Consider the following 288,358-nt stretch of genomic DNA (forward strand, 5'->3'; position numbering starts at 1 on the left):
TTCAACGACGACCATATGTGTGAGAGCTGCAGCATCTAGCACATCGTTTCCCGGTGAGAATTCAATGAGTTTCTGAAAGTAATCCTTCCTCCAACTTATGCTTTTCATGGTTGACCTAGGCTGTCTTTGTGCCAAATAGGCCTATTCAGCTGAGTTGAAGAAACAGCTGTACTACTCTAAAGAAAACCATCTATGTTTCAAACGGTACCATCTATCACCTTGTTTCCAAGTGAAAATTGAGTTCGTTTTTGGAAGGTATTCCTCCTACAACTTAGATTTTGAACGTTGGAGATTAGCTCTTGTTGTTCCAAAGGGGCATAGTCAGCTCAGGTGAAGAAACCCATGTATCACTGCAAAGAAGAACATCTGTGTTAAAAGCTTCATCATCTAGCACATTCTTTCCCTATGAGAATTGAGTAATTTTTGACAGGAACTCCACCTTCAACTTAGATTATTCAATGTGGAGATAGGCTGTCTTTGTTTCAAATAGGCCTACTCACCTGAACTGAATGAACACATGTTTCTCTAGAAAGAAAACCATCTGTCATGGAAGCCACATCAAAAGTCACATTGTTTCCCTGTGAGAATTGAGTGAATTTTTGAACAGAAAACTTCCTGCTTCTTAGGTTTTTCAAGGTGTATACAGGCTGTGTTTGTTCCATTTTGGGCTGTTGTGCTCAGTTGAAGAAACACATGTGTCTCTCCAAAGAAATCATCTATGTTAGAAGCTGCATCATCTAGCACATTGTTTCCCGGTGAGAACTGAGTTTCTTTCTGAAAGCCATACTTCCTGCAAGTTAGGTTTCTGAAGGTGGGGATAGGCTTTCTTGTTCCAAATAGAAACACATATATCACTGCAGATAAATCCATGTATGTTAGAAGCTGCAAAAACTAGTAAATTGTTTCCCAGTGAGAATTGATTTCTTTTTAGAAGGGAATACTTCTGGAACCTAGGTATCTCAAGGTGTAGAAAGGCTGATTTTGTTAGAAGTATGTGTATGCAGCAGAGTTGATGTAACACATGTATCTCTCGAAAGAAAACCATCTGCGTTAACTCTTTGAGCATCAGACACACTGCTCCCTTTGAGCATTGAGTTAGTTTTTGAATGGAAATCTCCTGAAACTTGAATGTTTCAAGGTGGATGTTGCCTCTGTTTGTTCGAAACAGAGCTATTCATCTCAGTTGAAGAAATACATATATCACTAAAAAGAAGACCATCTGTGTTATAAGCTGCAGTATCTAACACATGGTTTCCCTGTGACAAATGAGTTAGTTTAGGAACATAAACTTCCTGCAACTTTGCTTTCTCTCAGTGGAGATAGGCAATGTTTGTTTCAAGGTGGCCTATACTGTTGAGTTGAATAAACACATGTATCTCTTGAAAGAAAACAATCTGTGTTAGAAGCAGAATCATGGAGCACACTGTTTCCCAGTGAGAAATGATGGACTTATTGAAAGGAAAACTCCTGCTCCCTGGAATATTCATGGTGGACATACGCTCTGTTTGTACCAAAAACTCTATTCAGCTCAGATGAAAATACACATATATCAGTCCAAAGAAACCATCTCTGTTAGAAGCTGTACCATATACCACATTGTTTCCTTAGGAGAATTCAGTTTCTGATAGAAATACTTCCTGCTAATTAGGTTTGACAAGGACGCGATTCACTTTCTTCCAAATAGGCCTTTTAAGCACAGTTGAAGAAACACATGTATCATGCCACGAAAACCATCTATATTAGAAGTTGCAGCATCTAGTCCATTGTTTTCATTGGAGAATTGAGTGAGTTTCTTAAAGTGGTACTTCTTGCAACTTAGGTATTTCAAGGTGGAGATAAGTTCTTGTTCCAAATATTCCTATTTAGATGAGATGAAGAAACACATGTACCTCTCCAACGAAAACCATCTGTGTTAGCAGCAGGATCTTCAAGCCCCTAATTTCCCTGTCAGAATTGAATTAGTTTTTGAAAGGAAAACCACCTGCTTCTTAGGATTTTCAAGGAGTGATATGATCTGTTTGTTCCATGTAGGCCTGTTAGCTGAGTTGAAAAACGGATGTTGTAGAACAAAGAAAGACATCTGTGTTAGAAGCTGCAGCATCAAGCACATTGTTTCCTTATGAGACCTGAGTTAGTTTCTGAAAGTAATACTTTCTGCGACTTATGTTTTTCAAGGTATAGATAGGATCTTTTTGTTCCATATAGGCCCATGAGGCTGAGTGGAAGAAACACATGTATCAACCCAAAGAAAACCATTTTGGTTAGAAGCTGCAGCATCTAGCTCCATGTTTCCCTGTGAATATTGAGTTAATTTTCGAAAGGAGTACTTCCTGCAACTTAGGTTTCTCAAGGTGGAGAGAAGCTTACTTTTTTACCAGTATGCCTATTGAGAAGATTTGATGACACACATGAATCTCTCGAAAGAAAATAATCCACATTAGAGGCAGGAGTATCTAGCACATTGTGTCCCTCTGAGAACTTAGTTAATTTCTGAAATTGATAGATCCTGAAACGTCGGTTTTGAAAGGTGGAGATAGACTCTCTTTGTTCCAAATATCTCTATTCAGATGAGTTGAAAGAACACATATGTCACTTTAAAACAAACCGCCGTTGTTAGATGCAGGATCATGGAGCTTACTGTTTCCCTGTTAGATTTCAGTTATTTCCTCCAAGAAAAACCTTGTGCTACTTAGCATGTTCAAATAGACATATTCAGCTCAGTTGATGAAACACATATGTCACTGCAAAAAAGGCCATCTGTGTTAGAAGTTACAGCTTTTTGCACGTTGTTTCCCTGTGAGAATTCAATTATATTCTGGTAGCAATACTTCCTGCAACTTAGGTTTTTCAAGCTGGAGATAGTCTCTCTTCGTTCCAAATATGCCTATTCAGCTGAGTTGAAAAAACACATGTATCTCTCCAAAGAAAACCATCTGTGTTAGAAGCAGGGGCATCTATCACACTGATTCCCTGTGAGAATTGAGTTATTTTTTTAAAGTAAAAGCTACTTCTACTTAGGAGTTTCAAGATAGTGATAGGCTCTTTTTATTCCCCAGTAGGCCTGTTGAGCAGACCTGAAGAAACACATATATCACTTCAAAGACAAACATCTATGTTGAAAGCTGCAGCATCTGGCACCTTGGTTCCCTGTGAGAAATGAGTTAGTTTTAGAAAGGAATACTTCCTGCAACTTATGTTTCTCTAAGTAGATGTAGGCTTAGTTTGTCGCCTGTAGGCCTATTGATAAGAGTTGATGGAACACATGCATCTCTCAAATGAGTACCATCTGTTTTCAAATCTGGAGCATCGAGCACTTGATTCCCTGTGAGAATTGAGTGAATTTGTGAAAATAATACTCCCTGCCTCTTCGGATTTTCTTTCTGGACATAGATTCTGGTTGTTCTAAATAGGCCTATTTAGCATAGTTGAAGAAATGTCTGTATCAATAGAAAGGAAATCATCTGTGCTAGAAGCAGGATCATCAAGCACATTGTTTCGGAGTGAGAATTGAATTAGTTTTTGAGAGGAAAACTTTCTGCTACTTAGGTTATTAAAGGTGAAGTTAGACTGGGTTTGTTCCACATTGCCTTGTTCAGGTCACTTGAAGAAACACTTGTATCACTCTAAGGAAAACCATGTATGTTAGAAGCTGCAGAATCTGGCACACTGTTTCACTCTGAGAAGTGAGTAAGTTTTTGAAAGGAATTCCTCCCATAACTTAGATTTTTCCAGAAGACGATTGGCTTTCTTAGTTCCAAGTCGTCCTAGTCACATCAGTTGAAGAAACACATGTATCAACAGGCCGAAAAACATCTGTGTGAGAAGAAGGATCATCTAGCACATTGTTTTCCTGTGAGAATTGAGTTCGATTTTGAAAGGAAAATGTCCTGCTATGGAGGTTATTTAAGGTGGAGGATGGCTCTGATTGTTCCAAATAAGCCTATTCAGCTGAGGTGAAGAAACACATGTATCAATTGAAAGAAACCCATCTGAGTTAGAGGCACGATCATCTTTCACATTGTTTTTTATTTTTGTGATAATTGAGTTACTTTTTGAAAGGGAAACTTCATGCTACTTTAGGATATCAAGGTGGTGGTAGGCTCTCTTTATTCCAAATAGGCCTATTCAGCAGATTGAAGAAACACATATACCACTGCAAAGATAACCATCTATGTTAGAAGCTGCAGAATTGAGCACATGGTTTGCTTGTGAGAATTGAGTCGTTTGAAAGGAATTACTCTTGCAATTTAGAATTTTCGAGATGGAGGTAGGCTCTGGTTGTCCCAAATAGCCCTATTCAGATCAGTTGAAGAAACACCATGTATCACTTCAACGACGACCATATGTGTGAGAGCTGCAGCATCTAGCACATCGTTTCCCGGTGAGAATTCAATGAGTTTCTGAAAGTAATCCTTCCTCCAACTTATGCTTTTCATGGTTGACCTAGGCTGTCTTTGTGCCAAATAGGCCTATTCAGCTGAGTTGAAGAAACAGCTGTACTACTCTAAAGAAAACCATCTATGTTTCAAACGGTACCATCTATCACCTTGTTTCCAAGTGAAAATTGAGTTCGTTTTTGGAAGGTATTCCTCCTACAACTTAGATTTTGAACGTTGGAGATTAGCTCTTGTTGTTCCAAAGGGGCATAGTCAGCTCAGGTGAAGAAACCCATGTATCACTGCAAAGAAGAACATCTGTGTTAAAAGCTTCATCATCTAGCACATTCTTTCCCTATGAGAATTGAGTAATTTTTGACAGGAACTCCACCTTCAACTTAGATTATTCAATGTGGAGATAGGCTGTCTTTGTTTCAAATAGGCCTACTCACCTGAACTGAATGAACACATGTTTCTCTAGAAAGAAAACCATCTGTCATGGAAGCCACATCAAAAGTCACATTGTTTCCCTGTGAGAATTGAGTGAATTTTTGAACAGAAAACTTCCTGCTTCTTAGGTTTTTCAAGGTGTATACAGGCTGTGTTTGTTCCATTTTGGGCTGTTGTGCTCAGTTGAAGAAACACATGTGTCTCTCCAAAGAAATCATCTATGTTAGAAGCTGCATCATCTAGCACATTGTTTCCCGGTGAGAACTGAGTTTCTTTCTGAAAGCCATACTTCCTGCAAGTTAGGTTTCTGAAGGTGGGGATAGGCTTTCTTGTTCCAAATAGAAACACATATATCACTGCAGATAAATCCATGTATGTTAGAAGCTGCAAAAACTAGTAAATTGTTTCCCAGTGAGAATTGATTTCTTTTTAGAAGGGAATACTTCTGGAACCTAGGTATCTCAAGGTGTAGAAAGGCTGATTTTGTTAGAAGTATGTGTATGCAGCAGAGTTGATGTAACACATGTATCTCTCGAAAGAAAACCATCTGCGTTAACTCTTTGAGCATCAGACACACTGCTCCCTTTGAGCATTGAGTTAGTTTTTGAATGGAAATCTCCTGAAACTTGAATGTTTCAAGGTGGATGTTGCCTCTGTTTGTTCGAAACAGAGCTATTCATCTCAGTTGAAGAAATACATATATCACTAAAAAGAAGACCATCTGTGTTATAAGCTGCAGTATCTAACACATGGTTTCCCTGTGACAAATGAGTTAGTTTAGGAACATAAACTTCCTGCAACTTTGCTTTCTCTCAGTGGAGATAGGCAATGTTTGTTTCAAGGTGGCCTATACTGTTGAGTTGAATAAACACATGTATCTCTTGAAAGAAAACAATCTGTGTTAGAAGCAGAATCATGGAGCACACTGTTTCCCAGTGAGAAATGATGGACTTATTGAAAGGAAAACTCCTGCTCCCTGGAATATTCATGGTGGACATACGCTCTGTTTGTACCAAAAACTCTATTCAGCTCAGATGAAAATACACATATATCAGTCCAAAGAAACCATCTCTGTTAGAAGCTGTACCATATACCACATTGTTTCCTTAGGAGAATTCAGTTTCTGATAGAAATACTTCCTGCTAATTAGGTTTGACAAGGACGCGATTCACTTTCTTCCAAATAGGCCTTTTAAGCACAGTTGAAGAAACACATGTATCATGCCACGAAAACCATCTATATTAGAAGTTGCAGCATCTAGTCCATTGTTTTCATTGGAGAATTGAGTGAGTTTCTTAAAGTGGTACTTCTTGCAACTTAGGTATTTCAAGGTGGAGATAAGTTCTTGTTCCAAATATTCCTATTTAGATGAGATGAAGAAACACATGTACCTCTCCAACGAAAACCATCTGTGTTAGCAGCAGGATCTTCAAGCCCCTAATTTCCCTGTCAGAATTGAATTAGTTTTTGAAAGGAAAACCACCTGCTTCTTAGGATTTTCAAGGAGTGATATGATCTGTTTGTTCCATGTAGGCCTGTTAGCTGAGTTGAAAAACGGATGTTGTAGAACAAAGAAAGACATCTGTGTTAGAAGCTGCAGCATCAAGCACATTGTTTCCTTATGAGACCTGAGTTAGTTTCTGAAAGTAATACTTTCTGCGACTTATGTTTTTCAAGGTATAGATAGGATCTTTTTGTTCCATATAGGCCCATGAGGCTGAGTGGAAGAAACACATGTATCAACCCAAAGAAAACCATTTTGGTTAGAAGCTGCAGCATCTAGCTCCATGTTTCCCTGTGAATATTGAGTTAATTTTCGAAAGGAGTACTTCCTGCAACTTAGGTTTCTCAAGGTGGAGAGAAGCTTACTTTTTTACCAGTATGCCTATTGAGAAGATTTGATGACACACATGAATCTCTCGAAAGAAAATAATCCACATTAGAGGCAGGAGTATCTAGCACATTGTGTCCCTCTGAGAACTTAGTTAATTTCTGAAATTGATAGATCCTGAAACGTCGGTTTTGAAAGGTGGAGATAGACTCTCTTTGTTCCAAATATCTCTATTCAGATGAGTTGAAAGAACACATATGTCACTTTAAAACAAACCGCCGTTGTTAGATGCAGGATCATGGAGCTTACTGTTTCCCTGTTAGATTTCAGTTATTTCCTCCAAGAAAAACCTTGTGCTACTTAGCATGTTCAAATAGACATATTCAGCTCAGTTGATGAAACACATATGTCACTGCAAAAAAGGCCATCTGTGTTAGAAGTTACAGCTTTTTGCACGTTGTTTCCCTGTGAGAATTCAATTATATTCTGGTAGCAATACTTCCTGCAACTTAGGTTTTTCAAGCTGGAGATAGTCTCTCTTCGTTCCAAATATGCCTATTCAGCTGAGTTGAAAAAACACATGTATCTCTCCAAAGAAAACCATCTGTGTTAGAAGCAGGGGCATCTATCACACTGATTCCCTGTGAGAATTGAGTTATTTTTTTAAAGTAAAAGCTACTTCTACTTAGGAGTTTCAAGATAGTGATAGGCTCTTTTTATTCCCCAGTAGGCCTGTTGAGCAGACCTGAAGAAACACATATATCACTTCAAAGACAAACATCTATGTTGAAAGCTGCAGCATCTGGCACCTTGGTTCCCTGTGAGAAATGAGTTAGTTTTAGAAAGGAATACTTCCTGCAACTTATGTTTCTCTAAGTAGATGTAGGCTTAGTTTGTCGCCTGTAGGCCTATTGATAAGAGTTGATGGAACACATGCATCTCTCAAATGAGTACCATCTGTTTTCAAATCTGGAGCATCGAGCACTTGATTCCCTGTGAGAATTGAGTGAATTTGTGAAAATAATACTCCCTGCCTCTTCGGATTTTCTTTCTGGACATAGATTCTGGTTGTTCTAAATAGGCCTATTTAGCATAGTTGAAGAAATGTCTGTATCAATAGAAAGGAAATCATCTGTGCTAGAAGCAGGATCATCAAGCACATTGTTTCGGAGTGAGAATTGAATTAGTTTTTGAGAGGAAAACTTTCTGCTACTTAGGTTATTAAAGGTGAAGTTAGACTGGGTTTGTTCCACATTGCCTTGTTCAGGTCACTTGAAGAAACACTTGTATCACTCTAAGGAAAACCATGTATGTTAGAAGCTGCAGAATCTGGCACACTGTTTCACTCTGAGAAGTGAGTAAGTTTTTGAAAGGAATTCCTCCCATAACTTAGATTTTTCCAGAAGACGATTGGCTTTCTTAGTTCCAAGTCGTCCTAGTCACATCAGTTGAAGAAACACATGTATCAACAGGCCGAAAAACATCTGTGTGAGAAGAAGGATCATCTAGCACATTGTTTTCCTGTGAGAATTGAGTTCGATTTTGAAAGGAAAATGTCCTGCTATGGAGGTTATTTAAGGTGGAGGATGGCTCTGATTGTTCCAAATAAGCCTATTCAGCTGAGGTGAAGAAACACATGTATCAATTGAAAGAAACCCATCTGAGTTAGAGGCACGATCATCTTTCACATTGTTTTTTATTTTTGTGATAATTGAGTTACTTTTTGAAAGGGAAACTTCATGCTACTTTAGGATATCAAGGTGGTGGTAGGCTCTCTTTATTCCAAATAGGCCTATTCAGCAGATTGAAGAAACACATATACCACTGCAAAGATAACCATCTATGTTAGAAGCTGCAGAATTGAGCACATGGTTTGCTTGTGAGAATTGAGTCGTTTGAAAGGAATTACTCTTGCAATTTAGAATTTTCGAGATGGAGGTAGGCTCTGGTTGTCCCAAATAGCCCTATTCAGATCAGTTGAAGAAACACCATGTATCACTTCAACGACGACCATATGTGTGAGAGCTGCAGCATCTAGCACATCGTTTCCCGGTGAGAATTCAATGAGTTTCTGAAAGTAATCCTTCCTCCAACTTATGCTTTTCATGGTTGACCTAGGCTGTCTTTGTGCCAAATAGGCCTATTCAGCTGAGTTGAAGAAACAGCTGTACTACTCTAAAGAAAACCATCTATGTTTCAAACGGTACCATCTATCACCTTGTTTCCAAGTGAAAATTGAGTTCGTTTTTGGAAGGTATTCCTCCTACAACTTAGATTTTGAACGTTGGAGATTAGCTCTTGTTGTTCCAAAGGGGCATAGTCAGCTCAGGTGAAGAAACCCATGTATCACTGCAAAGAAGAACATCTGTGTTAAAAGCTTCATCATCTAGCACATTCTTTCCCTATGAGAATTGAGTAATTTTTGACAGGAACTCCACCTTCAACTTAGATTATTCAATGTGGAGATAGGCTGTCTTTGTTTCAAATAGGCCTACTCACCTGAACTGAATGAACACATGTTTCTCTAGAAAGAAAACCATCTGTCATGGAAGCCACATCAAAAGTCACATTGTTTCCCTGTGAGAATTGAGTGAATTTTTGAACAGAAAACTTCCTGCTTCTTAGGTTTTTCAAGGTGTATACAGGCTGTGTTTGTTCCATTTTGGGCTGTTGTGCTCAGTTGAAGAAACACATGTGTCTCTCCAAAGAAATCATCTATGTTAGAAGCTGCATCATCTAGCACATTGTTTCCCGGTGAGAACTGAGTTTCTTTCTGAAAGCCATACTTCCTGCAAGTTAGGTTTCTGAAGGTGGGGATAGGCTTTCTTGTTCCAAATAGAAACACATATATCACTGCAGATAAATCCATGTATGTTAGAAGCTGCAAAAACTAGTAAATTGTTTCCCAGTGAGAATTGATTTCTTTTTAGAAGGGAATACTTCTGGAACCTAGGTATCTCAAGGTGTAGAAAGGCTGATTTTGTTAGAAGTATGTGTATGCAGCAGAGTTGATGTAACACATGTATCTCTCGAAAGAAAACCATCTGCGTTAACTCTTTGAGCATCAGACACACTGCTCCCTTTGAGCATTGAGTTAGTTTTTGAATGGAAATCTCCTGAAACTTGAATGTTTCAAGGTGGATGTTGCCTCTGTTTGTTCGAAACAGAGCTATTCATCTCAGTTGAAGAAATACATATATCACTAAAAAGAAGACCATCTGTGTTATAAGCTGCAGTATCTAACACATGGTTTCCCTGTGACAAATGAGTTAGTTTAGGAACATAAACTTCCTGCAACTTTGCTTTCTCTCAGTGGAGATAGGCAATGTTTGTTTCAAGGTGGCCTATACTGTTGAGTTGAATAAACACATGTATCTCTTGAAAGAAAACAATCTGTGTTAGAAGCAGAATCATGGAGCACACTGTTTCCCAGTGAGAAATGATGGACTTATTGAAAGGAAAACTCCTGCTCCCTGGAATATTCATGGTGGACATATGCTCTGTTTGTACCAAAAACTCTATTCAGCTCAGATGAAAATACACATATATCAGTCCAAAGAAACCATCTCTGTTAGAAGCTGTACCATATACCACATTGTTTCCTTAGGAGAATTCAGTTTCTGATAGAAATACTTCCTGCTAATTAGGTTTGACAAGGACGCGATTCACTTTCTTCCAAATAGGCCTTTTAAGCACAGTTGAAGAAACACATGTATCATGCCACGAAAACCATCTATATTAGAAGTTGCAGCATCTAGTCCATTGTTTTCATTGGAGAATTGAGTGAGTTTCTTAAAGTGGTACTTCTTGCAACTTAGGTATTTCAAGGTGGAGATAAGTTCTTGTTCCAAATATTCCTATTTAGATGAGATGAAGAAACACATGTACCTCTCCAACGAAAACCATCTGTGTTAGCAGCAGGATCTTCAAGCCCCTAATTTCCCTGTCAGAATTGAATTAGTTTTTGAAAGGAAAACCACCTGCTTCTTAGGATTTTCAAGGAGTGATATGATCTGTTTGTTCCATGTAGGCCTGTTAGCTGAGTTGAAAAACGGATGTTGTAGAACAAAGAAAGACATCTGTGTTAGAAGCTGCAGCATCAAGCACATTGTTTCCTTATGAGACCTGAGTTAGTTTCTGAAAGTAATACTTTCTGCGACTTATGTTTTTCAAGGTATAGATAGGATCTTTTTGTTCCATATAGGCCCATGAGGCTGAGTGGAAGAAACACATGTATCAACCCAAAGAAAACCATTTTGGTTAGAAGCTGCAGCATCTAGCTCCATGTTTCCCTGTGAATATTGAGTTAATTTTCGAAAGGAGTACTTCCTGCAACTTAGGTTTCTCAAGGTGGAGAGAAGCTTACTTTTTTACCAGTATGCCTATTGAGAAGATTTGATGACACACATGAATCTCTCGAAAGAAAATAATCCACATTAGAGGCAGGAGTATCTAGCACATTGTGTCCCTCTGAGAACTTAGTTAATTTCTGAAATTGATAGATCCTGAAACGTCGGTTTTGAAAGGTGGAGATAGACTCTCTTTGTTCCAAATATCTCTATTCAGATGAGTTGAAAGAACACATATGTCACTTTAAAACAAACCGCCGTTGTTAGATGCAGGATCATGGAGCTTACTGTTTCCCTGTTAGATTTCAGTTATTTCCTCCAAGAAAAACCTTGTGCTACTTAGCATGTTCAAATAGACATATTCAGCTCAGTTGATGAAACACATATGTCACTGCAAAAAAGGCCATCTGTGTTAGAAGTTACAGCTTTTTGCACGTTGTTTCCCTGTGAGAATTCAATTATATTCTGGTAGCAATACTTCCTGCAACTTAGGTTTTTCAAGCTGGAGATAGTCTCTCTTCGTTCCAAATATGCCTATTCAGCTGAGTTGAAAAAACACATGTATCTCTCCAAAGAAAACCATCTGTGTTAGAAGCAGGGGCATCTATCACACTGATTCCCTGTGAGAATTGAGTTATTTTTTTAAAGTAAAAGCTACTTCTACTTAGGAGTTTCAAGATAGTGATAGGCTCTTTTTATTCCCCAGTAGGCCTGTTGAGCAGACCTGAAGAAACACATATATCACTTCAAAGACAAACATCTATGTTGAAAGCTGCAGCATCTGGCACCTTGGTTCCCTGTGAGAAATGAGTTAGTTTTAGAAAGGAATACTTCCTGCAACTTATGTTTCTCTAAGTAGATGTAGGCTTAGTTTGTCGCCTGTAGGCCTATTGATAAGAGTTGATGGAACACATGCATCTCTCAAATGAGTACCATCTGTTTTCAAATCTGGAGCATCGAGCACTTGATTCCCTGTGAGAATTGAGTGAATTTGTGAAAATAATACTCCCTGCCTCTTCGGATTTTCTTTCTGGACATAGATTCTGGTTGTTCTAAATAGGCCTATTTAGCATAGTTGAAGAAATGTCTGTATCAATAGAAAGGAAATCATCTGTGCTAGAAGCAGGATCATCAAGCACATTGTTTCGGAGTGAGAATTGAATTAGTTTTTGAGAGGAAAACTTTCTGCTACTTAGGTTATTAAAGGTGAAGTTAGACTGGGTTTGTTCCACATTGCCTTGTTCAGGTCACTTGAAGAAACACTTGTATCACTCTAAGGAAAACCATGTATGTTAGAAGCTGCAGAATCTGGCACACTGTTTCACTCTGAGAAGTGAGTAAGTTTTTGAAAGGAATTCCTCCCATAACTTAGATTTTTCCAGAAGACGATTGGCTTTCTTAGTTCCAAGTCGTCCTAGTCACATCAGTTGAAGAAACACATGTATCAACAGGCCGAAAAACATCTGTGTGAGAAGAAGGATCATCTAGCACATTGTTTTCCTGTGAGAATTGAGTTCGATTTTGAAAGGAAAATGTCCTGCTATGGAGGTTATTTAAGGTGGAGGATGGCTCTGATTGTTCCAAATAAGCCTATTCAGCTGAGGTGAAGAAACACATGTATCAATTGAAAGAAACCCATCTGAGTTAGAGGCACGATCATCTTTCACATTGTTTTTTATTTTTGTGATAATTGAGTTACTTTTTGAAAGGGAAACTTCATGCTACTTTAGGATATCAAGGTGGTGGTAGGCTCTCTTTATTCCAAATAGGCCTATTCAGCAGATTGAAGAAACACATATACCACTGCAAAGATAACCATCTATGTTAGAAGCTGCAGAATTGAGCACATGGTTTGCTTGTGAGAATTGAGTCGTTTGAAAGGAATTACTCTTGCAATTTAGAATTTTCGAGATGGAGGTAGGCTCTGGTTGTCCCAAATAGCCCTATTCAGATCAGTTGAAGAAACACCATGTATCACTTCAACGACGACCATATGTGTGAGAGCTGCAGCATCTAGCACATCGTTTCCCGGTGAGAATTCAATGAGTTTCTGAAAGTAATCCTTCCTCCAACTTATGCTTTTCATGGTTGACCTAGGCTGTCTTTGTGCCAAATAGGCCTATTCAGCTGAGTTGAAGAAACAGCTGTACTACTCTAAAGAAAACCATCTATGTTTCAAACGGTACCATCTATCACCTTGTTTCCAAGTGAAAATTGAGTTCGTTTTTGGAAGGTATTCCTCCTACAACTTAGATTTTGAACGTTGGAGATTAGCTCTTGTTGTTCCAAAGGGGCATAGTCAGCTCAGGTGAAGAAACCCATGTATCACTGCAAAGAAGAACATCTGTGTTAAAAGCTTCATCATCTAGCACATTGTTTCCCTATGAGAATTGAGTAATTTTTGACAGGAACTCCACCTTCAACTTAGATTATTCAATGTGGAGATAGGCTGTCTTTGTTTCAAATAGGCCTACTCACCTGAACTGAATGAACACATGTTTCTCTAGAAAGAAAACCATCTGTCATGGAAGCCAGATCAAAAGTCACATTGTTTCCCTGTGAGAATTGAGTGAATTTTTGAACAGAAAACTTCCTGCTTCTTAGGTTTTTCAAGGTGTATACAGGCTGTGTTTGTTCCATTTTGGGCTGTTGTGCTCAGTTGAAGAAACACATGTGTCTCTCCAAAGAAACCATCTATGTTAGAAGCTGCATCATCTAGCACATTGTTTCCCGGTGAGAACTGAGATTCTTTCTGAAAGCAATACTTCCTGCAAGTTAGGTTTCTGAAGGTGGGGATAGGTTTTCTTGTTCCAAATAGAAACACGTATATCACTGCAGATAAATCCATGTATGTTAGAAGCTGCAAAAATTAGCAAATTGTTTCCCAGTGAGAATTGATTTCTTTTTGGAAGGGAATACTTCTGGAACCTAGGTATCTCAAGGTGTAGAAAGGCTGATTTTTTTAGAAGTATGTGTAAGCAGCAGAGTTGATGTAACACATGTATCTCTCGAATGAAAACCATCTGCGTTAACTCTTTGAGCATCAGACACACTGCTCCCTGTGAGCATTGAGTTAGTTTTTGAAAGGAAAACCTCCTGAAGCTTGAATGTTTCAAGGTGGATGTTGCCTCTGTTTGTTCGAAATAGGGCTATTCATCTCAGTTGAAGAAATACATGTATCACTAAAAAGAAGACCATCTGTGTTACAAGCTGCAGTATCTAACACATGGTTTCCCTGTGACAAATGAGTTAGTTTAGGAACGTAAACTTCCTGCAACTTTGCTTTCTCTCGGTGGAGATAGGCTCTGTTTGTTTCAAGTCGGCCTATACTGTTGAGTTGAAGAAACACATGTATCTCTCGAAAGAAAACAATCTGTGTTAGAAGCAGACTCATAGAGCACATTGTTTCCCAGTGAGAAATGATGGACTTATTGAAAGGAAAACTCCTGCTCCCTGGAATTTTCATGGTGGACATAGGCTCTGTTTGTACCAAGAAACTCTATTCAGCTCAGTTGAAAATACACATGTATCAGTCCAAAGAAACCATCTCTGTTAGAAGCTGTACCATATACCACATTGTTTCCTTAGGGGAATTCAGTTTCTGATAGAAATACTTCCTGCTAATTAGGTTTGACAAGGACGCACTTCACTTTCTTCCAAATAGGCCTTTTAAGCACAGTTGAAGAAACACATGTATCATGCAAAGAAAATCATCTATATTAGAAGTTGAAGCATCTAGTCCACTGTTTTCCTTGGAGAATTGAGTGAGTTTCTTAAAGTGCTACTTCTTACAACTTAGGTATTTCAAGGAGGAGATAAACTCTTGTTCCAAATATTCCTATTTAGATGAGATGAAGAAACACATGTATCTCTCCAAAGAAAACCATCTGTGTTAGAAGCAGGATCTTCAAGCCCCTAATTTCCCTGTCAGAATTGAATTAGTTTTTGTAAGGAAAACCACCTGCTTCTTAGGATTTTCAAGGAGTAGATATGATCTATTTGTTCCATGTAGGCCTGTTCAGCTGAGTTGAAAAACAGATGTTGTAGAACAAAGAAAGCCATCAGTGTTAGATGCTGCAGCATCAAGCACATTGTTTCCCTATGAGACCTGAGTTAGTTTCTGAAAGTAATACTTCCTGCAACTTATGTTTTTCAAGGTGGATATAGGCTCTTTTTGTTCCATATAGGCCTATGAGGCTGAGTGGAAGAAACACATGTATCAACCCAAAGAAAACCATTTTGGTTAGAAGCTGCAGCATCTAGCTCCATGTTTCCCTGTGAATATTGAGTTAATTTTACAAAGGAGTACTTCCTGCAACTTAGGTTTCTCAAGGTGGAGAGAAGCTTACTTTTTTACCAGTATGCCTATTGAGAAGATTTGATGACACACATGAATCTCTCGAAAGAAAATAATCCACATTCGAGGCAGGAGTATCTAGCACATTGTCTCCCTCTGAGAACTTAGTTAATTTCTGAAATTAATAGATCCTGAAACGTCGGTTTTGAAAGGTGGAAATAGACTCTCTTTGTTAGAAATATCTCTATTCAGCTGAGTTGAAAGAACACATATATCAATTGAAAACAAACCGCCGTTGTTAGATGCAGGATCATGGAGCTTACTGTTTCCCTGTTAGATTTCAGTTATTTTTTCCAAGAAAAACCTTGTGCTACTTAGCATGTTCAAATAGGCATATTCAGCTCAGTTGATGAAACACATATGTCACTGAAAAAAGGCCATCTGTGTTAGAAGTTACAGCATTTAGCACATTGTTTCCCTGTGAGAATTCATTTATATTCTGATAGCAATACTTCCTGCAACTTAGGTTTTTCCAGCTGGAGATAGTCTCTCTTCGTTCCAAATATCCCTATTCGGCTGAGTTGAAAAAACACATGTATCTCTCCAAAGAAAACCATCTGTGTTAGAAGCAGGGGCATCTATCACACTGATTCCCTGTGAGAATTGAGATATTTTTTGAAAGGAAACGTTCCTTCTACTTAGGAATTTCGAGATAGTGATAGGAACTTTTTATTCCCCAGTAGGCCTATTGAGCAGACCTGAAGAAACACATATATCACTTCAAAGACAAACATCTATGTTGAAAGCTGCAGCATCTGGCACCTTGGTTAACTGTGAGAACTGAGTTAGTTTTAGAAAGGAATACTTCCTGCAACTTATGTTTCTCTAAGTAGATGTAGGCTTAGTTTGTCGCCTGTAGGCCTATTGATAAGAGTTGATGGAACACATGTATCTCTCAAAAGAGTACCATCTGCGTTCAAACCTGGAGCATCTAGCACTTGATTCCCTGTGAGAATTGAGTGAATTTGTGCAAATAATACTCCCTGCATCTTCGGATTTTCTTTCTGGAGCTAGATTCTGGTTGTTCCAAATAGGCCTATTTAGCATAGTTGAAGAAATGTCTGTATCAATAGAAAGGAAATCATCTGTGCTAGAAGCAGGATCATCAAGCATATTGTTTCGAGTGAGAATTGAATTAGTTTTTGAGAAGAAAACTTTCTGCTACTTAGGTTATTCAAGGTGAAGTTAGACTGGGTTTGTTCCACATTGCCTTGTTCAGGTCACTTGAAGAAACACTTGTATCGCTCTAAGGAAAACCATGTATGTTAGAAGCTGCAGAATCTGGCACACTGTTTCACTCTGAGAAGTGAGTAAGTTTTTGAAAGGAATTCCTCCCATAACTTAGATTTTTCCAGAAGACGATTGGCTTTCTTAGTTCCAAGTCGTCCTAGTCACCTCAGTTGAAGAAACACATGTATCAACAGGCCGAAAAACATCTGTGTGAGAAGAAGGATCATCTAGCACATTGTTTTCCTGTGAGAATTGAGTTCGATTTTGAAAGGAAAATGTCCTGCTATGGAGGTTATTTAAGGTGGAGGATGGCTCTGATTGTTCCAAATAAGCCTATTCAGCTGAGGTGAAGAAACACATGTATCAATTGAAAGAAACCCATCTGAGTTAGAGGCACGATCATCTTTCACATTGTTTTTTATTTTTGTGATAATTGAGTTACTTTTTGAAAGGGAAACTTCATGCTACTTTAGGATATCAAGGTGGTGGTAGGCTCTCTTTATTCCTAATAGGCCTATTCAGCAGATTGAAGAAACACATATACCACTGCAAAGATAACCATCTATGTTAGAAGCTGCAGAATTGAGCACATGGTTTGCTTGTGAGAATTGAGTCGTTTGAAAGGAATTACTCTTGCAATTTAGAATTTTCGAGATGGAGGTAGGCTCTGGTTGTCCCAAATAGCCCTATTCAGATCAGTTGAAGAAACACCATGTATCACTTCAACGACGACCATATGTGTGAGAGCTGCAGCATCTAGCACATTGTTTCCCGGTGAGAATTCAATGAGTTTCTGAAAGTAATCCTTCCTCCAACTTATGCTTTTCATGGTTGACCTAGGCTGTCTTTGTGCCAAATAGGCCTATTCAGCTGAGTTGAAGAAACAGCTGTACTACTCTAAAGAAAACCATCTATGTTTCAAACGGTACCATCTATCACCTTGTTTCCAAGTGAAAATTGAGTTCGTTTTTGGAAGGTATTCCTCCTACAACTTAGATTTTGAACGTTGGAGATTAGCTCTTGTTGTTCCAAAGGGGCATAGTCAGCTCAGGTGAAGAAACCCATGTATCACTGCAAAGAAGAACATCTGTGTTAAAAGCTTCATCATCTAGCACATTCTTTCCCTATGAGAATTGAGTAATTTTTGACAGGAACTCCACCTTCAACTTAGATTATTCAATGTGGAGATAGGCTGTCTTTGTTTCAAATAGGCCTACTCACCTGAACTGAATGAACACATGTTTCTCTAGAAAGAAAACCATCTGTCATGGAAGCCACATCAAAAGTCACATTGTTTCCCTGTGAGAATTGAGTGAATTTTTGAACAGAAAACTTCCTGCTTCTTAGGTTTTTCAAGGTGTATACAGGCTGTGTTTGTTCCATTTTGGGCTGTTGTGCTCAGTTGAAGAAACACATGTGTCTCTCCAAAGAAATCATCTATGTTAGAAGCTGCATCATCTAGCACATTGTTTCCCGGTGAGAACTGAGTTTCTTTCTGAAAGCCATACTTCCTGCAAGTTAGGTTTCTGAAGGTGGGGATAGGCTTTCTTGTTCCAAATAGAAACACATATATCACTGCAGATAAATCCATGTATGTTAGAAGCTGCAAAAACTAGTAAATTGTTTCCCAGTGAGAATTGATTTCTTTTTAGAAGGGAATACTTCTGGAACCTAGGTATCTCAAGGTGTAGAAAGGCTGATTTTGTTAGAAGTATGTGTATGCAGCAGAGTTGATGTAACACATGTATCTCTCGAAAGAAAACCATCTGCGTTAACTCTTTGAGCATCAGACACACTGCTCCCTTTGAGCATTGAGTTAGTTTTTGAATGGAAATCTCCTGAAACTTGAATGTTTCAAGGTGGATGTTGCCTCTGTTTGTTCGAAACAGAGCTATTCATCTCAGTTGAAGAAATACATATATCACTAAAAAGAAGACCATCTGTGTTATAAGCTGCAGTATCTAACACATGGTTTCCCTGTGACAAATGAGTTAGTTTAGGAACATAAACTTCCTGCAACTTTGCTTTCTCTCAGTGGAGATAGGCAATGTTTGTTTCAAGGTGGCTTATACTGTTGAGTTGAATAAACACATGTATCTCTTGAAAGAAAACAATCTGTGTTAGAAGCAGAATCATGGAGCACACTGTTTCCCAGTGAGAAATGATGGACTTATTGAAAGGAAAACTCCTGCTCCCTGGAATATTCATGGTGGACATACGCTCTGTTTGTACCAAAAACTCTATTCAGCTCAGATGAAAATACACATATATCAGTCCAAAGAAACCATCTCTGTTAGAAGCTGTACCATATACCACATTGTTTCCTTAGGAGAATTCAGTTTCTGATAGAAATACTTCCTGCTAATTAGGTTTGACAAGGACGCGATTCACTTTCTTCCAAATAGGCCTTTTAAGCACAGTTGAAGAAACACATGTATCATGCCACGAAAACCATCTATATTAGAAGTTGCAGCATCTAGTCCATTGTTTTCATTGGAGAATTGAGTGAGTTTCTTAAAGTGGTACTTCTTGCAACTTAGGTATTTCAAGGTGGAGATAAGTTCTTGTTCCAAATATTCCTATTTAGATGAGATGAAGAAACACATGTACCTCTCCAACGAAAACCATCTGTGTTAGCAGCAGGATCTTCAAGCCCCTAATTTCCCTGTCAGAATTGAATTAGTTTTTGAAAGGAAAACCACCTGCTTCTTAGGATTTTCAAGGAGTGATATGATCTGTTTGTTCCATGTAGGCCTGTTAGCTGAGTTGAAAAACGGATGTTGTAGAACAAAGAAAGACATCTGTGTTAGAAGCTGCAGCATCAAGCACATTGTTTCCTTATGAGACCTGAGTTAGTTTCTGAAAGTAATACTTTCTGCGACTTATGTTTTTCAAGGTATAGATAGGATCTTTTTGTTCCATATAGGCCCATGAGGCTGAGTGGAAGAAACACATGTATCAACCCAAAGAAAACCATTTTGGTTAGAAGCTGCAGCATCTAGCTCCATGTTTCCCTGTGAATATTGAGTTAATTTTCGAAAGGAGTACTTCCTGCAACTTAGGTTTCTCAAGGTGGAGAGAAGCTTACTTTTTTACCAGTATGCCTATTGAGAAGATTTGATGACACACATGAATCTCTCGAAAGAAAATAATCCACATTAGAGGCAGGAGTATCTAGCACATTGTGTCCCTCTGAGAACTTAGTTAATTTCTGAAATTGATAGATCCTGAAACGTCGGTTTTGAAAGGTGGAGATAGACTCTCTTTGTTCCAAATATCTCTATTCAGATGAGTTGAAAGAACACATATGTCACTTTAAAACAAACCGCCGTTGTTAGATGCAGGATCATGGAGCTTACTGTTTCCCTGTTAGATTTCAGTTATTTCCTCCAAGAAAAACCTTGTGCTACTTAGCATGTTCAAATAGACATATTCAGCTCAGTTGATGAAACACATATGTCACTGCAAAAAAGGCCATCTGTGTTAGAAGTTACAGCTTTTTGCACGTTGTTTCCCTGTGAGAATTCAATTATATTCTGGTAGCAATACTTCCTGCAACTTAGGTTTTTCAAGCTGGAGATAGTCTCTCTTCGTTCCAAATATGCCTATTCAGCTGAGTTGAAAAAACACATGTATCTCTCCAAAGAAAACCATCTGTGTTAGAAGCAGGGGCATCTATCACACTGATTCCCTGTGAGAATTGAGTTATTTTTTTAAAGTAAAAGCTACTTCTACTTAGGAGTTTCAAGATAGTGATAGGCTCTTTTTATTCCCCAGTAGGCCTGTTGAGCAGACCTGAAGAAACACATATATCACTTCAAAGACAAACATCTATGTTGAAAGCTGCAGCATCTGGCACCTTGGTTCCCTGTGAGAAATGAGTTAGTTTTAGAAAGGAATACTTCCTGCAACTTATGTTTCTCTAAGTAGATGTAGGCTTAGTTTGTCGCCTGTAGGCCTATTGATAAGAGTTGATGGAACACATGCATCTCTCAAATGAGTACCATCTGTTTTCAAATCTGGAGCATCGAGCACTTGATTCCCTGTGAGAATTGAGTGAATTTGTGAAAATAATACTCCCTGCCTCTTCGGATTTTCTTTCTGGACATAGATTCTGGTTGTTCTAAATAGGCCTATTTAGCATAGTTGAAGAAATGTCTGTATCAATAGAAAGGAAATCATCTGTGCTAGAAGCAGGATCATCAAGCACATTGTTTCGGAGTGAGAATTGAATTAGTTTTTGAGAGGAAAACTTTCTGCTACTTAGGTTATTAAAGGTGAAGTTAGACTGGGTTTGTTCCACATTGCCTTGTTCAGGTCACTTGAAGAAACACTTGTATCACTCTAAGGAAAACCATGTATGTTAGAAGCTGCAGAATCTGGCACACTGTTTCACTCTGAGAAGTGAGTAAGTTTTTGAAAGGAATTCCTCCCATAACTTAGATTTTTCCAGAAGACGATTGGCTTTCTTAGTTCCAAGTCGTCCTAGTCACATCAGTTGAAGAAACACATGTATCAACAGGCCGAAAAACATCTGTGTGAGAAGAAGGATCATCTAGCACATTGTTTTCCTGTGAGAATTGAGTTCGATTTTGAAAGGAAAATGTCCTGCTATGGAGGTTATTTAAGGTGGAGGATGGCTCTGATTGTTCCAAATAAGCCTATTCAGCTGAGGTGAAGAAACACATGTATCAATTGAAAGAAACCCATCTGAGTTAGAGGCACGATCATCTTTCACATTGTTTTTTATTTTTGTGATAATTGAGTTACTTTTTGAAAGGGAAACTTCATGCTACTTTAGGATATCAAGGTGGTGGTAGGCTCTCTTTATTCCAAATAGGCCTATTCAGCAGATTGAAGAAACACATATACCACTGCAAAGATAACCATCTATGTTAGAAGCTGCAGAATTGAGCACATGGTTTGCTTGTGAGAATTGAGTCGTTTGAAAGGAATTACTCTTGCAATTTAGAATTTTCGAGATGGAGGTAGGCTCTGGTTGTCCCAAATAGCCCTATTCAGATCAGTTGAAGAAACACCATGTATCACTTCAACGACGACCATATGTGTGAGAGCTGCAGCATCTAGCACATCGTTTCCCGGTGAGAATTCAATGAGTTTCTGAAAGTAATCCTTCCTCCAACTTATGCTTTTCATGGTTGACCTAGGCTGTCTTTGTGCCAAATAGGCCTATTCAGCTGAGTTGAAGAAACAGCTGTACTACTCTAAAGAAAACCATCTATGTTTCAAACGGTACCATCTATCACCTTGTTTCCAAGTGAAAATTGAGTTCGTTTTTGGAAGGTATTCCTCCTACAACTTAGATTTTGAACGTTGGAGATTAGCTCTTGTTGTTCCAAAGGGGCATAGTCAGCTCAGGTGAAGAAACCCATGTATCACTGCAAAGAAGAACATCTGTGTTAAAAGCTTCATCATCTAGCACATTGTTTCCCTATGAGAATTGAGTAATTTTTGACAGGAACTCCACCTTCAACTTAGATTATTCAATGTGGAGATAGGCTGTCTTTGTTTCAAATAGGCCTACTCACCTGAACTGAATGAACACATGTTTCTCTAGAAAGAAAACCATCTGTCATGGAAGCCAGATCAAAAGTCACATTGTTTCCCTGTGAGAATTGAGTGAATTTTTGAACAGAAAACTTCCTGCTTCTTAGGTTTTTCAAGGTGTATACAGGCTGTGTTTGTTCCATTTTGGGCTGTTGTGCTCAGTTGAAGAAACACATGTGTCTCTCCAAAGAAACCATCTATGTTAGAAGCTGCAGCATCTAGCACATTGTTTCCCGGTGAGAACTGAGATTCTTTCTGAAAGCAATACTTCCTGCAAGTTAGGTTTCTGAAGGTGGGGATAGGTTTTCTTGTTCCAAATAGAAACACGTATATCACTGCAGATAAATCCATGTATGTTAGAAGCTGCAAAAACTAGCAAATTGTTTCCCAGTGAGAATTGATTTCTTTTTGGAAGGGAATACTTCTGGAACCTAGGTATCTCAAGGTGTAGAAAGGCTGATTTTTTTAGAAGTATGTGTAAGCACCAGAGTTGATGTAACACATGTATCTCTCGAATGAAAACCATCTGCGTTAACTCTTTGAGCATCAGACACACTGCTCCCTGTGAGCATTGAGTTAGTTTTTGAAAGGAAAACCTCCTGAAGCTTGAATGTTTCAAGGTGGATGTTGCCTCTGTTTGTTCGAAATAGGGCTATTCATCTCAGTTGAAGAAATACATGTATCACTAAAAAGAAGACCATCTGTGTTACAAGCTGCAGTATCTAACACATGGTTTCCCTGTGACAAATGAGTTCGTTTAGGAACGTAAACTTCCTGCAACTTTGCTTTCTCTCGGTGGAGATAGGCTCTGTTTGTTTCAAGTCGGCCTATACTGTTGAGTTGAAGAAACACATGTATCTCTCGAAAGAAAACAATCTGTGTTAGAAGCAGACTCATAGAGCACATTGTTTCCCAGTGAGAAATGATGGACTTATTGAAAGGAAAACTCCTGCTCCCTGGAATTTTCATGGTGGACATAGGCTCTGTTTGTACCAAGAAACTCTATTCAGCTCAGTTGAAAATACACATGTATCAGTCCAAAGAAACCATCTCTGTTAGAAGCTGTACCATATACCACATTGTTTCCTTAGGGGAATTCAGTTTCTGATAGAAATACTTCCTGCTAATTAGGTTTGACAAGGACGCACTTCACTTTCTTCCAAATAGGCCTTTTAAGCACAGTTGAAGAAACACATGTATCATGCAAAGAAAATCATCTATATTAGAAGTTGAAGCATCTAGTCCACTGTTTTCCTTGGAGAATTCAGTGAGTTTCTTAAAGTGCTACTTCTTACAACTTAGGTATTTCAAGGAGGAGATAAACTCTTGTTCCAAATATTCCTATTTAGATGAGATGAAGAAACACATGTATCTCTCCAAAGAAAACCATCTGTGTTAGAAGCAGGATCTTCAAGCCCCTAATTTCCCTGTCAGAATTGAATTAGTTTTTGTAAGGAAAACCACCTGCTTCTTAGGATTTTCAAGGAGTAGATATGATCTATTTGTTCCATGTAGGCCTGTTCAGCTGAGTTGAAAAACAGATGTTGTAGAACAAAGAAAGCCATCAGTGTTAGATGCTGCAGCATCAAGCACATTGTTTCCCTATGAGACCTGAGTTAGTTTCTGAAAGTAATACTTCCTGCAACTTATGTTTTTCAAGGTGGATATAGGCTCTTTTTGTTCCATATAGGCCTATGAGGCTGAGTGGAAGAAACACATGTATCAACCCAAAGAAAACCATTTTGGTTAGAAGCTGCAGCATCTAGCTCCATGTTTCCCTGTGAATATTGAGTTAATTTTACAAAGGAGTACTTCCTGCAACTTAGGTTTCTCAAGGTGGAGAGAAGCTTACTTTTTTACCAGTATGCCTATTGAGAAGATTTGATGACACACATGAATCTCTCGAAAGAAAATAATCCACATTCGAGGCAGGAGTATCTAGCACATTGTCTCCCTCTGAGAACTTAGTTAATTTCTGAAATTAATAGATCCTGAAACGTCGGTTTTGAAAGGTGGAAATAGACTCTCTTTGTTAGAAATATCTCTATTCAGCTGAGTTGAAAGAACACATATATCAATTGAAAACAAACCGCCGTTGTTAGATGCAGGATCATGGAGCTTACTGTTTCCCTGTTAGATTTCAGTTATTTTTTCCAAGAAAAACCTTGTGCTACTTAGCATGTTCAAATAGGCATATTCAGCTCAGTTGATGAAACACATATGTCACTGAAAAAAGGCCATCTGTGTTAGAAGTTACAGCATTTAGCACATTGTTTCCCTGTGAGAATTCAGTTATATTCTGATAGCAATACTTCCTGCAACTTAGGTTTTTCCAGCTGGAGATAGTCTCTCTTCGTTCCAAATATCCCTATTCGGCTGAGTTGAAAAAACACATGTATCTCTCCAAAGAAAACCATCTGTGTTAGAAGCAGGGGCATCTATCACACTGATTCCCTGTGAGAATTGAGATATTTTTTGAAAGGAAACGTTCCTTCTACTTAGGAATTTCGAGATAGTGATAGGAACTTTTTATTCCCCAGTAGGCCTATTGAGCAGACCTGAAGAAACACATATATCACTTCAAAGACAAACATCTATGTTGAAAGCTGCAGCATCTGGCACCTTGGTTAACTGTGAGAACTGAGTTAGTTTTAGAAAGGAATACTTCCTGCAACTTATGTTTCTCTAAGTAGATGTAGGCTTAGTTTGTCGCCTGTAGGCCTATTGATAAGAGTTGATGGAACACATGTATCTCTCAAAAGAGTACCATCTGCGTTCAAACCTGGAGCATCTAGCACTTGATTCCCTGTGAGAATTGAGTGAATTTGTGCAAATAATACTCCCTGCATCTTCGGATTTTCTTTCTGGAGCTAGATTCTGGTTGTTCCAAATAGGCCTATTTAGCATAGTTGAAGAAATGTCTGTATCAATAGAAAGGAAATCATCTGTGCTAGAAGCAGGATCATCAAGCATATTGTTTCGAGTGAGAATTGAATTAGTTTTTGAGAAGAAAACTTTCTGCTACTTAGGTTATTCAAGGTGAAATTAGACTGGGTTTGTTCCACATTACCTTGTTCAGGTCACTTGAAGAAACACTTTTATTGCTCTAAGGAAAACCATGTATGTGAGAAGCTGCAGAATCTGGCACACTGTTTCACTCTGAGAAGTGAGTAAGTTTTTGAAAGGAATTCCTCCCATAACTTAGATTTTTCCAGAAGACGATTGGCTTTCTTTGTTCCAAGTAGTCATACTCACCTCAGTTGAAGAAACACATGTATCAACAGGCCGAAAAACATCTGTGTGAGAAGAAGGTTCATCTAGCACATTGTTTTCCTGTGAGAATTGAGTTCGATTTTGAAAGGAAAATGTCCTGCTATGGAGGTTATTTAAGGTGGAGGATGGCTCTGATTGTTCCAAATAAGCCTATTCAGCTGAGGTGAAGAAACACATGTATCAATTGAAAGAAACCCATCTGAGTTAGAGGCACGATCATCTATCACATTGTTTTTTATTTTTTTGATAATTGAGTTACTTTTTGAGAGGGAAACTTCATGCTACTTTAGGATATCAAGGTGGAGGTAGGCTCTCTTTGTTCCAAATAGGCCTATTCAGCAGATTGAAGAAACATATATACCACTGCAAAGATAATCATCTATGTTAGAAGCTGCAGATTTGAGCACATGGTTTGCTTGTGAGAATTGAGTCAGTTTTGAAAGGAATTACTCTTGCAACTTAGACTTTTCGAGATGGAGGTAGGCTCTGATTGTTCCAAATAGCCCCATTCTGATCAGTTGAAGAAACACCATGTATCACTTCAAAGAAGACCATATGTGTGAGAGCTGCAACATCTAGCACATTGTTTCCCGATGAGAATTCAATGAGTTTCTGAAAGTAATCCTTCCTCCAACTTCTGCTTTTCATGGTTGAGCTAGGCTGTCTTTGTGCCAAATAGGCCTATTCAGCTGAGTTGAAGAAACAGCTGTACTACTCTAAAGAAAACCATCTATGTTTCAAACGGTACCATCTATCACCTTGTTTCCAAGTGAAAATTGAGTTCGTTTTTGGAAGGTATTCCTCCTACAACTTAGATTTTGAACGTTGGAGATTAGCTCTTGTTGTTCCAAAGGGGCATAGTCAGCTCAGGTGAAGAAACCCATGTATCACTGCAAAGAAGAACATCTGTGTTAAAAGCTTCATCATCTAGCACATTCTTTCCCTATGAGAATTGAGTAATTTTTGACAGGAACTCCACCTTCAACTTAGATTATTCAATGTGGAGATAGGCTGTCTTTGTTTCAAATAGGCCTACTCACCTGAACTGAATGAACACATGTTTCTCTAGAAAGAAAACCATCTGTCATGGAAGCCACATCAAAAGTCACATTGTTTCCCTGTGAGAATTGAGTGAATTTTTGAACAGAAAACTTCCTGCTTCTTAGGTTTTTCAAGGTGTATACAGGCTGTGTTTGTTCCATTTTGGGCTGTTGTGCTCAGTTGAAGAAACACATGTGTCTCTCCAAAGAAATCATCTATGTTAGAAGCTGCAGCATCTAGCACATTGTTTCCCGGTGAGAACTGAGTTTCTTTCTGAAAGCCATACTTCCTGCAAGTTAGGTTTCTGAAGGTGGGAATAGGCTTTCTTGTTCCAAATAGAAACACATATATCACTGCAGATAAATCCATGTATGTTAGAAGCTGCAAAAACTAGCAAATTGTTTCCCAGTGAGAATTGATTTCTTTTTGGAAGGGAATACTTCTGGAACCTAGGTATCTCAAGGTGTAGAAAGGCTGATTTTTTTAGAAGTATGTGTAAGCAGCAGAGTTGATGTAACACATGTATCTCTCGAAAGAAAACCATCTGCGTTAACTCTTTGAGCATCAGACACACTGCTCCCTGTGAGCATTGAGTTAGTTTTTGAAAGGAAAACCTCCTGAAGCTTGAATGTTTCAAGGTGGATGTTGCCTCTGTTTGTTCGAAATAGGGCTATTCATCTCAGTTGAAGAAATACATGTATCACTAAAAAGAAGACCATCTGTGTTACAAGCTGCAGTATCTAACACATGGTTTCCCTGTGACAAATGAGTTCGTTTAGGAACGTAAACTTCCTGCAACTTTGCTTTCTCTCGGTGGAGATAGGCTCTGTTTGTTTCAAGTCGGCCTATACTGTTGAGTTGAAGAAACACATGTATCTCTCGAAAGAAAACAATCTGTGTTAGAAGCAGACTCATAGAGCACATTGTTTCCCAGTGAGAAATGATGGACTTATTGAAAGGAAAACTCCTGCTCCCTGGAATTTTCATGGTGGACATAGGCTCTGTTTGTACCAAGAAACTCTATTCAGCTCAGTTGAAAATACACATGTATCAGTCCAAAGAAACCATCTCTGTTAGAAGCTGTACCATATACCACATTGTTTCCTTAGGGGAATTCAGTTTCTGATAGAAATACTTCCTGCTAATTAGGTTTGACAAGGAGGCACTTCACTTTCTTCCAAATAGGCCTTTTAAGCACAGTTGAAGAAACACATGTATCATGCAAAGAAAATCATCTATATTAGAAGTTGAAGCATCTAGTCCACTGTTTTCCTTGGAGAATTGAGTGAGTTTCTTAAAGTGCTACTTCTTACAACTTAGGTATTTCAAGGTGGAGATAAACTCTTGTTCCAAATATTCCTATTTAGATGAGATGAAGAAACACATGTATCTCTCCAAAGAAAACCATCTGTGTTAGAAGCAGGATCTTCAAGCCCCTAATTTCCCTGTCAGAATTGAATTAGTTTTTGTAAGGAAAACCACCTGCTTCTTAGGATTTTCAAGGAGTAGATATGATCTATTTGTTCCATGTAGGCCTGTTCAGCTGAGTTGAAAAACAGATGTTGTAGAACAAAGAAAGCCATCAGTGTTAGATGCTGCAGCATCAAGCACATTGTTTCCCTATGAGACCTGAGTTAGTTTCTGAAAGTAATACTTCCTGCAACTTATGTTTTTCAAGGTGGATATAGGCTCTTTTTGTTCCATATAGGCCTATGAGGCTGAGTGGAAGAAACACATGTATCAACCCAAAGAAAACCATTTTGGTTAGAAGCTGCAGCATCTAGCTCCATGTTTCCCTGTGAATATTGAGTTAATTTTACAAAGGAGTACTTCCTGCAACTTAGGTTTCTCAAGGTGGAGAGAAGCTTACTTTTTTACCAGTATGCCTATTGAGAAGATTTGATGACACACATGAATCTCTCGAAAGAAAATAATCCACATTCGAGGCAGGAGTATCTAGCACATTGTCTCCCTCTGAGAACTTAGTTAATTTCTGAAATTAATAGATCCTGAAACGTCGGTTTTGAAAGGTGGAAATAGACTCTCTTTGTTAGAAATATCTCTATTCAGCTGAGTTGAAAGAACACATATATCAATTGAAAACAAACCGCCGTTGTTAGATGCAGGATCATGGAGCTTACTGTTTCCCTGTTAGATTTCACTTATCTTTTCCCAAGAAAAACCTTGTGCTACTTAGCATGTTCAAATAGGCATATTCAGCTCAGTTGATGAAACACATATGTCCCTGCAAAAAAGGCCATCTGTGTTAGAAGTTACAGCATTTAGCACATTGTTTCCCTGTGAGAATTCAGTTATATTCTGACAGCAATACTTCCTGCAACTTAGGTTTTTCCAGCTGGAGATAGTCTCTCTTCGTTCCAAATATCCCTATTCGGCTGAGTTGAAAAAACACATGTATCTCTCCAAAGAAAACCATCTGTGTTAGAAGCAGGGGCATCTATCACACTGATTCCCTGTGAGAATTGAGATATTTTTTGAAAGGAAACGTTCCTTCTACTTAGGAATTTCGAGATAGTGATAGGAACTTTTTATTCCCCAGTAGGCCTATTGAGCAGACCTGAAGAAACACATATATCACTTCAAAGACAAACATCTATGTTGAAAGCTGCAGCATCTGGCACCTTGGTTAACTGTGAGAACTGAGTTAGTTTTAGAAAGGAATACTTCCTGCAACTTATGTTTCTCTAAGTAGATGTAGGCTTAGTTTGTCGCCTGTAGGCCTATTGATAAGAGTTGATGGAACACATGTATCTCTCAAAAGAGTACCATCTGCGTTCAAACCTGGAGCATCTAGCACTTGATTCCCTGTGAGAATTGAGTGAATTTGTGCAAATAATACTCCCTGCATCTTCGGATTTTCTTTCTGGAGCTAGATTCTGGTTGTTCCAAATAGGCCTATTTAGCATAGTTGAAGAAATGTCTGTATCAATAGAAAGGAAATCATCTGTGCTAGAAGCAGGATCATCAAGCATATTGTTTCGAGTGAGAATTGAATTAGTTTTTGAGAAGAAAACTTTCTGCTACTTAGGTTATTCAAGGTGAAGTTAGACTGGGTTTGTTCCACATTGCCTTGTTCAGGTCACTTGAAGAAACACTTGTATCACTCTAAGGAAAACCATGTATGTTAGAAGCTGCAGAATCTGGCACACTGTTTCACTCTGAGAAGTGAGTAAGTTTTTGAAAGGAATTCCTCCCATAACTTAGATTTTTCCAGAAGACCATTGGCTTTCTTAGTTCCAAGTCGTCCTAATCACCTCAGTTGAAGAAACACATGTATCAACAGGCCGAAAAACATCTGTGTGAGAAGAAGGATCATCTAGCACATTGTTTTCCTGTGAGAATTGAGTTCGATTTTGAAAGGAAAATGTCCTGCTATGGAGGTTATTTAAGGTGGAGGATGGCTCTGATTGTTCCAAATAAGCCTATTCAGCTGAGGTGAAGAAACACATGTATCAATTGAAAGAAACCCATCTGAGTTAGAGGCACGATCATCTTTCACATTGTTTTTTATTTTTGTGATAATTGAGTTACTTTTTGAAAGGGAAACTTCATGCTACTTTAGGATATCAAGGTGGTGGTAGGCTCTCTTTATTCCTAATAGGCCTATTCAGCAGATTGAAGAAACACATATACCACTGCAAAGATAACCATCTATGTTAGAAGCTGCAGAATTGAGCACATGGTTTGCTTGTGAGAATTGAGTCGTTTGAAAGGAATTACTCTTGCAATTTAGAATTTTCGAGATGGAGGTAGGCTCTGGTTGTCCCAAATAGCCCTATTCAGATCAGTTGAAGAAACACCATGTATCACTTCAACGACGACCATATGTGTGAGAGCTGCAGCATCTAGCACATTGTTTCCCGGTGAGAATTCAATGAGTTTCTGAAAGTAATCCTTCCTCCAACTTATGCTTTTCATGGTTGACCTAGGCTGTCTTTGTGCCAAATAGGCCTATTCAGCTGAGTTGAAGAAACAGCTGTACTACTCTAAAGAAAACCATCTATGTTTCAAACGGTACCATCTATCACCTTGTTTCCAAGTGAAAATTGAGTTCGTTTTTGGAAGGTATTCCTCCTACAACTTAGATTTTGAACGTTGGAGATTAGCTCTTGTTGTTCCAAAGGGGCATAGTCAGCTCAGGTGAAGAAACCCATGTATCACTGCAAAGAAGAACATCTGTGTTAAAAGCTTCATCATCTAGCACATTCTTTCCCTATGAGAATTGAGTAATTTTTGACAGGAACTCCACCTTCAACTTAGATTATTCAATGTGGAGATAGGCTGTCTTTGTTTCAAATAGGCCTACTCACCTGAACTGAATGAACACATGTTTCTCTAGAAAGAAAACCATCTGTCATGGAAGCCACATCAAAAGTCACATTGTTTCCCTGTGAGAATTGAGTGAATTTTTGAACAGAAAACTTCCTGCTTCTTAGGTTTTTCAAGGTGTATACCGGCTGTGTTTGTTCCATTTTGGGCTGTTGTGCTCAGTTGAAGAAACACATGTGTCTCTCCAAAGAAATCATCTATGTTAGAAGCTGCAGCATCTAGCACATTGTTTCCCGGTGAGAACTGAGTTTCTTTCTGAAAGCCATACTTCCTGCAAGTTAGGTTTCTGAAGGTGGGAATAGGCTTTCTTGTTCCAAATAGAAACACATATATCACTGCAGATAAATCCATGTATGTTAGAAGCTGCAAAAACTAGCAAATTGTTTCCCAGTGAGAATTGATTTCTTTTTGGAAGGGAATACTTCTGGAACCTAGGTATCTCAAGGTGTAGAAAGGCTGATTTTTTTAGAAGTATGTGTAAGCAGCAGAGTTGATGTAACACATGTATCTCTCGAAAGAAAACCATCTGCGTTAACTCTTTGAGCATCAGACACACTGCTCCCTGTGAGCATTGAGTTAGTTTTTGAAAGGAAAACCTCCTGAAGCTTGAATGTTTCAAGGTGGATGTTGCCTCTGTTTGTTCGAAATAGGGCTATTCATCTCAGTTGAAGAAATACATGTATCACTAAAAAGAAGACCATCTGTGTTACAAGCTGCAGTATCTAACACATGGTTTCCCTGTGACAAATGAGTTCGTTTAGGAACGTAAACTTCCTGCAACTTTGCTTTCTCTCGGTGGAGATAGGCTCTGTTTGTTTCAAGTCGGCCTATACTGTTGAGTTGAAGAAACACATGTATCTCTCGAAAGAAAACAATCTGTGTTAGAAGCAGACTCATAGAGCACATTGTTTCCCAGTGAGAAATGATGGACTTATTGAAAGGAAAACTCCTGCTCCCTGGAATTTTCATGGTGGACATAGGCTCTGTTTGTACCAAGAAACTCTATTCAGCTCAGTTGAAAATACACATGTATCAGTCCAAAGAAACCATCTCTGTTAGAAGCTGTACCATATACCACATTGTTTCCTTAGGGGAATTCAGTTTCTGATAGAAATACTTCCTGCTAATTAGGTTTGACAAGGAGGCACTTCACTTTCTTCCAAATAGGCCTTTTAAGCACAGTTGAAGAAACACATGTATCATGCAAAGAAAATCATCTATATTAGAAATTGAAGCATCTAGTCCACTGTTTTCCTTGGAGAATTGAGTGAGTTTCTTAAAGTGCTACTTCTTACAACTTAGGTATTTCAAGGTGGAGATAAACTCTTGTTCCAAATATTCCTATTTAGATGAGATGAAGAAACACATGTATCTCTCCAAAGAAAACCATCTGTGTTAGAAGCAGGATCTTCAAGCCCCTAATTTCCCTGTCAGAATTGAATTAGTTTTTGTAAGGAAAACCACCTGCTTCTTAGGATTTTCAAGGAGTAGATATGATCTATTTGTTCCATGTAGGCCTGTTCAGCTGAGTTGAAAAACAGATGTTGTAGAACAAAGAAAGCCATCAGTGTTAGATGCTGCAGCATCAAGCACATTGTTTCCCTATGAGACCTGAGTTAGTTTCTGAAAGTAATACTTCCTGCAACTTATGTTTTTCAAGGTGGATATAGGCTCTTTTTGTTCCATATAGGCCTATGAGGCTGAGTGGAAGAAACACATGTATCAACCCAAAGAAAACCATTTTGGTTAGAAGCTGCAGCATCTAGCTCCATGTTTCCCTGTGAATATTGAGTTAATTTTACAAAGGAGTACTTCCTGCAACTTAGGTTTCTCAAGGTGGAGAGAAGCTTACTTTTTTACCAGTATGCCTATTGAGAAGATTTGATGACACACATGAATCTCTCGAAAGAAAATAATCCACATTCGAGGCAGGAGTATCTAGCACATTGTCTCCCTCTGAGAACTTAGTTAATTTCTGAAATTAATAGATCCTGAAACGTCGGTTTTGAAAGGTGGAAATAGACTCTCTTTGTTAGAAATATCTCTATTCAGCTGAGTTGAAAGAACACATATATCAATTGAAAACAAACCGCCGTTGTTAGATGCAGGATCATGGAGCTTACTGTTTCCCTGTTAGATTTCACTTATCTTTTCCCAAGAAAAACCTTGTGCTACTTAGCATGTTCAAATAGGCATATTCAGCTCAGTTGATGAAACACATATGTCCCTGCAAAAAAGGCCATCTGTGTTAGAAGTTACAGCATTTAGCACATTGTTTCCCTGTGAGAATTCAGTTATATTCTGACAGCAATACTTCCTGCAACTTAGGTTTTTCCAGCTGGAGATAGTCTCTCTTCGTTCCAAATATCCCTATTCGGCTGAGTTGAAAAAACACATGTATCTCTCCAAAGAAAACCATCTGTGTTAGAAGCAGGGGCATCTATCACACTGATTCCCTGTGAGAATTGAGATATTTTTTGAAAGGAAACGTTCCTTCTACTTAGGAATTTTGAGATAGTGATAGGAACTTTTTATTCCCCAGTAGGCCTATTGAGCAGACCTGAAGAAACACATATATCACTTCAAAGACAAACATCTATGTTGAAAGCTGCAGCATCTGGCACCTTGGTTAACTGTGAGAACTGAGTTAGTTTTAGAAAGGAATACTTCCTGCAACTTATGTTTCTCTAAGTAGATGTAGGCTTAGTTTGTCGCCTGTAGGCCTATTGATAAGAGTTGATGGAACACATGTATCTCTCAAAAGAGTACCATCTGCGTTCAAACCTGGAGCATCTAGCACTTGATTCCCTGTGAGAATTGAGTGAATTTGTGCAAATAATACTCCCTGCATCTTCGGATTTTCTTTCTGGAGCTAGATTCTGGTTGTTCCAAATAGGCCTATTTAGCATAGTTGAAGAAATGTCTGTATCAATAGAAAGGAAATCATCTGTGCTAGAAGCAGGATCATCAAGCATATTGTTTCGAGTGAGAATTGAATTAGTTTTTGAGAAGAAAACTTTCTGCTACTTAGGTTATTCAAGGTGAAGTTAGACTGGGTTTGTTCCACATTGCCTTGTTCAGGTCACTTGAAGAAACACTTGTATCACTCTAAGGAAAACCATGTATGTTAGAAGCTGCAGAATCTGGCACACTGTTTCACTCTGAGAAGTGAGTAAGTTTTTGAAAGGAATTCCTCCCATAACTTAGATTTTTCCAGAAGACGATTGGCTTTCTTAGTTCCAAGTCGTCCTAGTCACCTCAGTTGAAGAAACACATGTATCAACAGGCCGAAAAACATCTGTGTGAGAAGAAGGATCATCTAGCACATTGTTTTCCTGTGAGAATTGAGTTCGATTTTGAAAGGAAAATGTCCTGCTATGGAGGTTATTTAAGGTGGAGGATGGCTCTGATTGTTCCAAATAAGCCTATTCAGCTGAGGTGAAGAAACACATGTATCAATTGAAAGAAACCCATCTGAGTTAGAGGCACGATCATCTTTCACATTGTTTTTTATTTTTGTGATAATTGAGTTACTTTTTGAAAGGGAAACTTCATGCTACTTTAGGATATCAAGGTGGTGGTAGGCTCTCTTTATTCCTAATAGGCCTATTCAGCAGATTGAAGAAACACATATACCACTGCAAAGATAACCATCTATGTTAGAAGCTGCAGAATTGAGCACATGGTTTGCTTGTGAGAATTGAGTCGTTTGAAAGGAATTACTCTTGCAATTTAGAATTTTCGAGATGGAGGTAGGCTCTGGTTGTCCCAAATAGCCCTATTCAGATCAGTTGAAGAAACACCATGTATCACTTCAACGACGACCATATGTGTGAGAGCTGCAGCATCTAGCACATTGTTTCCCGGTGAGAATTCAATGAGTTTCTGAAAGTAATCCTTCCTCCAACTTATGCTTTTCATGGTTGACCTAGGCTGTCTTTGTGCCAAATAGGCCTATTCAGCTGAGTTGAAGAAACAGCTGTACTACTCTAAAGAAAACCATCTATGTTTCAAACGGTACCATCTATCACCTTGTTTCCAAGTGAAAATTGAGTTCGTTTTTGGAAGGTATTCCTCCTACAACTTAGATTTTGAACGTTGGAGATTAGCTCTTGTTGTTCCAAAGGGGCATAGTCAGCTCAGGTGAAGAAACCCATGTATCACTGCAAAGAAGAACATCTGTGTTAAAAGCTTCATCATCTAGCACATTCTTTCCCTATGAGAATTGAGTAATTTTTGACAGGAACTCCACCTTCAACTTAGATTATTCAATGTGGAGATAGGCTGTCTTTGTTTCAAATAGGCCTACTCACCTGAACTGAATGAACACATGTTTCTCTAGAAAGAAAACCATCTGTCATGGAAGCCACATCAAAAGTCACATTGTTTCCCTGTGAGAATTGAGTGAATTTTTGAACAGAAAACTTCCTGCTTCTTAGGTTTTTCAAGGTGTATACCGGCTGTGTTTGTTCCATTTTGGGCTGTTGTGCTCAGTTGAAGAAACACATGTGTCTCTCCAAAGAAATCATCTATGTTAGAAGCTGCAGCATCTAGCACATTGTTTCCCGGTGAGAACTGAGTTTCTTTCTGAAAGCCATACTTCCTGCAAGTTAGGTTTCTGAAGGTGGGGATAGGCTTTCTTGTTCCAAATAGAAACACATATATCACTGCAGATAAATCCATGTATGTTAGAAGCTGCAAAAACTAGTAAATTGTTTCCCAGTGAGAATTGATTTCTTTTTAGAAGGGAATACTTCTGGAACCTAGGTATCTCAAGGTGTAGAAAGGCTGATTTTGTTAGAAGTATGTGTATGCAGCAGAGTTGATGTAACACATGTATCTCTCGAAAGAAAACCATCTGCGTTAACTCTTTGAGCATCAGACACACTGCTCCCTGTGAGCATTGAGTTAGTTTTTGAATGGAAATCTCCTGAAGCTTGAATGTTTCAAGGTGGATGTTGCCTCTGTTTGTTCGAAACAGAGCTATTCATCTCAGTTGAAGAAATACATATATCACTAAAAAGAAGACCATCTGTGTTATAAGCTGCAGTATCTAACACATGGTTTCCCTGTGACAAATGAGTTAGTTTAGGAACATAAACTTCCTGCAACTTTGCTTTCTCTCAGTGGAGATAGGCAATGTTTGTTTCAAGGTGGCCTATACTGTTGAGTTGAATAAACACATGTATCTCTTGAAAGAAAACAATCTGTGTTAGAAGCAGAATCATGGAGCACACTGTTTCCCAGTGAGAAATGATGGACTTATTGAAAGGAAAACTCCTGCTCCCTGGAATATTCATGGTGGACATACGCTCTGTTTGTACCAAAAACTATATTCAGCTCAGATGAAAATACACATATATCAGTCCAAAGAAACCATCTCTGTAAGAAGCTGTACCATATACCACATTGTTTCCTTAGGAGAATTCAGTTTCTGATAGAAATACTTCCTGCTAATTAGGTTTGACAAGGACGCGATTCACTTTCTTCCAAATAGGCCTTTTAAGCACAGTTGAGGAAACACATGTATCATGCCATGAAAACCATCTATATTAGAAGTTGCAGCATCTAGTCCATTGTTTTCATTGGAGAATTGAGTGAGTTTCTTAAAGTGGTACTTCTTGCAACTTAGGTATTTCAAGGTGGAGATAAGTTCTTGTTCCAAATATTCCTATTTAGATGAGATGAAGAAACACATGTACCTCTCCAACGAAAACCATCTGTGTTAGCAGCAGGATCTTCAAGCCCCTAATTTCCCTGTCAGAATTGAATTAGTTTTTGAAAGGAAAACCACCTGCTTCTTAGGATTTTCAAGGAGTGATATGATCTGTTTGTTCCATGTAGGCCTGTTAGCTGAGTTGAAAAACGGATGTTGTAGAACAAAGAAAGACATCTGTGTTAGAAGCTGCAGCATCAAGCACATTGTTTCCTTATGAGACCTGAGTTAGTTTCTGAAAGTAATACTTTCTGCGACTTATGTTTTTCAAGGTATAGATAGGATCTTTTTGTTCCATATAGGCCCATGAGGCTGAGTGGAAGAAACACATGTATCAACCCAAAGAAAACCATTTTGGTTAGAAGCTGCAGCATCTAGCTCCATGTTTCCCTGTGAATATTGAGTTAATTTTCGAAAGGAGTACTTCCTGCAACTTAGGTTTCTCAAGGTGGAGAGAAGCTTACTTTTTTACCAGTATGCCTATTGAGAAGATTTGATGACACACATGAATCTCTCGAAAGAAAATAATCCACATTAGAGGCAGGAGTATCTAGCACATTGTGTCCCTCTAAGAACTTAGTTAATTTCTGAAATTGATAGATCCTGAAACGTCGGTTTTGAAAGGTGGAGATAGACTCTCTTTGTTCCAAATATCTCTATTCAGATGAGTTGAAAGAACACATATGTCACTTTAAAACAAACCGCCGTTGTTAGATGCAGGATCATGGAGCTTACTGTTTCCCTGTTAGATTTCAGTTATTTCCTCCAAGAAAAACCTTGTGCTACTTAGCATGTTCAAATAGACATATTCAGCTCAGTTGATGAAACACATATGTCACTGCAAAAAAGGCCATCTGTGTTAGAAGTTACAGCTTTTTGCACGTTGTTTCCCTGTGAGAATTCAATTATATTCTGGTAGCAATACTTCCTGCAACTTAGGTTTTTCCAGCTGGAGATAGTCTCTCTTCGTTCCAAATATGCCTATTCAGCTGAGTTGAAAAAACACATGTATCTCTCCAAAGAAAACCATCTGTGTTAGAAGCAGGGGCATCTATCACACTGATTCCCTGTGAGAATTGAGTTATTTTTTTAAAGTAAAAGCTACTTCTACTTAGGAGTTTCAAGATAGTGATAGGCTCTTTTTATTCCCCAGTAGGCCTGTTGAGCAGACCTGAAGAAACACATATATCACTTCAAAGACAAACATCTATGTTGAAAGCTGCAGCATCTGGCACCTTGCTTCCCTGTGAGAAATGAGTTAGTTTTAGAAAGGAATACTTCCTGCAACTTATGTTTCTCTAAGTAGATGTAGGCTTAGTTTGTCGCCTGTAGGCCTATTGATAAGAGTTGATGGAACACATGCATCTCTCAAATGAGTACCATCTGTTTTCAAATCTGGAGCATCGAGCACTTGATTCCCTGTGAGAATTGAGTGAATTTGTGAAAATAATACTCCCTGCCTCTTCGGATTTTCTTTCTGGACATAGATTCTGGTTGTTCTAAATAGGCCTATTTAGCATAGTTGAAGAAATGTCTGTATCAATAGAAAGGAAATCATCTGTGCTAGAAGCAGGATCATCAAGCACATTGTTTCGGAGTGAGAATTGAATTAGTTTTTGAGAGGAAAACTTTCTGCTACTTAGGTTATTAAAGGTGAAGTTAGACTGGGTTTGTTCCACATTGCCTTGTTCAGGTCACTTGAAGAAACACTTGTATCACTCTAAGGAAAACCATGTATGTTAGAAGCTGCAGAATCTGGCACACTGTTTCACTCTGAGAAGTGAGTAAGTTTTTGAAAGGAATTCCTCCCATAACTTAGATTTTTCCAGAAGACGATTGGCTTTCTTAGTTCCAAGTCGTCCTAGTCACATCAGTTGAAGAAACACATGTATCAACAGGCCGAAAAACATCTGTGTGAGAAGAAGGATCATCTAGCACATTGTTTTCCTGTGAGAATTGAGTTCGATTTTGAAAGGAAAATGTCCTGCTATGGAGGTTATTTAAGGTGGAGGATGGCTCTGATTGTTCCAAATAAGCCTATTCAGCTGAGGTGAAGAAACACATGTATCAATTGAAAGAAACCCATCTGAGTTAGAGGCACGATCATCTTTCACATTGTTTTTTATTTTTGTGATAATTGAGTTACTTTTTGAAAGGGAAACTTCATGCTACTTTAGGATATCAAGGTGGTGGTAGGCTCTCTTTATTCCAAATAGGCCTATTCAGCAGATTGAAGAAACACATATACCACTGCAAAGATAACCATCTATGTTAGAAGCTGCAGAATTGAGCACATGGTTTGCTTGTGAGAATTGAGTCGTTTGAAAGGAATTACTCTTGCAATTTAGAATTTTCGAGATGGAGGTAGGCTCTGGTTGTCCCAAATAGCCCTATTCAGATCAGTTGAAGAAACACCATGTATCACTTCAACGAAGACCATATGTGTGAGAGCTGCAGCATCTAGCACATCGTTTCCCGGTGAGAATTCAATGAGTTTCTGAAAGTAATCCTTCCTCCAACTTATGCTTTTCATGGTTGACTTAGGCTGTCTTTGTGCCAAATAGGCCTATTCAGCTGAGTTGAAGAAACAGCTGTACTACTCTAAAGAAAACCATCTATGTTTCAAACGGTACCATCTATCACCTTGTTTCCAAGTGAAAATTGAGTTCGTTTTTGGAAGGTATTCCTCCTTCAACTTAGATTTTGAACGTTGGAGATTAGCTCTTGTTGTTCCAAAGGGGCATAGTCAGCTCAGGTGAAGAAACCCATGTATCACTGCAAAGAAGAACATCTGTGTTAAAAGCTTCATCATCTAGCACATTGTTTCCCTATGAGAATTGAGTAATTTTTGACAGGAACTCCACCTTCAACTTAGATTATTCAATGTGGAGATAGGCTGTCTTTGTTTCAAATAGGCCTACTCACCTGAACTGAATGAACACATGTTTCTCTAGAAAGAAAACCATCTGTCATGGAAGCCAGATCAAAAGTCACATTGTTTCCCTGTGAGAATTGAGTGAATTTTTGAACAGAAAACTTCCTGCTTCTTAGGTTTTTCAAGGTGTATACAGGCTGTGTTTGTTCCATTTTGGGCTGTTGTGCTCAGTTGAAGAAACACATGTGTCTCTCCAAAGAAACCATCTATGTTAGAAGCTGCAGCATCTAGCACATTGTTTCCCGGTGAGAACTGAGATTCTTTCTGAAAGCAATACTTCCTGCAAGTTAGGTTTCTGAAGGTGGGGATAGGTTTTCTTGTTCCAAATAGAAACACGTATATCACTGCAGATAAATCCATGTATGTTAGAAGCTGCAAAAACTAGCAAATTGTTTCCCAGTGAGAATGGATTTCTTTTTGGAAGGGAATACTTCTGGAACCTAGGTATCTCAAGGTGTAGAAAGGCTGATTTTTTTAGAAGTATGTGTAAGCAGCAGAGTTGATGTAACACATGTATCTCTCGAAAGAAAACCATCTGCGTTAACTCTTTGAGCATCAGACACACTGCTCCCTGTGAGCATTGAGTTAGTTTTTGAAAGGAAAACCTCCTGAAGCTTGAATGTTTCAAGGTGGATGTTGCCTCTGTTTGTTCGAAATAGGGCTATTCATCTCAGTTGAAGAAATACATGTATCACTAAAAAGAAGACCATCTGTGTTACAAGCTGCAGTATCTAACACATGGTTTCCCTGTGACAAATGAGTTCGTTTAGGAACGTAAACTTCCTGCAACTTTGCTTTCTCTCGGTGGAGATAGGCTCTGTTTGTTTCAAGTCGGCCTATACTGTTGAGTTGAAGAAACACATGTATCTCTCGAAAGAAAACAATCTGTGTTAGAAGCAGACTCATAGAGCACATTGTTTCCCAGTGAGAAATGATGGACTTATTGAAAGGAAAACTCCTGCTCCCTGGAATTTTCATGGTGGACATAGGCTCTGTTTGTACCAAGAAACTCTATTCAGCTCAGTTGAAAATACACATGTATCAGTCCAAAGAAACCATCTCTGTTAGAAGCTGTACCATATACCACATTGTTTCCTTAGGGGAATTCAGTTTCTGATAGAAATACTTCCTGCTAATTAGGTTTGACAAGGACGCACTTCACTTACTTCCAAATAGGCCTTTTAAGCACAGTTGAAGAAACACATGTATCATGCAAAGAAAATCATCTATACTAGAAGTTGAAGTATCTAGTCCACTGTTTTCCTTGGAGAATTGAGTGAGTTTCTTAAAGTGCTACTTCTTACAACTTAGGTATTTCAAGGAGGAGATAAACTCTTGTTCCAAATATTCCTATTTAGATGAGATGAAGAAACACATGTATCTCTCCAAAGAAAACCATCTGTGTTAGAAGCAGGATCTTCAAGCCCCTAATTTCCCTGTCAGAATTGAATTAGTTTTTGTAAGGAAAACCACCTGCTTCTTAGGATTTTCAAGGAGTAGATATGATCTATTTGTTCCATGTAGGCCTGTTCAGCTGAGTTGAAAAACAGATGTTGTAGAACAAAGAAAGCCATCAGTGTTAGATGCTGCAGCATCAAGCACATTGTTTCCCTATGAGACCTGAGTTAGTTTCTGAAAGTAATACTTCCTGCAACTTATGTTTTTCAAGGTGGGTATAGGCTCTTTTTGTTCCATATAGGCCTATGAGGCTGAGTGGAAGAAACACATGTATCAACCCAAAGAAAACCATTTTGGTTAGAAGCTGCAGCATCTAGCTCCATGTTTCCCTGTGAATATTGAGTTAATTTTACAAAGGAGTACTTCCTGCAACTTAGGTTTCTCAAGGTGGAGAGAAGCTTACTTTTTTACCAGTATGCCTATTGAGAAGATTTGATGACACACATGAATCTCTCGAAAGAAAATAATCCACATTCGAGGCAGGAGTATCTAGCACATTGTCTCCCTCTGAGAACTTAGTTAATTTCTGAAATTAATAGATCCTGAAACGTCGGTTTTGAAAGGTGGAAATAGACTCTCTTTGTTAGAAATATCTCTATTCAGCTGAGTTGAAAGAACACATATATCAATTGAAAACAAACCGCCGTTGTTAGATGCAGGATCATGGAGCTTACTGTTTCCCTGTTAGATTTCAGTTATTTTTTCCAAGAAAAACCTTGTGCTACTTAGCATGTTCAAATAGGCATATTCAGCTCAGTTGATGAAACACATATGTCACTGAAAAAAGGCCATCTGTGTTAGAAGTTACAGCATTTAGCACATTGTTTCCCTGTGAGAATTCAGTTATATTCTGATAGCAATACTTCCTGCAACTTAGGTTTTTCCAGCTGGAGATAGTCTCTCTTCGTTCCAAATATCCCTATTCGGCTGAGTTGAAAAAACACATGTATCTCTCCAAAGAAAACCATCTGTGTTAGAAGCAGGGGCATCTATCACACTGATTCCCTGTGAGAATTGAGATATTTTTTGAAAGGAAACGTTCCTTCTACTTAGGAATTTCGAGATAGTGATAGGAACTTTTTATTCCCCAGTAGGCCTATTGAGCAGACCTGAAGAAACACATATATCACTTCAAAGACAAACATCTATGTTGAAAGCTGCAGCATCTGGCACCTTGGTTAACTGTGAGAACTGAGTTAGTTTTAGAAAGGAATACTTCCTGCAACTTATGTTTCTCTAAGTAGATGTAGGCTTAGTTTGTCGCCTGTAGGCCTATTGATAAGAGTTGATGGAACACATGTATCTCTCAAAAGAGTACCATCTGCGTTCAAACCTGGAGCATCTAGCACTTGATTCCCTGTGAGAATTGAGTGAATTTGTGCAAATAATACTCCCTGCATCTTCGGATTTTCTTTCTGGAGCTAGATTCTGGTTGTTCCAAATAGGCCTATTTAGCATAGTTGAAGAAATGTCTGTATCAATAGAAAGGAAATCATCTGTGCTAGAAGCAGGATCATCAAGCATATTGTTTCGAGTGAGAATTGAATTAGTTTTTGAGAAGAAAACTTTCTGCTACTTAGGTTATTCAAGGTGAAGTTAGACTGGGTTTGTTCCACATTGCCTTGTTCAGGTCACTTGAAGAAACACTTGTATCACTCTAAGGAAAACCATGTATGTTAGAAGCTGCAGAATCTGGCACACTGTTTCACTCTGAGAAGTGAGTAAGTTTTTGAAAGGAATTCCTCCCATAACTTAGATTTTTCCAGAAGACGATTGGCTTTCTTAGTTCCAAGTCGTCCTAGTCACCTCAGTTGAAGAAACACATGTATCAACAGGCCGAAAAACATCTGTGTGAGAAGAAGGATCATCTAGCACATTGTTTTCCTGTGAGAATTGAGTTCGATTTTGAAAGGAAAATGTCCTGCTATGGAGGTTATTTAAGGTGGAGGATGGCTCTGATTGTTCCAAATAAGCCTATTCAGCTGAGGTGAAGAAACACATGTATCAATTGAAAGAAACCCATCTGAGTTAGAGGCACGATCATCTTTCACATTGTTTTTTATTTTTGTGATAATTGAGTTACTTTTTGAAAGGGAAACTTCATGCTACTTTAGGATATCAAGGTGGTGGTAGGCTCTCTTTATTCCAAATAGGCCTATTCAGCAGATTGAAGAAACACATATACCACTGCAAAGATAACCATCTATGTTAGAAGCTGCAGAATTGAGCACATGGTTTGCTTGTGAGAATTGAGTCGTTTGAAAGGAATTACTCTTGCAATTTAGAATTTTCGAGATGGAGGTAGGCTCTGGTTGTCCCAAATAGCCCTATTCAGATCAGTTGAAGAAACACCATGTATCACTTCAACGACGACCATATGTGTGAGAGCTGCAGCATCTAGCACATTGTTTCCCGGTGAGAATTCAATGAGTTTCTGAAAGTAATCCTTCCTCCAACTTATGCTTTTCATGGTTGACCTAGGCTGTCTTTGTGCCAAATAGGCCTATTCAGCTGAGTTGAAGAAACAGCTGTACTACTCTAAAGAAAACCATCTATGTTTCAAACGGTACCATCTATCACCTTGTTTCCAAGTGAAAATTGAGTTCGTTTTTGGAAGGTATTCCTCCTACAACTTAGATTTTGAACGTTGGAGATTAGCTCTTGTTGTTCCAAAGGGGCATAGTCAGCTCAGGTGAAGAAACCCATGTATCACTGCAAAGAAGAACATCTGTGTTAAAAGCTTCATCATCTAGCACATTCTTTCCCTATGAGAATTGAGTAATTTTTGACAGGAACTCCACCTTCAACTTAGATTATTCAATGTGGAGATAGGCTGTCTTTGTTTCAAATAGGCCTACTCACCTGAACTGAATGAACACATGTTTCTCTAGAAAGAAAACCATCTGTCATGGAAGCCACATCAAAAGTCACATTGTTTCCCTGTGAGAATTGAGTGAATTTTTGAACAGAAAACTTCCTGCTTCTTAGGTTTTTCAAGGTGTATACAGGCTGTGTTTGTTCCATTTTGGGCTGTTGTGCTCAGTTGAAGAAACACATGTGTCTCTCCAAAGAAATCATCTATGTTAGAAGCTGCAGCATCTAGCACATTGTTTCCCGGTGAGAACTGAGTTTCTTTCTGAAAGCCATACTTCCTGCAAGTTAGGTTTCTGAAGGTGGGGATAGGCTTTCTTGTTCCAAATAGAAACACATATATCACTGCAGATAAATCCATGTATGTTAGAAGCTGCAAAAACTAGTAAATTGTTTCCCAGTGAGAATTGATTTCTTTTTAGAAGGGAATACTTCTGGAACCTAGGTATCTCAAGGTGTAGAAAGGCTGATTTTGTTAGAAGTATGTGTATGCAGCAGAGTTGATGTAACACATGTATCTCTCGAAAGAAAACCATCTGCGTTAACTCTTTGAGCATCAGACACACTGCTCCCTGTGAGCATTGAGTTAGTTTTTGAATGGAAATCTCCTGAAACTTGAATGTTTCAAGGTGGATGTTGCCTCTGTTTGTTCGAAACAGAGCTATTCATCTCAGTTGAAGAAATACATATATCACTAAAAAGAAGACCATCTGTGTTATAAGCTGCAGTATCTAACACATGGTTTCCCTGTGACAAATGAGTTAGTTTAGGAACATAAACTTCCTGCAACTTTGCTTTCTCTCAGTGGAGATAGGCAATGTTTGTTTCAAGGTGGCCTATACTGTTGAGTTGAATAAACACATGTATCTCTTGAAAGAAAACAATCTGTGTTAGAAGCAGAATCATGGAGCACACTGTTTCCCAGTGAGAAATGATGGACTTATTGAAAGGAAAACTCCTGCTCCCTGGAATATTCATGGTGGACATACGCTCTGTTTGTACCAAAAACTCTATTCAGCTCAGATGAAAATACACATATATCAGTCCAAAGAAACCATCTCTGTTAGAAGCTGTACCATATACCACATTGTTTCCTTAGGAGAATTCAGTTTCTGATAGAAATACTTCCTGCTAATTAGGTTTGACAAGGACGCGATTCACTTTCTTCCAAATAGGCCTTTTAAGCACAGTTGAAGAAACACATGTATCATGCCACGAAAACCATCTATATTAGAAGTTGCAGCATCTAGTCCATTGTTTTCATTGGAGAATTGAGTGAGTTTCTTAAAGTGGTACTTCTTGCAACTTAGGTATTTCAAGGTGGAGATAAGTTCTTGTTCCAAATATTCCTATTTAGATGAGATGAAGAAACACATGTACCTCTCCAACGAAAACCATCTGTGTTAGCAGCAGGATCTTCAAGCCCCTAATTTCCCTGTCAGAATTGAATTAGTTTTTGAAAGGAAAACCACCTGCTTCTTAGGATTTTCAAGGAGTGATATGATCTGTTTGTTCCATGTAGGCCTGTTAGCTGAGTTGAAAAACGGATGTTGTAGAACAAAGAAAGACATCTGTGTTAGAAGCTGCAGCATCAAGCACATTGTTTCCTTATGAGACCTGAGTTAGTTTCTGAAAGTAATACTTTCTGCGACTTATGTTTTTCAAGGTATAGATAGGATCTTTTTGTTCCATATAGGCCCATGAGGCTGAGTGGAAGAAACACATGTATCAACCCAAAGAAAACCATTTTGGTTAGAAGCTGCAGCATCTAGCTCCATGTTTCCCTGTGAATATTGAGTTAATTTTCGAAAGGAGTACTTCCTGCAACTTAGGTTTCTCAAGGTGGAGAGAAGCTTACTTTTTTACCAGTATGCCTATTGAGAAGATTTGATGACACACATGAATCTCTCGAAAGAAAATAATCCACATTAGAGGCAGGAGTATCTAGCACATTGTGTCCCTCTAAGAACTTAGTTAATTTCTGAAATTGATAGATCCTGAAACGTCGGTTTTGAAAGGTGGAGATAGACTCTCTTTGTTCCAAATATCTCTATTCAGATGAGTTGAAAGAACACATATGTCACTTTAAAACAAACCGCCGTTGTTAGATGCAGGATCATGGAGCTTACTGTTTCCCTGTTAGATTTCAGTTATTTCCTCCAAGAAAAACCTTGTGCTACTTAGCATGTTCAAATAGACATATTCAGCTCAGTTGATGAAACACATATGTCACTGCAAAAAAGGCCATCTGTGTTAGAAGTTACAGCTTTTTGCACGTTGTTTCCCTGTGAGAATTCAATTATATTCTGGTAGCAATACTTCCTGCAACTTAGGTTTTTCCAGCTGGAGATAGTCTCTCTTCGTTCCAAATATGCCTATTCAGCTGAGTTGAAAAAACACATGTATCTCTCCAAAGAAAACCATCTGTGTTAGAAGCAGGGGCATCTATCACACTGATTCCCTGTGAGAATTGAGTTATTTTTTTAAAGTAAAAGCTACTTCTACTTAGGAGTTTCAAGATAGTGATAGGCTCTTTTTATTCCCCAGTAGGCCTGTTGAGCAGACCTGAAGAAACACATATATCACTTCAAAGACAAACATCTATGTTGAAAGCTGCAGCATCTGGCACCTTGGTTCCCTGTGAGAAATGAGTTAGTTTTAGAAAGGAATACTTCCTGCAACTTATGTTTCTCTAAGTAGATGTAGGCTTAGTTTGTCGCCTGTAGGCCTATTGATAAGAGTTGATGGAACACATGCATCTCTCAAATGAGTACCATCTGTTTTCAAATCTGGAGCATCGAGCACTTGATTCCCTGTGAGAATTGAGTGAATTTGTGAAAATAATACTCCCTGCCTCTTCGGATTTTCTTTCTGGACATAGATTCTGGTTGTTCTAAATAGGCCTATTTAGCATAGTTGAAGAAATGTCTGTATCAATAGAAAGGAAATCATCTGTGCTAGAAGCAGGATCATCAAGCACATTGTTTCGGAGTGAGAATTGAATTAGTTTTTGAGAGGAAAACTTTCTGCTACTTAGGTTATTAAAGGTGAAGTTAGACTGGGTTTGTTCCACATTGCCTTGTTCAGGTCACTTGAAGAAACACTTGTATCACTCTAAGGAAAACCATGTATGTTAGAAGCTGCAGAATCTGGCACACTGTTTCACTCTGAGAAGTGAGTAAGTTTTTGAAAGGAATTCCTCCCATAACTTAGATTTTTCCAGAAGACGATTGGCTTTCTTAGTTCCAAGTCGTCCTAGTCACATCAGTTGAAGAAACACATGTATCAACAGGCCGAAAAACATCTGTGTGAGAAGAAGGATCATCTAGCACATTGTTTTCCTGTGAGAATTGAGTTCGATTTTGAAAGGAAAATGTCCTGCTATGGAGGTTATTTAAGGTGGAGGATGGCTCTGATTGTTCCAAATAAGCCTATTCAGCTGAGGTGAAGAAACACATGTATCAATTGAAAGAAACCCATCTGAGTTAGAGGCACGATCATCTTTCACATTGTTTTTTATTTTTGTGATAATTGAGTTACTTTTTGAAAGGGAAACTTCATGCTACTTTAGGATATCAAGGTGGTGGTAGGCTCTCTTTATTCCAAATAGGCCTATTCAGCAGATTGAAGAAACACATATACCACTGCAAAGATAACCATCTATGTTAGAAGCTGCAGAATTGAGCACATGGTTTGCTTGTGAGAATTGAGTCGTTTGAAAGGAATTACTCTTGCAATTTAGAATTTTCGAGATGGAGGTAGGCTCTGGTTGTCCCAAATAGCCCTATTCAGATCAGTTGAAGAAACACCATGTATCACTTCAACGACGACCATATGTGTGAGAGCTGCAGCATCTAGCACATCGTTTCCCGGTGAGAATTCAATGAGTTTCTGAAAGTAATCCTTCCTCCAACTTATGCTTTTCATGGTTGACCTAGGCTGTCTTTGTGCCAAATAGGCCTATTCAGCTGAGTTGAAGAAACAGCTGTACTACTCTAAAGAAAACCATCTATGTTTCAAACGGTACCATCTATCACCTTGTTTCCAAGTGAAAATTGAGTTCGTTTTTGGAAGGTATTCCTCCTTCAACTTAGATTTTGAACGTTGGAGATTAGCTCTTGTTGTTCCAAAGGGGCATAGTCAGCTCAGGTGAAGAAACCCATGTATCACTGCAAAGAAGAACATCTGTGTTAAAAGCTTCATCATCTAGCACATTCTTTCCCTATGAGAATTGAGTAATTTTTGACAGGAACTCCACCTTCAACTTAGATTATTCAATGTGGAGATAGGCTGTCTTTGTTTCAAATAGGCCTACTCACCAGAATTGAATGAACACATGTTTCTCTAGAAAGAAAACCATCTGTCATGGAAGCCAGATCAAAAGTCACATTGTTTCCCTGTGAGAATTGAGTGAATTTTTGAACAGAAAACTTCCTGCTTCTTAGGTTTTTCAAGGTGTATACAGGCTGTGTTTGTTCCATTTTGGGCTGTTGTGCTCAGTTGAAGAAACACATGTGTCTCTCCAAAGAAACCATCTATGTTAGAAGCTGCAGCATCTAGCACATTGTTTCCCGGTGAGAACTGAGATTCTTTCTGAAAGCAATACTTCCTGCAAGTTAGGTTTCTGAAGGTGGGGATAGGTTTTCTTGTTCCAAATAGAAACACGTATATCACTGCAGATAAATCCATGTATGTTAGAAGCTGCAAAAAACTAGCAAATTGTTTCCCAGTGAGAATTGATTTCTTTTTGGAAGGGAATACTTCTGGAACCTAGGTATCTCAAGGTGTAGAAAGGCTGATTTTTTTAGAAGTATGTGTAAGCACCAGAGTTGATGTAACACATGTATCTCTCGAATGAAAACCATCTGCGTTAACTCTTTGAGCATCAGACACACTGCTCCCTGTGAGCATTGAGTTAGTTTTTGAAAGGAAAACCTCCTGAAGCTTGAATGTTTCAAGGTGGATGTTGCCTCTGTTTGTTCGAAATAGGGCTATTCATCTCAGTTGAAGAAATACATGTATCACTAAAAAGAAGACCATCTGTGTTACAAGCTGCAGTATCTAACACATGGTTTCCCTGTGACAAATGAGTTCGTTTAGGAACGTAAACTTCCTGCAACTTTGCTTTCTCTCGGTGGAGATAGGCTCTGTTTGTTTCAAGTCGGCCTATACTGTTGAGTTGAAGAAACACATGTATCTCTCGAAAGAAAACAATCTGTGTTAGAAGCAGACTCATAGAGCACATTGTTTCCCAGTGAGAAATGATGGACTTATTGAAAGGAAAACTCCTGCTCCCTGGAATTTTCATGGTGGACATAGGCTCTGTTTGTACCAAGAAACTCTATTCAGCTCAGTTGAAAATACACATGTATCAGTCCAAAGAAACCATCTCTGTTAGAAGCTGTACCATATACCACATTGTTTCCTTAGGGGAATTCAGTTTCTGATAGAAATACTTCCTGCTAATTAGGTTTGACAAGGACGCACTTCACTTTCTTCCAAATAGGCCTTTTAAGCACAGTTGAAGAAACACATGTATCATGCAAAGAAAATCATCTATATTAGAAGTTGAAGCATCTAGTCCACTGTTTTCCTTGGAGAATTCAGTGAGTTTCTTAAAGTGCTACTTCTTACAACTTAGGTATTTCAAGGAGGAGATAAACTCTTGTTCCAAATATTCCTATTTAGATGAGATGAAGAAACACATGTATCTCTCCAAAGAAAACCATCTGTGTTAGAAGCAGGATCTTCAAGCCCCTAATTTCCCTGTCAGAATTGAATTAGTTTTTGTAAGGAAAACCACCTGCTTCTTAGGATTTTCAAGGAGTAGATATGATCTATTTGTTCCATGTAGGCCTGTTCAGCTGAGTTGAAAAACAGATGTTGTAGAACAAAGAAAGCCATCAGTGTTAGATGCTGCAGCATCAAGCACATTGTTTCCCTATGAGACCTGAGTTAGTTTCTGAAAGTAATACTTCCTGCAACTTATGTTTTTCAAGGTGGATATAGGCTCTTTTTGTTCCATATAGGCCTATGAGGCTGAGTGGAAGAAACACATGTATCAACCCAAAGAAAACCATTTTGGTTAGAAGCTGCAGCATCTAGCTCCATGTTTCCCTGTGAATATTGAGTTAATTTTACAAAGGAGTACTTCCTGCAACTTAGGTTTCTCAAGGTGGAGAGAAGCTTACTTTTTTACCAGTATGCCTATTGAGAAGATTTGATGACACACATGAATCTCTCGAAAGAAAATAATCCACATTCGAGGCAGGAGTATCTAGCACATTGTCTCCCTCTGAGAACTTAGTTAATTTCTGAAATTAATAGATCCTGAAACGTCGGTTTTGAAAGGTGGAAATAGACTCTCTTTGTTAGAAATATCTCTATTCAGCTGAGTTGAAAGAACACATATATCAATTGAAAACAAACCGCCGTTGTTAGATGCAGGATCATGGAGCTTACTGTTTCCCTGTTAGATTTCAGTTATTTTTTCCAAGAAAAACCTTGTGCTACTTAGCATGTTCAAATAGGCATATTCAGCTCAGTTGATGAAACACATATGTCACTGAAAAAAGGCCATCTGTGTTAGAAGTTACAGCATTTAGCACATTGTTTCCCTGTGAGAATTCAGTTATATTCTGATAGCAATACTTCCTGCAACTTAGGTTTTTCCAGCTGGAGATAGTCTCTCTTCGTTCCAAATATCCCTATTCGGCTGAGTTGAAAAAACACATGTATCTCTCCAAAGAAAACCATCTGTGTTAGAAGCAGGGGCATCTATCACACTGATTCCCTGTGAGAATTGAGATATTTTTTGAAAGGAAACGTTCCTTCTACTTAGGAATTTCGAGATAGTGATAGGAACTTTTTATTCCCCAGTAGGCCTATTGAGCAGACCTGAAGAAACACATATATCACTTCAAAGACAAACATCTATGTTGAAAGCTGCAGCATCTGGCACCTTGGTTAACTGTGAGAACTGAGTTAGTTTTAGAAAGGAATACTTCCTGCAACTTATGTTTCTCTAAGTAGATGTAGGCTTAGTTTGTCGCCTGTAGGCCTATTGATAAGAGTTGATGGAACACATGTATCTCTCAAAAGAGTACCATCTGCGTTCAAACCTGGAGCATCTAGCACTTGATTCCCTGTGAGAATTGAGTGAATTTGTGCAAATAATACTCCCTGCATCTTCGGATTTTCTTTCTGGAGCTAGATTCTGGTTGTTCCAAATAGGCCTATTTAGCATAGTTGAAGAAATGTCTGTATCAATAGAAAGGAAATCATCTGTGCTAGAAGCAGGATCATCAAGCATATTGTTTCGAGTGAGAATTGAATTAGTTTTTGAGAAGAAAACTTTCTGCTACTTAGGTTATTCAAGGTGAAATTAGACTGGGTTTGTTCCACATTGCCTTGTTCAGGTCACTTGAAGAAACACTTTTATTGCTCTAAGGAAAACCATGTATGTGAGAAGCTGCAGAATCTGGCACACTGTTTCACTCTGAGAAGTGAGTAAGTTTTTGAAAGGAATTCCTCCCATAACTTAGATTTTTCCAGAAGACGATTGGCTTTCTTTGTTCCAAGTAGTCATACTCACCTCAGTTGAAGAAACACATGTATCAACAGGCCGAAAAACATCTGTGTGAGAAGAAGGTTCATCTAGCACATTGTTTTCCTGTGAGAATTGAGTTCGATTTTGAAAGGAAAATGTCCTGCTATGGAGGTTATTTAAGGTGGAGGATGGCTCTGATTGTTCCAAATAAGCCTATTCAGCTGAGGTGAAGAAACACATGTATCAATTGAAAGAAACCCATCTGAGTTAGAGGCACGATCATCTATCACATTGTTTTTTATTTTTTTGATAATTGAGTTACTTTTTGAGAGGGAAACTTCATGCTACTTTAGGATATCAAGGTGGAGGTAGGCTCTCTTTGTTCCAAATAGGCCTATTCAGCAGATTGAAGAAACATATATACCACTGCAAAGATAATCATCTATGTTAGAAGCTGCAGATTTGAGCACATGGTTTGCTTGTGAGAATTGAGTCAGTTTTGAAAGGAATTACTCTTGCAACTTAGACTTTTCGAGATGGAGGTAGGCTCTGATTGTTCCAAATAGCCCCATTCTGATCAGTTGAAGAAACACCATGTATCACTTCAAAGAAGACCATATGTGTGAGAGCTGCAACATCTAGCACATTGTTTCCCGATGAGAATTCAATGAGTTTCTGAAAGTAATCCTTCCTCCAACTTCTGCTTTTCATGGTTGAGCTAGGCTGTCTTTGTGCCAAATAGGCCTATTCAGCTGAGTTGAAGAAACAGCTGTACTACTCTAAAGAAAACCATCTATGTTTCAAACGGTACCATCTATCACCTTGTTTCCAAGTGAAAATTGAGTTCGTTTTTGGAAGGTATTCCTCCTACAACTTAGATTTTGAACGTTGGAGATTAGCTCTTGTTGTTCCAAAGGGGCATAGTCAGCTCAGGTGAAGAAACCCATGTATCACTGCAAAGAAGAACATCTGTGTTAAAAGCTTCATCATCTAGCACATTCTTTCCCTATGAGAATTGAGTAATTTTTGACAGGAACTCCACCTTCAACTTAGATTATTCAATGTGGAGATAGGCTGTCTTTGTTTCAAATAGGCCTACTCACCTGAACTGAATGAACACATGTTTCTCTAGAAAGAAAACCATCTGTCATGGAAGCCACATCAAAAGTCACATTGTTTCCCTGTGAGAATTGAGTGAATTTTTGAACAGAAAACTTCCTGCTTCTTAGGTTTTTCAAGGTGTATACAGGCTGTGTTTGTTCCATTTTGGGCTGTTGTGCTCAGTTGAAGAAACACATGTGTCTCTCCAAAGAAATCATCTATGTTAGAAGCTGCAGCATCTAGCACATTGTTTCCCGGTGAGAACTGAGTTTCTTTCTGAAAGCCATACTTCCTGCAAGTTAGGTTTCTGAAGGTGGGAATAGGCTTTCTTGTTCCAAATAGAAACACATATATCACTGCAGATAAATCCATGTATGTTAGAAGCTGCAAAAACTAGCAAATTGTTTCCCAGTGAGAATTGATTTCTTTTTAGAAGGGAATACTTCTGGAACCTAGGTATCTCAAGGTGTACAAAGGCTGATTTTGTTAGAAGTATGTGTATGCAGCAGAGTTGATGTAACACATGTATCTCTCGAAAGAAAACCATCTGCGTTAACTCTTTGAGCATCAGACACACTGCTCCCTGTGAGCATTGAGTTAGTTTTTGAAAGGAAATCTCCTGAAACTTGAATGTTTCACGGTGGATGTTGCCTCTGTTTGTTCGAAACAGAGCTATTCATCTCAGTTGAAGAAATACATATATCACTAAAAAGAAGACCATCTGTGTTATAAGCTGCATTATCTAACACATGGTTTCCCTGTGACAAATGAGTTAGTTTAGGAACATAAACTTCCTGCAACTTTGCTTTCTCTCAGTGGAGATAGGCAATGTTTGTTTCAAGGTGGCCTATACTGTTGAGTTGAATAAACACATGTATCTCTTGAAAGAAAACAATCTGTGTTAGAAGCAGAATCATGGAGCACATTGTTTCCCAGTGAGAAATGATGGACTTATTGAAAGGAAAACTCCTGCTCCCTGGAATATTCATGGTGGACATACGCTCTGTTTGTACCAAAAACTCTATTCAGCTCAGATGAAAATACACATATATCAGTCCAAAGAAACCATCTCTGTTAGAAGCTGTACCATATACCACATTGTTTCCTTAGGAGAATTCAGTTTCTGATAGAAATACTTCCTGCTAATTAGGTTTGACAAGGACGCGATTCACTTTCTTCCAAATAGGCCTTTTAAGCACAGTTGAAGAAACACATGTATCATGCCACGAAAACCATCTATATTAGAAGTTGCAGCATCTAGTCCATTGTTTTCATTGGAGAATTGAGTGAGTTTCTTAAAGTGGTACTTCTTGCAACTTAGGTATTTCAAGGAGGAGATAAACTCTTGTTCCAAATATTCCTATTTAGATGAGATGAAGAAACACATGTATCTCTCCAAAGAAAACCATCTGTGTTAGAAGCAGGATCTTCAAGCCCCTAATTTCCCTGTCAGAATTGAATTAGTTTTTGAAAGGAAAACCACCTGCTTCTTAGGATTTTCAAGGAGTGATATGATCTGTTTGTTCCATGTAGGCCTGTTAGCTGAGTTGAAAAACGGATGTTGTAGAACAAAGAAAGACATCTGTGTTAGAAGCTGCAGCATCAAGCACATTGTTTCCTTATGAGACCTGAGTTAGTTTCTGAAAGTAATACTTTCTGCGACTTATGTTTTTCAAGGTATAGATAGGATCTTTTTGTTCCATATAGGCCCATGAGGCTGAGTGGAAGAAACACATGTATCAACCCAAAGAAAACCATTTTGGTTAGAAGCTGCAGCATCTAGCTCCATGTTTCCCTGTGAATATTGAGTTAATTTTCGAAAGGAGTACTTCCTGCAACTTAGGTTTCTCAAGGTGGAGAGAAGCTTACTTTTTTACCAGTATGCCTATTGAGAAGATTTGATGACACACATGAATCTCTCGAAAGAAAATAATCCACATTAGAGGCAGGAGTATCTAGCACATTGTGTCCCTCTGAGAACTTAGTTAATTTCTGAAATTGATAGATCCTGAAACGTCGGTTTTGAAAGGTGGAGATAGACTCTCTTTGTTCCAAATATCTCTATTCAGATGAGTTGAAAGAACACATATGTCACTTTAAAACAAACCGCCGTTGTTAGATGCAGGATCATGGAGCTTACTGTTTCCCTGTTAGATTTCACTTATCTTTTCCCAAGAAAAACCTTGTGCTACTTAGCATGTTCAAATAGGCATATTCAGCTCAGTTGATGAAACACATATGTCCCTGCAAAAAAGGCCATCTGTGTTAGAAGTTACAGCATTTAGCACATTGTTTCCCTGTGAGAATTCAGTTATATTCTGACAGCAATACTTCCTGCAACTTAGGTTTTTCCAGCTGGAGATAGTCTCTCTTCGTTCCAAATATCCCTATTCGGCTGAGTTGAAAAAACACATGTATCTCTCCAAAGAAAACCATCTGTGTTAGAAGCAGGGGCATCTATCACACTGATTCCCTGTGAGAATTGAGATATTTTTTGAAAGGAAACGTTCCTTCTACTTAGGAATTTCGAGATAGTGATAGGAACTTTTTATTCCCCAGTAGGCCTATTGAGCAGACCTGAAGAAACACATATATCACTTCAAAGACAAACATCTATGTTGAAAGCTGCAGCATCTGGCACCTTGGTTAACTGTGAGAACTGAGTTAGTTTTAGAAAGGAATACTTCCTGCAACTTATGTTTCTCTAAGTAGATGTAGGCTTAGTTTGTCGCCTGTAGGCCTATTGATAAGAGTTGATGGAACACATGTATCTCTCAAAAGAGTACCATCTGCGTTCAAACCTGGAGCATCTAGCACTTGATTCCCTGTGAGAATTGAGTGAATTTGTGCAAATAATACTCCCTGCATCTTCGGATTTTCTTTCTGGAGCTAGATTCTGGTTGTTCCAAATAGGCCTATTTAGCATAGTTGAAGAAATGTCTGTATCAATAGAAAGGAAATCATCTGTGCTAGAAGCAGGATCATCAAGCATATTGTTTCGAGTGAGAATTGAATTAGTTTTTGAGAAGAAAACTTTCTGCTACTTAGGTTATTCAAGGTGAAATTAGACTGGGTTTGTTCCACATTACCTTGTTCAGGTCACTTGAAGAAACACTTGTATCACTCTAAGGAAAACCATGTATGTTAGAAGCTGCAGAATCTGGCACACTGTTTCACTCTGAGAAGTGAGTAAGTTTTTGAAAGGAATTCCTCCCATAACTTAGATTTTTCCAGAAGACCATTGGCTTTCTTAGTTCCAAGTCGTCCTAATCACCTCAGTTGAAGAAACACATGTATCAACAGGCCGAAAAACATCTGTGTGAGAAGAAGGATGATCTAGCACATTGTTTTCCTGTGAGAATTGAGTTCGATTTTGAAAGGAAAATGTCCTGCTATGGAGGTTATTTAAGGTGGAGGATGGCTCTGATTGTTCCAAATAAGCCTATTCAGCTGAGGTGAAGAAACACATGTATCAATTGAAAGAAACCCATCTGAGTTAGAGGCACGATCATCTATCACATTGTTTTTTATTTTTGTGATAATTGAGTTACTTTTTGAAAGGGAAACTTCATGCTACTTTAGGATATCAAGGTGGTGGTAGGCTCTCTTTATTCCAAATAGGCCTATTCAGCAGATTGAAGAAACACATATTCCACTGCAAAGATAACCATCTATGTTAGAAGCTGCAGAATTGAGCACATGGTTTGCTTGTGAGAATTGAGTCGTTTGAAAGGAATTACTCTTGCAATTTAGAATTTTCGAGATGGAGGTAGGCTCTGGTTGTCCCAAATAGCCCTATTCAGATCAGTTGAAGAAACACCATGTATCACTTCAACGACGACCATATGTGTGAGAGCTGCAGCATCTAGCACATTGTTTCCCGGTGAGAATTCAATGAGTTTCTGAAAGTAATCCTTCCTCCAACTTATGCTTTTCATGGTTGACCTAGGCTGTCTTTGTGCCAAATAGGCCTATTCAGCTGAGTTGAAGAAACAGCTGTACTACTCTAAAGAAAACCATCTATGTTTCAAACGGTACCAACTATCACCTTGTTTCCAAGTGAAAATTGAGTTAGTTTTTGGAAGGTGTACCTCCTTCAACTTAGATTTTGAACATTGGAGATTAGCTCTTGTTTTTCCAAAGGGGCATAGTCAGCTCAGTTGAAGAAACCCATGTATCACTGCAAAGAAGAACATCTGTGTTAAAAGCTTCATCATCTAGCACATTCTTTCCCTATGAGAATTGAGTAATTTTTGACAGTTACTCCACCTTCAACTTAAATTGTTCAAAGTGGAGATAGGCTGTCTTTGTTTCAAATAGGCCTACTCACCGGAATTGAATGAACACATGTTTCTCTAGAAAGAAAACCAACTGTCATGGAAGCCAGATCAAAAGTCACATTGTTTCCCTGTGAGAATTGAGTGAATTTTTGAAAAGAAAACTTCCTGCTTCTTAGGTTTTTCAAGGTGTATATAGGCTGTGTTTATTCCATATTGGGCTGTTCAGGTCAGTTGAAGAAACACATGTGTCATTCCAAAGAAACCATCTATGTTGGAAGCTTCAGCATCTAGCACATTGTTTCCCGGTGAGAACTGAGATTCTTTCTGAAAGCAATACTTCTTGCAAGTTAGGTTTGTTAAGGTAGGGATAGGATTTCTTTTTCTGAATAGGCCTATTCATCACAGTTGAAGAAACACTTATATCACTGCAGAGAAATCCATGTATGTTAGAAGCTGCAAAAACTAGCAAATTGTTTCCCAGTGAGAATGGATTTCTTTTTTGAAGGGAATACTTCTGCAACATAGGTATCTCAAGGTGTACAAAGGCTGATTTTGTTAGAAGTATGTGTATGCAGCAGAGTTGATGTAACACATGTATCTCTCGAAAGAAAACCATCTGCGTTAAGTCTTTGAGCATCAGACACTGCTCCCTGTGAGCATTGAGTTAGTTTTTGAAAGGAAAAGCTCCTGAAACTTGAATGTTTCAAGGTGGATGTTGCCTCTCTTTGTTCGAAACAGGGCTATTCATCTCAGTTGAAGAAATACATGTATCACTAAATAGAAGACCATCTGTGTTACAAGCTGCAGTATCTAACACATGGTTTCCCTGTGACAAATGAGTTAGTTTAGGAACGTAAACTTCCTGCAACTTTGCTTTCTCTCGGTGGAGATAGGCAATGTTTGTTTCAAGGCGGCCTATATTGTTGAGTTGAAAAAACACATGTATCTCTTGAAAGAAAACAATCTGTGTTAGAAGCAGACTCATAGAGCACATTGTTTCCCAGTGAGAAATGATGGACTTATTGAAAGGAAAACTCCTGCTCCCTGGAATTTTCATGGTGGACATAGGCTCTGTTTGTACCAAGAAACTCTATTTAGGTCAGATGAAAATACACATATATCAGTCCGAAGAAACCATCTCTGTTAGAAGCTGTACCATATACCACATTGTTTCCTTAGGAGAATTCAGTTTCTGATAGAAATACTTCCTGCTAATTAGGTTTGACAAGGACGTGATTCACTTTCTTCCAAACAGGACTTTTAAGCACAGTTGAAGAAACACATGTATCATGCCAAGAAAACCATCTATATTAGAAGTTGCAGCATCTAGTCCATTGTTTTCCTTGGAGAATTGAGTGAGTTTCTTAAAGTGGTACTTCTTGCAACTTAGGTATTTCAAGGTGGAGATAAGCTCTTGTTCCAAATATTCCTGTTTAGATGAGATGAAGAAACCCATGTACCTCTCCAAAGAAAACCATCTGTGTTAGCAGCAGGATCTTCAAGCCCCTAATTTCCCTGTCAGAATTGAATTAGTTTTTGAAAGGAAAACCTCCTGCTTCTTAGGATTTTCAAGGAGTAGATATGATCTGTTTGTTCCATGTAGGCCTGTTCAGCTGAGTTGAAAAACGTCAGTTTCTTCCAAATAGGCCTTTTAAGCACAGTTGAAGAAACACATGTATCTTGCAAAGAAAATCATCTATATTAGAAGTTGCAGCATCTAGCATATTATTTGCCTGTGAGAATTTAGTTAGTTTTTGAAATGACGACTTCCTGCCACTTAGGTGATTCAAGGTGAACATAGGCTCTCTTTCCTCCAAATAGGTATACGCAGCTGAGTTCAAGCAACCCATGTATCTCTCCAAAGAAAACCATCTGTGTTAGCAGATGCAGGTTCAAGCACATTGTTTCCCTGTGAGATTTGAGCTAGTTTTTGAAAGGAATACTTCCTGCTATGTGGGTTGTCCAGGGTATTGACAGGCTCTCTTTGTTAGAAATAGGCCTGTACAGGTGAGTTGGTCAAACACATATATATCTTGAAAGAAAACCATGTGTGTTAGCACTACCCTGTGAGAACTGAGATAGTTTCCAAAGCAGTACATAGTGCAAATCATAGTTTTGAAGATGCCGAAAGGCTCATTTCTTCCAAGTTGGCCTATTCAGCTAAGTTTGAGAAACACATTTATTTTTTAAAAGAAGTCCATTTGTGTTAGAAGCAGCAGCATGTAGCACATTTCTTCCCTGTGAGAATTGAGTTAGATTTTGAAAGGAAACCTCGCTGTTTCAAGGGGAGATAGGCTCGGTTTGCTCCCCAAATGCTTCTTCACCTGATTTGAAGAAATACATGTATCCATCCAAAGAAATCCATCTGTGTTAGGAGCTGAAGCATCTTGCACATAGCTTCCATGTAAATTTGCGTTACTTTTTGAAAGGAATACTTACTGCAAATCATAATTTTCAAGGTGGATAAAGGCTCATTTTGTTCCAAACAGGCAATTCAGCTGAGTTGAAGAAACACATGTACCTCTCCTTAGAAAAACATCTATGTGAGATGCTGCCCATTCTAGCACATTGTTTCCATGTGAGAATTTTCTTAGTTTTTGAAAGGAATCCTTTTCTGCAACTGAGGTATTTGAAGGTGCAGTTCGGCTCTGTTTTTTGCAAATAGGTATATTCAGCTGAGTATACCTCTCCTAAGAAAAACGTCGTTGTTAGAAGCTGCACATCAAGCCTATTGTTTCCTTTTGAGAATTGAGTTCGTTTTGAAAGGAATACTTCATGCTAGGTGGGTTTTCCATGGTACAGATAGCCTCTCTTTGTTCCAAGTAGGCCTATACACCTGAGTTAATGAATCATGCATGTCTCTCAAGAGAAACCCATGTGTGTAAAAAGCAGCAGAATCTATCACACTGTTTACCTCTGAGAATTTAGTTAATTTTTGAAAGGAATACTTCCTGCAAATCAGAATTTTCAAGGTTGAGAAAGGTTCATTTATTTCCAAATAGACCTATTCAGCCGAGTTGAAGAAACACGTATATATGTCCAAGAAAACAAAAAAATCTATGTTAGAAGCTGCAGCATCTAGCACACTGTTTCCCTGGGAAAACTGAGTTAGGTTTTGAAAGGAATACTTCCTGCCCCCTTGGTTCTTTAAGGTGTAGATAGGCTCATTTTGTTGCAAATAGGCCTATTCAGCTGAGTTGATGAAACACATGCATCTCTCGAAAGAAAGCCATTTGAGTTAGAAGCACTAGCATCTACCACATTGTTTACCTGAGTAAATATAGTTAGGTTTTGAAAGAAATACTTCCTGAAAAACAGAATTTTCAAAATGGAGAAAGGTTGATTTTGTTCCATATAGGCCATTTCAGTAAGTTGAAGGAACACAAGTATCTCTCGAAAGAAAACCAACTGTCTTAGAAGCAGGAGCATCTAGAACATTGTTTCCCTGTGAGAATAAAGTTAGCTTTCAAAGGAGTACTTTCTGTAAATCAACGTTTTAATGGTGGAGAAAGGCTCGTTTTGTTCCAAATTGGCCTAGTCAGCTAGGCCACATGTATATCACGAATGAAAACCACTATTTAGAAGTGAGAACATCTGGCACTTTGTTGCACTGTGAGAACTGAGTATGTTTTAGTAGGAATACTTCGTGTAAATTACACTTTTCAAGGTGAAGAAAGGCTCATTTTGTTCCAAATAGGTCTATTCATCTAAGTAGAAGAAACACATGCATTTTTCGAAAGAAAACAATCCGGGTGAGAAGCAGAAGCATCTAGCACATAGTTTCCCTGTGAGAATTGACTTCATTCTTGCAGAAATACTTCCTTCTAATCATACTGTTCAATGAAGATAATGGCTCATTTTGTTGTAAGTAGGCCTATTCAGCTAAGTTGTAGAAACATACCTTTGTCAAAAGAACACCATCTGTGCTTGAAGCAAAGCATCTTGCTCATTATTTACATGTGATCAGTGGGTCTCTTTTGGAAGGAATACCTCTGGCAAGTCATAATATTCAGAGTGGAGAAAGGTTCATTTGGTTCCAAAGAGGACTATTCCTCAAAGCTGAAGAAACGTGTATCTTTCAAACAAAACCACACATGTTAACAGCAGGAGTACCAAGCACATTGTTTTCCTCCAATGATTGTGTCAGTTTTGGAAGGAATACATCCTGCAACAGCAGGGTTTCAAGGTGTGAGTAGGCTCTGTTTACTCCATTAACCCTATTCACTGAGTTGAAGAAACACATGTACCACTCCAAAGAAAACCATCCAGGCTAGCAGCTGCAGCATCTAGCACATTGTTTATATGTGACCATTGAGTTACTTTTGAAATGAATACTTCCTGCAAATCATAGTTTTTAAGATGTAGAAAGGCTCATTTTCTTGCAAACAGGTTGTTCAAATTTGATGAAGAATCACCTGTATCCTTTGAGGGAAAAATATCTGTGTTAGAAGCAGGAAGATCTAGCATATTTTTTCCCTGGAGAATTGAGTGAGCTTTTGAAACTAGTACTCCAAGCTAATCATAGTTTTCACAGTGGAGAAAGGCTCATTTTGTTCCAAATAGGCCTATTCAGTTGAGTGGATGAAACATACGTACCTCTCCAAAGAAAACCATCTATGCGAGTAGTTGCAACATCTAACACAGTGTTTCCTTCTGAGTATTGAGTTAGTTTTTGAAGAGAATATATCCTGCCAATGAGCATTTTCAAGGTGGAGAAATGCTCATTTTTTCCAAGTAGGCCTATTCAGCTGAGTTGTAGAAAGACATTTATCTCACCATAGAAAATCATCTGTGTTAGAAGCAGGAGCCTCTTGCACATTGTTTCCTATCAAAACTGAGTTAGTTTTTAAAAGGAATACTTCCTGCAACTTAGATGTTTCAAGGTGGAGATAAGACCTCTCGGTTCCAAATAGGCCAATTTAGCTGAGTTGAAGAAACACATGTATCTTTCCAAAGAAAACTATCTATGTTAGAAGCTGCAGCATATAGCACATTGTTTCCTTATGAGAATTGAGCTTGTTTTAGAAAGGAATCCGTCCTGCAACTTAGGTTTTTCAAGGTGGAGTTAGGCTCTGTTCGCTCCCAATAGGTATATTCATCTAGGTTGAAGAAACCCATGTATGTCTCGAAAGAAATCTATCAATATTAGAAGCTGCAGCATTTAGCACATTGTTTTCCAGTGAGAATTGTTGTAGCTTTTGAAAGGAATACTTCCTGCTATATGCATTTTCCAAAGCGGAGATAGGCTCTCTTAGTTCCAAAGAGGCCTATGTAGCTGAGTTCATGAAACACATATATCTCTGGGTAGAAACCCATGTGGGTTAGATTAGCAGCATCTTGCACATTGTCTCCCTGTGAGAACTGAGTTAGTTTTTTAAAGGAATACGTTCAGGAAATCAGAGTTTTCTACGTGGAGGAAGGCTCATTTTTTTTTAAACAAGCCTATTCACCTGCGGTGAAGAAACACAAGTAGCTATTGAAAGAAAACCATCTGTGTTAGAAGCAGGAACACCTAGCACGTTTTTTCTCTGTGAGAATTCAGTTAGTTTTTGAATGGAATACCTCAAGCTTTAGGTTTTTCAAGGTGGATATAGGCTACAAATACTGTTTGTTTGCTACAAATTCTCTTATTAAGCTGAGTTGAAGAAACCCTGTATCTCTTCAAAGAAAAGCATATGTGTTAGAAGCAGAAGCACATTCTTTCCCTGGGACAATTGAATAAATTTCTGTAAGGAATGCTTCAGGCCACTTGTGTTTTTAAAGGTGGAGATAGGCTCTCTTTGTTCCAAATGGGTGTATTCTGCTAAGTTGATGAAACACATGTTTCTCTCGAAAGAAACCCATTTGTGTTAGAAGCAGTAGCGTCTAGAACATTGTTTCCCTGTGAGAATTGAGTTAGTTTTTCAAAGAAATCCTTCCATCAACTTCGGTGCATAAACATGAAGGTCAGCTCTGTTAGCTCCAAATACGCCTATTCTTCTGAGTTAAAGGGCACATGCACGTCTCCAAAGAAAACCATCTATGTTAGATGTGGCAACATCTAAAATATTGCTCCTTTGTAACAATGTTTGATCCCTTTGAAAGGGGCTGTTTTGCAAAAATTTGATGTTCCTCACCTTTGAAAACGCTGACAGTTAGGAAGCATTCCTTTCAAAAGCTAACTCAGTTCACCATGCTTAACAAGGTGCAAGGCCGTCTTCCTTGTAACTTTAATGCTTCTCTTACAAGAGCTACAGTGCTTCTCCCATTCACTTGAATGGGGTGCTTCAGCAGAAAGGTGATGTTGCTCATCCAGGAAAACACTGAGAGTTATTCAGTAATCCTTTAAAGAGCAAACTGAATTCACAATATTAACCAAGTTGCTAGACCATCTTGTTCCTAACATTAAGGATTCTCTTACAAAAATGGCAGTTTTTCTCCCATTTACTTGTAAGCGGTGATATTGCACAAAGTTGATGTCGCTCACCCATGAAAACACTGACAGGCAGCGTTCCTTTCAAAAGCTAACTCAGTTCACCATGCTTAACAAGATGCAAGGCCCTCTTGCTTGAAACATTAATGCTTCTCTTACAAGACCTGCAGTGTTTCTCCCATTCACTTGAACGGGGTGATGCAGCAGAATGTTAATGTTGCTCATCTAGGAAAACACTGAGAGGAACGCAGTACTCCTTTAAAGAGCAAGATGAATTCACAATAATAAACGAGTTGCTAGACCCTCTTGTTTCTAACATTAAGGATTCTCTGAAAAAACTGCCGTTTTTCTCCCAGTCACTTGTATGCTGTGATTTTGCACAAAGATGATGTTCCTCACCGATGGAAACCCTGGGAGGGAGAGCGTATTCCCTTAAACAGCACACTCAATCCTCAATCCTAAACATGCTGCTAAACCATCTTGCTTCTAACATTAGTGGTTTTCTTAGAAAAGCTACAGTGTTTCTCCATTCACTTGAAAGGGGCTGTTTTGTACAAAGTTGATGTTCCTCACCTTTGAAAACGCTGACAGGAAGGAAGTGTTCTTTTCAAAAGCTAACTCAGTTCACCATGCATAACAATGTGAAAGGCCCTCTTGCTAGTAACATTAATACTTCTCTTACACAGGTGCAGTGCTTCTCCCATTCACTTGAATGGGGTCCTTCAGCACAAAGTGATGTTGCTCATCCAGGTAAATAGTGAGAGGTAGGCAGTACTCCTTTAAAGAGCAAACTGAATTCACAATACTAACCAAGTTGCTAGACCATGTTGTTTCTAACATTACAGATTCTCTTAAAAAACTGCAATTTTTCTCCCAGTGACTTGCAGGCTGTGATTTTGCACAAAGATTATGATCCTCATCCATGGAAACACTGAGTGGGAGAGCATTTTCCCTTAAACAGCACACTCAATACTCGATGCTAAACATGCTGTTAAACCATCTTGCTTCTAACATTAACGGTTTCGTTAGAAAGCTACAGTGCTTCTCAATTCAGTAGAATGGGACTGTGTTGCACAACTTTGATGTTCCTTACACATGAAAATGCTGACAGTTAAGAAGAATTCCTTTCAAAAGCTAACTCAGACCACCATGCTTAACAAGGTGAAAGTCCCTCTTCCTTGTAACATTAATGCTTCTCTTACAAGAGCTGCAGTGATTCTCCCTTTCACTTGAATGGGGAGATTCAGCAGAAAGGTGATGTTGCTGATCCAGGAAAACACTGAGATGTAGGCAGTACTCCTTCATAGAGCAAACCGAATTCATGATACTAACAATGTTGCTAGACCCTCTTGTTTCTATCATAAAAGGATTCTCTTAGAAAACGGCAGGTTTTCTCCCATGCACTTGTATGCTCTCCTTATGCAAAAGGGTGATGTTCCTCACCCATGGAAACACTGAGAGGGACAGCGTATTGCCTTAAACAGCACACTCAATTCTCAAACCTAAACATGCTGCTAAATCATCTTGTTTCTAACATTAATTGTTTTCTTAGAAAAGCTACAGTTTTTCTCCATTCACTTGACCGAGGCTGTTTTGCACAAAGTTGATATTCTTCACCATTGAAAACGCTGACAGTCAGGAAGCGATCTTTTCAAATGCTAACTCGGTTCGCCATGCATATGAAGGTGAAATACCCTCTTGCTTGTAACACTAATGATTCTCTTACAAGAGCTACAGTGCTTCTCCCTTTCACTTGAATGGGGTGATTCAGCACAAAGGTGATATTGCTCATCCAGGAAAACAGTGAGAAGTAGGCAGAATCCCTTTAAAGAGCAAAATGAATTCACAATACTAACCATGTTGCTAGACCCTCTTTTTTCTAACATTAAAGATTCTCTTACAAACCTGCAGTTTTTCTCCCATTTACTTGCATGCGGTGATTTTGCACAAAGTTGATGATCCTCACCCATGAAAACGCTGACAGTTGGGCAGCATTCCTTTCAAAAGCTAACTCAGTTCACCAAACCTAACAAGGTACAAGACCCTCTTGCTTATAAAATTAATCCTTCTCTTACAAGAGCTGCAGTGCTTCTCCCTTTCACTTGAATGGGGAGATTCAGCAGAAAGGTGATGTTGCTGATCCAGGAAATCACTGAGAGGTATTCAGTACTCCTTTATAGAGCAAACTGAATTACCATACTAAAAATGTTCCTACACCCTCTTGTTCCTAACATTAAGGATTCTCTTAACAAAAATGCAGTATTTCTCCCTTTTATTTAAGGCAGTGATTTTGCACAAAGTTTATGTTCCTCACCCAAGAAAACGCTGAAAGTAAGGCAGCGTTCCTCTTAAAAATTAACGCACTTCTCCATGCTTAACAAGGTGCAAGACCCTCATGCTTGTAACATTAATGCTTCTCTTACAAGAGCTGCAGTGCTTCTCCCTTTCACTTGAAAGGGGTGATTCTGCACGAAGGTGATGTTGCTTCTCCAGGATAGCACTGAGAGGTATTCCGTACTCCTTTAAAGAGCAAACTGAATTCAATATATTAACTAAGTTGCTAGACCCTCTTGTTTCTATCATAAAAGGATTCTGTTAGATAATGGCAGGTTTTCTCCCATTCACTTGTATGCTCCCATTATGCACAAGGGTGATGTTCCTCACCCATGGAAACACTGAGAGGGACAACGTATTCCCTTAAACAGCACACTCAATTGTTGATCCTAAACATGCTGCTAAACGATTTTGCTTCTAACGTTAATGGTTTTCTTAGAATAGTGCAGTGTTTCCCCATTCATTTGAAAGGGGCTGTTTTGAACAAATTTGATGTTCCTCACCTTTGAAAACGCTGACAGTTAGGAAGCATTCCTTTCAAAAGCTAACTCAGTTCACCATGCTTAACAAGGTGCAAGGCCCTCTTGCTTGTAAAATTAAGGCTTCTCTTACAAGAGCTACAGTGCTTCTCCCTTTCACTTGAATGGGGTGATTCAGCACAAAGGTGATGTTGCTCATCCAGGCAAACAGTGAGAAGTAGGCAGAGTTCCTTTAAAGAGGAAAATGAATTCACAATACTAACCATGTTGCTAGACCCTCTTATTTCTAACATTAAAGATTCTCTTACAAACCTGCAGTTTTTCTCTCATTTTCTGGTATGCAGTGATTTTCCACAAAGTTGAAAACCCTCACCCATGAAAATGCTGACAGTTGGGCAGCGTTCCTTTCAAAAGCTAACTCAGTTCACCATGCTTAACAAGGTACAAGATCCTCCTGCTTGTAAAATTAATCCTTCTCTTACAGGAGCTGCAGTGCTTCTCCCATTCACTTGAATAGCGTGATTGACACAAAGGTGATGTTGCTCATGCAGGAAAACACTGAGAGCTATTCAGTACTCCTTTAAAGGGCAAACTGAATTGACCATACTAAACATGTTGCTAGACCCTCTTGTTTCTAACACAAAAGGATTCTCTTACAAATCTGCCGTATTTCTGCCGTTTACTTGTATGCGGTGATTTTGCACAAAGTTTATGTTCCTCACCCATGAAAATGCTGACAGTTGGGCAGCGTTCCTTTCAAAAACTATAACATGTCACCATGCTTAACAAGGTGCAAGACCCTCCTCCTTGTAAAATTAATCGTTCTCTTACAAGAGCTACAGTGCTTCTCCCATTCAATTGAAAGGGGTGATTCAGCACAAAGGTGATGTTCCTCATCCAGGAAAACAATGAGAAGTAGGCAGGATTCCTTTAAAGATCAAAATGAGTTCTCAATACTAACCATGTTGCTAGACCCTCTTTTTCTAACATTAAAGATTCTCTTACAAACCTGCAGCTTTTCTCCCATTTACTGGTATGCAGTGATTTTGCACAAAGTTGACAATCCTCACCCATGAAAACGCTGAGAGTTGGGCAGTGTTCCTTTCAAAAGCTAACTCAGTTCACCATGCTTAACAAGGTGCAAGGCCCTCTTGCTTCTAACATTAATGTTTCTCTTACAAGAGCTGCAGTGCTTCTCCCATTCACTTGAACAGGGAGATTCAGCAGAAAGGTGATGTTGCTGATCCAGGAAAACACTGAGATGTAGGCACTACTCCTTCATAGAGCAAACTGTATTCACGATACTAACAATGTTGCTAGACCCTCTTGTTTCTAACATTAAGGATTCTCTTACAAAAGCTGTAGTTGTTCTCCTATTTACTTTTATGCTGCGATTTTGCCCAAAGTTTATGTTCCTCACCCATGAAAACGCTGAGAGTTGGGCTGCGTTCCTTTCAAAAGCTAACTCAGTTCACCATGCTTAACAAGGTACAAGACCCTCTTGCTTGGAAAATTAATCCTTCTCTTACAAGAGATGCAGTGCTTTTCCCATTCAGTTGAATAGGGTGATTGACACAAAGGTGTTGTTGCTCATCCAGGAAAACACTGAGAGGTATTCAGTACTCCTTTAAAGACCAAACGAAATTCACAATATTAACCATGTTGCTAGACCCTCTTGTTCCTACATTAAGGATTCTCTTAGAAATCTGCAGTTTTCCTCCCTTTTACTTGTATGCGGTGATTTTGCACAAAGTTTATGTTCCTCACCCATGAAAACGCTGAAAGCTAGGCAGCATTGCTTTCAAAAACTAACACAGTTCACCATGCTTACCAAGGTGCAAGACCCTCTTGTTTGTAAAATTAATCCTTCTCGTACAAGAGCTACAGTGCTTCTCCCATTCACTTGAATGGGGTGATTCAGCACAAAGGTGATATTGCTCATCCAGGAAAACTGTGAGAAGTAGGCAGAATTCCTTGAAAGAACAAAATGAATTCACAATACTAACCATGTTGCTAGACCCTCTTTTTTCTAACATTAAAGATTCTCTTACAAACCTGCAGTTTTTCTCCCATTTTCTGGTATGCAGTGATTTTGCACAAAGTTGACAATCTTCACCCATGAAAACGCTGAGAGTTGGGCAGCGTTCCTTTCAAAAGCTAACTCAGTTCACCATGCTTAACAAGGTGCAAGGCCCTCTTGCTTGTAACATTAATGCTTCTCTTACAAGAGCTGCAGTGCTTCTCCCTTTCACTTGAAGGGGGAGATTCAGCAGAAAGTTTGTGTTGCTGATACAGGAAAACACTGAGAAGTATTCAGTACTCCTTTAAACAGCAAACTGAATTCACAATATTATCCAAGTTGCTAGACCATCTTGTTTATAACTTAAAAGAATTCTCTTAAAAAACTGCAGTTTTTCTCTCATTCACTTGTATGCTCTCATTATGCACAAAGATGATGTTCCTCACCCATGGAAATACTGAGAGGGAGAGCTTATTGCCTTAAACAGCACACTCAATTCTCAAACCTAAACATGCTACTAAATCATCTTGTTTCTAATATTAATTGTTTTCTTAGAAAAGCTACAGTTTTTCTCCATTCATTTGAAAGAGGCTGTTTTGCACAAAGTTGATATTCTTCACCTTTGAAAACGGTGACAGTCAGGAAGCGTTCTTTTCAAATGCTAACTCGATTCACCATGCATAACAAGGTGAAAGGCCCTCTTGCTTGCAACACTAATGCTTCTCTTACAGAGCTGCAGTGCTTCTCCCATTCATTTGAATGGGTTGATTCAGCAGAAAGTTGATAGTGCTCATGCAGGAAAGCACTGAGCGGTACGCAGTACTCCTTTAAAGAGCAAGCTGAATTCACAATATTAACCAAGTTTCGAGACCCTCTTGTTTCTAACATTAAGGATTCTCTTACAAAAGCTGCAGTTTTTCTCCCATTTACTTTTAGGAGGTGATTTGCACAAAGTTTATGTTCCTCCTGTTAGGACCCGGAATCCTATTCCCCCGAGAGACAGAGAGCCAGGCGTGAATGCAATCTGCAAAGCAGAGTTTATTGGGCTGGCTAGCCATGGTCGAGCTCCCACATGGACACGCAGGACCGGTTAGGAAAAACACGACCCTGAGCCTCTTTAGCGGAAATCTTATATAGACCGCGGTGGCGTGCATATTTTCGTTATCAACATTGGGCAAGCAGGCAGAGCACATCTTGCGCGTACCTCACATCTTGCACGTACCTCACATCTTGCACGTACCTCCCGCTCACATTCCTCACATTCTATATGCCCTAACCGAGCCCTGCCACATTGCTTATCTTATCTACACGGGGTGTTTGGTACTGGTTTCTCCAACAAGGGGGTTGGGGCCCGCTGAGACCTCCCATTCCTTTCATTCCCTCCCCCCTTTTCTTACGGCCTAAATTGAGGAATCATTCTCAAGTGGATGAAGAGCCTGATATTGTTGGTGGAGGACTAGAAGTTGGATAGTATTAATTCGACTTTTGACAAAAGTCATAAGTCGGTTTAGAATCCAGGGTCCTATGGTAACAAGTAATAGGATGATTATTATTGGCCCTGCCAGTGCAGATAAAAGGGTAGCCTACCATGGGGACTGGTTAAACCAAGACTCGAACCAGCTTTCCCCGCCCTCTTTTTCTGGTTTTCTTTGTTCCAGGCTCTTTCGAAGTTTAGACATGGAGTCACGAACAACTCCGGTATGGTCAGCGTAAAAACAACATTCTTCCCCTAGAGCAACACATAGTCCCCCCTTTTGGAGGAACAACAAGTCCAGACCTCGTCGGTTTTGAAGTACTACCTCAGACAGAGAAGTGAGGGATTTTTCTAGGTGGCTAATGGAGGTTTCTATTCTCTCTATATCTTCGTCTATGGCTGCGCGCAGCGAAGACATCCCTTTCTGCTGGGTGGCCAAAGAAGCTATGCCGGTTCCTGCTCCCACTAACCCTAGGCTGAGTAGGGTAGCAATAGTTACTGCGGATATAGGTTCTCTCTTTTTCCTTTTTTCAACCATTTTTGTATTCCAGTATGAATATAGACTCTCTTCTGAATGATAGAGGATGTGGGGCAGCACAGTCACTATAACACAGAATTCTTTAGAGCTGTTAAACACCTTAGTTGATAGGCATGGGGTGAGTCCAGACCGCGAGCATAGCCACCACCCATTGTCCTTTGGAATTACCCATTTAATAGCATTTTCCCAGGTAGAACTGGCGTTAATAACAGTACATAAGTCCCGTCTGTTCTTTGGCACTTTTCCTAAGCAGGTTCCTTGGCCGCTTACCTGCTGTATGGTCAGACCTCTCTTATGGTCTCCCCAGGAACACTGAGTAGGGTTTTCCTCAGATGAGGTATCGTGAGTGGTGTTTAGCCCTATTGCCTCATAGAATGGGGGCCTCACATCATAACATAACCAACAGGAGTTAGTCATGTTAGGGTTGGTGTGGTTTAACATCAGGAAGGCAGCACCCACTAGTTCCCAGAGGGGTCTTTAGATCCGGTCATGAGACTGGGCCTCACCAGGGGAGGGCTGGTTTCTGATGGTCTTGGAGTTGTAACATTAGCCTGGGCTATGGTTGAGGGAAGGTAATGAGCTGTGGAAGGTCGGGGAGGTGGCTTTACATAGGGTGGCCTAAGTACCTTATTAGGGCCTATTGTTAGAGTAGAGACTGGTTGTCGCACACGCCGCAAGGTAAAAAGGGCTCCTGGATGATTTGTTTTGTAGAGTCTGACTCCCCAGGATTTACCCAATTCCCAATTTGTTGCCTTTTTTCCTAAATCAGTGAAATTTATCATAATGGGATTACAATTGGGGGGAGTTGGACATCCCTTATTTATAGGTCTAGGTTGGTGGTATGTAATGCCAGATTGAGAGACTCTACTTAATTGAATAAGGTCCCCCTGTTTGGGGGGTGTCCACCATATATCCCCTGAGCTCTCACAACCCCATGACTTACAATAATAGTCTGCAATTTTTCCACATTTTTTTCTGTGGTTGGGTTGGGGAGCGGGACAGACATAGAAGTAACTTTGGCGCAAATCCCATTGTCCCCTGCCAGTGAATAAGGCCCTTAAGTCAAAGTATAATTCTGGGAACCAGGTGCTGGGAGGGGTCACCTTGGAGATCTGGTTAAGAATGTCTCCTGTGGATACATCTACAATCATCCAGGTCAGGTTAAAAGGTTGATGTGGATTTGTATGCCCCCAGCAAGTGGTGGACAGGGTTAGAAAAAGGAATAAAGTTACCGAGGTCCAGTATGAAGTTTGAGTTTGAAAGAATTGTCCTTGTGGTGGGACACCCTTCTTGTTGGCAGGAAGCCTTTCTTCATAGCTACCGGATCTGCCGGTCTGATGTGGGTGTAGTGGACCCAGGTGATAATCCCATTCTAGGAGGGCTGCGGAGCATCTGGAGTGTTCTCGTTTTTCAGAGCATCCCGTATCAGCTGGAGCTTGAGTGGGTTTGTTGGATGCTTTCGTGCAGACCAATTTTCCTGTTTTTTCTCCGGAGGGTGAGCCCGTCTTACATGGGAATGGTGTACCCATGCTGCAATCCCGTCGACCTTGAGGGCGGTAGGGGTAGTAAACAGTACAACATAAGGTCCTTTCCATCTAGGCTCTAGGGCTTTGGATTGATGTCTTTTAACCCATACCATATCCCCCGGGACTATGCCATGCTCCATGTTTGGGGTCCTCTCTGCAGTATGGTACGCTTGAATTAGGGGCCATATTTGTTGTTGTACTTTAGCTAAAGCCTGTAGAGTAACACGATAATTTGGGGCCAGATCACCTAGTCCCGGGCTTAAGGTCCTCTGAATGATGGGGGGTGGAGCCCCATACAGGATCTCAAAGGGAGTTAGCCCGTGGACATATGGAGAGTTCCGGACCCGGAAGATGGCCAAGGGAAGGAGCGTAACCCAATCACCGCCAGTCTCCAGGGCCAATTTGACTAAGGTCTCCTTTAGTGTCCTATTTATCCTTTCTACTTGCCCTGAGCTCTGGGGGTTATATTCACAATGTAGCTTCCAATTGGCCCCCATAGTCTGGGCTAGTCCCTGCAGGACTTTACTAACAAAAGCTGGACCGTTATCTGACCCAATTGCCTAGGGCACCCCATATCTGGGTATGATTTCCTCTAGCAAAGCCTTTGCCACTACCTGACTCGTCTCCTTCTTTGTAGGAAAAGCCTCCACCCAGCCCGAAAAGGTATCTATGAATACCAGCAAATATTTGTACCCAAACTTTTTCGGTTTTACCTCAGTAAAATCCACTTCCCAACTTCTTCCCAGAGCCCTTCCCTGTTCCCGAGTACCTGTATGGTGCCCCTCCCTTCGTCCTGGTTTCATGACTGTGCAGCTGGCACAATCTTTCACAATTTGGCGGACTGTTATGGTCTGGTTCGGAAATCGGAGCTGCGCAGACGTCAACAAGTCTAGTAATTTTCTCCGCCCCAAATGGGTGGACTTATGTAAGTTAGCCAACAGGAATCGTCCGAGCTTTTTAGGCAGAATTAACTTGCCTTCCAAGTCGCTTTTCCATCCGTCTTCCCCTTCTCTAAAGGGGGAGTGGGCTCTCATCCACGTGAAATCCTCTGTGGAGTATTCTGGTCGGGGGAGTAGCGGAGGGAGCTCTGGGACCGGCACGTCTATCGCCGCAACCGTGGAAGGTTGCCCTGTCTCCATGGGAGGACTCACCATTGCTACTCTCTTTGCTTCTTGATCTGCTCTGTTGTTACCGACAGCTTCCGGCGTCTTGGCAGACTGGTGGCCTGGGACATACATCACTGTCACTGCCTTCGGTTTTTCCACTGCCATTAATAGACGCTGGACTTCGGCTAGGTTCTTTAGATGTTTTCCTTCTGCTGTGCGGAATCCTTTTTCACGATAGATGGCCCCGTGGACATGGATGGTACCGAAAGCATAGCGGCTATCAGTGTAGATATTGACTCGCTTTCCTTTTGCCCTCTCCAGGGCCTCTGCCAAGGCAATTAATTCCGCTTTTTGGGCTGATGTTCTGGGTGGGAGGGCGCTGCTCCATACCGTATTTCCTTCTTGGTCGACTACAGCTGCCCCTGCCCTTCGGGCTCCATCTTGGAAAAAACTGCTTCGATCCGTGTACCAGTTTAATTTGCAGCCGGACAGGGGGGTATAATTTAGGTCAGCCCGTACCTGTGTAACTTCGGAGAGGAATTCTTTGCAGTTATGGACAGGTGTCTGCAGTTCCGGGTTAGGCAACAAGGTGGCAGGGTTCAGGATTACGGGATCTGTGAATGTGATCCTAGGGGAATCCAACAAGAGCCCCTGGTAGTGGGTGAGCCTGGCATTCGTCATCCATTTCCCAGGGGGTTGTTTAAGGATTCCCTCCACCGGGTGAGGGGCCGTTACCCAGAGGGCCTGTCCAAAGGTTAGTTTATCGGCTTCTCTCACCAGCACGTCAATGGCCGCTATGATGCGGAGGCAGGGGGGCCATCCTGCTGCTACTGCGTCTAATTTCTTGGAAAAGTATGCCACTGGTCTCTTCCAGGGACCTAGCTGTTGGGTCAAGACTCCTTTGGCTACCCCCTTTTTCTCATCTACAAACAGAGTGAATGGTCTTGTAGGATCTGGCAAGGCTATGGCAGGGACCTGCAAAAGAGCGTCTTTTAGCTGATCAAAGGCCTGTTGTTCTCTCTCTCCCCAACTCCAATCTGGAGCTTCTTTGGTGGCCTCATATAGGGGTCTGGCTATTTCCGCAAATCCTGGAATCCAGAGTCTACAGAACCCCGTGGAGCCCAGGAATTCTCTCACTCCCCTAGTGAATGTCGGGGATGGGATAGCCAGAATAGTCTGTTTCATGGCATCAGTCAGCCATCTTGCCCCATCTGCAATCCGATAACCCAAATATGTCACTGACCTTTTACAGATGTGCGTTTTCTTGGCACTTGCCCGATACCCCAGCTCACCTAATTCCGTTAGCAGGTGTTCAGTAGCCTTGATGCACTCCTCTCGGGTTTTTGCCGCTAACAGTAAGTCATCAACATACTGTAATAGAGTGACTCGTGGGTGGCTCCAGCGAAAAGGTTCCAGGTCCTGGCTCAGGGCCTCATTAAACAGGGTGGGAGAGTTTTTAAATCCTTGCGGCAGTCTGGTCCAAGTGAGCTATCTGGATTGGCCCCCATCTTCTTGCCATTCGAAAGCAAATAGCGGCTGACTAATTTCTGACAATGGAATGCTGAAGAAAGCATCTTTCAAATCAAGGGTTGTATACCATACTTGCGAGGGGGGTAGGTGGCTGAGCAAGGTATAGGGATTCGGAATGGTGGGATGAATGTCCTTTGTCCACTCGTTTACCTTTCGTAGGTCTTGCACAGGCCTATAGTCCCTGCTTCCCGGCTTTCGGATGGGGAGCAGAGGAGTATTCCAGGCAGACTGACAAGGCCGCAGTACTCCTTCCTTTATTAGCTTGTGGATATGAGGGGCTATGCCTCTTCGGGCCTCCTCAGGCATAGGATACTGTTTCACCCAAATGGGGAGAGCAGAAGCCTTCAATTGTATAACTATGGGCGGGAGGTGTTTGGTGAGGCCGATTCCCGCAGTCTCTGCCCAGGCCGTGGGAAATCTTTTTACCCAATGAGTCATGTCCCCTCCTGGTTCCTGTTGACTCTCAAACAGACGATGCTCGTCAGCCAGTGATAGGGACAAGACATGAATCGGGCTCCCTTCTCGATCAGTCACAATTATTCCATCTGGTTTAAAATGGATATGGGCCCCTATTTTGGTGAGTAGGTCCTGTCCGAGCAGGGGAGCGGGGCTCTCAGGGACAACCAGGAAGGAGTGTGTGACCTGGTGTTTTCCTAAGTTTACCTTTCTTTTGGTAGTACATGTACATAACTGCGTACCGGTGGCCCCCTGAACAACACTTGTTCGTGCCTTGTTCAAAGGTCCATGTGCCTTGTTTAAAACCGAATACTGGGTGCTGGTATCCACCATGAACCCCATCGGCTTCCCCTCCACATGTATTGTTACCCAGGACTCGGGGAGGGGGTCCGAGCCCCGTCTCCTTCAGTCCTCTTCTCTGGCTAGGAGGACTCTGGCCTGCTCGACTGCTCGTTCCCTTTCCCTGTTTTCCCCCAGTCTCCTTCCAAATCCTCTTCTTCCCTTTAACTTAGGACATTCTCTCTTCCAATGTCCAGTTTCCTTACAGTAAAAACAGTGTTCCTTATCCGGGGTCCTGGCGTGGCCCCCTCCTCTGGGTTGGTCCCGGACACCCGCTAGGAAAATACGGGCCATTTCTCTCTGTTGCTTTCGGTTTTCCTTAGCTTGGAACTCCCCGTCCTCCTTTCTCAATTTCTCCTGGGCCTCCCTGTCTTCCTTTCTCCATCTTTCCTCCCTTTCTTTTGGAGTTTCCCTAGCGGTAAAGACCTTTTTCGCTACCTGTAGCATTTCCCTTATAGTCATCTCCCCTAAGTTTTCCTGTTTATTGACTTTTCTCCTAATATCTGGAGCTGCCTGATTAATGAATGAGAGTACCACAGCAGACCGGTGGAGGTCCGCCTCAGGGTCAATAGGGGTATATTGATGGAATGCCTCATAGAGGCGCTCTAAGAAACTGGCCGGGCTTTCGTTTTCCCTTTGAACAACTGCTTTTACTTTTGCAAAATTGGTGGGCCTTCTAGCGGCTGCTTGGAGACCAGCCATAAGAGTCTGGTGGTAGATCCGAAGATGCTCCCTACCTTCTGCTGTCCCGAAATCCCAATCAGGGCGGCGTAGGGGAAAAGCCTCGTCTATGGCCGGTTGGAGAGTTGTGGGTCTCCGATTATCCCCCAAGACATTCTTCCTCGCTTCGTTGAGGATGTGCTCTTGTTCCTCCGTCATAAAAAGAGTATTGAGCAGCTGATGACAGTCATCCCAAGTGGGACGGTGTGTATGCATGATGGATTCCAAGAGATCTATGAGACACTTGGGGTCTTCCGAAAAGGGCGGGTTCTGCATCCTCCAGTTATATAGATCACTGGAGGAGAAGGGCCAGTACTGAAACTGTTGCCCCCCTCCCAGTCCCCCTTGGCCTACCATCCGGATTGGAAGTGTAGGGACAGTTTCCTCCCCCTATGTTGATGAGGAGGGCCTCCGTTTCCCGGATCCCTCGGGGGCAAAGTCTTCGACTCATTCCTCCTCCAGCTGCCAGTCCTATTGAGGTGGATGAGGAAATTTCCTCCTCCGGGGCACTGGCTTGGCCAGGGGGAGTCATATATGGAGGCGGCCGAACTTCCTCTGCCCCTGCGAGGGATGGGTAAAGGGGGGAACTCTCTGGTAAGACTGGAGATGGTGAAGGAGATGCCCTAATTTGAGGACCGGTCAGGGTGGGAAGAGGAAGTTTTTCCTCCTCCTTTATGACCAAGGCGGGCGTGACTGGGGTTTTAGCCCCGGGGGCCAAGCTGGAGGGGTGGGTCAGAAAAACTGTTAACCAAGGGGGAGGGTTCCTCACCAGATCCTCCCAAACCAAAATGTAAGGAACTTGGTCTGGATGGCCTCGATTGTCTGGCTGAAAAATGACTGCTTTAACCTTAGTGATCAGGTCTAGGGAGAGAGAGCCTTGAATGGGCCACCCGACTCCAAAGGTGGGCCACTCTGTAGAACAAAAGGTGTCGAACTTACCTTTCTTGATGACCAGACCCGCATTTAAGGCCCTTTCTTTAACTTCTGAAAAGTGAGAAAGGATCAAAGACTTTGGGGTTGTCTGCCCCTGTCCCATTGTGGAAGGAGAATCAAACACCAGGAGAGAGAGAACAAAAAGGGTGAAGACAACAATAGTTCCACACACACACAAAACACTCTCCAGCACTCGCTCGGACCGGTCCTTCTCTCACACTGGTGCGCACCCCATTCAACCTCCTCACCATCCAACTGGGATATCAGGCCGAAAGGCGTCCACTTGACGGGTGGTCGGTTGACTAGTTCAATTAGTTCTTCACCTGGCGCCAGGGTTCCTAAAAATGCTCGAGCCCAAATGAGAGGAAAGCCTCTCCCAATAGGACCCTGTGGTCCTCCTTGCGAGATTCCCAGAATGAATCTCCCTGGGGATTGGCTGAATCCCCGCCACGGCCCAAATGGAACACTCAAGTTCCTCCAAATGAGGGTCTGGGATCCCCTCCCAACGCCTAGGACTTGGGATTGCTCCTGCTTTCTCGCAGGCAGGTTCTGTCTCTCGAGAAAATGGAATCTCGGTGGAACCTCCAAATGTTAGGACCCAGAATCCTATTCCCCCGAGAGACAGAGAGCCAGGCATGAATGCAATCTACAAAGCAGAGTTTATTGGGCTGGCTAGCCAGGGTCGAGCTCCCATACGGACACATAGGACCAGTTAGGAAAAACACGACCCTGAGCCTCTTTAGGGTAAATCTTATATAGACCAGGGTGGAGTGCATATTTTCGTTATCAACATTGGGCAAGCAGGCAGAGCACATCTTGCGCGTACCTCACATCTTGCACGTACCTCACATCTTGCACATACCTCCCGCTCACATTCCCCACATTCTATATGCCCTAACCGAGCCCTGCCGCATTGCTTATCTTATCTACACGGGGTGTTTGGTACTGGTTTCTCCAACAAGGAGGTTGGGGCGGCAGAGACCTCCTATTCCTTTCACCTCCCACATGAAAAGGCTGAAGGTTAGGCAGCGTTCCTCTCAAAAACTAATACAGTTCACCATGCTTAAAAGGTGCAAGACCCTCCTGCCTGTAAAATTAATCCTTCTCTTACAAGAGCTACAAGTGCTTCTCCCATTCACTTGAAAGGGGTGATTCAGCACAAAAGTGGTGTTGCTCATCCAGGAAAACAGTGAAAATTAGGCAGGATTCCTTTAAAGAGCAAAATGAATTCACAATACTAACCATGTTGCTAGACCCTCTTTTTTCTAACATTAAAGATTCACTTACAAACCGGCAGTTTTTCTCCCATTTACTTGGATACGGTGATTTTGCACAAAGTTTATGTTCCTCACCCATGAAAATGCTGAAAACTAGGCAGCATTTCTTTCAAAACCTAACTCAGTTCACCATGCTTAACAAAGTACAAGACCCTCTTGTTTGTAAAATTAATCCTTCTCTTACAGGATCTGCAGTGCTTCTCCCATTGACTTGAATAGGGTGATTGACACAAAGGTGATGTTGCTCATGCAGGAAAACACTGAGAGGTATTCAGTACTCCTTTAAAGAACAAACTGAATTCACCATACTAAACATGTTGCTAGATCCTCTTGTTTCTAACATGAAGGATTCTCTTAGAAATCTGCAGTTTTTCTGCCGTTTACTAGTATGGGGTCATTTTGCACAAATTTCACAGTCCTCACCCATGAAAACGCTGTGAGTTGGGCAGCGTTCCTTTAAAAAATTAACACAGCTCACCATGCTTAACAAGGTGCAAGACCCTCTTACTTGTAAAATTAATCCTTCTCTTACAAGAGCTACAGTGCTTCTCCCTTTCCCTTGAATGGGGTGATTCAGCACAAAGGTAATGTTGCTCATCCAGGCAAACAGTGAGAAGTAGGCAGAATTCCTTTAAGGACCAAACTGAATTCAAAATATTAACCACGTTGCTAGACCTTCTTGTTCCTAACATTAAGGATTCTCTTAAAAATATGAAATTTTTCTCCCTTTTACTTGTATGCGTTGATTTTGCACAAAGTTTATGTTCCTCACCCATGAAAACGCTGAAAGCTAGGCAGCATTGCTTTCAAAAACTAACTCAGTTCACCATGCTTAACAAGGTACAAGACCCTCCTGTTTGTAAAATTAATCCTTCTCTTACAGGATCTGCAGTGCTTCTCCCATTCACTTGAATAGGGTTATTGACACAAGGTGATGTTGCTCATGCAGGAAAACACTGAGAGGTATTCAGTACTCCTTTAAAGAACAAACTGAATTCACCATACTAAACATGTTGCTAGGCCCTCTTGTTTCTAACATGAAGGATTCCTTACAATCTGCAGTTTTTCTGAAGTTTGCTTGTATGGGGTGATTTTGCACAAAGTTTATGTTCCTCACCCATGAAAACGCTGACAGTTGGGCAGCGTTCCTATCAAAAACTAACACAGCTCACCATGCTTACCAAGGTGCAAGACCCTCTTGTTTTAAAATTAATCCTTCTCTTACAAGAGCTACAGTGCTTCTCCCTTTCACTTGAATGGGGTGATTCAGCACAAAGGTGATGCTGCTCATCCAGGCAAACAGTGAGTAGTAGGCAGAATTCTTTTAAAGAGCCAAATGAATTCACAATACTAACCATGTTGCTAGACCCTCTTTTTTCTAACATTAAAGATTCTCTTACAAACCTGCAGTTTTTCTCCCATTGACTTGGATGCGGGGATTTTCCACAAAGTTGACGAACCTCACCCATGAAAATGGTGAAGGTTGGGCAGCGTTCCTTTCAAAAGCTAACTCAGTTCACCATGCTTAACAAGGTGCAAAGCCCTCTTGCTTGTAACATTAATGCTTCTCTTACAATAGCTGCAGTGCTTCTCCCATTTACTTGAATAGGGTGATTGACATAAAGGTTTTGTTGCTCATGCAGGAAAACACTGAGAGGTATTCAGTACTCCTTTAAAGACCAAACTGAATTCACAATATTAACCACGTTGCTAGACCCTCTTGTTCCTAACATGAAGGATTATCTTAGAAATCTGAAGTTTTTCTCCCTTTTGCTTGTATGGGTTGATTTTGCACAAAGTTTATGTTCCTCACCCGTGAAAACGCTGAAAGCTAGGCAGCATTGCTTTCAAAAAGTAACTCAGTTCACCATGCTTAACAAGGTGCAAGACCCTCCTGTTTGTAAAATTAATCCTTCTCTTACAGGATCTGCAGTGCTTCTCCCATTCAGTTGAATAGGGTGATTGACAAAAGTGATGTTGCTCATGCAGGAAAACACTGAGAGGTATTCAGTACTCCTTTGAAGAACAAACTGAATTCACCATACTAAACATGTTGCTAGACCCTCTTTTTTCTAACATGAAGGATTCTCTTACAAATCTCTGCAGTATTTCTCCCTTTTACTTGTATGTGGTGATTTTGCACAAAATTTATGTTCCTCACCCATGAAAATGCTTAAAGCTAGGCAGCATTGCTTTCAAAAACTAACACAGTTCACCATGCTTAACAAGGTGCAAAACCCTCTTGCTTGTAACATTAATGCTTCTCTTACAACAGTTGCAGTTCTTCCCCCTTTACTTGAAAGGGGTGATTCTGCACAAAGGTGATGTTGCTCATCCAGGAAAACACTGAGAGGTAGGCAGTGCTCCTGTAAAGAGGAAACTGAATTCACAATATTAACCAAGTTGCTAGACCCTCTTGTTTCTGATATGAAGGATTCTCTTAAAAACTGAAGTTTTTCTCCCATTCACTTGTACACGTGATTTTGCATAAAGATGATGTTCCTCATGCATGGAAACACTGAGATCGAGGGAGTATTCCATTAAACAGCACACTCAATTCTCGGTTCTAAACATGGTGCTTAACCATCTTGTTTCTAACATTAATGATTTTCTTAGAAGAACTTCAGTGTTTCTCCATTCACTTGAAAGGCATTGTTTTGCACAAAGTTGATGTTCTTCATCCATGAATATGCTAAGGGGTAGGCAGCGTTCCTTTCAAATGTTAACTCAGTTCACCATGCTTAACAAGTGCAAGACCCTCTTGCTTGTAACATTAATGCTCCTATTACAAGAGCCTCAGTGCTTTTAACATTCACTTGAAAGGGGTGATTCTGCACAAAGGTGATGTTGCTCATCCAAGAAAACACTGAGAGGTAGGCAGTTCTCCTTTAAAGAGCAAACTGAATTCACAATACTAACCATGTTGCTAGACCCTCTTGTTTCTAACATTAAGGATTCTCTTACAAATCTGCAGTTTTTCTCCCATTTACTTGTATGTGGTGATTCTGCACAAAGTTGATGTTGCTCATCCAAGAAAACACAGAGATGGGCAGTACTTCTTTAAAGAGCAAACTGAATTCACAACACAACCCAACTTGCTAGACCCTCATGTTTCTAACATTAAGGATTCTCTCACAAAAACTTCAGTTTTTCTCCCATTCTCTTGTATGCATTGATTTTGCACAAAGATGATGTTCCTCATCCTTGGAAACACTGAGAGAGAGAGAGTATTCCCTCAAACAGCACACTCAATTCTCCATGCTAAAGATGTTGCTAAACCATCTGCTTCTAACATTAATGATTTTCTTAGAAGAGCTACGGTGTTTCTTCTTTCACATTAAAGGGGCTGTTTTGCACAAGGTTGATATACCTCACCCATGAAAACGCTGACAGGCAGGCAGCGTTCCTTCAAATGCTAACTCAATTCACCATGCTTACCAAAGTACAAGACTCTCTTGCTTGTAACATTAATGCTTCTCTTACAAGAGATGCAGTGCTTCTCCCATTCAATTGAAAGGTGTGATTCTGCCCAAAGGTCATGTTGCTCATCCAGGAAAACCCTGAGATGTGGGCAGTACTCCTTTAAAGAGCAAAGTGGATTCATAATATTAACCAAGTTGCTAGACCCTCTTGTTTCTAACATTAAGGATTCTCTTACAACATCTGCACTTTTTCTCCCTTTCACTTATATGCGGTGATTTCGCACTACGTTGATATTCCTCCCCCTTGGAAACACTGAGAGGGAGAGAGTATTCACTTAAACATCACACTCAATTCATGATTCTAAACATGTTTCTAAACCATCTTGCTTCGAACATTTATGATTTTCTTAGAAGAACTCCGGTGTATCTCCATTCACTTGAAAGGTGCTATTTGAACAAAGTTGATGTTCCTCACCCATGAAAACGCTGACAGGTGAAAAGATGAATAGCTTGCCCCAGCAGATCCCCCTCATAACTTGGTCCAGCAGATCCCCCTAGCAGCGATCAGTAAAGCCAATACAAGATGCCCCTCCACCCCGGATGCAGGTGCAGGACCAGATAAACAGGATGAGGGTACATGAAATGTGGGCGGGTTGTGAAAGACGACCAGATGTACGTGCAGGACGTGTCCTGCCTGCTTGCTAAATGTAACCGCGCGCGCCAGTGCTGACCTTTGAATCTATAGGCTAAAAAGTAATGTGCTTTTAAAAGGATAGGCTAAAGGTGTATGTGGTGTTACAAACTCATTGGTTATATACTGCGTGGGCTTTGCTGTAACGGCCAGTGAGGGCCTACATAAGATCTTCCCCAAAGAGGCTTGCGGTCTTGTCTGCCCAATCGGACCTGTGTGTCTGTGTGGGAGCTTGACCCTGGATTTCCAGCCCAATAAACTCTGCTTTCTTGATTGCATTCCCGTGTGACTCTCTGTCTCTCGAAGGAATAGGATCCTCGGACCCTAACAACAGGTAGGCAGCATTCCTTTCAAATGCTAACTCTGTTCATCATGCTTAACACAGTGCAAGACCCTCTTGCTTGTAACATAAATGCTTCTCTTACAAGAGCTGCAGTGCTTCCTCCATTCACTTGAAAGGGGTGATAATGCACAAAGTTGATGTTGCTCATCCAGGAAAACACTGAGAGATGGGCCAGACTCCTTTAAAGAGTAAACAGAATTCACAATATTAAACAAGTTTCTAGACCCTCTTGTTTCTAACATTAAGGACTCCTTTACAAAAACTGCAGTTTTTCTCCCATTCTCTTGTATGTGGTGATTTTGCACAAAGATGATATTCCTCATGCTGGGAAACAGTGAGAGGAAGAGAGTATTCCCTTAAACAGCACACTCAATTCTCCATGCTAAAGATGGTGCTTAACCATCTTGCTTCTAACATTAATGATTTTCTTACAAGAGCTACGGTGTTTCTTCCTTCACATTAAAGGGGCTGTTTTGCACAAGGTTGATATACCTCACCCATGAAAACGCTGACAGGTAGGCAGCGTTCATTTCAAATGCTAACTCAGTTGACCATGCTTAACAAAGTACAAGACCCTCTTGCTTGTAACATTAATGCTTCTCTTAGAAGAGCTGCAGTGCTTCTCCCATTCACTTGAAAGGTGTGATTCTGCACAAAGGTAATGTTGCTCATCCAGGAAAACACTGAGAGTAGGGCAGTACTCCTTTAAAGAGCAAACTGGATTCACAATATTAACCAAGTTTCTAGACCCTATGTTTCTAACATTATGGATTCTCTTACAAAAACTGCAGTTTTATTCCCATTCACTTGTATGCAGTGATTTGCACAATGATGATGCTCCTCCCCCTTGGAAACATTGAGAGGGAGAGAGTATTCACTTAAACAGCACACTCAATTCACCATGCTAAACAGGGTGCTAAACCATCTTGCTTCTAACATTAATGATTTTTGTAGAAGAGCTACAGAGTTTCTTCTTTCACATTAAAGGGCTGTTTTGCACAAGGTTGATATTCCTCACACATGAAAACGCTGACAGGTAGGCAGCGTTCTTTCAATCGCTAACTCAGTTCACCATTTTTAACAAAGTGCAAGACCCTCTTGCTTGTAACATTACTGCTTCTCTTACAAGAGCTGCAGTGCTTCTCCCATTCAATTGAAAGGGGTGATTCTGCACAAAGGTTATGTTGGTCATCCAAGAAAACACTGAGAGGTGGGAAGTACTCCTTTAAAGAGCAAACTGGATTCACAATATTAACCAAGTTGCTAGACCCTCTTGTTTCTAAATTTAAGGAATCTCTTACAAAAACTGAAGTTTTTCTCCCATTCTCTTGTATGAGGTGATTTTGCACTACGATGATTTTCCTCCCCCTTGGAAACACTGAGAGGAAGAGAGTATTCACTTAAACATAACACTCAATTCACTATTCTAAACATGTTGCTAAACAATCTTGCTTCTAACATTTATGATTTTCTTAGAAGAACTCCAGCGTTTCTCCATTCACTTGAAAGGTGCTATTTGAACAAAGTTGATGTTTCTCACCCATGAAAACCCTGACAGGTAGGCAGCATTCCTTTCAATCACTAACTCAGTTCACTATGCCTAACAAGGTGCAAGACCCTCTTGCTTGTAACATTAATGTCTTTTTACAAGAGCTACAGTGCTTCTCCCACTCACTTGAATGGGGTAATTCTGCACAGAGGTGATGTTGGGCATCCAGTAAAATACTGAGAGGTAGGCAGGACTCCTTTAAGGAGCAAACTGAATTCACAATATTAATCAAGTTGGCAGACTCTCTTGTTTCTAACATTAAGGATTCTCTTAAAAAACTGCAGTTTTTCTCCCATTCACGTGTATGAGGTGATTGTGCACAAAGATTATGTTCCTTACCCATGGAAACAGGGAGTGGGAGAGTGTATACTATTAAACAGCACACTCAATGCACGATGTTAAACATGTTGCTAAGCCTTCTTGCTTCTAACATTTATGATTTTCTTAGAAGAGCTACAGTGTTTCTCCATTCAATTGAAAGGGGTTGTTTTGCACAAAGATGATGTTCCTCACCCATGAAAACGCTGACAGGTAGGCAGCGTTCCTTTCAAATGTTAACTCAGTTCACCATGCTTAACACGGTGTAAGACCCTCTTGCTTGTAACATAAATGCTTCTCTTACAAGAGCTGCAGTGCTGCCCCCTTTCACTTGAAAGGGGTGATTCAGCAGAAAGGTGATGTTGCTCATCCAGGAAAACACTGAGAGATGGGCAGTACTCCTTTAAAGAGTAAACAGAATTCACAATATTAACCAAGTTTCTAGACCCTCTTGTTTCTAACATTAAGGATTCCCTTACAAAAACTGTAGTTTTTCTCCCATTCACTTGTATGAGGTGATTTTGCACAAAGATGATGTTCCTCGCCCCTGGAAACACTGAGAGGGAGAGAATATAAGATTAAACAGCACAGTCAATTGAGGATGTTAAACATGTTGCTAAACCATCATGCTTCTAACATTAATGATTTTCTTAGAAGAGCTATGGTGTTTCTTCTTTCATGTTAAAGGGGCTGTTTTGCACAAGGTTGATATTCCTCACACATGAAAACGCTGACAGGTAGGCAGCATTCCCTTCAATCGCTAACTCAGTTCACCATTCTTAACAAAGTGCAAGACCCTCTTGCTTGTAACATTAATGCTTCTCTTACAAGAGCTGCAGTTCTTCCCCATTCACTTGAAAGGGGTGATTCTGCACAAAGGTGATGTTGCTCATCCAGGAAAACACTGAGAGGTAGGCAGTACTCCTTTAAAGAGCAAACTGGATTCACAATATTAACCAAGTTGCTAAACCCTCTTGTTTGTAATATGAAAGATTCTCTTACAAAAACTTAAGTTTTTCTCCCATTCACTTGTGTGAGTTGTTTGGGTACAAACGTTAGGGTACCTTTGAGGCTTGCAGCCCACTCAGCCTGAAACCCGCCATGGCTAACATGACCCAAGCCACCACTTACTGGAACAAAGGGAGGTGGGACAGTTTCTGGGAACAGGGACTGTTTCTGGTTAATCTTGCTAAAACGTTATGTGAGTCAATAAGTTGAGATACCTGCTGTTTAACAAATTTCTGATAAATAATCTTCCAGTAATCTGGCCCCACCACCAGGATGTGGGAGATATCAGAAATGTGTGACCCCAGGGACCATAAAAATTGCTGTGTAACCGTGACTAATGTCTAAAAAAATATAAAAGCAGCCTGAGTTTTGTATTCGGGGTCCGTGTTGAAACCCACTGTGTCGGGCGGATACCCGGACCCCAGCTGGCTGGAAATAAACCTCGCTTTGTGGCTTACATTATCGTGAGTGTCTTTTTGTTCCTCTGAGGGGTGGTCAACTCTGGACCCAAACAGCGTGATTTTGCACAAAGTTGATGTTCCTCACCCATGAATATGCTAAGTGGTAGGCAGCGTTCCTTTCAAATGTTAACTCAGTTCACGATGCTAAACAAGTTGCAAGATCCTCTTGCTTGTAACATTAATGCTCCTATTACAAGAGCCTCAGTGCTTCTCACATTCACTTGAAAGGGGTGATTCTGCACAAAGGTGATGTGGCTCATCCAGGAAAACACTGAGAGATGGGCAGTACTCCTTTAAAGAGTAAACTGGATTCACAATATTAACCAAGATTCTAGACCCTCTTGTTTCTAACATTAAACATTCTCTTACCAAAACTGCAGTTTTTCTCCCATTCACTTGTATGCGGTGATTTTGCACAAAGATGATGTTCCTCATCCTTGGAAACACTGAGAGGGAGAGAGTATTCCCTTAAACAGCACACTCAATTCTCCATGCTAAAGAAGGTGCTAAACCATCTTCTTTCTAACATTAATTATTTTCTTAGAAGAGCTACGGTGTTTCTTCTTTCACTTTAAAGGGGCTGTTTTGCACAAGGTTGATATACCTCACCCATGAAAATGCTAACAGGTAGGCAACGTTCCTTTCAAATGCTAAAGCAGCTCACCATACTTAACAAGGTGCAAGACCCTCTTGTTTGTAACATTAATGCTTCTCTTACAACAGCTGCAGTTCTTCCCCATTCACTTGAAACGGGTGATAATGCACAAAGGTGATGTTGCTCATCCAGGAAAACACTGAGAGGTGGGCAGTACTCCTTTAAAGAGTAAACTGGATTCACAATATTAACCAAGTTGCTAGACCCTCTTGTTTCTAACATTAAGGATTCTCTTACAACAACTGCAGTTTTTCTCCCATTCACTTGTGAGAGGCGATTTTGCACAATGATGATGCTCCTTCCCCTTGGAAACAATGAGAGGGAGAGAGTATTCACTTAAACAGCACACTCAGTTCACGATTCTAAACATGTTGCTAAACAATCTTGCTTCTAACACTTATGATTTTCTTAGAAGAACTCCGGTGTTTCTCCATTCACTTGAAAGGTGCTATTTGAACAAAGTTGATGATCCTCACCCATGAAAACACTGAGACGTAGGCAGTATTCCTTTAAACAGCAAGCTCAATTCACAATGCTAACCATGGTGCTAAACCCTCTTGCTTCAAACATTAATGATTCTCTTACATAAACTACACTGCATCTTCCATTCACTTCTATGTGGCGCTTTGGACCAAAGGTGATATTCCTCCCGTATGAAAACTCTGAGAGGTAGGCCTTTTTCCATTGAACAGCACACTCAATTCACAATGCTAAACAAGGTGTGAAACCTTCTTCTTTCTAACATTAACGGTTCTCTCACAAGAGAAACAGTGCTTCTTTCACTCACTTGAAAAGGGCTATTTTGCACAAAAAGATAATGTTCTTTACATTTGAAAAGACTGAGAGAAAGGCAATATTCCTTTTAACAGTTAGCTCAGTTCTCTCTGGTAAACGACATGGTAGACCCTCGTGCATCTAACATGAATGGTTGTCTTAAAAGAGAAACAGGACTTCTTCCCTTCAGTTGAATTTGGCAGTGTTGCCCTAAGTTGATTTTCTATCCACATGAAAACACTGAGTGGTATGCAGTATATCGTTCAATGGGTAACTCAATTCTCATTGAGACACAAGATGCTAGGCCCTCCTGCTTCTACCATTGATAGTTTTCCTCCAAGACATACCGTGCTTGTTCCGCTGAGTTGAATACAGCTGTTTGGCAGAAAGGTGATGTTCCTCACACTTTAAAGCCCTAAGACATAGGCCATATTCCTTTGAAATATTAACTCAATTGTCATGGCTTAACAAGGTGCTAAATTCTCATGCTTCTAACATTAATGGTTCTCTTACAGGAGATACACTGCTTGTTTCATTCACTTGAAAAGGGCTATTTGGCACAAAGTTAATGTTCTTCACAATTTAAAAGCTTGTGAGATAGGGTGTATTCCTTTTAAAAGTTAACTCAATTTTCACTGCTAAACAAAGTGCTAGAGCCTCTTGCTGCTAACATTCATGGTTTTCTTACATGATAAACTGGCCTTGTTCCATTCACTTGAATGCAGCTATTTGGCACAATGTTGGTGCTCCTCACACATGAAAACACTGAGAGGAAGGCCATATTCCTTTCAACACCTCACTCAATTCACAATGCTAAACAAGGTGCAAAACACTCTTGCTTTAACATTAATGATTCTATTACAAGAGCTACAGTGCTTCTTCCACTCACTTGAAAAGGGTCCTTTTGCACAATGATAATGTACTTCACATTTTAAAAGCTTGTGAGATAGGCAGTATTCCTTTTGAAAGTTAACTCAATTCTCACTGCTAAACAAAGTGCTAGAGCCTCTTGCTGCTATCATTCATGGTTTTCTTACATGATACATTGGGCTTTTTCCATTCACTTGAATGCAGTTATTTGGCACAATGTTGGTGTTCCTCATGCATGAAAACACTGAGAGGTAGGTTGTATTCCTTTAAACAGCTCACTCAGTTCACAATGCTAAACAAGGTGCTAGACTCCCTTGCTTCCAACATTAATGATTCTCTTACAAGAGGGATAGTGCTTCTTCCTATCCCTTCAAAGGGGCTTTTTGGCACAAAGTTAATGTTCCTCACACTTTCAAATGCTGACAGACACGCAGTGTTCCTATTACATTCTAACTCAGTTCTCACTTGTCATGAAGGTGCTAATTTCTCTTGCTTTTAACATGAATGGTTCTCTTACAAGAGAAACTGCTTCATCCATTCACTTGAAAAAGGGTGTTTTGCACAAAGATAATGTTCTTCATACTTTAAAAGCCTGAGAGAAAGGCAGTATTCCCTTTAAAAGTTTACTCAGTTCTCACTGGTAAATGGCATTCTAGACCCTCTTGCTGCTAACATTGTTTTCTTAAAAAGGTGATGTTCCTCCCACATAAAACACTGACTACTACGCAGTATATCTTTGAATGGGAAAGTCAGTTCTCTTTGAGAAACAACCTGGTAGTCCCTCTTGATTCTACCATTGAGAGTTTCCTTCCAAGACATACAGTGCTTGCTCCAATCAGTTGAATTGAGCTGTTCGGCACAAAGGTAATGTTCCTCACACATTAAAACCTGGAGAGATAGCCAGTATTCTTGTAAAATACTAACTCAATTCTCCCTGCCTAACCAGGTGGTAAATTCTGATGCTTGTAGCATTAATGGTTCTCTTACAGGAGATACACTGCTTCTTCCATTCACGTGAAAGGAGCTATTTTGCACACAGGTAATGTTCTGCACACATTAAAATCCTAAGAGACATGAAGCATTCCTTTTAAAAGATAACTCAACTCTCACTGCTAAACAAATTGCTAGAGACTCTTTTTTGTAACCTTTGTGGTCCATTTTGCAAGCATTCCTTTCACATGCTAACTCAATTCTCACAGGGAAACAATGGGCTGGAACCTCCTGCTGCCAACCTTGACATCTGCTTACAAGAGATAGAGTGTGTCTTCCATTCACTTTCATGGGCCTATTTCACACAAAGATGGTATTCCTCACACTTTAAAACACTGAGAGATAGGCAGTATTCCTTTTAAAAGCTAACTCAGTTTAAACCACTAAACAAAGTGCTAGACCCTGTTTCTTATAACCTTTGTGTTTCTCCCACAGGACATGCCGTAATTCTTCCATTCATTGAAAGGGGTAAACTTTCACCAAAATGATATTCCTCACACTTATAAACCCTGAGTGCAAGTGTTATTCCTTTTAAAATCTCACTCTACTCTGACTGCTAAGGAAGGCAGTAGACCCTCTTGCTTCTAACATTAATGATTCTATTACAGGAGACACAGTGCTTCTTCCATTCACTTTAAGGAGTTTATTTTGCAAAAAGTTGATATTCCTCCTCCATGAAAACACTGAGTGGTAGGCAGCATTGATTTCAACAAATAACTGAAGTCTCGTCACAAACCAAAGTGCTTGGCACTCCTGTTCGAACATCCATCTTTCTCTTACAGGAGATGCAAAGCTTGTTCCATTCACTTGAAAGAGATGATTTTGCACAAAGTTGATGTTCCTCACCAATGAAACACTGAGATGTAGGCAGTATTCCTTTCAACAGCCAACTCAATTCACAATGCTATTAAGGTACTAGACAATCTTGCTTCAAACATTAATGATTCTCTTCCAGAAGCTACACTGTTCACTCAATTCTCACTGGTAAACAACATATAGACCCTCTTGCTTGTAACATTAATGATTCTCTTACAAGAGCTACACTGCTTCTTCCATTCATTTCAATGGGGTGATTTTGCAAAAAGTTGATGTTCCTCACCCATTGAAACACTGAGAGGTAGGCCATAATCCTTTAATCAGCTAACTGAATTCACAATGCCAAACAAGGTTCTTGGCCCTCTTGCTTGTAACATTAATCGTTCTTTTAAAAGACAAACAGTGCTTCTTCCATTAACTTGAATATGGCTATTTTGAACAAAGTAATGTTCTTCACATTGCAAATAAAGCCCTGAGAGATAGGTAGTATTCCTTTGAAATATTAACTCAATTCTCACTGCTTAACAAGGTTGTAAATTCTGATGGTTGTAACATTAATGGTTCTCTTACAGGAGATACATGACTTCTTCCATTCACTTGAAAGGGGCTATTTTGCACACAGATAATGTTCTTCACACTTTAAGAGCCTGAGAGATAGGCAGCATTCCTTGTAAAAGTTTACTCAATTCTCACTGCTAAAAAAACTAGCAAAGCCTCTTGCTGCTAACACTAATGGTTTTCTTACATGATAAACAGATCTTGTTCCATTCACTTGAATGCAGCTATTTGGCACAATGGTGATGTTCCTCACACATGAAAAAACTGAGTGGTTTGCAGTATACTTTCATCAGGTAACTCATTTGTCAGAGGGAGACAAGGTGCAAGACATTCCTGCCTCTCACACATTGCATCGTGCCATGAGATACAAGTGTTTGACCATTTCGTCTGAAGTGGGTATTTTTCAACGTGTGAAGGATTCTCCACTTTAAAAGTCTTTCATTTCCCAAGCATTCCTTTCAAATGCTAACTCAGTTCTCACAGGGAAACAATATGCTAGAACATCCTCCTGCAAACCTTGACATCTGCTTACAAGAGATAGAGTGTGTCTTCCATTCACTTGAGAGGGTCTATTTCCCACAAAGATGGTAATCCTCATACTTTAAAACCCTGAGAGATAGGCAGTATTCCTTTTGAGAGCTAACACAATTTCAGCTACTAAACAAAGTGCTAGACACTCTTGCTTGTAGCATTTGTGGTCTCCTACAGGACATACAGCAATGCTTCCCTTCATTGAAAGTTGTAATTATGCACCAAAATGATGTTCCTCACACTTCCAAACCCTGAGAGACAGGTGGTATTCCTTTTAAATCTTCACTCTACTCCCACTGCTGAACAAGGTGCTAGACCCTCTTGCTTCAAGCATTAATTATTCTCTTATACTTGCTACACTGCATCTTCCTTTCACTTGTATGGGGTGATTTTGAACAAAGGTAATGTTCCTCATTCATGACAACAATGAGAGGTAGCCATTATTCCCTTAAACAGCAAACTCAATTCACAATGACAAACAAAATGATAGACCCTCTTGCTTATAACATTAATGACTTTCTTAGAAGAGCTACAGTGTTTCTCCATTTACTTGAAAGGGGCTTTTTTGCACAAAATTGATGTTCCTACCCCCATGAAAATGGTAAGAGGTAGGCAGTATACCTTTCAAAAGCTCAGTGAGTTCACAATGCTTGAGAAGGTGTTAGACCCTCTTTCTTCTATCATTGATGATTCTCTTACAAGATCTACAGTGCTCCTTCCATTCACTAGAATGGGATGATTTTGTACAAAGCTGAGGATCCTCACCGTGAAAACACTGCCAGCTAGGCAGTATTCTTTTAAACAGTTAAGAGAATTCACAATGTTAAAGAGGTTGCTAGACCCTCTTGCTTCTAACATTAGTGATTCTCTAACAAGAGCTACAGTGCTTCTTCCATTCAATTGAACGTGGTGACTTTCTAAAAAGGTAATCTTCCTCACACAGGAAAACACTGAGAGGTAAGCAGTATTCCTGTAAAGACCAAATTGAATTCACAATGTTAACCTAGTTGCTAGAATCTCTTCCTTCTAATATTAATGGTTTTCTTAGAAGAGCAACAGAGTTTCTGCTTTCACTTGAGAGGTTCTATTTTGCACAAAGTTGATGTTCCTCACTCACGAAAATGCTGAGAGGTAGGCCGTATTCCTTTCAAAATGAACTCAGTTCTCAATGCTTAACCTGGTGCTAGACCCCCTTGCTTCTAACATTAATGATTCTCTTACAAGAGCTACAGTACTCCTTCCCTCTCTTGAATGGGGTGATTTTGCAAAGAGGTAATGATCCTCACCCATGAAAACACTGAAAGGCAGACAGTATTCCTTTCAACAGCTAACTCAATTCACAATGTTAAACAAGTTGTGAGGCCCTCTTGCTTCTAACATTAATGATTCTCTTACAAGGGTACAGTGCTTTTTCATTCCCTTGTATGGGTCGATTTGAACAAAGGCGGCGTTCCTCACCCAGAAAAACACTGAGAGGTAGGCAATATTCCTTTAAGAAACTAACTCCAGTCACAGTACTAATCAAGGTGCTAGACCTTTTGCTTCTTATATTAATGATTCTCTTGCAAGAGCTACAGTGCAGCCTTCATTCACATGAGAAGGGCTCTTTTGGGGAAAGATAATGTTCTTCACACTTCATACTCGTGAGAGATATGCAGTATTCCTTTTAAAACTTAACTCAATTTTCACTGCTAACCAAAGTGCTAGAGCCTCCTTCTGGTAACATTAATATTTTCCTACAAGAGATACAGTGCTTCTTCCATTCAGTTGAATGGGGTTAGTTTGCATAAACTTGTGGTCCTCACCATTGAAAACACTGAGGGGTAGGCAGTATTCCTTTTATCATGTAAGTGAATTCTCATCGGAAAACAAAGTGCTAGATCGTTCTGCTTCTAACATTAATCATTTTCTTTCAGGAGGCACAGTGCTGCTTCCATTCACATGAAAGAAATTGTTAAGCAGAAGACTGATCTTCCTCAATAGGACTAGTCAGGTGAAGTGAAGTAGGCACTCAGCCTCTCTGGGAAACACCCCTTTGCATCATAAAGCGTCTGTATCCTCAGGCAATACAAAAAAGGCTTAAAAATTACTCCCCACCCTGAACCACTCAATCAGCCATTTTCCCCTCCCCCCGCATTCCCTGCTAGGCAGACTTTCTATCCACTTCTCTACAATTAACTTCTTAGCAAATAAAATCATTCTGCCATCTTCTGTTAGAGAATATTTCTGCTTTCATTTTCAGGGCAGGCTCAAAACCCACAGCACATGAAATTCTTCTGCAGGTTTCCCTTGCATCACTCACAATTAAAAACCTGAGGGAGGCCGAATTCCTTTCAAGAGGAAACTCAATTCTCCTAGGGACACAATGTGAAAGACACTCCTGCCTTTAACACAGACTTTATTGTTCATAAGAAACATGTGTTGGTGTATATTTGAAATCCCTGAAAAGTGGACCATATTCCTTTCAAAAACTAACTCAATACTCTCAGGGACATGTTATGCTAGGACCCCATGCTTCGAACATCAATAGCTTTCTTACAAGAGATCCACTGTTTCTTCCATTCCTTAGAATGGGGCCATTGTGCACAAAGATGATGTATCTCGCAATTGAAAACCCTGAGAGATAGGAAGTATTTCGTTTAAAAGTTATCTCAGTTCTCACCCCTGGGACACATGCTCGAAGCTCTTCCTTCTAGCATTAATGGTTTTCTTAGAAGAGAAACAGTGCCTCTTCCATGTCCTTGACTGGAGTAATGTTGCAGAAAGTTGATGATCCTCACACATGAAAAACTTGAGAGGGAGACCATATTCCTTTAAGAAGTTAATTTAATTTTCCCAGGTGAACATGGTACTAGACCTTCCTGCTTGAAACATTGATGCTTTTCTTACAAGAGACACACTGCTTGTTCCATTCACTCAAAAAAGGGCTATTGGGCACAAAGGTAGTGTTACAAACCCTTTAAGAGCTTGAGAGACAGGCAGTATTCCTTTTCCAAGATAAATCAATTCACACTGCATAACAAGAAGCTAAACCATGTTGGTTCTAACATTAACGGTTTTCTTAAAAGAGAAACAGTGCTTCTTCCTTTCACTTGAATTTGGCAATTTTACAAAAAGGTGATGCTCCACCCACATGAAAACACAAAGTGCTACGCAGTATATCATTCAATGTGTAACTCAATTCTCCTTGAGAAACAAGATACTAGGCCCTCCTGATTAAACCATTGAGAGTTTCCTCATAAGACATGCAGTGCTTGTTCCATTCAGTTGAATTGAGCTGTTTGGCACAAAGGTGATGTTCCTCACAGTTTAAAGCCCTAAGAGATAGGCAGTATTCCTGTTAAATACTAACTCAATTCTCACTGCTTAACCAAGTGGTAAATTCTGATGTTGCAACATTAATGGTTCTCTTACAGGAGATACACTGCTTCTTCCATTCACGTGAAAGGAGCTATTTTGCACACAGGTAATGTTCTGCACGCGTTAAAATCCTAAGAGACATGCAGCATTCCTTTTAAAAGACAACTCAACTCTCACTGCTAAACAAAGTGCTAGAGCCTCTTTCTTGTAACCTTTGTGGTCCATTTCACAAGCATTCATTTCACATGCTAACTCGATTCTCACAGGGAAACAATGTGCTAGGACCTCCTGCTGCCAACCTTGACATCTGCTTACAAGAGACAGAGTGCATCTTCCATTCATTTGAATGGGCCTATTTTGCACAAAGATGGTATTCCTCACACTTTAAAACACTGAGAGATAGGCAGTATTCCTTTTAGAAGCTAACTCAATTTAAACTCCTGAACAAACTGCTGGACCCTCTTTCTTGTAACCTTTGTGTTTCCCCCACAGGACATACAGTAATTCTTCCGTTCCTTGAAAGTGGCAATTTTTCACCAACATGATGTTCCTCACACTTCAAAACCTTGAGAGACAAGTGGTATTCCTTTAAAAACTTCACTTGACTCCCACTGCTAAACAAGGTGTTAGACCCTCTTGCTTCTCCCGTTAAAGTTTTATTACAAGAGACACAGTGGTTCCTCCATTCACTTCAAGGTGGTTATTTTGCACAAAGGTAATAACACTGAGTGGTAGGCAGCATTCCTTTAAACAAGGAACTCAATTCTCGTTGCAAAACATGGTGCTGGACCCTCCTGCTTCTAGCATCCATCTTTCTCTTACAAGAGATACAGTGCTGGTTCCATTCACTTGAAACAGGCGATTTTGCACAGTTGATGTTCCTCAGCCATGAAAACACTGAGAGGTAGGCAGTATTCCTTTAAACATCAATCTCATTTCAAAGCGCTAACCAAGGTGCTAGACCCTCTTGCTTCAAACCTTAATGATCCTCTTACACAAGATACACTGCATCTTCCATTCACTTGTATGGGGCGGTTTTGAACAAAGGTGATGTTCCTCACTCATGAAAACACTGAGAGGTAGGCATTATTCCCTTAAACAGCAATAATTCATGATTCTAAACAAGGTGCTAGACCCTCTTGCGTCTGACATTAATGATTTTCTTAGAAGAGCTACAGTGTTTCTCCATTCACTTGAAAGGGGCTATTTTGCACAAAGTTGATGTTCCCCACAAATGAAAACAGTGACAGGGAGGCAGTGTTCCTTTAAACAGCAAACTCAATTCACAATGCTAAACAAGGTGCTAGACCCTTTTGCTTCAAACATTAATGATTCTCTTACACTAGCTACGCTACATCTTCCATTCACTCGTACAGGGTGAGTTTGAACAAAGGTGATGTTCATCATCCATGAAAACACTGAGTGGTAGGAAGTATTCCCTTGCATAAGTAACTCAATTCCCTTCCGAAAACATGTGCTTGACCTCCTGCTTCTTACATCCATATTTGTCTTACAAGAGATGCAGTGCTGGTTCCTTTCATTGAAAGAGGCGGTTTTGCACAAAGTGATGTTCCTCTCATATGACAACACTGAGAGGTATGCAGTATTCCTTTAAACATCAAACTCAATTCACTATGCTAAATAAGCTGCTAGGCCCTCTTGCTTCTAACATGAATGATTCTTTTGCAAGGTTACAGTGCTTTTCCATTCCTTTGAATGGGGCAATTTTGCACAAATTTGATGATCCTCACCTATGAAAACACTGAGAGGTAGGGAATATTCCTTTAAAGAGCAAACTGAATTCACAATGGTAAACAAGATGCTAGATGTTTTTCCTTCTAACATTAATGATTCTCTAACAAGAGCTACAGTGCATCTTCCTTTCACTTGAATAGGGTGATTTTGCAAAAAGGTGACGTTCCTCACCCATTGAAACACTGAGAGGAAGGCCGTAATCCTTTAACTAGCTAACTGAATTCACAATGGCAAACAAGGTTCTTGACTCTCTTGCTTGTAACATTAATTGTTCTTTTACAAGAGAAACAGTGCTTCTTCCATTAACTTGAATATGGCTAGTTTGAACAAAGTAATGTTCTTCACACTGTAAATAAAGCCCTGAGAGATAGGTAGTATTTATTTGAAATATTAACTCAATTCTCACTGCTTAACAAGGTTGTAAATTCTGATGGTTGTAACATTAATGGTTCTCTTACAGGAGATACATGACTTCTTCCATTCACTTGCAAGGGGCTATTTTGCACAAAAAGATAATGTTCTTCACATTTTAAAAGACTGAGAGACAGGCAATATTCCTTTTAAAAGTTAGCTCAGTTCTCACTGGTAAATGACATGGTAGACCCTCTTACATCTAACATGAATGGTTTTCTTAAAAGAGGAACAGTGCTTCTTCCTTTCAGTTGAATTTGGCAGTTTTGCCCTAAGTTGATTTTCCACCCACATGAAGAACTGCACAAAGGTGATGGTCCTCACCCATGAAAACACTGAGTGGTAGGCAGTATACCTTTGAAGAAGTTACTCAATTCCCATCACAAAACAAGGTGATTGACACTCCTGTTTCTAACATCCATCTTTCTCTTACAAGAGATGCAGTGGTTGTTCCATTCATTGAAAGAGGTGACCTTGCACAAAGTGATATTCCTCACACATGAAAACACTGAGAAGTAGGCAATATTCCTTTAAAGAGCAAACTGAATTCACAATGGTAAAGAAGTTGCTAGATGCTCCTGGTTCATACATTAATGATTCTCTTAAACAAGCTACACTGCATCTTTCATTCACTTGAAAGGGGCTATTTTCAATAAAGGTGATGTTCCTCACTCATGAAAACACTGAGAGGTAGGCATTATTCCCTTATACTGCAAACTCAATTCTTAATGCTAAACAAGGTGCTATATCCACTTGCTTCTAACATTGATGATTCCGTAACAAGAGCTACACTGCTTTTTTCATTCACTTGAAAATGGCTATTTTCAACAAAGTAATGTTCTTCACAATGTAAAAGCCTGAGAGACAGGTAGTATTCCATTTAAAAGTTAATTCAATTCTCACTGGTAAACAACATGCAAGACCCTCTTGGTCCTAACATCAATTGTTTTCTTAAAAGAGAAACAGTGCTTCTTCCATTCACTTATATTCAGCAATTTTGCAAAATGTGATGTCCCACCCACATGAAAACAGTGAGTACTATGCCGTATATCGTTCAATGCGTAACTCAATTCTTTTTGAGAAACAAGGTGCTAGGCCCTCCTGATACTACCAATGATAGTTTTCTTCTAAGACATACTGTGATTGTTCCATTGTGTTGAATTGAGCTGTTTGGCACAAAGGCGATGTTCCTCACACTTTAAAGCCCTGCTAAATAGACTGTATTTAATGATTCTCTTACAAGAGCTACACTGCTTCTTCCATTCATTTAAATGGGGTGATTTTGCAAAAAGATGACATTCCTCACCCATTGAAACACTGAGAACTAGGCCGTAATCCTTTAACCAGCTAACTGAATTCACAATGCCAAACAAGGTTCTTGGTCCTCTTGCTTGTAACATTAATTGTTCTTTTACAAGACAAACAGTGCTTCTTCCATTAACTTGAAAATGGCTATTTTGAACAAAGTAATGTTCTTCACACTGCAAATAAAGCTCTGAGAGATAGGCAGTATTCCTTTGAAATATTAACTCAATTCTCACTCTTAACAAGGTGCTAAATTCTGATGATTGAAACATTAATGGTTCTCTTACAGGAGATACATGACTTCTTTCATTCACTTGAAAGGGGCTATTTTGCACACAGATAATGTTCTTCACACTTTAAGAGCCTGAGAGATAGGCAGCATTCCTTGTAAAATTAACTCAATTCTCACTGCTAAAAAAAACTAGCAAAGCCTCTTGCTGCTAACACTAATGGTTTTCTTACATGATAAACAGATCTTGTTCCATTCACTTGAATGCAGCTATTTGGCACAATGGTGATGTTCCTCACACACGAAAAAACTGAGTGGTTTGCAGTATACTTTCATCAGGTAACTCATTTGTCAGAGGGAGACAAGGTGCAAGACATTCCTGCCTCTCACACATTGCATCGTGCCATGAGATACAAGTGTTTGACCATTTCATCAGAAGAGGGCGTTTTTCAAAGTGTGAAGGATTCTCCGCTTTAAAAGGCTTTCATTTCCCAAGCATTCCTTTCAAATGCTAACTCAGTTCTCACAGGGAAACGATGTGCTAGAACATCCTCCTGCAAACCTTGACATCTGCTTACAAGAGATAGAATGTGTCTTCCATTCACTTGAAAGGGTCTATTCGCACAAAGATGGTAATCTTCATACTTTAAAACCCTGAGAGATAGGCAGTATTCCTTTTGAGAGCTAACACAATTTCAGCTACTAAACAAAGTGCTAGACACTCTTGCTTGTAGCATTTGTGGTCTCCTACAGGACATACAGCAATGCTTCCCTTCATTGAAAGTTGTAATTACGCACCAAAATGATGTTCCTCACACTTCAAAACCCTGAGAGACAGGTGGTATTCCTTTAAATCTTCACTCTACTCCCACTGCTGAACAAGGTGCTAGACCCTCTTGCTTCAAACATTAATGATATTTACAGATGAGCTACAGTGTTTCTCGATTCACTTGAAAGGGGGTATTTGGCCAAAGTTGATGTTCCTCACCCATGAAAACACTGAGAGGAAGGCAATATTCCTTTAAAGAGCAAGCTGACTTCACAATGGTAAACAAGTAGCTAAATGCTTTTGCTTCTAACATTAATGATTCTCTTACAAGACTACAGTGCTTCTTACTTTCACTTCTGTGGTGCTATTTTGTACAAAGGTGATGTTCCTCACCCATGGAAACACTGAGAGGTAGGCATTATTCCCTTAAACAGCAATAATTCATGATTCTAAACAAGGTGCTAGACCCTCTTGCTTCAAGCATTAATTATTCTCTTAAACAAGCTACACTGCATCTTCCATTCACTTGTATGGGATGATTTTGAACAAAGGTGATGTTCCTCATTCATGACAACAATGAGAGGTAGGCATTATTCCCTTAAACAGCAAACTCAATTCACAATGACAAACAAAATGATAGACCCTCTTGCTTATAACATTAATGACTTTCTTAGAAGAGCTACAGTGTTTCTCCATTTACTTGAAAGGGGCTTTTTTGCACAAAATTGATGTTCTTCCCTAATGAAAATGGTGAGAGGTAGGCAGTATACCTTTCAAAAGCTCACTCAGTTCACAATGCTTAACAAGATGCAAGACCCTCTTTATTCTAACATTGATGATTCTCTTACAAGAGGTACAGTGCTCCTTCCATTCACTAGAATGGGGTGATTTTGCAAAAAGCTAATGATCCTCCTCGTGAAAATACTGGCAGGCAGGCAGTATTCTTTTAAACAGTTAACAGAATTCACAATGTTAAAGAGGTTGCTAGACCCTCTTGCTTCTAACATTAGTGATTCTCTAACAAGAGCTACAGAGCTTCTTCCATTCAATTGAATGTGGTGACTTTCTAAAAAGGTAATATTCCTAACACAGGTAAACATTGAGAGGTAGGCAGTATTCCTGTAAAGACCAAATTGAATTCACAATGTTAACCTATTTGCTAGAATCTCTTCCTTCTAACATTAATGATTTTCTTAGAAGAGCTACAGTGTTTCTACTTTCACTTGAGAGGGGCTATTTTGCATAAAACTGATGTTCGTCACTCATGAAAATGCTGAGAGGTAGGCCATATTCCTTTCAAAATGAACTCAGTTGTCAATGCTTAACATGGTGCTAGACTCTCTTGCTTCTAACATTAATGACTCTCTAACAAGAGCTACAGTACTCCTTCTATTCACTTGAATGGGGTGATATTGCAAAAAGGTGATGTTCTCACCCACTAAAACACTGAGAGGTAGACAGTATTCCTTTCAACAGCTAACTCAATTCACAATGTTGAACAAGTTGCTAGGCCCTCTTGCTTCTAACATTAATGATTCCCTTAAAAGGGTTCAGTGCTTTTCCATTCCTCTGTATGGGTCGATTTTGAACAAAGGTGATGTTCCTCACCCATGAGAACACTGAGTAGTAGGCAGTATTCCTTTCAATAAGTAACTTAATTCCCTTCAGAAAACAAGGTGCTTGACCCTCCTGCTTCTAACATCCATCTTTGTCTTACAAGAGATGGAGTGTTGTTTCCTTTCACTTGAAAGAGGCGATTATGCACAAAGTTGATGATCCTCACCCATGAAAACACTGAAAGGTAGGCAGTATTCCTGTAAAGACCAAATTGAATTCACAATGTTAACCTAGTTGCTAGAATCTCTTCCTTCTAACATTAATGATTTTCTTAGAAGAGCTACAGGGTTTCTGCTTTCACTTGAGAGGGGCTATTTTGCACAAAGTTGATGTTCCTCACTCACGAAAATGCTGAGAGGTAGGCCGTATTCCTTTCAAAATGAACTTGGTTCTCAATGCTTAACATGGTGCTAGACCCTCTTGCTTCTAACATTAATGATTCTCTTACAAGGGTACAGTGCTTCTTCTATTCACTTGAATGGGGTGATATTGCAAAAAGTTGATGTTCTCACCCATGAAAACACTGAGAGGTAGACAGTATTCCTTTCAACAGCTAACTCAATTCAAAAAGCTAAACAAGTTGCTAGGCCCTCTTGCTTCTACAATGAATGATTCTCTTACAAGTGTACAGTGCTTTTCCACTCCCTTGTATGGGTTGATTTTGAACAAAGGTGATGTTCCTCACCCATGAGAACACTGAGTGGTAGGCAGTATTCCTTTCAATAAGTAACTCAGTTCCCTTCGCAAAACAAGGTGCTTGACCCTCCTGCTTCTAACATCCATCTTTCTCTTACAACAGATGCAGTGCTGGTTCCTTTCACTTGAAAGAGGAGATTATGCACAAAGTTGATGATGCTCACCCATGAAAACACTGAGAGGTTGGCAGTATTTCTTTAAACAGCAAACTCAATTCACAATGCTGAACAAGGTGGTAGACCCTCTGGCTTCAAACATTAATAATTCTTTTACACAAGATACACTGCATCTTTCATTCACTTGTATGGGACTATTTTGAACAAAGGTGATATTCCTCACTCATGAAAACACTGAGAGGTAGGCATTATTCCCTTAAACAGCAACAATTTACAAGGTGCTATTCCCTCTTCCTTCTAACATTAATGATTCTCTAACAAGAGCTACATTGCTCCTACCATTTGCTTGAATGGTGTGAGTTTGAAAAAGGTGATGACCCTCACCCATGAAAACATTGAGAGGTAGGCAGTATTCTTTTTTTTAATGGCTTTTTATTATTTTATTTTTCATATGTGCATACAAGGCTTGGGTCATTTCTCCTCCGTGCACCCATCCCCCTCCCTTGCTACCCACTCTGCCCCCTCCATCTCCCCTCCTTCCCCTCAATATTCGGCAGAAACTATTTTGCCCATATCTCTAATTTTGTTGGAGAGAGTATAAGCAATAATAGGAAGGAACAAGTGTTTTTGCTGGTTGAGATAAGGATAGCTATACAGGGAGTTGACTCACATTAATTTCCTGTGCATGCGTGTTACCTTCCTAGTTAATTTTTTTTGATCTATCCTTTTCTCTAGTTCCTGGTCTCCTGTTCCTACTGGACTCAGTTGCTTTTAAGGTATCTGCTTTAGTTTCTCTGCATTAAGGACAACAAATGCAAGCTAATTTTTTGAGGTGTCTTACCTATCCTCACCCCTCCCATGTGTGCTAAAGCTTTTATCATGTGCTCAAAGTCCAATCCCCTTGTTGTGTTTGCCCTTGATCTGATGTCCACATATGAGAGAGAACATATGATTATTGGTCTTTTGAGCCTGGCTAACCTTACTCAGAATGATGTTCTCCAATTCCATCCATTTACCAGCAAATGATAACATTTCATTCTTCTTCATGGCTGCATAAAATTCCATTGTGTATAGATACCACATTTTCTTGATCCATTCATCAGCAGTGGGGCATCTTGGCTGTTTCCATAACTTGGCTATTGTGAATAGTGCCACAATAAACATGGATGTGCACGTGCCTCTGGAGTAACCTGTGTCACAGTCTTTTGGGAATATCCCCAAGAGTGGTATTGCTGGATCAAATGGTAGATCAATGTTTAGCTTTTTAAGTAGCCTCCAAATTTTTTTCCAGAGTGGTTGTACTAGTTTACATTCCCACCAACAGTGTAAGAGGGTTTCTTTTTCCCCACATCCTCACCAACACCTGTTGTTGGTGGTATTGTTAATGATGGCTATTCTAACAGGGGTGACGTGGAATCTTAGTGTGGTTTTAGTTTGCATTTCCTCTGTTGCTAGTGATGGTGAGCATTTTTTCATATGTTTTTTGGCCATTTGGCACTTTGAAATCTTTGGTTACCAGGAACTATTCCTTTCTAAACATGACCCAAGTCTCACATGGAAGAAAGGTGCTAGGTGCACCTGCTTCTAACACAGATGGTTTTCTTTTGAGGGATACCTGTGTTCCTTCCACTTAGCTGAATAGGCCTATTTGCAACAAAATGAGCCTTTCTCTGCCTTGAAAACTATGGTTTGCAGGAAGTATTCCTTTCAAAACTAACTCAATTCTCAGAGGGAGACAATGAGCTAAATGCTGCAGCTTCTATCATAGATGGTTTTCTTTGGAGTGATACGTGTGTTTCTTCTCCTCAGTTGAATAGGCCTATTTGGAGCAAAAAGTACCTATCTCACCTTTAATCACCTAATTTTCAGGAAGGATTTCTTTCAAAAACTAACTCAATTCTCACAAAGAAACAATGTGCTACTTGCCTCTGCTTCTAACCCAGATGAATTTCCTTCGAAAGATACATGTGTTTCTTCAACTAAGCTAAATTGTTGGATTTGCCACAAATTGAGCCTTTTCTACCTTGAAAACTTTGATTTCCAGGAAATACTCCTTTCAAAACCAAACTGAGTTCTCACAGGAAAACAATGTGCTAGATGCAGCAGCTTCTGTCATAGATGTTTTTCTTTGGAGATACATGTGTTTCTTCAACTCAGGTGAATAGGCCAATTTGGAGCAAACACAGCCTATTTCTACCTTGAAACACCAAAGTTGCAGGAAGCAGTCCTTCCCACAACTGATACAATTCTCATTAGAAAACAATGTGCTAGATGCTCCTGCTTCTAACAAGGATGGTTTTCTTTCAAGAGATACATGTGTTTCTTCAACTTAGCTAAGTAGGCCTATTTGGAACGCAATGAGCCTATCTCTAGCTTGAAAACTATGATTGGCAGGATGTATTCCTTTCAAAAACTAACTCAATTCTCAAAGGGAAACAATGCACTAGAAGCTGCAGCTTCCAACACAGATGGTTTTCTTTGCAGGGATACATGTGTTTCTTCAACTCACCTGAATAAGCCTACTTAGTGCAAACAGAGACTATCTGAACCTTGAAAGACCTACGTTGCAGGAATAAATCTTTTCAAAACTATCTCAATTGTCAGAAGAAACAAGATGCTAAATGGTGCAGCTTCTACCATATATGGTTTTCTTTGGGGAGGAACATGTGTTACTTCAACTCAGCTGAATAGGCCTATTTGGAGCAAACACAGCCTATCTCCACCTTGAAACACCAAAGTTGCAGGGAGCATTCCTTTCCAAAACTGACACAATTCTCACTGGAAAACAATGAGCTAGATGCTCCTGGTTCTAACATGGATGGTTTTCTTTCAAGAGGTACATGTGTTTCTACAACTTAGCTGAGTAGGCCAATTTGAAAGAAAATGAGCCTTTCTATATCTTGAAAATTGTGTTTGGCAGGAAGTCTTCCATTCAAAAACTAACTCAATGCTCACAGGGCAACAAGGTTCTAGATGCTGCAGCTTCTCACCAATATTATTTTGTTTGGAGAGATAAATGTATTTCTTCAACTCAGCTGAATAGGTCTTTTTAGAGAAAAGAGAGCCTATCTCCACCTTGAAACACCTCAGTAGCAGGAAGTATTTCTTTCAAAAAGTAACACAATTCTCACAGGGAAACAATATGCTAGATGCTGCAGCTTCTAACATAAATTGTTTTCTTTGGAGAGACACGTGTTTCTTCAACTAAGCTGAAAAGGCATATTTGCAGCAAAGAGAGACAATCTCCATCTTGAAATACCTAAGTTGCAGGAAGCATTGCATTCAAAAACTAATTCAATACTCAGAGGGATTCAAGGTTCCGGATGCTGCTGCATCTAATACCGGTGGTTTTCTTTGAGAGATATACATGTTTCTTCCACTTGGTTGAATAGGCCTATTTGGAACAAAATGAGCTTTTCTCCACTCTGAAAACTATGATTAGCAGGAAGTAGTCCATTCAAAAACTTAGCCCATTTTCACAGGGAAAGAGGATGCTAGATGCTGCAGCTTCTAACATAGATAGTTTTCTTTGGAGAGATTCATCGCTTTCTTCAACTCAGCTGAATATACCTTAAGGGAGCAAACAGAGTCTATCTCTACCTGGAACCACCTATGTTCCAGGAAGTATTCCTTTAAAAAACTAACCTAATTGTACAGGGAAACAATGTGGTAGAAGCTCCTGTTTGTAAGACAAATGGCTTTCTTTAGAGAGATACATGTGTTTCTTCAAGTTACCTGAATAGGCCTATTTGTAACAAAAGGAGCCTTTCTCCATCTAGAAAATTCTGATTCTCAGGAAGTATTCCTTTCAAAAACAAATTCAATTCTTAGAGGGAAACAATGTGCTAGATGCTGCATCTTGTAACATAGATGGTTTTCTTTGGAGACACAGATGTGCTTCAAAACAGCAGAAAATGCCTATTTGGAACCAACAAGGTCTCTCCACCTTGAAACACCTAAGTTGCAGGAAGTGTTCCTTTCAAAACTAACTCTCACGGGAAAAGAATGTGCTAGATGCTTCTGCATCTAACAATGAAGGATTTCCTCAAGAGATACATGTGTTTTTTCACCTCACCTGAATAGGCCTATTTGGAGCACAATGACCCTTTCTCCACTTTGAAAACTTTGGTTTGCAGAAACTATTCCTTTCAAACATAACGCAAGTCTCACATGAAAAAAAGTATTCTTTTAAGATATAACTCAATTCCTACAGGGAAACAATGCACAAGATGCTGCAGCTTCTTAAATGGATGGTTTTCTGTGATAGATGCACGTGTTATTCACTCACCCAAATAGGCCAATTTGGAGCAAACAGAGCCTATATCCACCTTGAAACACCTAAGTTGAAGGAAGTATTCCATAAACACTAATTCAATTCTCACAGAGAAACAATGTGCTAGATGCTACTGCTTCTAATACTAATGGGTTTCATTGAAGAACTACATGTGTTTTTTCTTTTATTGTTTTATTATTCATATGTACATACAATGCTTGGGTCATTTCTCCCCCTTACCCCCACCCCCTCCCTTACCATCCACTACACCCCCCCTCTCTCCCCCACCACCTCAATATCTGGCAGAAACCATTTTCCCTTATCTCTAATTTTGTTGAAGAGAGAATATAAGCAATAATAGGAAGGAGCAAGTGTTTTTGCTAGTTGAGATAAGGATAGCTATACAGGGAGTTGACACACATTTATTTCCTGTGTGTGTTTGTTACCTTCTATGTTAATTCTTTTTGATCTAACCTTTTCTCTAGTTCCTGGTCCCCTTTTCCTATTGGCCTCAGTTGCTTTTAAGGTATCTGCTTTAGTTTCTCTGCTCTATAGTCCTATTTGGAACAAGGAGAGCCTATCTCCACCCTGAAAAACCCAAATTGCAGGAAGTATTCCTTTCAGAAACTAACTCCCTTCTCACAAGGAAACAATGTGCTAGAGGCTGCAACTTATATCAAGATGGTTTTGTTTGGAGAGATACATATGTTTCTTCAGTCTGCTGAATAGGCCATTTGGAGCAAAGAGAGCCTATCTCCATCTTGACACATCTAAGTTGGAGGAACTCTTTCTTTGAAAACAAAAGTCATCTCACAGGTAAACAATGTACCAGATGCTACTGCTTCTAAGACAAATGTCTTTCTTTTGAGAGAACAATGTGTTTCTTCACCATAGATGAATAGGCCTTTTTGGAAAAAGATGAGCCTTTGTCCACTTAGAAAAATTCTGATTTGCTGGAAGAATTCCTTTCAAAAGCTAACTCAGTTCTCACAGGGAAACAATGGCTAGATGCTGCAGCTTCAAACAGAGATCGTTTTCTGTGGAGAGACACAGCTGTTTCTGAAAGTCAGTCGAATAGGCCTATTTGGAGCAAAGAGAGCCTATCTCCACCTTGAAGCATCTACATGTATGAAGTATTCCTTTTAAAAACTAACTCTATTTTTACAGGGAGACAATGTGCTAGATATTCTTGCTTCTAACACAGTTGGTTTTCTTTTGAGAGATACCTGTGTTTCTTCACCTTAGATGAATAGGCCTATTTGGAACAAAATGAGCCTTTATCCACCTTGGAAAACATGATTTACAGGAAGTATTCCTTTCAAAATCTAACAAATTGTCATAGGAAACAATGTTGTAGATGCTAGGGGTCCTAACACACATAGGTTTCTTTCGAGAGATAGATGTGTTTCATCAACTGAGCTGTATAGGACTATCTGGAAGAAGGAGAGCCTGTAGCCACCATGGAAAACCGACATAGCAAGATGTGTTCCTTTGAAAAACTAACTCAGTTCTCAAAGGGAAACAATGTGCTAAATGCTTCAGCTTCTAACCTAGATGGTTTTCTTTGGAGAGATACATGTGTTTCTTCAACGCAGCTGAATAGTAGTATTTCAAACAATATGAGCCTTTTTCCACCTTGAATACAATGATTAGCATGAAGTATTCATTTGAACAATTTACTCAGTTTTTCTTTGAAACAATGTGCAAGGTGCTACTGCTTCTCACACACTGGATTCCTTTTGAGAGATATGTGTGTTTCATGAACTCCTCGGTAGAGGCCTATTGGGCAAAAGAGAGCCTACCATCACTTTGGAAAACCCAGATACCAGGAAGTCTTCCTTTCAAAAACAAACTCAATTCTCACTGCAAAGCAATATGCTAGATTCTACAGCTCTTAACTTTAATGGTTTCTGTCGAGAGATACATGGCTTTTTTCAAGTCAGATGAATATACCTATTGGGAACAAACAGACCCTAACTCCACCTTTGAAAACCTAAGTTGCAGGAAGGATTCCTTCCAAAAACTAACTATATTCTCACAAGGAAACAATGTGCTATATGCTACAACTTCCAACAGAGACAGTTTTCTTGGAGAGATACATGTGTTTCTTCAATGCAGCTGAATAGTACTACTTGGAACAATATGAGCCTTTTTCCACCTTGAAAACTATGATTAGCATGAAGTATTCCATTTAACAATTAACTCAGTTCTCACTTTGAAACTATGTATGCAGTGCTACTGCTTCTAACACACTGGATTTCTTTTGAGAGATATATGTGTTTCATGAACTCAATGGTACAGGCGTATTTGGACAAAAGAGAGCCTATCACCACTTTGGAAAACCAACATAGCAGGAGTCTTCCTTTCAAAACAAACTCTATTCTCACTGCAGAACAATGTGCTATATGCTGCAGCTCTTAACATTGATGGTTTCTTTTGGGAGATACATGGGTTTCTTCAAGTCAGATAAATATACATATTGGGAACAAACAGACCCTAACTCCACCTTTAAACCCTAAGTTTCATGAAGGATTCCTTCCAAAAACTAACTAAATTCTCACAAGGAAACAATGTGCTATATGCTGCAGCTTCTAACAGAGATGGTTTTCTTTGGAGAGATGTGTTTCTTCAACTCAGCTGAAGAGGCCTATTTGGAATAAAGAGGACCTATCTCCACCTTGAAACACCTAAATTGTAGGAAGTATTCCTTTTCAAAACTAACTCAATTTTAATAGGAAACAATGTGCAAGAGGCTCCTGCTTCTAACACAGATTATTTTCTTTCGTGAGAAAAATGTGTTTCTTCACCTTAGCTGAATAGACCTATTTGGAAAAAAATGAGCATTTCTAAATATTGAAAACTGTAACTTGCATGATGTATTCCTTTCAAAACTTACTCATTACTCACAGGGAAACAATGTTCTAGGTGGTACTTTTTTTAAAATTTTTATTGTTTTATTATTCATATGTGCATACAATGCTTGGGTCATTTCTCCCCCCTGCTCCCACTCCCTCCCTTACCACCCACTCCACCCGTCCCTCTGGCCCCCACCACCTCGATGCCCAGCAGAAACTATTTTGTCCTTATCTCTAATTTTGTTGGAGAGAGTATAAGCAATAATAGGAAGGAACAAGCATTTTTGCTGGTTGAGATAAGGATACCTATACAGGGAGTTGACTCACATTAATTTACTGTGCATGTGTGTTACCTTCTAGGTTAATTCTTTTTGATCTAACCTTTTCTCTAGTTCCTGGTCCTATTCTCCTATTCTCAGTTGTTTTAAGGTACCTGCTTTAGTTTCTCTGCATTGAGGGCAATAAATGCTAGCTAATTTTTTAGGTGTCTTACCTATCCTCACCTCTCCCTTGTGTGCTCTCGCTTTTATCATGTGCTCAAAGTCCAATCCCCTTGTTGTGTTTGCCCTTGATTTAATGTCTGCATATGAGGGAGAACATACGATTTTTGGCCTTTTGGGCCAAGCTAACCTCACTCAGAATGATGTTCTCCAATTCCATACATTTACCAGCAAATGATAACATTTCATTCTTCTTCATGGCTGCATAAAATTCCATTGTGTATACATACCACATTTTCTTGATCCGTTCGTCAGTAGTGGGGTATCTTGGCAGTTTCTATAACTTGGCTATTGTGAATAGTGCCACAATAAACATGGGTGTGCAGGTGCCTCTGGAGTAACCTGTGTCACAGTCTTTTGGGTATATCCCCAAGAGTTGTACTTCTGGATCGAATGGTAGATCAATGTTTAGTTTTTAAGTAGCCTCCAAATTTTTTTCCAGAGTGGTTGTACTAGTTTACATTCCCACCAACAGTGTAAGAGGGTTTCTTGTTCCCCGCATCCTCTCCAATGTTGGTGTTGCTAATGACTGGTATTCTAACAGGGGTGAGGTGGAATCTTAATGTGGTTTTAATTTGCATTTTCTTTATTGCTATAGATTGTGAGCATTTTTTGATGTTCTTTTTGGCCATTTGAATTTCTTCTTTTGAGAAAGTTCTGTTTAGTTCACTTGCCCATTTCTTTATTGGTTCATTAGTTTTAGGAGAATTTAGTTTTTAACTTCCTTACATATTGTGGTTATCAGTCCTTTCTCTGATGTGTAGCTGGCAAATATTTTCCCCCACTCTGTGGGTGTTCTCTTCAGTTTAGAAACCATTTGTCTTGATGAACAGAAGCTTTTTAGTTTTATGAAGGCCCATTTATCTATGCTATGTCTTACTTGCTTTGCTGCTGTGGTTCCATTGAGAAAGTCCTTACCTATACCTAATAACTCCAGAGTATTTCCTAGTCTTTCCTGTATCAACTTTAGAGTTTGTTGTCTGATATTAAGATCCTTGACCCATTTTGAGTTAATGTTGGTATAGGGTGATATACATGGATCTAATTTCAGTTTTTAGCAGACTGCTAACCAGTTTTCCCAGTAGTTTTTGTTCAAGAGGCTGCTCTTTCTCCATTGTATATTTTTAAGTCTTTTGTCAAAGACAAGTTGGTTATAGTTGTGTGGCTTCATATCTGGGTCCTCTATTCTGTTCCACTGCTCTTCATGTCTGTTTTTGTGCCGGTACCATGCTGTTTTTATTGTTATTGCTTTGTAATATAGTTTGAAATCAGGTATTGTGATACCTCTAGCATTGTTCTTTTGACTGAGTACTGCTTGGTTATTCATGGCCTCTTGTGTTTCCATATAAATTTACTGGTAGATTTTTCAATTCCTTTAATGAATGCCATTGGAATTTTGATGGGAATTGCATTACACTTGTAGATTACTTTTGGCAGTATAGACATTTTTACTATGTTGATTCTACCAATCAATGAGCATGGGAGATCTCTCCACTTTCTATAGTCTTCCTTAATCTCTTTTTCAGAAGTCTAAAATTTTCTTTGTACAAGCTGTTCACATCTTTTGTTAGGCTTAAACCTAGGTATTTGATTTTTTTGAGGCTATTGTAAATGGAATTGTTTTCATACATTCTTTTTCAGTTTGTTCATTATTAGTGTATAGAAATGCTAATGATTTTTCTATGTTGATTTTATATCCTGCTACCTTGCTGTAGCTATTGATGATGTCTAGAAGCTTCTGATTTGAGTGTTTTGGGTATTTAAGGTATAGGATCATGTCATCTGCAAGTAGGGGTATTTTGACAGTTTCTTTACCTATTTCTGTTCTTTTTATTCCTTCTATTGTCTAATTGCTCTTTCTAGGAATTCCAGTACTGTGTTGAATAGGAGTGGAGATAGTAGGCATCCTTGTCTGGTTCCTGATTTTAGAGGGAATGCTTTCAGTTTTTCTTCATTAAGTATAATGCTGGCTGTAGGTTTGTCATATATAGCTTTTATAATGTTGAGGTCCTTTCCTTATATTCCTAGTTTTCTTAGAGCTTTTATCATGAAAGGATGTTGGACCTTATCAAAGGCTTTTTCTGCATCTATTGAGATGATCAAGTGGTTTTTGTCTTTGCTTCTGTTAATGTGGTTTATTATGTTTATTGATTTTCATATGTTGAACCACCCCTGCATCCCTGTGATGAAGCCTACTTGGTTGTGGTGAATAATGTTTTTGAAGTGTTGTTGAATTCGGTTTGCCATTATTTTGTTGAGGATTTTTGCATCAATGTTCATTAAGGAGATTGGCCTATAGTTTTCCTTTTTGCAGGTGTCTTTGCATGGTTTTGGGATAAGTATAATACTGGCTTCATAAAATGGCAATATCTTTCTCTAGATTTGGGAAATTTTCTGTTATTATTTTGTTGAATATATTGTACATTCTCTTTGCTTACACCTCTTCTCCTTCTTTGATGTCCATGATTCTTATGTTTGGTCTTTTGATGGAGTCAGTGAATTCTTGCATTTTCTTTTCACAGGTCTTAATTAATAGTTCTTTGGTTTTTCCTTTGATTACCATTTTATCTTTGAGTTCTGAGATTCTGTCTTCTGTTTGTTCTATTCTGCTGGATTGGCCTTCCATTTTGTTTTCCCATTCTGTTTCATTTTTTTTTTCTGAGGTTTTCCATATCCTGGGTCGTTTCCCTTTAACATTGTCTATTTTTGTCTTGTTTTCATTTATCTGTTTATTAATTGTGCTCTCTGTTTCACTTTGGTGTTTATACAATGCTTCTATGGTTACCTTTATTTCTTCTTTTGCTTTTTCAAATTCTCTATTTTTGTTGTCTTGGAATTTCTTGAGTGTCTCCTGTACATTTTGGTTGACCATATCCAGTATCATCTCTATAAAATTCTCATTGAGTACCTGTAGTATGTCTTCTTTTAAATTATTCTGTGGGCTTCATTGAGTTCTTTGGCATAGTTTATCTTCACTTTTTTGAAGTCTGGAACTGAGTTTCTGTTTTCTTCATTTCCCTCTGGTTCCTGTACTCATTTTTTGCTGTGGGGAAACTGATTTCCCTGTTTTTCCTGTCTTCCCACCATTGCCCTTGATAGTGTTATTGTCCCTGTACTGTGTGCAATTAAGCATTTTCTGGCATGTAATAACAGCACTAGTGATATTTAGAATGGAAAGGTGAGAGAGGATGGAAAGCAAAGAAGTTAAAGGAAAAGGGAAAAACAAATAATCAAGTAGAATAAAAAACAAAATAAAGAAACAAACAAAAGAAGTTTCAAAGATATAAACAGGGAGAGACAGTGTACTAATCAACTGTGAGCTGAAAAGGAATTAGAGAGACAGAGAGAGGATTGAAAACAAAAAATGAGAGTAAAGAGAAGCATAAAAAAAGTAAATGAAAGAAAAAAAAATAAAACAAAGCAAAAAATAAAACATAAAGACCTCCAAATTCAAATGCAATGAAATTTCAATCTTAATAATTTTGGTGTTTTTCCCTCAGCCAGCAATCCTGGAGATGTGCCTCAGATGTTGTTCTGTTTTTGTCTCCTCAAAGTGAAGATATAAAGTGGAACAAAACTGCACAAAAAAAAAAGCCCATGAAGTGTCCCGAGTTCAAATACAATACAGTTTCAGTAAGTTTTTCAGCATGGAGGTGTAGTTCAGTTGTTTTCTCATCAAAGGTAGGGAGAGGGAAAAAAAGAGTCTTGAGACAGGTCTGTGAATGGCTATCTGATCTGTGGCTGTGGCTTGCCTTCCAGCTGCTGTCAGCCTGCTGTTGCTGGAGGCATTACTTATGCAGATCTCAGGAGTGAGCTTAACACTCACCTGGCCCTGCAGGCTTTGTTTATTCAGAGTCCTGTGCACGAGCTGCTGCTACAAGCTTTCCCCTTTCCAAGCACACTGGGGGAGGTGACACTGCACCTGCTTTCTCTGGCCTGCGTGTTTGTTTACAACTAATGTAGGAGGTGGGTCTTTCCCCCTCTCCTGTGGAGTTGTCCTCCCTTAGCCACTCTCACAACTTTCCCACTCCTGGTTGCTGGGCGCATGCCCCTGCTCCCGCCGGAGCCTCTCCAGCCAGGCCTGGCTTGTTTATTTACAGTTCTGGGAATTATTCCCTTCCCCCCCACTTTGGAGTTCAGTGCGCCCCATCCTCTTTGAAATGTGTCTTTATTGTTCTTATTGCTTATTATTCAGTTTGTCTTTTTTCCCAGGGTGGGGCTTGGTCTGTCCAGGGGGCAATGCTGATCTGGCCCAGGGTTGTCTGTGGAAGTACCATGTACCGCTTAGCTCACCTTGTCTGCATCTTCCCAAGGCATCTGGGCCCAGGGGCCCTCCTGGCTTCTCCATGTAATGTGAAGTGGAGATTCTCTGTGCAGGCTGGAGGTGTGTAGGGGTCAAAGTTTTGCCTCTTCTCTGTGGCCTTGCCTGCAAGGTGTGTCTCCAGTGTTTCTCCAAGATTTCACTGTAGGAAGAATGTTTTCTGCTTCCTCCCTCTAGGTGCCATATTGGAATCCTCTGATGGTACTTCTTCTAACACACATGAGTTTCTTTTGAGAGATAAATGAGTTTCTTCAACTCAGAAGAATAGGACTTTTTGCAAAAAAGAGAGCCTATCTCCACCTTGAAAAACCCACCTTTAAGGAAGTATCTCATTCTAAAACTAACTCCATTCTCACAATGAAATAATGTGCTAGATGCTGCAGCTTCTAACATACATGGTTATCTTTGAGTCTCATTTTTTTCCAAATAGGGCTATTACATAAATTGAAGAAACAAAGGTATCTCTCAAAAGAACACCCTTTGTCATAGAAGTAGGAGCATCAAGCACATTATTTTGCTGTGAGAATTGAGTTAGTCTGTGAAAGACATCCTTCCTGCAACTTAAGTATTTCAAGGAGAGATAGCCTGTGTTTTCTCCAAACAGTTATAATCAGCAGAATTGAAGGAACCCATGCTCCTGCTTTGAGATGCTCCTGCTTCTATCACAGTTGTTTTCTTTCGAGATGTACATGTGTTTCTTCACCTTAGCTGAATAGGCCTATTTGGAACAAAAAGAGCCTTTCTCGACCTTTAAAGCTATGATAAGCAGGAAGTATTCCTTCAAAAGCTAACTCAATTCTTACAGAGAAATAATGTGCTAGATGCTGCAGCTTCTAACATAGATGGTTTTCTTTGGAGAGATGCATGTGTTCTTCAACTCAGCTGAATATGCCTAGACAATAGCAGTCTATCTCCACCTTGCTTCAAACAGAGATGGTTTTCTTTTATAGAGACACATCTGTTTTTCAACTGAGTTGAAGGCCTTTTTGGAGCAAAGAGAGCTTATCTCCACCTTGAAACATCTACTTTGTATGATGTATTCCTTTCAAAATCTAACACAATTTTCAAAGGGAAACAATGTGCTAGATGCTCTTGCTTCTAACACAGATGGTTCTCTTTCGAGAGAAACCTGTGTGTCTTCACCTTAGATGAATAGGCATATTTGGAACAAAATGAGCCTTTCTCCACATTGGAAAACAGGATTTATAGGAAGTATTCCTTTCAAAACTTAACAAATTGACACAGGAAACAATGTGCTTAATGCTAGGGGTCCTAACACACATAGGATTCTTTTGCAAAATATATGCATTTCATCAACTCAGCTGTATAGGACTACCTGGAAGAAGAAGAGCCTGTCTCCACCATGGAAAACTGACGTAGCTTGATGTGTTCCTTTGAAAAACTAACTCAGTTCTCATAGGGAAACAATGTGCTAAATGCTGTAGCTTCTAACCTAGATGGTTTTCTTTGGAGAGATACATGTATTTCTTCAATGCAGCTGAATAGTACTATTTGAACAATATGAGCCTTTTTCCACCTTGAAAACAATGATTAGCATGAAGTATTCCTTTCAACAGTTAACTCAGTTTTTACTATGAACCAATGTGCAAGGTGCTACTGCTTCTAACACACTGGATTTCTTTTGAGACATATATGTGTTTCATGAATTCCATGGTATAGGCTTATTGGGACAAAAGAGACCCTATCACCACTTTCAAAAACCCAGGTACCAGGACATCGTGCTTTCAAAAACAAACTCAATTTTCACTGCAAAACAATGTGCTATATGCTGCAGCTCTTAACACTGATATCTTAACACTGGTTTCTTTTGAGAGATACATGGGTTTATTTAAGTCAGATGAATATACCTATTGGGAACAAACAGACCCTAAACCCACCTTTAAAAAGCTATGTTGCAGGAAGGATTCCTTCCAAAAACTAACTAAATTCTCACAAGGCAACAATGTGTTCTATGCTGTGGCTTTTAACAAAGATGGTTTTCTTTGGAGAGATGCATGAGTTTCTCAACTAACCTGAATAGGCCTATTTGGAATAAAGAGGGCCTATCTCCACCTTGAACCACCTAAGTTGGAGGAAGTATTCCTTTTAAAAACTAATAGAATTTTCAAAGGTAAACAATGTGCTAGGGGCTCCTTCTTCTAACACAGATGATTTTTTTCCTGAGGTAAATGTGTTTCTTCACCATAGCTGAATAGGCCTATTTGGAACCAAATGAGCCTTTCTAAATCTTGAAAATTATAATTTGCATAAAGTATTCCTCTCAAAACGTACTCAATTCTCACAGGGAAACAATGTTCTAGATGGTACTTCTTCTAACACACATGAGTTTCTTTCGAGAGATACACATGGTTCGTCATGTCAGTAGAATAGGCCTATTTGGAACAAAGAGAGCCTATCTCTGCCTTGAAAAACGCACCTTGAAGGAAGCATATCATTCTAAAACTAACTCCATTCTCACAAGGAAATAATGTGCTAGGTTCTGCATCTTCTAACATACACGGTTTTCTTTGAAGAGATACATGAGTTTCTTCAACCCTGCTGATTTTAACGGTTTGGAGAAAACTGAGTCTATCTCCACCTTGAAACATCTAAGTTGCAGTAAGGATTCATTTCACAATCTAACTCAATTCTTCCAGGGAAACAATGTGGTTGATGTTCCTGCTTCTACAACAAAAAGCCTTCTTAGGAGAGATACATTTGTTTGTTCGACTTTGCTGCATAGGCCTATTTTGAAAAAAATGAGCATTTCTCCATCTTGAAAGCTGTGATTTGCAGAAAGTATTCCTGTCAAAGCTAACTCAACTCTCACAGGGAAATTATGTGCTAGTTGATACTGCTCCTTCCATTGATGGTTTTCTTTTGAGAGATACATGTGTTTCTTGAACTCTGCTGTATAGGCCTACTTGGAACAAAGAGAGCTTATTTTCACCTTGGAAAGGCCACGTAGCAGGTAGTATTAATTTGAAAAAGGAACACAATTCACACAGGAAACAATGTGCAAGATTCTGTAGCTTCTAACATAGATCATTTTCTTTGAGAGATACATGTGTTTCTTCTGCAACTCAGCTGAATATATCTATTTGCAGTACACAGAGCTTAACTGCAAGTTGAAACACCTAAGTTGCAGGTAGGATTCCTTTAAAAATCTAAGTCAACTCACACAGGGAAACAATGTGCTAGGTGCTCCTGCTTCTAACGGAGATGGTGTTCTTCTGAGAGATACATTTATTTCTCAACTTAGCTGAGTAGGCCTATTTGGAACAAAATGAACCTTTCTCCACCTTGAAGTTTCAGATTCGAAGGAAGTATGCTTTCAAAAACTAACTCAATTGTTACAGAGAAACAGTGTGCTTGATGCTCCTGCTTCTAACACAGATGGTGTTCTTTTGAGAGATGCATGTGTTTTTTCAAGTTAGCAGAATCAGCCAATTTGGAACAAAATGAGAGTATCTCCATCTTGAAAATTCTGATGTTCAGATAGTTTTCATTTCAAAAATTAACTCAATTCTCAGAGAGAAACAATGTCCTAAATGCTTTTGCTTCTAACTCAGAGGGTTTCCATTTAAGATATACATGTGTTTCTTCAGCTTAGCTGAATATGCCTATTTACAACAAAGTGAGACTTCTCAACCTTGAAAATAATGACAGGCACGAAGTATTCTTTTCAAAAAATAAATCAATTCTTACAGGGAAACTGTGCACTAGATGCTGCAGCTTCTTAAATGGATGGTTTTCTTTGGATGGATGCATGTGTTATTCAACTCAGTGAATAGGCCAATTTGGAGAAAACAGAGCCTATATCCACCTTGAAACACCTATGTTTGAGGAAGTATTCCATAAACATTAACTCAAATCTCACAGAGAACCAATGTCCTAGATGCTACTGCTTCTGCCATTAATGGGTTTCATTGAAGAACTACATGTGTTTTTTCAACTCAGTTCTATAGGCCTATTTGGAACAAAGAGAGCCTATCTCCATCTTGAAAAACCCAAATTGCAGGAAATATTCCTTTCAGAAACTAACTCCCTTCTCACAGGAAACAATGTGCTAGAGGCTGCAGCTTATAACAAGACAGTTTTGTTTTGAGAGATACATGTGTTTCTTCACTCTGCTGAATAGGCCTTTTTGGAGCAAAGAGAGCCAATCTTCACCTTAAAACATCTACTTTGTATGAAGTATTCCTTTTAAAATCTAACTCAATTTTTATAGGGAAACAATGTGCTAGATGCTCTTGCTTCTAGTACAGTTGTTTTTCTTTCTAGAGATACATGTGTTTCTTCACCTTACATGAAAAAGCCTATTTAAACAAAATGAGCCTTTCTCCACATTGAAAAACATGATTTACAGGAAGTATTCTTTTCAAAACCTAACTCAATTGTCACAGAAATCAATGTGCTAGATGCTAGGGTTCCTAACATGCATAGGTTACTTTGAGAGATATATGTGTTTCATCAACTCAGCTGTATAGGACTATGTGGAAGGAGAGCCTGTCTCCACCATGGAAAACTGACATAGCATGATGTATTCCTTTGAAAAACTAACTCAGTGTTCATAGGGAAACAATGTGCTAAATGCTGCAGCTTCTAATCTAAATGGTTTTCTTTGGTGAGATACATGTGTTTCTTCAACGTAGCTGAATAGTACTATTTGGAACAATATGAGCCTTTTTCCACCTTGAAAACTATGGCTAGCATGAAGTATTCCTTTCAACAATTAACTCAATTCTGACTTTGAAACAATGTGCAAGGTTTTACTGCTTCTAACACACTCGATTTCTTTTGAGAGATATATGTGTTTCATGAACTCTGCAGTATAGGCCTATTTGGACAAAAGAGACCCTATCACCACTTTGAAAAACCCACGTTGCAGGAAGTCTTCCTTTCAAAAACAAACTCAATTCTCACTGCAAAACAATGTGCTATATGCTGCAGCTCTAAACACTGGTGGTTTCTTTTGAGAGATACATGGCTTTTTTCAAGTCAGATGAATATACCTATTGGGAACAAACAGACCCTAACCCCACCTTTAAAAAGCTAAGTTGCAGGAAGGATTCCTTCCAAAAACTAACTAAATTCTCACAAGGCAACAATGTGTTCTATGCTGTGGCTTTTAACAAAGATGGTTTTCTTTGGAGAGATACAGATCTTTCTTCAACTCAGCTGAATAGGCCTATTTGGAATAAAGAGGGCCTATCTCCACCTTGAAACACCTAAGTTGTAGGAAGCATTCCTTTTAAAAACTAACTTAATTTTAAAAGGGAAACAATGTGCAAGGAGCTCCTGCTTCTAACACTGATGATTTTCTTTCGTGAGATAAATGTGTTTCTTCATCTTAGCTGATTAGACCTATTTAGAACAAAATGAGCCTTTCTAAATCTTGAAAACTATAATTTGCATGAAGTATTCCTTTCAAAACTTACTCAGTTCTCACAGGGAAACAATGTGCTTGATGCTCCTGCTTCTATAACAAAGGGTGTTCTTTCAAGAGATACCTTTGTTTCTTCAACTTAGCTGAATAGGCCTATTTCTAAAAAAGTGAGACTTTCCACACCTTGAAATTTCTGATTTGCAGGAAGTAGTCCTTTCCAAAACTAACTCAGTTCTCATGGGGAAGCAATGTGCTAGATGCTCTTGCTTCTAACACAGTGGTTTTCTTTCAAGATGTACAAGTGTTTCCTCACCTTAATAGTTGAATAAGCCTATTGGGAACAAAAGGAGCCTTTCTTGACCTTAAAAACTATGATAAGCAGGAAGTATTCTGTCCAAAAACTAACTCAATTCTTACAGAAAAACAATGTGCTAGATGCTCATGCTTATCACATGGATGGTTTTCTTTCAAGTGATCATTTGTTTCTTTTTTTTTTTTTTTTTCATTTTTCTTTTATTATTCATATGTGCATACAAGGCTTGGTTTATTTCTCCCCCCTGCCCCCACCCTCATTTGTTTCTTGAACTTAGCTGAATAGGCCTTTTTGGAAGAAAATGAGCCTTTATTCATCTTGAGAACTATGATTTGCAGGAAGTATTCCTTTCAAATACAAACTCTGTCCCCACAGATAACGTTTATCTTCAACTCAGTGAAAATACCTATTTGTAGGAAACAGGGCCTTTCCCCACCTTGAAACACCCCAGTTGCAGTAAGTATTTCCTTCAAAATCTTACTCAATTCTCACTGGGAAACAATGTGCTAGGTGCTCCTGCTTCTAACAGAGATGGTTTTCTTTGAGAGATACATGTATTTAATCCAGTCATCTAAGTAGGCTTATGTGGAACAAAATGAGCCTTTCTTCCCCTGAAAATGCTGATTTGCAGGACGTATTCCTTTCAAAAACTAACTCAATTCACACATGGAAACAAATGTTAGAGGCTGAAACTGCAAACATAGATTGTTTTCTTTCAAGAGATACATGTGTTTCATCAACTCAGCTTAATAGGAGTATTTGGAATAAAGAGAGACTATCTCTACCTTGAAAAACAGGAATTGCAGGATGTATTCCTTTTAAAAACTAACTCTATTCACACAGGGAAACAATGTGCTAGATGCTGCAGCTTCTAACATAGATGGGTATCTTTGGAGAGATCCATGTGGTTCTTCAACTCAGCCGAACAGCCCTATTTGTAGCAAACAGAGGCTACCTCCACTTTAAAACACCTAAGTTGCAGGAAGTATTCCTTTCTCAAAGTACCTCAATTCCACAGGGAAATAATTTGCTAGGTGCTTCTGCTTCTAATACAAATTGGTTTCTTTTTTATATTTTTATTATTCATATGTGCTTGGGTTATTTCTACTCCTGTCCCCACCCCTTCCTTAGCACACCCCCCCCTCAATACTCGGCAGAAACTATTTTGCCCTTATCTTTAATTTTGTTGAAGAGAGAGTATAAGCAATAATAGGAAGGAACAAGCATTTTTGCTAGTTGAGATAAGGATAGCTACACAGGGAGTTGACTCCCATTAATTTCCTGTGTGTGTGTGTTACCTTCTATTTTAATTCTTTTTGATCTACCCTTTTCTCTAGTTCCTGGTCCCCTGTTCCTATTGGCCTCAGTTGCTTTTAAGGTATCTGCTTTAGTTTCTCTGCATTAAGGGAAACAAATGCTAGCTAATTTTTTCGTGTCTTACCTATCTGCACCCCTCCCTTGTGTGCTCTCGCTTTTGTCATGTGCTCAATGTCCAATCCCCTTGCTATGGTTGCCCTTGATCTAATGTCTGCATATGAAGGAGAATATTTGATTTTTGGTCTTTTGGGCCAGGCTAACCTCACTCAGAATGATGTTCTCCAATTCCATCCATTTATCAGCGAATGATAACATTTCATTCGTCTTTATGGCTGCATAAAATTCCATTTGTATATATACCACATTTTCTTAATCCATTCGTCAGTGGTGGGGCACCTTGGCTGTTTCCATAACTTGGCTATTGTGAATAGTGCTGCAATAAACATGGGTGTTCAGATGCCTCTGGAGTAACCTGTGTCACAGTCTTTGGAAATATCCCCGAGTGATATTGCTGGATCAAATGGTAGATCGATGTCCAGCTTTTTAAGTAGCCTCCAAATTTTTTTCCAGAGTGGTTGTGTTAGTTTTCATTCCTACCAAGAGTGTAAGAGGGTTCCTTTTTCCACACATCGTTGACAACACCTGTTGAATAGGGTGTTTCTATTGATGGCTCTTCTAACAGGAGTGAGGTGGAATCCTAGTGTGGTTTTAATTTGCATTTCCTTTATTGCTAGAGATGGTGAGAATTTTTGGATGTGTTTTTTGGCCATTAGAATTTCTTCTTTTGAGAAAGTTCTGTTTAGTTCACTTGCCCATTTCTTTATTGGTTCATTAGTTTTGGGAGAATTTAGTTTTTTAAGTTCCCTATACACTCTGGTTATCAGTCCTTTGTGTAATGTGTAGCTGGCAAATATTTTCTCCCACTCTGTGGGTGTTCTCTTCAGTTTAGAGACCATTTCTTTTGATGAACAGAAGCTTTTTATTTTTATGAGGTCCCATTTATCTGTGCTATCTCTTAGTTGCTGTGCTCCTGGGGTTCCATTGAGAAAGTTTTTACCTATAACCACTAATTCCAGAGTATTTCCTAGTCTTTCCTGTATTGACTTTAGAGTTTGTGGTCTGATATTAAGATCCTTGATCCATTTTCAGTTAATATTGGTATAGGGTGATATACATGGATCTAGTTTCAGTTTTTTGCAGACTGCTAACCAGTTTTCCCAGCAGTTTTTGTTGAAGAGGCTGCTATTTCTCCATCATATATTTTTAGCACCTTTATCAAAGACAAGTTGGTAATAGTTGTGTGGTTTCATGTCTGGGTCCTCTATTCTGTTCCACTGGTCTTCCAAATCGGTTTCTTTGGAGACATACATGTTTTTCTTCCACTTAGGTGAATAGGCCTATTTGGACCAAATGACCCTTTCTTCTCCTTGAAAACTATGACTTGCAGGAAGTATTCCTTTCATAAAATAATTCAGTTCTCACAGGGAAACAATGTGCCAGATGCTATTGCTTCTAACACATGGATTTCTTTCAAGAGACATATGTGTTTCTTCAACTTACCTGAATAGATCTATTTGGAGGAAAAAGAGGCTATCAACACATTGAAACATCGAAATTGCAGGAATTATTCCATTCAAAAACTGATGCAATTTTCACAGGGAAACAATGTGCTAGATGCTCCTGCTTCTAAGACAGATGTTTTTCTTGGAGAGATTCATATTTTTCTTCATTTTAGCAGAAGAGGCTTATTTGGAGCAAAATGAGCCTTCCACTACCCTGAAAACTATGATTTGCAAGAAATATTCCTTTCAACAAGTAACTCAATTCTCCCAGGGAAACAATGTTCTACAAACTGCATTTTCTAACAGAGATTGTTTTCTTTGGAGAGGTGCATGTGTTTCTTCAACTCAGCTGAATAGGCTTATGTTGAGCAATAAGACCCTATCACCACCTGGAAACACCTAAGTTGCAAGAAGTATTCCTTTCAAACACTTACTCAATTCTCACAGGGGAACAATGTGCTGGAGGCTACTGCTTTTAACACAGATGTTTTTCTTTTTTAGATGCATGTGTTTCTTCAACTTAGCAGAATATGCCTATTTGGAAGAAATTGAGCCTTTCAATACCTACTAAATTCAGATTTGCAGAAAGTATTCCTTTCAAAAGCTAACCCAATTCTCACAGAAAACAATGTGCTGCATGCTGGAGCTCCTAACCTAGATGGGATTTTGGAGAGATACCTATGTTTCTCAAATCAGCTGAGTAGACCTATTTGTAGCCAACAGACCTACCTCCACCTTGAAGCACCTAAGTTGCAGTAAGTATTCCTTTCAAAAATTAAATTCTCAAAGGGAATCAGTGTGGTAGCTGCTACTGCTTGTAACACAAATGGGTTTTTTCACGAGATATATGCATTTCATCAACTTAGCTGAATAGACCAATTTGGAGCCAAAAGAGCCATGCTCTTCCTTGAAAAATCTGATTTGGAGGTGCTATTCCTTATAAAAATTAACTCAATTTTCACAAGGATTCAATGTCATAGATGCTACTGCTGGTAACACACATGGGGTTTTTTTGAGATATATATATGTTTCTTCAACTTAGCTGAGTAGACCTAGTAGGAGCAAACAGACCACCTCCACCTTGAAACACCTATGTTGCAGGAAGTATTCCTTTCCAAAACTAACTCAAGTCTCAGAGGGAAAGAATGTGCTAGATGCTCCTGCTTTTAACACAGATGGCTTTCTTCAAGAGATTCCTTTGTTTCTTCAAATTAGCTGAATAGACCTGTTTCAATTATAATGAGCCTTTCTCCACCTTGAAAACTATGATTTTCAGGATGTATTCCTTTCAAGAAAACTCAGTTCTCACAGGGAAGCAATGTGCTAGATGCTGACACACATGGTTTTCTTTCAAGAGATACATGTGTTTCATCATTTCAGCTGAATAGGGCTATTTAGAGAAAAGAGAGCCTATCTCCACTTTGAAAAACCCAATTTGCAGGCAGTATTCCTTTCAAAAACTAACTCAGTTCTCACAGGGAAAGAATGTGCTAGATTATTCTACTTCTAACACAGATGGTTGTCTTTCTTGAGATTCATGTGTTTCTTCATCTTAGCTGAATAGGCCTATTTGGAGCAAATAGAGCCTATCTCCACAATGAAACACGTAAGTTGTAGGAAGTATTCCTTTCTAAAACTACTCAATTCTCTCAGGGAAACAATGTGCTAGGTGCACCTGCTTTTAACACAGTTGATTGTCTTTTGAGAGATACATGTGTTTCTTCATATCATCAAATATGCCTATTTGGAGCAAAATGATCCTTTCTGCACCTCAAAATTTGATTTGCAGATAGTATTCCTTTCAAATACTAACTCAATTCTCACAAGGAAACAATGTCCTAGATGCTTGTGCTATCAACACCCCTGTGCTCCTTTCGAGGACATATGTGTTTCAGCAAATCAGCTGAACATATTTGGAACAAAGAGAGCATTCTCCACCTCAGGCAACCCACATATCAGGAATTATTCGTTTCAAAAACTAACTCAGGACTTACAGTCAAACAATGTTGTAGATGCTGCAGCTTCTAACATACATGGTTTTCTTTGCAGGGATACATGTGTTTCTTGAACTCACCTGAATAGGCCTACTTAGGGCAAACAGAGACTATCTGCACCTTGAAACACCTGAATTGCAGGAAATAATCCTCTCAAAAACTAACTCAATTGTCAGAAGAAACAAGGTGCTAAATGCTGCAGCTTCTAGCATACACAGTTTTTTTTTGGGAGGAACATGTGTTACTTCAACTCAGCAGAATAGGCTTATTTGGAGCAAACCCAGCCTATCTCCACCTTGAAACACCAAAGTTGCAGGAAGCATTCCTTTCCAAAACCGACACAAATTTCACTGGAAAACAATGCACTAGATGCTCCTGCTTCTAACACGGATGGTTTTCTTTCAAGAGGTCGTGTGTTTCTTCAACTTAGCTGAGTAGGCCTATTTGGAACAAAATGAGCCTTTCTACATCTTGAAAATTGTGTTTTGCAGGAAGTATTCTGTTCAAAAAATAACTGAATTCTCACAGGGAAACAAGGTTCTAGATGGTGCAACTTCTCACCAATATTATTTTGTTTGGAGAGATACATGTGTTTCTTCAACACAGCTGAATAGGCCTTTTTAGAGAAAAGAGCGCCCATCTGCACCTTGAAATACCTCAGTTACAGGAAGTATTTCTTTCAAAAACTAATGCAATTCTCACAGGGAAAAATGTGCATGATGTTGTTGCTTCTAACACAGATTGTTTTCTTTAGAGAGACACATGTGATTCTTCAACTCAGATGAAAAAGCATATTTGGAGCAAAGAGAGACAATCTCCATCTTAAATACCTTAGTTGCAGGAAGCATTGCATTCAAAAACTAACACAGTACTCAAAGGGAATCGATATTCTAGATGATCCTGCAAGTAATACCAATGGTTTTCTTTGAGAGATACACGTGTTTCTTCCACTTGTCTGAATAGGCCTATTTGGAACAAAAGGAGCTTTTCTTCACTATGAAAAGTATGATTTGCAGGAAGTATTCTTTTCAAAAAATAACTCAATTCTCACAGGGAAAGAGGGTGCTAGATTCTGGAGCTTCTAACATGGATGGTTTTCTTTGGTGAGAGATAGTTTTCTTCAACTCAGCTGAATATACCTTACGGGAGCAAACAGAGTCTATCTCCACCAGTAAGTATTCCTTTAAAAAACTTACCAAATTCTACAGGGAAAGAATGTGGTAGAAGCTCCTGGCCTTAAGGAAGTATTCCTTTAAAAAACTAATCGAATTCTACAGGGAAAGAATGTGGTAGAAGCTCCTGGTCTTAAGACAGATGGTTTTCTTTAGAGAGATACATGTGTTTCTTCAAGTTAGCTGAATAGGCCCATTTGGAACAAAATGACCCTTTCTCCACCTAGAAAATTCTGATTCACAGGAAGTATTCCTTTCAAAAACAAATTCAATTCTTAGAGGGAAACAATGTGCTAGATGCTGCATCTTGTAACATAGATAGTTTTCTTTGGAGAGACAGATGTGCTTCTTCAAAACAGCGGAAAATGCCTATTTGGATCCAATGAGGTCTCTCTCCACCTTGAAACACCTAAGTTGCAGGAAGTGTTCCTCTCAAAACTAACTCAGTTCTCACAGGAAAAGAATGAACTAGATGATCCTGCATCTAACAACGAAGGATTTCTTGGAGAGATAAGTGTGTTTCATCACCTCACCTGAATAGGCCTATTTAGAGCATAATGAGCCTTTCTCCACATTGAAAATGTTGGTTTGCAGGAGCTATTCCTTTCAAAACATAACACAGATATCACATGAAAAAAAGGTGCTAGATGATCCTGCTTCTAACACAGATGGTTTCCTTTTGAGGGATACATGTGTTCCTTAAACTTCCCTGAATAGGCTTATTTGCAACAAAATGAACATTTTTCCACCATGAAAATTATGGTTTGCAGGAAGTATTCTTTTCAAAACTAACTCATTTCTCAGAGGGAGACAATGCGCTAGATGCTGCAGCTTTTATCATAGATGGTTTTCTTTGGAGTGATCCATGTGTTTCTTACCCTTAGTTGAATAGGCCTATTTGGAAGAAAAAGGGCCTATCTCCACTTCGAGTCACCTAATTTTCAGGAAGTGTTTCTTTCAAAAACTAACTCAATTCTCACAGAGAAACAATGTGCTACTTGCTTCTGCTTCTAACACACATGGATTTCCTTCGAGAGATACATCTATTCCTTTAACAAAGCTGAATTGGTGGATTTGCAACAAAATGACCTTTTTCCACCATGAAAACTTTGATTAGCAGGAAGTACTCCTTTCAATAACTAACTGAGTTCTCATGGGAAAACAATGTGCTATATAAGGCAGCTTCTTTCATAGATGTTTTTCTTTGGAGAGATACATACGTTTCTTTAACTCAGTTGAATAGGCCTATTTGGAATAAAGAGGGCCTATCTCCACCTTGACACACCTAAGTTGGAGGGAGTATTCCTTTTCAAAACTAACTCAATTTTAATAGGGAAACAATGTGCAAGAGGCTCCGGCTTCTAACACACAGTATTTTCTTTCGTGAGATAAGTGTGTTTCTTCATCTTACGTGAATAGGCCTATTTGGAACAAAATGAGACTTTCTAAATCTTGAAAACTATAATTTGCAGGATGTATTCCTCTCAAAATGTACTCATTTCACATAGGGAAACAATGTTCTAGATGGTATCTCTTCTAACACACATAAGTTTCTTTCGAGAGATACATGTGTTTCATCAACTCAAAAGAACAGGACTATTTGAAACAAAGAAAGCCCATCTCCACCTTGAAAAACCCATCTTCAAGGAAGTATCTCATTCTAAAACTAACTCCATTCTCACAAGGAAAAAAAGCGCTAGATTCTGCAGCTTCTAACATACATGGTTTTCTCTGAAGAGATACATGAGTTTCTTCAACTCTGCTGATTCTAACTGTTTGGAGCAAACAGAGGCTATCTCCACCTTGAAACACCTAAGTTGCAGGAAGGATTCCTTCCACAAACTAACTCAGTTCTCACAGGAAAACAATGTGCTTGATGTTCCTGCTTCTACAACAAAGGGTGTTTTTTCAAGAGATACATTTGTTTCTTCAACTTAGCTGAATAGGCCTATTTGGAAAAAAAATGAGACTTTCCCACCTTGAAGTTTCTGATTTGAAGGAAGTATTCTTTCAAAAACTAACTTGGGTTTCACTGGGAAAGAATGTGCTGGATGGTCCTCCTTTTAACACAGATGGTTTTCTTTTGAGAGATACACTTGTTTCTTCTTGTTAGCTGACTAAGCCAATTTGCATCAAAGTGAGCCTTTCTGAACCTTCAAATTTGTGATTTGCAGGAAGTATTCCTTTCCAAACCTAACTTAATTCAGACAGGGAAGCAATGTGCTAGATGCTCCTACTTCTAACACAGTGGTTTTCCTTCGAGATGTACATGTGTTTCTTCATGTTATCTGAATAGGCCTATGTGGAACAAAAGAAGCCTGTCTCGAACATAAAAACTATGATAAGCAGGAAGTATTCTTTCCAAAAATTAACTTAATTCTTACAGGAAAACAATGTGCTAGATGCTGCAGCTTCTATCATAGATGGCTTTCTTTGGAGAGATGGCTGTTCTTCAACTCAGCCGAATAGTCCTAATTGGAACAAAGGCAGCCTGTCTCCACCTTGCAAAACCCAAGTCTCGGGCAGTTTTGCTGTGAAAAACTATATGCATTTTAACAGGGAAACCATGTGCTGGAGGCTCCTGCTTCTGATGCAGATGATTTTCTTTCTTGAGATACATGTGTTTCTTCAACTTAGCTGAATAGGCCTATTTGGAACCAAATGAGTCTTTCTCCATCTTGAAAGCTAATATTTGCAGAAAATATTCCTTTTAAAACTAACTCAATTGTGACAGGGAAATAATGTGGTACTTTATACTGCTCCTTACATAGATGGGTTTCTTTTGAGAGCTATGTGTGTTTCTTAAACTCTGCTCTATAAGCCTTTGGAACAAAGAGAGCTTATTTTCACCTTGGAAGAGCCACGTAGCAGGTAGTATTCATTTGAAGAATGAAAACAATTCTCACAGGAAACAATATTCTAGATTCTGTAGCTTCTAACATAGATTGTTTTCTTGGAGAGATACATGTGTTTCTTCTGCAACTCAGCTGAATATACCTATTTGCAACACACAGAGCCTATCTCCACATTGAAACACCTAAGTTGCAGGAAGGATTCCTTCCACAAACTAACTCAATTCTCACAGGGAAACAATGTGCTTGATGCTCCTGCTTTTAGAACAAAGGAATTTCTTTTGAGAGATACATTTGTTTCGTCATCTCAGCTGAATAGGCCTATTTGGAATAAAGAGGGCCTATCTCCACCTTGAAACACCAAGTTTGAGAGATATTCCTTTTCAAAACTAACTCAATTTCAGTAGGGAAAGAATGTGCAAGAGGCTCCTGCTTCTAACACACATGATTTTCTTTCGTGAGACAAATGTGTTTCTTCACATAAAGTGAATAGGTCAATTTGTTTTTTTTTATTGTTTTATTATTCATATGTGCATACAAGGCTTGGGTCATTTCTCCCCCCTGCCCCCACCCCTCAGTTGCATGGAGTATTCCTTTCCAAAACTAACACAATTCTCACTGGAAAACAATGTGCTAGATGCTCATGCTTATCACATGGATGGTTTTCTTTCAAGAGATACATGTGTTTCTTCAACTTAGCTCATGGGCCATTTTGGAAAAAAATGAGCCTTTATTCACCTAGAGATGTAAGATTTCCTAGAAGTGTTCCTTTCAAAAACAAACTCCGTTCTCACATGAAACCATGTGCAAGTTGCTTCAGCTTCCAACATAGACTGTTTTCTTTGAGAGACACATTTGTTTCTTGGAGTAGTTGAATAGGCCTATTTGGAGCAAACAGAGCCTATCTCTACCCTGAAATACCTAAGTTCCAGGAAGAATTCTTTTCAAAAAAAATCCTCAATGCTCACAGGGAAGCCATGTGCTAGATGCTACTGCTTCTAACACAGATGGGTTTGTGTTGAGAATTACATGTGTTTCATCAACTCAGCTTAAGAGGCCTATTTGGAAAAAAGAGAGCCTATCCCCACTTTAAAAAACCAAAATTGCTGAAAGTATTCCTTTCAGAAACTTACTATATACTCACAGGGACACAATGTGCTAGATGCATTAGCTTCTAACATAGGTGGTTTTCTTTGGAAAGATATATGTGTTTGTTGAACTCAGCTGAATAGGATTATTTGGAGAAAATAGAGCCTATCACCACAATGAAACACATAAGTTGCAGGAAGTATTTCTTTCTAAAACTACTCAATTCTCAGGGAAACAATGTGCTAGATGCTCCTGCTTCTAATATAGATGATTTCCTTCAAGAGATTCATTTATCTCTTCAACTTAGCTGAAAGGCTGGTTTGGAACAAATTGAGACTTTCTCCACCTTGAAAACAATGATTTGCAGGAAATATCCCCTTCAAAAACTAATTCAATTATCATAGGGAAACAATGAGCTAGATGCCACTGGCTCTAAACCCAATGACTTTCTTTCGCTAGATACATGGGTTTCATCAACTCTGTTGAACAGGCATGTTTCTAACAAAGAAAGCTTGTCTCCACTTTGAAAAACCCAAGTTGCAGGAAGTATTCCTTTAAAAACTAACTCAATTCTCACAGGGAAAGAGTGTGCTAGATGCTGCAGTTTCCCAGATAGAGGGCTCTTGTTTTGAAGAGATACATGTGTTTCGTCAACTCAATTGCATCAACCTATATGGAGCAAACAGACTACCCTCCACCTTGAAATACCTAAGTTATAGGAAGAATTCCTTTCTAAAACTAACAAAATTTCAAAGGGAAGCAAGATGCTAGATGCTCTTGCTTCCAACACATATGGTGTCCATTGGAAAGGTACATGTGTTCCTTCAAATAAGCTAAATAGGCTTATTTGGAACAAAATTAGCTTTCCACCACTTTGAAAATTCTAATTTACAAGAAGTATCCCTGTGAAAAACTCACTCATTTCTCACAGGGAAACATATGCTCGATTCTGCAGCTTTAAACATAGATGGTTTTCTTTGGAGAGATACACGTGTATCTTCAACTCAGTGAAAGTACCTACTTATAGATAACAGGGCCTTTCTCCACCTTGAAACACCCCAGTTGTGGTAAGTATTTCCTTCAAAATCTTACTCAATTCTCACTGGGAAACAATGTCCTAGGTGCTCCTGCTTCTAACAGAGATGGTTTTCTGCAAGAAATACAAGTTCTTCGTCCAGTCATTTACACAGGCCTATTTGGAACAAAATGAGCCTTTCTCCCCTGGAACATTCTGATTTTCAGGACATATTCCTTTAAAAAGCTAACTGAATTCCACAGGTAAACCAATGCTAGATGCTTTAGCTGCAAACTTAGATGGTTTTCTTTCAAGAGATACATGTGTTTCATCACTAAGCTTCATAGGAGCATTTGGTACAAAAAGAGAGTATCTCTGCCTTGAAATACAGAAATTCCAGGACATACTCCTTTCAAAAACTAACTCTATTCTCACAGGGAAAGAATGTATTGATGCTGCAGCTTCTAACATAGATGGGTATCTTTGGAGAAATCCATGTGTTTCTTCAAGTCAGCCAAACAGCCCTATTTGTAGCAAACAGAGGCTACCTCCACTTTCAGATGCCTAAGTTGCAGTAAGTATTCCTTTCTCAAAGCACCTCAGTTCTCACAGGGAAATAATTTTCTAGGTGCTTCTGCTTCTAAGGCAAATCGGTTTCTTTCGAGACACATGTGTTTCTTCCACTTAGGAGAATAGGCCTATTTGGAGCAAATTACCCTTTCTCCACCTTGGAAACTAGATTTGTAGGAAGCATTCCTTTCATAAACTAATTCAATTCTCACAGGGAAGAAATGTGCCAGATCTACTGCTTCTAACACATGGATTTCTTTCAAGAGATACATTTGTTTCTTCAACTTACCTCAATAGACCTATTTGGAGGGAAGAGAGGATATGCACACGTTGAAACATAAAATTGCAGGAAGTATTCCTTTCAAACACTGATGCAATTTTCACAGGGAAACAATGTGCTAGATGCTCCTGCTTCTGAGACAGATGGTTTTCTTCAAGAGATTCATTTGCTTCTTCATTTTAGAAGAAGAGGCCTATTTGAAGCAAAATGAGCCTTCCTGTACCTTGAGAACTATGATTTGCAAGAAGTATTCCTTTCAACAAGTAACTCTTTTCTCCCAGGGAAACAATGTGCTACAGCTTCATTTTCTAATGGAGATTGTTTTCTTTGGAGAGGTGCATGTGTTTCTTCAACTCAGCTGAATAGGCCTATGTTGAGCAATAAGACCCTATCACCACCTGGATACAGCTAAGTTGCAAGAAGAATTCCTTTCAAAAACTAACTCAATTCTTACTGGGGAACAGTGTGCTGGAGACTACTGCTTTTAACACAGATTTTTTTTTTAGATACATGTGTTTCTTCAACTTATAAGAATATGCCTCTTTGGAAGAAACAGTGCCTTTCATCCCCTACTAAATTCAAATTTGAAGGAGGTATTCCTTTCAAGAGCTACCTCAATTCTCACTGAAAGCAATGTGCTGGATGCTGGAGCTCCTAACATAGATGGGATTCTAGAGAGATACCTATGTTTCTCAAATCAGCTGAATAGACCTATTTGTAGCCAACAGACCTACTCCACCTTGAAATACCTAAGTTGCAGTAAGTATTCCTTTGAAAAATTTAATCAAAATTTAATCCTCTGAATTCTCAGAGGGAATCAGTGTGCTAGCTGCTACTGCTTCTAACACAAATGGGTTTTTTTCAAGCGATGTATGCGTTTCATCAACATAGCTGAATAGACCAACTTAGAGTCAAAAGAGCCATTCTCTTCCTTGAGAATTCTGATTTGGAGGAACTATTAATTACAAAAACTAACTCAATTCTCACAGGGATACAATGCCATCAATGATACTGCTGTTAACAGACATGGATTTTTTTGAGACATATATATTTCTTCAAGTTCGCTGAATAGACCTGTTAGGAGCAAACAGACCACCTCCACCTTGAAACACCTAAGCTGCAGGAAGTATTCCTTTCCAAAACTAACTCAGGTCTCAGAGGGAAAGAATGTGCTAGATGCTCCTGCTTCTAACATAGATGGTTTTCTTCAACAGATTCTTTTGTCTCTTCAAATGAGCTGAATAGGCCTGTTTAGATCAAAATGAGCCTTTCTCCACCTGGAAAACTATGATTTGCAGAATGTATTCCCTTCAAGAAAAGTCAATTCTCACAGGGAAGAAATGTGCTAGATGCTAATGCTTCTGACACATATGGTTTTCTTTCAAGAGATACATGTGTTTCATCATCTCAGCTGAATAGGGCTATTTGGATCAAGAGAGCCTATCTCCACTTTGAAAAACCCAATTTGCAGGCAGTATTCCTTTCAAAAACTAACTCAGTTCTCACAGGGAAAGAATGTGCTAGATGATCCTATTTCTAACACAGATGGTTGTCTTTCTTGAGATTCATGTGTTTCTTCTTCTTAGCTGAATAGGCCTATTTTGAGCACATTAATCCTTTCTGCACCTAGAAACTTTGATTTGAAGGTAGTATTCCTTTCAAATGCTAACTGAATTCTCACAAAGAACCAAGGTGCTAGATGCTAGTGCTACAAGCTCACTTGTGTTTCTTTTGTACACATATGTTTTCCAGCAACTCGATGTATAGGCATATTTGGAACAAAGAGAGCCTTCTCCCCCTCAGACAACCCATGTACTAGGTATTATTCATTTCCAAAACTAACTCAGGTATTACAATGAAACAATGTTCTAGATGCTACAGCTTGTAACATAGATGTTTTTCTTTGGAAAGATATATGTGTTTCCTCAACTCGGTCGAATATACCTATCTGCTGTAAACAGAGCCTATCTCCAACTTTTCACACCTCAGTTGCAGGGAGTATTTCTTTTCATAACTAACACAATTCTCACTGGAAAACAATGTGGTAGATGCTCATGCTTATCACATGGATGGTTTTCTTTCAAGACATACATGTTTTTCTTCAACTTAGCTGGATAGGCCTTTTTGGAAGCAAATGAGCCTTTACTCACCTACAGAACTAAGATTTGCTGGAAGTATTCCTTTCATATACAAACTCCATTCTCACAGGAAACCATGTGCAAGATGCTTCAGCTTCTAACAAAAATGGTTTTCTTTGAAGGGTCACATTTGTTTCTAGGAATAGTTGAATAGGCCTATTTGGAGCAAACAGAGCCTATCTCCATCCTGAAACACCTAAGTTGTAGGAAGTATTCCCTACAAAAAAAAATCTCAATTCTCACAGGGAAGCAATGTGCTGGATGCTACTGCTTCTTACACAGATGGGTTTATTTTCAGAATTACATGTTCTTCATCAAGTCAGCATAAGAGGACTATTTTGAAAAAAGAGAGCCTATCCCCACTTTAAAAAACCAAAATTGCTGAAAGTATTCATTTCAAAACTTGTATATACTCACAGGGAAACAATATGCTAGATGCTGTAGCTTCTAAAATAGATGATTTTCTTTGGAAAGGTACATGTGTTTCTTCAACTCTAGTGAATTTACCTATTTGGTGTAAACAGAGCCTATCTCCACCTTTGAACCCCTCAGTTGCAGAGAGTTTTCCTTTTCAAAACTAACAAAATCCTCACTGGAAAACAATGTGCTAGAGGCTCATGGTTATCACATTGATTGTTTTCTTTCAAGAGATACATGTGTTTCTTCAACTTAGCCAGGTAGGCCTTTTTGGAAGCAAATGCACCTTTATTCACCTAGAGAACTAAGATTTGAAGGAAATATTTCTTTCAAAAACTAACCCAATTCACACAGGGAATCAATATGCTAGATCTGCAGCTTCTTATACAGTTTCTTTCTTTGGATAGAACATGTGTTTCTTCAACTCAGCTGAAAAAGAGTATTTGGAACAAAGAGAGACAATTTCCATCTTGAATTACCTTAGTTTTAGGAAGCATTGCATGCAAAAACTAACATAATACTCACAGGGAATCAATGTTATGGATGCTCCTGCATCTAATACCTATTGTTTTCTTTGAGAGATACACGTGTTTCACTCACTTGGCTGAATAGGCCTACTTGGAACAAGATGAGTATTTCTCCACTTTGAAAACTATGTTTTCCAGAAGTATTCCTTTCTAAAACTAACTCAATTCTCACAGGGAAAGAAGATACTAGACCCTGCAGCTTCTAACATAGATGGTTTTCTTTGGAGAGGTACATGGTTATCTTCAACTCAGCTGAATAGCCCTAATGGAGAAAACAAAGCCTATCTCGCCCTTGAAACAACTACGAATCAGGAGGTATTCCTTTCCAAAACTAACATGGATGGTTTTCTTTTGAGAGATATATGTGTTTCTTCAACTTATCTGAATAGGCGTATTTGGAACAAGGTGAGCATCGTATACTTTGAAAATTGAGATTTGCAGGGTGTATTCGTTTCAAGAACTAACTGAATTCTTGCAGGGACACACTGTGCTAGATGTGGCAGCATCTAACATAGATGGATTTCTTTGCAGAGATATATGTGCATCTTCAACTCAGTTGAATAGGCCTATTTAGAGTAAGCACAGGATATCTCCACCTTGAAACACCTAACTTGCAAGAAACATTCCTTTAAAAAATAACTCAAGTCTCACAGGGAAATAATAAGCTAAATGCACCTGCTTCCAACACAGATGGTTTCCTTTTGAGAGGTACATGTGTTACATTCAACTTTACTGAATAGGCCTATTTGCAAGAAAATGAGCCTTTCTCCACCTTGAGAGCTATGGTGTGCAGGAAACATTCCTTTCAAAACTAAGTCAATTCTCAGAGGGAGACAATGCACTAGATACTGAGCTTCTATCATAGAAGGTTTTTTTTTTGTAGTGATACTTGTGTTTCTTCCCCTCAGTTGAATAGCCCTATTTCAAGCAGAAGGTACCTATCTCCAACTTGAATCACCTAATTTTCAGGAAGTATGTTGTTCAAATCTAACTCAATTTTCACCGAGAAACATGTGGTACTTTCTTCTGCTTCTAACACAGATGGATGTATTTCCTTCGAGAGATACATGTGTTTCTCCAACTTAGCTGAGTTGGTCGATTTGCAACAAAATGAACCTTTTCCACCTTGAAAACTTTGATTTGCAGGAAGTACTCCTATCAAAAAGTGAGTTCTCATGGGGAAACAATGTGCTAGATGCAGCAGCTTCTATCATAAATGTTTTTCTTTGTAGAGGTACATGTATTTCTTCACTTAGCTGAATAGCCCAAATGGAGCAAACACAGCCTATCTCCACCTTGAAACACCTAATTCAGGAAGTATTCCTTTGCAAAACTAACACAGTTATCACAGGAAAACAATGTGCTGGATGCTCCTGTTTCTAAAATGGATGATTTTCTTTCGAGAAATACATGTGTTTCTTCAACTTAGTTGAATAGGCGTTTTTTGAACAAGGTGAGCCTACTCTACCTTGAAAATTGTTATTTGCAGGGTATATTCCTTGCAAAATCGAACTGAGTTCTCACAGGGACACACTGTGCTAGATGTGGCAGCTTCTAACATAGATGCATTTCTTTAGAGAGATACATGTAAGTCTTCAACTCAGAAGAATAGGCATATTTAGATTAAGCACAGGTTATATCCATCTTGAAATACCTAAGTTGCAGGAAGTATTTCTTTCAAAAACTAACACAATTCTCATAGGGACACATGTGCTAGATTCTGCAGCTTCTAACATAGATTGTTTTCTTGGAAAGATACATGTGTTTCTCCAACTCAGCTAAAAAAGTGTATTTGGAGCAAAGAAAGACAATCTCCTTCTTGTAGTATCTTAGTTGCAGGAAGCATTGCATTCAAAAACTAATTCAATACTCACAGGGAATCAATGTTCAAGATGCTCCTGCAACTAAAAAGGATGGTGTTCTTTGAGAGATACATGTGTTCCTTCAACTTAGCTGAATAGGCCTATTTGCAACACAATGAGCCTTTCTCCCCTTTGAAAACTATGGTTTGCAGTATTCCTTTCAAAACTAACTCAATTTTCAGATGGAGACAATGCACTATATGCTGTAGCTTCTCTCATAGATGGTTTTCTTTGGAGTGATACATGTGTTTCTTCCCCTCTGTTGAATCGGCCTATTTGGAACAGAAAATGCCTATCTCCACCTTGAAACACCTAATTTTCAGGAAGTATTTCTTTCAAAAACTAACTCAATTCTCACAGAGAAACAAAGTGCTACTTGCTTCTGCTTCTAACACAGATGGATTTCCTTTGAGAGATACATGTGTTTCTTCAACTTAGCTGAATTGGTCGATTTGCAACAAAATGAACGTTTTCCACCTTGAAAAGGTTGATTAGCAGGAAGTACTCCTTTCAAACACTAACTGAGTTCTCATGGGGAAACAATTTGTTAAATACAGCAGCTTCTGTCATAGATGTTTTCTTTGGAGAGATATTTTGTTTCTTCAATTCAGCTTAATCGGCCTATTTGGAGCAAACAGAGCCTATTTCCACATTGAAACTCCATGGTTGCAGAAAGTGTCTTTTCCAAAACTAGCACGTTTGTCACAGGAAAACAATGTGCTACATGCGTCTGCTTCAAACACGGTTCGTTTTCTTTTGAGAAATGCTTGTGTTTCTTCAAATTACCCGAATAGGGCTGTTGGGAATAAAATGAGCCTTTTTGACCTTGAAAAAAGTGATTTGCAGGAAGTAGTCATTTCAAAAACTAACTCAACTCACAAAGGGAAACAGTGTGCTAGATGCTACAGCTACTAGCATACATGCTTTTCTTAGTGGAGGTACATATATTACTTCAACTCAGATGAATAGCCCTAAAGTAGCAAATGCAGCCTGTCTCTACCTTGGAACACCTAAGATTCAGAAGGATTCCTTTCCAAAATTAACACAGTTCTCACAGGAAAACAATGTGTTAGATGCTCCGTCATCTATCATGGATGGTTTTCTTTCGAGAGATACATGTGTTTCTTCAACATAGCTGAATTGGCATATTTGGAACAAGGTGAGTCTACTCTACCTTGAAAACTCGGTTTTCACTGGGGAAGAATTTGCTGGATGTTCCTCCTTGTAACACAGATGGTTTTCTTTTAAGAGATACACGTGTTTCTACAAGTTAGCTGACTAAGCCAATTTGCATTAAAATGATCCTTTCTGAACCTTGAAGTTTTTGTTTTGCAGGAAGTATTCCTTTCCAAAACTAACTCAATTCTCACAGGGAAGCAATGTGTTAGATTCTCCTGCTTGTAACAATGTTTTTTTCTTTCGAGATGTTCATGTGTTTCTTCACCTTAGCTGAATAGGCCTATTTAGAACAAAAGGAGCCTTTCTTGACCTTAAAAGCTATGATAAGCAGGAAGTATTCCTTCCAAAAACTAACTCAATTCTTACAGAGAAAGAGTGTGATAGATGCTGCAGCTTCTAACAGAGATGGTTTTCTTTGGAGAGATGCATGTGTTCTTCAACTCAGCTGAATATGCCTAATTGGAACAAAGGCAGCCTATCTCCACCTTGCAAAACCCAAGTCACAGGAAGTTTTCTTTTGAAAAACTAACTCCATTTTAACAGGGAAACAATGTGCTAGAGTCTCCTGCTTCTAACACAGATGATTTTCTTTCGTGAGATACATGTGTTTCTTCACCTTAGCTGAATAGTCCTATTTGGAAGCAAATGAGCCTTTCTCCATCTTGAAAGCTATGATTTGCAGGAAGTATTCCTTTCAAAGCTAACTCAATGCTGACAGGAAAATGATGTGCTAGTTGATACTGCTCCTTACATGCATGGGTTTCTTTCGAGAGATATGTGTGTTTCTTAAACTCTGCTGTATAGTCCTATTTAGAACAAAGAGAGGTTATTTTCACCTTGGAAAAGCCATGTAGTAGGCAGTAATCCTTTGAAAAACGAACTCAATTCTCACAGGAAGCAATGTGCTAGATTCTGTAGCTTCTAACATAGATTGTTTTCTTTGGAGATATACATGTGTTTGTTCTGCAACTCAGCTAAATGTACCTATTTGCAGCAAACAGAGCCTATCTCCACATTGATACTCGTATGTTGCAGGTGGGATTCGTTTCAAAACTAAGTCAACTCAAACAAGGAAACAATGTGCTAAATGCTACTGTTTGTAACAATAATTGATTTCATGTGTTTTATCAACTCAGGTAAATAGGCTTATTTGGAACAAAGAAAGCCTATCTCCATCTTGAAAAACCCAAACTGCAGGAAGGATTCCTTTCAAAAACTAAGTACATTCTCACAAGGAAGCAATGTGATAGATGCTGCAGCTTCTCACATACATGGTTGTTGGAGAGAAACAGGTGTTTACTCAACCCAAATGAATAGGTGTATTTGGAGCAAATAGACCCTATCTCCACCTTGAAACACCTAAGTTGGAGGAAGTATTTCTCTGAAAACCTACGTCATCTCACAGGTAAACAATGTACTAGATGCTACTGCTTCTAACATAAATGTCTTTCTTTCGAGAGAAACATCTGTTTCTTTACCTCAGCTGAATAGGCTTTTTTGGAAAGAAATGAGCCTTTGTCTACTTAGATAATTCTGATTTGCTGGAAGTTTTCACTTCAAAAACTAACTCCATTTTCACTGGGAATCAATGTGCTAGGTGCTGCTGCTTCTAACACAGATAGTTTTCTTGTGAGAGCTTCATGTGTTTCTTCAGCATAGATGAATAGGCCTGTTTGGAAAAAAATGCACCTTTGTCCACTTAGAAAAATTCTGATCTGCTGGAAGTATTCCTTTCCAACACTCACTCAGTTCTCACAGTGAAACAATGTGCTAGATGCTGCAGCTTCAAACAGAGATGGTTTTCCTTGAACAGATACAGCTGTTTCTTCAACTCAGTTGAATAAGCCTATTTGGATCTAGAGAGCCTATCTCCACCTTGAAACATTTACTTTGTATGAAGTATTCCTTTTAAAAACTAACTCAATTTTCACAGGGAAACAATGTGCTAGATGCTCTTGATTCTAACACAGTTGGTTTTCTCTAGAGATACATGTGTTTCTTCACCTTAGATGAATAGGCCTGTTTGGAACAAAATGAGCCTTTCTCCACCTTGGAAAAGATTTACAGGAAATATTCCTTTCAAAACCTAACTCAATTGTCACAGAAAAACAATGTGCTAGATGCTAGGGGTGCTAACATATATATGTTTCTTTCGAGAGATGTATGTGCTTCATCAACTCTGCTGTATAGGACTACTTGGAAGAAAAAGAGCTTGTCTTCCCCATGGAAAACCCACGCAGCAAGATGTATTCCTTTGAAAAACTAACCCAGTTCTCTGAGGGAAACAATGCCCTAGATGCTGCAGCTTCTAACATAGATGGTTTTCTTTGTGGAGATACCTGTTTATCTTCAATGCAGCTGAGTAGTCCTATTTGGAACAGTTTGAGTCTTTTTCCACCTTGAAAACTATGATTAACATGAAGTATTCCTTTCAAAAATTAACTCAAACCACACTTTGAAAGACTGCACAAGGTGGTACTGTTTCTAACATACTGGATTTCTTTTGAGAGATATATGTGTTTCATGAACTCAGTGGTATAGGCCTATTTGGATAAAAGAGAGCCTATTGCCACTTTGGAAAACCCACCTAGCAGAGTGTCCCCTTACCACCCACTCTGTCCCCTCCCTCTCCCTCCCACCCCCTCAATACCCCTCAGAAACTATTTTGCCCTTATCTCTAATTTTGTTGAAGAGAGAGAATAAGCAATAATAGGAGGGAACAAGTGTTTTTGCTGGTTGAAATGAGGATAGCTATACAGGGAGTTGACTGACATTAATTTCCTGTTCGTGTGTGTTACCTTCTAGGTTAATTCTTTTTGATCTAACCTTTTCTCTAGTTCCTGGTCCCCTTTCCTATTGGATTTTAAGGTATCTGCTTTAGTTTCTCTGCATTAAGGGTAACAAATGTTAGCTAAGCTTTTAGGTGTTTTACCTATCCTCACCCCTCCCTGGTGTGCTATCTCTTTTATCATATGCTCAAAGTCCAATCTCCTTGTGTGTTTGCCCTTGATCTAATGTCCACATATGAGCAAGAACATATGATTTTTGGTCTTTTGGGCCAGGCTAACCTCACTCAGAATGACATTCTCCAATTCCATCCATTTACCAGTGAATGATAACGTTTCATCTTCTTCATGGCTGCATAACATTCCATTGTTATAGATACCACATTTTCTTAATCCATTCATCAGTGGTGGGGCATGTTGGCTGTTTCCATAAGTTGGCTACTGTAAATAGTGCCACAATAAACATGGGTGTGCAGGTGCCTCTGGAGTAACCTAGTCACAGTCTTTTGGGTATATCCCCAAGAGTGTTATTGCTGGATCATATGGTAGATTAATGTTTAGCTTTTTAAGTAGCCTCCAAATTTTTTCCAGAGTGGTTGTACTAGTTTACATTCCCACCAACAGTGTAAGAGGGTTCCTTTTTCCCCACATCCTCGCCAACACCTGTTGTTCCTGGTGTTGCTAATGATGGCTATTCTAACATGTATGAGGTGGAATCATAGTGTGGTTTTAATTTGCATTTCCTTTATTGCTAGAGATGGTGAGCATTTTTTCATGTGTTTTTTGGCCACTTGAATTTCTTCTTTTGAGATCTTTCTGTTTAGTTCACTTGCCCATTTCTTTATTGGTTCATTAATTTTGGGAGAAGAATTTCTTCTTTTGAGAACTTTCTGTTTACTTCACTTGCCCATTTCTTTATTGGTTCATTAATTTTGGGAGAATTTAGGTTTTTAAGTTCCTTATATGTTCTGGTTTTCAGTCCTTTGTCTGATGTGTAACTGGCAAATATTTTCTCAAACTCTGTGGGTGTTCTCTTCAGTTTAGAGATCCTTTCTTTTGATGAACAGAAGCTTTTTAGTTTTATGAATGGTGGCCTGGGGGCCCTCCTGGTTTCTCCGTGTAACATGGAGTGGAGATGCTCTGCACTGAAAGGAGGTGTGAAGGGGTCAAAGTTCTGCCTCTTCTCGGTGGTTTTGCCTGCAAGGTGTGTCTCCACTGTCTTTCCAAGGTTTCACTATAAGAGGTAGGCTTTCTGCTTCCTCCCTCTAGCTGCAATCTTGCAATCTCTGGAGTTAGGTTTTGAAAGGAATACTTCCTCTAAATCATATTTTCCAAGGTGGAGAAAGGGTCATTTTGTTCCAAATAGGCCTATTCATCTAAGGTGAAGAAACACATGTATCTCTTGAAAGAAAACCAACTGTGTTAGAAACAAGAGCATCTAGCAAATTGTTTCCCTGTAAAAATTGAGTTAATTTTTAAAATTAATACTTCATGCAAGGTAGATGTTTCAAGGTGGAGATAGGCTCTCTTTGCTCCAAATAGGCCTATTGAACTGAGTTGAAGGAACAGCTGTGTCTCTCCAAAGAAAACCATCTCTGCTTGAATCTGCAGCATCTAGCACATTGTTTCCCAGTGAGAACTGTGTTAGATTTTGAAAGGAATAATTCGAGCAAATCAGAATTCTTCTAAGTGAACAAAGACTCATTTCTTTCCAAACAGGCCTATTCATCAATGTGAAGAAACACATGGTTCTCTCAAAAGAAAGGCATTTGTCTTAGGAGCAGTAGTATCTAATACATTGTTACCTATGAGATGACTTAGGTTTTCAAAGAAATAGTTCCTCCAAGTTAGGTGTTTCAAGGTAGAAATTGGCTCTCTTTGTTCCATATAGGCCTATTAAGCAGAGTGAAGAAACACTTGTATCTCTCCAAAAAAAACCATCTTGTTATAAGCTGCACATCCAGCACATTGTTTCCTTGGAATACTGCCTGCAACTTAGGTGTTTCAAAGTGGATATAAGCTCCGTTTGCTCCAAATTTTCCTATTTAGGTGAGTTAAGTAACACATGCATCTCTCCAAGGAAAAACATCCATTTAAGAATCTGCAACATCTAGTGCATTGTTTCCTTGTATGAACTGAGTTATTTTTTGAAAAGAATACTTCAAGGTTGTCATTGTTTTCAAGGTCTAAAAGTCTCACTTTGTTCCAAGCATGCGTATTAGGATAAGTTGAATAAACATATGTACATCTCAAATGAAAACCATCTGAGTTTGAACCAGAAGCACTTAGGACATTTTTCCCTGTGAGAATTGAGTTAATTTTTGAAATGAAAACTATCTGAAATCTGAATTGTCAAGGTGGAGAAAGTCTCATTTTTTTCCAAATTGGCTTATTCAGCTAACTAGAAAAAAACCTCACATATCTCTCCAAAGAAAACCATGTGTGTTAGGAGCAGGAGCATCAAGCACATTGTTTCTCTGTAACAATTGAGTTAGTTTTTGAAAGAATACTTCCTTCAATTCAGGAACATCAAGGTGGAGAAAGGCTCATTTTGTTCCAAATAGGCCTATTCTGCTAAGTTGAAGAAACAAATATATCTCTCAAAAGGACACCATCTCTGTTAGTTGCAGGAGCGCCTAGCACATTGTTTCCCTGTGTGAGTTGACTAAGTTTTTGAAAGGAATCCTACCCACAATTTAGGTGTTTCAAAGTGGAGAAAGGGTCTATGTGCTGCAAATAGGTATATTCACCTGAGTTGCAGAAGAAACACATGTATCTTTCCAAAGAAAATGATCTATGTTAGAAGTATAGGATCTAGCACACTGTTTCCTGTGAGAATTGTGTTCGTTTTTCAAATGAATACTATCTGCTACGTTGTTTTTCCAAGGTGAAAATAAGCTCTCTTTGTTCCAAACAGGCCCATACAGCAAAGTTGAAGAAACAGATCTATCTCTCGAAGAAACCCATCTATATAAGGAGCAGTATCAACTAGCACATTATTTCCCTGTCAGAATTGAGTTAGTATTGAAAGTATTACTTCCTGCCAATTGTACCTTTCACGATGGAGAAAGGCTTAATTTGCTCCAAATAGGCCTTTTCAGAAGAGTGAAGAAACCCATGTATCTCTCCAGAGGAAACCATCTTGTTATCAGCTGCCACCTCTACCACATTTCTAAAAGAAATACTTCCTGCAATTTGGGTTTTTCAAGGTGGTCATAGGCTCTCTTTGTTCCAAATAGGCTTATAGACCTGAGTTGAAAAATCACATGTAGCTCTTCAATGAAACCCATTAGTGTTAGAAGCAGCAGCATCTAGCACATTGTTTCTCTGTAAGAGTTGAGTTAGTTTTTATGAAATACTTCCAGCACCCTAAGTATTTCAAGGTTGATATAGGCTCTGTTTGCTCCTAATTGGCTTATTCGGGTAATTTGAATAACACATGCATCTATTCAAAAAACATTTATTTAAGAAGCTGCAGCATCTATTGAATTGTTTCCATGTAAGAACTGAGTTACTTTTTGAAAGGAATACTTCCTGTTTGTCATTGTTTTCAAGGTCTAGAAGGCTCATTTTGTTCCAAATATTCGTATTCAGCTAAGCTGAAGAAACACATGTATACCTCGAATGAAAACCATCTGAGCTTTTAATACATTGTTTCCATGTAAAAATTTAGTTAATTTTTGAAAGGAAAACTATCTGCAAATCAGAATTTTCAAGCTGGGAATATCATTTTGTTCCAAATTGACCTATTCAGCTAAGTTGAAAAATAAAAGTATTTCTCAAAAGAACACCATCTGTGTTAGAAAAAGGAGCACCTAGCACATTGTTTGCCTGTGTGAGCTGAATTAGTTTTTGAAAGGAATCCTACCTGTAGCTTAGGTGTTTCAAGTTGGAGATAGGCTCTGTTTGCTACAAATAGATATATTCAGCTAAGTGTTGAAGAAATCATATATCTCTCCAAAGACATTATTCTATGTTAGAAGCTACAGAATCTAGCACATTGTTTCCTGTGAGAATTGAGTCAGTTTTTGAAATGAATACTGCTTGCTACGTGGCTTTTCCAAGGTGAAAATAAGCTCTCTTTGTTCCAAATAGGCCTATACAGCAAAGTAGAAGAAACACATTTATCTCTCAAAAGAAACCAATCTATGTAAGGAGCAGCATCAACCAGCACATTATTTCCCTGTCAGAATTGAATTAGTTTTGAAAGTAGTAGTTCCTGCAATTCATAGCTTTTTAGATGGAGAAAGGTTCACTTGGTTCCAAATAGGCCTATTCAGCTAAATTAAAGAAACGCAAGTAGTTCATGAAAGAAAATCATCTGGGTTAAAAGCAGGAGCCTTAGCACATTGTTTCCCTTTAAAATTGAGTTAGTTTTTCAAAGGAAAACTTCGTTTGAGTTGAGTTTTGAAAAGTGGAGATAGGCTGCCTTTGTTCCAGTTTGGCCTATTCGGCTGAGTTGATGAACACATGCATCTCTCCAGAGAAAACCATCTATGTTAGAAGCTGCAGCTTCTAGCACGTTATTTCTATGTAAAAATTGAGTTAGTTTTTGAAAGGAATACTTCCTGCTTAAAATACTTCTCAAGGTCCAGAAAGGCTCATTTTGTTCCAAAAAGGCCTATTCGTCTAAGGTGAACAAACACATGTATATCTTGAAAGAAAACCACTGTGTTAGAAACAGGAGTATCTAGTACATTGCTTCTCTGTGAGAATTGAGTTAGTTTTGGAAAGGAATACTTCCTGCAAATCATAAATTTGAAAATGGAGAAAGGCTAATTTGTTCCAAATTGTCTTAGTCAGCTAACTTGAAGAAGCACAGGTATCTCTCAAGAGAAAACCATCTGTGTTACAAGGAGGAGCATCCAGCACATTCTTTTCCAGTGAGAACTGAGTTAGTTTTGAAAGAATACTTCCTTCTAATCAGTAATCTCAACGTGGGGAAGTCTCATATTTTTCCAAATACGCTTATTCAGCTTAGTTGAAGAAACAAATGTATCTCTCAAAACGGCACCATTTGTTGTAGAAGCAGGAGTATCATACTCCTTGTTTCTCTGTGAAAATAGAGTTAGTTTTGATAGAATCCTTCCTGCAACATAGTTATTTCAAGATGCAGATAGGCTCTGTTTTCTCCAAATAACACTATTTTCCTGATTTGAAGAACATATGCATGTCTCAAAAGAAAACCATCAATGTTAGAAGATGCAGCTTTTATGACATTGTTTCTCTGAGAGAATTGAGTAAGTATTGACAGAAAAACTTCCTGTTTATTATAGTTTTTAAGGTGGAGAAAGGCTCATTTTTTTCCAAATAGGCCATTTCAGCTAAGTGGAAGAAACAAATGTGTCTCTCAAAGGAATACACTTTGTTGTAGAAGCAGAAGCAGCAAGCCCATTGTTTCCCTGTGAGAATTAATTGAGTTAGTTCTTGAAAGGAACACTTCCTGCAACTTAGGTGTTTCAATGTGGAGCTACCTCTGTTTGCTCCAAACAGTTATAATCAGCTGAGTTGAAGAAACCTATGTATCTCTCCAAAGAAAACTGTGTATGTTAGAAGCTGCAGAGCTAGCACATTATTACTTTGTGAAAATGGAATTAGTTCTTTCAGGATATATTTCCTTCAAGGTGGTTTTTTCAAGGTGGAGATAGCCTGTCTTTGTTCCAAGTAGGCCTATTCACCTGAGATGGTGAAACACATGTATCTCTCGAAAGAAACTCATGTGCATTAGAATCAGTACCATCTAGAACATTGATTCCCTGTGAGAATTGACTTAGTTTTTAAAAGGAATACTTCATGCAACTAAGGTGTTTGAAAGTGGAGATAGACTCTCTTTACTCCAAATAGGCCTATTCAGCTGAGTTGAAGAAACACCTGCATCTCTCCAAAGAAAACCATCTATGTTAGAAGCTGCAGCATCTAGCACATTGCTTCCTTGTGAGAAGGGAGTTAGTTTTTGAATGAAGTACTTCCTGCAAGTTGGGTTTTTCAAGGTGGAGATAAGCTCTCTTTGACACAAATAGGCCTATTTTGCTGAATTGATGAAAAACATGTATCTCTTGAAAGAAACGCATGTGTGTTAGAAACATTAGCATCTAGAACATTGTTTTCCTGTGAGAATTGAGGCCTATTTGGAGCAAAATGAGCCTATCTAAATCTTGAAAACTATAGTTTGCATGATGTGTTCCTTTCAAGACTTCCTCAATTCTCACGGGGATACAATATTCTAAACAGTACTTCTTTTAACACACATCAGTTTCTTCGAGTGATACATGTGTTTCATCAAGCAGAAGAATAGGCCTATTTGGAACAAAGACAGCCTATCTCCATCTTTAAAAACCTACCTTCAAGGACGTATATCATTCTAAACCAAACTCCTTTCTCACAAGGAAATAATGTGCTAGATGCTGCCGCTTCTAACATACACGGTTTTCTTTGAAGAGATACATGGGTTTCCTCAACTCTGCTGATTATAAGTATTTGGCGCAAACAGAGGCTATCTCCACCATGAGACACCTAAGTTGCAGGAAGGATTCCTGTCACAATCTAACTCATTTCTCACAGGAAAACAATGTGCTTGATGCTCCTGCTTCTACAACAAAGTGTGGGTTTTTTGAGAGACACATTTGTTTCTTCAACTTAGCTGAATAGGACTATTTGGAAAAAAAGAGACTTTCCCCACCTTGAAATTTCTGATTGAAGGAAGTATTCTTCCAAAAAGTAACTCGGTTTTCACTGGGAAAGAATGTGCTGTATGCTCCTCCTTGTAACACAGATGGTTTTCTTTTGAGAGATACACAAGTTTCTTCATGTAAGCTCACTAAGCCAATTTGCATGAAAATTAACCTTCCTGAACCTTGAAATTTCTGATTTGCAGGAAGTATTCCTTTCCAAAACTAACTCAATTCTCACAAGGAAGCAATGTGGTAGATGCTCCTGCTGCTAACACAGCGGATTTCTTTCGTGATGTACATGTTTCTTCACCTTAACTGAAAAGGCTTATTTGGAACAAAAGGAGATTTTCTTGACCTTAAAACCTATGATAAGCAGGAAGTATTCCTTCCAAAAACTAACTCAATTCTTACAGAGAGACAATGGGCTACATGCTGCCACTTTAACATAAATGGTTTTCTTTGGAGAGATGCATGTGTTCTTCAACACACCTGAATATGCCTAATGGGAACAAAGGCAGCCTATCTCCACCTTGCAAAACCCAAGTCACAGGAAGTTTTCCTTTGAAAAACTAACTCCATTTTAACAGGGAAACAATGAGCTAGATGCTTCTTCTGTGAACACATATGATTTTCTTTTGTGAGATACATGTGTTTCTTCACCTTAGCTGAATAGGCCTATTTGGAAGCAAATGAGCCTTTCTCCATCTTGAAAGCTGCAATTTGCAGGAAGTATTCCTTTCAAAACTAACTCAATTCTGACAGGGAAATAATGTGTTAGTTGATATTGCTCCTTACATAGATGGCTTCTATCGAGAGATATATGTGTTTCTTCAACTCTGTTGTATAGGCCTATTTGGAACAAAGAGAGCTTATTTTCACCTTGGAAAAGCCATGTGGGAAGTAGCATTCATTTGAAAAATGAACACAATTCTCACAGGAAACAATGTGCTAGATCCTGTAGCTTCTAACATAGTACCTTTTCTTTGGAAAGATACATGTGTTTCTTCTGCAACTCAGGTGAATATACCTATTTGCAGCACATAGACCCTTTCTCCACTTTGAAACAGCTAAGTTGCGGGTAGGATTCCTTTCAAAAACTAAGTCAACTCACACAGGGAAACAATGTGCTAGGTAGTCCTGCTTCTAACAGAGATGGCATTCTTTTGAGAGATACTTTGGTTTTTCAACTTAGTGGAATTGGCCTATTTGGAACAAACTGAGCCTTTCTCCCCCTTGAAGTTTCTGCCTTGAAGGAAGTATTCTTTCAAAAACTAACTCAATTGTTACAGAGAAACAATGTGCTTGATGCTCCTGCTCCTAACACACATGGTTTTCCTTGGAGAGATACTTGTGGTTTTTTTTTTCAAGTTAGTTGAATCAGCCAATTTGGAACAAAATGAGACTTTCTCCACCTTGACAATTCAGATTTTCAGATAGATTTCATTTCACAAATTAACTCAGTTCTCACAGGGAAACAATGTCCTAAATGCTCCTGCTTGAAATGCAGATGGCTCTCATTTGAGATGTACATATGTTTCTTCAACTTACCTGAATAAGCCTATTTGGAATAAAGGGAGACTTTTAGACCTTGAAAACAATGACAACCACGAAGTATTCTTTTCAAAAAATAGCTCAGTTCTTACAGCGAAACAATTCACTAGATGCAGCATCTTCTTAAATGGATTGTTTTCCTTGGATAGATGCATGTGTTACTCAATTCACCCAAGTAGGAAAATTTGGAACAAATGGAGCCTATATCCACCTTCAAGCACATAAGTTGTAGGCAGTATTCTGTAAACACTAACTCAATTCTCTCAGGGAAACATTGTGCTAGATGCTTCTGCTTCTAACACTAATCGGTTTCATTGAAGAGCTACATGTGTTTTTTCAACTCAGCTCTATAGGCCTATTTGGAACAAGGAGAGCCTATCTCTACGTTGTAAAACCCAGATTGAAGAAAATATTCCTTTCAGAAACTAACTCTCTTCCCCCAAGGAAACTATTTGCTAGCAGCTGCAGCTTATAACAAGATAGTTTTCTTTGGCAATATACATGTGTTTCTTCATTCTGCTGAATAGGCCTTTTTGGAGCAAAGAGAGCCTATCTCCAACTTGAGACACCTAAGTTGTGGAACTATTTCTTTGAAAACTTAAGTCATCTTACAGGTAAACAATATACTATATGATACTGCTTCTAAGACAAATGTCTTTCTTTTAAGAGAAACATGTGTTTCTTCACCATAGATGAATAAGCCTGTTTGGAAAAAATGAGCCTTTGTCCACTTAGAAAAATTCTGATATGCTGGAAGTATTCCTTTCATAAACTAACTCTGTTCTCACAGGGAAACAATGTGCTAGATGCTGCAGCTTCAAACAGAGATGGTTTACTTTGGAGAGACCCAGTTGTTTCTTCAACTCTGTTGAATAGGAATATTTGGACAAAAGAGAGCCTATCTTCACCTTGAAACTACTACTTTGTATGAAGTATTCCTTTTAAAAACTAACTCAATTATTATAGGAAAACAATGTGTAGATGATCTTGCTTCTAGAGCAGTTGGTTTTCTTTCGAGAGATACTTGTGTTCCTTCACCTTAGATGGAGAGGCATATTTTGAACAAAATGAGCCTTTCTCCACCTTGTAAAACATGATTTACAGGAATTATTCCTTTCAAAAACTAACTCAATTGTCTCAGAAAACAATATGCTAGATGCTAGGGGTCCTAACACATATAGGTTTCTACCAAGAGATATATGTGTTTCATCAAGTCAGCTGTATAGGACTATCTGGAAGATGGACACCCTGTCTCCATCATGGAAATCTGATGTAGCAAGATGTATTCCTTCGAAAAAAGAACTCAGTTCTCGTAGTGAAACAATGCACTAAATGCTGGTGCTTCTAACCTAGATGGTTTTGTTTGGAGTGATACATGTGTTTCTTCAACACAGCTGAATAGTACTATTTGGAAAAATATGAGCCTTTTACGACCTTGAAAACTATGATTAGCATGAAGTATTCCTTTGAACAATTACTCATTTCTCACTTTGAAACAATATACAAGGTGCTATACCTTCTAACACAATGGATTTCTTTTGAGAGATATATGTTTTTGAGTATATGCCTATTTGGACAAAGCACAGCCTATCACCACTTTGGAAAACCCATGTAGCAGGAAGTCTTGCTTTCAAAAACAAACTCAATTCTCACTGCAATACAAGGAGCTAGATGCTGCAGCTTTTAACATTGAGGGTTTCTTTCAAAAGAATCATGTATTTCTTCAAGTCAGATGAACATACCTATAGGAAACAAACAGATCCTAACTCCACCCATAAAAACCTAAGTACAGGAAGGTTTCCTTCCAAAAACTAACTAAATTCTCACAAGGAAACAATGTGTTATATGCTGCAGGTTCTAACAGAGATGGTTTTCCTTGGAGAGATACATGTGTTTCTTCAACTCAGCTGAATACAGATGTTTGGAGAAAAGAGGGCCTATCCCCACCTTGAAACATCTAAGTTGGAGGAAGGATTCCTTTTACAAACTAAGTTAATTTTAATAGTTAAAAAATGTGCAAGAGTCTCCTGCTTCTAACAGAGATGATTTTCTTTCACGAGATAAATGTGTTTCTTTAACTTAGCTGAATAGGCCTATTTGGAACAAAATGAGCCTATCTAAATCTTGAAAACTATAATTTGCATGAAGTATTCCTTTCAAGATTTCCTCAATTCTCACAGGGAAAAAATCTTCAAGATGGTTCTTCTTCTAACATGCAAGAGTTCTTTGAGAGATACATGTGTTTCATCAAGCAGAAGAATAGGCCTATTTGGAACAAGGAGAGCCTATCTCCACCTTTAAAAACCCACTTTCAAGGAAGTATATCATTCTAAAACAAACTTCTTTCTCACAAGGAAATAATGCACTAGATTCTGCAGCTTGTAACATACACGGTTTTCTTTGAAGAGATACATAGGTTTTTTCAACTCTGCTGATTATAACTATTTGGAGCAAACAGAGGCTCTCTCCACCTTGAGAAACCTAAGTTACAGGAAGGATTCCTTTCACAAATTAACTCATTTCTCACATGAAAACAATGTGCTTGATGCCCTGCTTCTACAACAAAGGGTGTTCTTTCGAGAGATACATTTCTTTCTTCAACTTAGCTGAATAGGACTATTTGGAAAAAAATGAGACTTTCCCCACCTTGAAATCTGATTTGAAGGAAGTATTCTTTCAAAAAGTAACTCGGTTTTCACTGGGCAAGAATGTACTGTATGCTCTTCCTTGTAACATAGATGGTTTTCTCTTGAGAGATACACGAGTTCCTTCAAGTAAGCTCACTAAGCCAATTTGTATGAAAATTAGCCTTTCTGAACCTCGAAATTTCTGATTTGTAGGAAGTATTCCTTTCCAAAACTAACTCAATTCTCACATGGAAGCAATGTGGTAGATGCTCCTGCTTCTAACACAGTAGTTTTCTTTCGAGATGTACATGTGTTTCTTCACCTTAGCTGAATAGGCCTATTTGGAACAAAAGGAGTCTTTCTTGATCTTAAAAACTATGATAAGAAGGAAGTATTCCTTCCAAAAACTAACTCAATTAGTTAGTGAGACAATGTGCAAGATGTTGCTGCTTTTAATAGAGATGGTGTTCTTTGGAGAGATGCATGTGTTCTTCAACTTAGCTGATTATGCCTAATGGGAACAAAGACAGCCTATCTCCACTTTGCAAAACCCACCACAGAAAGTTTCATTTGAATACCTAACTCCATTTTAACAGGGAAACAATGTGCTAGAAGCTCCTGCTTCTAACACAGATGATTTTCTTTTGTGATGTGCATGGGTTTCTTTACCTTAACTGAACAGGTCTATTTGGAACCAAATAAACATTTCTCCATCTTGAAAGCGATGATTTGCAGGAAGTATTCTTTTCAAAACTAAATCAATTCTGACAGGGAAATAATGTTCAGGTTGATACTGCTCCTTACATAGATGAGTTTCTTTCAAGAGATATATGTGTTTCTTTAACTCTGCTGCATAAGCCTATTGTTAGCAAAGAGAGCTTATATTCACCTAGGAAAAGCCACGTAGCAGGTAGTAGTCATTTGAAAAACGAACTCAATTCTCACAGGAAACAATGTGCTAGATTCTCTAGCTTCTAACATAGATCATTTTCCTTGGAGAGATATATGTGTTTCTTGTGCAACTCAGCTGAATATACCTATTTGCAGCACACAGAGCCTATCTCAACCTTGAAACACCTAACATGCAGGTAAGATTCCATTCAAAAACTACATCAACTCACACAGGGAAACAATGTGCTAGGTGCTCCTGTTTCTAACAGAGATGGTGTTCTTTCAAGAGACACATTTGTTTCTTCACTGTAGCTGAATTGTCATATTTTGTACAAACTAAGTCTTTCTCCACCTTGAAGTTTCTGACTTGAAGGAAGTATTGTTTCAAAAACTAACTCAATTGTTACAGGGAAACAAGGTGCCTGATGGTCCAGCTTCTAATACAGATGGCGTTCTTTTGAGAGATACATGTGTGATTTCTAGTTAGCTGAATCAGCCAATTTGGAACAAAATGAGACTGTCTCCACCTTGACAATTCTGATTTTCAGATAGCTTTCATTTCAAAAATTCACTCAATTATCACAGGGAAACAAAGTCCTATATTCTCCTGCTTCTAACTCAGATGGCTGCCATTTGAGATATACATGTGTTTCTTCAGGTTAGCTGAATATGCCTATTTGGAACAAAGTGAGATTTCTCAACCTTGAAAAAAATGGCAAGTACAAAGTATCCTTTTCAAAAAATAACTCAGTTCTTACAGGGAAACAATGCACTAGATTCTGCAGCTTCTTAAATGGATGATTTTCTTTGGATAGATGCATGTGTTATTCAACTCACCTGAAGAGGAATATGTGGAGGAAACAGAGCCTATATCCACCTTGAAACACCTAAGTTGCAAGAAGTATTCCATAAACACTAACTCAATTCTCACAGAGAAACAAAATCCTAGATGCTACTGCTTCAAACACTAATTGGTTTCATTGAAGAGCTGCATGTGTTTTTCCACCTCAGCTCTATAGGCCTAGTTGGAACAAACATCCTATCTCCACCTTGAAAAACCCAAATTGCAGGAAGTATTCCTTTCAGAAACTAACTCCCTCCTCACAAGGAAACAATGTGCTACAGGCTGCAGCTTATAACAAGATGGTTTTCTTTGGCGAGATACATGTGTTTCTTCACTCTGCTGAATAGGCCTTTTTGGAGCAAAGAGAGCCTATATTCACCTTGAAACACCTAAGTTGTGGAACTATTTCTTTGAAAACCTAAGTCATCTTAAAGGTAAACAATGTACTAGATGACACTGCTTCTAAGACAAGTGTCTTTCTTTTGAGAAAACATGTGTTTCTTCACCATAGATGAATAAGCCTATTTGGAAAAAAAAGGAGACTTTGTCCACTTAGAAAAATTCTGATATGCTGGAAGTATTCCTTTCAAAAACTAACTCTGTTCTCACAGGGAAACAATGGGCTAAATGCTGCAGCTTCTAACCTAGATGGTTTTCTTGTCAGAGATTCATGTGTTTCTTCAATGCAGGTGAATAGTACTATTTGGAAATACATGAGCCTTTTTTCACCTTGAAAACTATCATTAGCATGAAGTATTCCTTTCAACATTTAACTCCATTCTCACTTTGAAACAATGTGCATGGAGCTACTGCTTCTAACACACTGGATTTCTTTTGAGATATATATGGTTTCCATGAAGTCAGCAGATTAGGCCTATTTGCACAAAAGAGAGCCTATCAAAACTTTGGAAAACCCACGTAGCACGAAGTCTTCCTTTCAAAAACAAACTCATTTCTCATTGTAAAACAATGTGTGAGATGCTGCAGCTCTTAACGTTGATGGTTTCTTTCAAGAGATACAGGGACTTCTTCAAGTCAGATGAATATACATATGGGGTACAAACAGACTCTAACTCCACCTTTAAAAACTTAACTCGCAGGAGGGATTCCTTCCAAAAACTAACTACATTCTCACAAGGAACAATGTACTATATGCTGCAGCTTCTAACAGAGATGGTTTTCTTTGGAGAGATACATTTGTTTCTTCAACTCAACTGAATAGGCCTATTTGGAATAAAGAGGGTCTATCTCCATCTTGAAACACCTAAATTGGAGGAAATATTCCTTTTAAAAACTAACTCAAGGAGATTCCAAGATGGCGGCTAGAGGTAGGAAGCAGAAAGTGACCCTCCTATAGTGAAATCTTGGAGAGACGCTGGAGACACACTTTGCAGGCATAATCACCAAGAAAAGGCATAACTTTGACCCCTCCACATCTCCAGCCGGTGCAGAGAATCTCCACTTCACGTTAAACAGAGAAACGAGGAGGGCCCCCGGGGCCGCTAGTGGCTGGCGCCCATATGGCGTGGGAAGACGAGGACCAGGTGAGCTCCGTGATACCGCGGTAGCCCCACAGACAAGCCTGGGCCAGAGCAGCATAGCCCCCTGGACAGACTGACCTCCACCCAGGAAAAAAGAGAAACTGAGTAATAAGCAATAAGAACAGTTAAGACACGCTGGAAAGAGGGTGGGGCGCCCTGAGCGCTGAAGATCGCGGGAAGGGTCTCCTTCCTGGGACTGTAAATAAACAAGCCGGGCAGGCCGGAGAGCCTCTGGCGGGAGCGGGGCGCGCACCCAGCAACCAGGAGCAGGGAAGCTTGTGAGAGGAGGGAAGACCCACTTCCCACATGAACTGTAAACAAACAGGGTGGCCAGCAGGAGCAGCAGCACCGCCCAGTAAGCAGGAGCAGGAAAGCTGCTGAAAGTGGCAGTGGGAGGAAAACTTCAGAGGAGAGGGGGGAAGACCCACCTCCCACAGGAACTGTAAATAAACACGCAGGCCTGACAACGCGGGGGCAGGGTCACCTTTCCCAGTGCTTGGAAAGGGGAAAGCGTGTAGCAGAGGCTCCCGCACAGGAGAACTCTGAGCAAACAAAGCCTGTGGGACCAGGTGAGTGCTAGCTCACCCCAGAGATCTGCATAAATAACGCAGCCAGCTACAGGCTGAGAGCAGCAGGCAGGCAAGCCACAGTTGCAGATACCACTCTAAGAACTGCCTCCAGACGCTTTTTTTTCTTTTTCTCCCTACCTTTGATGACAGAACAACCGAATTACACCTGCAAGCCGAAAAACTTACTGAAACTGTATTGCATTTGAACTGGGAACACTTGGAGGGGCTTTTGTGTGTGTGTGTGTGTGTGTGTGTGTGTGTGTGTGTGTGTGTGTGTGTGTAGTTTTGTTCTACTTTATGCATACCCTTTGATGAGACAACTACAGAACAACATCTGAGGCACCAACTCCAGGACTGGAGATTGAGACGGACACCCAAATTATTAAGACTGAAACTGCATTGCATATAAACTTGGAAGTTTTTTGGTGTTTTTTTTTTAATTTTCTATTTTCCATTTTATTTTAATTCATTTTTATATATAGATACTACTTTCATTTACTTATTTTTTATTTTTTTATCTTTGATTTTCAATCCTCTCTCTGTCTTTCTAATGTCTGTTCAGCTTACTGTCGATTAGTACACTAACACTCCCTGTTTATACCTTTGAAACTCTCTTGTCTGATATCTTGTTCTGCTTTCTCCCTCTTGTCTGTATATTTGTTTTCTCCTTTTCTTTAACTTCTTGCTTTCCATCTCAGCTCACTCTTCCATTCTAAATATTACCATTGTTATTATTACAAGCTAGAAAATACTTAATTACACACAGTACAGGGACAGTAACAACACCAAGGACAATGACGGGAAGACAGAAAAAACAGGGAAACCAGTTTCCCCACAGCAAAAAATTAGTACAGGAACCAGAGGGGAACGAAGAGAACAGAAACTCAGATCCAGACTCCAACAAAATGAAGATAAACTATGCCAAAGGACCCAATGAAGCCCACAAAAATAATTTAAAAGAAGACATACTACAAGTACTCAATGAGAATTTTAGAGATGATACTGGATAGGGTCAACCAAAATGTACAGGAGACACTCAAGAAATTCCACGACAATAAAAATAGAGAATTTGAAAAAGCAAAAGAAGAAATAAAGGAAACCATAGAAGCACTGTATAAACACCAAAGTGAAAGAGAGAACACAATGAATAAATGGATAAATGAACTCAGGACAAAAATAGACAACAATAAAGAAGAAAACTGCCAGGATATGGAAAACCTCAGAAAAAAGAACAAAACAGAACTGCAAAACAAAATGGAAGGCCAATCCAGCAGAATAGAACAAACAGAAGACAGAATCTCAGAACTTGAAGATGAAATGGTAATTAAACGAAAAACAGAAGAACTATTAATTAAACAACTCAAGACCTGTGAAAAGAAAATGCAAGAACTCACTGACTCCATCAAAAGACCAAGCTTGAGAATCATGGGCATTGAAGAAGGAGAAGAGGTGCAAGCATGCGTAATATATTCAACAAAATAATAACGGAAAATTTCCCAAATCTAGAGAAAGATATTCCCATACAAATGCAAGAGACCTCCAGGACACCAAACAGACCAGATCAAAATAGAACTACTCCACGACATATCATCATTAAAACAACAAGTTCAGAAACTAAGGAAAGAATATTGAAGGCTGTAAGAGAGAAACAACAAGTAACATACAAAGGTAAACCCATCAAAATCACAGCAGACTTCTCAACAGAAACATTAAAAGCAAGAAGAGCGTGGGGTGAGATCTTCCGGGCACTGAATGAAAATAACTTCAACCCCAGGATACTGTACCCAGCAAAGCTATCATTCAAAATAGATGGAGCCATAAAAGTCTTCCATGATAAGCAGAAACTAAAACAATATGTGACCACAAAGCCACCATTACAAAAGATTCTGCAAGGGATCCTGCACACAGAAAGTGACACCCAACTTAACCATGAAAAGGCAGGCAGCACCAAACCACAGAATAAGAAAAAGCAAGGCAATAGTGAGTAACATCAAGTTAGGTACACACAATCAAACCTTCAAATAACTAAGACAACTAAATGGCAGGAATCACCACATACCTATCAGTACTAACACTTAATGTTAACGGACTTAATTCACCCATCAAAAGACACCGTTTGACAAAATGGATTAAAAAAGAAGATCCAACAATTTGTTGCTTACAGGAGACTCATCTCACCGACAGAAATAAGCATATGCTTAGGATGAAAGGCTGGAAGAAGATTTACCAAGCCAATGGCCCCCGAAAACAAGCAGGAGTAGCAATACTTATCTCTGACAAAGTAGACTTCAAACCTACATTGATCAAACGAGATAAAGAAGGACATTCCATACTAATAAAAGGGGAAATAGACCAAAAGGAAATAATAATCATCAATCTGTACGCACCCAATGTCAATGCACCCAATTTCACCAAACATACCCTGAAAGACCTAAAAGCATATATAAACGCCAACACAATGGTTGTGGGAGACTTTAACACTCCATTATCATCAATAGATAGGTCATCCAAACAAAAACTCAATAAAGAAATCCAAGATCTAAAATATGCAATAGATCAAGTGGACCTAGTAGATGTCTACAGAACATTTCATCCAACTTCAACACAATATACATTCTTCTCAGCAGCCCATGGAAACTTCTCCAAAATAGATCATATCCTAGGGCACAAAGCAAGCCTCAGCAAACATAAGAAAATAGAAATAATACCGTGCATACTATCTGACCACAATGCAGTAAAAGTAGAACTCAACAACAAAAGTAAAGACAAAAAACATGCAAACAGCTGGAAACTAAATAACTCATTACTTAATGAAGAGTGGATCATCGATGCAATAAAAGAGGAAATTAAAAAGTTCCTGGAAGTCAATGAAAATGAAAACACAACCTACCGGAACCTATGGGACACAGCTAAGGCAGTCTTGAGAGGAAAGTTTATAGCCATGAGTGCATATATTAAAAAGATTGACAGATCCCAAATCAATGACCTAATGATACATCTCAAACTCCTAGAAAAACAAGAACAAGCAAATCCCAAAACAAATAGAAGGAGAGAAATAATAAAAATAAGAGCTGAAATCAATGAAATAGAAACCAAAAAAACCATACAAAGAATTAATGAAACAAAAAGTTGGTTCTTTGAAAAAATAAACAAGATCGATAGACCCCTGGCAAACCTGACTAAAATGAGGAGAGAAAAAACCCAAATTAGTAGAATTAGGAATGCAAAAGGGGAGATAACAACAAACACCATGGAAGTCCAGGAAATCATCAGAGACTGCTTTGAGAACCTATATTCAAATAAATTTGAAAATCTTAAAGAAATGGACAGATTTCTAGATACATATGATCATCCAAAACTGAACCAAGTGGAAATTAATCACCTGAATAGACCTATAACACAAAATGAAATTGAAGAAGCAATCAAGAGTCTCCCCAAAAAGAAAAGTCCAGGACCTGATGGATTCTCTGCTGAATTCTATCAGACCTTTAAAGAAGAACTGATACCAACCCTCCTTAAACTGTTCCATGAAATAGAAAGGGAAGGAAAACTGCCAAACACATTTTATGAAGCCAGTATTACACTTATCCCAAAACCAGGCAAAGACACCTGCAAAAAGAAGAACTATAGGCCAATCTCCTTAATGAACATTGATGCAAAAATCCTCAACAAAATAATGGCAAATCGAATTCAGCAACACATCAAAAAGATTATTCACCACGACCAAGCAGGCTTCATCCCAGGGATGCAGGGGTGGTTCAACATACAAAAATCAATAAACGTAATAAACCACATTAACAGAAGCAAAGACAAAAACCACTTGATCATCTCAATAGATGCAGAAAAAGCCTTTGATAAGATCCAACATCATTTCATGATAAAAGCTCTAAGAAAACTAGGAATAGAACGAAAGTTCCTCAACATTATAAAAGCTATATATGACAAACCTACAGCCAGCATTATACTTAATGGAGAAAAATTAAAACCATTCCCTCTAAAATCAGGAACCAGACAAGGATGCCCACTATCTCCACTCCTATTCAACATAGTAGTGGAATTCCTAGCCAGAGCAATTAGGCAAGAATAAGGAATAAAAGGAATACAAATAGGTAAAGAAATTGTCAAAATATCCCTATTTGCAGATGACATGATCCTATACCTTAAAGACCCAAAAAATTCTACTCAGAAGCTTCTAGACATCATCAATAGCTATAGCAAGGTAGCAGGATATAAAATCAACATAGAAAAATCATTAGCATTTCTATACACTAATAATGAACAAACTGAAAAAGAATATGTGAAAACAATTCCATTTACAATAGCCTCAAAAAAAAAATCAAATACCTAGGTGTAAACCTAACAAAAGATGTGAAAGACCTCTACAAGGAAAACTATACACTTCTGAAGAAAGAGATTGAGGAAGACTATAGAAAGTGGAGAGATCTCCCATGCTCATGGATTGGTAGAATCAACATAGTAAAAATGTCGATACTCCCCAAAGTAATCTACATGTTTAATGCAATTCCCATCAAAATTCCAATGACATTCATTAAAGAGATTGAAAAATCTACTGTGAAATTTATATGGAAACACAAGAGGCCACGAATAGCCAAGGCAATACTCAGTCAAAAGATCAATGCAGGAGGTATCACAATACTTGACTTCAAACTATATTACAAAGCAATAACAATAAAAACAGCATGGTACTGGCACAAAAACAGACATGAAGACCAGTGGAACAGAATAGAAGATCCAGATATGAAGCCACACAACTATAAGCAACTTATCTTTGACAAAGGCGCTAAAAATATATGATGGAGAAATAGCAGCCTCTTCGACAAAAACTGCTGGGAAAACTGGTTAGCAATCTGCAAAAAACTGAAACTAGATCCATGTATATCATCCTATACCAAGATTAATTCAAAATGGATCAAGGATCTTAATATCAGACCCCAAACTCTTAAGTTGATACAAGAAAGAGTAGGAAATACTCTGGAGTTAGTAGGTATAGGTAAGAACTTTCTCAATGAAACCCCAGCAGCACAGCAACTAAGAGATAGCATAGATAAATGGGACCTCATAAAACTAAAAAGCTTCTGTTCATCAAAAGAAATGGTCTCTAAACTGAAGAGAACACCCACAGAGAGGGAGAAAATATTTGCCAACTATACATCAGACAAAGGACTGATAACCAGAATATACAGGGAACTTAAAAAACTAAATTCTCCCAAAACTAATGAACCAATAAAGAAATGGGCAAGTGAACTAAACAGAACTTTCTCAAAAGAAGAAATTCAAATGGCCAGAAAACACATGAAAAAATGCTCACCATCTCTAGCAATAAAGGAAATGCAAATTAAAACCACGCTAAGATTCCACCTCACCCCTGTTAGAATAGCCATCATCAGCAACACCACCAACAACAGGTGTTGGCGAGGATGCGGGGAAAAAGGAACCCTCTTACACTGTTAGTGGGAATGTAGACTAGTACAACCACTCTGGAAAAAATTTGGAGGCTACTTAAAAAGCTGGACATCGATCTACCATTTGATCCAGCAATACCACTCTTGGGGATATACCCAGAAGACTGTTACTCCAGAGGCACCTGCACATCCATGTTTATTGTGGCACTATTCACAATAGCCAAGTTATGGAAACAGCCAAGATGTCCCACCACTGACGAATGGATTAAGAAAATGTGGTATCTCTACACAATGGAATTTTATGCAGCCATGAAGAAGAACGAAATGTTATCATTCACTGGTAAATGGATGGAATTGGAGAACATCATTCTGAGTGAGGTTAGCCTGGCTCAAAAAACCAAAAATCGTATGTTCCCCCTCATATGTGGACATTAGAACAAGGGCAAACACAACAAGGGGATTGGACTATGAGCACATGATAAAAGCGAGAGCACACAAGGGAGGGATGAGGATAGGTAAGACACCTAAAAAACTAGCTAGCATTTGTTGCCCTTATCGCAGAGAAACTAAAGCAGATACCTTAAAGCAACTGAGGCCAATAGGAAAAGGGGAACAGGTACTAGAGAAAAGGTTAGATCAAAAAGAATTAACCTAGAAGGTAACACCCACGCACAGGAAATCAATGTGAGTCAATGCCCTGTATAGCTATCCTTATCTCAACCAGCAAAAACCCTTGTTCCTTCCTATTATTGCTTATACTCTCTCTACAACAAAATTAGAAATAAGGGCAAAATAGTTTCTGCTGGGTATTGAGTGGGGGGAGAGGGAGGGGGCGGAGTGGGTGGTAAGGGAGGGGGTGGGGGCAGTGGGGAGAAATGAACCAATCCTTGTATGCACATATGAATAATAAAAGAAAAATGAAAAAATAAATAAATAAATAAATAAAAATAAAAACTAACTCAATTTTAATAAGAAAGAATATGCAAGAGGCTCCTGCTTCTAACACAGATGATTTTCTTTTGTGAGAGAAATGTGTTTCTTCACCTTAGCAGATTAGGCCTATTTGGAACAAACTGAGGCTTTCTAAATCCTGAAAACTATAATTTGTATGAAGTATTCCTTTCAAAACTTACTCAATTCTCACAGGGAAACAATGTTCTAGATGCTCGAACTTCTAACTCAGATGGTTTCCATTTGAGATATGCATGTGTTTCTTCAGCTTAGTTGAATATGCCTATTTGGAACAAAGTGGGACTTCTCGACCTTGAAACCAATGATAAGCATGATGTATTCTTTTCAAACAATAACTCAACTCTTACAGGGATACGATGCACAGATGCTGCAGCTTCTTGAATGGATGGTATTCTGTGGATAGATGCATGTGTTATTCAACTCCCCAGAATCAGCCAGTTGGGGGCAACAGAGCCTATATCCACCTTGAAACAACTAAGTTGAAGGAAGCATTCCTTAAACACTAACTCAATTCTCACAGAGACACAAGGTGCTAGTTGCTACTGCTTCTAACACTAATGGATTTCAATGAGGAGCTACATGTGTTTATCAACCCAGTTCTATAGGCCTATTTGGAGCAAAGAGAGCCTATCTCCATCTTGAAAAACCCAAATTGCTGGGTTTTGCAAATGTGCAAGGTGCTACTGATTCTAACACACTGGATTTCTTTTGAGAGATATATGTGTTTCATAAACTCAGCAGTATAGGCTTATTTGGACACAAGAGAGTCTATCGATACTTTTGAAAACCCATGTAGCAGGAAGTCTTGCTTTCAAAAACAAACTCAATTCTCACTGCAAAACAATATGCTAGATGCTGCAGCTCTTAGTATTAAAGGATTCTTTTGAGGGATACATGGATTTCTTCAAGTCAAATGAATATACCTCTTGGAAACAAACAGAACCTAACTATACCTTTAAAACCCGAAGTTGCAGGAGGATTACTTGCAAAAACTAACTAAATTCTCACCAGTAAACAATGTGCTTTATCCTGCAACTTCGAACAAAGATGGTTTTCTTGGAGAGATATATATGTTTCTTCAACTCTGCTGAATAGGACTATTTGGAATATAGAGGGTCTATCTCCACCGTGAAACACATGAGTTGGAGGAAGTATTCCTTTTAAAAACTAACTCACTTTTAAGAGGGAAACAATGTGCAAGAAGCTCCTGCTTCTAACACAAATGATTTTCTTTCGTGAGATAAATGTGTTTCTTCACCTGAGCTGAACAGTCCTATTTGGAATAAAATGAGCTTTTCTAAATCTTGAAAACTATAATTTGCATGAACTACTCCTTTCAAAACTTACTCAGTTCTCACAGGGATGACAATGTTATAGACGGTACTTTTTCTAACACACATGAGTTCCTTTCAAGAGTTACATGTGTTTCATCAAGTCAGAAGAATAGGCGTATTTGGAACATAGAGAACCTATCTCCACCTTGAGAAGGTCACCTTCAAGGAAGTATATCATTCTAAAATTAACCCCATTCTCATAAGGAAATAAAGCTCTACATCCTGCAGCTTCTAACATACACAGTTTTATGTGAAGACATACCTGGGTTTCTTCAACTCTGCTTATTATAACTGTTTGAGCAAGCAAAGCCTATCTCCACCTTGAAACATCTAAGTTGCAGGAAGGATTCCTTTCACAAACTAACTCAATTCTCAAAGGGAAACACAGTGCTTGATGCTCCTGGTTCTACAACAAAGCATGTTCTTTGGAGTGATATATTTGTTTCTTCATCTTAGCTGAATAGGCCTATTTGGAAAAAAATGAGGCCTCCCCACCCTGACATTTCTGATTTGAAGGAAGCATTCTTTCAAAAACTAACTCGGTTTTCACTGGGAAAGAATTTGCTGGATGCTCCTCCTTGTAACACACATGGCTTTCTTTTGAGAGATCCAAGTGTTTCTTCCAGGTAGCTAAGAAAATTTGCATAAAAATGAGACTCTCTGAACCTTAAAATTTGTGATTTGCAGAAAGTATTCCTTTCCAAAACTAATTCATTTCTCACTTGAAAGAAATGTGCTAGATGATCCTGCTTCTAACACAGTGGGTTTCTTTCAAGATGTACATGCATTTTTTCACCTTATCTGAATAGGTCTATTTGGAACAAAAGGAGCCTTTCTTGACCTTAAAAACATTGATAAGCAGGAAGTATTCCTTCCAAAAACTAACTCAATTCTTATAGAGAAACACTGTGCTACATGCTGCAGCTTCTCACACAGATGCATTTCTTTGGAGAGATGCATGTATTCTTCATCTCATCCGAATATGCCTAATTGGAACAAAGGCAGCATATCAACTTTGCAAAACCCAACTCACAGGAAATTTTCCGTTTTAACAAGGAAACAATGAGATAGAGGCTCCTGCTTCTGACACAGATGATTTTCTTTCCTGAGATACATGTGTTTCTTCACCTGAGCTGAACAGGCCTATTTTGAACCAAGTGAGCTTATTTTCACCTTAAAAAGCCACGTGGCACGTACTATTCATTTGAATGATGAATGAAATTCTCACAGGAAACAATGTGCTAGATCCTATAGCTTCTAACATGGACAATTTTCTTTGGAGATATACATGTGTTTCTTCTGCAACTCAGCTGAATATACCTATTTGCAGCACACAGAGCTTGTCTCCACCTTGAAACACCTATGTTGCGGCTATGATACCTTTCAAAAACTAAGTCAACTCACACAGGGAAACACTGTGCTAGAAGATCCTGCTTCTAACAGAGATGGTGTTCTTACAAGAGATACATTGGTTTTTCAACATAGGAGAATTGGCCTATTTGGAACAAAATGAGCTTTTCTCCCCCTTGAAGTTTCTGCCTTGAAGGAAATATTCTTTCAAAAACTAAGTCAATTGTTACAGAGAAACAATGTGGTTGATGCTCCTGTTTCTAACACAGATGGTGTCATATTGAGAGATACGTGTGTTTTTTCAAGTTAGTTGAATCAGACAATTTGGAAGAACATGAGACTTTCTCCACCTTGACAATTCTGATTTTCAGATCATTTTCATTTCAAGTTTAACTGAATTCTCACAGGGACACAATGTATGAAATGCTCCTGATTCAAACACTGATTGTTTCCATTTGAGGTATACATGTGTTTCCTTAGCATAGATGAACACATCTATTTGGAACCAAGTGAGCCTTTCTCCATCTTTGAAAGGTACAATTTGCAGGAAGTAATCCTTACAATACTAACTCAACTCTGACAGGGAAATAATGTGCTAGTTGATACTGCTCCTTACATAGATGGGTTTCTTCTGAGAGGTATACGTATTTCTTCAACTCTGTTGTATGGGCCCATTTGGAACAAAGAGAGCTTATTTTCACCTTACAAAAGCCACATAGCAGGCAGCATTCATTTGAATAATGAACACAATTCTCACAGGAAACAATGTGCTAGATCCTGAAGCTTCTAACATAGATCATTTTCTGTGGAGAGATACGTGTCTTTCTTCTGCAACTCTGCTGAATATACCTTTTGCAGCACACAGAGCCTGTGTCCACCTTGAAACAAGTAAGTTGTGCATAAAATTCCTTTCAAAAACTAAGTCAACTCACACAGGGAAACAATGTGCTAGATGTTCCTCCTTCTAAAACAGTGGTGTCATATTGAGAGATACATGTGATTATTCAAGTTAGTTGAATCAGCCAATTTGGAACAAAATGAGACGTTCTCCACCTTGAGAGTTCTGATTTTCAGATCGTTTTCATTTCAACATTAACTCAATTCTCACAGGAACACAATGTGTGAAATGCTCCTGCTTCAGACTCCAATGATTTGCATTTGAGAGATGCATGTGTTTCCTTAGCTTACTGGAATGCACCTATTTGGAACCAGGTGAGACTTCTCCACCTTGAAAACAATGACAAGCAGGGGGTATTCTTTTCAAAAAATGACTCAATTCTTACAGGGAAACAATGTGCTAAGTGCTGCAGCTTCAAACCTAGATCCTTTTCTTTGGAGAGATAGATGTGTTTCTCCAACGCAGCTGAATAGTACTTTTTGGAATAATATGAGCCTTTTTCCACCTTCCAACCATGATTATCATGAAGTACTGCTTTCAACATTTAAATCAATTCCCAATATCAAACAACGTGCAAGGCGATACTGCTTCTAACACACTGGATTTGTTTTGAGAGATGTATGTGTTTCATGAACTCAGCAGTAAAGGCCTATTTGGACACAAGAGAGCCTATCACCACTTTGAAAAACCCATGTAGCAGAAAGTCTTGCTTCCAAAACAAATTCAATTCTCACTGCAGAACAATGTGCTAGATGCTGCAGCTCTTAACATTGAGGGATTCTTTCGAGAGATACATGGGTTTCTTCAAGTCAGATGAATACACCTCTTTGGAACAAACAGAAAATAACTCCACCTTTAAAAACCTAAGTCGCAGGAAGGATTCCTTCCATAAACTAAAAAATTCTCACCAGGAAGCAATGTGCTATATTCTGCAGCTTCTAACACAGATGGTTTTCTTTGTAGAGATACATAACTTTCTTCAACTCTGCTGAATAGGCCTATTTGGAATAAAGAGGGCCTATCTCCACGTTGAAACACATGAGTTGGAGGAAGTATTCCTTTTAAAACTAACTCACTTTTTAGAGGGAAACAATGTACAAGAGGATCCTGCTTCGAACACAAAGGATTTTCATTCATGAGATACATGTGTTTCTTCACCTTAGCTGAACAGGCCTATTTGGAACCAAGTTAGCTTTTCTCCATTTTTAAAGGTACGGTTTGCAGGAAGTAATCCTTTCAATACTAACTCAATTCTGACAGGGAAATAATGTGCTAGTTGATACTGGACCTTACATAGATGGGTTTCTTTCGAGAGGTATATGTGTTTCTTCAACTCTGTTGCATAGGCCTATTTGGAAGAAAGAGAGCTTATTTTCACGTTGGAAAAGCCACGTAGCAGGCAGTATTCATTGGAATAATGAACGCAATTCTCACAGGAAACAATATGCTAGATCCTGTAGCTTCTAACATAGATTGTTTTCTTTGGACAGATACATATGTTTCCACTGCAACACAGCTAAATATACCGAATTGCAGCACACAGAGCCTGTCTCCACCTTGAATCACCTAAGTTGCAGGTAGGATTCCTTCCAAAAACTAAGTCAACTCACAAAGGGAATCAATGTGCTAGGTACACCTGCTTCTAACAGAGATGGTGTTCTTTCGAGAGATACTTTGGTTTTTCAACTTAGTGGAATTGGCCTATTTAGAACAAACTGAGCCTTTCCCCCTCTTGAAGTTTCTGCCTTGAAGGAAGTATTCTTTCAAATACTAACAGAATTGTTACAGAGAAACCATGTGCTTGATGCTCCTCCTTCTAACACAGATGGTGTCATCTTGAGAGATACATGTGATTTTTCAAGTTAGTTGAATCAGCCAATTCGGAACAAAATAGACATTCTCCAGCTGGACAATTCTGATTTTCAGATCGTTTTCATTTCAAAATGAACTCAATTCTCACAGGGACACAATGTGTGAAATGCTCCTGCTTCGAGCTCTGATGGTTTCCATTTGAGATATACATGTGTTTCCTCAGCTTAGCTGAACACACCTATTTGGAACAAAGTCAGACTTCTCGACCTTGAAACAATGACAAGCACGATGTATTCTTTTCAAAACACAGCTCAATTCTTATAGGGAAACAATGTGCTAAGTGCTGCATCTTAAAACCTAGATCATTTTCTTTGGAGAGATACATGTGTTTCTCCAAAAACAAACTCAATTCTCACGGCAAAAGAGTGTGCCAGATGCTGCAGCTCTTAACACTGAGAGATTCTCTCTAGAGATACATGGGTTTCTTCAAGTCAGATGAATATACCTCTTGGGAACAAACAGAACCTAACTCCACCATTAAAAACGTAAGTTGCAGGAAGGATTCCTTCGAAAAACTAATTAAATTCTTACAAGGAAACAACGTGGTATATACTGCAGGTTCGAACAGAGATGGCATTCTTTGGAGAGATACATATGTTTCTCCAACTCTGCTGAAGAGGCCTATTTGGAATAAAGAGGGCCTATCTCCACCTGGAAAAAATGAGTTGGAGGATGTATTCCTTTTAAAAACTAACTCACTTTTAAGAGTGAAACAATGTACAAGAGGGTACTGCTTAAAACACAAATGATTTTCTTTCGTGAAATACATGTGTTTCTTCACCTTATCTCAATAGTCGTATTTGGAACAAAACGAGCCTTTCTATATCTTGAGAACTATAATTTGCATTAAGGGCTCCGTTCAAAACTTCCTCAGTTCTCACAGGCAAATAATGTGCTAGACACTGCAGCTTCTAACATAGATGGTTTTCTTTGGAGAGAAAGTGAAGTTTCTTCAACTCAACTGAATAGTCCTATTTGGAGCAAAGAGAGCCTATGTCCACCTGGAAACACATAAGTTGCAGGAAGTATTCCGTTTAAAAACTAACTCATTTTAACATGGAAGCAAAATCCTAGTCCTGCTTCAAACACAGATGGTTATTTTTGAGAGATTTATGTTTATCTTCAACTTGGCTGTATAGTTCTGTTTGAACAAAATGAGCATTTCTGCAGCTTGAAAATTCTGTCTTGCAGTAATTGCTCCTTCCAAGAACTAAGTCAATTGTCACTGGGAACAAAACACTAGATGCTACTGCTTCTAACACATATCATTTTCTTTTGAAAGATACATGTGTTTCATCAACTCACCTGAATACACTTATTTGGAACAAAGAGAGCCTACCTCCACCTTTAAAAACTAAAGTTGCAGGAAGTATTCCTCTCAAAAGCAAAGATTATTGTCACAGGGAAATAATGTGCTGCAGACTGCAGGTACTAACCTAGATGGTTCTGTTAGGAAAGATACATGTGCTACTTCAACATAACTGAATAGGCCTACTTGGAACAAATTGAGCCTTTCTTAATCTTGAAAACTATGATTCGCAGGAATTGCTCCTTTCAAACACTAACTCACTTCTCACAGGGAAAGAATGTGGTAAATGTTGCAGCTTCTGACATAGATGGTTTTCTTTGGACAGTTACTGGTGTTTCTTCAACTTAGCTGAATAGGCCCACTTGGAATACATTGTGCCTTTCTCAGCCCTGAAAATTCTGATTTGAAAGAAGTATTCCTTTCAAAAACTAACTCAATTCTCACAGGGAGATAATGTGCTGGATGCTGGAGCTTCTAACATGCAGTTATTTCATTGGAGAGATACATGTGTTACTTCCACTCAGCTGATTATGCCTATTTGTAGCCAATAGAGACTATCTCCACCTTGAAACACCTAAGTTACATTAAGCATTCCTTTGAAACACTAACTCAATTTCAACAGGGAAACAATGTGCTAGAGGCTCCTGTTTCTAACACACATGCGTTTCTTTTGAGAGATACACGTGCTTCATCAACTTAGCTGAATAGGCCTATGTGGAACAAAATGAGCCTTTCTCCACGTTTCAAACTTTGATTTGCAGAAAGTACTCCCTTGAAAACTAACTTTATTCTCACAGGGAAAGAATGTTCTAGATGCTCCTGCTTCTAAGACAGTTTGTTTTCTTTCGAGAGATACTTGTGTTCCTTCAACTTACTGAAATGGCCTATATGGAACAAAAGGAACCTTTGTCCACTTTGAAAATTCTGTTTTGCAGGAAGTATTTCTTTCAAAACCTAACTATATCCACACAGGTAAACAACATGGTAGATGCTAGTGCTTCTAACTCAAATGGCTTTCTTTCGAGAGCTACATGTGTTTCATCAATGGAGCTGAATAGGCCTATTTGCAACAAAGTGAGCCTATCTCCACCTTAAAGAACCAAAGTTGCAGGAAGTATTCCTTTCAAAACCTAACTCATTTTATTCAGGGAAACAGTGTGCGAGATGCTGCAGCTTCTAACACAGATTTTTTTTTTTTGGAGATATTTATGTGTTTCTTCAATTCGGCTGAATAGGTCTATTGGGAAAAAAATGAGCCTTTCTCAACCTTGAAAATTCTCATTTGCAGGAAGTATTCCTTTCAAAAATTAACTAAATTCTCCGAGATATACAATGTGATAGATTCTGCTGCGTTTTACACACATGGGTTTCTTTTGAGAGACATGCGTGATTCATCAACTCATATGTGTAGGCCTACTTGGAACAAACAGAGGCTCTCTGTACCACGGAAAACCCACCTAGCATGAAGTATTCCTTTCAAAAACTAACTCCCTTCTCACAAGGAAACAATGTGCTTGATGGTGCAGCTTCTAACAAAGATGTTCTTCTTAGGAGAGGTTCATGGGTTTTCCAACTCAGCTGAATATACCTGTTTGGAGCAAACAGAGCCTAACTCCACCTTCAAATCCTAAGTTGCAGAAAAGGATTCCTTTCAAACACTAAGTCAATTCTCACAGGGAAACAATGTGCTAGAATGTGCAGCATCTGACATAGATGTTTTTCTAAGGACAGGTACATGTGTTTCTTCCACTCAGCTGAATTGCCTGTTTGGAACAAAATGAGCCTTTATCCACCTTGAAAATTATGATTTGCAGGAAGTATTTCTTTCAAAAAGTAACTCAAATTGACATGGAAGCTATGTGCAAGGTGCTTCAGCTCCTAACACAGATGGCTTTCTTTGGATAGATACATGTATTTCTTCAACTCAGGTGAAGAAGCCTTTTGGGAGCAAACCGAGCCTATCTCCCCATGAAATACCTAAGTTTCCTTCCAAAATCTAACTCAATTCTCACAGGGAAGAAATGTGCTACATGCTGCTGCTTCTAACACAAATGGACTTCTTTTCAAAAACAAATGTGTTTCTTCAACTTAGCTGAATAGGCCAACTTGGAAAAATGAGCCTTTCTGCATCTTCAAAACTGTGATTGGCACTATGTACTCCTTTGGAAACGACCTCAATTCTCACAGGGTAGTGCTTACACACATGGTTTTCTTTCAAGATATATATGTGTTTCACCAATTCACCTGTACAGCCCTCTTTCTAACAAAGAGAGCCTGTCAATGAAAGGAAAACCCACATAGCAGGAAGTTTTCCTTTTAAAAATTAGCTCAGATCTCACAGGGAAACAATGTGCTTGAACCTGCATCTGCTAACATAGATGGTTTTCTTTGGAGAGATACATGGGTTGCTTGAACTCAGCTGCATATACCTTTTTGGAGCAAAGAGAGCCTATGTCCACCTTGAATCACCTAAGTGGCAGGAAGTCTTCCTTTCACAAACGAACTAAATTCTCACAGGGAAACAATGTGCTAGATGCTCCTTCTTGTAACACACATGGTTTTCTGTCGAGAGATATATTTGTCTCTTCAACGTAGTTGAACAGGCCTATTTTAAAAAAATGAGCATTTCTCCACCTTGAAACTTCTGATTTGTAGTGAGTATTCATTCAAAAACTAACTCAATATTAACAGGGAGACAATGTGCAGGAGGCTCGAGCTTCTAACAAAGATGATTTTCTTTTGTGAGATACATGTCTTTCTTCACCTTAGTTGAATTGGTCTATTTGGATCAAAATGAGCCTTTCTCAACCTTGAAAAGTGGAATTTACACGAAATATTCCTACTAAAACATACTCAATTCTCACAGAGAAACAAAGTGCCAGATGCTCCTACTTCTCAATAGTGGTTTTCATTCGTGATACACATGTGTTTCAACTTAGGTGAATCGGCCAATTTGGAACAAAATGAGCCTTACTCTACCTGGAAAACGATGATAAGCAGGAAGTGTTCCTTTCAAAAACTACCTGTACTTTTGCACAGAAACAATGTTGTAGATGCTGCAGCTTCTAACATAGATGGTTTTCTTTGCAGCGATGCATGTGTTGTTTAACTCAGCCTAATACGCCTAATTGGAACAAAGAGAGCTTCTCTCCACCTTGAAAACCCGAAGTTGCAGGAAGTATTCCTTTCAAAAACGAACTGAATTTTAACAGGGGAATAATGTGCTAGATGCTGTAGTTTCGAACATAAATGGTTTTCTTTTGGAGAGATACATGAGTTTCTTCAACTCAGTCAGATAGGCTTATTAGGAGTAGAAAGGGCCAATCTCCACCAGAAACACCAAAGTTGGAGGAAGTATTGCTTTCAAAAACGAATTCAGTTCTCACAGGGAAACAATGTGCTAGATGCTCCTGCTTCTAACACAGATTGTCTTTTTACAAAGGATTCGTTTGTTTCTTCAACTTTGTTGAAGAGGCCTATTTGGAACAAAAGGAGCCTTTCTCCACCTTGAACACTATGATTTGCAGGAAGTATTCCTTTCAAAAACTAAATGAATTCTGACAGGGAAACAATGTGCCAGATGTTCCTGCTTCTAGCTCAGATGGTTTTATTTTGAGAGATATATGTGCTTCTTCAACTCAGCTGGATAGGCCTATTTGTAGGAAACAGAGCTTATCTCCACCTTGAAACACCCAAGTTGCAGGAAATAGTCCTGTAAAAAGTAACTCAATGCTCACTGGGTAACAATGTGCTAGTATGTGCAGCTTCTAACATAAATAGATTTTTTGGAGAGATACTTGTGTTTCTTCAATTCAGGTGAATAGGTGTATTTTGAGCAAACAGACATACCACTACCTTGAGCAACCTATTGGAGGAAGATTTCCTTTCCAAACTGACTCAAATCTCACAGGGATCAATGTACTATATGCTCCTTCAACTAACACAGATGGTCAACTTTTGAGAGATACCTGTGTTTCTTCACCTTAGCTGAGTAGGCTTGTTGGGAACAAAATGAACCATTCTCCACCTTGAAATTATGAGTTGAAGGAAGTATTCCTTTGAAACACTAACTCAGCGCTCACAGGGAAACAATGCAGTATGTGCTGCAGCTTCTAACATAGATGGTTTTCTTTGGAGGTCTACAGGTATTTTTTTCAACTCAGCTGAATAGGCCTCTTTGGAGCACACAGAGCCTATCTCCACGTTGAAAAACCAAAGTTGTGGGAAGTATTCATTTCAAAAACGAATTCAATTCTCAAAGGGAAACAATGTGCTACATTATCCTGATTCTAGCTCAGATGCTTTTCTTTTTAGACATACGTGTGTTTCTTCACCTTAGCTGAATAGGGGAATTTGGTATAAAAGAGCGTTTCTCCACCTTGAAAATTTTGATGTGCAGGAAGTATTCCTTTCAAAAACGAACTACATTCTCACAGGGAGAAAGTGTGCTAAGGATTGAAGGTTCTAACATAGATGGTGTTGTTTGGAGAGGTATATATGATGCTTAACTCACCTGAAGAGCCCTACTTGGAACAAAATGATCCTCTCTCCACCTGGAAAACTGTGAAAAGTAGGAATTTTTCCTTCCAAAAACTAACTCTATTCTCACAGGGAAATAATGTGCTAGACACTGCAGCTTCTAACATAGATCGTTTTCTTTGGAGAGAAAGTGAAGTTTCTTCAACTCAACTGAATAGTCCTATTTGGAGCAAAGAGAGCCTATGTCCACCTGCAAACACTTAAGTTGCAGGAAGTATTCCATTTAAAAACTAACTCATTTTAACATGGAAGCAAAATCCTAGTCCTGCTTCAAACACAGAGGGTTATTTTTGAGAGATTTATGTTTATCTTCAACTTGGCTGTATAGTTCTGTTTGAACAAAATGAGCATTTCTGCAGCTTGAAAGTTCTGTCTTGCAGTAATTGCTCCTTCCAAGAACTAAGTCAATTGTCACTGGGAACAAAACACTAGATGCTACTGCTTCTAACACATATCATTTTCTTTTGAAAGATACATGTGTTTCATCAACTCACCTGAATACACTTATTTGGAACAAAGAGAGCCTACCTCCACCTTTAAAAACTAAAGTTGCAGGAAGTATTCCTCTCAAAAGCAAAGATTATTGTCACAGGGAAATAATGTGCTGCAGACTGCAGGTACTAACCTAGATGGTTCCGTTAGGAAAGACACATGTGCTACTTCAATGTAACTTACTAGGCCTACTTGGAACAAAATGAGCCTTTCTTAATCTTGAAAACTATGATTAGCAGGAATTGCTCCTTTCAAACACTAACTCACTTCTCACAGGGAAAGAATGTGGTAAATGTTGCAGCTTCTGACATAGATGGTTTTCTTTGGAGAGTTACTGGTGTTTCTTCAACTTAGCTGAATAGGCCCACTTGAAATACATTGTGCCTTTCTCAGCCCTGAAAATTCTGATTTGAAAGAAGTATTCCTTTCAAAAACTAACTCAATTCTCACAGGGAACTAATGTGCTAGATGCTGGAGCTTCTAACAGGCAGTGATTTCATTGGACAGATACATGTGTTACTTCCACTCAGCTGATTATGCCTATTTGTAGCCAATAGAGACTATCTCCACCTTGAAACACCTAAGTTACAGGAAGTATTCCTTTTAAACACTAACTCAATTTTAACAGGGAAACAATGTGCTAGAGGCTCCTGCTTCTAACACACATGCGTTTCTTTTGAGAGATACATGTGCTTCATCAACTTAGCTGAATAGGCCTATCTGGAACAAAATGAGCCTTTCTCCACCTTTAAAACTTTGATTTGCACAAAGTACTCCTTTGAAAACTAACTTTATTCGCACAGGGAAAGAATGTTCTAGATGCTCCTGCTTCTAAGACAGTTTGTTTTCTTTCGAGAGATACTTGTGTTCCTTCAACTTACTGAAATGGCCTATATGGAACAAAAGGAACCTTTGTCCACTTTGAAAATTCTGTTTTGCAGGAAGTATTTCTTTCAAAACCTAACTATATCCACACAGGTAAACAACATGGTAGATGCTAGTGCTTCTAACTCAAATGGCTTTCTTTCGAGAGCTACATGTGTTTCATCAATGGAGCTGAATAGGCCTATTTGCAACAAAGTGAGCCTATCTCCACCTTAAAGAACCAAAGTTGCAGGAAGTATTCCTTTCAAAACCTAACTCATTTTATTCAGGGAAACAGTGTGCTAGATGCTGCAGCTTCTAACACAGATTTTTTTTTTTTGGAGATATTTATGTGTTTCTTCAATTCGGCTGAATAGGTCTATTGGGAAAAAAATGAGCCTTTCTCAACCTTGAAAATTCTCATTTGCAGGAAGTATTCCTTTCAAAAATTAACTAAATTCTCCGAGATATACAATGTGATAGATTCTGCTGCGTTTTACACACATGGGTTTCTTTTGAGAGACATGCGTGATTCATCAACTCATATGTGTAGGCCTACTTGGAACAAACAGAGGCTCTCTGTACCACGGAAAACCCACCTAGCATGAAGTATTCCTTTCAAAAACTAACTCCCTTCTCACAAGGAAACAATGTGCTTGATGGTGCAGCTTCTAACAAAGATGTTCTTCTTAGGAGAGGTTCATGGGTTTTCCAACTCAGCTGAATATACCTGTTTGGAGCAAACAGAGCCTAACTCCACCTTCAAATCCTAAGTTGCAGAAAAGGATTCCTTTCAAACACTAAGTCAATTCTCACAGGGAAACAATGTGCTAGAATGTGCAGCATCTGACATAGATGTTTTTCTAAGGACAGGTACATGTGTTTCTTCCACTCAGCTGAATTGCCTGTTTGGAACAAAATGAGCCTTTATCCACCTTGAAAATTATGATTTGCAGGAAGTATTTCTTTCAAAAAGTAACTCAAATTGACATGGAAGCTATGTGCAAGGTGCTTCAGCTCCTAACACAGATGGCTTTCTTTGGATAGATACATGTATTTCTTCAACTCAGGTGAAGAAGCCTTTTGGGAGCAAACCGAGCCTATCTCCCCATGAAATACCTAAGTTTCCTTCCAAAATCTAACTCAATTCTCACAGGGAAGAAATGTGCTACATGCTGCTGCTTCTAACACAAATGGACTTCTTTTCAAAAACAAATGTGTTTCTTCAACTTAGCTGAATAGGCCAACTTGGAAAAATGAGCCTTTCTGCATCTTCAAAACTGTGATTGGCACTATGTACTCCTTTGGAAACGACCTCAATTCTCACAGGGTAGTGCTTACACACATGGTTTTCTTTCAAGATATATATGTGTTTCACCAATTCACCTGTACAGCCCTCTTTCTAACAAAGAGAGCCTGTCAATGAAAGGAAAACCCACATAGCAGGAAGTTTTCCTTTTAAAAATTAGCTCAGATCTCACAGGGAAACAATGTGCTTGAACCTGCATCTGCTAACATAGATGGTTTTCTTTGGAGAGATACATGGGTTGCTTGAACTCAGCTGCATATACCTTTTTGGAGCAAAGAGAGCCTATGTCCACCTTGAATCACCTAAGTGGCAGGAAGTCTTCCTTTCACAAACGAACTAAATTCTCACAGGGAAACAATGTGCTAGATGCTCCTTCTTGTAACACACATGGTTTTCTGTCGAGAGATATATTTGTCTCTTCAACGTAGTTGAACAGGCCTATTTTAAAAAAAATGAGCATTTCTCCACCTTGAAACTTCTGATTTGTAGTGAGTATTCATTCAAAAACTAACTCAATATTAACAGGGAGACAATGTGCAGGAGGCTCGAGCTTCTAACAAAGATGATTTTCTTTTGTGAGATACATGTCTTTCTTCACCTTAGTTGAATTGGTCTATTTGGATCAAAATGAGCCTTTCTCAACCTTGAAAAGTGGAATTTACACGAAATATTCCTACTAAAACATACTCAATTCTCACAGAGAAACAAAGTGCCAGATGCTCCTACTTCTCAATAGTGGTTTTCATTCGTGATACACATGTGTTTCAACTTAGGTGAATCGGCCAATTTGGAACAAAATGAGCCTTACTCTACCTGGAAAACGATGATAAGCAGGAAGTGTTCCTTTCAAAAACTACCTGTACTTTTGCACAGAAACAATGTTGTAGATGCTGCAGCTTCTAACATAGATGGTTTTCTTTGCAGCGATGCATGTGTTGTTTAACTCAGCCTAATACGCCTAATTGGAACAAAGAGAGCTTCTCTCCACCTTGAAAACCCGAAGTTGCAGGAAGTATTCCTTTCAAAAACGAACTGAATTTTAACAGGGGAATAATGTGCTAGATGCTGTAGTTTCGAACATAAATGGTTTTCTTTTGGAGAGATACATGAGTTTCTTCAACTCAGTCAGATAGGCTTATTAGGAGTAGAAAGGGCCAATCTCCACCAGAAACACCAAAGTTGGAGGAAGTATTGCTTTCAAAAACGAATTCAGTTCTCACAGGGAAACAATGTGCTAGATGCTCCTGCTTCTAACACAGATTGTCTTTTTACAAAGGATTCGTTTGTTTCTTCAACTTTGTTGAAGAGGCCTATTTGGAACAAAAGGAGCCTTTCTCCACCTTGAACACTATGATTTGCAGGAAGTATTCCTTTCAAAAACTAAATGAATTCTGACAGGGAAACAATGTGCCAGATGTTCCTGCTTCTAGCTCAGATGGTTTTATTTTGAGAGATATATGTGCTTCTTCAACTCAGCTGGATAGGCCTATTTGTAGGAAACAGAGCTTATCTCCACCTTGAAACACCCAAGTTGCAGGAAATAGTCCTGTAAAAAGTAACTCAATGCTCACTGGGTAACAATGTGCTAGTATGTGCAGCTTCTAACATAAATAGATTTTTTGGAGAGATACTTGTGTTTCTTCAATTCAGGTGAATAGGTGTATTTTGAGCAAACAGACATACCACTACCTTGAGCAACCTATTGGAGGAAGATTTCCTTTCCAAACTGACTCAAATCTCACAGGGATCAATGTACTATATGCTCCTTCAACTAACACAGATGGTCAACTTTTGAGAGATACCTGTGTTTCTTCACCTTAGCTGAGTAGGCTTGTTGGGAACAAAATGAACCATTCTCCACCTTGAAATTATGAGTTGAAGGAAGTATTCCTTTGAAACACTAACTCAGCGCTCACAGGGAAACAATGCAGTATGTGCTGCAGCTTCTAACATAGATGGTTTTCTTTGGAGGTCTACAGGTATTTTTTTCAACTCAGCTGAATAGGCCTCTTTGGAGCACACAGAGCCTATCTCCACGTTGAAAAACCAAAGTTGTGGGAAGTATTCATTTCAAAAACGAATTCAATTCTCAAAGGGAAACAATGTGCTACATTATCCTGATTCTAGCTCAGATGCTTTTCTTTTTAGACATACGTGTGTTTCTTCACCTTAGCTGAATAGGGGAATTTGGTATAAAAGAGCGTTTCTCCACCTTGAAAATTTTGATGTGCAGGAAGTATTCCTTTCAAAAACGAACTACATTCTCACAGGGAGAAAGTGTGCTAAGGATTGAAGGTTCTAACATAGATGGTGTTGTTTGGAGAGGTATATATGATGCTTAACTCACCTGAAGAGCCCTACTTGGAACAAAATGATCCTCTCTCCACCTGGAAAACTGTGAAAAGTAGGAATTTTTCCTTCCAAAAACTAACTCTATTCTCACAGGGAAATAATGTGCTAGACACTGCAGCTTCTAACATAGATCGTTTTCTTTGGAGAGAAAGTGAAGTTTCTTCAACTCAACTGAATAGTCCTATTTGGAGCAAAGAGAGCCTATGTCCACCTGCAAACACTTAAGTTGCAGGAAGTATTCCATTTAAAAACTAACTCATTTTAACATGGAAGCAAAATCCTAGTCCTGCTTCAAACACAGAGGGTTATTTTTGAGAGATTTATGTTTATCTTCAACTTGGCTGTATAGTTCTGTTTGAACAAAATGAGCATTTCTGCAGCTTGAAAGTTCTGTCTTGCAGTAATTGCTCCTTCCAAGAACTAAGTCAATTGTCACTGGGAACAAAACACTAGATGCTACTGCTTCTAACACATATCATTTTCTTTTGAAAGATACATGTGTTTCATCAACTCACCTGAATACACTTATTTGGAACAAAGAGAGCCTACCTCCACCTTTAAAAACTAAAGTTGCAGGAAGTATTCCTCTCAAAAGCAAAGATTATTGTCACAGGGAAATAATGTGCTGCAGACTGCAGGTACTAACCTAGATGGTTCCGTTAGGAAAGAAACATGTGCTACTTCAATGTAACTTACTAGGCCTACTTGGAACAAAATGAGCCTTTCTTAATCTTGAAAACTGTGATTAGCAGGAATTGCTCCTTTCAAACACTAACTCACTTCTCACAGGGAAAGAATGTGGTAAATGTTGCAGCTTCTGACATAGATGGTTTTCTTTGGAGAGTTACTGGTGTTTCTTCAACTTAGCTGAATAGGCCCACTTGAAATACATTGTGCCTTTCTCAGCCCTGAAAATTCTGATTTGAAAGAAGTATTCCTTTCAAAAACTAACTCAATTCTCACAGGGAACTAATGTGCTAGATGCTGGAGCTTCTAACAGGCAGTGATTTCATTGGACAGATACATGTGTTACTTCCACTCAGCTGATTATGCCTATTTGTAGCCAATAGAGACTATCTCCACCTTGAAACACCTAAGTTACAGGAAGTATTCCTTTTAAACACTAACTCAATTTTAACAGGGAAACAATGTGCTAGAGGCTCCTGCTTCTAACACACATGCGTTTCTTTTGAGAGATACATGTGCTTCATCAACTTAGCTGAATAGGCCTATCTGGAACAAAATGAGCCTTTCTCCACCTTTAAAACTTTGATTTGCACAAAGTACTCCTTTGAAAACTAACTTTATTCGCACAGGGAAAGAATGTTCTAGATGCTCCTGCTTCTAAGACAGTTTGTTTTCTTTCGAGAGATACTTGTGTTCCTTCAACTTACTGAAATGGCCTATATGGAACAAAAGGAACCTTTGTCCACTTTGAAAATTCTGTTTTGCAGGAAGTATTTCTTTCAAAACCTAACTATATCCACACAGGTAAACAACATGGTAGATGCTAGTGCTTCTAACTCAAATGGCTTTCTTTCGAGAGCTACATGTGTTTCATCAATGGAGCTGAATAGGCCTATTTGCAACAAAGTGAGCCTATCTCCACCTTAAAGAACCAAAGTTGCAGGAAGTATTCCTTTCAAAACCTAACTCATTTTATTCAGGGAAACAGTGTGCTAGATGCTGCAGCTTCTAACACAGATTTTTTTTTTTTGGAGATATTTATGTGTTTCTTCAATTCGGCTGAATAGGTCTATTGGGAAAAAAATGAGCCTTTCTCAACCTTGAAAATTCTCATTTGCAGGAAGTATTCCTTTCAAAAATTAACTAAATTCTCCGAGATATACAATGTGATAGATTCTGCTGCGTTTTACACACATGGGTTTCTTTTGAGAGACATGCGTGATTCATCAACTCATATGTGTAGGCCTACTTGGAACAAACAGAGGCTCTCTGTACCACGGAAAACCCACCTAGCATGAAGTATTCCTTTCAAAAACTAACTCCCTTCTCACAAGGAAACAATGTGCTTGATGGTGCAGCTTCTAACAAAGATGTTCTTCTTAGGAGAGGTTCATGGGTTTTCCAACTCAGCTGAATATACCTGTTTGGAGCAAACAGAGCCTAACTCCACCTTCAAATCCTAAGTTGCAGAAAAGGATTCCTTTCAAACACTAAGGCAATTCTCACAGGGAAACAATGTGCTAGAATGTGCAGCATCTGACATAGATGTTTTTCTAAGGACAGGTACATGTGTTTCTTCCACTCAGCTGAATTGCCTGTTTGGAACAAAATGAGCCTTTATCCACCTTGAAAATTATGATTTGCAGGAAGTATTTCTTTCAAAATGTAACTCAAATTGACATGGAAGCTATGTGCAAGGTGCTTCAGCTCCTAACACAGATGGCTTTCTTTGGATAGATACATGTATTTCTTCAACTCAGGTGAAGAAGCCTTTTGGGAGCAAACCGAGCCTATCTCCCCATGAAATACCTAAGTTTCCTTCCAAAATCTAACTCAATTCTCACAGGGAAGAAATGTGCTACATGCTGCTGCTTCTAACACAAATGGACTTCTTTTCAAAAACAAATGTGTTTCTTCAACTTAGCTGAATAGGCCAACTTGGAAAAATGAGCCTTTCTGCATCTTCAAAACTGTGATTGGCACTATGTACTCCTTTGGAAACGACCTCAATTCTCACAGGGTAGTGCTTACACACATGGTTTTCTTTCAAGATATATATGTGTTTCACCAATTCACCTGTACAGCCCTCTTTCTAACAAAGAGAGCCTGTCAATGAAAGGAAAACGCACATAGCAGGAAGTTTTCCTTTTAAAAATTAGCTCAGATCTCACAGGGAAACAATGTGCTTGAACCTGCATCTGCTAACATAGATGGTTTTCTTTGGAGAGATACATGGGTTGCTTGAACTCAGCTGCATATACCTTTTTGGAGCAAAGAGAGCCTATGTCCACCTTGAATCACCTAAGTGGCAGGAAGTCTTCCTTTCACAAACGAACTAAATTCTCACAGGGAAACAATGTGCTAGATGCTCCTTCTTGTAACACACATGGTTTTCTGTCGAGAGATATATTTGTCTCTTCAACGTAGTTGAACAGGCCTATTTTAAAAAAATGAGCACTTCTCCACCTTGAAACTTCTGATTTGTAGTGAGTATTCATTCAAAAACTAACTCAATATTAACAGGGAGACAATGTGCAGGAGGCTCAAGCTTCTAACAAAGATGATTTTCTTTTGTGAGATACATGTCTTTCTTCACCTTAGTTGAATTGGTCTATTTGGATCAAAATGAGCCTTTCTCAACCTTGAAAAGTGGAATTTACACGAAATATTCCTACTAAAACATACTCAATTCTCACAGAGAAACAAAGTGCCAGATGCTCCTACTTCTCAATAGTGGTTTTCATTCGTGATACACATGTGTTTCAACTTAGGTGAATCGGCCAATTTGGAACAAAATGAGCCTTACTCTACCTGGAAAACGATGATAAGCAGGAAGTGTTCCTTTCAAAAACTACCTGTACTTTTGCACAGAAACAATGTTGTAGATGCTGCAGCTTCTAACATAGATGGTTTTCTTTGCAGCGATGCATGTGTTGTTTAACTCAGCCTAATACGCCTAATTGGAACAAAGAGAGCTTCTCTCCACCTTGAAAACCCGAAGTTGCAGGAAGTATTCCTTTCAAAAACGAACTGAATTTTAACAGGGGAATAATGTGCTAGATGCTGTAGTTTCGAACATAAATGGTTTTCTTTTGGAGAGATACATGAGTTTCTTCAACTCAGTCAGATAGGCTTATTAGGAGTAGAAAGGGCCAATCTCCACCAGAAACACCAAAGTTGGAGGAAGTATTGCTTTCAAAAACGAATTCAGTTCTCACAGGGAAACAATGTGCTAGATGCTCCTGCTTCTAACACAGATTGTCTTTTTACAAAGGATTCGTTTGTTTCTTCAACTTTGTTGAAGAGGCCTATTTGGAACAAAAGGAGCCTTTCTCCACCTTGAACACTATGATTTGCAGGAAGTATTCCTTTCAAAAACTAAATGAATTCTGACAGGGAAACAATGTGCCAGATGTTCCTGCTTCTAGCTCAGATGGTTTTATTTTGAGAGATATATGTGCTTCTTCAACTCAGCTGGATAGGCCTATTTGTAGGAAACAGAGCTTATCTCCACCTTGAAACACCCAAGTTGCAGGAAATAGTCCTGTAAAAAGTAACTCAATGCTCACTGGGTAACAATGTGCTAGTATGTGCAGCTTCTAACATAAATAGATTTTTTGGAGAGATACTTGTGTTTCTTCAATTCAGGTGAATAGGTGTATTTTGAGCAAACAGACATACCACTACCTTGAGCAACCTATTGGAGGAAGATTTCCTTTCCAAACTGACTCAAATCTCACAGGGATCAATGTACTATATGCTCCTTCAACTAACACAGATGGTCAACTTTTGAGAGATACCTGTGTTTCTTCACCTTAGCTGAGTAGGCTTGTTGGGAACAAAATGAACCATTCTCCACCTTGAAATTATGAGTTGAAGGAAGTATTCCTTTGAAACACTAACTCAGCGCTCACAGGGAAACAATGCAGTATGTGCTGCAGCTTCTAACATAGATGGTTTTCTTTGGAGGTCTACAGGTATTTTTTTCAACTCAGCTGAATAGGCCTCTTTGGAGCACACAGAGCCTATCTCCACGTTGAAAAACCAAAGTTGTGGGAAGTATTCATTTCAAAAACGAATTCAATTCTCAAAGGGAAACAATGTGCTACATTATCCTGATTCTAGCTCAGATGCTTTTCTTTTTAGACATACGTGTGTTTCTTCACCTTAGCTGAATAGGGGAATTTGGTATAAAAGAGCGTTTCTCCACCTTGAAAATTTTGATGTGCAGGAAGTATTCCTTTCAAAAACGAACTACATTCTCACAGGGAGAAAGTGTGCTAAGGATTGAAGGTTCTAACATAGATGGTGTTGTTTGGAGAGGTATATATGATGCTTAACTCACCTGAAGAGCCCTACTTGGAACAAAATGATCCTCTCTCCACCTGGAAAACTGTGAAAAGTAGGAATTTTTCCTTCCAAAAACTAACTCTATTCTCACAGGGAAATAATGTGCTAGACACTGCAGCTTCTAACATAGATCGTTTTCTTTGGAGAGAAAGTGAAGTTTCTTCAACTCAACTGAATAGTCCTATTTGGAGCAAAGAGAGCCTATGTCCACCTGCAAACACTTAAGTTGCAGGAAGTATTCCATTTAAAAACTAACTCATTTTAACATGGAAGCAAAATCCTAGTCCTGCTTCAAACACAGAGGGTTATTTTTGAGAGATTTATGTTTATCTTCAACTTGGCTGTATAGTTCTGTTTGAACAAAATGAGCATTTCTGCAGCTTGAAAGTTCTGTCTTGCAGTAATTGCTCCTTCCAAGAACTAAGTCAATTGTCACTGGGAACAAAACACTAGATGCTACTGCTTCTAACACATATCATTTTCTTTTGAAAGATACATGTGTTTCATCAACTCACCTGAATACACTTATTTGGAACAAAGAGAGCCTACCTCCACCTTTAAAAACTAAAGTTGCAGGAAGTATTCCTCTCAAAAGCAAAGATTATTGTCACAGGGAAATAATGTGCTGCAGACTGCAGGTACTAACCTAGATGGTTCCGTTAGGAAAGAAACATGTGCTACTTCAATGTAACTTACTAGGCCTACTTGGAACAAAATGAGCCTTTCTTAATCTTGAAAACTATGATTAGCAGGAATTGCTCCTTTCAAACACTAACTCACTTCTCACAGGGAAAGAATGTGGTAAATGTTGCAGCTTCTGACATAGATGGTTTTCTTTGGAGAGTTACTGGTGTTTCTTCAACTTAGCTGAATAGGCCCACTTGAAATACATTGTGCCTTTCTCAGCCCTGAAAATTCTGATTTGAAAGAAGTATTCCTTTCAAAAACTAACTCAATTCTCACAGGGAACTAATGTGCTAGATGCTGGAGCTTCTAACAGGCAGTGATTTCATTGGACAGATACATGTGTTACTTCCACTCAGCTGATTATGCCTATTTGTAGCCAATAGAGACTATCTCCACCTTGAAACACCTAAGTTACAGGAAGTATTCCTTTTAAACACTAACTCAATTTTAACAGGGAAACAATGTGCTAGAGGCTCCTGCTTCTAACACACATGCGTTTCTTTTGAGAGATACATGTGCTTCATCAACTTAGCTGAATAGGCCTATCTGGAACAAAATGAGCCTTTCTCCACCTTTAAAACTTTGATTTGCACAAAGTACTCCTTTGAAAACTAACTTTATTCGCACAGGGAAAGAATGTTCTAGATGCTCCTGCTTCTAAGACAGTTTGTTTTCTTTCGAGAGATACTTGTGTTCCTTCAACTTACTGAAATGGCCTATATGGAACAAAAGGAACCTTTGTCCACTTTGAAAATTCTGTTTTGCAGGAAGTATTTCTTTCAAAACCTAACTATATCCACACAGGTAAACAACATGGTAGATGCTAGTGCTTCTAACTCAAATGGCTTTCTTTCGAGAGCTACATGTGTTTCATCAATGGAGCTGAATAGGCCTATTTGCAACAAAGTGAGCCTATCTCCACCTTAAAGAACCAAAGTTGCAGGAAGTATTCCTTTCAAAACCTAACTCATTTTATTCAGGGAAACAGTGTGCTAGATGCTGCAGCTTCTAACACAGATTTTTTTTTTTTGGAGATATTTATGTGTTTCTTCAATTCGGCTGAATAGGTCTATTGGGAAAAAAATGAGCCTTTCTCAACCTTGAAAATTCTCATTTGCAGGAAGTATTCCTTTCAAAAATTAACTAAATTCTCCGAGATATACAATGTGATAGATTCTGCTGCGTTTTACACACATGGGTTTCTTTTGAGAGACATGCGTGATTCATCAACTCATATGTGTAGGCCTACTTGGAACAAACAGAGGCTCTCTGTACCACGGAAAACCCACCTAGCATGAAGTATTCCTTTCAAAAACTAACTCCCTTCTCACAAGGAAACAATGTGCTTGATGGTGCAGCTTCTAACAAAGATGTTCTTCTTAGGAGAGGTTCATGGGTTTTCCAACTCAGCTGAATATACCTGTTTGGAGCAAACAGAGCCTAACTCCACCTTCAAATCCTAAGTTGCAGAAAAGGATTCCTTTCAAACACTAAGGCAATTCTCACAGGGAAACAATGTGCTAGAATGTGCAGCATCTGACATAGATGTTTTTCTAAGGACAGGTACATGTGTTTCTTCCACTCAGCTGAATTGCCTGTTTGGAACAAAATGAGCCTTTATCCACCTTGAAAATTATGATTTGCAGGAAGTATTTCTTTCAAAATGTAACTCAAATTGACATGGAAGCTATGTGCAAGGTGCTTCAGCTCCTAACACAGATGGCTTTCTTTGGATAGATACATGTATTTCTTCAACTCAGGTGAAGAAGCCTTTTGGGAGCAAACCGAGCCTATCTCCCCATGAAATACCTAAGTTTCCTTCCAAAATCTAACTCAATTCTCACAGGGAAGAAATGTGCTACATGCTGCTGCTTCTAACACAAATGGACTTCTTTTCAAAAACAAATGTGTTTCTTCAACTTAGCTGAATAGGCCAACTTGGAAAAATGAGCCTTTCTGCATCTTCAAAACTGTGATTGGCACTATGTACTCCTTTGGAAACGACCTCAATTCTCACAGGGTAGTGCTTACACACATGGTTTTCTTTCAAGATATATATGTGTTTCACCAATTCACCTGTACAGCCCTCTTTCTAACAAAGAGAGCCTGTCAATGAAAGGAAAACGCACATAGCAGGAAGTTTTCCTTTTAAAAATTAGCTCAGATCTCACAGGGAAACAATGTGCTTGAACCTGCATCTGCTAACATAGATGGTTTTCTTTGGAGAGATACATGGGTTGCTTGAACTCAGCTGCATATACCTTTTTGGAGCAAAGAGAGCCTATGTCCACCTTGAATCACCTAAGTGGCAGGAAGTCTTCCTTTCACAAACGAACTAAATTCTCACAGGGAAACAATGTGCTAGATGCTCCTTCTTGTAACACACATGGTTTTCTGTCGAGAGATATATTTGTCTCTTCAACGTAGTTGAACAGGCCTATTTTAAAAAAATGAGCATTTCTCCACCTTGAAACTTCTGATTTGTAGTGAGTATTCATTCAAAAACTAACTCAATATTAACAGGGAGACAATGTGCAGGAGGCTCGAGCTTCTAACAAAGATGATTTTCTTTTGTGAGATACATGTCTTTCTTCACCTTAGTTGAATTGGTCTATTTGGATCAAAATGAGCCTTTCTCAACCTTGAAAAGTGGAATTTACACGAAATATTCCTACTAAAACATACTCAATTCTCACAGAGAAACAAAGTGCCAGATGCTCCTACTTCTCAATAGTGGTTTTCATTCGTGATACACATGTGTTTCAACTTAGGTGAATCGGCCAATTTGGAACAAAATGAGCCTTACTCTACCTGGAAAACGATGATAAGCAGGAAGTGTTCCTTTCAAAAACTACCTGTACTTTTGCACAGAAACAATGTTGTAGATGCTGCAGCTTCTAACATAGATGGTTTTCTTTGCAGCGATGCATGTGTTGTTTAACTCAGCCTAATACGCCTAATTGGAACAAAGAGAGCTTCTCTCCACCTTGAAAACCCGAAGTTGCAGGAAGTATTCCTTTCAAAAACGAACTGAATTTTAACAGGGGAATAATGTGCTAGATGCTGTAGTTTCGAACATAAATGGTTTTCTTTTGGAGAGATACATGAGTTTCTTCAACTCAGTCAGATAGGCTTATTAGGAGTAGAAAGGGCCAATCTCCACCAGAAACACCAAAGTTGGAGGAAGTATTGCTTTCAAAAACGAATTCAGTTCTCACAGGGAAACAATGTGCTAGATGCTCCTGCTTCTAACACAGATTGTCTTTTTACAAAGGATTCGTTTGTTTCTTCAACTTTGTTGAAGAGGCCTATTTGGAACAAAAGGAGCCTTTCTCCACCTTGAACACTATGATTTGCAGGAAGTATTCCTTTCAAAAACTAAATGAATTCTGACAGGGAAACAATGTGCCAGATGTTCCTGCTTCTAGCTCAGATGGTTTTATTTTGAGAGATATATGTGCTTCTTCAACTCAGCTGGATAGGCCTATTTGTAGGAAACAGAGCTTATCTCCACCTTGAAACACCCAAGTTGCAGGAAATAGTCCTGTAAAAAGTAACTCAATGCTCACTGGGTAACAATGTGCTAGTATGTGCAGCTTCTAACATAAATAGATTTTTTGGAGAGATACTTGTGTTTCTTCAATTCAGGTGAATAGGTGTATTTTGAGCAAACAGACATACCACTACCTTGAGCAACCTATTGGAGGAAGATTTCCTTTCCAAACTGACTCAAATCTCACAGGGATCAATGTACTATATGCTCCTTCAACTAACACAGATGGTCAACTTTTGAGAGATACCTGTGTTTCTTCACCTTAGCTGAGTAGGCTTGTTGGGAACAAAATGAACCATTCTCCACCTTGAAATTATGAGTTGAAGGAAGTATTCCTTTGAAACACTAACTCAGCGCTCACAGGGAAACAATGCAGTATGTGCTGCAGCTTCTAACATAGATGGTTTTCTTTGGAGGTCTACAGGTATTTTTTTCAACTCAGCTGAATAGGCCTCTTTGGAGCACACAGAGCCTATCTCCACGTTGAAAAACCAAAGTTGTGGGAAGTATTCATTTCAAAAACGAATTCAATTCTCAAAGGGAAACAATGTGCTACATTATCCTGATTCTAGCTCAGATGCTTTTCTTTTTAGACATACGTGTGTTTCTTCACCTTAGCTGAATAGGGGAATTTGGTATAAAAGAGCGTTTCTCCACCTTGAAAATTTTGATGTGCAGGAAGTATTCCTTTCAAAAACGAACTACATTCTCACAGGGAGAAAGTGTGCTAAGGATTGAAGGTTCTAACATAGATGGTGTTGTTTGGAGAGGTATATATGATGCTTAACTCACCTGAAGAGCCCTACTTGGAACAAAATGATCCTCTCTCCACCTGGAAAACTGTGAAAAGTAGGAATTTTTCCTTCCAAAAACTAACTCTATTCTCACAGGGAAATAATGTGCTAGACACTGCAGCTTCTAACATAGATCGTTTTCTTTGGAGAGAAAGTGAAGTTTCTTCAACTCAACTGAATAGTCCTATTTGGAGCAAAGAGAGCCTATGTCCACCTGCAAACACTTAAGTTGCAGGAAGTATTCCATTTAAAAACTAACTCATTTTAACATGGAAGAAAAATCCTAGTCCTGCTTCAAACACAGAGGGTTATTTTTGAGAGATTTATGTTTATCTTCAACTTGGCTGTATAGTTCTGTTTGAACAAAATGAGCATTTCTGCAGCTTGAAAGTTCTGTCTTGCAGTAATTGCTCCTTCCAAGAACTAAGTCAATTGTCACTGGGAACAAAACACTAGATGCTACTGCTTCTAACACATATCATTTTCTTTTGAAAGATACATGTGTTTCATCAACTCACCTGAATACACTTATTTGGAACAAAGAGAGCCTACCTCCACCTTTAAAAACTAAAGTTGCAGGAAGTATTCCTCTCAAAAGCAAAGATTATTGTCACAGGGAAATAATGTGCTGCAGACTGCAGGTACTAACCTAGATGGTTCCGTTAGGAAAGAAACATGTGCTACTTCAATGTAACTTACTAGGCCTACTTGGAACAAAATGAGCCTTTCTTAATCTTGAAAACTGTGATTAGCAGGAATTGCTCCTTTCAAACACTAACTCACTTCTCACAGGGAAAGAATGTGGTAAATGTTGCAGCTTCTGACATAGATGGTTTTCTTTGGAGAGTTACTGGTGTTTCTTCAACTTAGCTGAATAGGCCCACTTGAAATACATTGTGCCTTTCTCAGCCCTGAAAATTCTGATTTGAAAGAAGTATTCCTTTCAAAAACTAACTCAATTCTCACAGGGAACTAATGTGCTAGATGCTGGAGCTTCTAACAGGCAGTGATTTCATTGGACAGATACATGTGTTACTTCCACTCAGCTGATTATGCCTATTTGTAGCCAATAGAGACTATCTCCACCTTGAAACACCTAAGTTACAGGAAGTATTCCTTTTAAACACTAACTCAATTTTAACAGGGAAACAATGTGCTAGAGGCTCCTGCTTCTAACACACATGCGTTTCTTTTGAGAGATACATGTGCTTCATCAACTTAGCTGAATAGGCCTATCTGGAACAAAATGAGCCTTTCTCCACCTTTAAAACTTTGATTTGCACAAAGTACTCCTTTGAAAACTAACTTTATTCGCACAGGGAAAGAATGTTCTAGATGCTCCTGCTTCTAAGACAGTTTGTTTTCTTTCGAGAGATACTTGTGTTCCTTCAACTTACTGAAATGGCCTATATGGAACAAAAGGAACCTTTGTCCACTTTGAAAATTCTGTTTTGCAGGAAGTATTTCTTTCAAAACCTAACTATATCCACACAGGTAAACAACATGGTAGATGCTAGTGCTTCTAACTCAAATGGCTTTCTTTCGAGAGCTACATGTGTTTCATCAATGGAGCTGAATAGGCCTATTTGCAACAAAGTGAGCCTATCTCCACCTTAAAGAACCAAAGTTGCAGGAAGTATTCCTTTCAAAACCTAACTCATTTTATTCAGGGAAACAGTGTGCTAGATGCTGCAGCTTCTAACACAGATTTTTTTTTTTTGGAGATATTTATGTGTTTCTTCAATTCGGCTGAATAGGTCTATTGGGAAAAAAATGAGCCTTTCTCAACCTTGAAAATTCTCATTTGCAGGAAGTATTCCTTTCAAAAATTAACTAAATTCTCCGAGATATACAATGTGATAGATTCTGCTGCGTTTTACACACATGGGTTTCTTTTGAGAGACATGCGTGATTCATCAACTCATATGTGTAGGCCTACTTGGAACAAACAGAGGCTCTCTGTACCACGGAAAACCCACCTAGCATGAAGTATTCCTTTCAAAAACTAACTCCCTTCTCACAAGGAAACAATGTGCTTGATGGTGCAGCTTCTAACAAAGATGTTCTTCTTAGGAGAGGTTCATGGGTTTTCCAACTCAGCTGAATATACCTGTTTGGAGCAAACAGAGCCTAACTCCACCTTCAAATCCTAAGTTGCAGAAAAGGATTCCTTTCAAACACTAAGGCAATTCTCACAGGGAAACAATGTGCTAGAATGTGCAGCATCTGACATAGATGTTTTTCTAAGGACAGGTACATGTGTTTCTTCCACTCAGCTGAATTGCCTGTTTGGAACAAAATGAGCCTTTATCCACCTTGAAAATTATGATTTGCAGGAAGTATTTCTTTCAAAATGTAACTCAAATTGACATGGAAGCTATGTGCAAGGTGCTTCAGCTCCTAACACAGATGGCTTTCTTTGGATAGATACATGTATTTCTTCAACTCAGGTGAAGAAGCCTTTTGGGAGCAAACCGAGCCTATCTCCCCATGAAATACCTAAGTTTCCTTCCAAAATCTAACTCAATTCTCACAGGGAAGAAATGTGCTACATGCTGCTGCTTCTAACACAAATGGACTTCTTTTCAAAAACAAATGTGTTTCTTCAACTTAGCTGAATAGGCCAACTTGGAAAAATGAGCCTTTCTGCATCTTCAAAACTGTGATTGGCACTATGTACTCCTTTGGAAACGACCTCAATTCTCACAGGGTAGTGCTTACACACATGGTTTTCTTTCAAGATATATATGTGTTTCACCAATTCACCTGTACAGCCCTCTTTCTAACAAAGAGAGCCTGTCAATGAAAGGAAAACGCACATAGCAGGAAGTTTTCCTTTTAAAAATTAGCTCAGATCTCACAGGGAAACAATGTGCTTGAACCTGCATCTGCTAACATAGATGGTTTTCTTTGGAGAGATACATGGGTTGCTTGAACTCAGCTGCATATACCTTTTTGGAGCAAAGAGAGCCTATGTCCACCTTGAATCACCTAAGTGGCAGGAAGTCTTCCTTTCACAAACGAACTAAATTCTCACAGGGAAACAATGTGCTAGATGCTCCTTCTTGTAACACACATGGTTTTCTGTCGAGAGATATATTTGTCTCTTCAACGTAGTTGAACAGGCCTATTTTAAAAAAATGAGCACTTCTCCACCTTGAAACTTCTGATTTGTAGTGAGTATTCATTCAAAAACTAACTCAATATTAACAGGGAGACAATGTGCAGGAGGCTCGAGCTTCTAACAAAGATGATTTTCTTTTGTGAGATACATGTCTTTCTTCACCTTAGTTGAATTGGTCTATTTGGATCAAAATGAGCCTTTCTCAACCTTGAAAAGTGGAATTTACACGAAATATTCCTACTAAAACATACTCAATTCTCACAGAGAAACAAAGTGCCAGATGCTCCTACTTCTCAATAGTGGTTTTCATTCGTGATACACATGTGTTTCAACTTAGGTGAATCGGCCAATTTGGAACAAAATGAGCCTTACTCTACCTGGAAAACGATGATAAGCAGGAAGTGTTCCTTTCAAAAACTACCTGTACTTTTGCACAGAAACAATGTTGTAGATGCTGCAGCTTCTAACATAGATGGTTTTCTTTGCAGCGATGCATGTGTTGTTTAACTCAGCCTAATACGCCTAATTGGAACAAAGAGAGCTTCTCTCCACCTTGAAAACCCGAAGTTGCAGGAAGTATTCCTTTCAAAAACGAACTGAATTTTAACAGGGGAATAATGTGCTAGATGCTGTAGTTTCGAACATAAATGGTTTTCTTTTGGAGAGATACATGAGTTTCTTCAACTCAGTCAGATAGGCTTATTAGGAGTAGAAAGGGCCAATCTCCACCAGAAACACCAAAGTTGGAGGAAGTATTGCTTTCAAAAACGAATTCAGTTCTCACAGGGAAACAATGTGCTAGATGCTCCTGCTTCTAACACAGATTGTCTTTTTACAAAGGATTCGTTTGTTTCTTCAACTTTGTTGAAGAGGCCTATTTGGAACAAAAGGAGCCTTTCTCCACCTTGAACACTATGATTTGCAGGAAGTATTCCTTTCAAAAACTAAATGAATTCTGACAGGGAAACAATGTGCCAGATGTTCCTGCTTCTAGCTCAGATGGTTTTATTTTGAGAGATATATGTGCTTCTTCAACTCAGCTGGATAGGCCTATTTGTAGGAAACAGAGCTTATCTCCACCTTGAAACACCCAAGTTGCAGGAAATAGTCCTGTAAAAAGTAACTCAATGCTCACTGGGTAACAATGTGCTAGTATGTGCAGCTTCTAACATAAATAGATTTTTTGGAGAGATACTTGTGTTTCTTCAATTCAGGTGAATAGGTGTATTTTGAGCAAACAGACATACCACTACCTTGAGCAACCTATTGGAGGAAGATTTCCTTTCCAAACTGACTCAAATCTCACAGGGATCAATGTACTATATGCTCCTTCAACTAACACAGATGGTCAACTTTTGAGAGATACCTGTGTTTCTTCACCTTAGCTGAGTAGGCTTGTTGGGAACAAAATGAACCATTCTCCACCTTGAAATTATGAGTTGAAGGAAGTATTCCTTTGAAACACTAACTCAGCGCTCACAGGGAAACAATGCAGTATGTGCTGCAGCTTCTAACATAGATGGTTTTCTTTGGAGGTCTACAGGTATTTTTTTCAACTCAGCTGAATAGGCCTCTTTGGAGCACACAGAGCCTATCTCCACGTTGAAAAACCAAAGTTGTGGGAAGTATTCATTTCAAAAACGAATTCAATTCTCAAAGGGAAACAATGTGCTACATTATCCTGATTCTAGCTCAGATGCTTTTCTTTTTAGACATACGTGTGTTTCTTCACCTTAGCTGAATAGGGGAATTTGGTATAAAAGAGCGTTTCTCCACCTTGAAAATTTTGATGTGCAGGAAGTATTCCTTTCAAAAACGAACTACATTCTCACAGGGAGAAAGTGTGCTAAGGATTGAAGGTTCTAACATAGATGGTGTTGTTTGGAGAGGTATATATGATGCTTAACTCACCTGAAGAGCCCTACTTGGAACAAAATGATCCTCTCTCCACCTGGAAAACTGTGAAAAGTAGGAATTTTTCCTTCCAAAAACTAACTCTATTCTCACAGGGAAATAATGTGCTAGACACTGCAGCTTCTAACATAGATCGTTTTCTTTGGAGAGAAAGTGAAGTTTCTTCAACTCAACTGAATAGTCCTATTTGGAGCAAAGAGAGCCTATGTCCACCTGCAAACACTTAAGTTGCAGGAAGTATTCCATTTAAAAACTAACTCATTTTAACATGGAAGCAAAATCCTAGTCCTGCTTCAAACACAGAGGGTTATTTTTGAGAGATTTATGTTTATCTTCAACTTGGCTGTATAGTTCTGTTTGAACAAAATGAGCATTTCTGCAGCTTGAAAGTTCTGTCTTGCAGTAATTGCTCCTTCCAAGAACTAAGTCAATTGTCACTGGGAACAAAACACTAGATGCTACTGCTTCTAACACATATCATTTTCTTTTGAAAGATACATGTGTTTCATCAACTCACCTGAATACACTTATTTGGAACAAAGAGAGCCTACCTCCACCTTTAAAAACTAAAGTTGCAGGAAGTATTCCTCTCAAAAGCAAAGATTATTGTCACAGGGAAATAATGTGCTGCAGACTGCAGGTACTAACCTAGATGGTTCCGTTAGGAAAGACACATGTGCTACTTCAATGTAACTTACTAGGCCTACTTGGAACAAAATGAGCCTTTCTTAATCTTGAAAACTATGATTAGCAGGAATTGCTCCTTTCAAACACTAACTCACTTCTCACAGGGAAAGAATGTGGTAAATGTTGCAGCTTCTGACATAGATGGTTTTCTTTGGAGAGTTACTGGTGTTTCTTCAACTTAGCTGAATAGGCCCACTTGAAATACATTGTGCCTTTCTCAGCCCTGAAAATTCTGATTTGAAAGAAGTATTCCTTTCAAAAACTAACTCAATTCTCACAGGGAACTAATGTGCTAGATGCTGGAGCTTCTAACAGGCAGTGATTTCATTGGACAGATACATGTGTTACTTCCACTCAGCTGATTATGCCTATTTGTAGCCAATAGAGACTATCTCCACCTTGAAACACCTAAGTTACAGGAAGTATTCCTTTTAAACACTAACTCAATTTTAACAGGGAAACAATGTGCTAGAGGCTCCTGCTTCTAACACACATGCGTTTCTTTTGAGAGATACATGTGCTTCATCAACTTAGCTGAATAGGCCTATCTGGAACAAAATGAGCCTTTCTCCACCTTTAAAACTTTGATTTGCACAAAGTACTCCTTTGAAAACTAACTTTATTCGCACAGGGAAAGAATGTTCTAGATGCTCCTGCTTCTAAGACAGTTTGTTTTCTTTCGAGAGATACTTGTGTTCCTTCAACTTACTGAAATGGCCTATATGGAACAAAAGGAACCTTTGTCCACTTTGAAAATTCTGTTTTGCAGGAAGTATTTCTTTCAAAACCTAACTATATCCACACAGGTAAACAACATGGTAGATGCTAGTGCTTCTAACTCAAATGGCTTTCTTTCGAGAGCTACATGTGTTTCATCAATGGAGCTGAATAGGCCTATTTGCAACAAAGTGAGCCTATCTCCACCTTAAAGAACCAAAGTTGCAGGAAGTATTCCTTTCAAAACCTAACTCATTTTATTCAGGGAAACAGTGTGCTAGATGCTGCAGCTTCTAACACAGATTTTTTTTTGGAGATATTTATGTGTTTCTTCAATTCGGCTGAATAGGTCTATTGGGAAAAAAATGAGCCTTTCTCAACCTTGAAAATTCTCATTTGCAGGAAGTATTCCTTTCAAAAATTAACTAAATTCTCCGAGATATACAATGTGATAGATTCTGCTGCGTTTTACACACATGGGTTTCTTTTGAGAGACATGCGTGATTCATCAACTCATATGTGTAGGCCTACTTGGAACAAACAGAGGCTCTCTGTACCACGGAAAACCCACCTAGCATGAAGTATTCCTTTCAAAAACTAACTCCCTTCTCACAAGGAAACAATGTGCTTGATGGTGCAGCTTCTAACAAAGATGTTCTTCTTAGGAGAGGTTCATGGGTTTTCCAACTCAGCTGAATATACCTGTTTGGAGCAAACAGAGCCTAACTCCACCTTCAAATCCTAAGTTGCAGAAAAGGATTCCTTTCAAACACTAAGTCAATTCTCACAGGGAAACAATGTGCTAGAATGTGCAGCATCTGACATAGATGTTTTTCTAAGGACAGGTACATGTGTTTCTTCCACTCAACTGAATTGCCTGTTTGGAACAAAATGAGCCTTTATCCACCTTGAAAATTATGATTTGCAGGAAGTATTTCTTTCAAAATGTAACTCAAATTGACATGGAAGCTATGTGCAAGGTGCTTCAGCTCCTAACACAGATGGCTTTCTTTGGATAGATACATGTATTTCTTCAACTCAGGTGAAGAAGCCTTTTGGGAGCAAACCGAGCCTATCTCCCCATGAAATACCTAAGTTTCCTTCCAAAATCTAACTCAATTCTCACAGGGAAGAAATGTGCTATATGCTGCTGCTTCTAACACAAATGGACTTCTTTTCAAAAACAAATGTGTTTCTTCAACTTAGCTGAATAGGCCAACTTGGAAAAATGAGCCTTTCTGCATCTTCAAAACTGTGATTGGCACTATGTACTCCTTTGGAAACGACCTCAATTCTCACAGGGTAGTGCTTACACACATGGTTTTCTTTCAAGATATATATGTGTTTCACCAATTCACCTGTACAGCCCTCTTTCTAACAAAGAGAGCCTGTCAATGAAAGGAAAACCCACATAGCAGGAAGTTTTCCTTTTAAAAATTAGCTCAGATCTCACAGGGAAACAATGTGCTTGAACCTGCATCTGCTAACATAGATGGTTTTCTTTGGAGAGATACATGGGTTGCTTGAACTCAGCTGCATATACCTTTTTGGAGCAAAGAGAGCCTATGTCCACCTTGAATCACCTAAGTGGCAGGAAGTCTTCCTTTCACAAACGAACTAAATTCTCACAGGGAAACAATGTGCTAGATGCTCCTTCTTGTAACACACATGGTTTTCTGTCGAGAGATATATTTGTCTCTTCAACGAAGTTGAACAGGCCTATTTTAAAAAAATGAGCATTTCTCCACCTTGAAACTTCTGATTTGTAGTGAGTATTCATTCAAAAACTAACTCAATATTAACAGGGAGACAATGTGCAGGAGGCTCGAGCTTCTAACAAAGATGATTTTCTTTTGTGAGATACATGTCTTTCTTCACCTTAGTTGAATTGGTCTATTTGGATCAAAATGAGCCTTTCTCAACCTTGAAAAGTGGAATTTACACGAAATATTCCTACTAAAACATACTCAATTCTCACAGAGAAACAAAGTGCCAGATGCTCCTACTTCTCAATAGTGGTTTTCATTCGTGATACACATGTGTTTCAACTTAGGTGAATCGGCCAATTTGGAACAAAATGAGCCTTACTCTACCTGGAAAACGATGATAAGCAGGAAGTGTTCCTTTCAAAAACTACCTGTACTTTTGCACAGAAACAATGTTGTAGATGCTGCAGCTTCTAACATAGATGGTTTTCTTTGCAGCGATGCATGTGTTGTTTAACTCAGCCTAATACGCCTAATTGGAACAAAGAGAGCTTCTCTCCACCTTGAAAACCCGAAGTTGCAGGAAGTATTCCTTTCAAAAACGAACTGAATTTTAACAGGGGAATAATGTGCTAGATGCTGTAGTTTCGAACATAAATGGTTTTCTTTTGGAGAGATACATGAGTTTCTTCAACTCAGTCAGATAGGCTTATTAGGAGTAGAAAGGGCCAATCTCCACCAGAAACACCAAAGTTGGAGGAAGTATTGCTTTCAAAAACGAATTCAGTTCTCACAGGGAAACAATGTGCTAGATGCTCCTGCTTCTAACACAGATTGTCTTTTTACAAAGGATTCGTTTGTTTCTTCAACTTTGTTGAAGAGGCCTATTTGGAACAAAAGGAGCCTTTCTCCACCTTGAACACTATGATTTGCAGGAAGTATTCCTTTCAAAAACTAAATGAATTCTGACAGGGAAACAATGTGCCAGATGTTCCTGCTTCTAGCTCAGATGGTTTTATTTTGAGAGATATATGTGCTTCTTCAACTCAGCTGGATAGGCCTATTTGTAGGAAACAGAGCTTATCTCCACCTTGAAACACCCAAGTTGCAGGAAATAGTCCTGTAAAAAGTAACTCAATGCTCACTGGGTAACAATGTGCTAGTATGTGCAGCTTCTAACATAAATAGATTTTTTGGAGAGATACTTGTGTTTCTTCAATTCAGGTGAATAGGTGTATTTTGAGCAAACAGACATACCACTACCTTGAGCAACCTATTGGAGGAAGATTTCCTTTCCAAACTGACTCAAATCTCACAGGGATCAATGTACTATATGCTCCTTCAACTAACACAGATGGTCAACTTTTGAGAGATACCTGTTTCTACACCTTAGCTGAGTAGGCTTGTTGGGAACAAAATGAACCATTCTCCACCTTGAAATTATGAGTTGAAGGAAGTATTCCTTTGAAACACTAACTCAGCGCGCACAGGGAAACAATGCAGTATGTGCTGCAGCTTCTAACATAGATGGTTTTCTTTGGAGGTCTACAGGTATTTTTTTCAACTCAGCTGAATAGGCCTCTTTGGAGCACACAGAGCCTATCTCCACGTTGAAAAACCAAAGTTGTGGGAAGTATTCATTTCAAAAACGAATTCAATTCTCAAAGGGAAACAATGTGCTACATTATCCTGATTCTAGCTCAGATGCTTTTCTTTTTAGACATACGTGTGTTTCTTCACCTTAGCTGAATAGGGGAATTTGGTATAAAAGAGCGTTTCTCCACCTTGAAAATTTTGATGTGCAGGAAGTATTCCTTTCAAAAACGAACTACATTCTCACAGGGAGAAAGTGTGCTAAGGATTGAAGGTTCTAACATAGATGGTGTTGTTTGGAGAGGTATATATGATGCTTAACTCACCTGAAGAGCCCTACTTGGAACAAAATGATCCTCTCTCCACCTGGAAAACTGTGAAAAGTAGGAATTTTTCCTTCCAAAAACTAACTCTATTCTCACAGGGAAATAATGTGCTAGACACTGCAGCTTCTAACATAGATCGTTTTCTTTGGAGAGAAAGTGAAGTTTCTTCAACTCAACTGAATAGTCCTATTTGGAGCAAAGAGAGCCTATGTCCACCTGCAAACACTTAAGTTGCAGGAAGTATTCCATTTAAAAACTAACTCATTTTAACATGGAAGCAAAATCCTAGTCCTGCTTCAAACACAGAGGGTTATTTTTGAGAGATTTATGTTTATCTTCAACTTGGCTGTATAGTTCTGTTTGAACAAAACGAGCATTTCTGCAGCTTGAAAGTTCTGTCTTGCAGTAATTGCTCCTTCCAAGAACTAAGTCAATTGTCACTGGGAACAAAACACTAGATGCTACTGCTTCTAACACATATCATTTTCTTTTCAAAGATACATGTGTTTCATCAACTCACCTGAATACACTTATTTGGAACAAAGAGAGCCTACCTCCACCTTTAAAAACTAAAGTTGCAGGAAGTATTCCTCTCAAAAGCAAAGATTATTGTCACAGGGAAATAATGTGCTGCAGACTGCAGGTACTAACCTAGATGGTTCCGTTAGGAAAGAAACATGTGCTACTTCAATGTAACTTACTAGGCCTACTTGGTACAAAATGAGCCTTTCTTAATCTTGAAAACTATGATTAGCAGGAATTGCTCCTTTCAAACACTAACTCACTTCTCACAGGGAAAGAATGTGGTAAATGTTGCAGCTTCTGACATAGATGGTTTTCTTTGGAGAGTTACTGGTGTTTCTTCAACTTAGCTGAATAGGCCCACTTGAAATACATTGTGCCTTTCTCAGCCCTGAAAATTCTGATTTGAAAGAAGTATTCCTTTCAAAAACTAACTCAATTCTCACAGGGAACTAATGTGCTAGATGCTGGAGCTTCTAACAGGCAGTGATTTCATTGGACAGATACATGTGTTACTTCCACTCAGCTGATTATGCCTATTTGTAGCCAATAGAGACTATCTCCACCTTGAAACACCTAAGTTACAGGAAGTATTCCTTTTAAACACTAACTCAATTTTAACAGGGAAACAATGTGCTAGAGGCTCCTGCTTCTAACACACATGCGTTTCTTTTGAGAGATACATGTGCTTCATCAACTTAGCTGAATAGGCCTATCTGGAACAAAATGAGCCTTTCTCCACCTTTAAAACTTTGATTTGCACAAAGTACTCCTTTGAAAACTAACTTTATTCGCACAGGGAAAGAATGTTCTAGATGCTCCTGCTTCTAAGACAGTTTGTTTTCTTTCGAGAGATACTTGTGTTCCTTCAACTTACTGAAATGGCCTATATGGAACAAAAGGAACCTTTGTCCACTTTGAAAATTCTGTTTTGCAGGAAGTATTTCTTTCAAAACCTAACTATATCCACACAGGTAAACAACATGGTAGATGCTAGTGCTTCTAACTCAAATGGCTTTCTTTCGAGAGCTACATGTGTTTCATCAATGGAGCTGAATAGGCCTATTTGCAACAAAGTGAGCCTATCTCCACCTTAAAGAACCAAAGTTGCAGGAAGTATTCCTTTCAAAACCTAACTCATTTTATTCAGGGAAACAGTGTGCTAGATGCTGCAGCTTCTAACACAGATTTGTTTTTTTTTTTGGAGATATTTATGTGTTTCTTCAATTCGGCTGAATAGGTCTATTGGGAAAAAAATGAGCCTTTCTCAACCTTGAAAATTCTCATTTGCAGGAAGTATTCCTTTCAAAAATTAACTAAATTCTCCGAGATATACAATGTGATAGATTCTGCTGCGTTTTACACAGATGGGTTTCTTTTGAGAGACATGCGTGATTCATCAACTCATGTGTGTAGGCCTACTTGGAACAAAGAGAGGCTCTCTGTACCATGGAAAACCCACCTAGCATGAAGTGTTCCTTTCAAAAACTAACTCCCTTCTCACAAGGAAACAATGTGCTTGATGGTGCAGCTTCTAACAAAGATGTTCTTCTTAGGAGAGGTTCATGGGTTTTCCAACTCAGCTGAATATACCTGTTTGGAGCAAACAGAGCCTAACTCCACCTTCAAATCCTAAGTTGCAGAAAAGGATTCCTTTCAAACACTAAGGCAATTCTCACAGGGAAACAATGTGCTAGAATGTGCAGCATCTGACATAGATGTTTTTCTAAGGACAGGTACATGTGTTTCTTCCACTCAACTGAATTGCCTGTTTGGAACAAAATGAGCCTTTATCCACCTTGAAAATTATGATTTGCAGGAAGTATTTCTTTCGAAAAGTAACTCAAATTGACATGGAAGCTATGTGCAAGGTGCTTCAGCTCCTAACACAGATGGCTTTCTTTGGATAGATACATGTATTTCTTCAACTCAGGTGAAGAAGCCTTTTGGGAGCAAACCGAGCCTATCTCCCCATGAAATACCTAAGTTTCCTTCCAAAATCTAACTCAATTCTCACAGGGAAGAAATGTGCTACATGCTACTGCTTCTAACACAAATGGACTTCTTTTCAAAAACAAATGTGTTTCTTCAACTTAGCTGAATAGGCCAACTTGGAAAAAATGAGCCTTTCTGCATCTTCAAAACTATGATTTGCACTATGTACTCCTTTAGAAACGACCTCAATTCTCACAGGGTAGTGCTTACACACATGGTTTTCTTTCAAGATATATATGTGTTTCACCAACTCACCTGTACAGCCCTATTTCTAACAAAGAGAGCCTGTCAATGCATTGGAAAACCCACACAGCAGGAACTATTCCTTCCAAAAACTAGCTTAAATCTCACAGGGAAACAATGTGCTTGTACCTGCATCTGCTAACATAGATGGTTTTGTTTGGAGAGATACATGGGGTGCTTGAACTCAGCTGTCTATACCTATTTGGAGCAAAGAGAGCCTATGTCCACCTTGAATCACCTGAGTGGCAGGAAGTCTTCCTTTCAAAAACGAACTAAATTCTCACAGGGAAACAAGGTGCTAGATGCTCCTTCTTGTAACACACATGGTTTTCTGTCGAGAGATATATTTGTTTCTTCAAGTAGTTGAACAGGCCTATTTTAAAAAAATGAGCTTTTCTCCACCTTGAAACTTCTGATTTGTAGTGAGTATTCGTTCAAAACTAACTCAATATTAACAGAGAGACAATGTGCAGGAGGCTCGAGCTTCTAACAAAGATGATTTTCTTTTGTGAGATACATGTCTTTCTTCACCTTAGTTGAATTGGTCTATTTGGAACAAAATGAGCCTTTCCCCACCTTGAAAAGTGTAATTTTCATGAAGTATTCCTACTAAAGCATACTCAATTCTCACAGAGAAACAAAGTGCCAGATGCTCCTACTTCTAAATAGTGGTTTTCATTCGTGATATACATGTGTTTCACCTTAGCTGAATCGGCCAATTTGGATCAAAATGAGCCTTACTCTACCTGGAAAAGTATGATAAGCAGGAAGTATTCCTTTCAAAAACTCCTTCTACTTTTGCACAGAAACAATGTCGTAGATGCTGCAGCTTCTAACATACATAGTTTTCTTTGCAGTGATGCATGTGCTCTTTACCTCAGTCTAATACACCTAATTGGAACAAAGAGAGCTTATCTCCACCTTGAAAAACCGAAGTTGCAGGAAGTATGGTCACATATATGGTCACATATAAACAATGTGCTAGATGCTGCTGCTGCTAGCCTGGATGGTTTTCTTTGGAGTGGTACATGTGTTTCTTCAACTCAGCTGAATAGGGTTCATGGAGTAAACAGAGCGTACTCACACCTTGAAACCCTGCTGTTGCAGGATGTATTCCTTCCAAAACTGACACATCATCGGAGGAAAACAATGTGCTTGGTACTCCTGCTGTTAACATGTGTGGTTTTGTTTGAAAGATACACGTTTCTTCAGCTTTGAGGAATAGTCCTCTTTGGAACCAAATGAACCTTTCTCCACTCTGAATATTATGACTTGCAGGAGGTATTCCTTCCAAAAGAGACCCACTGCTCACATGTAAATAATGAGCAAGATGCTTTGCTTCTAGCACAGATGGTGTTCTTTTGACAAATACATATGTTTCGACAACTTAGCTGAATAGGCCTATTTACAACAAAATGAGCCATTATCTACATTGAAAAGTGTGATGAGAAGGAAGTATTTCTGCAAGAACGAAGTCAATTTTCACAGGGAAACTCTGTGCTAGATGTTTCTGCTTCTCACACGGATTGTATTCTTTTGAAAAATGCATGTGTTTCTTCTACTTACCTGAATAGACCTATTTGGAAGAAAATGAGCCTTTCTCCACCTTGAAAAGTGTAATTTACACGAAGCATTCCTACTAAAACATACTCAATTCTCACAGAAAATGCTCCTAATTCTAAATAGTGGTTTTCATTCGTGATGTACATGTGGTTCACCTTAGCTGAATAGGCCAATTTGGAACAAAATGAGCCTTACTCTACCTTGAAAACTATGATAAGCAGGAAGAATTCCTTTCAAAACCCCCTTCTACTTTTGCACAGAAACAAGGTCGTAGATGCTGCAGCTTCTAACATAGATGGTTTTCTTTGGAGTGATGCATGTGCTCTTTAACTCAGCCTAATACACCTAATTGGAACAAAGAGAGCTTATCTCCACCTTGAAAAACCGAAGTTGCCGGAAGTATTCCTTTGAAAAACTAACTCAATTTTAACAGGGAAACAATGTGCTGGATACTCTAGCTTCTAACATAGATGGTTTTCTTTTGGAGAGATACATGAGTTTCTTCAACTCAGCGAAATAGGCCTATTAGGAGCAGAAAGGGCCAATCTCCACGAGAAACAAGTTGGAAGAAGTATGCTTTCAAAAACGAATTCAATTCTCACAGGGAAACAACGTGCTAGATGCTCCCACTTCTAACACAGATTGTCTTTTTACAAAGGATTCATATGTTTCTTCAACTTCGTTGAAGAGGCCTACTTGGAACAAAAGGAGCCTTTCTCCACGTTGAACACTATGATTTGCAGGAAGTATTCCTTTCAAAAACTAAATGAATTCTGACAGGGAAACAATGTGCCAGATGTTCCTGCTTCTAACTCACATAGTTTTATTTTGAGAGATATATGTGTTTCTTCAACTCAGCTGAATAGGCCTATTTGTAGAAAACAGAGCTTGAAACACCCAAGTTGCAGGAAATATTCCATTAAAAACTAACTCAATGCTCACTGGGTAACAATGTGCTAGTATGTGCAGCTTCTAACATACATAGATTTTTTGGAGAGATACTTGTGTTTCTTCAACTCAGGTGAATAGGTGTATTTTGAGCAGAGACATAGCACCACCTTGAGCAACCTATTGGAGGAACATTTCCTTTCCAAACTAACTCCAATCTCACAGGGCACAATGTACTATATGCTCCTTCAACTAACACAGATGGTCAACTTTTGAGAGATACCTGTTTCTACACCTTAGCTGAGTAGGCTTGTTGGGAACAAAATGAACCATTCTCCACCTTGAAATTATGAGTTGAAGGAAGTATTCCTTTGAAACACTAAATCAGCTCTCACAGGGAAACAATGCAGTATGTGCTGCAGCTTCTAACATAGATGGTTTTCTTTGGAGGTCTACAGGTATTTTTTTCAACTCAGCTGAATAGGCCTCTTTGGAGCACACAGAGCCTATCTCCACGTTGAAAAACCAAAGTTGTGGGAAGTATTCATTTCAAAAACGAATTCAATTCTCAAAGGGAAACAATGTGCTACATTATCCTGATTCTAGCTCAGATGCTTTTCTTTTTAGACATACGTGTGTTTCTTCACCTTAGCTGAATAGGGGAATTTGGTATAAAAGAGCGTTTCTCCACCTTGAAAATTTTGATGTGCAGGAAGTATTCCTTTCAAAAACGAACTACATTCTCACAGGGAGAAAGTGTGCTAAGGATTGAAGGTTCTAACATAGATGGTGTTGTTTGGAGAGGTATATATGATGCTTAACTCACCTGAAGAGCCCTACTTGGAACAAAATGATCCTCTCTCCACCTGGAAAACTGTGAAAAGTAGGAATTTTTCCTTCCAAAAACTAACTCTATTCTCACAGGGAAATAATGTGCTAGACACTGCAGCTTCTAACATAGATCGTTTTCTTTGGAGAGAAAGTGAAGTTTCTTCAACTCAACTGAATAGTCCTATTTGGAGCAAAGAGAGCCTATGTCCACCTGCAAACACTTAAGTTGCAGGAAGTATTCCATTGAAAAACTAACTCATTTTAACCTGGAAGCAAAATCCTAGTCCTGCTTCAAACACAGAGGGTTATTTTTGAGAGATTTATGTTTATCTTCAACTTGGCTGTATAGTTCTGTTTGAACAAAATGAGCATTTCTGCAGCTTGAAAGTTCTGTCTTGCAGTAATTGCTCCTTCCAAGAACTAAGTCAATTGTCACTGGGAACAAAACACTAGATGCTACTGCTTCTAACACATATCATTTTCTTTTGAAAGATACATGTGTTTCATCAACTCACCTGAATACACTTATTTGGAACAAAGAGAGCCTACCTCCACCTTTAAAAACTAAAGTTGCAGGAAGTATTCCTCTCAAAAGCAAAGATTATTGTCACAGGGAAATAATGTGCTGCAGACTGCAGGTACTAACCTAGATGGTTCCGTTAGGAAAGAAACATGTGCTACTTCAATGTAACTTACTAGGCCTACTTGGAACAAAATGAGCCTTTCTTAATCTTGAAAACTATGATTAGCAGGAATTGCTCCTTTCAAACACTAACTCACTTCTCACAGGGAAAGAATGTGGTAAATGTTGCAGCTTCTGACATAGATGGTTTTCTTTGGAGAGTTACTGGTGTTTCTTCAACTTAGCTGAATAGGCCCACTTGAAATACATTGTGCCTTTCTCAGCCCTGAAAATTCTGATTTGAAAGAAGTATTCCTTTCAAAAACTAACTCAATTCTCACAGGGAACTAATGTGCTAGATGCTGGAGCTTCTAACAGGCAGTGATTTCATTGGACAGATACATGTGTTACTTCCACTCAGCTGATTATGCCTATTTGTAGCCAATAGAGACTATCTCCACCTTGAAACACCTAAGTTACAGGAAGTATTCCTTTTAAACACTAACTCAATTTTAACAGGGAAACAATGTGCTAGAGGCTCCTGCTTCTAACACACATGCGTTTCTTTTGAGAGATACATGTGCTTCATCAACTTAGCTGAATAGGCCTATCTGGAACAAAATGAGCCTTTCTCCACCTTTAAAACTTTGATTTGCACAAAGTACTCCTTTGAAAACTAACTTTATTCGCACAGGGAAAGAATGTTCTAGATGCTCCTGCTTCTAAGACAGTTTGTTTTCTTTCGAGAGATACTTGTGTTCCTTCAACTTACTGAAATGGCCTATATGGAACAAAAGGAACCTTTGTCCACTTTGAAAATTCTGTTTTGCAGGAAGTATTTCTTTCAAAACCTAACTATATCCACACAGGTAAACAACATGGTAGATGCTAGTGCTTCTAACTCAAATGGCTTTCTTTCGAGAGCTACATGTGTTTCATCAATGGAGCTGAATAGGCCTATTTGCAACAAAGTGAGCCTATCTCCACCTTAAAGAACCAAAGTTGCAGGAAGTATTCCTTTCAAAACCTAACTCATTTTATTCAGGGAAACAGTGTGCGAGATGCTGCAGCTTCTAACACAGATTTGTTTTTTTTTTGGAGATATTTATGTGTTTCTTCAATTCGGCTGAATAGGTCTATTGGGAAAAAAATGAGCCTTTCTCAACCTTGAAAATTCTCATTTGCAGGAAGTATTCCTTTCAAAAATTAACTAAATTCTCCGAGATATACAATGTGATAGATTCTGCTGCGTTTTACACAGATGGGTTTCTTTTGAGAGACATGCGTGATTCATCAACTCATGTGTGTAGGCCTACTTGGAACAAAGAGAGGCTCTCTGTACCATGGAAAACCCACCTAGCATGAAGTGTTCCTTTCAAAAACTAACTCCCTTCTCACAAGGAAACAATGTGCTTGATGGTGCAGCTTCTAACAAAGATGTTCTTCTTAGGAGAGGTTCATGGGTTTTCCAACTCAGCTGAATATACCTGTTTGGAGCAAACAGAGCCTAACTCCACCTTCAAATCCTAAGTTGCAGAAAAGGATTCCTTTCAAACACTAAGGCAATTCTCACAGGGAAACAATGTGCTAGAATGTGCAGCATCTGACATAGATGTTTTTCTAAGGACAGGTACATGTGTTTCTTCCACTCAACTGAATTGCCTGTTTGGAACAAAATGAGCCTTTATCCACCTTGAAAATTATGATTTGCAGGAAGTATTTCTTTCGAAAAGTAACTCAAATTGACATGGAAGCTATGTGCAAGGTGCTTCAGCTCCTAACACAGATGGCTTTCTTTGGATAGATACATGTATTTCTTCAACTCAGGTGAAGAAGCCTTTTGGGAGCAAACCGAGCCTATCTCCCCATGAAATACCTAAGTTTCCTTCCAAAATCTAACTCAATTCTCACAGGGAAGAAATGTGCTACATGCTACTGCTTCTAACACAAATGGACTTCTTTTCAAAAACAAATGTGTTTCTTCAACTTAGCTGAATAGGCCAACTTGGAAAAAATGAGCCTTTCTGCATCTTCAAAACTATGATTTGCACTATGTACTCCTTTAGAAACGACCTCAATTCTCACAGGGTAGTGCTTACACACATGGTTTTCTTTCAAGATATATATGTGTTTCACCAACTCACCTGTACAGCCCTATTTCTAACAAAGAGAGCCTGTCAATGCATTGGAAAACCCACACAGCAGGAACTATTCCTTCCAAAAACTAGCTTAAATCTCACAGGGAAACAATGTGCTTGTACCTGCATCTGCTAACATAGATGGTTTTGTTTGGAGAGATACATGGGGTGCTTGAACTCAGCTGTGTATACCTATTTGGAGCAAAGAGAGCCTATGTCCACCTTGAATCACCTGAGTGGCAGGAAGTCTTCCTTTCAAAAACGAACTAAATTCTCACAGGGAAACAAGGTGCTAGATGCTCCTTCTTGTAACACACATGGTTTTCTGTCGAGAGATATATTTGTTTCTTCAAGTAGTTGAACAGGCCTATTTTAAAAAAATGAGCTTTTCTCCACCTTGAAACTTCTGATTTGTAGTGAGTATTCGTTCAAAAACTAACTCAATATTAACAGAGAGACAATGTGCAGGAGGCTCGAGCTTCTAACAAAGATGATTTTCTTTTGTGAGATACATGTCTTTCTTCACCTTAGTTGAATTGGTCTATTTGGAACAAAATGAGCCTTTCCCCACCTTGAAAAGTGTAATTTTCATGAAGTATTCCTACTAAAGCATACTCAATTCTCACAGAGAAACAAAGTGCCAGATGCTCCTACTTCTAAATAGTGGTTTTCATTCGTGATATACATGTGTTTCACCTTAGCTGAATCGGCCAATTTGGATCAAAATGAGCCTTACTCTACCTGGGAAAGTATGATAAGCAGGAAGTATTCCTTTCAAAAACTCCTTCTACTTTTGCACAGAAACAATGTCGTAGATGCTGCAGCTTCTAACATACATAGTTTTCTTTGCAGTGATGCATGTGCTCTTTACCTCAGTCTAATACACCTAATTGGAACAAAGAGAGCTTATCTCCACCTTGAAAAACCGAAGTTGCAGGAAGTATGGTCACATATATGGTCACATATAAACAATGTGCTAGATGCTGCTGCTGCTAGCCTGGATGGTTTTCTTTGGAGTGGTACATGTGTTTCTTCAACTCAGCTGAATAGGGTTCATGGAGTAAACAGAGCGTACTCACACCTTGAAACCCTGCTGTTGCAGGATGTATTCCTTCCAAAACTGACACATCATCGGAGGAAAACAATGTGCTTGGTACTCCTGCTGTTAACATGTGTGGTTTTGTTTGAAAGATACACGTTTCTTCAGCTTTGAGGAATAGTCCTCTTTGGAACCAAATGAACCTTTCTCCACTCTGAATATTATGACTTGCAGGAGGTATTCCTTCCAAAAGAGACCCACTGCTCACATGTAAATAATGAGCAAGATGCTTTGCTTCTAGCACAGATGGTGTTCTTTTGACAAATACATATGTTTCGACAACTTAGCTGAATAGGCCTATTTACAACAAAATGAGCCATTATCTACATTGAAAAGTGTGATGAGAAGGAAGTATTTCTGCAAGAACGAAGTCAATTTTCACAGGGAAACTCTGTGCTAGATGTTTCTGCTTCTCACACGGATTGTATTCTTTTGAAAAATGCATGTGTTTCTTCTACTTACCTGAATAGACCTATTTGGAAGAAAATGAGCCTTTCTCCACCTTGAAAAGTGTAATTTACACGAAGCATTCCTACTAAAACATACTCAATTCTCACAGAAAATGCTCCTAATTCTAAATAGTGGTTTTCATTCGTGATGTACATGTGGTTCACCTTAGCTGAATAGGCCAATTTGGAACAAAATGAGCCTTACTCTACCTTGAAAACTATGATAAGCAGGAAGAATTCCTTTCAAAACCCCCTTCTACTTTTGCACAGAAACAAGGTCGTAGATGCTGCAGCTTCTAACATAGATGGTTTTCTTTGGAGTGATGCATGTGCTCTTTAACTCAGCCTAATACACCTAATTGGAACAAAGAGAGCTTATCTCCACCTTGAAAAACCGAAGTTGCCGGAAGTATTCCTTTGAAAAACTAACTCAATTTTAACAGGGAAACAATGTGCTGGATACTCTAGCTTCTAACATAGATGGTTTTCTTTTGGAGAGATACATGAGTTTCTTCAACTCAGCGAAATAGGCCTATTAGGAGCAGAAAGGGCCAATCTCCACGAGAAACAAGTTGGAAGAAGTATGCTTTCAAAAACGAATTCAATTCTCACAGGGAAACAACGTGCTAGATGCTCCCACTTCTAACACAGATTGTCTTTTTACAAAGGATTCATATGTTTCTTCAACTTCGTTGAAGAGGCCTACTTGGAACAAAAGGAGCCTTTCTCCACGTTGAACACTATGATTTGCAGGAAGTATTCCTTTCAAAAACTAAATGAATTCTGACAGGGAAACAATGTGCCAGATGTTCCTGCTTCTAACTCACATAGTTTTATTTTGAGAGATATATGTGTTTCTTCAACTCAGCTGAATAGGCCTATTTGTAGAAAACAGAGCTTGAAACACCCAAGTTGCAGGAAATATTCCATTAAAAACTAACTCAATGCTCACTGGGTAACAATGTGCTAGTATGTGCAGCTTCTAACATACATAGATTTTTTGGAGAGATACTTGTGTTTCTTCAACTCAGGTGAATAGGTGTATTTTGAGCAGAGACATAGCACCACCTTGAGCAACCTATTGGAGGAACATTTCCTTTCCAAACTAACTCCAATCTCACAGGGCACAATGTACTATATGCTCCTTCAACTAACACAGATGGTCAACTTTTGAGAGATACCTGTTTCTACACCTTAGCTGAGTAGGCTTATTGGGAACAAAATTTACCTTTCTCCACCTTGAAATTATGAGTTGAAGGAAGTATTCCTTTGAAACACTAACTCAGCGCTCACAGGGAAACAATGCAGTATGTGCTGCAGCTTCTAACATAGATGGTTTTCTTTGGAGGTCTACAGGTATTTTTTTCAACTCAGCTGAATAGGCATCTTTGGAGCACACAGAGCCTATCTCCACGTTGAAAAACCAAAGTTGTGGGAAGTATTCATTTCAAAAACTAATTCAATTCTCAAAGGGAAACAATGTGCTACATTATCCTGATTCTAGCTCAGATGCTTTTCTTTTTAGACATACGTGTGTTTCTTCACCTTAGCTGAATAGGGGAATTTGGTATAAAAGAGCGTTTCTCCACCTTGAAAATTTTGATATGCAGGAAGTATTCCTTTCAAAAACGAACTACATTCTCACAGGGAGAAAGTGTGCTAAGGATTGAAGGTTCTAACATAGATGGTGTTGTTTGGAGAGGTATATATGATGCTTAACTCACCTGAAGAGCCCTACTTGGAACAAAATGATCCTCTCTCCACCTGGAAAACTGTGAAAAGTAGGAATTTTTCCTTCCAAAAACTAACTCTATTCTCACAGGGAAATAATGTGCTAGACACTGCAGCTTCTAACATAGATCGTTTTCTTTGGAGAGAAAGTGAAGTTTCTTCAACTCAACTGAATAGTCCTATTTGGAGCAAAGAGAGCCTATGTCCACCTGCAAACACTTAAGTTGCAGGAAGTATTCCATTTAAAAACTAACTCATTTTAACATGGAAGCAAAATCCTAGTCCTGCTTCAAACACAGAGGGTTATTTTTGAGAGATTTATGTTTATCTTCAACTTGGCTGTATAGTTCTGTTTGAACAAAATGAGCATTTCTGCAGCTTGAAAGTTCTGTCTTGCAGTAATTGCTCCTTCCAAGAACTAAGTCAATTGTCACTGGGAACAAAACACTAGATGCTACTGCTTCTAACACATATCATTTTCTTTTGAAAGATACATGTGTTTCATCAACTCACCTGAATACACTTATTTGGAACAAAGAGAGCCTACCTCCACCTTTAAAAACTAAAGTTGCAGGAAGTATTCCTCTCAAAAGCAAAGATTATTGTCACAGGGAAATAATGTGCTGCAGACTGCAGGTACTAACCTAGATGGTTCCGTTAGGAAAGAAACATGTGCTACTTCAATGTAACTTACTAGGCCTACTTGGAACAAAATGAGCCTTTCTTAATCTTGAAAACTATGATTAGCAGGAATTGCTCCTTTCAAACACTAACTCACTTCTCACAGGGAAAGAATGTGGTAAATGTTGCAGCTTCTGACATAGATGGTTTTCTTTGGAGAGTTACTGGTGTTTCTTCAACTTAGCTGAATAGGCCCACTTGAAATACATTGTGCCTTTCTCAGCCCTGAAAATTCTGATTTGAAAGAAGTATTCCTTTCAAAAACTAACTCAATTCTCACAGGGAACTAATGTGCTAGATGCTGGAGCTTCTAACAGGCAGTGATTTCATTGGACAGATACATGTGTTACTTCCACTCAGCTGATTATGCCTATTTGTAGCCAATAGAGACTATCTCCACCTTGAAACACCTAAGTTACAGGAAGTATTCCTTTTAAACACTAACTCAATTTTAACAGGGAAACAATGTGCTAGAGGCTCCTGCTTCTAACACACATGCGTTTCTTTTGAGAGATACATGTGCTTCATCAACTTAGCTGAATAGGCCTATCTGGAACAAAATGAGCCTTTCTCCACCTTTAAAACTTTGATTTGCACAAAGTACTCCTTTGAAAACTAACTTTATTCGCACAGGGAAAGAATGTTCTAGATGCTCCTGCTTCTAAGACAGTTTGTTTTCTTTCGAGAGATACTTGTGTTCCTTCAACTTACTGAAATGGCCTATATGGAACAAAAGGAACCTTTGTCCACTTTGAAAATTCTGTTTTGCAGGAAGTATTTCTTTCAAAACCTAACTATATCCACACAGGTAAACAACATGGTAGATGCTAGTGCTTCTAACTCAAATGGCTTTCTTTCGAGAGCTACATGTGTTTCATCAATGGAGCTGAATAGGCCTATTTGCAACAAAGTGAGCCTATCTCCACCTTAAAGAACCAAAGTTGCAGGAAGTATTCCTTTCAAAACCTAACTCATTTTATTCAGGGAAACAGTGTGCTAGATGCTGCAGCTTCTAACACAGATTTTTTTTTTTGGAGATATTTATGTGTTTCTTCAATTCGGCTGAATAGGTCTATTGGGAAAAAAATGAGCCTTTCTCAACCTTGAAAATTCTCATTTGCAGGAAATATTCCTTTCAAAAATTAACTAAATTCTCCGAGATATACAATGTGATAGATTCTGCTGCGTTTTACACACATGGGTTTCTTTTGAGAGACATGCGTGATTCATCAACTCATATGTGTAGGCCTACTTGGAACAAACAGAGGCTCTCTGTACCACGGAAAACCCACCTAGCATGAAGTATTCCTTTCAAAAACTAACTCCCTTCTCACAAGGAAACAATGTGCTTGATGGTGCAGCTTCTAACAAAGATGTTCTTCTTAGGAGAGGTTCATGGGTTTTCCAACTCAGCTGAATATACCTGTTTGGAGCAAACAGAGCCTAACTCCACCTTCAAATCCTAAGTTGCAGAAAAGGATTCCTTTCAAACACTAAGGCAATTCTCACAGGGAAACAATGTGCTAGAATGTGCAGCATCTGACATAGATGTTTTTCTAAGGACAGGTACATGTGTTTCTTCCACTCAGCTGAATTGCCTGTTTGGAACAAAATGAGCCTTTATCCACCTTGAAAATTATGATTTGCAGGAAGTATTTCTTTCAAAATGTAACTCAAAGTGACATGGAAGCTATGTGCAAGGTGCTTCAGCTCCTAACACAGATGGCTTTCTTTGGATAGATACATGTATTTCTTCAACTCAGGTGAAGAAGCCTTTTGGGAGCAAACCGAGCCTATCTCCCCATGAAATACCTAAGTTTCCTTCCAAAATCTAACTCAATTCTCACAGGGAAGAAATGTGCTATATGCTGCTGCTTCTAACACAAATGGACTTCTTTTCAAAAACAAATGTGTTTCTTCAACTTAGCTGAATAGGCCAACTTGGAAAAATGAGCCTTTCTGCATCTTCAAAACTGTGATTGGCACTATGTACTCCTTTGGAAACGACCTCAATTCTCACAGGGTAGTGCTTACACACATGGTTTTCTTTCAAGATATATATGTGTTTCACCAATTTACCTGTACAGTCCTCTTTCTAACAAAGAGAGCCTGTCAATGAAAGGAAAACGCACATAGCAGGAAGTTTTCCTTTTAAAAATTAGCTCAGATCTCACAGGGAAACAATGTGCTTGAACCTGCATCTGCTAACATAGATGGTTTTCGTTGGAGAGATACATGGGTTGCTTGAACTCAGCTGCATATACCTTTTTGGAGCAAAGAGAGCCTATGTCCACCTTGAATCACCTAAGTGGCAGGAAGTCTTCCTTTCACAAACGAACTAAATTCTCACAGGGAAACAATGTGCTAGATGCTCCTTCTTGTAACACACATCTTTTTCTGTCGAGAGATATATTTGTCTCTTCAACGTAGTTGAACAGGCCTATTTTAAAAAAATGAGCATTTCTCCACCTTGAAACTTCTGATTTGTAGTGAGTATTCATTCAAAAACTAACTCAATATTAACAGGGAGACAATGTGCAGGAGGCTCGAGCTTCTAACAAAGATGATTTTCTTTTGTGAGATACATGTCTTTCTTCACCTTAGTTGAATTGGTCTATTTGGATCAAAATGAGCCTTTCTCAACCTTGAAAAGTGGAATTTACACGAAATATTCCTACTAAAACATACTCAATTCTCACAGAGAAACAAAGTGCCAGATGCTCCTACTTCTCAATAGTGGTTTTCATTCGTGATACACATGTGTTTCAACTTAGGTGAATCGGCCAATTTGGAACAAAATGAGCCTTACTCTACCTGGAAAACGATGATAAGCAGGAAGTGTTCCTTTCAAAAACTACCTGTACTTTTGCACAGAAACAATGTTGTAGATGCTGCAGCTTCTAACATAGATGGTTTTCTTTGCAGCGATGCATGTGTTGTTTAACTCAGCCTAATACGCCTAATTGGAACAAAGAGAGCTTCTCTCCACCTTGAAAACCCGAAGTTGCAGGAAGTATTCCTTTCAAAAACGAACTGAATTTTAACAGGGGAATAATGTGCTAGATGCTGTAGTTTCGAACATAAATGGTTTTCTTTTGGAGAGATACATGAGTTTCTTCAACTCAGTCAGATAGGCTTATTAGGAGTAGAAAGGGCCAATCTCCACCAGAAACACCAAAGTTGGAGGAAGTATTGCTTTCAAAAACGAATTCAGTTCTCACAGGGAAACAATGTGCTAGATGCTCCTGCTTCTAACACAGATTGTCTTTTTACAAAGGATTCGTTTGTTTCTTCAACTTTGTTGAAGAGGCCTATTTGGAACAAAAGGAGCCTTTCTCCACCTTGAACACTATGATTTGCAGGAAGTATTCCTTTCAAAAACTAAATGAATTCTGACAGGGAAACAATGTGCCAGATGTTCCTGCTTCTAGCTCAGATGGTTTTATTTTGAGAGATATATGTGCTTCTTCAACTCAGCTGGATAGGCCTATTTGTAGGAAACAGAGCTTATCTCCACCTTGAAACACCCAAGTTGCAGGAAATAGTCCTGTAAAAAGTAACTCAATGCTCACTGGGTAACAATGTGCTAGTATGTGCAGCTTCTAACATAAATAGATTTTTTGGAGAGATACTTGTGTTTCTTCAATTCAGGTGAATAGGTGTATTTAGAGCAAACAGACATACCACTACCTTGAGCAACCTATTGGAGGAAGATTTCCTTTCCAAACTGACTCAAATCTCACAGGGATCAATGTACTATATGCTCCTTCAACTAACACAGATGGTCAACTTTTGAGAGATACCTGTGTTTCTTCACCTTAGCTGAGTAGGCTTGTTGGGAACAAAATGAACCATTCTCCACCTTGAAATTATGAGTTGAAGGAAGTATTCCTTTGAAACACTAACTCAGCGCTCACAGGGAAACAATGCAGTATGTGCTGCAGCTTCTAACATAGATGGTTTTCTTTGGAGGTCTACAGGTATTTTTTTCAACTCAGCTGAATAGGCCTCTTTGGAGCACACAGAGCCTATCTCCACGTTGAAAAACCAAAGTTGTGGGAAGTATTCATTTCAAAAACGAATTCAATTCTCAAAGGGAAACAATGTGCTACATTATCCTGATTCTAGCTCAGATGCTTTTCTTTTTAGACATACGTGTGTTTCTTCACCTTAGCTGAATAGGGGAATTTGGTATAAAAGAGCGTTTCTCCACCTTGAAAATTTTGATGTGCAGGAAGTATTCCTTTCAAAAACGAACTACATTCTCACAGGGAGAAAGTGTGCTAAGGATTGAAGGTTCTAACATAGATGGTGTTGTTTGGAGAGGTATATATGATGCTTAACTCACCTGAAGAGCCCTACTTGGAACAAAATGATCCTCTCTCCACCTGGAAAACTGTGAAAAGTAGGAATTTTTCCTTCCAAAAACTAACTCTATTCTCACAGGGAAATAATGTGCTAGACACTGCAGCTTCTAACATAGATCGTTTTCTTTGGAGAGAAAGTGAAGTTTCTTCAACTCAACTGAATAGTCCTATTTGGAGCAAAGAGAGCCTATGTCCACCTGCAAACACTTAAGTTGCAGGAAGTATTCCATTTAAAAACTAACTCATTTTAACATGGAAGCAAAATCCTAGTCCTGCTTCAAACACAGAGGGTTATTTTTGAGAGATTTATGTTTATCTTCAACTTGGCTGTATAGTTCTGTTTGAACAAAATGAGCATTTCTGCAGCTTGAAAGTTCTGTCTTGCAGTAATTGCTCCTTCCAAGAACTAAGTCAATTGTCACTGGGAACAAAACACTAGATGCTACTGCTTCTAACACATATCATTTTCTTTTGAAAGATACATGTGTTTCATCAACTCACCTGAATACACTTATTTGGAACAAAGAGAGCCTACCTCCACCTTTAAAAACTAAAGTTGCAGGAAGTATTCCTCTCAAAAGCAAAGATTATTGTCACAGGGAAATAATGTGCTGCAGACTGCAGGTACTAACCTAGATGGTTCCGTTAGGAAAGAAACATGTGCTACTTCAATGTAACTTACTAGGCCTACTTGGAACAAAATGAGCCTTTCTTAATCTTGAAAACTATGATTAGCAGGAATTGCTCCTTTCAAACACTAACTCACTTCTCACAGGGAAAGAATGTGGTAAATGTTGCAGCTTCTGACATAGATGGTTTTCTTTGGAGAGTTACTGGTGTTTCTTCAACTTAGCTGAATAGGCCCACTTGAAATACATTGTGCCTTTCTCAGCCCTGAAAATTCTGATTTGAAAGAAGTATTCCTTTCAAAAACTAACTCAATTCTCACAGGGAACTAATGTGCTAGATGCTGGAGCTTCTAACAGGCAGTGATTTCATTGGACAGATACATGTGTTACTTCCACTCAGCTGATTATGCCTATTTGTAGCCAATAGAGACTATCTCCACCTTGAAACACCTAAGTTACAGGAAGTATTCCTTTTAAACACTAACTCAATTTTAACAGGGAAACAATGTGCTAGAGGCTCCTGCTTCTAACACACATGCGTTTCTTTTGAGAGATACATGTGCTTCATCAACTTAGCTGAATAGGCCTATCTGGAACAAAATGAGCCTTTCTCCACCTTTAAAACTTTGATTTGCACAAAGTACTCCTTTGAAAACTAACTTTATTCGCACAGGGAAAGAATGTTCTAGATGCTCCTGCTTCTAAGACAGTTTGTTTTCTTTCGAGAGATACTTGTGTTCCTTCAACTTACTGAAATGGCCTATATGGAACAAAAGGAACCTTTGTCCACTTTGAAAATTCTGTTTTGCAGGAAGTATTTCTTTCAAAACCTAACTATATCCACACAGGTAAACAACATGGTAGATGCTAGTGCTTCTAACTCAAATGGCTTTCTTTCGAGAGCTACATGTGTTTCATCAATGGAGCTGAATAGGCCTATTTGCAACAAAGTGAGCCTATCTCCACCTTAAAGAACCAAAGTTGCAGGAAGTATTCCTTTCAAAACCTAACTCATTTTATTCAGGGAAACAGTGTGCTAGATGCTGCAGCTTCTAACACAGATTTTTTTTTTGGAGATATTTATGTGTTTCTTCAATTCGGCTGAATAGGTCTATTGGGAAAAAAATGAGCCTTTCTCAACCTTGAAAATTCTCATTTGCAGGAAGTATTCCTTTCAAAAATTAACTAAATTCTCCGAGATATACAATGTGATAGATTCTGCTGCGTTTTACACACATGGGTTTCTTTTGAGAGACATGCGTGATTCATCAACTCATATGTGTAGGCCTACTTGGAACAAACAGAGGCTCTCTGTACCACGGAAAACCCACCTAGCATGAAGTATTCCCTTCAAAAACTAACTCCCTTCTCACAAGGAAACAATGTGCTTGATGGTGCAGCTTCTAACAAAGATGTTCTTCTTAGGAGAGGTTCATGGGTTTTCCAACTCAGCTGAATATACCTGTTTGGAGCAAACAGAGCCTAACTCCACCTTCAAATCCTAAGTTGCAGAAAAGGATTCCTTTCAAACACTAAGTCAATTCTCACAGGGAAACAATGTGCTAGAATGTGCAGCATCTGACATAGATGTTTTTCTAAGGACAGGTACATGTGTTTCTTCCACTCAGCTGAATTGCCTGTTTGGAACAAAATGAGCCTTTATCCACCTTGAAAATTATGATTTGCAGGAAGTATTTCTTTCAAAATGTAACTCAAATTGACATGGAAGCTATGTGCAAGGTGCTTCAGCTCCTAACACAGATGGCTTTCTTTGGATAGATACATGTATTTCTTCAACTCAGGTGAAGAAGCCTTTTGGGAGCAAACCGAGCCTATCTCCCCATGAAATACCTAAGTTTCCTTCCAAAATCTAACTCAATTCTCACAGGGAAGAAATGTGCTATATGCTGCTGCTTCTAACACAAATGGACTTCTTTTCAAAAACAAATGTGTTTCTTCAACTTAGCTGAATAGGCCAACTTGGAAAAATGAGCCTTTCTGCATCTTCAAAACTGTGATTGGCACTATGTACTCCTTTGGAAACGACCTCAATTCTCACAGGGTAGTGCTTACACACATGGTTTTCTTTCAAGATATATATGTGTTTCACCAATTCACCTGTACAGCCCTCTTTCTAACAAAGAGAGCCTGTCAATGAAAGGAAAACCCACATAGCAGGAAGTTTTCCTTTTAAAAATTAGCTCAGATCTCACAGGGAAACAATGTGCTTGAACCTGCATCTGCTAACATAGATGGTTTTCTTTGGAGAGATACATGGGTTGCTTGAACTCAGCTGCATATACCTTTTTGGAGCAAAGAGAGCCTATGTCCACCTTGAATCACCTAAGTGGCAGGAAGTCTTCCTTTCACAAACGAACTAAATTCTCACAGGGAAACAATGTGCTAGATGCTCCTTCTTGTAACACACATGGTTTTCTGTCGAGAGATATATTTGTCTCTTCAACGTAGTTGAACAGGCCTATTTTAAAAAAATGAGCATTTCTCCACCTTGAAACTTCTGATTTGTAGTGAGTATTCATTCAAAAACTAACTCAATATTAACAGGGAGACAATGTGCAGGAGGCTCGAGCTTCTAACAAAGATGATTTTCTTTTGTGAGATACATGTCTTTCTTCACCTTAGTTGAATTGGTCTATTTGGATCAAAATGAGCCTTTCTCAACCTTGAAAAGTGGAATTTACACGAAATATTCCTACTAAAACATACTCAATTCTCACAGAGAAACAAAGTGCCAGATGCTCCTACTTCTCAATAGTGGTTTTCATTCGTGATACACATGTGTTTCAACTTAGGTGAATCGGCCAATTTGGAACAAAATGAGCCTTACTCTACCTGGAAAACGATGATAAGCAGGAAGTGTTCCTTTCAAAAACTACCTGTACTTTTGCACAGAAACAATGTTGTAGATGCTGCAGCTTCTAACATAGATGGTTTTCTTTGCAGCGATGCATGTGTTGTTTAACTCAGCCTAATACGCCTAATTGGAACAAAGAGAGCTTCTCTCCACCTTGAAAACCCGAAGTTGCAGGAAGTATTCCTTTCAAAAACGAACTGAATTTTAACAGGGGAATAATGTGCTAGATGCTGTAGTTTCGAACATAAATGGTTTTCTTTTGGAGAGATACATGAGTTTCTTCAACTCAGTCAGATAGGCTTATTAGGAGTAGAAAGGGCCAATCTCCACCAGAAACACCAAAGTTGGAGGAAGTATTGCTTTCAAAAACGAATTCAGTTCTCACAGGGAAACAATGTGCTAGATGCTCCTGCTTCTAACACAGATTGTCTTTTTACAAAGGATTCGTTTGTTTCTTCAACTTTGTTGAAGAGGCCTATTTGGAACAAAAGGAGCCTTTCTCCACCTTGAACACTATGATTTGCAGGAAGTATTCCTTTCAAAAACTAAATGAATTCTGACAGGGAAACAATGTGCCAGATGTTCCTGCTTCTAGCTCAGATGGTTTTATTTTGAGAGATATATGTGCTTCTTCAACTCAGCTGGATAGGCCTATTTGTAGGAAACAGAGCTTATCTCCACCTTGAAACACCCAAGTTGCAGGAAATAGTCCTGTAAAAAGTAACTCAATGCTCACTGGGTAACAATGTGCTAGTATGTGCAGCTTCTAACATAAATAGATTTTTTGGAGAGATACTTGTGTTTCTTCAATTCAGGTGAATAGGTGTATTTTGAGCAAACAGACATACCACTACCTTGAGCAACCTATTGGAGGAAGATTTCCTTTCCAAACTGACTCAAATCTCACAGGGATCAATGTACTATATGCTCCTTCAACTAACACAGATGGTCAACTTTTGAGAGATACCTGTTTCTACACCTTAGCTGAGTAGGCTTGTTGGGAACAAAATGAACCATTCTCCACCTTGAAATTATGAGTTGAAGGAAGTATTCCTTTGAAACACTAACTCAGCGCTCACAGGGAAACAATGCAGTATGTGCTGCAGCTTCTAACATAGATGGTTTTCTTTGGAGGTCTACAGGTATTTTTTTCAACTCAGCTGAATAGGCCTCTTTGGAGCACACAGAGCCTATCTCCACGTTGAAAAACCAAAGTTGTGGGAAGTATTCATTTCAAAAACGAATTCAATTCTCAAAGGGAAACAATGTGCTACATTATCCTGATTCTAGCTCAGATGCTTTTCTTTTTAGACATACGTGTGTTTCTTCACCTTAGCTGAATAGGGGAATTTGGTATAAAAGAGCGTTTCTCCACCTTGAAAATTTTGATGTGCAGGAAGTATTCCTTTCAAAAACGAACTACATTCTCACAGGGAGAAAGTGTGCTAAGGATTGAAGGTTCTAACATAGATGGTGTTGTTTGGAGAGGTATATATGATGCTTAACTCACCTGAAGAGCCCTACTTGGAACAAAATGATCCTCTCTCCACCTGGAAAACTGTGAAAAGTAGGAATTTTTCCTTCCAAAACTAACTCTATTCTCACAGGGAAATAATGTGCTAGACACTGCAGCTTCTAACATAGATCGTTTTCTTTGGAGAGAAAGTGAAGTTTCTTCAACTCAACTGAATAGTCCTATTTGGAGCAAAGAGAGCCTATGTCCACCTGCAAACACTTAAGTTGCAGGAAGTATTCCATTTAAAAACTAACTCATTTTAACATGGAAGCAAAATCCTAGTCCTGCTTCAAACACAGAGGGTTATTTTTGAGAGATTTATGTTTATCTTCAACTTGGCTGTATAGTTCTGTTTGAACAAAACGAGCATTTCTGCAGCTTGAAAGTTCTGTCTTGCAGTAATTGCTCCTTCCAAGAACTAAGTCAATTGTCACTGGGAACAAAACACTAGATGCTACTGCTTCTAACACATATCATTTTCTTTTGAAAGATACATGTGTTTCATCAACTCACCTGAATACACTTATTTGGAACAAAGAGAGCCTACCTCCACCTTTAAAAACTAAAGTTGCAGGAAGTATTCCTCTCAAAAGCAAAGATTATTGTCACAGGGAAATAATGTGCTGCAGACTGCAGGTACTAACCTAGATGGTTCCGTTAGGAAAGAAACATGTGCTACTTCAATGTAACTTACTAGGCCTACTTGGTACAAAATGAGCCTTTCTTAATCTTGAAAACTATGATTAGCAGGAATTGCTCCTTTCAAACACTAACTCACTTCTCACAGGGAAAGAATGTGGTAAATGTTGCAGCTTCTGACATAGATGGTTTTCTTTGGAGAGTTACTGGTGTTTCTTCAACTTAGCTGAATAGGCCCACTTGAAATACATTGTGCCTTTCTCAGCCCTGAAAATTCTGATTTGAAAGAAGTATTCCTTTCAAAAACTAACTCAATTCTCACAGGGAACTAATGTGCTAGATGCTGGAGCTTCTAACAGGCAGTGATTTCATTGGACAGATACATGTGTTACTTCCACTCAGCTGATTATGCCTATTTGTAGCCAATAGAGACTATCTCCACCTTGAAACACCTAAGTTACAGGAAGTATTCCTTTTAAACACTAACTCAATTTTAACAGGGAAACAATGTGCTAGAGGCTCCTGCTTCTAACACACATGCGTTTCTTTTGAGAGATACATGTGCTTCATCAACTTAGCTGAATAGGCCTATCTGGAACAAAATGAGCCTTTCTCCACCTTTAAAACTTTGATTTGCACAAAGTACTCCTTTGAAAACTAACTTTATTCGCACAGGGAAAGAATGTTCTAGATGCTCCTGCTTCTAAGACAGTTTGTTTTCTTTCGAGAGATACTTGTGTTCCTTCAACTTACTGAAATGGCCTATATGGAACAAAAGGAACCTTTGTCCACTTTGAAAATTCTGTTTTGCAGGAAGTATTTCTTTCAAAACCTAACTATATCCACACAGGTAAACAACATGGTAGATGCTAGTGCTTCTAACTCAAATGGCTTTCTTTCGAGAGCTACATGTGTTTCATCAATGGAGCTGAATAGGCCTATTTGCAACAAAGTGAGCCTATCTCCACCTTAAAGAACCAAAGTTGCAGGAAGTATTCCTTTCAAAACCTAACTCATTTTATTCAGGGAAACAGTGTGCTAGATGCTGCAGCTTCTAACACAGATTTTTTTTTTTGGAGATATTTATGTGTTTCTTCAATTCGGCTGAATAGGTCTATTGGGAAAAAAATGAGCCTTTCTCAACCTTGAAAATTCTCATTTGCAGGAAGTATTCCTTTCAAAAATTAACTAAATTCTCCGAGATATACAATGTGATAGATTCTGCTGCGTTTTACACAGATGGGTTTCTTTTGAGAGACATGTGTGATTCATCAACTCATGTGTGTAGGCCTACTTGGAACAAAGAGAGGCTCTCTATACCATGGAAAACCCACCTAGCATGAAGTGTTCCTTTCAAAAACTAACTCCCTTCTCACAAGGAAACAATGTGCTTGATGGTGCAGCTTCTAACAAAGATGTTCTTCTTAGGAGAGGTTCATGGGTTTTCCAACTCAGCTGAATATACCTGTTTGGAGCAAACAGAGCCTAACTCCACCTTCAAATCCTAAGTTGCAGAAAAGGATTCCTTTCAAACACTAAGTCAATTCTCACAGGGAAACAATGTGCTAGAATGTGCAGCATCTGACATAGATGTTTTTCTAAGGACAGGTACATGTGTTTCTTCCACTCAGCTGAATTGCCTGTTTGGAACAAAATGAGCCTTTATCCACCTTGAAAATTATGATTTGCAGGAAGTATTTCTTTCAAAATGTAACTCAAATTGACATGGAAGCTATGTGCAAGGTGCTTCAGCTCCTAACACAGATGGCTTTCTTTGGATAGATACATGTATTTCTTCAACTCAGGTGAAGAAGCCTTTTGGGAGCAAACCGAGCCTATCTCCCCATGAAATACCTAAGTTTCCTTCCAAAATCTAACTCAATTCTCACAGGGAAGAAATGTGCTACATGCTGCTGCTTCTAACACAAATGGACTTCTTTTCAAAAACAAATGTGTTTCTTCAACTTAGCTGAATAGGCCAACTTGGAAAAATGAGCCTTTCTGCATCTTCAAAACTGTGATTGGCACTATATACTCCTTTGGAAACGACCTCAATTCTCACAGGGTAGTGCTTACACACATGGTTTTCTTTCAAGATATATATGTGTTTCACCAATTCACCTGTACAGCCCTCTTTCTAACAAAGAGAGCCTGTCAATGAAAGGAAAACGCACATAGCAGGAAGTTTTCCTTTTAAAAATTAGCTCAGATCTCACAGGGAAACAATGTGCTTGTACCTGCATCTGCTAACATAGATGGTTTTCTTTGGAGAGATACATGGGTTGCTTGAACTCAGCTGCATATACCTTTTTGGAGCAAAGAGAGCATATGTCCACCTTGAATCACCTAAGTGGCAGGAAGTCTTCCTTTCACAAACGAAGTAAATTCTCACAGGGAAACAATGTGCTAGATGCTCCTTCTTGTAACACACATGGTTTTCTGTCGAGAGATATATTTGTCTCTTCAACGTAGTTGAACAGGCCTATTTTAAAAAAATGAGCTTTTCTCCACCTTGAAACTTCTGATTTGTAGTGAGTATTCGTTCAAAAACTAACTCAATATTAACAGGGAGACAATGTGCAGGAGGCTCGAGCTTCTAACAAAGATGATTTTCTTTTGTGAGATACATGTCTTTCTTCACCTTAGTTGAATTGGTCTATTTGGAACAAAATGAGCCTTTCCCCACCTTGAAAAGTGTAATTTTCATGAAGTATTCCTACTAAAGCATACTCAATTCTCACAGAGAAACAAAGTGCCAGATGCTCCTACTTCTAAATAGTGGTTTTCATTCGTGATATACATGTGTTTCACCTTAGCTGAATCGGCCAATTTGGATCAAAATGAGCCTTACTCTACCTGGAAAAGTATGATAAGCAGGAAGTATTCCTTTCAAAAACTCCTTCTACTTTTGCACAGAAACAATGTCGTAGATGCTGCAGCTTCTAACATACATAGTTTTCTTTGCAGTGATGCATGTGCTCTTTACCTCAGTCTAATACACCTAATTGGAACAAAGAGAGCTTATCTCCACCTTGAAAAACCGAAGTTGCAGGAAGTATGGTCACATATATGGTCACATATAAACAATGTGCTAGATGCTGCTGCTGCTAGCCTGGATGGTTTTCTTTGGAGTGGTACATGTGTTTCTTCAACTCAGCTGAATAGGGTTCATGGAGTAAACAGAGCGTACTCACACCTTGAAACCCTGCTGTTGCAGGATGTATTCCTTCCAAAACTGACACATCATCGGAGGAAAACAATGTGCTTGGTACTCCTGCTGTTAACATGTGTGGTTTTGTTTGAAAGATACACGTTTCTTCAGCTTTGAGGAATAGTCCTCTTTGGAACCAAATGAACCTTTCTCCACTCTGAATATTATGACTTGCAGGAGGTATTCCTTCCAAAAGAGACCCACTGCTCACATGTAAATAATGAGCAAGATGCTTTGCTTCTAGCACAGATGGTGTTCTTTTGACAAATACATATGTTTCGACAACTTAGCTGAATAGGCCTACTTACAACAAAATGAGCCATTATCTACATTGAAAAGTGTGATGAGAAGGAAGTATTTCTGCAAGAACGAAGTCAATTTTCACAGGGAAACTCTGTGCTAGATGTTTCTGCTTCTCACACGGATTGTATTCTTTTGAAAAATGCATGTGTTTCTTCTACTTACCTGAATAGACCTATTTGGAAGAAAATGAGCCTTTCTCCACCTTGAAAAGTGTAATTTACACGAAGCATTCCTACTAAAACATACTCAATTCTCACAGAAAATGCTCCTAATTCTAAATAGTGGTTTTCATTCGTGATGTACATGTGGTTCACCTTAGCTGAATAGGCCAATTTGGAACAAAATGAGCCTTACTCTACCTTGAAAACTATGATAAGCAGGAAGAATTCCTTTCAAAACCCCCTTCTACTTTTGCACAGAAACAAGGTCGTAGATGCTGCAGCTTCTAACATAGATGGTTTTCTTTGGAGTGATGCATGTGCTCTTTAACTCAGCCTAATACACCTAATTGGAACAAAGAGAGCTTATCTCCACCTTGAAAAACCGAAGTTGCCGGAAGTATTCCTTTGAAAAACTAACTCAATTTTAACAGGGAAACAATGTGCTGGATACTCTAGCTTCTAACATAGATGGTTTTCTTTTGGAGAGATACATGAGTTTCTTCAACTCAGCGAAATAGGCCTATTAGGAGCAGAAAGGGCCAATCTCCACGAGAAACAAGTAAGTTGGAAGAAGTATGCTTTCAAAAACGAATTCAATTCTCACAGGGAAACAACGTGCTAGATGCTCCCACTTCTAACACAGATTGTCTTTTTACAAAGGATTCATATGTTTCTTCAACTTCGTTGAAGAGGCCTACTTGGAACAAAAGGAGCCTTTCTCCACGTTGAACACTATGATTTGCAGGAAGTATTCCTTTCAAAAACTAAATGAATTCTGACAGGGAAACAATGTGCCAGATGTTCCTGCTTCTAACTCACATAGTTTTATTTTGAGAGATATATGTGTTTCTTCAACTCAGCTGAATAGGCCTATTTGTAGAAAACAGAGCTTGAAACACCCAAGTTGCAGGAAATATTCCATTAAAAACTAACTCAATGCTCACTGGGTAACAATGTGCTAGTATGTGCAGCTTCTAACATACATAGATTTTTTGGAGAGATACTTGTGTTTCTTCAACTCAGGTGAATAGGTGTATTTTGAGCAGAGACATAGCACCACCTTGAGCAACCTATTGGAGGAACATTTCCTTTCCAAACTAACTCCAATCTCACAGGGCACAATGTACTATATGCTCCTTCAACTAACACAGATGGTCAACTTTTGAGAGATACCTGTTTCTACACCTTAGCTGAGTAGGCTTGTTGGGAACAAAATGAACCATTCTCCACCTTGAAATTATGAGTTGAAGGAAGTATTCCTTTGAAACACTAAATCAGCTCTCACAGGGAAACAATGCAGTATGTGCTGCAGCTTCTAACATAGATGGTTTTCTTTGGAGGTCTACAGGTATTTTTTTCAACTCAGCTGAATAGGCCTCTTTGGAGCACACAGAGCCTATCTCCACGTTGAAAAACCAAAGTTGTGGGAAGTATTCATTTCAAAAACGAATTCAATTCTCAAAGGGAAACAATGTGCTACATTATCCTGATTCTAGCTCAGATGCTTTTCTTTTTAGACATACGTGTGTTTCTTCACCTTAGCTGAATAGGGGAATTTGGTATAAAAGAGCGTTTCTCCACCTTGAAAATTTTGATGTGCAGGAAGTATTCCTTTCAAAAACGAACTACATTCTCACAGGGAGAAAGTGTGCTAAGGATTGAAGGTTCTAACATAGATGGTGTTGTTTGGAGAGGTATATATGATGCTTAACTCACCTGAAGAGCCCTACTTGGAACAGAATGATCCTCTCTCCACCTGGAAAACTGTGAAAAGTAGGAATTTTTCCTTCCAAAAACTAACTCTATTCTCACAGGGAAATAATGTGCTAGACACTGCAGCTTCTAACATAGATCGTTTTCTTTGGAGAGAAAGTGAAGTTTCTTCAACTCAACTGAATAGTCCTATTTGGAGCAAAGAGAGCCTATGTCCACCTGCAAACACTTAAGTTGCAGGAAGTATTCCATTGAAAAACTAACTCATTTTAACCTGGAAGCAAAATCCTAGTCCTGCTTCAAACACAGAGGGTTATTTTTGAGAGATTTATGTTTATCTTCAACTTGGCTGTATAGTTCTGCTTGAACAAAATGAGCATTTCTGCAGCTTGAAAGTTCTGTCTTGCAGTAATTGCTCCTTCCAAGAACTAAGTCAATTGTCACTGGGAACAAAACACTAGATGCTACTGCTTCTAACACATATCATTTTCTATTGAAAGATACATGTGTTTCATCAACTCACCTGAATACACTTATTTGGAACAAAGAGAGCCTACCTCCACCTTTAAAAACTAAAGTTGCAGGAAGTATTCCTCTCAAAAGCAAAGATTATTGTCACAGGGAAATAATGTGCTGCAGACTGCAGGTACTAACCTAGATGGTTCTGTTAGGAAAGAAACATGTGCTACTTCAATGTAACTTACTACGCCTACTTGGAACAAAATGAGCCTTTCTTAATCTTGAAAACTATGATTAGCAGGAATTGCTCCTTTCAAACACTAACTCACTTCTCACAGGGAAAGAATGTGGTAAATGTTGCAGCTTCTGACATAGATGGTTTTCTTTGGAGAGTTACTGGTGTTTCTTCAACTTAGCTGAATAGGCCCACTTGAAATACATTGTGCCTTTCTCAGCCCTGAAAATTCTGATTTGAAAGAAGTATTCCTTTCAAAAACTAACTCAATTCTCACAGGGAACTAATGTGCTAGATGCTGGAGCTTCTAACAGGCAGTGATTTCATTGGACAGATACATGTGTTACTTCCACTCAGCTGATTATGCCTATTTGTAGCCAATAGAGACTATCTCCACCTTGAAACACCTAAGTTACAGGAAGTATTCCTTTTAAACACTAACTCAATTTTAACAGGGAAACAATGTGCTAGAGGCTCCTGCTTCTAACACACATGCGTTTCTTTTGAGAGATACATGTGCTTCATCAACTTAGCTGAATAGGCCTATCTGGAACAAAATGAGCCTTTCTCCACCTTTAAAACTTTGATTTGCACAAAGTACTCCTTTGAAAACTAACTTTATTCGCACAGGGAAAGAATGTTCTAGATGCTCCTGCTTCTAAGACAGTTTGTTTTCTTTCGAGAGATACTTGTGTTCCTTCAACTTACTGAAATGGCCTATATGGAACAAAAGGAACCTTTGTCCACTTTGAAAATTCTGTTTTGCAGGAAGTATTTCTTTCAAAACCTAACTATATCCACACAGGTAAACAACATGGTAGATGCTAGTGCTTCTAACTCAAATGGCTTTCTTTCGAGAGCTACATGTGTTTCATCAATGGAGCTGAATAGGCCTATTTGCAACAAAGTGAGCCTATCTCCACCTTAAAGAACCAAAGTTGCAGGAAGTATTCCTTTCAAAACCTAACTCATTTTATTCAGGGAAACAGTGTGCGAGATGCTGCAGCTTCTAACACAGATTTTTTTTTTTTTTTGGAGATATTTATGTGTTTCTTCAATTCGGCTGAATAGGTCTATTGGGAAAAAAATGAGCCTTTCTCAACCTTGAAAATTCTCATTTGCAGGAAGTATTCCTTTCAAAAATTAACTAAATTCTCCGAGATATACAATGTGATAGATTCTGCTGCGTTTTACACAGATGGGTTTCTTTTGAGAGACATGTGTGATTCATCAACTCATGTGTGTAGGCCTACTTGGAACAAAGAGAGGCTCTCTGTACCATGGAAAACCCACCTAGCATGAAGTGTTCCTTTCAAAAACTAACTCCCTTCTCACAAGGAAACAATGTGCTTGATGTTGCAGCTTCTAACAAAGATGTTCTTCTTAGTAGAGGTTCATGGGTTTTCCAACTCAGCTGAATATACCTGTTTGGAGCAAACAGAGCCTAACTCCACCTTCAAATCCTAAGTTGCAGAAAAGGATTCCTTTCAAACACTAAGGCAATTCTCACAGGGAAACAATGTGCTAGAATGTGCAGCATCTGACATAGATGTTTTTCTAAGGACAGGTACATGTGTTTCTTCCACTCAGCTGAATTGCCTGTTTGGAACAAAATGAGCCTTTATCCACCTTGAAAATTATGATTTGCAGGAAGTATTTCTTTCGAAAAGTAACTCAAATTGACATGGAAGCGATGTGCAAGGTGCTTCAGCTCCTAACACAGATGGCTTTCTTTGGATAGATACATGTATTTCTTCAACTCAGGTGAAGAAGCCTTTTGGGAGCAAACCGAGCCTATCTCCCCATGAAATACCTAAGTTTCCTTCCAAAATCTAACTCAATTCTCACAGGGAAGAAATGTGCTACATGCTACTGCTTCTAACACAAATGGACTTCTTTTCAAAAACAAATGTGTTTCTTCAACTTAGCTGAATAGGCCAACTTGGAAAAAATGAGCCTTTCTGCATCTTCAAAACTATGATTTGCACTATGTACTCCTTTAGGAACGACCTCAATTCTCACAGGGTAGTGCTTACACACATGGTTTTCTTTCAAGATATATATGTGTTTCACCAACTCACCTGTACAGCCCTATTTCTAACAAAGAGAGCCTGTCAATGCATTGGAAAACCCACACAGCAGGAACTATTCCTTCCAAAAACTAGCTTAAATCTCACAGGGAAACAATGTGCTTGTACCTGCATCTGCTAACATAGATGGTTTTGTTTGGAGAGATACATGGGGTGCTTGAACTCAGCTGTGTATACCTATTTGGAGCAAAGAGAGCCTATGTCCACCTTGAATCACCTGAGTGGCAGGAAGTCTTCCTTTCAAAAACGAACTAAATTCTCACAGGGAAACAAGGTGCTAGATGCTCCTTCTTGTAACACACATGGTTTTCTGTCGAGAGATATATTTGTTACTTCAAGTAGTTGAACAGGCCTATTTTAAAAAAATGAGCTTTTCTCCACCTTGAAACTTCTGATTTGTAGTGAGTATTCGTTCAAAAACTAACTCAATATTAACAGGGAGACAATGTGCAGGAGGCTCGAGCTTCTAACAAAGATGATTTTCTTTTGTGAGATACATGTCTTTCTTCACCTTAGTTGAATTGGTCTATTTGGAACAAAATGAGCCTTTCCCCACCTTGAAAAGTGTAATTTTCATGAAGTATTCCTACTAAAGCATACTCAATTCTCACAGAGAAACAAAGTGCCAGATGCTCCTACTTCTAAATAGTGGTTTTCATTCGTGATATACATGTGTTTCACCTTAGCTGAATCGGCCAATTTGGATCAAAATGAGCCTTACTCTACCTGGAAAAGTATGATAAGCAGGAAGTATTCCTTTCAAAAACTCCTTCTACTTTTGCACAGAAACAATGTCGTAGATGCTGCAGCTTCTAACATACATAGTTTTCTTTGCAGTGATGCATGTGCTCTTTACCTCAGTCTAATACACCTAATTGGAACAAAGAGAGCTTATCTCCACCTTGAAAAACCGAAGTTGCAGGAAGTATGGTCACATATATGGTCACATATAAACAATGTGCTAGATGCTGCTGCTGCTAGCCTGGATGGTTTTCTTTGGAGTGGTACATGTGTTTCTTCAACTCAGCTGAATAGGGTTCATGGAGTAAACAGAGCGTACTCACACCTTGAAACCCTGCTGTTGCAGGATGTATTCCTTCCAAAACTGACACATCATCGGAGGAAAACAATGTGCTTGGTACTCCTGCTGTTAACATGTGTGGTTTTGTTTGAAAGATACACGTTTCTTCAGCTTTGAGGAATAGTCCTCTTTGGAACCAAATGAACCTTTCTCCACTCTGAATATTATGACTTGCAGGAGGTATTCCTTCCAAAAGAGACCCACTGCTCACATGTAAATAATGAGCAAGATGCTTTGCTTCTAGCACAGATGGTGTTCTTTTGACAAATACATATGTTTCGACAACTTAGCTGAATAGGCCTATTTACAACAAAATGAGCCATTATCTACATTGAAAAGTGTGATGAGAAGGAAGTATTTCTGCAAGAACGAAGTCAATTTTCACAGGGAAACTCTGTGCTAGATGTTTCTGCTTCTCACACGGATTGTATTCTTTTGAAAAATGCATGTGTTTCTTCTACTTACCTGAATAGACCTATTTGGAAGAAAATGAGCCTTTCTCCACCTTGAAAAGTGTAATTTACACGAAGCATTCCTACTAAAACATACTCAATTCTCACAGAAAATGCTCCTAATTCTAAATAGTGGTTTTCATTCGTGATGTACATGTGGTTCACCTTAGCTGAATAGGCCAATTTGGAACAAAATGAGCCTTACTCTACCTTGAAAACTATGATAAGCAGGAAGAATTCCTTTCAAAACCCCCTTCTACTTTTGCACAGAAACAAGGTCGTAGATGCTGCAGCTTCTAACATAGATGGTTTTCTTTGGAGTGATGCATGTGCTCTTTAACTCAGCCTAATACACCTAATTGGAACAAAGAGAGCTTATCTCCACCTTGAAAAACCGAAGTTGCCGGAAGTATTCCTTTGAAAAACTAACTCAATTTTAACAGGGAAACAATGTGCTGGATACTCTAGCTTCTAACATAGATGGTTTTCTTTTGGAGAGATACATGAGTTTCTTCAACTCAGCGAAATAGGCCTATTAGGAGCAGAAAGGGCCAATCTCCACGAGAAACAAGTAAGTTGGAAGAAGTATGCTTTCAAAAACGAATTCAATTCTCACAGGGAAACAACGTGCTAGATGCTCCCACTTCTAACACAGATTGTCTTTTTACAAAGGATTCATATGTTTCTTCAACTTCGTTGAAGAGGCCTACTTGGAACAAAAGGAGCCTTTCTCCACGTTGAACACTATGATTTGCAGGAAGTATTCCTTTCAAAAACTAAATGAATTCTGACAGGGAAACAATGTGCCAGATGTTCCTGCTTCTAACTCACATAGTTTTATTTTGAGAGATATATGTGTTTCTTCAACTCAGCTGAATAGGCCTATTTGTAGAAAACAGAGCTTGAAACACCCAAGTTGCAGGAAATATTCCATTAAAAACTAACTCAATGCTCACTGGGTAACAATGTGCTAGTATGTGCAGCTTCTGACATACATAGATTTTTTGGAGAGATACTTGTGTTTCTTCAACTCAGGTGAATAGGTGTATTTTGAGCAGAGACATAGCACCACCTTGAGCAACCTATTGGAGGAACATTTCCTTTCCAAACTAACTCCAATCTCACAGGGCACAATGTACTATATGCTCCTTCAACTAACATAGATGGTCAACTTTTGAGAGATACCTGTTTCTACACCTTAGCTGAGTAGGCTTGTTGGGAACAAAATGAACCATTCTCCACCTTGAAATTATGAGTTGAAGGAAGTATTCCTTTGAAACACTAAATCAGCTCTCACAGGGAAACAATGCAGTATGTGCTGCAGCTTCTAACATAGATGGTTTTCTTTGGAGGTCTACAGGTATTTTTTTCAACTCAGCTGAATAGGCCTCTTTGGAGCACACAGAGCCTATCTCCACGTTGAAAAACCAAAGTTGTGGGAAGTATTCATTTCAAAAACGAATTCAATTCTCAAAGGGAAACAATGTGCTACATTATCCTGATTCTAGCTCAGATGCTTTTCTTTTTAGACATACGTGTGTTTCTTCACCTTAGCTGAATAGGGGAATTTGGTATAAAAGAGCGTTTCTCCACCTTGAAAATTTTGATGTGCAGGAAGTATTCCTTTCAAAAACGAACTACATTCTCACAGGGAGAAAGTGTGCTAAGGATTGAAGGTTCTAACATAGATGGTGTTGTTTGGAGAGGTATATATGATGCTTAACTCACCTGAAGAGCCCTACTTGGAACAAAATGATCCTCTCTCCACCTGGAAAACTGTGAAAAGTAGGAATTTTTCCTTCCAAAAACTAACTCTATTCTCACAGGGAAATAATGTGCTAGACACTGCAGCTTCTAACATAGATCGTTTTCTTTGGAGAGAAAGTGAAGTTTCTTCAACTCAACTGAATAGTCCTATTTGGAGCAAAGAGAGCCTATGTCCACCTGCAAACACTTAAGTTGCAGGAAGTATTCCATTGAAAAACTAACTCATTTTAACCTGGAAGCAAAATCCTAGTCCTGCTTCAAACACAGAGGGTTATTTTTGAGAGATTTATGTTTATCTTCAACTTGGCTGTATAGTTCTGCTTGAACAAAATGAGCATTTCTGCAGATTGAAAGTTCTGTCTTGCAGTAATTGCTCCTTCCAAGAACTAAGTCAATTGTCACTGGGAACAAAACACTAGATGCTACTGCTTCTAACACATATCATTTTCTATTGAAAGATACATGTGTTTCATCAACTCACCTGAATACACTTATTTGGAACAAAGAGAGCCTACCTCCACCTTTAAAAACTAAAGTTGCAGGAAGTATTCCTCTCAAAAGCAAAGATTATTGTCACAGGGAAATAATGTGCTGCAGACTGCAGGTACTAACCTAGATGGTTCTGTTAGGAACGAAACATGTGCTACTTCAATGTAACTTACTAGGCCTACTTGGAACAAAATGAGCCTTTCTTAATCTTGAAAACTATGATTAGCAGGAATTGCTCCTTTCAAACACTAACTCACTTCTCACAGGGAAAGAATGTGGTAAATGTTGCAGCTTCTGACATAGATGGTTTTCTTTGGAGAGTTACTGGTGTTTCTTCAACTTAGCTGAATAGGCCCACTTGAAATACATTGTGCCTTTCTCAGCCCTGAAAATTCTGATTTGAAAGAAGTATTCCTTTCAAAAACTAACTCAATTCTCACAGGGAACTAATGTGCTAGATGCTGGAGCTTCTAACAGGCAGTGATTTCATTGGACAGATACATGTGTTACTTCCACTCAGCTGATTATGCCTATTTGTAGCCAATAGAGACTATCTCCACCTTGAAACACCTAAGTTACAGGAAGTATTCCTTTTAAACACTAACTCAATTTTAACAGGGAAACAATGTGCTAGAGGCTCCTGCTTCTAACACACATGCGTTTCTTTTGAGAGATACATGTGCTTCATCAACTTAGCTGAATAGGCCTATCTGGAACAAAATGAGCCTTTCTCCACCTTTAAAACTTTGATTTGCACAAAGTACTCCTTTGAAAACTAACTTTATTCGCACAGGGAAAGAATGTTCTAGATGCTCCTGCTTCTAAGACAGTTTGTTTTCTTTCGAGAGATACTTGTGTTCCTTCAACTTACTGAAATGGCCTATATGGAACAAAAGGAATCTTTGTCCACTTTGAAAATTCTGTTTTGCAGGAAGTATTTCTTTCAAAACCTAACTATATCCACACAGGTAAACAACATGGTAGATGCTAGTGCTTCTAACTCAAATGGCTTTCTTTCGAGAGCTACATGTGTTTCATCAATGGAGCTGAATAGGCCTATTTGCAACAAAGTGAGCCTATCTCCACCTTAAAGAACCAAAGTTGCAGGAAGTATTCCTTTCAAAACCTAACTCATTTTATTCAGGGAAACAGTGTGCGAGATGCTGCAGCTTCTAACACAGATTTTTTTTTTTTTTTGGAGATATTTATGTGTTTCTTCAATTCGGCTAAATAGGTCTATTGGGAAAAAATGAGCCTTTCTCAACCTTGAAAATTCTCATTTGCAGGAAGTATTCCTTTCAAAAATTAACTAAATTCTCCGAGATATACAATGTGATAGATTCTGCTGCGTTTTACACAGATGGGTTTCTTTTGAGAGACATGTGTGATTCATCAACTCATGTGTGTAGGCCTACTTGGAACAAAGAGAGGCTCTCTGTACCATGGAAAACCCACCTAGCATGAAGTGTTCCTTTCAAAAACTAACTCCCTTCTCACAAGGAAACAATGTGCTTGATGGTGCAGCTTCTAACAAAGATGTTCTTCTTAGGAGAGGTTCATGGGTTTTCCAACTCAGCTGAATATACCTGTTTGGAGCAAACAGAGCCTAACTCCACCTTCAAATCCTAAGTTGCAGAAAAGGATTCCTTTCAAACACTAAGGCAATTCTCACAGGGAAACAATGTGCTAGAATGTGCAGCATCTGACATAGATGTTTTTCTAAGGACAGGTACATGTGTTTCTTCCACTCAGCTGAATTGCCTGTTTGGAACAAAATGAGCCTTTATCCACCTTGAAAATTATGATTTGCAGGAAGTATTTCTTTCGAAAAGTAACTCAAATTGACATGGAAGCGATGTGCAAGGTGCTTCAGCTCCTAACACAGATGGCTTTCTTTGGATAGATACATGTATTTCTTCAACTCAGGTGAAGAAGCCTTTTGGGAGCAAACCGAGCCTATCTCCCCATGAAATACCTAAGTTTCCTTCCAAAATCTAACTGAATTCTCACAGGGAAGAAATGTGCTACATGCTACTGCTTCTAACACAAATGGACTTCTTTTCAAAAACAAATGTGTTTCTTCAACTTAGCTGAATAGGCCAACTTGGAAAAAATGAGCCTTTCTGCATCTTCAAAACTATGATTTGCACTATGTACTCCTTTAGAAACGACCTCAATTCTCACAGGGTAGTGCTTACACACATGGTTTTCTTTCAAGATATATATGTGTTTCACCAACTCACCTGTACAGCCCTATTTCTAACAAAGAGAGCCTGTCAATGCATTGGAAAACCCACACAGCAGGAACTATTCCTTCCAAAAACTAGCTTAAATCTCACAGGGAAACAATGTGCTTGTACCTGCATCTGCTAACATAGATGGTTTTGTTTGGAGAGATACATGGGGTGCTTGAACTCAGCTGTCTATACCTATTTGGAGCAAAGAGAGCCTATGTCCACCTTGAATCACCTGAGTGGCAGGAAGTCTTCGTTTCAAAAACGAACTAAATTCTCACAGGGAAACAAGGTGCTAGATGCTCCTTCTTGTAACACACATGGTTTTCTGTCGAGAGATATATTTGTTACTTCAAGTAGTTGAACAGGCCTATTTTAAAAAAATGAGCTTTTCTCCACCTTGAAACTTCTGATTTGTAGTGAGTATTCGTTCAAAAACTAACTCAATATTAACAGGGAGACAATGTGCAGGAGGCTCGAGCTTCTAACAAAGATGATTTTCTTTTGTGAGATACATGTCTTTCTTCACCTTAGTTGAATTGGTCTATTTGGAACAAAATGAGCCTTTCCCCACCTTGAAAAGTGTAATTTTCATGAAGTATTCCTACTAAAGCATACTCAATTCTAATACACCTAATTGGAAAAAAGAGAGCTTATCTCCACCTTGAAAAACCGAAGTTGCAGGAAGTATGGTCACATATATGGTCACATATAAACAATGTGCTAGATGCTGCTGCTGCTAGCCTGGATGGTTTTCTTTGGAGTGGTACATGTGTTTCTTCAACTCAGCTGAATAGGGTTCATGGAGTAAACAGAGCGTACTCACACCTTGAAACCCTGCTGTTGCAGGATGTATTCCTTCCAAAACTGACACATCATCGGAGGAAAACAATGTGCTTGGTACTCCTGCTGTTAACATGTGTGGTTTTGTTTGAAAGATACACGTTTCTTCAGCTTTGAGGAATAGTCCTCTTTGGAACCAAATGAACCTTTCTCCACTCTGAATATTATGACTTGCAGGAGGTATTCCTTCCAAAAGAGACCCACTGCTCACATGTAAATAATGAGCAAGATGCTTTGCTTCTAGCACAGATGGTGTTCTTTTGACAAATACATATGTTTCAACAACTTAGCTGAATAGGCCTATTTACAACAAAATGAGCCATTATCTACATTGAAAAGTGTGATGAGAAGGAAGTATTTCTGCAAGAACGAAGTCAATTTTCACAGGGAAACTCTGTGCTAGATGTTTCTGCTTCTCACACGGATTGTATTCTTTTGAAAAATGCATGTGTTTCTTCTACTTACCTGAATAGACCTATTTGGAAGAAAATGAGCCTTTCTCCACCTTGAAAAGTGTAATTTACACGAAGCATTCCTACTAAAACATACTCAATTCTCACAGAAAATGCTCCTAATTCTAAATAGTGGTTTTCATTCGTGATGTACATGTGGTTCACCTTAGCTGAATAGGCCAATTTGGAACAAAATGAGCCTTACTCTACCTTGAAAACTATGATAAGCAGGAAGAATTCCTTTCAAAACCCCCTTCTACTTTTGCACAGAAACAAGGTCGTAGATGCTGCAGCTTCTAACATAGATGGTTTTCTTTGGAGTGATGCATGTGCTCTTTAACTCAGCCTAATACACCTAATTGGAACAAAGAGAGCTTATCTCCACCTTGAAAAACCGAAGTTGCCGGAAGTATTCCTTTGAAAAACTAACTCAATTTTAACAGGGAAACAATGTGCTGGATACTCTAGCTTCTAACATAGATGGTTTTCTTTTGGAGAGATACATGAGTTTCTTCAACTCAGCGAAATAGGCCTATTAGGAGCAGAAAGGGCCAATCTCCACGAGAAACAAGTAAGTTGGAAGAAGTATGCTTTCAAAAACGAATTCAATTCTCACAGGGAAACAACGTGCTAGATGCTCCCACTTCTAACACAGATTGTCTTTTTACAAAGGATTCATATGTTTCTTCAACTTCGTTGAAGAGGCCTACTTGGAACAAAAGGAGCCTTTCTCCACGTTGAACACTATGATTTGCAGGAAGTATTCCTTTCAAAAACTAAATGAATTCTGACAGGGAAACAATGTGCCAGATGTTCCTGCTTCTAACTCACATAGTTTTATTTTGAGAGATATATGTGTTTCTTCAACTCAGCTGAATAGGCCTATTTGTAGAAAACAGAGCTTGAAACACCCAAGTTGCAGGAAATATTCCATTAAAAACTAACTCAATGCTCACTGGGTAACAATGTGCTAGTATGTGCAGCTTCTGACATACATAGATTTTTTGGAGAGATACTTGTGTTTCTTCAACTCAGGTGAATAGGTGTATTTTGAGCAGAGACATAGCACCACCTTGAGCAACCTATTGGAGGAACATTTCCTTTCCAAACTAACTCCAATCTCACAGGGCACAATGTACTATATGCTCCTTCAACTAACATAGATGGTCAACTTTTGAGAGGTACCTGTGTTTCTTCACCTTAGCTGAGTAGGCTTGTTGGGAACAAAATGAACCATTCTCCACCTTGAAATTATGAGTTGAAGGAAGTATTCCTTTGAAACACTAACTCAGCGCTCACAGGGAAACAATGCAGTATGTGCTGCAGCTTCTAACATAGATGGTTTTCTTTGGAGGTCTACAGGTATTTTTTCAACTCAGCTGAATAGGCCTCTTTGGAGCACACAGAGCCTATCTCCACGTTGAAAAACCAAAGTTGTGGGAAGTATTCATTTCAAAAACGAATTCAATTCTCAAAGGGAAACAATGTGCTACATTATCCTGATTCTAGCTCAGATGCTTTTCTTTTTAGACATACGTGTGTTTCTTCACCTTAGCTGAATAGGGGAATTTGGTATAAAAGAGCGTTTCTCCACCTTGAAAATTTTGATGTGCAGGAAGTATTCCTTTCAAAAACGAACTACATTCTCACAGGGAGAAAGTGTGCTAAGGATTGAAGGTTCTAACATAGATGGTGTTGTTTGGAGAGGTATATATGATGCTTAACTCACCTGAAGAGCCCTACTTGGAACAAAATGATCCTCTCTCCACCTGGAAAACTGTGAAAAGTAGGAATTTTTCCTTCCAAAAACTAACTCTATTCTCACAGGGAAATAATGTGCTAGACACTGCAGCTTCTAACATAGATCGTTTTCTTTCGAGAGAAAGTGAAGTTTCTTCAACTCAACTGAATAGTCCTATTTGGAGCAAAGAGAGCCTATGTCCACCTGCAAACACTTAAGTTGCAGGAAGTATTCCATTTAAAAACTAACTCATTTTAACCTGGAAGCAAAATCCTAGTCCTGCTTCAAACACAGAGGGTTATTTTTGAGAGATTTATGTTTATCTTCAACTTGGCTGTATAGTTCTGTTTGAACAAAATGAGCATTTCTGCAGCTTGAAAGTTCTGTCTTGCAGTAATTGCTCCTTCCAAGAACTAAGTCAATTGTCACTGGGAACAAAACACTAGATGCTACTGCTTCTAACACATATCATTTTCTTTTGAAAGATACATGTGTTTCATCAACTCACCTGAATACACTTATTTGGAACAAAGAGAGCCTACCTCCACCTTTAAAAACTAAAGTTGCAGGAAGTATTCCTCTCAAAAGCAAAGATTATTGTCACAGGGAAATAATGTGCTGCAGACTGCAGGTACTAACCTAGATGGTTCTGTTAGGAAAGAAACATGTGCTACTTCAATGTAACTTACTAGGCCTACTTGGAACAAAATGAGCCTTTCTTAATCTTGAAAACTGTGATTAGCAGGAATTGCTCCTTTCAAACACTAACTCACTTCTCACAGGGAAAGAATGTGGTAAATGTTGCAGCTTCTGACATAGATGGTTTTCTTTGGAGAGTTACTGGTGTTTCTTCAACTTAGCTGAATAGGCCCACTTGAAATACATTGTGCCTTTCTCAGCCCTGAAAATTCTGATTTGAAAGAAGTATTCCTTTCAAAAACTAACTCAATTCTCACAGGGAACTAATGTGCTAGATGCTGGAGCTTCTAACAGGCAGTGATTTCATTGGACAGATACATGTGTTACTTCCACTCAGCTGATTATGCCTATTTGTAGCCAATAGAGACTATCTCCACCTTGAAACACCTAAGTTACAGGAAGTATTCCTTTTAAACACTAACTCAATTTTAACAGGGAAACAATGTGCTAGAGGCTCCTGCTTCTAACACACATGCGTTTCTTTTGAGAGATACATGTGCTTCATCAACTTAGCTGAATAGGCCTATCTGGAACAAAATGAGCCTTTCTCCACCTTTAAAACTTTGATTTGCACAAAGTACTCCTTTGAAAACTAACTTTATTCGCACAGGGAAAGAATGTTCTAGATGCTCCTGCTTCTAAGACAGTTTGTTTTCTTTCGAGAGATACTTGTGTTCCTTCAACGTACTGAAATGGCCTATATGGAACGAAAGGAACCTTTGTCTACTTTGAAAATTCTGTTTTGCAGGAAGTATTTCTTTCAAAACCTAACTATATCCACACAGGTAAACAACATGGTAGATGCTAGTGCTTCTAACTCAAATGGCTTTCTTTCGAGAGCTACATGTGTTTCATCAATGGAGCTGAATAGGCCTATTTGCAACAAAGTGAGCCTATCTCCACCTTAAAGAACCAAAGTTGCAGGAAGTATTCCTTTCAAAACCTAACTCATTTTATTCAGGGAAACAGTGTGCTAGATGCTGCAGCTTCTAACACAGATTTTTTTTTTTTTTTTGGAGATATTTATGTGTTTCTTCAATTCGGCTGAATAGGTCTATTGGGAAAAAAATGAGCCTTTCTCAACCTTGAAAATTCTCATTTGCAGGAAGTATTCCTTTCAAAAATTAACTAAATTCTCCGAGATATACAATGTGATAGATTCTGCTGCGTTTTACACAGATGGGTTTCTTTTGAGAGACATGTGTGATTCATCAACTCATGTGTGTAGGCCTACTTGGAACAAAGAGAGGCTCTCTGTACCATGGAAAACCCACCTAGCATGAAGTGTTCCTTTCAAAAACTAACTCCCTTCTCACAAGGAAACAATGTGCTTGATGGTGCAGCTTCTAACAAACATGTTCTTCTTAGGAGAGGTTCATGGGTTTTCCAACTCAGCTGAATATACCTGTTTGGAGCAAACAGAGCCTAACTCCACCTTCAAATCCTAAGTTGCAGAAAAGGATTCCTTTCAAACACTAAGGCAATTCTCACAGGGAAACAATGTGCTAGAATGTGCAGCATCTGACATAGATGTTTTTCTAAGGACAGGTACATGTGTTTCTTCCACTCAGCTGAATTGCCTGTTTGGAACAAAATGAGCCTTTATCCACCTTGAAAATTATGATTTGCAGGAAGTATTTCTTTCGAAAAGTAACTCAAATTGACATGGAAGCTATGTGCAAGGTGCTTCAGCTCCTAACACAGATGGCTTTCTTTGGATAGATACATGTATTTCTTCAACTCAGGTGAAGAAGCCTTTTGGGAGCAAACCGAGCCTATCTCCCCATGAAATACCTAAGTTTCCTTTAAAAATCTAACTCAATTCTCACAGGGAAGAAATGTGCTACATGCTACTGCTTCTAACACAAATGGACTTCTTTTCAAAAACAAATGTGTTTCTTCAACTTAGCTGAATAGGCCAACTTGGAAAAAATGAGCCTTTCTGCATCTTCAAAACTATGATTTGCACTATGTACTCCTTTAGAAACGACCTCAATTCTCACAGGGTAGTGCTTACACACATGGTTTTCTTTCAAGATATATATGTGTTTCACCAACTCACCTGTACAGCCCTATTTCTAACAAAGAGAGCCTGTCAATGCATTGGAAAACCCACACAGCAGGAACTATTCCTTCCAAAAACTAGCTTAAATCTCACAGGGAAACAATGTGCTTGTACCTGCATCTGCTAACATAGATGGTTTTGTTTGGAGAGATACATGGGGTGCTTGAACTCAGCTGTGTATACCTATTTGGAGCAAAGAGAGCCTATGTCCACCTTGAATCACCTGAGTGGCAGGAAGTCTTCCTTTCAAAAACGAACTAAATTCTCACAGGGAAACAAGGTGCTAGATGCTCCTTCTTGTAACACACATGGTTTTCTGTCGAGAGATATATTTGTTTCTTCAAGTAGTTGAACAGGCCTATTTTAAAAAAATGAGCTTTTCTCCACCTTGAAACTTCTGATTTGTAGTGAGTATTCGTTCAAAAACTAACTCAATATTAACAGAGAGACAATGTGCAGGAGGCTCGAGCTTCTAACAAAGATGATTTTCTTTTGTGAGATACATGTCTTTCTTCACCTTAGTTGAATTGGTCTATTTGGAACAAAATGAGCCTTTCCCCACCTTGAAAAGTGTAATTTTCATGAAGTATTCCTACTAAAGCATACTCAATTCTAATACACCTAATTGGAAAAAAGAGAGCTTATCTCCACCTTGAAAAACCGAAGTTGCAGGAAGTATGGTCACATATATGGTCACATATAAACAATGTGCTAGATGCTGCTGCTGCTAGCCTGGATGGTTTTCTTTGGAGTGGTACATGTGTTTCTTCAACTCAGCTGAATAGGGTTCATGGAGTAAACAGAGCGTACTCACACCTTGAAACCCTGCTGTTGCAGGATGTATTCCTTCCAAAACTGACACATCATCGGAGGAAAACAATGTGCTTGGTACTCCTGCTGTTAACATGTGTGGTTTTGTTTGAAAGATACACATGTTTCTTCAGCTTTGAGGAATAGTCCTCTTTGGAACCAAATGAACCTTTCTCCACTCTGAATATTATGACTTGCAGGAAGTATTCCTTCCAAAAGAGACCCACTGCTCACATGTAAATAATGAGCAAGATGCTTTGCTTCTAGCACAGATGGTGTTCTTTTGACAAATACATATGTTTCGACAACTTAGCTGAATAGGCCTATTTACAACAAAATGAGCCATTATCTACATTGAAAAGTGTGATGAGAAGGAAGTATTTCTGCAAGAACGAAGTCAATTTTCACAGGGAAACTCTGTGCTAGATGTTTCTGCTTCTCACACGGATTGTATTCTTTTGAAAAATGCATGTGTTTCTTCTACTTACCTGAATAGACCTATTTGGAAGAAAATGAGCCTTTCTCCACCTTGAAAAGTGTAATTTACACGAAGCATTCCTACTAAAACATACTCAATTCTCACAGAAAATGCTCCTAATTCTTAATAGTGGTTTTCATTCGTGATGTACATGTGGTTCACCTTAGCTGAATAGGCCAATTTGGAACAAAATGAGCCTTACTCTACCTTGAAAACTATGATAAGCAGGAAGAATTCCTTTCAAAACCCCCTTCTACTTTTGCACAGAAACAAGGTCGTAGATGCTGCAGCTTCTAACATAGATGGTTTTCTTTGGAGTGATGCATGTGCTCTTTAACTCAGCCTAATACACCTAATTGGAACAAAGAGAGCTTATCTCCACCTTGAAAAACCGAAGTTGCCGGAAGTATTCCTTTGAAAAACTAACTCAATTTTAACAGGGAAACAATGTGCTGGATACTCTAGCTTCTAACATAGATGGTTTTCTTTTGGAGAGATACATGAGTTTCTTCAACTCAGCGAAATAGGCCTATTAGGAGCAGAAAGGGCCAATCTCCACGAGAAACAAGTAAGTTGGAAGAAGTATGCTTTCAAAAACGAATTCAATTCTCACAGGGAAACAACGTGCTAGATGCTCCCACTTCTAACACAGATTGTCTTTTTACAAAGGATTCATATGTTTCTTCAACTTCGTTGAAGAGGCCTACTTGGAACAAAAGGAGCCTTTCTCCACGTTGAACACTATGATTTGCAGGAAGTATTCCTTTCAAAAACTAAATGAATTCTGACAGGGAAACAATGTGCCAGATGTTCCTGCTTCTAACTCACATAGTTTTATTTTGAGAGATATATGTGTTTCTTCAACTCAGCTGAATAGGCCTATTTGTAGAAAACAGAGCTTGAAACACCCAAGTTGCAGGAAATATTCCATTAAAAACTAACTCAATGCTCACTGGGTAACAATGTGCTAGTATGTGCAGCTTCTGACATACATAGATTTTTTGGAGAGATACTTGTGTTTCTTCAACTCAGGTGAATAGGTGTATTTTGAGCAGAGACATAGCACCACCTTGAGCAACCTATTGGAGGAACATTTCCTTTCCAAACTAACTCCAATCTCACAGGGCACAATGTACTATATGCTCCTTCAACTAACATAGATGGTCAACTTTTGAGAGGTACCTGTGTTTCTTCACCTTAGCTGAGTAGGCTTGTTGGGAACAAAATGAACCATTCTCCACCTTGAAATTATGAGTTGAAGGAAGTATTCCTTTGAAACACTAACTCAGCGCTCACAGGGAAACAATGCAGTATGTGCTGCAGCTTCTAACATAGATGGTTTTCTTTGGAGGTCTACAGGTATTTTTTCAACTCAGCTGAATAGGCCTCTTTGGAGCACACAGAGCCTATCTCCACGTTGAAAAACCAAAGTTGTGGGAAGTATTCATTTCAAAAACGAATTCAATTCTCAAAGGGAAACAATGTGCTACATTATCCTGATTCTAGCTCAGATGCTTTTCTTTTTAGACATACGTGTGTTTCTTCACCTTAGCTGAATAGGGGAATTTGGTATAAAAGAGCGTTTCTCCACCTTGAAAATTTTGATGTGCAGGAAGTATTCCTTTCAAAAACGAACTACATTCTCACAGGGAGAAAGTGTGCTAAGGATTGAAGGTTCTAACATAGATGGTGTTGTTTGGAGAGGTATATATGATGCTTAACTCACCTGAAGAGCCCTACTTGGAACAAAATGATCCTCTCTCCACCTGGAAAACTGTGAAAAGTAGGAATTTTTCCTTCCAAAAACTAAATCTATTCTCACAGGGAAATAATGTGCTAGACACTGCAGCTTCTAACATAGATCGTTTTCTTTGGAGAGAAAGTGAAGTTTCTTCAACTCAACTGAATAGTCCTATTTGGAGCAAAGAGAGCCTATGTCCACCTGCAAACACTTAAGTTGCAGGAAGTATTCCATTTAAAAACTAACTCATTTTAACATGGAAGCAAAATCCTAGTCCTGCTTCAAACACAGAGGGTTATTTTTGAGAGATTTATGTTTATCTTCAACTTGGCTGTATAGTTCTGTTTGAACAAAATGAGCATTTCTGCAGCTTGAAAGTTCTGTCTTGCAGTAATTGCTCCTTCCAAGAACTAAGTCAATTGTCACTGGGAACAAAACACTAGATGCTACTGCTTCTAACACATATCATTTTCTTTTGAAAGATACATGTGTTTCATCAACTCACCTGAATACACTTATTTGGAACAAAGAGAGCCTACCTCCACCTTTAAAAACTAAAGTTGCAGGAAGTATTCCTCTCAAAAGCAAAGATTATTGTCACAGGGAAATAATGTGCTGCAGACTGCAGGTACTAACCTAGATGGTTCTGTTAGGAAAGAAACATGTGCTACTTCAATGTAACTTACTAGGCCTACTTGGAACAAAATGAGCCTTTCTTAATCTTGAAAACTATGATTAGCAGGAATTGCTCCTTTCAAACACTAACTCACTTCTCACAGGGAAAGAATGTGGTAAATGTTGCAGCTTCTGACATAGATGGTTTTCTTTGGAGAGTTACTGGTGTTTCTTCAACTTAGCTGAATAGGCCCACTTGAAATACATTGTGCCTTTCTCAGCCCTGAAAATTCTGATTTGAAAGAAGTATTCCTTTCAAAAACTAACTCAATTCTCACAGGGAACTAATGTGCTAGATGCTGGAGCTTCTAACAGGCAGTGATTTCATTGGACAGATACATGTGTTACTTCCACTCAGCTGATTATGCCTATTTGTAGCCAATAGAGACTATCTCCACCTTGAAACACCTAAGTTACAGGAAGTATTCCTTTTAAACACTAACTCAATTTTAACAGGGAAACAATGTGCTAGGGGCTCCTGCTTCTAACACACATGCGTTTCTTTTGAGAGATACATGTGCTTCATCAACTTAGCTGAATAGGCCTATCTGGAACAAAATGAGCCTTTCTCCACCTTTAAAACTTTGATTTGCACAAAGTACTCCTTTGAAAACTAACTTTATTCGCACAGGGAAAGAATGTTCTAGATGCTCCTGCTTCTAAGACAGTTTGTTTTCTTTCGAGAGATACTTGTGTTCCTTCAACGTACTGAAATGGCCTATATGGAACGAAAGGAACCTTTGTCCACTTTGAAAATTCTGTTTTGCAGGAAGTATTTCTTTCAAAACCTAACTATATCCACACAGGTAAACAACATGGTAGATGCTAGTGCTTCTAACTCAAATGGCTTTCTTTCGAGAGCTACATGTGTTTCATCAATGGAGCTGAATAGGCCTATTTGCAACAAAGTGAGCCTATCTCCACCTTAAAGAACCAAAGTTGCAGGAAGTATTCCTTTCAAAACCTAACTCATTTTATTCAGGGAAACAGTGTGCTAGATGCTGCAGCTTCTAACACAGATTTGTTTTTTTTTTTTTGGAGATATTTATGTGTTTCTTCAATTCGGCTGAATAGGTCTATTGGGAAAAAAATGAGCCTTTCTCAACCTTGAAAATTCTCATTTGCAGGAAGTATTCCTTTCAAAAATTAACTAAATTCTCCGAGATATACAATGTGATAGATTCTGCTGCGTTTTACACAGATGGGTTTCTTTTGAGAGACATGTGTGATTCATCAACTCATGTGTGTAGGCCTACTTGGAACAAAGAGAGGCTCTCTGTACCATGGAAAACCCACCTAGCATGAAGTGTTCCTTTCAAAAACTAACTCCCTTCTCACAAGGAAACAATGTGCTTGATGGTGCAGCTTCTAACAAACATGTTCTTCTTAGGAGAGGTTCATGGGTTTTCCAACTCAGCTGAATATACCTGTTTGGAGCAAACAGAGCCTAACTCCACCTTCAAATCCTAAGTTGCAGAAAAGGATTCCTTTCAAACACTAAGGCAATTCTCACAGGGAAACAATGTGCTAGAATGTGCAGCATCTGACATAGATGTTTTTCTAAGGACAGGTACATGTGTTTCTTCCACTCAGCTGAATTGCCTGTTTGGAACAAAATGAGCCTTTATCCACCTTGAAAATTATGATTTGCAGGAAGTATTTCTTTCGAAAAGTAACTCAAATTGACATGGAAGCTATGTGCAAGGTGCTTCAGCTCCTAACACAGATGGCTTTCTTTGGATAGATACATGTATTTCTTCAACTCAGGTGAAGAAGCCTTTTGGGAGCAAACCGAGCCTATCTCCCCATGAAATACCTAAGTTTCCTTCAAAAATCTAACTCAATTCTCACAGGGAAGAAATGTGCTACATGCTACTGCTTCTAACACAAATGGACTTCTTTTCAAAAACAAATGTGTTTCTTCAACTTAGCTGAATAGGCCAACTTGGAAAAAATGAGCCTTTCTGCATCTTCAAAACTATGATTTGCACTATGTACTCCTTTAGAAACGACCTCAATTCTCACAGGGTAGTGCTTACACACATGGTTTTCTTTCAAGATATATATGTGTTTCACCAACTCACCTGTACAGCCCTATTTCTAACAAAGAGAGCCTGTCAATGCATTGGAAAACCCACACAGCAGGAACTATTCCTTCCAAAAACTAGCTTAAATCTCACAGGGAAACAATGTGCTTGTACCTGCATCTGCTAACATAGATGGTTTTGTTTGGAGAGATACATGGGGTGCTTGAACTCAGCTGTCTATACTTATTTGGAGCAAAGAGAGCCTATGTCCACCTTGAATCACCTGAGTGGCAGGAAGTCTTCCTTTCACAAACGAACTAAATTCTCACAGGGAAACAATGTGCTAGATGCTCCTTCTTGTAACACACATGGTTTTCTGTCGAGAGATATATTTGTTTCTTCAAGTAGTTGAACAGGCCTATTTTAAAAAAATGAGCTTTTCTCCACCTTGAAACTTCTGATTTGTAGTGAGTATTCGTTCAAAAACTAACTCAATATTAACAGAGAGACAATGTGCAGGAGGCTCGAGCTTCTAACAAAGATGATTTTCTTTTGTGAGATACATGTCTTTCTTCACCTTAGTTGAATTGGTCTATTTGGAACAAAATGAGCCTTTCCCCACCTTGAAAAGTGTAATTTTCATGAAGTATTCCTACTAAAGCATACTCAATTCTAATACACCTAATTGGAAAAAAGAGAGCTTATCTCCACCTTGAAAAACCGAAGTTGCAGGAAGTATGGTCACATATATGGTCACATATAAACAATGTGCTAGATGCTGCTGCTGCTAGCCTGGATGGTTTTCTTTGGAGTGGTACATGTGTTTCTTCAACTCAGCTGAATAGGGTTCATGGAGTAAACAGAGCGTACTCACACCTTGAAACCCTGCTGTTGCAGGATGTATTCCTTCCAAAACTGACACATCATCGGAGGAAAACAATGTGCTTGGTACTCCTGCTGTTAACATGTGTGGTTTTGTTTGAAAGATACACATGTTTCTTCAGCTTTGAGGAATAGTCCTCTTTGGAACCAAATGAACCTTTCTCCACTCTGAATATTATGACTTGCAGGAAGTATTCCTTCCAAAAGAGACCCACTGCTCACATGTAAATAATGAGCAAGATGCTTTGCTTCTAGCACAGATGGTGTTCTTTTGACAAATACATATGTTTCGACAACTTAGCTGAATAGGCCTATTTACAACAAAATGAGCCATTATCTACATTGAAAAGTGTGATGAGAAGGAAGTATTTCTGCAAGAACGAAGTCAATTTTCACAGGGAAACTCTGTGCTAGATGTTTCTGCTTCTCACACGGATTGTATTCTTTTGAAAAATGCATGTGTTTCTTCTACTTACCTGAATAGACCTATTTGGAAGAAAATGAGCCTTTCTCCACCTTGAAAAGTGTAATTTACACGAAGCATTCCTACTAAAACATACTCAATTCTCACAGAAAATGCTCCTAATTCTAAATAGTGGTTTTCATTTGTGATGTACATGTGGTTCACCTTAGCTGAATAGGCCAATTTGGAACAAAATGAGCCTTACTCTACCTTGAAAACTATGATAAGCAGGAAGAATTCCTTTCAAAACCCCCTTCTACTTTTGCACAGAAACAAGGTCGTAGATGCTGCAGCTTCTAACATAGATGGTTTTCTTTGGAGTGATGCATGTGCTCTTTAACTCAGCCTAATACACCTAATTGGAACAAAGAGAGCTTATCTCCACCTTGAAAAACCGAAGTTGCCGGAAGTATTCCTTTGAAAAACTAACTCAATTTTAACAGGGAAACAATGTGCTGGATACTCTAGCTTCTAACATAGATGGTTTTCTTTTGGAGAGATACATGAGTTTCTTCAACTCAGCGAAATAGGCCTATTAGGAGCAGAAAGGGCCAATCTCCACGAGAAACAAGTAAGTTGGAAGAAGTATGCTTTCAAAAACGAATTCAATTCTCACAGGGAAACAACGTGCTAGATGCTCCCACTTCTAACACAGATTGTCTTTTTACAAAGGATTCATATGTTTCTTCAACTTCGTTGAAGAGGCCTACTTGGAACAAAAGGAGCCTTTCTCCACATTGAACACTATGATTTGCAGGAAGTATTCCTTTCAAAAACTAAATGAATTCTGACAGGGAAACAATGTGCCAGATGTTCCTGCTTCTAACTCACATAGTTTTATTTTGAGAGATATATGTGTTTCTTCAACTCAGCTGAATAGGCCTATTTGTAGAAAACAGAGCTTGAAACACCCAAGTTGCAGGAAATATTCCATTAAAAACTAACTCAATGCTCACTGGGTAACAATGTGCTAGTATGTGCAGCTTCTAACATACATAGATTTTTTGGAGAGATACTTGTGTTTCTTCAACTCATGTGAATAGGTGTATTTTGAGCAAAGAGACATAGCACCACCTTGAGCAACCTATTGGAGGAACATTTCCTTTCCAAACTAACTCCAATCTCACAGGGCACAATGTACTATATGCTCCTTCAACTAACATAGATGGTCAACTTTTGAGAGATACCTGTTTCTACACCTTAGCTGAGTAGGCTTGTTGGGAACAAAATGAACCATTCTCCACCTTGAAATTATGAGTTGAAGGAAGTATTCCTTTGAAACACTAAATCAGCTCTCACAGGGAAACAATGCAGTATGTGCTGCAGCTTCTAACATAGATGGTTTTCTTTGGAGATCTATGGGTGTTTTTTCAACTCAGCTGAATAGGCCTATTTGGATCAAAGAGAGCCTATGTCCACCTTGAAACACCTAAGTTGCAGGAAGTATTCCTTTTAAAAACTAACTCATTTTAACATGGAAGCCATATCCTAGTCCTGCTTCAAACACAGATGGTTATTTTTGAGAGATTTATGTTTATCTTCAACTTGGCTGTATAGTTCTGTTTGAACAAAATGAGCATTTCTGCAGCTTGGAAATTCTGTCTTGCCGTAATTGTTCCTTTCAAGAACTAACTCAATTGTCACTGGGAACAAAATGCTAGATGCTACTGCTTCTAACACATATCACTTTCTTTTGAAAGATACATGTGTTTCATCAACTCACCTGAATACACCTATTTGGAACAAAGAGAGCCTACCTCCACCTTGAAAAACAAAAGTTGCAGGAAGGAGTCCTTTCAAAAGCAAAGTTTATTCGCACAGGGAAATAATGTGCTACATACTGCCAGTACTAACCTAGATGGTTTTCTTAGGAGAGATACATGTGCTCCTTCAACATAACTGAATAGGCCTACTTGGAACAAATTGAGCCTTTCTTAAACTTGAAAACTATGATTAGCAGGAATTGCTCCTTTCAAACACTAACTCACTTCTCACAGGGAAAGAATGTGGTAAATGTTGCAGCTTCTGACATAGACGGTTTTCTTCGGAGAGTTACTGGTGTTTCTTCAACTTAGCTGAATAGGCCCACTTGGAATACATTGTGCCTTTCTCAGCCCTGAAAATTCTGATTTGAAAGAATTATTCCTTTCAAAAACTAACTCAATTCTCACAGGGAGATAATGTGCTAGATGCTGGAGCTTCTAACAGGAAGTGATTTCATTGGAGAGATACATGTGTTACTTCCACTCAGCTGATTATGCCTATTTGTAGCCAATAGAGACTATCTCCACCTTGAAACACCTAAGTTACAGGAAGTATTCCTTTTAAACACTAACTCAATTTTAACAGGGAAACAATGTGCTAGAGGCTCCTGCTTCTAACACACATGCGTTTCTTTTGAGAAATACATGTGCTTCATCAACTTAGCTGAATAGGCCTATCTGGAACAAAATGAGCCTTTCTCCACCTTTAAAACTTTGATTTGCACAAAGTACTCCTTTGAAAACTAACTTTATTCACACAGGGAAAGAATGTTCTCGATGCTCCTGCTTCTAAGACAGTTGGTTTTCTTTCGAGAGATACATGTGTTCCTTCAACTTACTGAAATGGCCTATATGCAACAAAAGGAACCTTTGTCCACTTTGAAAATTCTGTTTTGCAGGAAGTATTTCTTTCAAAACCTAACTATATCCACAGAGGTAAACAACATGGTAGTTGCTAGTGCTTCTAACTCAAATGGCTTTCTTTCCAGAGCTACATGTGTTTCATCAATGGAGCTGAATAGGCCTATTTGCAACAAAATGAGCCTATCTCCACCTTAAAGAACCAAAGTTGCAGGAAGTATTCCTTTCAAAACCTAACTCATTTTATTCAGGGAAACAGTGTGCTAGATGCTGCAGCTTCTAACACAGATTTTTTTTTTGGAGATATTTATGTATTTCTTCAATTGGGCTGAGTAGGTCTACTGGGAAATAAATGAGCCTTTCTCAACCTTGAAAATTCTCATTTGCAGGAAGTATTCCTTTCAAAAATTAACTAAATTCTCCGAGATATACAATGTGATAGATTCTGCTGCGTTTTACACACATGGGTTTCTTTTGAGAGACATGCGTGATTCATCAACTCATGTGTGTAGGCCTACTTGGAACAAAGAGAGGCCCTCTGTACCATGGAAAACCCACCTAGCATGAAGTATTCCTTTCAAAAACTAACTCCCTTCTCACAAGGAAACAATATGCTTGATGGTGCAGCTTCTAACAAAGATGTTCTTCTTAGGAGAGGTTCATGGGTTTTCCAACTCAGCTGAATATACCTGTTTGGAGCAAACAGAGCCTAACTCCACCTTCAAATCCTAAGTTGCAGAAAAGGATTCCTTTCAAACACTAAGGCAATTCTCACAGGGAAACAATGTGCTAGAATGTGCAGCATCTGACATAGATGTTTTTCTAAGGACAGGTACATGTGTTTCTTCCACTCAGCTGAATTGCCTGTTTTGAAAAAAATGAGCCTTTATCCACCTTGAAAATTATGATTTGCAGGAAGTATTTCTTTCAAAAAGTAACTCAAATTGACATGGAAGCTATGTGCAAGGTGCTTCAGCTCCTAACACAGATGGCTTTCTTTGGATAGATACATGTATTTCTTCAACTCAGGTGAAGAAGCCTTTTGGGAGCAAACTGAGCCCATCTCCCCATGAAATACCTAAGTTTCCTTCCAAAATCTAACTCAATTCTCACAGGGAAGAAATGTGCTACATGCTGCTGCTTCTAACACAAATGGACTTCTTTTCAAAAACAAATGTGTTTCTTCAACTTAGCTGAATAGGCCAACTTGGAAAAAATGAGCCTTTCTGCATCTTCAAAACTATGATTTGCACTATGTACTCCTTTAGAAACGACCTCAATTCTCACAGGGTAGTGCTTACACACATGGTTTTCTTTCAAGATATATATGTGTTTCACCAACTCACCTGTACAGCCCTATTTCTAACAAAGAGAGCCTGTCAATGCATTGGAAAACCCACACAGCAGGAACTATTCCTTCCAAAAACTAGCTTAAATCTCACAGGGAAACAATGTGCTTGTACCTGCATCTGCTAACATAGATGGTTTTGTTTGGAGAGATACATGGGGTGCTTGAACTCAGCTGTCTATACCTATTTGGAGCAAAGAGAGCCTATGTCCACCTTGAATCACCTGAGTGGCAGGAAGTCTTCCTTTCAAAAACGAACTAAATTCTCACAGGGAAACAAGGTGCTAGATGCTCCTTCTTGTAACACACATGGTTTTCTGTCGAGAGATATATTTGTTTCTTCAAGTAGTTGAACAGGCCTATTTTAAAAAAATGAGCTTTTCTCCACCTTGAAACTTCTGATTTGTAGTGAGTATTCGTTCAAAAACTAACTCAATATTAACAGAGAGACAATGTGCAGGAGGCTCGAGCTTCTAACAAAGATGATTTTCTTTTGTGAGATACATGTCTTTCTTCACCTTAGTTGAATTGGTCTATTTGGAACAAAATGAGCCTTTCCCCACCTTGAAAAGTGTAATTTTCATGAAGTATTCCTACTAAAGCATACTCAATTCTCACAGAGAAACAAAGTGCCAGATGCTCCTACTTCTAAATAGTGGTTTTCATTCGTGATATACATGTGTTTCACCTTAGCTGAATCGGCCAATTTGGATCAAAATGAGCCTTACTCTACCTGGAAAAGTATGATAAGCAGGAAGTATTCCTTTCAAAAACTCCTTCTACTTTTGCACAGAAACAATGTCGTAGATGCTGCAGCTTCTAACATACATAGTTTTGTTGCAGTGATGCATGTGCTCTTTACCTCAGTCTAATACACCTAATTGGAACAAAGAGAGCTTATCTCCACCTTGAAAAACCGAAGTTGCAGGAAGTATGGTCACATATATGGTCACATATAAACAATGTGCTAGATGCTGCTGCTGCTAGCCTGGATGGTTTTCTTTGGAGTGGTACATGTGTTTCTTCAACTCAGCTGAATAGGGTTCATGGAGTAAACAGAGCGTACTCACACCTTGAAACCCTGCTGTTGCAGGATGTATTCCTTCCAAAACTGACACATCATCGGAGGAAAACAATGTGCTTGGTACTCCTGCTGTTAACATGTGTAGTTTTGTTTGAAAGATACACATGTTTCTTCAGCTTTGAGGAATAGTCCTCTTTGGAACCAAATGAACCTTTCTCCACTCTGAATATTATGACTTGCAGGAAGTATTCCTTCCAAAAGAGACCCACTGCTCACATGTAAATAATGAGCAAGATGCTTTGCTTCTAGCACAGATGGTGTTCTTTTGACAAATACATATGTTTCGACAACTTAGCTGAATAGGCCTATTTACAACAAAATGAGCCATTATCTACATTGAAAAGTGTGATGAGAAGGAAGTATTTCTGCAAGAACGAAGTCAATTTTCACAGGGAAACTCTGTGCTAGATGTTTCTGCTTCTCACACGGATTGTATTCTTTTGAAAAATGCATGTGTTTCTTCTACTTACCTGAATAGACCTATTTGGAAGAAAATGAGCCTTTCTCCACCTTGAAAAGTGTAATTTACACGAAGCATTCCTACTAAAATATACTCAATTCTCACAGAAAATGCTCCTAATTCTAAATAGTGGTTTTCATTTGTGATGTACATGTGGTTCACCTTAGCTGAATAGGCCAATTTGGAACAAAATGAGCCTTACTCTACCTTGAAAACTATGATAAGCAGGAAGAATTCCTTTCAAAACCCCCTTCTACTTTTGCACAGAAACAAGGTCGTAGATGCTGCAGCTTCTAACATAGATGGTTTTCTTTGGAGTGATGCATGTGCTCTTTAACTCAGCCTAATACACCTAATTGGAACAAAGAGAGCTTATCTCCACCTTGAAAAACCGAAGTTGCCGGAAGTATTCCTTTGAAAAACTAACTCAATTTTAACAGGGAAACAATGTGCTGGATACTCTAGCTTCTAACATAGATGGTTTTCTTTTGGAGAGATACATGAGTTTCTTCAACTCAGCGAAATAGGCCTATTAGGAGCAGAAAGGGCCAATCTCCACGAGAAACAAGTAAGTTGGAAGAAGTATGCTTTCAAAAACGAATTCAATTCTCACAGGGAAACAACGTGCTAGATGCTCCCACTTCTAACACAGATTGTCTTTTTACAAAGGATTCATATGTTTCTTCAACTTCGTTGAAGAGGCCTACTTGGAACAAAAGGAGCCTTTCTCCACGTTGAACACTATGATTTGCAGGAAGTATTCCTTTCAAAAACTAAATGAATTCTGACAGGGAAACAATGTGCCAGATGTTCCTGCTTCTAACTCACATAGTTTTATTTTGAGAGATATATGTGTTTCTTCAACTCAGCTGAATAGGCCTATTTGTAGAAAACAGAGCTTGAAACACCCAAGTTGCAGGAAATATTCCATTAAAAACTAACTCAATGCTCACTGGGTAACAATGTGCTAGTATGTGCAGCTTCTGACATACATAGATTTTTTGGAGAGATACTTGTGTTTCTTCAACTCAGGTGAATAGGTGTATTTTGAGCAGAGACATAGCACCACCTTGAGCAACCTATTGGAGGAACATTTCCTTTCCAAACTAACTCCAATCTCACAGGGCACAATGTACTATATGCTCCTTCAACTAACATAGATGGTCAACTTTTGAGAGGTACCTGTGTTTCTTCACCTTAGCTGAGTAGGCTTGTTGGGAACAAAATGAACCATTCTCCACCTTGAAATTATGAGTTGAAGGAAGTATTCCTTTGAAACACTAACTCAGCGCTCACAGGGAAACAATGCAGTATGTGCTGCAGCTTCTAACATAGATGGTTTTCTTTGGAGGTCTACAGGTATTTTTTCAACTCAGCTGAATAGGCCTCTTTGGAGCACACAGAGCCTATCTCCACGTTGAAAAACCAAAGTTGTGGGAAGTATTCATTTCAAAAACGAATTCAATTCTCAAAGGGAAACAATGTGCTACATTATCCTGATTCTAGCTCAGATGCTTTTCTTTTTAGACATACGTGTGTTTCTTCACCTTAGCTGAATAGGGGAATTTGGTATAAAAGAGCGTTTCTCCACCTTGAAAATTTTGATGTGCAGGAAGTATTCCTTTCAAAAACGAACTACATTCTCACAGGGAGAAAGTGTGCTAAGGATTGAAGGTTCTAACATAGATGGTGTTGTTTGGAGAGGTATATATGATGCTTAACTCACCTGAAGAGCCCTACTTGGAACAAAATGATCCTCTCTCCACCTGGAAAACTGTGAAAAGTAGGAATTTTTCCTTCCAAAAACTAACTCTATTCTCACAGGGAAATAATGTGCTAGACACTGCAGCTTCTAACATAGATCGTTTTCTTTGGAGAGAAAGTGAAGTTTCTTCAACTCAACTGAATAGTCCTATTTGGAGCAAAGAGAGCCTATGTCCACCTGCAAACACTTAAGTTGCAGGAAGTATTCCATTTAAAAACTAACTCATTTTAACATGGAAGCAAAATCCTAGTCCTGCTTCAAACACAGAGGGTTATTTTTGAGAGATTTATGTTTATCTTCAACTTGGCTGTATAGTTCTGTTTGAACAAAATGAGCATTTCTGCAGCTTGAAAGTTCTGTCTTGCAGTAATTGCTCCTTCCAAGAACTAAGTCAATTGTCACTGGGAACAAAACACTAGATGCTACTGCTTCTAACACATATCATTTTCTTTTGAAAGATACATGTGTTTCATCAACTCACCTGAATACACTTATTTGGAACAAAGAGAGCCTACCTCCACCTTTAAAAACTAAAGTTGCAGGAAGTATTCCTCTCAAAAGCAAAGATTATTGTCACAGGGAAATAATGTGCTGCAGACTGCAGGTACTAACCTAGATGGTTCTGTTAGGAAAGAAACATGTGCTACTTCAATGTAACTTACTAGGCCTACTTGGAACAAAATGAGCCTTTCTTAATCTTGAAAACTATGATTAGCAGGAATTGCTCCTTTCAAACACTAACTCACTTCTCACAGGGAAAGAATGTGGTAAATGTTGCAGCTTCTGACATAGATGGTTTTCTTTGGAGAGTTACTGGTGTTTCTTCAACTTAGCTGAATAGGCCCACTTGAAATACATTGTGCCTTTCTCAGCCCTGAAAATTCTGATTTGAAAGAAGTATTCCTTTCAAAAACTAACTCAATTCTCACAGGGAACTAATGTGCTAGATGCTGGAGCTTCTAACAGGCAGTGATTTCATTGGACAGATACATGTGTTACTTCCACTCAGCTGATTATGCCTATTTGTAGCCAATAGAGACTATCTCCACCTTGAAACACCTAAGTTACAGGAAGTATTCCTTTTAAACACTAACTCAATTTTAACAGGGAAACAATGTGCTAGAGGCTCCTGCTTCTAACACACATGCGTTTCTTTTGAGAGATACATGTGCTTCATCAACTTAGCTGAATAGGCCTATCTGGAACAAAATGAGCCTTTCTCCACCTTTAAAACTTTGATTTGCACAAAGTACTCCTTTGAAAACTAACTTTATTCGCACAGGGAAAGAATGTTCTAGATGCTCCTGCTTCTAAGACAGTTTGTTTTCTTTCGAGAGATACTTGTGTTCCTTCAACGTACTGAAATGGCCTATATGGAACGAAAGGAACCTTTGTCCACTTTGAAAATTCTGTTTTGCAGGAAGTATTTCTTTCAAAACCTAACTATATCCACACAGGTAAACAACATGGTAGATGCTAGTGCTTCTAACTCAAATGGCTTTCTTTCGAGAGCTACATGTGTTTCATCAATGGAGCTGAATAGGCCTATTTGCAACAAAGTGAGCCTATCTCCACCTTAAAGAACCAAAGTTGCAGGAAGTATTCCTTTCAAAACCTAACTCATTTTATTCAGGGAAACAGTGTGCTAGATGCTGCAGCTTCTAACACAGATTTGTTTTTTTTTTTTTTGGAGATATTTATGTGTTTCTTCAATTCGGCTGAATAGGTCTATTGGGAAAAAAATGAGCCTTTCTCAACCTTGAAAATTCTCATTTGCAGGAAGTATTCCTTTCAAAAATTAACTAAATTCTCCGAGATATACAATGTGATAGATTCTGCTGCGTTTTACACAGATGGGTTTCTTTTGAGAGACATGTGTGATTCATCAACTCATGTGTGTAGGCCTACTTGGAACAAAGAGAGGCTCTCTGTACCATGGAAAACCCACCTAGCATGAAGTGTTCCTTTCAAAAACTAACTCCCTTCTCACAAGGAAACAATGTGCTTGATGGTGCAGCTTCTAACAAACATGTTCTTCTTAGGAGAGGTTCATGGGTTTTCCAACTCAGCTGAATATACCTGTTTGGAGCAAACAGAGCCTAACTCCACCTTCAAATCCTAAGTTGCAGAAAAGGATTCCTTTCAAACACTAAGGCAATTCTCACAGGGAAACAATGTGCTAGAATGTGCAGCATCTGACATAGATGTTTTTCTAAGGACAGGTACATGTGTTTCTTCCACTCAGCTGAATTGCCTGTTTGGAACAAAATGAGCCTTTATCCACCTTGAAAATTATGATTTGCAGGAAGTATTTCTTTCGAAAAGTAACTCAAATTGACATGGAAGCTATGTGCAAGGTGCTTCAGCTCCTAACACAGATGGCTTTCTTTGGATAGATACATGTATTTCTTCAACTCAGGTGAAGAAGCCTTTTGGGAGCAAACCGAGCCTATCTCCCCATGAAATACCTAAGTTTCCTTCAAAAATCTAACTCAATTCTCACAGGGAAGAAATGTGCTACATGCTACTGCTTCTAACACAAATGGACTTCTTTTCAAAAACAAATGTGTTTCTTCAACTTAGCTGAATAGGCCAACTTGGAAAAAATGAGCCTTTCTGCATCTTCAAAACTATGATTTGCACTATGTACTCCTTTAGAAACGACCTCAATTCTCACAGGGTAGTGCTTACACACATGGTTTTCTTTCAAGATATATATGTGTTTCACCAACTCACCTGTACAGCCCTATTTCTAACAAAGAGAGCCTGTCAATGCATTGGAAAACCCACACAGCAGGAACTATTCCTTCCAAAAACTAGCTTAAATCTCACAGGGAAACAATGTGCTTGTACCTGCATCTGCTAACATAGATGGTTTTGTTTGGAGAGATACATGGGGTGCTTGAACTCAGCTGTCTATACCTATTTGGAGCAAAGAGAGCCTATGTCCACCTTGAATCACCTGAGTGGCAGGAAGTCTTCCTTTCACAAACGAACTAAATTCTCACAGGGAAACAATGTGCTAGATGCTCCTTCTTGTAACACACATGGTTTTCTGTCGAGAGATATATTTGTTTCTTCAAGTAGTTGAACAGGCCTATTTTAACAAAATGAGCTTTTCTCCACCTTGAAACTTCTGATTTGTAGTGAGTATTCGTTCAAAAACTAACTCAATATTAACAGAGAGACAATGTGCAGGAGGCTCGAGCTTCTAACAAAGATGATTTTCTTTTGTGAGATACATGTCTTTCTTCACCTTAGTTGAATTGGTCTATTTGGAACAAAATGAGCCTTTCCCCACCTTGAAAAGTGTAATTTTCATGAAGTATTCCTACTAAAGCATACTCAATTCTAATACACCTAATTGGAAAAAAGAGAGCTTATCTCCACCTTGAAAAACCGAAGTTGCAGGAAGTATGGTCACATATATGGTCACATATAAACAATGTGCTAGATGCTGCTGCTGCTAGCCTGGATGGTTTTCTTTGGAGTGGTACATGTGTTTCTTCAACTCAGCTGAATAGGGTTCATGGAGTAAACAGAGCGTACTCACACCTTGAAACCCTGCTGTTGCAGGATGTATTCCTTCCAAAACTGACACATCATCGGAGGAAAACAATGTGCTTGGTACTCCTGCTGTTAACATGTGTGGTTTTGTTTGAAAGATACACATGTTTCTTCAGCTTTGAGGAATAGTCCTCTTTGGAACCAAATGAACCTTTCTCCACTCTGAATATTATGACTTGCAGGAAGTATTCCTTCCAAAAGAGACCCACTGCTCACATGTAAATAATGAGCAAGATGCTTTGCTTCTAGCACAGATGGTGTTCTTTTGACAAATACATATGTTTCGACAACTTAGCTGAATAGGCCTATTTACAACAAAATGAGCCATTATCTACATTGAAAAGTGTGATGAGAAGGAAGTATTTCTGCAAGAACGAAGTCAATTTTCACAGGGAAACTCTGTGCTAGATGTTTCTGCTTCTCACACGGATTGTATTCTTTTGAAAAATGCATGTGTTTCTTCTACTTACCTGAATAGACCTATTTGGAAGAAAATGAGCCTTTCTCCACCTTGAAAAGTGTAATTTACACGAAGCATTCCTACTAAAACATACTCAATTCTCACAGAAAATGCTCCTAATTCTAAATAGTGGTTTTCATTTGTGATGTACATGTGGTTCACCTTAGCTGAATAGGCCAATTTGGAACAAAATGAGCCTTACTCTACCTTGAAAACTATGATAAGCAGGAAGAATTCCTTTCAAAACCCCCTTCTACTTTTGCACAGAAACAAGGTCGTAGATGCTGCAGCTTCTAACATAGATGGTTTTCTTTGGAGTGATGCATGTGCTCTTTAACTCAGCCTAATACACCTAATTGGAACAAAGAGAGCTTATCTCCACCTTGAAAAACCGAAGTTGCCGGAAGTATTCCTTTGAAAAACTAACTCAATTTTAACAGGGAAACAATGTGCTGGATACTCTAGCTTCTAACATAGATGGTTTTCTTTTGGAGAGATACATGAGTTTCTTCAACTCAGCGAAATAGGCCTATTAGGAGCAGAAAGGGCCAATCTCCACGAGAAACAAGTAAGTTGGAAGAAGTATGCTTTCAAAAACGAATTCAATTCTCACAGGGAAACAACGTGCTAGATGCTCCCACTTCTAACACAGATTGTCTTTTTACAAAGGATTCATATGTTTCTTCAACTTCGTTGAAGAGGCCTACTTGGAACAAAAGGAGCCTTTCTCCACATTGAACACTATGATTTGCAGGAAGTATTCCTTTCAAAAACTAAATGAATTCTGACAGGGAAACAATGTGCCAGATGTTCCTGCTTCTAACTCACATAGTTTTATTTTGAGAGATATATGTGTTTCTTCAACTCAGCTGAATAGGCCTATTTGTAGAAAACAGAGCTTGAAACACCCAAGTTGCAGGAAATATTCCATTAAAAACTAACTCAATGCTCACTGGGTAACAATGTGCTAGTATGTGCAGCTTCTAACATACATAGATTTTTTGGAGAGATACTTGTGTTTCTTCAACTCAGGTGAATAGGTGTATTTTGAGCAAAGAGACATAGCACCACCTTGAGCAACCTATTGGAGGAACATTTCCTTTCCAAACTAACTCCAATCTCACAGGGCACAATGTACTATATGCTCCTTCAACTAACATAGATGGTCAACTTTTGAGAGATACCTGTTTCTACACCTTAGCTGAGTAGGCTTGTTGGGAACAAAATGAACCATTCTCCACCTTGAAATTATGAGTTGAAGGAAGTATTCCTTTGAAACACTAAATCAGCTCTCACAGGGAAACAATGCAGTATGTGCTGCAGCTTCTAACATAGATGGTTTTCTTTGGAGATCTATGGGTGTTTTTTCAACTCAGCTGAATAGGCCTATTTGGATCAAAGAGAGCCTATGTCCACCTTGAAACACCTAAGTTGCAGGAAGTATTCCTTTTAAAAACTAACTCATTTTAACATGGAAGCCATATCCTAGTCCTGCTTCAAACACAGATGGTTATTTTTGAGAGATTTATGTTTATCTTCAACTTGGCTGTATAGTTCTGTTTGAACAAAATGAGCATTTCTGCAGCTTGGAAATTCTGTCTTGCCGTAATTGTTCCTTTCAAGAACTAACTCAATTGTCACTGGGAACAAAATGCTAGATGCTACTGCTTCTAACACATATCACTTTCTTTTGAAAGATACATGTGTTTCATCAACTCACCTGAATACACCTATTTGGAACAAAGAGAGCCTACCTCCACCTTGAAAAACAAAAGTTGCAGGAAGGAGTCCTTTCAAAAGCAAAGTTTATTCGCCCAGGGAAATAATGTGCTACATACTGCCAGTACTAACCTAGATGGTTTTGTTAGGAGAGATACATGTGCTCCTTCAACATAACTGAATAGGCCTACTTGGAACAAATTGAGCCTTTCTTAAACTTGAAAACTATGATTAGCAGGAATTGCTCCTTTCAAACACTAACTCACTTCTCACAGGGAAAGAATGTGGTAAATGTTGCAGCTTCTGACATAGACGGTTTTCTTCGGAGAGTTACTGGTGTTTCTTCAACTTAGCTGAATAGGCCCACTTGGAATACATTGTGCCTTTCTCAGCCCTGAAAATTCTGATTTGAAAGAAGTATTCCTTTCAAAAACTAACTCAATTCTCACAGGGAGATAATGTGCTAGATGCTGGAGCTTCTAACAGGAAGTGATTTCATTGGAGAGATACATGTGTTACTTCCACTCAGCTGATTATGCCTATTTGTAGCCAATAGAGACTATCTCCACCTTGAAACACCTAAGTTACAGGAAGTATTCCTTTTAAACACTAACTCAATTTTAACAGGGAAACAATGTGCTAGAGGCTCCTGCTTCTAACACACATGCGTTTCTTTTGAGAAATACATGTGCTTCATCAACTTAGCTGAATAGGCCTATCTGGAACAAAATGAGCCTTTCTCCACCTTTAAAACTTTGATTTGCACAAAGTACTCCTTTGAAAACTAACTTTATTCACACAGGGAAAGAATGTTCTCGATGCTCCTGCTTCTAAGACAGTTGGTTTTCTTTCGAGAGATACATGTGTTCCTTCAACTTACTGAAATGGCCTATATGCAACAAAAGGAACCTTTGTCCACTTTGAAAATTCTGTTTTGCAGGAAGTATTTCTTTCAAAACCTAACTATATCCACAGAGGTAAACAACATGGTAGTTGCTAGTGCTTCTAACTCAAATGGCTTTCTTTCCAGAGCTACATGTGTTTCATCAATGGAGCTGAATAGGCCTATTTGCAACAAAATGAGCCTATCTCCACCTTAAAGAACCAAAGTTGCAGGAAGTATTCCTTTCAAAACCTAACTCATTTTATTCAGGGAAACAGTGTGCTAGATGCTGCAGCTTCTAACACAGATTTTTTTTTTGGAGATATTTATGTATTTCTTCAATTGGGCTGAGTAGGTCTACTGGGAAATAAATGAGCCTTTCTCAACCTTGAAAATTCTCATTTGCAGGAAGTATTCCTTTCAAAAATTAACTAAATTCTCCGAGATATACAATGTGATAGATTCTGCTGCGTTTTACACACATGGGTTTCTTTTGAGAGACATGCGTGATTCATCAACTCATGTGTGTAGGCCTACTTGGAACAAAGAGAGGCCCTCTGTACCATGGAAAACCCACCTAGCATGAAGTATTCCTTTCAAAAACTAACTCCCTTCTCACAAGGAAACAATATGCTTGATGGTGCAGCTTCTAACAAAGATGTTCTTCTTAGGAGAGGTTCATGGGTTTTCCAACTCAGCTGAATATACCTGTTTGGAGCAAACAGAGCCTAACTCCACCTTCAAATCCTAAGTTGCAGAAAAGGATTCCTTTCAAACACTAAGGCAATTCTCACAGGGAAACAATGTGCTAGAATGTGCAGCATCTGACATAGATGTTTTTCTAAGGACAGGTACATGTGTTTCTTCCACTCAGCTGAATTGCCTGTTTTGAAAAAAATGAGCCTTTATCCACCTTGAAAATTATGATTTGCAGGAAGTATTTCTTTCAAAAAGTAACTCAAATTGACATGGAAGCTATGTGCAAGGTGCTTCAGCTCCTAACACAGATGGCTTTCTTTGGATAGATACATGTATTTCTTCAACTCAGGTGAAGAAGCCTTTTGGGAGCAAACTGAGCCCATCTCCCCATGAAATACCTAAGTTTCCTTCCAAAATCTAACTCAATTCTCACAGGGAAGAAATGTGCTACATGCTGCTGCTTCTAACACAAATGGACTTCTTTTCAAAAACAAATGTGTTTCTTCAACTTAGCTGAATAGGCCAACTTGGAAAAAATGAGCCTTTCTGCATCTTCAAAACTATGATTTGCACTATGTACTCCTTTAGAAACGACCTCAATTCTCACAGGGTAGTGCTTACACACATGGTTTTCTTTCAAGATATATATGTGTTTCACCAACTCACCTGTACAGCCCTATTTCTAACAAAGAGAGCCTGTCAATGCATTGGAAAACCCACACAGCAGGAACTATTCCTTCCAAAAACTAGCTTAAATCTCACAGGGAAACAATGTGCTTGTACCTGCATCTGCTAACATAGATGGTTTTGTTTGGAGAGATACATGGGGTGCTTGAACTCAGCTGTCTATACCTATTTGGAGCAAAGAGAGCCTATGTCCACCTTGAATCACCTGAGTGGCAGGAAGTCTTCCTTTCAAAAACGAACTAAATTCTCACAGGGAAACAAGGTGCTAGATGCTCCTTCTTGTAACACACATGGTTTTCTGTCGAGAGATATATTTGTTTCTTCAAGTAGTTGAACAGGCCTATTTTAAAAAAATGAGCTTTTCTCCACCTTGAAACTTCTGATTTGTAGTGAGTATTCGTTCAAAAACTAACTCAATATTAACAGAGAGACAATGTGCAGGAGGCTCGAGCTTCTAACAAAGATGATTTTCTTTTGTGAGATACATGTCTTTCTTCACCTTAGTTGAATTGGTCTATTTGGAACAAAATGAGCCTTTCCCCACCTTGAAAAGTGTAATTTTCATGAAGTATTCCTACTAAAGCATACTCAATTCTCACAGAGAAACAAAGTGCCAGATGCTCCTACTTCTAAATAGTGGTTTTCATTCGTGATATACATGTGTTTCACCTTAGCTGAATCGGCCAATTTGGATCAAAATGAGCCTTACTCTACCTGGAAAAGTATGATAAGCAGGAAGTATTCCTTTCAAAAACTCCTTCTACTTTTGCACAGAAACAATGTCGTAGATGCTGCAGCTTCTAACATACATAGTTTTGTTGCAGTGATGCATGTGCTCTTTACCTCAGTCTAATACACCTAATTGGAACAAAGAGAGCTTATCTCCACCTTGAAAAACCGAAGTTGCAGGAAGTATGGTCACATATATGGTCACATATAAACAATGTGCTAGATGCTGCTGCTGCTAGCCTGGATGGTTTTCTTTGGAGTGGTACATGTGTTTCTTCAACTCAGCTGAATAGGGTTCATGGAGTAAACAGAGCGTACTCACACCTTGAAACCCTGCTGTTGCAGGATGTATTCCTTCCAAAACTGACACATCATCGGAGGAAAACAATGTGCTTGGTACTCCTGCTGTTAACATGTGTAGTTTTGTTTGAAAGATACACATGTTTCTTCAGCTTTGAGGAATAGTCCTCTTTGGAACCAAATGAACCTTTCTCCACTCTGAATATTATGACTTGCAGGAAGTATTCCTTCCAAAAGAGACCCACTGCTCACATGTAAATAATGAGCAAGATGCTTTGCTTCTAGCACAGATGGTGTTCTTTTGACAAATACATATGTTTCGACAACTTAGCTGAATAGGCCTATTTACAACAAAATGAGCCATTATCTACATTGAAAAGTGTGATGAGAAGGAAGTATTTCTGCAAGAACGAAGTCAATTTTCACAGGGAAACTCTGTGCTAGATGTTTCTGCTTCTCACACGGATTGTATTCTTTTGAAAAATGCATGTGTTTCTTCTACTTACCTGAATAGACCTATTTGGAAGAAAATGAGCCTTTCTCCACCTTGAAAAGTGTAATTTACACGAAGCATTCCTACTAAAACATACTCAATTCTCACAGAAAATGCTCCTAATTCTAAATAGTGGTTTTCATTTGTGATGTACATGTGGTTCACCTTAGCTGAATAGGCCAATTTGGAACAAAATGAGCCTTACTCTACCTTGAAAACTATGATAAGCAGGAAGAATTCCTTTCAAAACCCCCTTCTACTTTTGCACAGAAACAAGGTCGTAGATGCTGCAGCTTCTAACATAGATGGTTTTCTTTGGAGTGATGCATGTGCTCTTTAACTCAGCCTAATACACCTAATTGGAACAAAGAGAGCTTATCTCCACCTTGAAAAACCGAAGTTGCCGGAAGTATTCCTTTGAAAAACTAACTCAATTTTAACAGGGAAACAATGTGCTGGATACTCTAGCTTCTAACATAGATGGTTTTCTTTTGGAGAGATACATGAGTTTCTTCAACTCAGCGAAATAGGCCTATTAGGAGCAGAAAGGGCCAATCTCCACGAGAAACAAGTAAGTTGGAAGAAGTATGCTTTCAAAAACGAATTCAATTCTCACAGGGAAACAACGTGCTAGATGCTCCCACTTCTAACACAGATTGTCTTTTTACAAAGGATTCATATGTTTCTTCAACTTCGTTGAAGAGGCCTACTTGGAACAAAAGGAGCCTTTCTCCACGTTGAACACTATGATTTGCAGGAAGTATTCCTTTCAAAAACTAAATGAATTCTGACAGGGAAACAATGTGCCAGATGTTCCTGCTTCTAACTCACATAGTTTTATTTTGAGAGATATATGTGTTTCTTCAACTCAGCTGAATAGGCCTATTTGTAGAAAACAGAGCTTGAAACACCCAAGTTGCAGGAAATATTCCATTAAAAACTAACTCAATGCTCACTGGGTAACAATGTGCTAGTATGTGCAGCTTCTAACATACATAGATTTTTTGGAGAGATACTTGTGTTTCTTCAACTCAGGTGAATAGGTGTATTTTGAGCAAAGAGACATAGCACCACCTTGAGCAACCTATTGGAGGAACATTTCCTTTCCAAACTAACTCCAATCTCACAGGGCACAATGTACTATATGCTCCTTCAACTAACATAGATGGTCAACTTTTGAGAGATACCTGTTTCTACACCTTAGCTGAGTAGGCTTGTTGGGAACAAAATGAACCATTCTCCACCTTGAAATTATGAGTTGAAGGAAGTATTCCTTTGAAACACTAAATCAGCTCTCACAGGGAAACAATGCAGTATGTGCTGCAGCTTCTAACATAGATGGTTTTCTTTGGAGATCTATGGGTGTTTTTTCAACTCAGCTGAATAGGCCTATTTGGATCAAAGAGAGCCTATGTCCACCTTGAAACACCTAAGTTGCAGGAAGTATTCCTTTTAAAAACTAACTCATTTTAACATGGAAGCCATATCCTAGTCCTGCTTCAAACACAGATGGTTATTTTTGAGAGATTTATGTTTATCTTCAACTTGGCTGTATAGTTCTGTTTGAACAAAATGAGCATTTCTGCAGCTTGGAAATTCTGTCTTGCCGTAATTGTTCCTTTCAAGAACTAACTCAATTGTCACTGGGAACAAAATGCTAGATGCTACTGCTTCTAACACATATCACTTTCTTTTGAAAGATACATGTGTTTCATCAACTCACCTGAATACACCTATTTGGAACAAAGAGAGCCTACCTCCACCTTGAAAAACAAAAGTTGCAGGAAGGAGTCCTTTCAAAAGCAAAGTTTATTCGCACAGGGAAATAATGTGCTACATACTGCCAGTACTAACCTAGATGGTTTTGTTAGGAGAGATACATGTGCTCCTTCAACATAACTGAATAGGCCTACTTGGAACAAATTGAGCCTTTCTTAAACTTGAAAACTATGATTAGCAGGAATTGCTCCTTTCAAACACTAACTCACTTCTCACAGGGAAAGAATGTGGTAAATGTTGCAGCTTCTGACATAGACGGTTTTCTTCGGAGAGTTACTGGTGTTTCTTCAACTTAGCTGAATAGGCCCACTTGGAATACATTGTGCCTTTCTCAGCCCTGAAAATTCTGATTTGAAAGAAGTATTCCTTTCAAAAACTAACTCAATTCTCACAGGGAGATAATGTGCTAGATGCTGGAGCTTCTAACAGGAAGTGATTTCATTGGAGAGATACATGTGTTACTTCCACTCAGCTGATTATGCCTATTTGTAGCCAATAGAGACTATCTCCACCTTGAAACACCTAAGTTACAGGAAGTATTCCTTTTAAACACTAACTCAATTTTAACAGGGAAACAATGTGCTAGAGGCTCCTGCTTCTAACACACATGCGTTTCTTTTGAGAAATACATGTGCTTCATCAACTTAGCTGAATAGGCCTATCTGGAACAAAATGAGCCTTTCTCCACCTTTAAAACTTTGATTTGCACAAAGTACTCCTTTGAAAACTAACTTTATTCACACAGGGAAAGAATGTTCTCGATGCTCCTGCTTCTAAGACAGTTGGTTTTCTTTCGAGAGATACATGTGTTCCTTCAACTTACTGAAATGGCCTATATGCAACAAAAGGAACCTTTGTCCACTTTGAAAATTCTGTTTTGCAGGAAGTATTTCTTTCAAAACCTAACTATATCCACAGAGGTAAACAACATGGTAGTTGCTAGTGCTTCTAACTCAAATGGCTTTCTTTCCAGAGCTACATGTGTTTCATCAATGGAGCTGAATAGGCCTATTTGCAACAAAATGAGCCTATCTCCACCTTAAAGAACCAAAGTTGCAGGAAGTATTCCTTTCAAAACCTAACTCATTTTATTCAGGGAAACAGTGTGCTAGATGCTGCAGCTTCTAACACAGATTTTTTTTTTGGAGATATTTATGTATTTCTTCAATTGGGCTGAGTAGGTCTACTGGGAAATAAATGAGCCTTTCTCAACCTTGAAAATTCTCATTTGCAGGAAGTATTCCTTTCAAAAATTAACTAAATTCTCCGAGATATACAATGTGATAGATTCTGCTGCGTTTTACACACATGGGTTTCTTTTGAGAGACATGCGTGATTCATCAACTCATGTGTGTAGGCCTACTTGGAACAAAGAGAGGCCCTCTGTACCATGGAAAACCCACCTAGCATGAAGTATTCCTTTCAAAAACTAACTCCCTTCTCACAAGGAAACAATATGCTTGATGGTGCAGCTTCTAACAAAGATGTTCTTCTTAGGAGAGGTTCATGGGTTTTCCAACTCAGCTGAATATACCTGTTTGGAGCAAACAGAGCCTAACTCCACCTTCAAATCCTAAGTTGCAGAAAAGGATTCCTTTCAAACACTAAGGCAATTCTCACAGGGAAACAATGTGCTAGAATGTGCAGCATCTGACATAGATGTTTTTCTAAGGACAGGTACATGTGTTTCTTCCACTCAGCTGAATTGCCTGTTTTGAAAAAAATGAGCCTTTATCCACCTTGAAAATTATGATTTGCAGGAAGTATTTCTTTCAAAAAGTAACTCAAATTGACATGGAAGCTATGTGCAAGGTGCTTCAGCTCCTAACACAGATGGCTTTCTTTGGATAGATACATGTATTTCTTCAACTCAGGTGAAGAAGCCTTTTAGGAGCAAACTGAGCCCATCTCCCCATGAAATACCTAAGTTTCCTTCCAAAATCTAACTCAATTCTCACAGGGAAGAAATGTGCTACATGCTGCTGCTTCTAACACAAATGGACTTCTTTTCAAAAACAAATGTGTTTCTTCAACTTAGCTGAATAGGCCAACTTGGAAAAAATGAGCCTTTCTGCATCTTCAAAACTATGATTTGCACTATGTACTCCTTTAGAAACGACCTCAATTCTCACAGGGTAGTGCTTACACACATGGTTTTCTTTCAAGATATATATGTGTTTCACCAACTCACCTGTACAGCCCTATTTCTAACAAAGAGAGCCTGTCAATGCATTGGAAAACCCACACAGCAGGAACTATTCCTTCCAAAAACTAGCTTAAATCTCACAGGGAAACAATGTGCTTGTACCTGCATCTGCTAACATAGATGGTTTTGTTTGGAGAGATACATGGGGTGCTTGAACTCAGCTGTGTATACCTATTTGGAGCAAAGAGAGCCTATGTCCACCTTGAATCACCTGAGTGGCAGGAAGTCTTCCTTTCAAAAACGAACTAAATTCTCACAGGGAAACAAGGTGCTAGATGCTCCTTCTTGTAACACACATGGTTTTCTGTCGAGAGATATATTTGTTTCTTCAAGTAGTTGAACAGGCCTATTTTAAAAAAATGAGCTTTTCTCCACCTTGAAACTTCTGATTTGTAGTGAGTATTCGTTCAAAAACTAACTCAATATTAACAGAGAGACAATGTGCAGGAGGCTCGAGCTTCTAACAAAGATGATTTTCTTTTGTGAGATACATGTCTTTCTTCACCTTAGTTGAATTGGTCTATTTGGAACAAAATGAGCCTTTCCCCACCTTGAAAAGTGTAATTTTCATGAAGTATTCCTACTAAAGCATACTCAATTCTCACAGAGAAACAAAGTGCCAGATGCTCCTACTTCTAAATAGTGGTTTTCATTCGTGATATACATGTGTTTCACCTTAGCTGAATCGGCCAATTTGGATCAAAATGAGCCTTACTCTACCTGGAAAAGTATGATAAGCAGGAAGTATTCCTTTCAAAAACTCCTTCTACTTTTGCACAGAAACAATGTCGTAGATGCTGCAGCTTCTAACATACATAGTTTTGTTGCAGTGATGCATGTGCTCTTTACCTCAGTCTAATACACCTAATTGGAACAAAGAGAGCTTATCTCCACCTTGAAAAACCGAAGTTGCAGGAAGTATGGTCACATATATGGTCACATATAAACAATGTGCTAGATGCTGCTGCTGCTAGCCTGGATGGTTTTCTTTGGAGTGGTACATGTGTTTCTTCAACTCAGCTGAATAGGGTTCATGGAGTAAACAGAGCGTACTCACACCTTGAAACCCTGCTGTTGCAGGATGTATTCCTTCCAAAACTGACACATCATCGGAGGAAAACAATGTGCTTGGTACTCCTGCTGTTAACATGTGTAGTTTTGTTTGAAAGATACACATGTTTCTTCAGCTTTGAGGAATAGTCCTCTTTGGAACCAAATGAACCTTTCTCCACTCTGAATATTATGACTTGCAGGAAGTATTCCTTCCAAAAGAGACCCACTGCTCACATGTAAATAATGAGCAAGATGCTTTGCTTCTAGCACAGATGGTGTTCTTTTGACAAATACATATGTTTCGACAACTTAGCTGAATAGGCCTATTTACAACAAAATGAGCCATTATCTACATTGAAAAGTGTGATGAGAAGGAAGTATTTCTGCAAGAACGAAGTCAATTTTCACAGGGAAACTCTGTGCTAGATGTTTCTGCTTCTCACACGGATTGTATTCTTTTGAAAAATGCATGTGTTTCTTCTACTTACCTGAATAGACCTATTTGGAAGAAAATGAGCCTTTCTCCACCTTGAAAAGTGTAATTTACACGAAGCATTCCTACTAAAACATACTCAATTCTCACAGAAAATGCTCCTAATTCTAAATAGTGGTTTTCATTTGTGATGTACATGTGGTTCACCTTAGCTGAATAGGCCAATTTGGAACAAAATGAGCCTTACTCTACTTTGAAAACTATGATAAGCAGGAAGAATTCCTTTCAAAACCCCCTTCTACTTTTGCACAGAAACAAGGTCGTAGATGCTGCAGCTTCTAACATAGATGGTTTTCTTTGGAGTGATGCATGTGCTCTTTAACTCAGCCTAATACACCTAATTGGAACAAAGAGAGCTTATCTCCACCTTGAAAAACCGAAGTTGCCGGAAGTATTCCTTTGAAAAACTAACTCAATTTTAACAGGGAAACAATGTGCTGGATACTCTAGCTTCTAACATAGATGGTTTTCTTTTGGAGAGATACATGAGTTTCTTCAACTCAGCGAAATAGGCCTATTAGGAGCAGAAAGGGCCAATCTCCACGAGAAACAAGTAAGTTGGAAGAAGTATGCTTTCAAAAACGAATTCAATTCTCACAGGGAAACAACGTGCTAGATGCTCCCACTTCTAACACAGATTGTCTTTTTACAAAGGATTCATATGTTTCTTCAACTTCGTTGAAGAGGCCTACTTGGAACAAAAGGAGCCTTTCTCCACGTTGAACACTATGATTTGCAGGAAGTATTCCTTTCAAAAACTAAATGAATTCTGACAGGGAAACAATGTGCCAGATGTTCCTGCTTCTAACTCACATAGTTTTATTTTGAGAGATATATGTGTTTCTTCAACTCAGCTGAATAGGCCTATTTGTAGAAAACAGAGCTTGAAACACCCAAGTTGCAGGAAATATTCCATTAAAAACTAACTCAATGCTCACTGGGTAACAATGTGCTAGTATGTGCAGCTTCTAACATACATAGATTTTTTGGAGAGATACTTGTGTTTCTTCAACTCAGGTGAATAGGTGTATTTTGAGCAAAGAGACATAGCACCACCTTGAGCAACCTATTGGAGGAACATTTCCTTTCCAAACTAACTCCAATCTCACAGGGCACAATGTACTATATGCTCCTTCAACTAACATAGATGGTCAACTTTTGAGAGATACCTGTTTCTACACCTTAGCTGAGTAGGCTTGTTGGGAACAAAATGAACCATTCTCCACCTTGAAATTATGAGTTGAAGGAAGTATTCCTTTGAAACACTAAATCAGCTCTCACAGGGAAACAATGCAGTATGTGCTGCAGCTTCTAACATAGATGGTTTTCTTTGGAGATCTATGGGTGTTTTTTCAACTCAGCTGAATAGGCCTATTTGGATCAAAGAGAGCCTATGTCCACCTTGAAACACCTAAGTTGCAGGAAGTATTCCTTTTAAAAACTAACTCATTTTAACATGGAAGCCATATCCTAGTCCTGCTTCAAACACAGATGGTTATTTTTGAGAGATTTATGTTTATCTTCAACTTGGCTGTATAGTTCTGTTTGAACAAAATGAGCATTTCTGCAGCTTGGAAATTCTGTCTTGCCGTAATTGTTCCTTTCAAGAACTAACTCAATTGTCACTGGGAACAAAATGCTAGATGCTACTGCTTCTAACACATATCACTTTCTTTTGAAAGATACATGTGTTTCATCAACTCACCTGAATACACCTATTTGGAACAAAGAGAGCCTACCTCCACCTTGAAAAACAAAAGTTGCAGGAAGGAGTCCTTTCAAAAGCAAAGTTTATTCGCACAGGGAAATAATGTGCTACATACTGCCAGTACTAACCTAGATGGTTTTGTTAGGAGAGATACATGTGCTCCTTCGACATAACTGAATAGGCCTACTTGGAACAAATTGAGCCTTTCTTAAACTTGAAAACTATGATTAGCAGGAATTGCTCCTTTCAAACACTAACTCACTTCTCACAGGGAAAGAATGTGGTAAATGTTGCAGCTTCTGACATAGACGGTTTTCTTCGGAGAGTTACTGGTGTTTCTTCAACTTAGCTGAATAGGCCCACTTGGAATACATTGTGCCTTTCTCAGCCCTGAAAATTCTGATTTGAAAGAAGTATTCCTTTCAAAAACTAACTCAATTCTCACAGGGAGATAATGTGCTAGATGCTGGAGCTTCTAACAGGAAGTGATTTCATTGGAGAGATACATGTGTTACTTCCACTCAGCTGATTATGCCTATTTGTAGCCAATAGAGACTATCTCCACCTTGAAACACCTAAGTTACAGGAAGTATTCCTTTTAAACACTAACTCAATTTTAACAGGGAAACAATGTGCTAGAGGCTCCTGCTTCTAACACACATGCGTTTCTTTTGAGAAATACATGTGCTTCATCAACTTAGCTGAATAGGCCTATCTGGAACAAAATGAGCCTTTCTCCACCTTTAAAACTTTGATTTGCACAAAGTACTCCTTTGAAAACTAACTTTATTCACACAGGGAAAGAATGTTCTCGATGCTCCTGCTTCTAAGACAGTTGGTTTTCTTTCGAGAGATACATGTGTTCCTTCAACTTACTGAAATGGCCTATATGCAACAAAAGGAACCTTTGTCCACTTTGAAAATTCTGTTTTGCAGGAAGTATTTCTTTCAAAACCTAACTATATCCACAGAGGTAAACAACATGGTAGTTGCTAGTGCTTCTAACTCAAATGGCTTTCTTTCCAGAGCTACATGTGTTTCATCAATGGAGCTGAATAGGCCTATTTGCAACAAAATGAGCCTATCTCCACCTTAAAGAACCAAAGTTGCAGGAAGTATTCCTTTCAAAACCTAACTCATTTTATTCAGGGAAACAGTGTGCTAGATGCTGCAGCTTCTAACACAGATTTTTTTTTTGGAGATATTTATGTATTTCTTCAATTGGGCTGAGTAGGTCTACTGGGAAATAAATGAGCCTATCTCAACCTTGAAAATTCTCATTTGCAGGAAGTATTCCTTTCAAAAATTAACTAAATTCTCCGAGATATACAATGTGATAGATTCTGCTGCGTTTTACACACATGGGTTTCTTTTGAGAGACATGCGTGATTCATCAACTCATGTGTGTAGGCCTACTTGGAACAAAGAGAGGCCCTCTGTACCATGGAAAACCCACCTAGCATGAAGTATTCCTTTCAAAAACTAACTCCCTTCTCACAAGGAAACAATATGCTTGATGGTGCAGCTTCTAACAAAGATGTTCTTCTTAGGAGAGGTTCATGGGTTTTCCAACTCAGCTGAATATACCTGTTTGGAGCAAACAGAGCCTAACTCCACCTTCAAATCCTAAGTTGCAGAAAAGGATTCCTTTCAAACACTAAGGCAATTCTCACAGGGAAACAATGTGCTAGAATGTGCAGCATCTGACATAGATGTTTTTCTAAGGACAGGTACATGTGTTTCTTCCACTCAGCTGAATTGCCTGTTTTGAAAAAAATGAGCCTTTATCCACCTTGAAAATTATGATTTGCAGGAAGTATTTCTTTCAAAAAGTAACTCAAATTGACATGGAAGCTATGTGCAAGGTGCTTCAGCTCCTAACACAGATGGCTTTCTTTGGATAGATACATGTATTTCTTCAACTCAGGTGAAGAAGCCTTTTAGGAGCAAACTGAGCCCATCTCCCCATGAAATACCTAAGTTTCCTTCCAAAATCTAACTCAATTCTCACAGGGAAGAAATGTGCTACATGCTGCTGCTTCTAACACAAATGGACTTCTTTTCAAAAACAAATGTGTTTCTTCAACTTAGCTGAATAGGCCAACTTGGAAAAAATGAGCCTTTCTGCATCTTCAAAACTATGATTTGCACTATGTACTCCTTTAGAAACGACCTCAATTCTCACAGGGTAGTGCTTACACACATGGTTTTCTTTCAAGATATATATGTGTTTCACCAACTCACCTGTACAGCCCTATTTCTAACAAAGAGAGCCTGTCAATGCATTGGAAAACCCACACAGCAGGAACTATTCCTTCCAAAAACTAGCTTAAATCTCACAGGGAAACAATGTGCTTGTACCTGCATCTGCTAACATAGATGGTTTTGTTTGGAGAGATACATGGGGTGCTTGAACTCAGCTGTGTATACCTATTTGGAGCAAAGAGAGCCTATGTCCACCTTGAATCACCTGAGTGGCAGGAAGTCTTCCTTTCAAAAACGAACTAAATTCTCACAGGGAAACAAGGTGCTAGATGCTCCTTCTTGTAACACACATGGTTTTCTGTCGAGAGATATATTTGTTTCTTCAAGTAGTTGAACAGGCCTATTTTAAAAAAATGAGCTTTTCTCCACCTTGAAACTTCTGATTTGTAGTGAGTATTCGTTCAAAAACTAACTCAATATTAACAGAGAGACAATGTGCAGGAGGCTCGAGCTTCTAACAAAGATGATTTTCTTTTGTGAGATACATGTCTTTCTTCACCTTAGTTGAATTGGTCTATTTGGAACAAAATGAGCCTTTCCCCACCTTGAAAAGTGTAATTTTCATGAAGTATTCCTACTAAAGCATACTCAATTCTCACAGAGAAACAAAGTGCCAGATGCTCCTACTTCTAAATAGTGGTTTTCATTCGTGATATACATGTGTTTCACCTTAGCTGAATCGGCCAATTTGGAACAAAATGAGCCTTACTCTACCTGGAAAAGTATGATAAGCAGGAAGTATTCCTTTCAAAAACTCCTTCTACTTTTGCACAGAAACAATGTCGTAGATGCTGCAGCTTCTAACATACATAGTTTTCTTTGCAGTGATGCATGTGCTCTTTACCTCAGTCTAATACACCTAATTGGAACAAAGAGAGCTTATCTCCACCTTGAAAAACCGAAGTTGCAGGAAGTATGGTCACATATATGGTCACATATAAACAATGTGCTAGATGCTGCTGCTGCTAGCCTGGATGGTTTTCTTTGGAGTGGTACATGTGTTTCTTCAACTCAGCTGAATAGGGTTCATGGAGTAAACAGAGCGTACTCACACCTTGAAACCCTGCTGTTGCAGGATGTATTCCTTCCAAAACTGACACATCATCGGAGGAAAACAATGTGCTTGGTACTCCTGCTGTTAACATGTGTGGTTTTGTTTGAAAGATACACGTTTCTTCAGCTTTGAGGAATAGTCCTCTTTGGAACCAAATGAACCTTTCTCCACTCTGAATATTATGACTTGCAGGAGGTATTCCTTCCAAAAGAGACCCACTGCTCACATGTAAATAATGAGCAAGATGCTTTGCTTCTAGCACAGATGGTGTTCTTTTGACAAATACATATGTTTCAACAACTTAGCTGAATAGGCCTATTTACAACAAAATGAGCCATTATCTACATTGAAAAGTGTGATGAGAAGGAAGTATTTCTGCAAGAACGAAGTCAATTTTCACAGGGAAACTCTGTGCTAGATGTTTCTGCTTCTCACACGGATTGTATTCTTTTGAAAAATGCATGTGTTTCTTCTACTTACCTGAATAGACCTATTTGGAAGAAAATGAGCCTTTCTCCACCTTGAAAAGTGTAATTTACACGAAGCATTCCTACTAAAACATACTCAATTCTCACAGAAAATGCTCCTAATTCTAAATAGTGGTTTTCATTCGTGATGTACATGTGGTTCACCTTAGCTGAATAGGCCAATTTGGAACAAAATGAGCCTTACTCTACCTTGAAAACTATGATAAGCAGGAAGAATTCCTTTCAAAACCCCCTTCTACTTTTGCACAGAAACAAGGTCGTAGATGCTGCAGCTTCTAACATAGATGGTTTTCTTTGGAGTGATGCATGTGCTCTTTAACTCAGCCTAATACACCTAATTGGAACAAAGAGAGCTTATCTCCACCTTGAAAAACCGAAGTTGCCGGAAGTATTCCTTTGAAAAACTAACTCAATTTTAACAGGGAAACAATGTGCTGGATACTCTAGCTTCTAACATAGATGGTTTTCTTTTGGAGAGATACATGAGTTTCTTCAACTCAGCGAAATAGGCCTATTAGGAGCAGAAAGGGCCAATCTCCACGAGAAACAAGTAAGTTGGAAGAAGTATGCTTTCAAAAACGAATTCAATTCTCACAGGGAAACAACGTGCTAGATGCTCCCACTTCTAACACAGATTGTCTTTTTACAAAGGATTCATATGTTTCTTCAACTTCGTTGAAGAGGCCTACTTGGAACAAAAGGAGCCTTTCTCCACGTTGAACACTATGATTTGCAGGAAGTATTCCTTTCAAAAACTAAATGAATTCTGACAGGGAAACAATGTGCCAGATGTTCCTGCTTCTAACTCACATAGTTTTATTTTGAGAGATATATGTGTTTCTTCAACTCAGCTGAATAGGCCTATTTGTAGAAAACAGAGCTTGAAACACCCAAGTTGCAGGAAATATTCCATTAAAAACTAACTCAATGCTCACTGGGTAACAATGTGCTAGTATGTGCAGCTTCTAACATACATAGATTTTTTGGAGAGATACTTGTGTTTCTTCAACTCAGGTGAATAGGTGTATTTTGAGCAAAGAGACATAGCACCACCTTGAGCAACCTATTGGAGGAACATTTCCTTTCCAAACTAACTCCAATCTCACAGGGCACAATGTACTATATGCTCCTTCAACTAACATAGATGGTCAACTTTTGAGAGATACCTGTTTCTACACCTTAGCTGAGTAGGCTTGTTGGGAACAAAATGAACCATTCTCCACCTTGAAATTATGAGTTGAAGGAAGTATTCCTTTGAAACACTAAATCAGCTCTCACAGGGAAACAATGCAGTATGTGCTGCAGCTTCTAACATAGATGGTTTTCTTTGGAGATCTATGGGTGTTTTTTCAACTCAGCTGAATAGGCCTATTTGGATCAAAGAGAGCCTATGTCCACCTTGAAACACCTAAGTTGCAGGAAGTATTCCTTTTAAAAACTAACTCATTTTAACATGGAAGCCATATCCTAGTCCTGCTTCAAACACAGATGGTTATTTTTGAGAGATTTATGTTTATCTTCAACTTGGCTGTATAGTTCTGTTTGAACAAAATGAGCATTTCTGCAGCTTGGAAATTCTGTCTTGCCGTAATTGTTCCTTTCAAGAACTAACTCAATTGTCACTGGGAACAAAATGCTAGATGCTACTGCTTCTAACACATATCACTTTCTTTTGAAAGATACATGTGTTTCATCAACTCACCTGAATACACCTATTTGGAACAAAGAGAGCCTACCTCCACCTTGAAAAACAAAAGTTGCAGGAAGGAGTCCTTTCAAAAGCAAAGTTTATTCGCACAGGGAAATAATGTGCTACATACTGCCAGTACTAACCTAGATGGTTTTCTTAGGAGAGATACATGTGCTCCTTCAACATAACTGAATAGGCCTACTTGGAACAAATTGAGCCTTTCTTAAACTTGAAAACTATGATTAGCAGGAATTGCTCCTTTCAAACACTAACTCACTTCTCACAGGGAAAGAATGTGGTAAATGTTGCAGCTTCTGACATAGACGGTTTTCTTCGGAGAGTTACTGGTGTTTCTTCAACTTAGCTGAATAGGCCCACTTGGAATACATTGTGCCTTTCTCAGCCCTGAAAATTCTGATTTGAAAGAAGTATTCCTTTCAAAAACTAACTCAATTCTCACAGGGAGATAATGTCCTAGATGCTGGAGCTTCTAACAGGAAGTGATTTCATTGGAGAGATACATGTGTTACTTCCACTCAGCTGATTATGCCTATTTGTAGCCAATAGAGACTATCTCCACCTTGAAACACCTAAGTTACAGGAAGTATTCCTTTTAAACACTAACTCAATTTTAACAGGGAAACAATGTGCTAGAGGCTCCTGCTTCTAACACACATGCGTTTCTTTTGAGAAATACATGTGCTTCATCAACTTAGCTGAATAGGCCTATCTGGAACAAAATGAGCCTTTCTCCACCTTTAAAACTTTGATTTGCACAAAGTACTCCTTTGAAAACTAACTTTATTCACACAGGGAAAGAATGTTCTCGATGCTCCTGCTTCTAAGACAGTTGGTTTTCTTTCGAGAGATACATGTGTTCCTTCAACTTACTGAAATGGCCTATATGCAACAAAAGGAACCTTTGTCCACTTTGAAAATTCTGTTTTGCAGGAAGTATTTCTTTCAAAACCTAACTATATCCACAGAGGTAAACAACATGGTAGTTGCTAGTGCTTCTAACTCAAATGGCTTTCTTTCCAGAGCTACATGTGTTTCATCAATGGAGCTGAATAGGCCTATTTGCAACAAAATGAGCCTATCTCCACCTTAAAGAACCAAAGTTGCAGGAAGTATTCCTTTCAAAACCTAACTCATTTTATTCAGGGAAACAGTGTGCTAGATGCTGCAGCTTCTAACACAGATTTTTTTTTTGGAGATATTTATGTATTTCTTCAATTGGGCTGAGTAGGTCTACTGGGAAATAAATGAGCCTTTCTCAACCTTGAAAATTCTCATTTGCAGGAAGTATTCCTTTCAAAAATTAACTAAATTCTCCGAGATATACAATGTGATAGATTCTGCTGCGTTTTACACACATGGGTTTCTTTTGAGAGACATGCGTGATTCATCAACTCATGTGTGTAGGCCTACTTGGAACAAAGAGAGGCCCTCTGTACCATGGAAAACCCACCTAGCATGAAGTATTCCTTTCAAAAACTAACTCCCTTCTCACAAGGAAACAATATGCTTGATGGTGCAGCTTCTAACAAAGATGTTCTTCTTAGGAGAGGTTCATGGGTTTTCCAACTCAGCTGAATATACCTGTTTGGAGCAAACAGAGCCTAACTCCACCTTCAAATCCTAAGTTGCAGAAAAGGATTCCTTTCAAACACTAAGGCAATTCTCACAGGGAAACAATGTGCTAGAATGTGCAGCATCTGACATAGATGTTTTTCTAAGGACAGGTACATGTGTTTCTTCCACTCAGCTGAATTGCCTGTTTTGAAAAAAATGAGCCTTTATCCACCTTGAAAATTATGATTTGCAGGAAGTATTTCTTTCAAAAAGTAACTCAAATTGACATGGAAGCTATGTGCAAGGTGCTTCAGCTCCTAACACAGATGGCTTTCTTTGGATAGATACATGTATTTCTTCAACTCAGGTGAAGAAGCCTTTTAGGAGCAAACTGAGCCCATCTCCCCATGAAATACCTAAGTTTCCTTCCAAAATCTAACTCAATTCTCACAGGGAAGAAATGTGCTACATGCTGCTGCTTCTAACACAAATGGACTTCTTTTCAAAAACAAATGTGTTTCTTCAACTTAGCTGAATAGGCCAACTTGGAAAAAATGAGCCTTTCTGCATCTTCAAAACTATGATTTGCACTATGTACTCCTTTAGAAACGACCTCAATTCTCACAGGGTAGTGCTTACACACATGGTTTTCTTTCAAGATATATATGTGTTTCACCAACTCACCTGTACAGCCCTATTTCTAACAAAGAGAGCCTGTCAATGCATTGGAAAACCCACACAGCAGGAACTATTCCTTCCAAAAACTAGCTTAAATCTCACAGGGAAACAATGTGCTTGTACCTGCATCTGCTAACATAGATGGTTTTGTTTGGAGAGATACATGGGGTGCTTGAACTCAGCTGTGTATACCTATTTGGAGCAAAGAGAGCCTATGTCCACCTTGAATCACCTGAGTGGCAGGAAGTCTTCCTTTCAAAAACGAACTAAATTCTCACAGGGAAACAAGGTGCTAGATGCTCCTTCTTGTAACACACATGGTTTTCTGTCGAGAGATATATTTGTTTCTTCAAGTAGTTGAACAGGCCTATTTTAAAAAAATGAGCTTTTCTCCACCTTGAAACTTCTGATTTGTAGTGAGTATTCGTTCAAAAACTAACTCAATATTAACAGAGAGACAATGTGCAGGAGGCTCGAGCTTCTAACAAAGATGATTTTCTTTTGTGAGATACATGTCTTTCTTCACCTTAGTTGAATTGGTCTATTTGGAACAAAATGAGCCTTTCCCCACCTTGAAAAGTGTAATTTTCATGAAGTATTCCTACTAAAGCATACTCAATTCTCACAGAGAAACAAAGTGCCAGATGCTCCTACTTCTAAATAGTGGTTTTCATTCGTGATATACATGTGTTTCACCTTAGCTGAATCGGCCAATTTGGATCAAAATGAGCCTTACTCTACCTGGAAAAGTATGATAAGCAGGAAGTATTCCTTTCAAAAACTCCTTCTACTTTTGCACAGAAACAATGTCGTAGATGCTGCAGCTTCTAACATACATAGTTTTGTTGCAGTGATGCATGTGCTCTTTACCTCAGTCTAATACACCTAATTGGAACAAAGAGAGCTTATCTCCACCTTGAAAAACCGAAGTTGCAGGAAGTATGGTCACATATATGGTCACATATAAACAATGTGCTAGATGCTGCTGCTGCTAGCCTGGATGGTTTTCTTTGGAGTGGTACATGTGTTTCTTCAACTCAGCTGAATAGGGTTCATGGAGTAAACAGAGCGTACTCACACCTTGAAACCCTGCTGTTGCAGGATGTATTCCTTCCAAAACTGACACATCATCGGAGGAAAACAATGTGCTTGGTACTCCTGCTGTTAACATGTGTAGTTTTGTTTGAAAGATACACATGTTTCTTCAGCTTTGAGGAATAGTACTCTTTGGAACCAAATGAACCTTTCTCCACTCTGAATATTATGACTTGCAGGAAGTATTCCTTCCAAAAGAGACCCACTGCTCACATGTAAATAATGAGCAAGATGCTTTGCTTCTAGCACAGATGGTGTTCTTTTGACAAATACATATGTTTCGACAACTTAGCTGAATAGGCCTATTTACAACAAAATGAGCCATTATCTACATTGAAAAGTGTGATGAGAAGGAAGTATTTCTGCAAGAACGAAGTCAATTTTCACAGGGAAACTCTGTGCTAGATGTTTCTGCTTCTCACACGGATTGTATTCTTTTGAAAAATGCATGTGTTTCTTCTACTTACCTGAATAGACCTATTTGGAAGAAAATGAGCCTTTCTCCACCTTGAAAAGTGTAATTTACACGAAGCATTCCTACTAAAACATACTCAATTCTCACAGAAAATGCTCCTAATTCTAAATAGTGGTTTTCATTTGTGATGTACATGTGGTTCACCTTAGCTGAATAGGCCAATTTGGAACAAAATGAGCCTTACTCTACCTTGAAAACTATGATAAGCAGGAAGAATTCCTTTCAAAACCCCCTTCTACTTTTGCACAGAAACAAGGTCGTAGATGCTGCAGCTTCTAACATAGATGGTTTTCTTTGGAGTGATGCATGTGCTCTTTAACTCAGCCTAATACACCTAATTGGAACAAAGAGAGCTTATCTCCACCTTGAAAAACCGAAGTTGCCGGAAGTATTCCTTTGAAAAACTAACTCAATTTTAACAGGGAAACAATGTGCTGGATACTCTAGCTTCTAACATAGATGGTTTTCTTTTGGAGAGATACATGAGTTTCTTCAACTCAGCGAAATAGGCCTATTAGGAGCAGAAAGGGCCAATCTCCACGAGAAACAAGTAAGTTGGAAGAAGTATGCTTTCAAAAACGAATTCAATTCTCACAGGGAAACAACGTGCTAGATGCTCCCACTTCTAACACAGATTGTCTTTTTACAAAGGATTCATATGTTTCTTCAACTTCGTTGAAGAGGCCTACTTGGAACAAAAGGAGCCTTTCTCCACGTTGAACACTATGATTTGCAGGAAGTATTCCTTTCAAAAACTAAATGAATTCTGACAGGGAAACAATGTGCCAGATGTTCCTGCTTCTAACTCACATAGTTTTATTTTGAGAGATATATGTGTTTCTTCAACTCAGCTGAATAGGCCTATTTGTAGAAAACAGAGCTTGAAACACCCAAGTTGCAGGAAATATTCCATTAAAAACTAACTCAATGCTCACTGGGTAACAATGTGCTAGTATGTGCAGCTTCTAACATACATAGATTTTTTGGAGAGATACTTGTGTTTCTTCAACTCAGGTGAATAGGTGTATTTTGAGCAAAGAGACATAGCACCACCTTGAGCAACCTATTGGAGGAACATTTCCTTTCCAAACTAACTCCAATCTCACAGGGCACAATGTACTATATGCTCCTTCAACTAACATAGATGGTCAACTTTTGAGAGATACCTGTTTCTACACCTTAGCTGAGTAGGCTTGTTGGGAACAAAATGAACCATTCTCCACCTTGAAATTATGAGTTGAAGGAAGTATTCCTTTGAAACACTAAATCAGCTCTCACAGGGAAACAATGCAGTATGTGCTGCAGCTTCTAACATAGATGGTTTTCTTTGGAGATCTATGGGTGTTTTTTCAACTCAGCTGAATAGGCCTATTTGGATCAAAGAGAGCCTATGTCCACCTTGAAACACCTAAGTTGCAGGAAGTATTCCTTTTAAAAACTAACTCATTTTAACATGGAAGCCATATCCTAGTCCTGCTTCAAACACAGATGGTTATTTTTGAGAGATTTATGTTTATCTTCAACTTGGCTGTATAGTTCTGTTTGAACAAAATGAGCATTTCTGCAGCTTGGAAATTCTGTCTTGCCGTAATTGTTCCTTTCAAGAACTAACTCAATTGTCACTGGGAACAAAATGCTAGATGCTACTGCTTCTAACACATATCACTTTCTTTTGAAAGATACATGTGTTTCATCAACTCACCTGAATACACCTATTTGGAACAAAGAGAGCCTACCTCCACCTTGAAAAACAAAAGTTGCAGGAAGGAGTCCTTTCAAAAGCAAAGTTTATTCGCACAGGGAAATAATGTGCTACATACTGCCAGTACTAACCTAGATGGTTTTGTTAGGAGAGATACATGTGCTCCTTCAACATAACTGAATAGGCCTACTTGGAACAAATTGAGCCTTTCTTAAACTTGAAAACTATGATTAGCAGGAATTGCTCCTTTCAAACACTAACTCACTTCTCACAGGGAAAGAATGTGGTAAATGTTGCAGCTTCTGACATAGACGGTTTTCTTCGGAGAGTTACTGGTGTTTCTTCAACTTAGCTGAATAGGCCCACTTGGAATACATTGTGCCTTTCTCAGCCCTGAAAATTCTGATTTGAAAGAAGTATTCCTTTCAAAAACTAACTCAATTCTCACAGGGAGATAATGTGCTAGATGCTGGAGCTTCTAACAGGAAGTGATTTCATTGGAGAGATACATGTGTTACTTCCACTCAGCTGATTATGCCTATTTGTAGCCAATAGAGACTATCTCCACCTTGAAACACCTAAGTTACAGGAAGTATTCCTTTTAAACACTAACTCAATTTTAACAGGGAAACAATGTGCTAGAGGCTCCTGCTTCTAACACACATGCGTTTCTTTTGAGAAATACATGTGCTTCATCAACTTAGCTGAATAGGCCTATCTGGAACAAAATGAGCCTTTCTCCACCTTTAAAACTTTGATTTGCACAAAGTACTCCTTTGAAAACTAACTTTATTCACACAGGGAAAGAATGTTCTCGATGCTCCTGCTTCTAAGACAGTTGGTTTTCTTTCGAGAGATACATGTGTTCCTTCAACTTACTGAAATGGCCTATATGCAACAAAAGGAACCTTTGTCCACTTTGAAAATTCTGTTTTGCAGGAAGTATTTCTTTCAAAACCTAACTATATCCACAGAGGTAAACAACATGGTAGTTGCTAGTGCTTCTAACTCAAATGGCTTTCTTTCCAGAGCTACATGTGTTTCATCAATGGAGCTGAATAGGCCTATTTGCAACAAAATGAGCCTATCTCCACCTTAAAGAACCAAAGTTGCAGGAAGTATTCCTTTCAAAACCTAACTCATTTTATTCAGGGAAACAGTGTGCTAGATGCTGCAGCTTCTAACACAGATTTTTTTTTTGGAGATATTTATGTATTTCTTCAATTGGGCTGAGTAGGTCTACTGGGAAATAAATGAGCCTTTCTCAACCTTGAAAATTCTCATTTGCAGGAAGTATTCCTTTCAAAAATTAACTAAATTCTCCGAGATATACAATGTGATAGATTCTGCTGCGTTTTACACACATGGGTTTCTTTTGAGAGACATGCGTGATTCATCAACTCATGTGTGTAGGCCTACTTGGAACAAAGAGAGGCCCTCTGTACCATGGAAAACCCACCTAGCATGAAGTATTCCTTTCAAAAACTAACTCCCTTCTCACAAGGAAACAATATGCTTGATGGTGCAGCTTCTAACAAAGATGTTCTTCTTAGGAGAGGTTCATGGGTTTTCCAACTCAGCTGAATATACCTGTTTGGAGCAAACAGAGCCTAACTCCACCTTCAAATCCTAAGTTGCAGAAAAGGATTCCTTTCAAACACTAAGGCAATTCTCACAGGGAAACAATGTGCTAGAATGTGCAGCATCTGACATAGATGTTTTTCTAAGGACAGGTACATGTGTTTCTTCCACTCAGCTGAATTGCCTGTTTTGAAAAAAATGAGCCTTTATCCACCTTGAAAATTATGATTTGCAGGAAGTATTTCTTTCAAAAAGTAACTCAAATTGACATGGAAGCTATGTGCAAGGTGCTTCAGCTCCTAACACAGATGGCTTTCTTTGGATAGATACATGTATTTCTTCAACTCAGGTGAAGAAGCCTTTTAGGAGCAAACTGAGCCCATCTCCCCATGAAATACCTAAGTTTCCTTCCAAAATCTAACTCAATTCTCACAGGGAAGAAATGTGCTACATGCTGCTGCTTCTAACACAAATGGACTTCTTTTCAAAAACAAATGTGTTTCTTCAACTTAGCTGAATAGGCCAACTTGGAAAAAATGAGCCTTTCTGCATCTTCAAAACTATGATTTGCACTATGTACTCCTTTAGAAACGACCTCAATTCTCACAGGGTAGTGCTTACACACATGGTTTTCTTTCAAGATATATATGTGTTTCACCAACTCACCTGTACAGCCCTATTTCTAACAAAGAGAGCCTGTCAATGCATTGGAAAACCCACACAGCAGGAACTATTCCTTCCAAAAACTAGCTTAAATCTCACAGGGAAACAATGTGCTTGTACCTGCATCTGCTAACATAGATGGTTTTGTTTGGAGAGATACATGGGGTGCTTGAACTCAGCTGTGTATACCTATTTGGAGCAAAGAGAGCCTATGTCCACCTTGAATCACCTGAGTGGCAGGAAGTCTTCCTTTCAAAAACGAACTAAATTCTCACAGGGAAACAAGGTGCTAGATGCTCCTTCTTGTAACACACATGGTTTTCTGTCGAGAGATATATTTGTTTCTTCAAGTAGTTGAACAGGCCTATTTTAAAAAAATGAGCTTTTCTCCACCTTGAAACTTCTGATTTGTAGTGAGTATTCGTTCAAAAACTAACTCAATATTAACAGAGAGACAATGTGCAGGAGGCTCGAGCTTCTAACAAAGATGATTTTCTTTTGTGAGATACATGTCTTTCTTCACCTTAGTTGAATTGGTCTATTTGGAACAAAATGAGCCTTTCCCCACCTTGAAAAGTGTAATTTTCATGAAGTATTCCTACTAAAGCATACTCAATTCTCACAGAGAAACAAAGTGCCAGATGCTCCTACTTCTAAATAGTGGTTTTCATTCGTGATATACATGTGTTTCACCTTAGCTGAATCGGCCAATTTGGAACAAAATGAGCCTTACTCTACCTGGAAAAGTATGATAAGCAGGAAGTATTCCTTTCAAAAACTCCTTCTACTTTTGCACAGAAACAATGTCGTAGATGCTGCAGCTTCTAACATACATAGTTTTCTTTGCAGTGATGCATGTGCTCTTTACCTCAGTCTAATACACCTAATTGGAACAAAGAGAGCTTATCTCCACCTTGAAAAACCGAAGTTGCAGGAAGTATGGTCACATATATGGTCACATATAAACAATGTGCTAGATGCTGCTGCTGCTAGCCTGGATGGTTTTCTTTGGAGTGGTACATGTGTTTCTTCAACTCAGCTGAATAGGGTTCATGGAGTAAACAGAGCGTACTCACACCTTGAAACCCTGCTGTTGCAGGATGTATTCCTTCCAAAACTGACACATCATCGGAGGAAAACAATGTGCTTGGTACTCCTGCTGTTAACATGTGTGGTTTTGTTTGAAAGATACACGTTTCTTCAGCTTTGAGGAATAGTCCTCTTTGGAACCAAATGAACCTTTCTCCACTCTGAATATTATGACTTGCAGGAGGTATTCCTTCCAAAAGAGACCCACTGCTCACATGTAAATAATGAGCAAGATGCTTTGCTTCTAGCACAGATGGTGTTCTTTTGACAAATACATATGTTTCAACAACTTAGCTGAATAGGCCTATTTACAACAAAATGAGCCATTATCTACATTGAAAAGTGTGATGAGAAGGAAGTATTTCTGCAAGAACGAAGTCAATTTTCACAGGGAAACTCTGTGCTAGATGTTTCTGCTTCTCACACGGATTGTATTCTTTTGAAAAATGCATGTGTTTCTTCTACTTACCTGAATAGACCTATTTGGAAGAAAATGAGCCTTTCTCCACCTTGAAAAGTGTAATTTACACGAAGCATTCCTACTAAAACATACTCAATTCTCACAGAAAATGCTCCTAATTCTAAATAGTGGTTTTCATTCGTGATGTACATGTGGTTCACCTTAGCTGAATAGGCCAATTTGGAACAAAATGAGCCTTACTCTACCTTGAAAACTATGATAAGCAGGAAGAATTCCTTTCAAAACCCCCTTCTACTTTTGCACAGAAACAAGGTCGTAGATGCTGCAGCTTCTAACATAGATGGTTTTCTTTGGAGTGATGCATGTGCTCTTTAACTCAGCCTAATACACCTAATTGGAACAAAGAGAGCTTATCTCCACCTTGAAAAACCGAAGTTGCCGGAAGTATTCCTTTGAAAAACTAACTCAATTTTAACAGGGAAACAATGTGCTGGATACTCTAGCTTCTAACATAGATGGTTTTCTTTTGGAGAGATACATGAGTTTCTTCAACTCAGCGAAATAGGCCTATTAGGAGCAGAAAGGGCCAATCTCCACGAGAAACAAGTAAGTTGGAAGAAGTATGCTTTCAAAAACGAATTCAATTCTCACAGGGAAACAACGTGCTAGATGCTCCCACTTCTAACACAGATTGTCTTTTTACAAAGGATTCATATGTTTCTTCAACTTCGTTGAAGAGGCCTACTTGGAACAAAAGGAGCCTTTCTCCACGTTGAACACTATGATTTGCAGGAAGTATTCCTTTCAAAAACTAAATGAATTCTGACAGGGAAACAATGTGCCAGATGTTCCTGCTTCTAACTCACATAGTTTTATTTTGAGAGATATATGTGTTTCTTCAACTCAGCTGAATAGGCCTATTTGTAGAAAACAGAGCTTGAAACACCCAAGTTGCAGGAAATATTCCATTAAAAACTAACTCAATGCTCACTGGGTAACAATGTGCTAGTATGTGCAGCTTCTAACATACATAGATTTTTTGGAGAGATACTTGTGTTTCTTCAACTCAGGTGAATAGGTGTATTTTGAGCAAAGAGACATAGCACCACCTTGAGCAACCTATTGGAGGAACATTTCCTTTCCAAACTAACTCCAATCTCACAGGGCACAATGTACTATATGCTCCTTCAACTAACATAGATGGTCAACTTTTGAGAGATACCTGTTTCTACACCTTAGCTGAGTAGGCTTGTTGGGAACAAAATGAACCATTCTCCACCTTGAAATTATGAGTTGAAGGAAGTATTCCTTTGAAACACTAAATCAGCTCTCACAGGGAAACAATGCAGTATGTGCTGCAGCTTCTAACATAGATGGTTTTCTTTGGAGATCTATGGGTGTTTTTTCAACTCAGCTGAATAGGCCTATTTGGATCAAAGAGAGCCTATGTCCACCTTGAAACACCTAAGTTGCAGGAAGTATTCCTTTTAAAAACTAACTCATTTTAACATGGAAGCCATATCCTAGTCCTGCTTCAAACACAGATGGTTATTTTTGAGAGATTTATGTTTATCTTCAACTTGGCTGTATAGTTCTGTTTGAACAAAATGAGCATTTCTGCAGCTTGGAAATTCTGTCTTGCCGTAATTGTTCCTTTCAAGAACTAACTCAATTGTCACTGGGAACAAAATGCTAGATGCTACTGCTTCTAACACATATCACTTTCTTTTGAAAGATACATGTGTTTCATCAACTCACCTGAATACACCTATTTGGAACAAAGAGAGCCTACCTCCACCTTGAAAAACAAAAGTTGCAGGAAGGAGTCCTTTCAAAAGCAAAGTTTATTCGCACAGGGAAATAATGTGCTACATACTGCCAGTACTAACCTAGATGGTTTTCTTAGGAGAGATACATGTGCTCCTTCAACATAACTGAATAGGCCTACTTGGAACAAATTGAGCCTTTCTTAAACTTGAAAACTATGATTAGCAGGAATTGCTCCTTTCAAACACTAACTCACTTCTCACAGGGAAAGAATGTGGTAAATGTTGCAGCTTCTGACATAGACGGTTTTCTTCGGAGAGTTACTGGTGTTTCTTCAACTTAGCTGAATAGGCCCACTTGGAATACATTGTGCCTTTCTCAGCCCTGAAAATTCTGATTTGAAAGAAGTATTCCTTTCAAAAACTAACTCAATTCTCACAGGGAGATAATGTCCTAGATGCTGGAGCTTCTAACAGGAAGTGATTTCATTGGAGAGATACATGTGTTACTTCCACTCAGCTGATTATGCCTATTTGTAGCCAATAGAGACTATCTCCACCTTGAAACACCTAAGTTACAGGAAGTATTCCTTTTAAACACTAACTCAATTTTAACAGGGAAACAATGTGCTAGAGGCTCCTGCTTCTAACACACATGCGTTTCTTTTGAGAAATACATGTGCTTCATCAACTTAGCTGAATAGGCCTATCTGGAACAAAATGAGCCTTTCTCCACCTTTAAAACTTTGATTTGCACAAAGTACTCCTTTGAAAACTAACTTTATTCACACAGGGAAAGAATGTTCTCGATGCTCCTGCT

This window comes from Castor canadensis, chromosome 3 (assembly GCF_047511655.1).
Source record: "Castor canadensis chromosome 3, mCasCan1.hap1v2, whole genome shotgun sequence".
NCBI classification, from domain to species: Eukaryota; Metazoa; Chordata; class Mammalia; order Rodentia; family Castoridae; genus Castor; species Castor canadensis.